Source organism: Castor canadensis, chromosome 1, assembly GCF_047511655.1.
Source record: "Castor canadensis chromosome 1, mCasCan1.hap1v2, whole genome shotgun sequence".
NCBI classification, from domain to species: Eukaryota; Metazoa; Chordata; class Mammalia; order Rodentia; family Castoridae; genus Castor; species Castor canadensis.
Window position 1 is genome coordinate 200,704,022 of NC_133386.1, and position 288,358 is coordinate 200,992,379.

Sequence of the window (288,358 nt, forward strand, 5' to 3'; positions counted from 1 at the left end):
GTGTCTTGAGCACTGAAGTTGCATGTTTGACTACCAAGCCACACACCACCAGTCTAGAGACAAGAAAATACACAACAACCAGGCCTTAAATAATCTATAAGAAATTTCTAACTAAAAGAAAACAGAGGATTGAATCCTCCAACCAAAAACTCAGCCCCAGATGCATAAATTCCAGCATAATAAAAAATAAATTCCATGAAGAAACAAACCAATAAGTCTTTTCCAAAAGTCAACAACTCCACAATAAAGGATGTAAGTGACAATGAAGAGGAAGAAATCTCAAACAATGAATTATATGTACTATATTCTGAATTGGTTCATTCTCTCCATTTCTCTCCTTTGTATCTTAGTCCCCTTATTATGGTGATTTCAACAGGTTTAAAAAATTTATATGCATTCTTCTATAGAAAGTACATTAACCACATTTACCTTCTTCACTGCCTTCTTTTACCCTCTGCCTCCCATTAGTGCTGTCCCGTTAGTGTGACCTGGTTTTCATTCTTGTCCTTCATTGTTTAGGTGTCTATACATTGATCAGTGGAACTTTTGCCTTGGTATTGTACCTACCCATGCATTGTGCATAAATCAATGTAATCCCCTCCACTGCTGTTCCTCACCTTTCCCCCTATCCTGTGTTGTTTAACAATTTTCAGCAAGTTTCCTTGTGTCTGTATCCCACACAAATATGATGTATTCCATTGTTACATTGTTATTTGCTATCTTTCTTTCCTTCTCCCTTGGTCTCCTCTACCAGTTCCCTTTTTGCTACATGCTCTGTATATATTTCTATGTGTATAGAACAACATTGCTTGTATTTGTAGTAGGTCTATATTCTACATTTGAGAGAAAACATGCAGTTTGGCTTTCTGAATGTGGCCAATTGTATTTAAAATGATGTTCTCCAGTTCCATCCATTTACCTGCAAATGACAAACTTTCATTCTTCTTTATGGCAGAATAACATTCCATTATGTATAAACACCACATTTTCTTAATCCATTCATCAGTAGTGGGGCATCTTGACTGTTTCTACAGCTTAAATATTGTGAATAATAGTGCAATAAAAAAGGTACCCCTTCCTCCACATCCTCATGTTATTTGTGTTCTTGATGATAGCCATTCTAACAGGAGTGAGGAGAAATCTTCACATGGTTTTGATTTGCATTTCTTTTATGGCCAGGAATGTTGGGCATTTCTTCATTTGTTTTCTGATCATTTGGACTTCTTCCTTTGAAAAAGCTCTATTCCATTCACTTGCCCATTTCTTCAGTGGGAAGTTATTTTAATAAAAAGACAGAAGACACATTCCTGCACACCTAAACTGCTGGCTTCTTGAAGATCTTCAGAGCATCTAAATGACTTCTAGATATTTTATTTATTAATTGTTCTTGTAAGTCACATAACATTCTCTCTTAGAGAAATATACAGCTGGCTTTTATGAGAATCTAATTGTAAATATGAATCTTTTTATATCTAATTTTCTCTTAGTATGATTCTAGGCTATCAGAAAACAATTTACATTTTTTACATAGTTAAGAATCCTAATATTTGTCATCCTTGATTTATTTAAAAGAGAAGAGGTCTTGTAGCAGGGAGGAGGATCAGAAGAGAAACAGACTAGGCCTGAGTTCTGATAAAGTATCAGGGAGGTAGGGATGGCATAGCAGAGAGATAAAACCTGAGGAATCTGAACATGGAGAGGGTCACGTAGCCCTGGGAGGGGAAGTCATGTAACACTGTTGTGGGAAGTTGCCAGCTGAGATATGGGACACTGAGGCAGTTTAACAGGAAGTAATGTTTTATTGTGCCAGCACAGACCCAGTAGACTCATGTCCAAAGGCTGAGCCCCAAGAACAAAGGGGTCTCACCTTATGTATGCTTGCAAGCAGATTACTTACAGAGGCAATAAAATTAAAAAACAAGGTTTAACCCATATATGGCTACATGCAACTCTGAAGGCTACTTCACCCTAGTGCTAAGTGCCCCTCTACCCCTCGTGCTACGTGACCCTCTTCACCTTTGAATTCTTTATGTTTTATCTCTCTGCTATGCCATCCCTTCCCCTTGCTACTTTATCAGAACTCAGGCTTTGTTTTCTTCTGATCCTCCTCCCTGCTACAACACTAGGATAAAGTACAAATAAAATTGTATATAACCATATATGGATTAGACCTCGTTTTTTGCTTATGTAACCTGCTTGCAAGGGTATATAAGGTGAGACCTCTTTGTTCTCGGGGCTCAGCTTTTGGACATGAGTCTGCTGAGTCTCTGCTGACACACGTTGCTTCCTGCTAAACTACCTCAGTGTCCCATAACTCAGCTTGAGATTCCTGCAACAGTCTAAGTTGTCAAATGACCAAGTTTTTTTAAAGACCTTTGAAAATTAGAGGAGGATAACAGGTATGTTACTGAGGCAAGCTAAAATTAAGGAAAGTTCAGGACTCATAGAAACTTAATATTGCATTCCAGATTGACCACACTCTGGCTCAGGGACCGCCTTCGCCTGGCCCGAAACCACCCATTCCCCATCCCACTCATTGATTATTGGATGGGAATCCCTGGTTCTGTCCTTCCCATGGGTTAGTGTAGGTTTTTAAAGCACCTGGAAAGGAGAAGCAGGCTCTCTCTGCCTCCAGATTCCACCTGGGCCTAACCATGCTCCCCTTTGTATTTCCCTTCCCTAACTTTTAATAAACTCTATTTAGACCCATGTGTCCTGAAATGGATTCTTCCACACATGACAAAGAATTTGGATGCCTTCTGATCACAGACTGCCTATTTGCCATTAACATTTGTGGCAAGCCAGCCAGGAGAAATGATGAGCCCCCAGATCTTGCACTTCAGAGGGACATTTTTACTCTTTTTCTATTCTTCTTTCTGCACAGCCAAGGGAATGAGCTCAGGGAATACAGCTTGGAGATGAGGGGATCCCCCAAACCTAATGGTGTCCACACAACAGGTGGTCTTCCCTGTGGGTCATGTTGCAGAGGTGGGCAAGACCCAGTAGTGTCTGTCCACCCAACGTGCACTCCCCACTTGGCTTGGCATTCATGGAGAACAGGCAGGCACCTTAAAACCGCAACTCCCTTTACCTTCTTCCTCCTTCCCTCTCCCTTACCCTTCCTCCACCCTGCACCATGCATGCAGCGCACACACCCATTCTTCAGCTCTCTGTGCCCAGCAGCCTAAAGTCTCACTCTGTCAAAAATGCACTGTGCAGAGAACACGTGCCAGGGTCTCTAACCCCCAGGCCCAGGCATCCATGTGGCCCAGGATGGCAGCCATCTCCCCAGGCACTCAGGCTGGCCACCTATCCCTCACCTCCTAACCTGTCCAGTGCTGCGGGCTGCTGGGCAAGTGAAGGGCACATCCCACCAAACCTGCCCCAGGCCTTCAAGTGCCTTCAGAGGTGCTAGTGGGGAAAATGGCCGTGGAGATTTACCTCCATTCTTACCTCTGTCAGGAGAAGATTCAGTGAAAGTACTTTGTTGAAAGATGAGTATGCTTTCAGAAGACTGAAGGTGGATTGTCTCTAGAGTGAAAACAATGGGGTCAGGTTTTTAGGTTAAAATATTTATTTAAAAATCTCTTAGCTTTGGATCCTTTTGGCCCCTGGGGTGATTTCCTGAGTCTGGGTCATTGTCTTAAGAGAGACATTGAGTAATCTACTCAATGCTCTAATTGATGGAGAATTTCTGTTTGAAATTTCTAATCTTTGCTCTGTCTGGCACCCGGGTTTGGGTCTTTGTTTTGTTAAATTTACTTGTGAAAACTTCTCTGCTCCAGGCATAGTTGATGTTTAGGATGTAAATTAAGCTTTAGGGTAGTGGCTAACTTTAGAACATCCTGTGACAGCCTCTGGGCTCTGGCTATCTGATCTTAAAAAGAAATTAATTAAGTTAAATTAAAATGACTTCTTCCTGTCTTCCTGTCATGGCCACTATTTGTCCTACCTGCTACCTATCAGAGGGAACAGGGATGAACACCAGTGCTCCCCAAGTCACTGACCCTGCCAGCAGTGGTAGCAGCAGTAGCAGTGACATTCATGCACCTGCGCCAAGAGCCCATGGCCACTGTCAGGAGCCATGCAGACTGGAGGGAGCAGCCCAGACAAAAAGTGGCACCAGTGCTGAGCATGCCCCAAGATCTGTCACCCACATGGCCCAGCTCTACAGCCACCATGCCACTGCAAACACTCAGGGTACCTAAAGGCACCAACACTGCCAGCCACAGCCTCGGGCTTCAAGCCAGACCCCTCTTTCTGGCTCTTTCCTGTGGCTACCATGCATCCACAGCCTTCTTCCTCTTTCCCCCTCTGTCCCACTCCCTTGCCTGTCTTCCTGCCATGCCTCTGTTTGCCCTGGGCAAGTGGTCCCCACTCTTGCCCACACTCTCATTGTCCCCATGGCCTACAGGGATCATGGAAGCACTCACCCCAAAGTCACATTCCCTTCTCCCAGGGAAATTTTCCTTGGGCCTGCCAGCAAGTGGTTGTCACCCTTCACTGATGGGGCTTCTGGGATTAGATACCAGGTTCTAAAGATATTTTCTAAGTCTCTCTTCTTTAGGGAAGTTAACAAGGGCTGAGAGCAGGACTCTAGTGATAGGGCACCTGCCTAATGCATGTAAGGCCATGAGTTCAAATTCCACCTTCATTTGCTTCAATTATTTGGTCTCTTTATTAGGAATTCATGTGGGCAGTAACACCTGTCTCTCAGGGGGAGGTGTCTTTTTCCTATAACAGATTGCTATTTTGAGCCTGTATGTTACATGTAACATGTCTTCATGTTCCATTTGAGAGACCCTTTGAAGAGACCATGTGGTCACAGGAAATGCTGCCGCCATGATGAAGCTACCACATGTGCAGCACTTTCTTGCCATTCCCTAGGGATAGGAAACATGGGTGATGCCATCTTGCCATCCTCTAGGAAATTTATAACTGATGTAGTTAAAAATTCTCTAAATTAATATAGTTTTTATACATGTTGTTTTTAATACATTAATCTGTTAAGGATTGAACAAAAAATAGGGTATTTGTGTTAAAGGTCTGTTATAAACTACTTAAAAATCTGGCTGACTAACCTACTAAAAATAATGACAAAGAAATGATTTGTTTAAGAGTGTACTCTGACTTAATGTGATTCTTTGTGTGTCATTCTGTGTTTCCTGTGTATGTCTTTGTCACCTATCAATTGCGGCCACTTAATTTTTACTTCATTGTACTTATACATACTTATATGTAGCATGCATAGGTCTAAATGTCTGTGTGTGTGTGTGTGTGTGTGTGTGTGTGTGTGTGTGTGTGTGTTTTAAGGATGATTCCTAAACTACTTTTATAAAATTAGTGTGTAAAGCTGTTGTTTAGAAAGTTATCCAAAGTTCTAATCCCAACGAGGCCTAACAATTCTCTGCCTTAGGACTAAAGAGAATTTATGGACAATAATCTGTTCCATTCTATCGTGAGTGTAATTTACATTTAACTCTTTTATAATTAAGTTTATTGACCCATGTGTTCTTGTAGATTGCTATTATAAAATTCTGAGCTTTCTGTCCATATCTTCTCACTGCAGCAAGCAAAAGACACAGGCCTTAGGGAAAACTGACCATGGGCTATGGGTTTGTATCAGCCAAGCTTATCTTGGTGTGATTTGGATTTGGTAGTTAATTCTGTACTGGTTACAAAAGTTCATATTAACATGTTTCTTTTTAACACTCAGCAGATTGTCTTCCTTTATGGTGCAATCTTTTCATTTTACATGCTGTTTTTGGTATCCGCCTCTTTGCTCAGTGTGTGATATTTCTGATGTTTTAAAAGTTGGGTTGGCATTCAGGATCCCTCATGCAGGGGTATAAAAGACTGGCTCTTAGGTGCAGCAGAAAGTTGGGGTACCTCACTGCTTGCTGCTTCACAGAGACGTGTGCTGAGGGCCTTGAAGGCAAGCCAGTTCAAGAGGACCTGCAATCGAGACTTCCAGGATATAAGAGGGATGCCTTGAAGATCTTGGAAAAGATCTCACTCTCTCTCTCAAAGGACAATCTTCCTCCTTCCCTTTCCCTCTCTCCCTCTCTCTCCACCAGCCAGCAGAGGAAATTCCATTCAGGAGCACTCCTGCAGGGGTGGAAGGGAGATCCTTAGAAAAACAGCTCTCTCAAAGAGCAGATTTTCCCCTTCCCTTTTCTTCTCTCTCTTTCCACCAGCCAGCATAGGGAAAGCCAACATATTTACCATTTGCTGTATCCTTAAATACTGGGAGTGCTCTGATCCTTCTAACCAAAAAAAAAAAAGATGACTAGTTCTCTTCATAGCCCACTTAAAATTATTTACTATTCTTTGAATCATGCCTAAATTAGTCTCTTGCCAGATGCAAAAATGTTAAGGTATTTTTCTGGTAACCTGGAAGAAACTACGTTTAAACTAAGTAAAAATTCTTTTAAATGGTTCTAATACTGCTAGTGCCTTGTATGTGTATCTAAATGTCATAAAATCATTTATAGAAGTCTATATATGTAAATAGCTATAGCTCTTTTATCTAAGATACATTCTATCTAATAAGGTCTTTGATATTTCTGCTCATTATGACAACTGCTAAAAGTTCTGTCATTTAAGCCTGACATTTGTTTGTCACATAAATATTAGTTTACCTGACATCACATAAACATTGGCTTATCTGACATTAGCTAGATAAACACTGTTATATATATATACACATATATATGTATGTATATAAGCATTAAACATTATACATATAATATAATTTAACATTAAACAGGAGCTATTTGAAATGATTGACACTGCCTTCTCCTAAGCATTGGAAAATTTAGTCAGTACTAAATGACAGTCACTAACATACTACTTTGTCTAACCAAAATTCAAGCTTTAAACTGTGATGCTGCTACTGGGTCCTTTATATGTTACTTGTCTATATGTTCTTTAGGTATATAAGCCTTCTAAATGGAGTTATAAAGACACTCTACCAAACTAGTGTCATAACTTCTTTTAAAAGTTAGTGCATGTGTTCCCAATTGTAATAAGAGAGGTTTGCTGAAGAGGGAGGGAGGGGGATCCAAGATGGCAAATAGAGTACAAAAGCAGACAGCATGAGCTCTGTAAATCAAAAATCTTTCTTAGACACTGGAGCCACACTTGGCAGAAATAAAGCACAAAGAAGAATCAAAACTTTGACACTCTGAACCCCCAGTCCATACAAAGTTTAATACAAGTTACACTGAGAAAACAGGAGGGCTGCTGCAGCCACCAGACACCAGCTCCAAACCTGCTTGGGAGACATCCGGCAAACAAACAGGTGATCACAAAGCATCATATGGTATTCCCACAGCCACCCCTGGGATAAACCAGCATAGCCCCCTGGACAGTTTAAACCCCTGCCCCACAATAAATAAATAAATAAAAACTGAACAATAAACAAGGAACTGAAAAGGAACACACAGCAAGGCGGTGAGGTGCTGTAAGTGCACCAGACAAGGGGGGAAGAGCAAGGATTAGATCTCCACACAAACTTTCAGTAAACAAAGACTGGAAAGGCAGAACTGCTGACAGCAGGCAGATGATAAGCTGCTGCATGAAATAGGGCAGGTAGCGGTCCACAAAGCTCATCTCCTGAGACAGTGAGCAACATCCAAAGTCAAACAACACTGAAAAATTGAAAAACAATCAGCAAACCATCATAACACACTGACAGCAGGGAGCCATCTGAAGATCTCTGACCTTGCCCCAGAGAAAGGGGGTGAGACAAAGAAACAAGCCCCCAGTAAACCAACACAGCAAAAACCCAACTCCAAAGCAGGATGGCTGGTGGGCTACAGATCTGTTCTCTAGAACCTGAGGACAATATACAAACTCAAACTGCCACAGCTCACTGAGGAAGGAACTGACTAAGCAGCTGCTTCTGAAAGAAGAAAAAATGACAAACTCCCCAGCCATCTGGTGAGACTAAGACAGAGCCTCTGCTTAAATACCAACACCAGGACTGGATGCTGAAGGAGTAACACCAGAACTACTAAGACTGAAATTCTGTTGTTCTTGAACATGGAATATTTTTGTGTGTTTTGTTTGTTTTGTTTCCTGTTTATCTGTTTGTGTGTGTTTCTACATCTCTCCCTGTTGATTTCTTTGGTTTTTTGTTTGTTTCTTTGTTTTCATTTTTGTTTTATTTTGTTAGTTTTACTATTGTGAGTTAGCTAATACTAAATTACACAAAGACCAGGGACAGAAATAGCATACATATACTAATCTAACCCCAACATACACACAAAATAAAATTAAACCAAGGGAAAGAAAACACATGACTGAAACCACCAATAGCCTATCAAGAACATAGTTACACAGTACCAAGTGGAGCAATGGTAATACAAAAAAGAAATGTAAATCATTCTCCCCCAAAATATAATTTAATACCGGATTCAAAGGGAAATGAAGAAAATGGATACAAAGTAGACTTCAAACCTATACTGCTCAAATGAGATAAAGAAGGACACTCCATACTAATAAAAGAGGAAATATACCAAAAGGAAATAACAATTATCAACCTATATGCACCCAATGTCAATGAACCCAATTTCATCAAACAAACTCTAAAGTTCTTAAAAGCACATATAAACCCCAACACAGTGGTAGTGGGAGACTTTAATACCCACCAATCACCAATAGATAGGTCATCCAAACAAAAAAATCAATAAAGAAATTTGAGATCTAAATCACACCATAGATCAAATGGACCTAGCTGATGTCTACAGAATATTTCATCCAACAATGGCACAATATATATCCTTCTCAGCAGCCCATGGTACCTTCTCCAAAACTGATCTTATCTTAGGACACAAAGCAAGCCTCAGCAAATAAAGGAAAATAAAAATAATCCCATGCATTCTATCTGATCGCAATGCATTAAAACTAGAAATCAACAACAAAAACAACAGCAGAAAACATGCAAACAATTGGAAGCTGAATAACACACTGCTCAATGATCAATGGATCATTGATGAAATAAAAGAGGAAATTAAAAGTTTCCTGGAAGTTAATGAAAATGAAAACACAACCTACCAGAACCTATGGGACACAGCAAAAGCAGTCCTGAGAGGAAAGCTTATAGCCATGAGTGCATATATTAAAAGGACAGAAAGATCTCAAATAAATGACCTAACTCTATATCTCAAACTCCCAGAAAAACAAGAACAAGCAAAACCCAAAACAAGCAGAAGGAGAGAAATAATAAAAATCAGAGTAGAAATCAATGAAATAGAAACAAACAAAAAAAAATACAAAGAATTAATGGAACAAAAAGTTGGTTCTTTTAAAAATAAACAAGATTGACAGGCCTCTGGCAAACCTGACTAAAATGAGGAGAGAAAAAATCCAAATCACTAAGACCAGAAATGCAAAAGGGGAGATAACAACAAATACCATAGAAACCCAGGAAATCATCAGAGACTACTTTGAGAACCAATATTCTAATAAATTTGAAAATTTTGAAGAAATGGCAGATTTCTAGATACTTAAGATCATACAAAATTGAACAAAGAGGACATTAATCATGAGAATAGATCTAACACAAAATGAATTTAAAGCAGCAATAAAGAATCTCCCAAAAAAGAAAAGTTCAGAACCTGATGAATTCTCTGCTAAATCCTATCAGACCATTAAAGAAGAACTAATACCAACCCTCCTTAAACTGTTCCATGAAATAGAAAGGGAAGGAAAGCTGCCTAACTCAATTTATGAAGCCAGTATTACACACATCCCAAAACAGGCAAAGACACCTCCAGAAAGGAGAACTATAGGCCAATCTCCTGAATGAACATCAATGCAAAAATCCTCAACAAAATAATGGCAAACCAAATTCAACAACACATCAAAAAGATTATTCACCACGACCAAATTGGTTTCATCCCAGGAATGCAGGGATGGTTCAACATATGCAAATCAATAAACACAATACAGCACATTAATAGAAGCAAAGAAAAAAACACTTGATTATCTCAATAGATTCAGTAAAAACCAAGATCCAACACCATTTTATGATAAAAGCTCTAAGAAAAGTAGGAATAGAAGGAAAGTATCTCAATATTATTAAAGCTACATATAACAAATCTACACCCAACATCATACTTAATGGTGAAAAACTGAAACCATTTCCCCTAAAAACAGGAATGAGACAAGGGTGCCCACTCTCCCCACTCCTATTCAACATAGCCCTGGAATTCCTAGCCAGAGTTAATAAGCAAGAAGAAGAAATAAAAGGAATACAAATAGGTAACAAAATGGTCAAAATATCCCTATTTGCAGAAAACATTATCCTATATCTTAAAGACCCAAAAACAACTCTGCCCAAAAACTCCTAAAAACCATAAATAGCTACAGCAAGGTCACAGGATACAAAATCGACTTTAAAAAATCATAAACTTTTCTACACACCAACAGCAAACAAATTGAGAAAGAATATATGAAAACAATTCCATTTAAATAGCCTCAAAAAAATCAAATACCTAGGAATAAACTTAACAAAGGATGTGAACAACCTCTACAAGGAGAGCTACAAACCCCTAAAGAAAGAGATCGAGGAAGACTACAGAAGATGGAAAGATCACCCATGCTCATTGATTGGTAGAATCAACATAGTAAAAATGGCTATACTACCAAGAGCAATCTACAAGTTTAATGCAATTCTTATCAAATTCCCAAGGACATTCATCACAGAGATTGAAAAATCTACCCTAAAGTTCATTTGGAAACACAAGAGACCGCGAATAGCCATGGCAATTCTCAGCAAACAGAGCAATGCTGGAGGTATCACAATACCAGACTTCAAATTATATTGCCAAGCAATAACAATAAAAACAGCATGGTATTGGCACAAAAAACAGACATGAAGACCAGTGGAACAGAATAGAGAACCCAGATTTGAATCCACACAGCTATGCCCACTTTATTTTTGACAAAGGTGCCAAAAATATACGATGGAGAAAAGACAGCTTCTTCAACAAATGTTGCTGGGAAAAGTAGTTATCCATCTGCAAAAACTTGAAACTAGATCCATGTTTATCACCCTATACTAGTATCAACTCAAAATGAATCAAGAACCTTAATATCAGACTCGAAATTCTGAAGTTAGTGCAGGAAAGAGCAGGGAATACTCTGGAAACAATAGGTATAGGCAAAGACTTCCTCAATAGAACCCCAGCAGCTCAGCAACTAACAGAAAGGATGGACAAATGGGACTACATAAAATTAAAAAGCTTCTGCACAACAAAAGAAATGGTCTGTAAATGAAAAGACCACCCACACAGTGGGAGAAAATATTTGCCAGCTATACATCAGACAAAGGACTGATAACCAGAATATACAGGGAACTTAAAAAACTAAACTCTCCTAAAATCAATGAACCAATAAAGAAATGGGCAACTGAACTAAACAGAATTTCTCAAAAGAAGAAAATCAAATGGCCAAAATACACATGAAAAAGTGCTCACCATCTCTGGCCATAAAGGAAATGCAAATCAAAACCACACTAAGATTCCTTGTCACCCCTGTTAGAATAGCTATCATCAAAAACACCACCAACAACATGTGTTGGCGAGGATGTGAGGAAAAAGGAACCTTTGTTCACTACTGGTGGGGAAGCAAGCTAGTGCAACCACTTTGGAAAAAAATATGGAGACTTCTTAAAAATCTAAACATAGATCTGCCATATGATCCAGCAATTCCACTCCTGGGGTATACCCAAAGGAATGAGATTCAGGTTACTCCAGAGGCACCATTGCAGCACCATTCACAATAGCCAAGTTATGGAAACAGCCAAGATGCCCCACCACTGATAAATGGATTAAGAAAATGTGGTACTTATATACAATAGAATTTTACTCAGCCATGATGAATGAAATCTTATCATTCTCAAGTAAATGGATGGAACTGGAGAACATCATTCTGAGTGATGTTAGCCAGGCTCAGAAGACCAAAAATTGTATGTTCTCCCACATATGCAGACTTTAGATCTAGGGCAAATACAGCAATGTGGTTGGACTTGGGTCACACACTAAGGGGAGAGTACATACAGTAGGTGTGGGGATAGGTAGAAACCCAAAACCTGAAAGTGTTTGATGTCCCCAATGCAGAGGAGCTAATACAGAAACCTTAAAGCAACAGAGGTCAATATGGGAAGGTGATCAGGAACTAGTGAAAAGGTGAGGTAGAGATGAATCAATTTGAGTTGTAATACACTTGTGCATGGAAGCAATGCTAGGAATCTCTCTGTATAGCTATACTTATCTCAACTAGCAAAAATGTTTTGTCTTTCTTATTATTGCTTATGTCTTCTCTTCAACAAAATTGGAGAAAAGGGCAGAACAGATTCTTCCTGGAAGTGAGGAGCAGTGCAGGGGAGAGGGAAGGGTGGGGGGCAGGGGAGAGAAATGCCCAAACAATGTATGCACATATGAATAAATAAAAACGAGGGAGGGAGAAGTTGTTATTGAGCATAGCTAGTGGGAATTTTAGGGTGATGGTCTATCTATCTATCTATTATCTGTCTATCTTGCCTATCTCTCTCTTAACTATCTATCTATTCAACTACCTATAAAGAGTTACGTTTTTTGCTTTTTAATTTGTTTAGCTGAACATATACATATTTTGCACTATTCTAAAGGTGTGTTGTGTCTCATAAAAAAACAATTTCAATTCAAAAATACATAAACAGCATGGTGAAGTTATTCTAAAAAAAACAGAGAGAGAGAGAGGTTTACCAATACTATACTATTATATTAATTGCTAAACTGTTAACCATGGTTACTTTAAGTTTTGTCATTACAGTTCTGATCCTTCAGGAGAATTTACAGGCAAGCTTGTGAAAAAAATTACTCTGACAAGCATATCTGTCAACCAGGAGAGATATTCTTAAGTTTTGGGATCATTTTGCATTTTTCTTGTATTTATAACTGTTGTCTGCTGACACTTTACAACAATTGAAAGGTGTTTGTACATCCCTTAAGGACAGTTAAATTTAATTAAGCCCAGCCTGAGAGCCATTTTTTAACAAATTTCTTTGTTGTTTTATTTGGCCAGAAAGGTCTGATTGGTACTGACTTCTGATGTGTTTGATGTGTTACTTCTCCTCTTCCGTGTGACAAATCTGACTTTCTGGAAGAAACTATGACTTTCCAGGAGAAGCTACTCTTGGATCCAGGGGACAAAATGGTCAAATTGGCAGAATCTTCAAAGATGACTGTTCAGAGAAACAGTTTAAGAGGACATGACCTCTGAGTGGCCGCCATCCCTGAACTTGTTAGAGGAACAAGTGGCATTCACCCACCTGAGACAGTTCAAAAGGACTGCACAAATGAGGGGAGTTCTCCAGCTCCAGATGGAGTCAATTATGCCAGACCACTAAAAGCAACCAAAGTGAAGAGATTTTAAAAATGGGCACTTACACATGTGTTCTAATATTTAAGCCTTGTAGCCTCCTTTTTTATTGGGGGTGGGGGGATGCGCAAGTATCTTTATTATATCCTGAGTTACATTCCTTCCAATATATGCCTAGGACTATCATAAAAGAGTTCTATTTTTAGTGTTTTGAGGAGCCTCCATGCTGTTTTTCATAGTGGTTGAATACTAATTTACATTCCCTCCAACAGTGAATGAGGGTTCCTTTTTCCTTGCATTCTCACCAGCATTTGTTGTTGATTCTGTTCCTGATGACAGCCATTCCAACATGAGTGAGGTGGAATCTTAGCATGGTTTGGATCTGCATTTCCTTTGTGATCAGGGATGGTGAGCATTTCTTCATGTGGTTTTGGCCATTCGTACTTCTTCCTTTGAAAAAGCTCCATTCAATTCATTTGCTCATTTCTTCATTGGGTCATTGATTCTTTGGGAGTTTAGTTTTGTGAGCTCCCTACAATTCTGTTTATTTACCTCTTGTCAGATGCATAGCTGGCAAAGATATTCTCTCATTTTGTGGGCTGCTTCTTCAGTCTGGTGATTGCAATCCTGCAGTCCCAGCTGCCTCCTTCTGAGGTGGCTTCTACACCCTAAGCTTGAAGTACAATTCTGCCTTCCTGAAGCTGTTCTTTTAACAACCAGGGCAAGAAGAACTAACTTGGACAAATGCAGGGAATACCAATGACATTCTAACAAGAAATATAACTGTTTCATTTGTTAGTTTTTTGTTTTGTTTCATTTCTTTGCTACTATAAGGTTAATATGATACTCAAGGTAACAAAAACCAGGGTATTTGTTTTAAAGATCTCTGTTATAAACTGCTTAGGCTTTTACATTTAAATATGTAAACATCTTGAGAACAGTTCTTATTACAGAGTAAATGTAAAAGTTATTACTCTGTTCCACTGCTACCTTAAACAACAACAACAACAAAAAAAAAAAATACAGGTTTTCAAACTTATCTCAATCAGGTCTCAGTAGGAGGCAGACATTCAGGGGTTAACACTCTGGTGTAGCCAGGAAGAAAAAAAAAAAAAAAAAAAGAGGCTGCAGTCTGCAACAAAAATCTTGGAATTTAGGTAGTTAAAATGACCTTAGCCTGTTTCATTCTGTCATAAATAAAACCTGGGATTTAATTATCTCTTATAATATATGGGTCTATTAACAAATGAGCTTTCTATAAATTGCTTTTATACAAAAAATAATTTCAGGGTTGCTTTCTTTCTTGTTTTTTCATGCAAATGTAAGGCTCTAAGTTAAAAGATTGTATGAGTTATTTTCAACAAGTAACAAAAATATGTAAAAGGTATTAAGGATATGGTTTTTCCAAAATAAATAAAGGGTTAAAAGAATACTTTTAGATAAAGAGGAGGATAAAGACCAGCTCCCCAGAGGATACAAAATAAATTGTCACAAAAATGCATAGTAAATTGTCATAAAATGATACAGCTTATAGATGGTATAAAACTGATTAAGTTAACTAAAATCTATTTACATTAAAGGTTTTATAAGGTCAAAATTTAATGTACTGATGTTAAACTAAAACTTAATTCTCTAAGCTTATAACACAAGGCTACCTTAAAAATATTGTATTGGTGTAGATAACAATTACAAAAAAAATTGTCTTATAATGGTTTTGTTTTGTCAAGATAACTCAGAAATTTTTGATACTACAGGTTAATCCATAAGTTTGTCAAGATAACAAGAGTTTATTAAAACACAGAGAGACAAGAGACAGCTGAGCACAGGAAGTGCTGCTGCACTGATATGAGGATTAAGACAGATTTACTTATGTAAAGCTAAAGTGCACCCTCCAGATAGGCTATAAATAAATAAATAAAAACTCCAAAAGGAGCACCACACTGGAAGTCAAGATCTCCAGTTTTTATCAGACTCAACAGAGTGGGGATGTTAGTCCTACTCCTTCCACATGGCAGGTGAAGGGAATTTTTTCCCTGGGATGACCAGATTGGGCCTGTTATTTTAGGGGGGCTCCATTGACTACAGGTTGGTGGGATCCTGTTGTATGTCATGAGCCCTGTGTTAATGTCAACAATCTGGGATGTGATCCCTTATCAACATCTGAGCCATGATTCTTGGCCACTATGTTTCCTAGTGCCACACTTAGTCCCTGTAAATATTTACCTTTTTGTCAGGGCTTGACTACTAAGGTAACTGAGTCATGCTCATTTAAGAGTTGGTTTATGTTGGGGTTAACAATGAGGACAGCCATGTTAGGACTAGACCCCCTCCCTTTGCAGATGGCTTACCTTTATCTCCCTGGATAGATGCCAAGGACAGTTGGGCAGACAGTGACTAACTACAACTTATCCTTCTTGGTTGCCCAGCAATAATGTCCCTTAGTAACCTTCCTGGTACTTTTCCACCAGTCCCCTACATCTAGCCCAAGCCTGTGTATGGCAATGGGTTCTAGCTCTCTTGCTGGGGTCTCCCTCCACAGGACTCCTTCCTAAACAATAAACCCTGTACTGGTGTTTGAGCTGTCTTTCTGCCTCTTCCATGCCTCTTATTTTCTAACAGTTTATATAAAACTTTCTAAATGACCTCATGGTTAAACAACTGTTGTCTTGGGTAATTCTAATACAGTTGGTACCTTATATGTGTCTGTGACTGGGCTATTTGGGTTTACTAAAACTGTTCTTTCCCCTTACAACTGATAAAAATCTAAGGTTTTACTTCAAGAATAACTAAACTAATATGTATATATAACCTCTATAGAGTTGTGATGCTGCTGCTGATTCCTATATATTAAATATTTTTATGTTTTTCAAGTATATCAAGCCTTCTAAAATATAAAATTTAGATAAATATGGTAACAAAAAGTTAGTGGTACTGATATACTGTTCTGTTAGTTGATAAATTATCCATTAAAATTTTAACCACAACTCTTAAGTTTTTGTCACTACAGTTCTGATCCTTCTGGGGCATTTACAATCAAGTCCACAAAAAATGACTCTAATAACATAAATAGTTATTAGATGTTTTTAGACATCTGCTTTTGTTAGATTTTGTTTTGTGTTGTCCTTGTCTAGAAGCCCACTGCCTAAGAGCCACTCTTTCTAAGCCTCTTTGTTGTTTAAATTTGGCCAAAAGGGTCTAGTTGGCACTGACTCCCACCTGATCTATTTATTATTCCACCTCCCCCCCCCACACACACACACACGACCAAGACCAAACAAACAAAATCCAAGAAAGAGCAACCAATCAAAAAAGATCTTCAAAATTCAAATGGCCAAAAAACACATGAAAAAATGCTCACCATCTCTAGCAATAAAGGAAATGCAAATTAAAACCACACTAAGATTCCACCTCACCCTTGTTAGAATAGCCATCATTAGCAACACCACCAACAACAGGTGTTGGCGAGGATGCGGGGAAAAAGGAACCCTCTTACACTGTTGGTGGGAATGTCAACTAGTACAACCACTCTGGAAAAAAATTTGGAGGCTACTTAAAAAGCTAGACATTGATCTACCATTTGATCCAGCAATACCACTCTTGGCAATATACCCAAAAGACTGTGACACAGGTGACTCCAGAGGCACCTGCACACCCATGTTTATTGCAGCACTATTCACAATAGCCAAGTTATGGAAACAGCCAAGATGCCCCAGCACTGATGAATGGATGAAGAAAATGTGGTATCTATACACAATGGAATTTTATGCAGCCATGAAGAAGAATGAAATGTTATCATTCACTGGTAAATGGATGGAATTGGAGAACATCATTCTGAGTGAGGTTAGCCTGGCCCAAAAGACCAAAAATCGTATATTCTCCCTCATATGTGGACATTAAATCAAGGGCAAACACAACAAGGGGATTGGACTTTGAGCACATGATAAAAGCAAGAACACACAAGGGAGGGGTGAGGATAGGTAAGACACCTAAAAAACTAGCTAGCATTTGTTGCCCTTAATGCAGAGAAGCTAAAGCAGATACCTTAAAAGCAACTGAGGCCAATAGGAAAAGGGGACCAGGAACTAGAGAAAAGGTTAGATCAAAAAGAATTAACCTAGAAGGTAATACACATGCACAGGAAATTAATGTGGATCAACTCCCTGTATAGCTATCCTTATCTCAACTAGCAAAAACCCTTGTTCCTTCCTATTATTGCTTATGCTCTCTCTACAACAAAATTAGAAATAAGGGCAAAATAGTTTCTGCTGGGTATTGAGGAGGTGGGGGGGATAGGGAGGGGGCAGAGTGGGGGGTAAGGGAGGGGGTGGGGGCAGGGGGGAGAAATGACCCAAGCCTTGTATGCACGTATGAATAATAAAACAATAAAAAAAAATCTTCAGTCTACAGCCATACCACCCTAAACACGCCCAATCTCGTCTGGTCTCAGAAGCTAAGCAGGGTCAGGCCTGCTTAATACTTGGATGGGAGACAAAACTTCAAAAGAGACTGCTCAGAGACAAACAGTTTGGAGACAAGGGGGAATGCCAAAAAAGTTCAAATGGAGTCACTGGTGCCAGACCTCTCAAAAATAACCAAGGCTGAGAGGATTGAGGAAGTGGTTCTTATACAGGTGTGGCCATCTGACATTAAAGCCCTTCCAGAAACAAACTCATATTTTTAGACAGGGTCTTTTACTTAGAGACAAAATGACTATTTTTGCAGGCTCTAAACATGTCCGTTCACATGCGTACACCCATGGATGCCTAAACCCTCAGATAGAACTGAGCCCTGACAGTCATGTGCTGAGTAATGATGTTTTGGTCATGTTTACTGCATTCACGATGGTGGTCCCATGAGGTTATGTTGCCTTGTGACCTTGTAGCCCTCTTAGTCTGTGAGTACACCCTATGACATTTGCACAGGGATGAAATTGCCCAATGGCACATTTCTCAAAGCAATCTTGCCATTAAGCAATGTGTGACTGTATGTGCAGTGTTCTCTGACACAAAACATTCTGTCAGTTGGAACGTGTTTTCTGTCCATGTCCTCCACTCATAAATGTAATGCCTTTTCCACCACAATTGAGCACTTATGTACTGTGGCTGTAACTTTTGCTGTTTGAGGTGTGATGACAAAAATAACACAAATTTCTTTTTTCTTTACAATTTGACAGATTTCCTCTTACATAGATCTTAGCAACCTCAGGGTATGATTTTTTTTCTTATCATTTTCTTTGGCAGTACTGAGATTTGAACTCAGGGCCTTGAGCTTGCTAGGCAGGTACTCTACCACTTGAGCAACACTCCAACCTTCCCTCCCTTATTAAATTGGGAACTTTCACCTTTTTACTTAAAGGAAACACTTTATGGTTTCTCTAGCATATCTGAATTGCCAGCACTACTTGTTTGCTTTGGGGCCATCAGCAGTAAGGGTTGATTGAGCACCAGCACTGCTATGTTGTGACAGTCTGAGAACTGAGAGAACTACTGAGTGACTGATGGGTGGGGAGCATACATTGGGTGTGCTGGACAGAGTCCTTTTCATTTTGATTTTTCAGATTAACTACAAGTACTATGTTATTAGTGTGCACTGCTATAACTGAAGGGAACATACCCCCACTTTTGCACAAGGAAGATGTGAAACAGCAAAATATCTGTGGTCTGTTTTTACCATCAAAACTATAAGATTTGAAGCCAGATCCCAGTGGCTCACTTCTGTAATCCTAGCTACTTAGGAGGCGAAGGATCGGGGTTGGAAGCCAGCCTGGACAAACAGTGAGACTCTATCTCAAAAAAACCCATCACAAAAAAAGGGCTTCTTGGTATATGCAGTGTTTATTATTGACTGCACTCACCATGCATTGCAAACAGATTGTATCCTCTTGTCTATCTGGCTTTGTACCCACAGACCAACCACTCCCCATTCCCCTTCCCCACCCCCAGCTCCAGTAACTATCATTCTGCTTTCTACTTCTGTGGGTTCAACCTGTGGATTCCACAAGTAAGTGAAGTCATGTGGTATTGTCTTTCTGAAGTTAATAGATAATGTTAATTAACTTGGTTTAATCAGTCTACATTGTATATGTAGCTAAACATTTCATTGCAACCCATAATCTACAGCATTATAATTTGTCAGTTAAAAATAGTATTAATAAAAACAAAAAAATAAAATTCAAAAATAAATAAATAAATATAAATATATATATATATATATATATATATATATATATGTAAACATGTCCTTTTATACTTAAAGATGTCGGTTTTAACCTTTTTGAAACAATGTGGTTTCTTGGACATATATACTGGTAATGTATTGTTGCCAAGGGAATTCTATGCAGTTTAAAAAAAAGATACTGTCTGGGTAAAAGAATAAAATGTCCAGCCATTAAAAGTCCATTAGAGGGGCCCTTTTGTTGTTATCTTGACTATTCCCACTACTGTTAAAATAGCAGTGATTGCTCCTTGGATCCACCACAGTTGAGTCAAGCCAGCTTCTTTCAAGTGGGAGTGCATCCCTGATCTGTCTTCACCATGTAAAATCACCCTCTGGAACCTAAGTGCCCTACCTCAGCAGGCTCTGCTTCCCAGTAAACAACAGGGAACCAAGAACGAAGGGAGGACAGCCCTGCTCTAGTCACCCACCCCCCCAGAAGCTGACTAGTCTACACACGGGAGAAGCTTGAGGAGTCAAATGGGCTGTTTTTCACACGTTATTTCACTGTAATGCATTGTCACCCCTTGTCTGTATCTGTTGCTGTAGTTTTCACCCTCTCTTCGCCATAGGCTTGGCAGAAACTGCCCCTGCTGATTGAGCTCACGGTGAAAGGTTTTTATTAGCTTTCTTCTATCTCTTTTGGACAGGATGCATAATTAATGCATAATTATGTTTATTATTACTGATCTGGTTTAACAGAGGGCTAAATGCGCAGCCCTCCTTCACAAGGGAAAGCTGCCCTAACTATACCCGTGGCACCTGTAACCCTGTAAATTTCACTGTACTTAAGCCATCTCATTAAACACGGGAAAAAGTTTTAAAAAAAAATTAAACCTAAACAACTGCTGCTTACAAATTAATTATTAAAAATAGGTTATAAAAGAGAGCACAGACAAAATTAAAAAGCTTGCCCATGTCCCTGTCCAGACTTAGACAGGATGAGATCACAATGTCATTGTGACCTCATTGTGGTTTTCTGCTTTAGAGGGATTCAAAACCCTGATAGGGGCAATGGGCCTAATCCTAGGAGCATATTTAATACTGCCCTGCTTGGTCCCCCTGGTACTGCAGTCTGTCAAGACTATTAGGGAGGTCATTATAGAAAGGAAAACAGCCTCACATGTAATGATGCTATGGAAATACAAACCCCTAGATCAAGATGATGCTCTTTGACACTAGGTGGGTCCGAGCATCAAAGGGGAGAATAATGTAGCAGGGAGGAGGGTCAGAAAAAAAACAGACTATTCCTGAGTCCTGATAAAGTAGCAGGGGGGAAGGGATACCATAGCAGAATGATAAAACCTAAAGAATTCAAAGGTGAAGAAGGTCACATAGCACTAGGGGTAGAAGGGCACTTAGACTAGAGAAAAGGTTAGATCAAAAAGAATCTAGAAGGTAACACACATGCACAGGAAATCAATGTGAGTCAACTCCCTGTATAGCTATCCTTATCTCAACTAGCAAAAACCCTTGGTCCTTCCTGTTATTGCTTATACTCTCTCTTCAACAAAATTAGAGATAAGGGCAAAATAGTTTCTGCCAGGTATTGAGGGGGTTGGGGGGGAGAGGGAGGGAGCTGAGTGGGTGGTAAGGGAGGGGGTGGGGGCAGGGGGGAGAAATGACCCAAGCATTGTATGCACATATGAATAATAAAACAATAAAAATTTTTAAAAAATAACAAAGTCTTCAGTGAGCTGAAAAAAAAAAGAAGGGCACTTAGCACTAGGGTAACATCGCCTATAGAATTGCAGGTAACCATATATGGGCTAAACCTTGTTTTTAAATTTTATTGCCTCTGTAAACTGCTTGCAAGGGGATATAAGGTGAGACCCCTTTGTTCTCGGGACTCAGCCTTTGGACACAAGTCTGCTGGGTTTGTGTAGGCACAATAAACTTTGCTTCCTGCTAAACTGCCTCAGTGTCTTGTATCTCAGCTAAAAGCCTCCCCTCAACAGCATTCCCTTTTTTTTAATTATTCATTTATTCACATGTGCATACATTGTTTAGGTCATTTCTTCCCCCTGCCCCGCTCCCTCACACTCTCTCCCCCTCCTCCCTCACTTCCAGGTGGAATCTGTTCTGCCCTTATCTCTAATTTTGTTGAAGAAAAGACATAAGCATAATAAGGAAGACAAAGCGTTTTTGCTAGTTGAGTTAAGGAGAGCTATACAGAAATATTCCTATCATTGCTTTCATGTACACATGTGTTACAACCCATGCTGATTCATGTCTATCTGATCTTTACACTGGTTACTGATCCCCTTCTCATGTTAATCTCTGTCACTTTAAGGTTTCTGTATTAATTCCTCTGGAGTGGGGACATCAAACGCTTTCATGTTTTGGGTTTTCTACCTATTCCTATATCTATGTACTGTCCCCTTGTCATGTGATCCAAGTCCAACCACATTGCTGCATTTGCCCTAAATCTAAAGTCTGTATATGAGGGAAAACATACAATTTTTGGTCTTCTGAGCCTGGCTGACCTCGCTCAGAATGATGTTCTCCAGTTCCATCCAATTACTTGTAAATGATAAGATTTCATTCTTCTTCATGGCTGAGTAAAATTCCATTGTGTACAAGTACCACATTTTCTTGAACCATTCATCAGTACTGGGGCATCTTGGTTGTTCCCATAACTTGGCTATTGTGAATAGTGCTGCAATAAACATGGGTGTGCAGGTGCCTCTGGAGTAACCTGTGTTGCATTCATTTGGGTATGTCCCCAGGAGTGGGATTGCTGGATCATATGGCAGGTCTATGTTCAGATTTTTAAGAAGTTTCCAATTTTTTTTTCCAGAGTGGTTGCACCAGCTTGCATTCCCACCAGCAGTGTATGAGGGTTCCTTTTTCCCCACATCCTCGCCAACACATGTTGTTGGTGGTGTTTTTGATGATAGCTATTCTAACAGGGTGACAAGGAATCTTAGTGTGGTTTTGATTTGCATTTCCTTTATGGCCAGAGATGGTGAGCATTTTTTCATGTGTTTTTTGGACATTTCAATTTCTTCTTTTGAAAAAGTTCTGTTTAGTTCAGTTGCCCATTTCTTATTGGTTCATTGATTTTAGGAGAGTTAAGTTTCTTAAGTTTCCTGTATATTCTGGTTATCAGTCCCTTGTCTGATGTGTAGCTGGAAAATATTTTCTTCCACTCTGTGGGTGGTCTTTTCAGTTTAGAGGCCATTTGTTTTGTTGTGCAAAAGCTTTTTAATTTTATGTAGTCCCATTTGTCCATCCTTTCTCTAAGTTGCTTGGCTGCTGGGGTTCTATTGAGGAAGTCTTTGCCTATACCTATTAGTTCCAGAGTGTTTCCTGCTCCTTCCTTTAGTAACTTCAGAGTTTCAGGTCTGATATTTGGGTCCTTGATCCATTTTGAGTTGATATTAGTACAGGGTGATAGACATGGATCTAGTTTCAGTTTCTTGCAGATGGGTAACCACTTTTCCCAGCAACATTTGTTGAAGAGGTTGTCTTTTCTCCATCGTATATTTTTGGCAACTTTGTGAAAAATGAGGTGGATATAGTTGTGTGGATTCATATTCAGGTCCTCTGTTCTGTTGCACTAGTCTTCATGTCTGTTTTTGTGCCAGAACTATGCTGTTTTTATTACTATTGCCTTGTAATATATTTTGAAGTCAGGTGTTGTGATACCTCCAGCATTGCTCTTTTTGCTGAGTATTGTCTTGGCTATTCGCAGTCTCTTGTGTTTCCAAATGAACTTTAGGGTAGATTTTTCAATCTCTGTGATGAAAGTAATTGGGATTTTGATGGGAACTGCATTAAACCTGTAGATTGCTTTTGGTAGTATAGCCATTTTTACTATGTTGATTCTACCAATCCATGAGCATGGGAGATCTTTCCACCTTCTGTAGTCTTCCTCAATCTCTTTCTTCAAGAGTTTGTAATTCTCCTTGTAGAGGTCATTCACATCCTTTGTAAAATTTACTCCTAGTTATTTGATTTTTTTTTTGAGGATATTGTGAATGGAATTGTTTCTATATATTCCTTCTTAGTTTGTTCATTGTTGGTGTATAGAAAAGCTAATGATTTTTGTAAGTTGATTTTGTATCCTGCCACCTTGCTGTAGCTGTTTATGGTGTTTAAGAGTTTTTGGGTAGAGTTTTTTGGATCTTTAAGGTATAGGATCATATCATCTGCAAATAAAGATATTTTGACAGTTTCTTTACCTATTTGTATTCCTTTTATTTCTTCTTCTTGCCTAGTTGCTCTGGTTAGAAATTTCAGTACTATGTTGAATAGGAGTAGAGATAGTGGGCATCCTTGTCTCCTGATTTTAGGGGGAATGGTTTCAGGTTTTCACTGTTAAGTATGATGTTGGCTGTAGGTTTGTCATAAAGCCTTTACAAGGTTGAGGTACATTCCTTCTATTCCTAGTTTTCTTAGAGCTTTTATCATGCAGTGGTGTTGGATCTTGTCGAAGGCTTTTTCTGCATCTATTGAGATGATCAAGTTGTTTTTGTCTTTGCTTCTATTGATGTGCTATATTACATATATAGATTTGCGTATGTTGAACCATCCCTAGGATGAAGCTGACTTGGTCATGGTGAATGATCTTTCTGATGTATTGTTGGGTTCTGTTTGCCATTATTTTATAAAGGATTTTTGCATCAATATTCATTAAGGGAATTGGCCTGTAGTTCTCCTTTTTGGAAGTGTCTTTCTCCAGTTTTGGGATGAGAGTAATATTGGCTTCATAAAATGAGTTAGGTAGTGTTCCTTCGCTTTCTATTTCATGGAACAGTTTAAGGGGAGTTGGTATTAGTTCTTTAAATGTCTGATAGAATTCAGCAGTGAATTCATCAGGTCCTGGACTTTTCTTTTTTGGGAAACTCTTGATTGCTGCTTCAATTTATTTTTGTGTTATAGATCTATTCAGGTGATTAAGATCCTCCTGGTTCAGTTTTGGGTGGTTGTAAGTTTCTAGAAATCTGTCCATTTCTTCAAATTTTCAAATTTATTAGAGTATAGGCTCTCAAAGTAGTCTATGATGATTTCCTGGACTTCCATGGTGTTTGTTGTTATCTACCCTTTACCATTCTGATTTTATTGATTTGGATTTTTTCTCTCCTCATTTTAGTCAGGTTTATCAGGGGTTTGTCAATCTTATTTGTTTTTTCAAAGAACCAGCTCTTTGTTTCATTGATTCTTTGTATGTTTTTTTGTTGTTGTTTCTATTTCATTGATTTCAGCCATTAATTTATTTGTTTCTTCCTTCTGCTTGTTTTGAGATTTGCTTGTTCTTGTTTTTCTAAGAGTTTGAGCTGTAGTATTAGGTCATTGCTTTGAGATCTTTCTGTCCTTTTAATATATGTACCCATGGCAATATACTTTCCTCTTAGGACTGAATTGCTGTGTCCTATAGGTTCTGGTAGGTAGTGTTTTCATTTTAATTAACTTCCAGGAAACTTTTACTTTACTCTTTTATTTCATCAATGACCAATTGATCATTGAGCCTTGTGTTGTTCATCTTTCAATTGTTTGCATGTTTTTTACCACTTTTTTGTTGCTGATTTCTAGGATTAATGCATTGTGGTCAAGTAGAATGCATGGGATTATTTCTATTTTCTTATATTTGCTGAGGCTTGCTTTGTGCCCTAAGAGATGATCAATTTTGGAGAAGGTTCCAAGGGCTACTGAGAAGGATGTATATTGTGCAGAAATTTGTGGAAATATTCTGTAGACATCAGCTAGGTCCATTTGATCTATGGTGTGATTTAGTTCTAGGATTTCTTTATTGATTTTTTTAATTGTTTTATTATTCATATGTGCATACAAGGCTTCGGTCATTTCTCCCCACTGCCCCCACACCCTCCATTACCACCGACTCTGCCCCCTCCCTCTCCCCCCAACCCCCTCAATACCCAGCAGAAACTATTTTGCCCTTATTTCTAATTTTGTTGTAGAGAGAGCATAAGCAATAATAGGAAGGAACAAGGGTTTTTGCTGGTTGAGATAAGGATAGCTATACAGGGCATTGACTCACATTGATTTCCTGTGCATGTGTATTACCTTCTAGGTTAATTCTTTTTGATCCAACATTTTCTCTAGTTCCTGGTACCCTTTACCTATTGGCCTCAGTTGCTTTTAAGGTATCTGCTTTAGTTTCTCTGCGTTAAGGGCAACAAATGCTAGCTAGTTTTTTAGCTTTTTTACATATCTTCACCCCTCCCTTGTGTGCTCTCACTTTTATCATGTGCTCAAAGTCCAATCCCCTTGTTGTGTTTGCCCTTGATCTAATGTCCACATATGAGGGAGAATATACGATTTTTGGTCTTTTGGGCCAGGCTAACCTCACTCAGAATGATGTTCTCCAATTCCATCCACTTACCAGTGAATGATAACATTTCATTCTTCTTCATGGCTGCATAAAATTCCATTGTGTATAGATACTACATTTTCTTCATCCATTCGTCAGTGGTGGGGCATCTTGGCTGTTTCCATAACTTGGCTATTGTGAATAGTGCTGCAATAAACATGGGTGTGCAGGTGTCTCTGGAGTCACCTGTGTCACACAGTCTTTTGGGTATATTGCCAAGAGTGGTATTGCTGGATCAAATGGTAGATCAATGTCTAGCTTTTTAAGTAGCCTCCAAATTTTTTTCCAGAGTGGTTGTACTAGTCTACATTCCCACCAACAGTGTAAGAGGGTTCCTTTTTTCCCCACATCCTCGCCAACACCTGTTGGTGGTGTTGCTAATGATGGTTCTTCTAACAGGGGTGAGGTGGAATCTTAGTGTGGTTTTAATTTGCATTTCCTTTATTGCTAGAGATGGTGAGCATTTTTTCATGTGTTTTTTGGCCATTTGAATTTCTTCTTTTGAGAAAGTTCTGTTTAGTTCACTTGCCCATTTCTTTATTGGTTCATTAGTTTTGAGAGAATTTAGTTTTTTTTTTTTCTTTCATTTTTCTTTTATTATTCATATGTGCATACAAGGCTTGGTTCATTTCTTCCCCCTGCCCCCACCCCCTCCCTTACCACCCACTCCACCCCCTCCTGCTCCCCCCCTCAATACCCAGCAGAAACTATTTTGCCCTTATCTCTAATTTTCTTGTAGAGAGACTATAAGCAATAATAGGAAGGAACAAGGGGTTTTGCTGGTTGAGATAAGGATAGCTATACAGGGCATTGACTCACATTGATTTCCTGTGCGTGGGTGTTACCTTCTAGGTTAATTCTTTTTGATCTAACCTTTTCTCTAGTTCCTGGTCCCCTTTTCCTATTGGCCTCAGTTGCTTTAAGGTATCTGCTTTAGTTTCTCTGCATTAAGCGCAACAAATGCTAGCTAGTTTTTTAGGTGTCTTACCTATCCTCACTCCTCCCTTGTGTGCTCTCACTTTTATCATGTGCTCATAGTCCAATCCCCTTGTTGTGTTTGCCCTTGATCTAATGTCCACATATGAGGGAAAACATACGATTTTTGGTCTTTTGGGCCAGGCTAACCTCACTCAGAATGATGTTCTCCAATTCCATCCATTTACCAGCGAATGATAACATTTCGTTCTTCTTCATGGCTGCATAAAATTCCATTGTGTATAGATACCACATTTTCTTCATCCATTCGTCAGTGGTGGGGCATCTTGGCTGTTTCCATAACTTGGCTATTGTGAATAGTGCTGCAATAAACATGGATGTGCAGGTGCCTCTGGAGTAACAGTCTTTTGGGTATATCCCCAAGAGTGGTATTGCTGGATCAAATGGTAGATCGATGTCCAGCTTTTTAAGTAGCCTCCAAATTTTTTTCCAGAGTGGTTGTACTAGTCTACATTCCCACCAACAGTGTAAGAGGGTTCCTTTTTCCCCGCATCCTCGCCAACACCTGTTGGTGGTGGTGTTGCTGATGATGGCTATTCTAACAGGGGTGAGGTGGAATCTTAGCGTGGTTTTAATTTACATTTCCTTTATTGCTAGAGATGGTGAGCATTTTTTCATGTGTTTTCTGGCCATTTGAATTTCTTCTTTTGAGAAAGTTCTGTTTAGTTCACATGCCCATTTCTTTATTGGTTCATTAGTTTTGGGAGAATTTAGTTTTTTAAGTTCCCTGTATATTCTGGTTATCAGTCCTTTGTCTGATGTATAATTGGCAAATATTTTCTCCCACTCTGTGGGTGTTCTCTTCAGTTTAGAGACCATTTCTTTTGATGAACAGAAGCTTTTTAGCTTTATGAGGTCCCATTTATCTATGCTATCTCTTAGTTGCTGTGCTGCTGGGGTTTCATTGAGAAAGTTCTTACCTATACAAACTAACTCCAGAGTTTTTCCTACTCTTTCCTGTGTCAACCTTAGAGTTTGTGGTCTGATATTAAGATCCTTGATCCATTTTGAGTTAATCTTGGTATAGGGTGATATACATGGATCTAGTTTCAGTTTTTTGCAGACTGCTAACCAGTTTTCCCAGCAGTTTTTGTTGAAGAGGCTGCTATTTCTCCATCGTATATTTTTAGCTCCTTTGTCAAAGACAAGTTGGTTATAGTTCTGTGGCTTCATATCTGGGTCCTCTATTCTGTTCCACTGGTCTTCATGTCTGTTTTTGTGCCAGTACCATGCTGTTTTTATTGTTATTGCTTTGTAATATAGTTTGAAGTCAGGTATTGTGATACCACCTGCATTGTTCTTTTGACTGAGTATTGCCTTGGCTATTCGTGGCCTCTTGTGTTTCCATATAAATTTAATGGTAGATTTTTCAATCTCTTTAATGAATGTCATTGGAATTTTGATGGGAATTGCATTAAACATGTAGATTACTTTTGGGAGTATTGACATTTTTACTATGTTGATTCTAGCAATCCATGAGCATGGGAGATCTCTCCTCTTTCTATAGTCTTCCTCAATCTCTTTCTTCAGAAGTTTATAGTTTTCCTTGTAGAGGTCTTTCACATCTTTTGTTAGGTTTACACCTAGGTATTTGATTTTTTTTGAGGCTATTGTAAATGGAATTGTTTTCATACATTCTTTTTCAGTTTGCTCATTGTTAGTGTATAGAAATGCTAATGATTTTTCTATGTTGATTTTATATCCTGCTACCTTGCTATAGCTATTGATGATTTCTAGAAGCTTCTGAGTAGAGTTTTCTTGGTCTTTCAGGTATAGGATCATGTCGTCTGCAAATAGGGATATTTTGACAGTTTTTTTACCTATTTGTATTCCTTTTATTCCTTCTTCTTGCCTAATTGCTCTGGCTAGAAATTCCAGTACTATGTTGAATAGGAGTGGAGATAGTGGGCATCCTTGTCTGGTTCCTGATTTTAGAGGGAATGGTTTCAGTTTTTCTCTGTTAAGTATAATGCTGGCTGTAGGTTTGTCATATATAGCTTTTTATAATGTTGAGGTACTTTCCTTCTATTCCTAGTTTTCTTAGAGCTTTTATCATGAAATGACATTGGATCTCATCAAAGGCTTTTTCTGCATCTATTGAGATGATCAAGTGGTTTTTGTCTTTGCTTCTGTTAATGTGGTTTATTACACTTATTGATTTTCGTATGTTGAACCACCCCTGCATCCCTAGGATGAAGCCTGCTTGGTCGTGGTGAATAATCTTTTTGATGTGTTGTTGAATTCAGTTTGCCATTATTTTTTGAGGATTTTTGTGTCAATGTTCATTAAGGAGATTGGCCTATAGTTCTTCTTTTTGGAGGTGTTTTTGCCTGGTTTCGGGATAAGTGTAATACTGGCTTCATAAAATGTGTTAGGCAGTTTTCCTTCCCTTTCTATTTCGTGGAACAGTTTAAGGAAGGTTGGCATCAGTTCTTCTTTAAAGGTCTGATAGAATTCAGCAGAGAATCCATCAGGTCCTATACTTTTCTTTTTGGAGAGACTCTTGATTGCTGCTTCAATTTCATTTCGTGTTATAAATCTATTCAGGTGATTAATTTCCTCTAGGTTCAGTTTTGGATGATCATATGTATCTAGAAATCTGTCCATTTCTTTAAGATTTTCAAATTTATTTGAATATAGATTCTCAAAGTAGTCTCTGATGATTTCCTGGAATTCCATGGTGTTTGTTGTTATCTCCCCTTTTACATCTTGATTCTACTAATTTGGATTTTTTCTCTCCTCATTTTAGTCAGGTTTGCCAGGGGTCTATCGATCTTGTTACTTTTTCAAAGAACCAACTTTTTGTTTCATTAATTCTTTGGTTTTTTTTTTTTTTTTTTTTTTTGGTTTCTATTTCATTGATTTCAGCTCTTATTTTTATGATTTCTTTCCTTCTATTTGTTTTGGGTTTGCTTGTTCTTGTTTTTCTAGGAGTTTGAGGTGTATCATTAGGTCATTGATTTAGGATCTTTCAGTCTTCTTAATATAGGCACTCATGGCTATAAACTTTCCTCTCAGGACTGCCTTTGCTGTGTCCCATAGGTTCCGATAAGTTGTGTTTTCATTTTCATTGACTTCCAGGAACTTTTTAATTTCCTCTTTTATTTCATCAATGATCCATAGTTCATTAAGTAATGAGTTATTTAGTTTCCAGCTGTGTGCATGTTTTTTGTCTTTACTTTTATGTTGAGTTCTAGTTTTATTGCATTGTGATCAGATAGTATGCACGGTATAATTTCTATTTTCTTATATTTTTTAAGGCTCACTTTGTGCCCTAGGATGTGATCTATTTTGGAGAAGGTTCCATGGGCTGCTGAGAAGAATGCATATTGTGTAGAAGTTGGATGAAATGTTCTGTAGACATCAAGTAGGTCCATTTGATCTATTGTGTATTTTAGATATAGATTTCTTTATTGATTTTTTGTTTGGATAACCTATCTATTGATGATAATGGGATGTTAAAGTCTCCCACAACCACTGTGTTGGAGTTAATATATGCTTTTAGGTCTTTCAGGGTATGTTTGATGAAATTAGGTGCATTGACATTGGGTGCATACAGGTTGATAATTCTTATTTCCTTTTGGTCTATTTCCCCTTTTATTAGTATGGAATGTCCTTTATCTCATTTGATCAATGTAGGTTTGAAGTCTACTTTGTCAAAGATAAGTATTGCTACTCCTGCCTGATTTCGGGGGCCTTTGGCTTGGTAAATCTTCTTCCAGCCTTTCATCCTAAGCCTATGTTTATTTCCATCAGTAAGATGAGTCTCCTGTAAGCAACAAATTGTTGGATCTTCCCTTTTAACCCATTTCATCAAGCAGTGCCTTTTGATGGGTGAATTAAGTCCATTAACATTAAGTGTTAGTACTGATAGGTATGTGGTGATTCCTGTCATTTAGTTGTCATAGTTGTTTGAAGGTTTGATTGTGTGTACCTAAGTTGAGGTTAGTCTCTACTTTCTTGCTTTTTCTTTTCCTGTTTTGGTGCTGCCTGTCTTTTCATGGTTAAGTTGGGTTTCACTTTCTGTGTGCAGAATCCCCTGAAGTATCTTTTGTAGTGGTGTCTTTGTGGTCACATATTGTTTTAGTTTCTGCTTATCATGGAAGACTTTTATTGCTCCATCTATTTTGAATGATAGTTTTGCTGGGTAGAGTATCCTGGGGTTGAAGTTATTTTCATTCAGTACCAGGAAGATCTCACCCCACACTCTTCTTGCTTTTAATGTTTCTGTTGAGAAGTCTGCTGTGATTTTGATGGGTTTACCTTTCTCTGTTGCTTGTTTTTTCTTTCTTACAGCCTTCAATATTCTTTCCCTAGTTTCTGAACTTGTTGTTTTAATGATGATATGTTGTGGGGTAGTTCTATTTTGATCTGGTCTGTTTGGTGTTCTGGAGGCCTCTTGCATCTGTATGGGAATATCTTTCTCTAGATTTGGGAAATTTTCTGATATTATTTTGTTGAATATAATACACATTCCCTTTGCTTGCACCTCTTCTCCTTCTTCTATGCCCATGATTCTCAAGTTTGGTCTTTTGATGAAGTTGGTGAGTTCTTGCATTTTCTTTTCACAGGTCTTGAGTTGTTTAATTAATAGTTCTTCAGTTTTTCCTTTAATTACCATTTCATCTTCAAGTTCTGAGATTCTGTCTTTTGTTTGTTCTATTCTGCTGGATTGGCCATCTGTTTTGTTTTGCAGTTCTGTTTCTTTTTTTTTTCTGAGGTTTTCCATATCCTGAGTGGTTTCCTCTTTAATGTTGTCTATTTTTGTCCTGAGTTCATTTATCTCTTTGTTAATCATGTTGTCTGTTTCACTTTGGTGTTTATACAGTGCTTCTATGGTTTCCTTTATTTCTTCTTTTGCTTTTTCAAATTCTCTATTTTTGTTGTCTTGGAATTTCTTGAGTGTCTCCTGTACATTTTTGTTGACCCTATCCAGTATCATCTCTATAAAATTCTCAATGAGTACCTGTAGTATATCTTCTTTTAAATTATTTTTGTGGGCTTCATTGGGTTCTTTGGCATAGTTTATCTTCATTTTTTGGAGTCTGGATCTCAGTATCTGTTTTCTTCATTTCCCTCTGGTTCCTGTACTAACTTTTTGCTGTGTGGAAACTGGTTTCCCTGTTTTTTCTGTCTTCCCATGTTGCCCTTGGTGTTGTTATTGTCCCTGTACTGTGTGCAATTAAGTATTTTCTGTCTTATAATAATAGCACTAGTGATATTTAGAATGGAAGGTTGAGAGGGGATGGAAAGCAAAGAAGTTAAAGGAAAAGGGAAAAATAAATAATCAAGTAGAAAGAAAAAACAAAACAAAGAAACAAACAAAAATCGTTTCAAAGATATAAACAGGGAGAGACAGTGTACTAATCAACCATAAGCTGAAAAGGCATTAGAGAGACAGAGAGAGGATTGAAAATAAAAAATAAAAAGAATGAAGATAAGAATAAAAATAAGAAATAGGTAAATGAAAGAAATGTATATATATATAATAAAATAAAACAAAATGAAAAATAGAAAATAAAAAAAAACCTCCAAGTTCAAATGCAATGAAGTTTCAGTCTTAATAATTTTGGTGTCTGTCTCAGCCTCCAATCCTGGAGATGGTGCCTCAGATGTTGTTCTGTAGTTGTCTCATCAAAGGGGATGCATAAAGTAGAACAAAACTGCACACAAAAAAAAAAACCCACAAAGTGTCCCAAGTTCAAATGCAATATAATTTCAGTAAGTTTTTCAGCATGCAGGTGTAGTTCAGTTGTTTTCTCATCAAAGGTAGGGAGAGAGAAAAAAAAAGAGTCTGGAGACAGCTCTGTGAATGGTATCTGCAGCTGTAGCTTGCCTGCCCCCTGCTGTCAGTCTGCTGTTGCTGGAGGTGTTATTTATGCAGATCTCTGGAGTGAGCTTAACACTCACCTGGCCCCGCAGGCTTTGTTTACTCAGAGTTCTCTTGTGCACGAGCCATTGCTACAAGCTTTCCCCTTTCCAAGCACACTGGGAGGGGTGACACTGCACCTGCCTTCTTTGGCCTGTGTGTTTGTTTACAGCTCACATGGGAGGTGGGTCTTCCCCCCTCTTCTGTGGAGTTTTCCTCCCCTCTGCCACTCGCACAAGTTTTCCTGCTCCCGCAGGAGCCTCTCCAGCTAGGCCCAGCTTGTTTATGTACAGTTCCAGGAAGGATTCCCCTCCCCTGCTCTTTGATGCTCAATGTGCCCCACCCTCTTTGCAACTTGTCTTTATTGTTCTTATTGCTTATTACTCAGTTTCTCTTTTTTCCCCTGGGTGGGGGTCGGTCTGTCCAGGGGCCTATGCTGTTCTGGCCCAGGGTTTTCTGTGGGAGTACCACGTACCACTTAGCTCACCTTGTCCATGTCTTCCCAAGCCATCTGGGCGTGGGAGTCTGGTGGCCTGGGGGCCCTCCTGGTTTCTCCATTTAACATGAAGTGGAGATTCTCTGCACCGGCTGGAAGTGTGGAGGGGTCAAAGTTTTGCCTCTTCTGGATGGTTTTGCCTGCAAGGTGTGTCTCCAGCATCTCTCCAAGATGTCATTATAGGAGGCACGCTTTCTGCTTCCTCCCTGTAGCCACCATGTTGGAATTCCCTCTTTATTGATTTTTTGTTTGGATGACTTATCTATTGGTGATAGGGGGGTATTAAGGTCCCCCACTGCCACTGTGTTGGAATTTATATATGTTTTTAGGTCTTTCAGAGTATATTTGATGAAATTGGGTGCATTGACGTTAGGTGTATATAGGTTGATAATTGTTATTTCCTTTTGGTATATTTCCCCTTTTATTAGTATGGAGTGTCCTTCTTTATCTCATTTGATCAATGCAAGTTTGAAGTCTACTTTGTCCAAGGTAAGTATTGCTATCCCTGCCTGTTTTCAGGGACTGTTGGCTTGGTAAATTTTCTTACAGCCTTTCACCCTAAGCCAGTGCTTATTTCTGTCGATGAGGTGGGTCTCTTGTAGGCAGCAGATTGTTGGATCTTCCTTTTTAATCCAGTTTACCAATTGGTGTCTTTTGATAGGGGAATTTAGTCCATTAACATTCAGGGTTAGTATTGATAGGTATGTGGTGATCCCTGTCATGTAGTTGTCTTTGTTGATTAAGAATTTGATTATGTGTTGCTGAATCAATGTTACTCTTTACTTTCTTGCCTTTTCTTCTCCTGTAGTTTGGTACTGCCTGCCTTTTCATGGTTTTCTTTGCTTACATTTTCTGTGTGCAGAATTCCTTGGTAAATCTTTTGTTGTGGTGACTTGGTGGTCATATATTATTTTTGTTTCTGCTTATCATGGAAGACTTTTATTGTTCCATGTATTTTGAATGATAGTTTTGCTGGGTAGAGTATCCTAGGATGGAAGTATTTTCATTCAGTGCCCAAAATACCTCACTCCATGCCCGTCTTGTTTTTAAGGTTTCCATTGAGAAGTCTGCTGTGATTTAGATGGGTTTACCTTTGTATGTTATTTGTTTTTTCTCTCTTATAGCCTTCAATATTCTTTCTTTAGTCTCTGTACTTGTTGTTTTAATGATAATATGTTATGTAGTTCTATTTTGGTCAGGTCTGTTTGGTGTTCTGGAGGCTTCCTGTACCTGAATGGGCATATTTTTCTTTAGATTTGGGAAATTTTCTGTTATTATTTTGTTGAATATATTACACATTCTTTTTGCTTGCACCTCTTCTCTTTCTTCAATGCCCATGATTCTCAACTTTGGTCTTTTGATGGAGTCAGTGAGTTCTTGCATTTTCTTTTCACAGGTCTTGAGTTGTTTAACTAATAGTTCTTCAGTTTTTCCTTTAATTGCTGTTTCATCTTAAAGTTCTGAGATTCTGTCTTCTGTTTGTTCTATTCTTCTAGAATGGCCTTCCATTTTGTTTTGTATTTCTGTTTCATTCTTTTTTCTGAGGTTTTCCATATTGTGGTTACTTCCTCTTTAATATTGTCAATTTTAGCCCTTAATTCATTTATCTCTCTGTTTATGGTGATCTCTGTTTCAGTTTGGTGTTTATTTAGGGCTCCTGTGATTTCATTTATTTGTTTCTGTGTTTTCTCATATTTTTTATTTTTGTTGTCTTGGAATTTCTTGAGTGCCTTCTGTAGTTTTTGGATGACCATGTCTAGTAACATCTCTATGACATTCTCATTAATTACTTGCAGGATTTCTTCTTTCAGGTTGTTCTTGTGGGCTTTGTTGTGTTCCTTGGTATAGTTTATCTCTGTTTTGTTGGAGTGTGGATCTCAGTATCCATTTTCTTCATTTTGCTCTAAATCCTGTACTACTTTATTTTTGGTGGGAGAATGGTTTCCATCCCTTTTTCTTCTTCCCATATTTCCACTAGGTACTGTTTCTGTCCCTGGACTATGTGTAATTTAGAATTAGCTGGGTTACAATATTAATACTAACAAAACCAAGAGAGAAGGAGAAAAAAGAGAAAGAGAAGGAAAGATAAAAGAAAGAAGGGAAAAAAGTGAAAAAATTGGAGAGATGGTGGGTGATCAAACAGAAAACCAGACAGCCAAGTCCTTAAAGAAGGGGGGGAAAAATCACCAGTTCTGGAACAGTAGAATTGCAGTCTTAGTTGTTCTGATGTTACTCCTTTAATATCCAGTTCTGTCTGTCTGTGTCTCTTAGACAAGTTTGGAGCCCTCCTGTGGCATACTGATCAGGCACTTGGTGGAGCATATTATCTGGCAAGCTTTTAGAGCTGGGGCCTGGTGCAGCCAGAGAGGCAGGGATCCTGGTGGGGTGGGGGATGCAATTGTCTCACACAGACCTGGTGCCCGGGCCCGAGGGGTAGGGATTCCATCAGGCAAGGATCCAGCAAGGCCTAAGGGGCAGGGGTCCAGGTGGGACATGGATCTGGTTGTCCCGCATGGAGCTGGAGCCCCATAGGGCCTGAGGGGCTGGGGGCCCAAGGGGCAGGAATCACAGTGGGGCATGGATCTGACACAGAGCTGGGGCCCAGCGTGGCCTGGGGGGTTGGGGATCCTGGCAGGGCATGGATCTGGCACAGAGCTGTGGCCCGGCATGGCCCAAGGGGCAGAAAGCCTGGCAGAGCAGAGCAACAGCTCTGAAGGCCTATGTGGTGGGGACTTGGCAGCCTGGCTGTTCTTTCAGTAGATCATGGCATGGAGAAGCCTTCCACAATCTAGGGGTTTAGAATGCAGTACTTTCAGCTCTCCCTGGTGCTTTACCTCAGCCAAGCATGTCTCCAAGGTCTCAGCAAAGTCCCTGCAGCTCTGTCCCAGTCACGATCTTGGATCCTCTTCAACAGCATTCTCATACCATTATCTACTATACCTACCTCCCTCCTTTCCATTATCTTACTCCCTTTCCTTCTCTATGCCAAGCCCCCATAATACTCAATTTCCAATCTTTATACCTTTCAACCAGTATTAAGTTCCTCTATCATCCTCCTAGAAACCAGAGTTTTGCTCCCAATCAAGCTTAATGGGGAGACAGACAAGGGCCCCAATTGTTCCTTATTCATTCAATTGTTTGCTTTACTGCTTGTTAACTTTGTCACTGCACTAGGTTCTCTGCTAATGTGAGAAAATAAAAGGAAACAGACTAACAGCTATACAAATCACAGTGTTAAAATTTGCATATGAAGAACCAAGGAAATGTCTCACTTCCACCCTCCTACCACAGCAATTCAACATCTGAATCCAAAGATAATGATTTAGTTGAAATGTCTGAGAGACAGTTCAGAAGTCTACTGTTATTGATCTATTTCCTCAAAGAGGAGACAAATAAACAGATAAATGAAGTTAGGAAATCAATCCAAAACCAAGATAAGAAAGTCAACAACAGGGAAGGGAAATTCAACAAGGAAATGGAAATTATGAATAATAACCAAGTAGAAATATTAGAAATGAAAACCTTGATAAACCAAATTCAAACCACATTGGATAGTATGATCAACAGACAAGATCAAAAAAAAAAAAAACAATGTCAGAGATGGAGAGAAACATTGAGGAGTTATTGTTCATGGCACTGGTCCAGTATGATTAGAAGTCTTCCAAATTCGTTGTATCCCACCAGGAAGAATCCATTATAGGACACATGGGTATAAAGGGAGTTTATTAAAAGTTAGGGAAGAGAAAAACAAAGGGAACCATAATGGGACCAAAGTGGAAGCCGGAAACTGAGAGTGTGTTTCTGCTCTCCAGGTGCTTTTAAAACCTATGATAACCTATGGAATGGGGAGAACAAGGTGATTCCCATCCAATAATCAATGAGTGTGGAGGGACATGGGCAGTTCCTGAGCCAGGTGAGGCCATGTCATTACTTGACTCCCTTACCTTTGAGCCAAGGGGAGGAGCTGGGTGACTCTCCAGTACACCTATGTTAATTCTCAGGTGCCCCAATCTGGAGGGAAGAAGTTTCTATTCTTTCTAACTTATTGTAATTACAATGGAACTCTTAAGGTGTGTCAGCAAAGAATCTCAGTCCAAAATTTTCCCTTATTCTAGCCTGCCTCATTATTGCATGAAAATAATCACAAAGAAAAAAAATAAATGCACATTAATATAACATACAAGAACTCTTGGTCATGATCAAAACACCAAATCTAAGAATTCACAGTGTGGAAGAAGGAGCTGAAATACAAAATAAAGGCATGGGAAACATATTCAACAAAATCATAGCAGAAAATTTCCCAAATCTATGTAATTATATAGACACCCATGTAGAGAAGTCATTTTGGACTCCAGATAGACATGACCAGAAAAGAATAACCCCATGTATTATCATAATTAAAATGCCAAAATAGAAAAAAAAAGGAAAGGATACTGAAAGCTTTAAGAGAAAACCTCCAGCCTTGATAAAATGAATCAATGAAACAAAAAGATGGTTCTTTGAAAAAAGAAGATCAAACATTTAACCAAATTAACTAAAAGAAGAAAAGAAAAGACATGAATTAATAAATCAAAGATGAAAAGGGGGATATTACAACAGACACCAATAAAATTCAGAATATTATATGGAAATATTTCAAAAATCTATAATCTAGGAAACTGTAAAATAAAGAAGAAATAGATCATTTCTTGACAAATATGACACACCAAAATTGAGCCAAAAGGGTATTAACAACTTAAACAGATATGTAACAAGCCATGAGAATGCAACAGTTATGAAGAACCTCCCAACAAAACCCAGGTCCTGATGGATTTGCTGCTGAATTCTACCAAACATTTAAAGAACTAGTACCAGCACTATTGAAACTATTCCTTAAAATACAAAAAGAAGAATTACTACCAACTCTTTCTACAAAGCCTATTTTACCCTAAGACTAAAACCAGGTAAAGATACATCAAAAAGAAAGCTATAGGCCAATTTTCTTGAGGAATATAGATTTAAAAATTCCTAAATAAAATACTTGCTAACAGAAGCCAACATCACATTAAAAAGATCATACTCCATAATCAAATAGGTTTCATTCCAAGAATGCAATGATGGTACAACATGCACAAGTCAATAAACAATATAACACATAAACAGAATCAAGGACAAAAACCTCATCATCATCATCATCCCAATAGATGCAGAAAAAGCATTTGACAGAATTCAACATCCTTCTATGATAAAAGCTCTGAAGAAACTAGGAATAGATGAAATATTCCTCAACATTATAAAGGCTATATATGACAAACCTATAGCCAAAATCAAACTAAATGGGGAAAAAATGAAAATATTTCCTCTAAAATCAGGAACAAAGCAAGAGGGTCCACTCTCCCACTCTTCTTCAATGAAGTACTGGGATTCCCAGCCAGAGCAGCAAGACTGGAGAAAGAAATAAAAGGGATTTAATAGGGAATGAAGAAATCAAATTACCCCTATGGCCCAATGGTATGATCTTACATCTGAAAGACCCTAAAAACTACTCAAAAAACTCTTTGATCTCATAAATACAGTCAGCAAAGTAGCAGAATACAAAATCAATGCACAAAAATCAGTAGCATTTCTATATACAAACAATGAACAGTTTGAGAAGGAAATCAGGAAAATAATGTCATTCACAATGGCTTCAAAAAATTAAATACTTAGGAATAAATTTAATGGGTGTGAAAGACCTATACAATGAAAATTACAAGTCACTAAAGGGAAAAATCAAGGAAGACATTAGATGATGGAGCAACACCCCATCCTCATGATGAGCAAAATCAATATTATGAAAATGGCTTTACTACCAAAGCAAGATATATGTCCAATAAAAGTCCATCAAAATTCCAATAACATTCTTCACCAAGATAGAAAAGTTAATCCTAAAGTTCATATGTAAGCACAAAAGACTTCAAATAACCAAAGCAAAAAGACTCAGATAACTATTTGCTCAAGTAACTGAGCAAAAAGAGCAATTCTGAAGGTATGACAATACTAGACTTCAAACTAATACTACAGAGCCATAGTAATAAAAATAGCATGGTATTGTCACAAAACCAGACATAAAGACCATGGAATAGAATAGAAGATACAAACACATGCAGCTATTTGACTTTCAAATAGGAGACCAAAAAATGCATTGGAGAAAAGATAGCCTCTTCAACAGATGGTGCTGGAAAAACTGGATATCCACCTGCAGAAGACTGAAACTAGATCCCAGTCTCTCACCTTATACTAGTATCAATTCAAGGTAGATCAAAGATCTTCATTAAGATGTGAAATTACTCCTGGAAAAAAATAGGGAATACACTGGATCATATAAGTATAGGCAATTACTTTAGAATAGAACAATAGCTAAGCAATTAAGAGAAAGGATTGACAAGAGGAATTGCATCAAACTAATAAGATTCTGCACAGAAAGAAAACAGTCACTAGACTGGAGAGGCAGCCTACAGAAAAGGAGAGAAATCTTTGCCAACTATGAAATTAATAACCAGAATATACAGGGAGCTCATAAAACTAACCCCTCAAAGAATAACCCACTGAATAGAGGGGCAAATGAACAGAACAGCAATACCCAAAAGAAGTACAAATGACCAATAAATACATGAAAAATGCTCATCATACTTGGCCATAAAGGAAATGCAAATCAAAAGTTCCTGTCAGAATGACTATCATCAATAACACAAACATCAATGCTGGCAACATCAGATATTGGGGGTGGGAAGGAACACATCTACATGGTTGGGGGGCGGAATAGAAATTAGTGCAACTGCTACGGAAAGCAATATGGACGTCCCTCCAAAAACTACAAAGAGAACTACCATCCGATCTAGATGTACCACTGCTGGACATGTACCTGAAGGAATGTGCACCAGGATACTACAGAACCACTCCCACACCCATATTTATTGTAGCACTACTCACAATAGCCAAGCTTCGTAAACAGCCCAGATGCCCCACAACTGATGAACAGGCTTTTTTACATGTGGTATATGAGTATTATTCAGCCAAAAAGATGAATGGAATTACGTTGTTTGCAGGTAAATGGACAGAACTGGAGAACATCATGTTAAGTAAGCCAGGTTCAAAAGGTCAAAGGTTGAATGTTTTCCCTCATGAATGTGCTAGACCTGTAAGATAAATGAACACATAAATATATACATGATTATGTATATACATATATATAATATATATATTATATATATATATGTCAGAGAGAGAGCATGATTATATTTGTGACCCTATCTGAGGGAGCTACAATAATTGCAAATAGATATTGATGCACCTTAAGTTCTGAGGAAGAAACAAAAACAAGTCAAAAACTAGTGGACAGAAAGAAATAACAAAAAGACAGAAATAGGGACCAAAAAACCTATACACAGTAAGTTGGTTCTTCAAAGATAACACTGATATACCATTGGTCAATCTGACTAGGAAGAGGGGAAAACCCAAATTAATAAAATTAGAGATGAAAAGGGAGATATCATAACAAACACCAATGAAATCCAGAGGATCATGAGGGGATACTTTGAAAACTTACATTCAAAAAAACTGGAAACTTCTTCTTTTAGAAGAAATGGATACATTTCTAGATGTATTTGACCAGTCTCCCCCAGACTGCTCCCTTTATTCCTTCTCTGTTTGCTTTGCTCTCTGCACATCTCCATCTGACCTCTGTCCTTGAGACTAATCCAGAGATAGAATACTCAACTGTGTGCACCTTCTTTTGGTGCCTAAAAAACAAAAGGCAGAGTGGCTAAGTCCCACTGAGAATTGCCACAGTGACGGCAGCTTTTCAATTAGGGAAACAAACCCCAGGCAGGGTCAGCTGTTATTGTGCTAAAAGAAGTGGCTTCTCTAAGCTATATTTATATGGGAACACCAAATGTTTTTCTAGTTAGCCTACTCAATGTTGGAGAAGGGTTTTCCTTGGAAAAATTAAAGACATGGAAATCAGCATAACTGGAAGCTAGAAATGACTTTTCACTGGTGAAATTAACACTATATGAGAGGTGAGCTGGCTAAAACATTTCAGAGACCCTCCCCACTCACAGGGACAGAATCTGAGATAGAGGACATGGAGACTGTATCTTTACAGATGTACCTGGAATGTATCTGGTGTGGTCAACCTCAGGGTTGGATTTCTAGTTGACTGGTACTAACATATTTACAACATAATCATGACTTGAGTGAACCTTCTAGGCAGCATGCAAAAGGACAGAGCACTGTGACTTAATCAGCTTCCAGTACAAGGTGAATGAAAGGTTCTGTGCCCCACTGGCAAACACTTATTTAATAAATGCCAATGTGTTTGATGAAAATTGCTCTGAAATGTGCCTTCATTACCACCTGAGGGTGAGGTTTGTTGGAATAGCCAAAGTGGACTTATTCAGACTTTTAAGTAGCTATCATTACTTACCACACAGAAACCCAATAACTATGCATTTATGACGTTTGATAGCTCAGCTTGATTTGATGGTGGGTGACAGACTCAGGCTCCCAGAAATTATCCTGCAATGACAGCATCCACTCACACCTGCATCCTTCTTCCTCATAACACAGAAAGGGTGTGTCTGGCTAGGGAAATAGTGAAGTGGAGGAAAACAGAGTACTCTTGCTTCTCTCTCACCACTCCTGATGCCTTTTAAAGAAAGGAGCATTTGAGGCATGAAAAAAAAATCAAAGGTTTGATCTGGGAATGTAGCTCAGTGGTAAAGTATTTGCCTAACATGCACAGTTCCCTGAAGTTGATTTCCAGTACCACAATAAATAAACAAAAAGTTGGATTCAAATTTTTATTTATCTTACACATAGCAATGTTATGTTGGTAATCAGATCTTTTGACCTATGCAGGCTTTGGTCTCTAATTCCAGTCAATGACTGTCCCCTGGGACAACATCTAGGCTCTCTATAGCTATTTAAGGTCAAACATTTTAAGGAGCACCATCTCCCTCCCCCTATTCCCACAGCCCCAGTACCAGGAGTGTCACTCTTGGAGCTTAGTAAACCTTCAATCCCCTCCAACTGAAATTGATTCTATGGCCATGTTAGAAGTATGTATTAACCTTCCTTGGCAGAGCTGATTGGTCTGGGGGGGTCATGTGACCCAAGGGCAGCCAATAGACAGGCTGAACGTGGCACACTAAGCAAATCAGAATTTTCTCTCCGAAATTTGTGCTGGGAGTCCAGATCTATAAGGAGACAGAAAAGCTGATGTTGACCTGATGAGGGAAGAGAAGGGCAAATAGGAATGAGACAGATAAAATGGCCCAACTCTCCACATGGGTATTTGGCTAAGAGTAAAAGACTCCAAAATAGTTTAAAACACTATTAATGTTAATGTTAGTGTACACACCCCCTTTTAATGTTTATTTTTCCTTTAGAGAAGCTAAGATGTAGGAATTGGGGCAATTTGACTCCCTAATTGACATTTGTTAGACCATTCCCTGGTACCTGGCTGCCTTGAGCAAAGGACTGTCAGAAAATAGGCTTTGGCAGCCAACTGAACTGACTTCATGACAGCTTAACTGCTTTGAACATCACCAATGCCTTGAAGAAGCTACATGGGAAACACAGTTGCTTCTGTTGAAGCACAGTGATGGCTTCAAAAGGCACTATTCCAGCCATGACTGTTTCAAACAATGTGACCACCTTTATACCGTCACAAGCTCAGTGAACTCCAGAAGACATTTCACAAGGCAGGAGAAGCACTTCCTCTGGTGGCCCAGCAGAAGGCCTGTGATTGGTACAAATCAGACCTTCCTGCAATTGCATGAAGGAATGTGCCATGATTGGTGTAAATGCCCTTGCCACACACACTCCTTCTGGCAAAATAAGCAGGCTGTTCAGCACACTTTTCAAGTGAGCCAAGAAACACCTTCCAATGCTGCCTCTTGTGTTGCAGTGTTAAGTCAACTAGAAGGCTTCTCTCAAGTGGTCATTTCTTGCCTGCTTTGTCTTTATCAGTAGTAGAGTGGGATGAAATAGTAGCACAAACAGGAGACAGAAGCAGCTGCTGAAGAGTTCCCAAAAGCAGTTGGGTGACAGAAATTAATGGGAAGCAAAGGCAGCCGAGCAGAGATAAGAAACTATGGTCCTGGACACTGGAAGAATTCCAGGAGGCTGCCAAGACTTTAGGACCAAGGGTTCCAACACCCTAAGGCCAAGATCTGTAACACTGCTTGTTGTCTGAGGGCCACCCAGGAGCTGTAACAATAGTAGGTACTGTTTGCTGTTACCTGCTGTTGCCACTCACTGCTGATGGAAGCCAAGGATTACAGCCAAGTGTCAAGATACTGGATGTTAAAGCCCAAAGTAATAAGTCTACAACATGAGTGCCTAGAAACATAAGTCTCTGACTCAAAATTCTGGAGAAATAGGCCTCTAGCTTTGAGAACTTGGAGATGTAAGCCTCAGGGTTTGCCATTCTAGCCACTAGGACTTGGGCACGCAAGAGTCCAGTACTGCCAATACTAGAAGAGCCTCTCCTCACCCACCCATGATTTCTATCCAAGTGGGACAAAAAGACCCAAGGCAGATGACTTGTAATAGTAACATGGGATCAGCGACTTGGAGGTCATAGCCTGCAGAAGTGGTAGGGAAGCAGGAGCACTGGGGAGGTTGAAGAGACAAAGCAGAGGAAAGATGTGGAGAGCAGAGGGAAAAAAGAATACTAGTCATTGTTGGAGTCAAGAAGAAGAAGGGGACTCTGGTGACCAAGTCACATGATACTTCTACAAAATTCCAGCTGCCCTGGAAGGCCCAATGGTTCCCCCAATTTGCCCATCAGTCAGGTCTGTCTCTCCCTGCCTCTCACCATAAAAAGATCACAGCATCCAAGAGGAAACAGGAAAGTGGTGAAGGTCCATGAGCTTTAGTCAGATGAGGCTGAAATAACGACCTCTATAGCCTGGGTGTCTTAAACAACAGGATTTTATTTCTTGCAGTTCTGGAGGTTGATGTCTTTGTCCATTTTATGATGCTAATTATACAATATCATAGACTGTATAAGTTATGAAGAAAAAAAGTGTATTTGTGGTTGTGGTCCCAGGAAAGCACATTGCATCTGCTGATGGCTTTCTTGCTGGCAAAGTTCTGAGGCATCACAGGACATCACATGGCCACAGACATGGAGTGTGCAAAAGACTTAGCCAAACTGGACTCTCAAGATAACCCATTAGCTCATCAACCCATTAATCTATTAATTAATGACATGAATGATTTAATCCTGGTCCTGCTTCCTATTATCTCCTCAGGAATATTAAATTTCAGCATAAATTTTGGGACAAGCTATATTCAAACCATAACAGCTGGGAAGTCAAAGATCAATGTATTGGCATAATTGGTGTTATTCTGGAGAGATGCCCTTCCTGTCATGCAGATGGCCACCTGCACAGTATGTCTGCACATGGCAGAGGGAGAGAAAAAGAGAGTGCTTATTTTTCTTCTTCTTATAAGGACACTAATTACAACATAGTGTCCTTATCCTCCCCCATCTCATCTAAACTTAATCACCTCCCAATGTCCCCAACCTCCAAATACTATCACATTGGAGATTAGGACTTCAACATATAAATTTGGGGTGGGAGGGGAAAACAAACATTGAGTCCATTATAGTTTTCAACTGTCTTTAATAGAATTTACACTATGCTACATTTCTCCCAAATAAAATCATCCAGTTTTATTTGGCTCCATTTAAATAAGAATTCTTGATAACAAAAGACAGTGAAATAAATTAAATAAACCCTACTCCTGCTGGCTAGACAAAATTCTTCCATGCTAACTGGCACCACCAAGACAATGCCGTGGATTTATTGCTTTTCCTGCTTGCATCTGGACAGTAGGCAACTGAAGAGTCCTAGAGTTGCCAGGACACCTGCTGTCACAACTGCTTTCATGGTAGCCTCAGTGACCTGCAGAAGAGAAAGGAACACACTCCATCAAGAGTCTGACCACAGGCAAAGTAGCACCTCCTCAGATTTGGTGATCAGGCTAGGTCCCCAGACTTTCACACTCTAAATGGCTTACAGTGGAAAGCCACAGACTATGTTTTGATGAGTACTCAAATTGTTATAGACATCAGGATCATTGTTCTCCCTTAGGGACCAGGACCTAGAGTAATAGCTGTTAAAGGCTGAGGAGTACCTGTCTTGAAAGTGGGATTTGACTGTTTTATTTTTTTTCTTGGTTACTTAGCTAGCTCTTGTTTATTACTGGTTCATTCAATGCACTTTTGATACCCTCATTTCTGAGTCAATCTCTTCCATAACCCCTATTGCAGTACCTAAAACAGCAGGTCCCTCTCTCCATAACAGCAAGGTCCTGCCTTACACAGCAAAGTATTCCCATAACCTAATCTAGTGATGGTTTTGTTGTGGTCATCCATCTCCTAATTCAAGAGTAGGACCGTGGATATGTGTACAAGGAACCTACAGCTCAGAAAAAACCTATATGGACTTTTCCTCCTCATATGTGTCACAGGTAGAACAAATTTTGGCAAAGAAGGTGAATCCCAAATGAGCAGGCCAGCTACGATAGAGAAGAGGAGGTGCCTTGTAGGGAAAGAATTATTGGAAAATGAGCTATAAATATGAAATGTAAGAGACTTAAAGGAGGAAAACTAGATATATTCTGTAGGTACTTAAAGCATAATGAGCCCACAGGGAGTAGCTGTGAAGAGAAAAGAGGGGCAGAGCCAAAATGTTGTAGGTCAGTGTGTGGAGCTGGAGAAATCACCCCTGTGAGCACTCACAACCCAAGGTTTGAGTACAGGGACCTCACCTGGACTGTTCTTGGGAAAATGAGAAAATGAGACTATTCTCTGAGACAATGGAGGAGATGTGAGGGTGACCCTTGAGGGTAGGTGTACTCAGCACAGGTGGTGTGAGCCACTGATGTGGCCAACTGTGACTTGTGGGCCCAGTCATTGTGACTGAGACCAGTGGAGGAGGAAACTGGAGTTAGAAAGAACCACAAAAACAAGAAGTCTGCTTTCTAAGTGTCAGCACTGTGCTGGACACTTCATAGACCATGCTTTTCTCTTAATACAACAATCCTACAAGGTTGGCATTCTAATCCCCATTTTCCAGAGGTGAAGACTAAGGGTGGACAGTGCAAAGATTTGCCTTTTTGATGCCACCCAAAATGTGTGACATAGTTTTCTAAGTTCTTCAGAACAAGATTTGAAAATTATGGGCCCTCAGTCAAATCCAGGCCATGACCAAGTTTTGTAATAACAACTAAATAAAAAGAAAGTTCCACTGGAACTTAGGCTGCCCATTCTTTTGCATACTTCTGTGACAAGAACAATGAGAGAGACCACCTGGCCCACAAAATCTGAAATAGTCCCTGACCATTTGCAGGAAAAACAGTGGCCAATATGACCAGGTACTCCCTCCCTCTGGTTCACACTGTTTCTTCTGTCTACAGCCCCAACAGGCCTTATTCACCAGTAATCTCCAACTGGTATGTATGGTAGTATGGAAGTTTCCACTTCCATATTAATCAAAGAATCAAATCAGGCTATTGCCTCTCCTATGAAGCCTTCCTTGATTAGAGCCCTTGGGTTGAAATTCCACTTCTACACTAGAAGTGAGGTACTAGAGAGTCAAAATCTCATAGATTAATGATCTTGGGAAATTAGCAATGTGAGCCTCAGTTTCCTCCTCTCTAATTCTGCCCGTAAGGAGGGGAGGGTCATCTCAAGGCCAGACAACCAGGAAAGGTTAGACAATGAGACTGATTCACATGTCCATGACTCACTTACCTGGCTGTCACTTCTCAATGCACTGATCTGCATTGTCAATTTACCTATCTGTCTCCCCTCCATTGTCCCCAACCCAAACATGACATCCTCAAGGGCAGGGACTTCATCCCTGCTATTTTGTCTTGTTCATGTCTCTATCACCATCCTGGTCCAGCCATAGCAGGTGACCCACAGGGATGGTCTGGTTCCTGGGAAAGGGGACACGGGCTGAGGACTCACCTGGTCACTGATGGGAATGCCGTACCGCATCTCATTCACAAAGTGCTCACAGTTCTTGCTGGTCAGTGAATAGTGTACCACCTGCCCCACCAACTTCTTTGCCTGCTGGACAATTTTAGTGGCAGGAAATGGTGGATACTTATCATCGTGTTTGTTATTGACCCGGTACTGGTCTCCCCCAGCCACCACAGTCAGCAGTTCCTTCTTCACTATGGCTGTGTCAGTCAGGGCAGACATGATGCTGTCTGTACCAACCCCTGTGATTTCACCTGTGGAAACAGTGAGTTCAGTGAGTTCAGTCCTAGGCAGGGCCAAAGGAAGAGAGAGCTTTGTTGCCCTTGGCACCATCAATAAGGCAGAGCTATCAAAGGACCTGCCCTACTTGAGTGGCCTCAAACTCAAGAAATAAATCCAAGCCTGAACAGCTTTGGACAGGTCTCTGGTTTCCATGTGTTTAAAATGGAGTATGTTATTTCTAAAGAATAAAATGGGTTCAGAGGTCCCCGAAGCAGCCAACAGTTGAGACAAAATGGTACAGGGCAAAATGAGGCAGAATATAGTCGAGTCCTAGTCCTGGCTTCCTCTTGCTAACCTATAGCCATAAAAAAGTCACTTGACTTCTTGGCCAGTGCCATGGGAGTTCTATCAGGCTAGGTCTGCATTTGAAGTAGTAAGAAGGGAACCAGCTGAGGAAGAAGAGACTCAGACCTCCAGATCCCAGCCCAGGCTCACTCACTGAGAAAACAATGTTTTCTCAGGCAAATCTCCTCTCTTAGGGCCCCATTCTTATCATTCACAAACTGAAGAAATTGGACCAGATAATGTCCATACCCTCCATCTCTAAATCCTCTGATTTGCTTCTAAAAGGAACCCTACTTTTTTTCATTCCTGAGAGACTGGAATGAGACAGTGGCAAAACTGATGTTGGCTGTGATGGACCCAGCTCACAGATGTTGCAAGACAGAGAAACTAAACCTGACTTTACAACAGCTGAGGGTAATGTCTGGCTCCTTGAGAAATGGCACAGACTAAGGACACACTTGACACTTTGGTGTCAGCACATTAGCAAATTAGCACAGCTCATTAGCAAAGAGCTCACTCCTTAGGCCCCTCCATAAACTCCACAACCCAACCTTCTCACTATATGCATACCTGGGTAGAATATTGTCTGCCTTGTTGTCCATGACAAGGACAGGGTTCTGTATGTAAGCTCCCCTCATAAATATTTTAAACTGATTAGTCTTGTATTTAGTGCTTTTGTTCTTTGGAATCCCAACCATGCCCATCTTGGGATGATGTGGAGCAGTCCCTTGCAGAAACCCCAGTGCCACTACTTTGGGGGCAAATCTAGCCATGGCTCAACTGGATAGAAAACAAGGGCACTTTCCTATTTCTGTGTTAAGTGATAGTTACACTAGTATGTGCATTTGTCCAAACTTACAGAATTGTATGCTAAAAAGGTAAATTGTATTATTTGCAAATTATTCTAAATAAGTTTAATTTTTTAAATATATGTGGGAAACCAATATATAATGAGAAAGCAAAATGGTGGTCACAGTTTAAATATATCCTAACCCTGCACCAAACACTTATACTTAGAAAAATCAAAACTTAAAACTCAGGCAGATATCAGGAGGATCACAGTTTGAGGCCAGTCATCTCAACACACAAGACAGTTATGATGGGCCAAGTTTGTAATTCCTTCTATGTAGGGTATATAGGTAGGAGGATAATAGTCTGAGGTCAGCACCAGGTAAAGAGAGAAAGACCCTATCAGAAAAATAACCTAAAAGCAAAAATGTTACTAGTGTAGCTTAAGTGGGAGAGCACCTGCCTAGCAAGTACAAGGCCTTGATTTCAAACTCCAGTGCCATCAAAAAAAAACTTAAAACTGCCAAAATTTCCCCCAAAATGTTAACTCTAACATTAGTAAAGCCCCAACTATTTTCACTTCAACATACCTTACAGCTTCCTAGCCAAACAAGTAAATTCATGCAGCACTACTGCCTCAAGGGAAGTCTCCAGTGGCCAATCCCAACTGGGAACAGTGTGCGTCCCCATGCACGCTTCATAAACTGAGCTGCAACTGCTGCCAGCCAAGCTTCTTGCTATTTTCACTTTCAAGTTCCCAGTTTTGGAACTGCTACTTTGTATGTACAAAAAAAACCTTTAAATTTCTCTAACATAGTATTTTTGACAGTTTCTGGTGTCAGAAGTAGGATTCAAAGATTAACAGCACCAACTTTTGCTGATCCCAGAGGACAGGGAGTAACCAGAGACCATCATCTACAGAGCCTCTTGTGATCATCAGTTTCTTGCTGACCACAGAGTTCAAGGATGTCTCCCTCAGATTCACTCCTTTGGCATGTTGAGCTCTCTAGGCTCATTGTGGATGCATGTATTATGTTGATGCTGCTTGGTAAGTCACACTTTTGGCAATATGGGGAGAAAACATATGATTCTCTTGGCTTCTAGATATTGGCAAAATTACTGTGCCCCCAATATAATCATCGTAGGGAATCAAAAGGTAAATATGGATTCTATCTTTCACTACTTCCATCAAATTAAAATTTCTTATGGATCCTGTGACCCAGGGCTTTCTGATTTATATTAATTTGTTCATATGATAGAGGGATGCTCCAAATTTGTTAGGAAAGTAAAACTATGATAATACAACTAAAGATTTGAGCATCTTACCACTATGTCTCCAAAGAAGGAATAAAAAGGGGAAGAAAATGAGACAATAGTTCCCAGAAGCTATTACATCTCATAAGCTAAACTAGGCCATATCCAATCTTGAACACAGAAAAAGGCTGGATCCACTTCAGATTTCTGAATCTGTCTAGAAGAGATTTTCAAACAACCCTCTGGCCTTAAGGATAAGGATGATGAAGCAGTTCTGTTAACCTGTTTCATTCAATGGACTGATCACAAAAAAACAAGTGACTTACTAAGGAAATGTAAGTTGGAATTGGGCCATGTTTCCTGGTATGTATTGGAAGAACATTAAAACAAAAGAGAACCTATTGGACAAATAAAATTATGACCCTACAATTAGCACAGCAACTGCAGGACCTTGATCTAATTTTAAGAAACCTATTCCCAATTTTGTCCCCAGTAACAGAAATATTTGCCATTATGTAAGCAGAAGGGATATTGGGAAGTTCCTTGATCAATAAAGCAAAATTGGAACAACAGTTCTCATTGGTGATGGGGCTCTATGAAGTCCCTTGGTAAGCGAATGCTAATAATTCCTTTAAACTAACAAGGAGAATAAACTTAAAAATAAATGGAGGAATTTGAAATTTGTACTCTGCTCACAGGTGCCAGAGCAACTCTTTCTGCTTTAATCCACATGATGATATGCAAAGAACTTCCTTAAAGAAATAAAAATATCTCAGGGGTGGGAATTTCTAATCCAGTTCAAAGAGTTCCTTTATCAGAATCCAAACGATTATCTTGGTCACTTGTCTGAAAGTCCTGCTTTTTTGTGGGATACTGCCTCTTTGCATCTCCCAGGTAGAGACCTGCTTTCTAAAGTAGGAAGCTAGAGTTGAGCACAGTGCCTCATACCTGTAGTCCCAGCTACTTGGGAGGCAGAAATCAAGGCGGATCATGTTTTGAGGCCAGCTTGGGAAAAAACTTATAGAGACCCCATCTCAATCAATAAGACAAGGGTAGTGGTATGTACCTGTGACCCAGCCACATGAGATGCTGTAGGTAGGAGGATCATAGCCCAAGGATGAACTGGATGAAAACATGACAAATAAATTGAAAAATAACAAGCACAAAAGGGTTAGGGTTGTGGCTTAAGGGGTAGAACAGCAGCTTAACAAGCACAAGTCCCCAAATCCAAACCCAATCCAGCCAAAAGTAAATAAATAAAGTAAAAAATGAAATTACCTTCAGGAGAAATTACCTTAAAAACCCAGATTCATCAGACACTGAAGCATTAGCATGTCCTCAAGACCTGAATTTATTGTCCTGAGGAGACTACTGAATTCCATAAAGTAGTCAGTTTAATGTCACACATCTCTATTCCCAGCATTCAGAAAAATAAGACAGGAGGAGAATGTGTTGAGGCCAGCCTGCACCAAATGGCAAGTTCTAGGTTACACAGTGAGACCCTGACTAAAAACTAAAAACATAGTCCATAAAAATAGATATTACAAATCTCTCTAAAATCCTTGGCATTCTATGGACCTCCCCTTCTACAGATGTGGGAAAGAATCAAATGTGCCATACCCAATAAAATTCATACTGATCTTCTAAACCACTTCCTATGTGCCTCAGTACACTTCAAAACCTGAAGCCATACAAGGGCTTACCCAACTAATAGATCATTCCCTGAACCAATCTTTGCAATACTCCTATCCTACCTGTGAAGAAACTCCATGGAAGAGGATGGAACTTTATACAAGACCTTAGAGCTTGTGTCGGTGTAAATATACCTGCGTACAACTTCTTCCAGTGGATATACAGCATTCCATTTTTTGCCAGTATATGTATTCTATGTGAAGAGTTCTTACTATTCCTATCAGTGTTTCATCTTTTTCTTTAATGCCATAGCATTTCCAAATGGAAAGCAAGGTTGCTTCAGCACCTGGCCAAGCCCTACACCACTGCTTTCCTATGCACTCCTTCATTTCATTCTCCCTCAACCTGGAGAAAAGGAACTCTTATCAGAAGGTAGAGCTAGACATAGTGAGACGAAAACACATGTTCAAGTTCACAAAGTCAGTAAGCAGAACAGCCAGGATTCTAAACTGCTTCTGTCCAGTTTGGAGGTCCACACTCCTTCTACTACACTTTGCAGCCAGGTGGAAACTATTTCACGGGAGTGATTGCTTTTTACTGTTGTTTTTCCCTCCAGAACAATAAATACAGGACATTGGACCTATGGAGGAACACTCAACAACCAAGCACCTTGGTTTGGACAGAGTCCCATCATGTAATAAAATAAAAATCAATAGTAATATTATACATACTGATAGGAAGTTATAGAAATTAATACACCTAGTAGGAAACAGTATGATTCATTCATCAAATATAAATATAATTGAGTGCCTACTCTGTGAGACCAAATGATGATCAGCACATAATTGTATCTGTGCAAAATCTTGATCTCAACCTTCATGTTTAAGAGAACTCATGGGCTGAGGATGTAACACAGCAGTAGAGTGCTTGGCTAAGATGCATAAGGCTGAGAGAGAGAGAGACAGAGACAGAGAGAGAGAGAGAAAGAGAACCCTTCTTACTTGGAGGAGCCAGATGAACTACATAGTCTTTTCCCACATAAATGGTCCAGTGTGCATAACCAATGCGAGAAATCTCAATCAGGTCTCCAGGTCTTGGTTTTAGTTGGTTCTGCAGTAGGAAAAACAGAAAGAGGTAGAGGTGAGCTTTGCAGGGAGCATTCTAGAACCTGACCTTCAAATAGCCCTATCCCAGCCTATAGATGCCCTCTGTTCATCCAATAGCAAACAGGGAGGGGGGAAATCTTTCACACAGGTGGGGAGATTTTCCATTTACTAGAGTTGCTAAAGTAAAAACCAGCTCAGGGGACAAGGAGAAAATGGGGATGGTGTGTTTGAGGGACCATGGCAGTCAGTGTACAGCGCAGGACTGCAGTGGAGTGGTTTGCCCAAGATGAGAAAGAGCACATTTTATGCAAGGAGCATATTTGTATCAGTCAGCAAGTGACTACATGATTCCCAAGAAGGTCTAAAATGCCTGGTGAGGGGCCAGAGGCCATGTACCCAGGCCTGAGTGATTCTTGTGATTTACAGAGCTCTATCTTTCAAAGCCCAATGCACCAAACCCTGCTGAACACTTGACCCACATTGTCCCTCACTCCTTTGAGTAAGAACTGTGGTACCCCTTGCTTGGATGATAAGATTAAGTCTGTGGGAGATAGATAACTTTCCAAGACAGTACAAGTACAGTGTGGACTCCTATGACACTATTCACTCCTATGAAAGTTTCCAATGTTTATGCCCTTAACAATCCTTGAAGGTCCTAGACAAGCCTGGGGGGCAACAATCAGGATTAAAGATGACAGGATATGATTTTAGTTGCACAAGCAGGACCATGTTGCTCTTGTTTCAAGAGTTCTATTTCTGTAACACTGTGAGGCCAACCAGTACCTCTCTTTCCCTGCAACTCAGCTGAGCCAGACAACATGGAGTTATTCTCCCCTGACCAGGGAGCTGAGTTGCTGCTCAGAGTTGAAGACCCAGCCAACTGAAGGTCTGGTTGGGATACCGAGTTCAGCAGTATCAGTGTTTGGTATATTGGGGTTTGTAAGTTGAGCTCTGTAGCTCACAAGATTCACTCAGACCCAGGCACATGATAGCTTGCCCAGAATAAGGCCTTTTAGACTTCTTGAGAATCATATAGTCACTTTATGATACAAACATACCCTATATGTAAAATACACTCTGACTCAAATTGGTTGAAGGACAATATTTTTGAAATCCTTTCAGTACATAGATAAGGAGACAACTTGAACAAATATGGACTAATTTGAGCAAAAAAAAAAAGAATCATAAGGTCGGCATGATGGCACATGCCTATAATCCCAGCACTTGGGAGGCTTAGACACTTAGATTTGTGAGTTTCTTAAACAAGATAAATATATTTACATTTTGTTCTTGGAATTAAAGAAATCTTTTTTAAGTAAAGGATTGAAATCAAATACCCCTTATGTCTCTTGGGCAATCCATTCTCTGGTATTAACCAGAATATCATTCCCTACAACTCTAAAATGGGAATTATTTCTATATTACTGGGTTGTTCATTAACAGCCCAGTTTGGTTAAACAAAAGACTAGCATTTTTAGGACATAGCCAATATTCAGGAAATATGGCTGTTATTGAGTCTGAAGGAAAAAGGAACATATAGAAGGTGAATAGAGGGAAGAAAGGGAAAGTTGAGTTGAAGTGGACAAGAACCCTTCCTGACAGCCCCCACTATGGAAAATGGCTGTGAGCCATTTTCCTGCACCCTCCCTCCCTCAGAACACAGTGTGACCCAGAAGGGGGGGCCAGGTACTGGAGCAATGGATTCCTTGTGGAGCCAGCCATTTCTACCCCTTGGGAAGCCCAGAATGTAATTGGGAGTGTGTCTTAAGGAGGGACTGGGAAAACACAAACCCTCTCCCAGGGACTGCAACTCATCCACCTCAGTAAAACCAAACCCCAAGCAACAGGAGGCAGGGAATCTTCCAGGTTCTTGACCCAGCACCATAGTTCCTTTCCTGGGGTGTCTAAGAGAGCCAGGCCCACAGGACTCAGCATGACCCTGTTTTTCCATGTGTCCTCTCTGCCAATGCTACAGACCTTCAAGTAAAACATACATCATCCCTACAAACAGAGTTGTTGCTTTTGCTTTTTAAATTAATACTTTAAAACCCTTTCAGGGGACTTACCGAAGTCATCCATCTGATCGGATGAATTGTGTATTGCTTCCCTGACATCCAATCTTCTGTCAGCCTTAGAGTTCCATTTTTCCTGTAACACTACCCAAACAGCCAAATATATTATAATGTAGATTAATGTTCATGTAAAAATGTTTATATTCTGTCAAGTGCAGGACACATGTCCAGGAGACAAGTAGGTATGGAAACCAATTGGAAGGGAGAGAAATCAAAGCTCAAGATATAGATTCAAAAGGATTTGGTGACAGTTGTGATCAGGGCACAGCCAAAAATCCCAGTTTTGAGGGGAAATTGAAGATGCCATCACAAGGCAAAATAGATTATTCTGAAGACAGACTGCCAATTCTAGCTGTAAAATAAGTCCATACCTCTCACAAGCCTTAAACCCAGTGCAGGGACTTATGACACAGTGACCCACAGACAGTAGGTGGGAGATGGCCACAAGAGGTGGTGGAGGGGAGGAAGAGTGTCTGACATGGTACCACAGAGAAGTTCAAGCTGTGGGGAACTAGATGATAGCACCAGCAACATAGGGCACCAAGAACATAGAGCCTTGCAGTGGTCAGAAGCTTCACTCTCCCTGGCCAGGAGTGAGTCCCATCAGCTGGGACTAGAAAAAAAGAACCCCACCTGTGGTGGGATTACTATTAAGCCACCAGGGCCAGCCTCCTGGCTGTGTATGTTGACTGCTAGATGGATCAGAGCACCAAGCCCAGACTCTCTGAATTGTAGCCTCATCCCAAGCACAGGGAGATAAACTGGCAGTCACAACCTAAAAACACTGAGCTCATCCCCTGGGAACTGCATCCTGGCATGTGTTTGCTGATGGTCAGTACTGAAGGCCTAAGTCCAGACCCTCAGAATCATAAAACTTCCACAGCCTCTGCATGGGAAGGAAAACCACAATATGTAGTCTGTAAGCACTGAGACCAACAGACAGAGTGACTAGGTCCCTCAGTTCTCCCACAGAGCTCATTGCTCTGTTTCCTCCTCACACTCCCTGACACATTCAAGAATCACCCCCAAAGCTTGGATGTGTGCTTCCCCTGCGGACAACCAGGGTGTATGTGCCAGGGTCAATAAGGGGGGAACCTACCCATCCCACAAGTTGTGATGCTCCCTGCAGCCAATAACAGCATATGTTACACAAATAAAGGAAAGCTTCTATAGTGAAAGCAGTCCAGAAGAGGACAACCAACCCTTCTACAAGTAACTCCAGCTAGTGTACCTTGATCTGAGCAGTGCTGGGAACCAGTCCTTGTACCCTGAGCATGTGGGTGAATGCTGGGCTATTGAGCCATACTTCACAGTCCAGTGGTGAGAAATAGCACCACAACCCAAATCTACATGTTACCTGAACACTGAGACTAGTCTAACTGAAAGAATATGTGAGATTAAAGCTTTCAACCAACTACTTGGCCTCAGACATGTAAATCCCAACCTAGAAACACAAGTAATATGAAAAAACAAGGCAACAAGTCTCTTCCAAAAGTCAAAAATTCCACAATAAAGGAGTTCAACAATGGGGAGCACATGAAATTTCAAATAATGAATTTGAAAGAATAATTATAAGAATGATTAATGAAATTAAAGAGGATATGTATAAGCACCTGAATAAATTCAAAAAGAATACAAATAAAAAACTGAATGAATTCAAAGAGAATTCAAATAAACATCTGAATTAAACAAGGAAGACAAAGTGGAATATGAAGAAGGAATTCAATAAAGATATAGAAATTCTGGAAAAGTCATTTTGATATCCTGGAAAGAAAAACTCCATAATACAGACAAAAAACTCAACTTAAAGCCTTACTAGTAGAATGGAACAGGGGATAATAGAGTATCACAAATCAAAGATAAGTAGAGGAATTAGATCAATCAGATAATGACAAAAACACTAAAAAAATACAAATGGAACATGCAAGATGTCTAAGATATCATCAAAAAAAAACCTATGCATAATGGGTATAGGAAAAGGACAAGAGATATAACAGCAGAGAAAACATATTCAACAAAATAATAACAGGAAACATCCCCAATCTTGAGAAAGAAAGGGTTATTCAGGTATACAAGGCTTTCAGACCACCCAACAAGCAAGATCAGAAAACAAACACTCCTAGACATATTATAGTTAAAACACTAAATACATGGAACAAAGGAGGAATATTTAAAGCTGTAAGAGAGAAACAACAAGTAAATATAAAGGTAAACTCATCAGAATAACCACAGATTTCTCAACAGAAGCTCTAAAAGCAAAGAGGGCACAGAATGATACATTCTAAGCCCCCCAAAATAACTGTAACCTAGATTTATGTATACAGGAAAGCTATCCTTCATAACTGAAAGATAAATTAAAAACCTTGAACAATGAAAAAAATCTAATGGAAAACTTGACCACTAAAACAGCACTGAAAAAGATATTTAAAGGGATCCTACACAAAGAAGAGGAAGATAAACATTAACACTGAATGTTAATAGTCTCAATTCTCTAATTGAAGGACACAGAATGATGGATTGGATTCAAAAGCAAATTCCAAGAAAAATATTTTGAAAAAGAAAAACACTGACTTAGGGTGAAAGGATGGAAAAGATTTTCCAAACAAATGGACCCTGAAAGCAGGCAAGAGTAGCTATGCTCATATCTGATAAAACAGATATCAAACCAAAATTATTCAGAAGAGATAAAGGTTATATATATGAACTAAACCTTGGTGCACCCAATTTCATCAGACAAACACTACTGGATTTAAAAGCACACTACTAGACTCCAACACAATAATAGTGGGAGACTTCAATATACCACTCTCACCTATAAATAGGTTATACACACCAAAAAAATCAGCAAAGAAATTTCAGAATTAATCAACACTATACACCAAATGGACTTAACATACATCTACAGAATACTTCATCCAGTGAACCACTGACACAGAAAAGAAGACATGAAAATAGATCCACACAGCTACAGTCATTTGATTTTTGACAAAGAAGCTAAAAAATATATTGGAGAAAACAGCCTCATCAACAAATGATGTGGGGAAACAGGTTATCTGCATGCAGAAGTCTGAAAATATACCCCTGAATCTCACCTTGTACAGAAACCAATTCAACACCTCACTCCTGTTAGAACGGCTATAATCAAGAACACCAACAACAACAAATGTTGGTGAGGATTTGAAGGGAAAGGAACTCTCATACACTGTTGGTGAGAATGTAAATTAGTACAACCACTATGGAAAGCAGTACAGAATTTCCTCAAAAAACTAAAACTAGAACTGCCATATGATCCAGGAAAAGCACTCCTAAGGATATACCCAAATGAATAAAGGTTTCAATAAAGACACCCACATACCCATGTTTATTGCAGCATTGTATACAACAGCTAAACTATGGAAACAAGCAAGATGCCCCAAAAACTGATGAATGGATTAAGAAAATGGGATATTTATATACAATGAAATTTTTTTCAGCCATAAAGAAGAATGAAACTTTCTTTCATTTGCAGGTAAATGGATGGAACTGGAGAACATCATCTTGAATGAAGTTGGCCAGGTTCAGAAAGCCAAAAAGCCACATGTTTTCTCTCATATGTGGAAGACAGGCCCAAGACAAATACAAGCAATATTATGAAAAACATGTCACATATGAGAGAGGGAGGGTAAAAGAAGGAAGCTAAGAAGGTGAATATGGTTGATGTAGTTACAATAGTGAATACGGGATTTTTAAACCTGTTGAAATCACAGTAAGAAAGAGACTCAGGTAGAAAGGAAAAAATAGAAGAGTTGAAGCAATTTGGGTTATAACACATAATATATACATGGAATTGTCACAATGAAACTCCCCATATAGCTATCTTAAACAAACAAAAATGGTTTTTTCAAAAATGGAGAGCAGGAGGGTTAAACAGGTCCTGTCTGGGAGTTAGTACCGGTGGGAGGGGGGATAAGGAAAGGTGTGGGAGGTGACTTTGGTGAAAATGTTATGCACTCATGTATGAAAATGGAAAAAATGAGACTTGTTGAAACTACTCCAGAAATAAGGGAGAAAGGAGATAAAGGAGAAGGATGGAAAGGGTGAATTCAACTATGATATATTGTAAGCATTTTTGTAAAAGTCACAATGTACCCCCAAAACAACAATAATATGATAAAGAAAAGGATCTTAATGTAACATCTGAAACTTTGAAACTACTACAGTAAAACTCTGCAAGATATAGACATAGGTAAATATTTTCTGAATAGGATTCCAATTGCCCAAGAAGTAAAAACAATAATTGACAAATTAAAAAGCTTCTGTGCATCAAATGAGACAATTACCAGAATTAAGAGTTAACACACAGAATGGGAGAAAATTTTCAATATTAATACCCAGAATATACAAAAACCTCAAAAAATCAAACATAAAAACTCCAATTAATAAATGGGCAAATTAATTAAATATACAGTTCTCAGAGAAAGAAGTACAGGTGGCTAATAAATGCACAAAGAAATGTCCAACATTTTAGCTATTAAGGAAGTGCAAATCAAAACTATATTGAAATTTCATCTTATCCCAGACAGAGTAGCAATCATCAAGAAAATAAACAAATGCTGGTGAGGATGTTCAAAGTAAACTGCATGCATCTATGAAATTCTTACAACGCAACTCCCTTATGCTGTTAATGATAAAATTTTGAAGAACTTTTTAAAAAGTTTACAAGACCCCATCTCAACCAATAAAAAACTGAGCATAGAGGTACCTGCCTGTTATCCCTACTACATGGGAAGCATAAGGAGAAGGATTTCAGTCCAGGTCATCCTGGGCATAAATGCAAGACCTTATGTCAACAATAACCGAAGGAAAATGGGGTCAGGGCATGGCTCAACTGGTAGACCCACTGCCTAGTAAGCTCAAGGCCCAGAGTTCACCTCCAAATACACCCCTCCAAAAAAAATTAAAGATAGACCTACCTTATGACCCTGCCATAGCACTCTGGGACATATATCTGAAGAACTGTAAATCAACATACAAGAGAAATACCTGTATACCTATGTTCATTTCAGCACAGTTCACAAGAGCCAAGGTGTAGAATCAGCCTAGGTGCTCCACAACTGATTAATAGATATAGAAAATGTGGCCCCTATCACCACCTACATACCATGGAGCATTATTCACCCTAAGGAAGAATGAAATTATGTCATTTTCAGGAAAACGGATGAAAGTGGAGCTCATCATGTTAAGCAAGATAAGTCAAGCTCCAAAAACCAAATATCACACATTTTCACTCATATGTAGAATCTAGACCTAAAATGATATGATGATGATGATTTATGATAGTGACAATGATGATGATAGGACATGAGTATAAAAGATGGACTGTCTTGGGGGAGGAATCAGAGGGAGGGAAGAAAGTAAGGGGTATTTGGTGGTGAAGAGAATTGAACTGCATTACTTATATAATATACATTATGTAGTATATTTTATATATATATATATATATATATATATATATATATATATATATATATGATATATAATGAAACCCACCAAACAATATTTGAAAGAGAAGGAGGAGGGATGGAAGTTAAAGGAATATAATAGAGGGGGTGAACTTCTTCAAAATACACTGTACACACTGTAAGGAATTATCACAATCACAATGAAACCCCCTGTACTATTTATGTATGTTAATTTAAAAGGTAGTAATGAAAAAAGAAAAACCCCAAGTTCCAGGAAGAAAGAAAAGAAATGGGAACAAGTGAGATTAGGTGGGGCTAGGGGGTCAGGATAAAGGAACAGAAGGGGAGGAGTTGTAAGAGTCACACTCCAACATGCAAACTGACCATTGCCAGACCAGGCAGACATTTCCCCAATTTCAAGTCCAACAGCATCAAATAAAGCATGTTGTAGAAGACACATTCTCCCCATTTTTGAAAAAGAGTGAGCCTGCTCCACTAGAGGTGTAGAAAGAAATCACTCCCTTTTCTCTGCCACTGACAGTTCAGAAACACTCCTGCATTCTAGTCCAACTGGAAACCAAACTCCATCATCACCTGGGTTGTAGAGGTTGCTTTTTTACAATTTTATTAGTGTATAATAGTTGTACATGGGAGATGTATTGTGATATTTGCATATGTGCTTACAACGTATCTTAGTTAGATTTACCCCTTCAATCATTCTCCCTCTTCTCTCCAGCCCCGCTTCTTAGCACAGTTTCAACAGATTTCATTCTTCTCTTTTCATATATGGATACAAAATACATCCACCATATTCACCCTCATTCCCCTTTTCCTTGTACCCACCCATCTCCTTTTTTGAGGCACCAGCATGCAATCTCACCCAAACGCCAAATAAGAATCTCCAATCCCACCAATATGCACTTATACCTGTTGTATACTAGGCTAATCAGACAGGAAGGAGTGGGTGAGACTGGAAAGAGAACTTAGCACCCTCACTGTGGGTCACGTGGTTAGAGACAAGGATCAGTCAGTTCCTTTCTTTAGACTCTTAGCAAAACTGAGGCTTCAGGAGGACTGGAAGTGAAGCTGGAAATTCAGTCTTCAGAACCACAGCATCTCTGCAGGCCAGCTATTCCCACAGCCCACACTGCTCCCAGGGAGACTTGGCCCCTCTCACCACCTCCACACCATGCTCCTATGGGTTGCAGTCAACAACCCTTAAGGTATACCTACCCTCAATCTAGAGGAAAAGTGGAGTGGGTTCAGCAGATTCCTTTCTGCCCCCACCAGTCAGACCACTGTGGACTGTTCCTACTTGGCCATGCCGGACATCTTTTAAGTGGCTGACCATGACCCAGTTGATCACAGATTTCTCCCTGGATACCAACCCCTTGCAAGGATTGACCAATTTTCTGAGCAGGAGAATTGGGAATCCTGCCTGTTCCCATCTTGTCTATGAAGCTGATGAATAGAAAAAGGACCAAAGTGCTCCTACCTGGACAGAGAATGTGGCAGAGTTAGCCCACAGCCCTGGCCTGCTGACCAACACTAGAACTTCGGTCTTGAATTCATACATTTTGAGTATGGAAGGAAAGGTTAAGGAAGAAGGAATTTGCTCCCCTTTTATCTTCCTGGCTCCTTGAGTTGAGGCATCTCATCTCATCGGCTGCCCATGGACTGGGATTTATAACATTGGCTCTGTGGTTCTCAGGCTTTCAGACTCAGACTGAATTACACTACAAGCTTTCCTGAATCTCTGGGTTCTCCATATTGCAGAAAGAAGATGGTGGAGTTCACAACCTCCGTGATTTCAGACAATTCCTCATAATAAAGTGATAGATGGATGGATAGATAGATAGATAGATAGATAGATAGATAGATAGATAGATAGATAGATCTGTGACAGATAATCTCCTATTCATTCGTTCTGTTTTTCTGGAGAGCCCTAACTAATACAGTAGCACTATTCATAATAACCAAAAGGTGACACAACCTGAATGTCTGTCAACTGATGAACAGACAAACAAAATGTGGAATATATCCTACAAAGGTAATATTATTTGGCCACAAAAAGAAGTACTGATTCATAGTAAAACATAGAACAAACCTAAAAACATGCTGAGTGCAAGAGGCTGGTCACAAAAACTATGTGGTATATGATTCCATTCTTCTGAATTGTGGGAATGGGCACATATACAGACAGAAAGTGGATTCACAACTATAGTGATGGTTTAGGGATGGAAGGGATGGAAGAATTTAGGCTCAGTGTTTCTTTTTAGGTGATGAGAATGTTTTATTTTTTTTTTAATTTTTTCAATTTTTTTAATTGTTTTATTATTTATATGTGCATACAAGTCTTGGGTCATTTCTCCCCCCTGCCCCCACACCCTCCCTTACCACCCACTCCACCCCCTCTCTCTCCCCCCTACCCCTCAATACCCAGCAGAAATTATTTTGCCCTTATCTCTAATTTTGTTGAAGAGAGAGTATAAGCAATAATAGAAAGGAACAAGTGTTCCTGGTTGAGATAAGGATAGCTATACAGGGAGTTGACTCACATTGATTTCCTGTGCGTGTGTGTTATCTTCTAGGTTAATTCTTTTTGATCTAACCTTTTCTCTAGTTCCTGGCCCCCTTTTCCTATTAGCCTCAGTTGCTTTTAAGGTATCTGCTTTAGTTTCTCTGCATTAAGGGCAACAAATGCTAGCTAATTTTTAGGGGTCTTATCTATCCTCACCCCTCCCTTGTGTGCTCTCGCTTTTATCATGTGCTCAAAGTCCAATCCCCTTGTTGTGTTTGCTCTTGATCTAATGTCCACATATGAGGGAGAACATATGATTTTTGGTCTTTTGGGCCAGGCTAACCTCACTCAGAATGATGTTCGCCAATTCCATCCATTTACCAGCGAATGATAACATTTCGTTCTTCTTCATGACTGCATAAAGTTCCATTGTGTATAGATACCACATTTCCTTAATCTATTCGTCAGTGGTGGGGCATCTTGGCTGTTTCCATAACTTGGCTATTGTGAATAGTGCCGCAATAAACATGGATGTGCAGGTGCCTCTGGAGTAACAGTCTTTTGGGTATATCCCCAAGAGTGGTATTGCTGGATCAAATGGTAGATCGATGTCTAGCTTTTTAAGAGGCCTCCAATTTTTTTTCCAGAGTGGTTGTCCTAGTTTACATTCCCACCAACAGTGCATGAGGTTCCTTTTTCCCTGCATCCTCGCCAACACCTGTTGGTGGTGGTGTTGCTAACAATGGCTATTCTAACAGGGGTGAGGTGGAATCTTAGTGTGGTTTTAATTTGCATTTCCTTTATTGCTAGAGATGGTGAGCATTTTTTCATGTGTTTTTTGGCCATTTGAATTTCTTCTTTTGAGAAAGTTCTGTTTAGTTCACTTGCCCATTTCTTTATTGGTTCATTAGTTTTGGGAGAATTTAGTTTTTTAAGTTCCCTATATATTCTGGTTATCAGTCCTTTGTCTGATGTATAGTTGGCAAATATTTTCTCCCACTCTGTGGGTGTTCTCTTCAGTTTAGAGACCACTTCTTTTGATGAACAGAAGCTTTTTAGTTTTATGAAGTCCCATTTATCTATGCTATCTCTTAGTTGCTGTGCTGCTGGGGTTTCATTGAGAAAGTTCTTACCTATACCTACTAACTCCAGAGTATTTCCTATTCTTTCCTGTATCAACTTTAGAGTTTGTGGTCTGATATTAAGATCCTTGATCCATTTTGAGTTAATATTGGTATAGGGTGATATACATGGATCTAGTTTCAGTTTTTTGCAGACTGCTAACTGGTTTTCCCAGCAGTTTTTATTGAAGAGGCTGTCTTTTCTCCATAGTATATTTTTATCTCCTTTGGTTAGAGAATGTTTTAAAATGGATTGGCTAACAGTTTCACAACTTTGTGAATATACTAAAAACTATTGAACTACACATTTTAAATAAGTGAACTATATGATATGTGAATTGTAGCTCAATACAGTTGTAAACAAAAATATAAAATTTAACCTCATGTTCTTCTCCCTCTGAAAATAGTTGCAGTCACTCTCGGGAATTTTGTCTACTAAATATTGCTTTTCAAAAATCTTAAATATATCCCCTAATAATGTATCAATGAAATTCAATAACTTTGTGTTTTTAAGCCTTCGAAAAATGGAATCAAACTATGCATTCTACAACTCGGTATTTCCTCAAGATTAGGTTCCTAGCTGGTCATGGTGGCAACCCACCTGTAATCCCAGGACTCAGGAGGTCGAGGGAAGAGAATCCTTAGTTTGATGCTAGATCTCTCTCCAAAAAAATAAAGATTAGGTTCCTAATCTATGTTCCTGGATTGTAACCTTGTACATTTATAAGACAGTACAGTTTATTTATCCTGTCTCTTGCCAATGGCTATTGGATGTGTTCCCAACAAGACTACAATGAGCACCCTGCACAAGTCTCTTGGTGTACCTGGGCCAACTATTCTCTAAGCAGAGGTTTTAAAACTTTTTTTCAACAATAATCACAGGAAGAAACACATTTTACAATACATGCTGGATATGTGTATAAATATATGTAATGAGATACATAAAAAGACAAAAGTCTTACCCAAAAAAACCTCTCTGGACTAAATGAGATACACTAATAAATTCTCCTTTCAATCATTCTATCTAATTTTCAAATCTTGGTTAGAATCCACAAAATTGAAAATAGAGTCACAAACCGTAATTGCCAGGTTGTAGGGTGTGATACTATGACGTATGTTTCTTGGTTTTGTCCATGGTGCCGGACTCATAATTCTGACCTATCTTGTCCAATAGTAGGTCATAAGACACTCCTTATTCCAGAGGGATCCTGATCCACTCACTGAAAGGAAGCTTGCTGCAAAGAGGCCTAGAAGAATCTAAACAGGCCTTCCTGGGTTTCCCCACCCAATCTATCAGCAATCAAGTCTATGGAGTGAGGTGTCTATTAAAACCCAAAAGAATGGGTCTGATAGTTGATCTCCTGGAGGATATCCCACCCAGAAAAGGCATGGAGCTCTGCACCCCTTCCCACCTGCCTCACCTCATGCATCCCTTCATCTGTACCCTTCTCAATGACCTTCACAATAATCCAGGGTTCTGTGAGCTGCTCAAGCAAACTAATCAAACATGAAGGGAAATTGTGGAAACCATGAATCATAGCCAGTTGGTCAGAGCACAGGTAAAACAACCTGAGACTTGTGACTGGCATCTGAAATAGGGAGTGGGGCTGTCCTGGGGACCCAGCCCTCAACCTGTGGGATCTGATGCTGTCTCTTCGTAGATATCTCTAAGTACTGTAAGAATTGAATTTGGTTAGAGGACTTCTGGTGATGGTCTACATTAGAAATGATTGCCTGCTTACTTGCTAATGGGGAGAAATACTCATCCCTTTAGGGTCACAAAAGTTTTCTGAGTTGATTGTAGTGTAAGAGTAGAGGAAAAACAAAACACTGTTTTCCTCCATAGATAGGACTGTATTGAATCTAGGAAGTTATGGAACATTATGAATTACTCTATTACTTACTCCTTTAACAGAATTTATATCCATTGATTTCATTATCTTTATGAGAGATAATTATAACAAGTTCCATCTGTTTGCACCAACTGACCTAAAATCTTTAATTGCATATTCATCCATAAGTCATATAGCTGTAGTAATTGTGGCTGTCCTTATTGAAACACCATGAAATTTTATAGGGGCTACAGCACTAATACTCTCTCACAGACTTACATCTTCTGTTCTATTTTGTCTAGCAAACTCTAATCGTGAACAAATTCACAGCTGGAATATATTACTAGCCCAAGGATTACAATTAATACTGCCACTCCTGGAAATATGATGATTTACAGCTCTCCTTGCAGATCTAATTCTTCCATCAACTGTCAGTTCTATTTGCAAGTTTTTCAATATACTCACCACAACTTTATGTACTCTCTACATATTAACTACAACACAACAAGAATCCACAAGTCATATAAATAATATTCATTCTTCATTCACATGAGAAGATCCTAATATTAATACATCTACTCCCCTATTGCTACTATCTCTAAACTGTGAAATTATCCCTTGGACTTTATACAGTAAATATACTTTAACTGAAACATTAGGCATCATATCTAATAATAGAAACTTAAAACTTCTTATTTGCCAAGAAAGCACACTTCATTGAGCTTTATTAGAGAAAGAATGTAAAATTAAGTTTTCCTCCAACAGTATGGAAGAGTCTCAATGACTCAACATCTTTTTCAATATTTGTCAGAATGGTGTAGCATGCTATTTTATTGAGTTTTAATTCACATTTCTATCATTACTTATAAAGTATCCCATTTTGCCATAAGTTTATTCAACTTGTAATCCCCCTGACAAGAGTCCATTAATGTATTTGTTCACCTTTCTGTTCAACTATATTTTTCTTGTTGATGTGTTTATACAAAATAAGAGCTCATTTCTTGTCAATCGGTTTGCAAATAACTTTTCCAGGATGACGTTGCCATTTTATTTGCTTCGTAGTATGTCTTTTCTGGTAGAATCAAGACCAGTTCAAATCCAAGGATATTCTCAGAAAGCATGAACCTCAATCTGGGGTGGTGAAACTTGTGATGTGGTCACAGTGTCCATGGCACCGATGCCAAACAAGTTTGTGACATTGACATAAAAAAAATTAAGGATGTTAGTTAGGTGAGAAGTTTATAGAAGTTTTATTTAGCAAAGCAAAAAAACAGCAGGTAACAAAAACACATCCCAGTAGCTGGAGGTGTGGATACATGAGAAGTGCCTTTGTGTATGGGTTTCATTTTTTTTTACATTCTCGCATTCAGTACCCTAATGTTGCAACATCTAACCCAATAAAAACCCATCCTAAAGTTCTTTTCTGGCTTGTATATGATTTTGTGTGTGAGAGAGACTGGGATTTGAACTCAGGGCTTCACACATGCTAGGCAGGCACTCCACCATTGAGCCATGCTTCTGACCCTTACTTAAGATTTTTAGTGCAAGTAGAGCAGGCACACAGAGTTGATAATGCAGAGACAAGTGTTAGTAGAGCAGCAGAGGTGGTGGCAGTGGTAGCAGCAGCAGCGGTAGCAACAAGACAGCACAGGGGAAACCTGCAGAAGACAGAAGGCAGTGGGTTAGAGATTGCAGGCCCCAGTCACCGGAAAACATCCTGAGAACTGCCAGACTGCAGGCTGAGGGTCCTGAAACCTGAGGCTTCAGATTTACAACATTGCTACAAACCACTACTGTCCCCCGCAGCTGCTTATAGCAAGAGGATTTCACTAGACAAGTGCCAAGCCACTGGCAACTGAAACCCAGAGCAGAAAGCCTCTGACATGAACACCCAGAGCTGTGAGTCAGTGACTTCTAAGGTGCAGCAATTCTCCAGCTCTGAAGCCTCTTAGTCTGTTGGCACAGCCTGTAAGCTTTCAACAAGCAAGAGCCAGGACTACCAAAACTAAAAGAAATGATCCTCTCCTACTCGTGATCTCCAGATGAGGCGCGCCAAAGTACCCTAAGCTCGCTCATTAGTTACACTATTAATGGCCTTGTTTTCATTATCTACTTAACAAATACATTGAAAATTGAATTTTCAATAATCCTTAGTGGAGCAGTGAGGTGGTTCTCGTAACCATCTCCCACATAGATTAGCATAATCCAGACAGCCAATGTGGACAATCTCAATCACATCTCCAACCTTGGGTTGTTAGTGTGACTGCAACAGAAAAACCAAACACAGTGCAAACGGCCCTCTGGGAAACAGCAGAGACTCTAGTAGGGAAATCAAAAGCCTGGCCTGGGGGACCCCTTTTCTCATGTGCATCACCTGCTAAGAACATGTGCGTATACATGTGCACGTGCTAAGGAGGCAGACATGCATGTACAAGTGCATTGTGCCTGTGCTTCTGAGCATGTGAACTTGAGGCTGCATGTACCAGCAACTGAGGTGGGAAAAATAATGGAAAGATGAGTCTCAAACTTTCTGTCTTTCGCCAACTGACCCTCAAGCATCATCACTCCTCCTGCCCTGGGGTTCTCTGTGTGCACACCAGGACCCTCTCCTCACACCCTGCCTTCATCCAGCCTTGGCAGTGACTATCTGTGAGGCAGGAATTGACAGCACACTGATGGGATCTGAGTCTTGGAGTGGGATCTCATGTGGTTCCAGGGATCCCAGCACTGGGGGAAGCTTCCCCACTCAAGAAGCAGGCTTCTCTGAGGCACTTGTTCTATGATAACTGCAACCCTCACAACAGCTCTGGGGGAGTCATAGCATCCAAACCATAGATGGGGAAACTGAGGCTCAGAAAGGTAGAGGGCTTGCCCAAGATCAGGCAACTGGGAAGATTGTGCTGGGTTTTCTCTGCCTGTTTCTGAGTTCCCAACTCACCCTTGCCTCCTCTCCCTCTCCCACTCTTCATCCTGCACCCCACTCCTAGTGACCACAGCTTTCATGTTTGTTGGTTTTTCTGCTTTTTCCCTCTTGTGCCTGTGCTCAGTGAATAGCATTGAACCCAGGCTGTCTACTCAGCTCACCCTTTTTCTCACATCAATGTAGGACCACAAAGTCTAGCCAAACAAGGAATTTCTCCTGATCCACTTACTCATCCATCTTCCATCCAGTGAGTGTCAGGGCAACCCCAGCCTTGCCTCCAGGACCTCCCCACCTCCTATCCCTAGTACACCATTTCTTTCCCAATGGAAAATCTGGCCAAGAACTTCCTCTGACCTAAAGGTGTAGGACATGTACTTCTGGCAGCTCATAGGTTCTTCCTCACTGGGACTTACTCACTCTCTCCTCACCTTTCCTGACTTTTTCTTCCAGGTCCATTCAGGGACTTGCACTCCCCACATCAAAGTGCTCCCTCTGGTTCTGCTGCTGTGAACACCCAGGTCTCTTTTCCCAGATACTTTCCCATCAGCCACTCTCACACTTATCCCCTCCCAGCCAGACAGGCTGTCCTGACTTCCCAGGCTGGACCAGCTGGCCCTCTCTGGGCCCCAGATCCCTGGACTTTCACCTCTCCTGCATGAATCTTGTTTGGCCACAATTCCCTGTGCCTGAGTCCTCTCTGGCTGTGAGTTCCAGAAGGCAGGATCCTATATACTCAGCCATCCCTCCCACCCTGTATCTCCAGGATCCAGTCAAGGACCAGGCCTAGAATAGGGCAAAAGGACTGGTAGAGTGCTTCAAGTGGTAGAGAGCCTGCTTAGCAAACACGAGGCCCTGTGTTTGAGTGTGAGAACAAACTAAATTGAACTCTTTTCTGTCCAAGGAGTTACTGTATAATATAACTATCATTGTGTAGATACCAGCTAACCTCCCCAAATTGCTGCCTACATGCTTTGTGAAACATTGCTTGAGCTTTCAAGGTTCTCGTGGTCCAAAAGCTGTTTATCACCAGATGTCCTAATCTCAAATTGCTTGCTTAAAGATGAACATTGCCCAAAAGAATTATCTTGTTCTCCCTGCTTCAAGGTCCCCCTTACCCTACATGCCCCTTTTCTTTTTTTTAAATTTGTTTATTCATTTTATAAATATTTATTGAGCATCCACTGTAACTACCCTTCTTAACTGGAAATACAGTAGTGACCAAAGCAAACAAAACTCTGTGACATTCATATTGTATATTTATAATATAGTCATTTTCTGTTCCAATCTTATATAATAAAATTGGATGTGTTATTTTGGTTTAGTCCCCAAAAAGAAATGAGTTTGAGAGCCACTTTCTTGTTACTCTTCAAAAAGAGTAATAACGTAAGTAACATTTCTTTTTTATTTTTATCATTTTTACATTTACTTACATGTGTATACATTATTTGCCCACCCCTCTACTTCCAGGCAGAACCTGTTCCCCCCTCTTGTTCTCTGATTTTGTTGAAGAAGAAACATAAAAGATAATAAGAAAAATATAGCATTTTTGCTAGTTTGAGATAAAGATAGCTATACAGAGAGATTCCCAGAGTTGTTTCCATGCATTGTGTACTACTACCCACCCTGGTTCATCTCTACTAGACTGCTTCACTACTTCCTACTCCCCTTCCCATAGTGGCTTCTGCAAGTTTAAGAGTACTATATTAGCTCCTCTACAGTGAGCACATCAGCCACATTCAGGTTTTAGGTTTCCTTCCCTTTCCCTATCCCTCCCATGCACATTCTCCCCTTGGTGTGTGACCCATGTCCAATAATATTACTGCATTTGTTTTAGGTCTGTAATCCACATATGAGGGAGAGCAAGCAATTTTGACCTTCTAAGCCTAAGTTCGCTTAAGATGATGTTTTCCCTGAAGAGAACACCCACAGAGTGGGAGAAAATATTTGCCAACTATACATCAGACAAAGGACTGATAACCAGAATATATAGGGAACTTAAAAAACTAAATTCTCCCAAAACTAATGAACCAATAAAGAAATGGGCGAGTGAACTAAACAGAACTTTCTCAAAAGAAGAAATTCAAATGGCCAAAAAACACATGAAAAAATGCTCACCATCTCTAGCAATAAAGGAAATGCAAATTAAAACCACACTAAGATTCCACCTCACCCTTGTTAGAATAGCCATCATCAGCAACACCACCAACAACAGGTGTTGGCGAGGATGCGGGGAAAAAGGAACCCTCTTACACTGTTGGTGGGAATGTAAACTAGTACAACCACTCTGGAAAAAAATTGGAGGCTACTTAAAAAGCTAGACATTGATCTACCATTTGATCCAGCAATACCACTCTTGGGGATATGCCCAAAAGACTGTAACACAGGTTTCTCCAGAGGTACCTGCACACCCATGTTTATTGCAGCACTATTCACAATAGCCAACTTATGGAAACAACCAAGATGCCCCACCACTGATGAATGGATTAAGAAAATGTGGTATCTATACACAATGGAATTTTATGCAGCCATGAAGAAGAACGAAATGTTATCATTCGCTGGTAAATGGATGGAATTGGAGAACATCATTCTGAGTGAGGTTAGCCTGGCCCAAAAGACCAAAAACCGTATGTTCTCCCTCATATGTGGACTTTAGATCAAGGGCAAACTCAACAAGGGGATTGGACTTTGATCACATGATAAACTGAGAGCACACAAGGGAGGTATGAGGATAAGTAAGACACCCAAAAAACAAGATAGCATTTGTTGCCCTCAATGCAGAAAACTAATGCAGAAACTTTAAGGCGACAGAGGCCAATAGGAGAAGGGGATCAGGAACTAGAGAAAAGGTCAGTTAGAGAAAAATTAATTTAGAAAGTAACACTTATGTACAGGAAAGCAATGAGAGGAATCTCACACTATAGCTATCCTTATCTCAAACAGCAAAAACCCTTGTTCCTTCCTATTATGGCTTATACTCTCTCTACAACAAAATTAGAAATAAGGGCAAAATAGTTTCTGCTGGGTATTGAGGGGGTAGGGGGAGAGGGAGGGGGCGGAGCGGGTGGTAAGGGAGGGGGTGGGGGCAGGGGAGAGAAATGACCCAAGCCTTGTATGCACATATAAATAATAAAACAAAAAAATAAATAAATAAAAAAGATGATGTTTTCCAGTTCCATCCATTTACTTGCAAGTGAATTACAAAAGTTCATTCTTCTTTGTGGCTGAATAGAATTCCATTGTGTATAAATATCACATTTTATTAATTCACTCATCAGTAGTGGGGCATCTTGGCTGTTTCCATAGCTAGGCTATTGTGAATAGTCCACATGCCCCCTTTTCAAACTAACCAATCACGAAGATTGTAAACCCAAACCTGTCTATCAGGAAGAGGGGCAGACTTGCATTAGAGATAACAGCTGAGGCAGTCCTTCTGACCTGTGTGCTTTGCACCCTTCTGCAGAAGTAAATTTTGCCTTGCCCATCAACTTTTGAGCACGTGTCTGATTTGTGGTCACAGCAGGGCTCCAATATTTCTAACACAAGTCCCAGTACTTCCTGGCTTTCTCTGCCTGTCTCTCAGTTCACAACTCATCCCTGCTTCCTCACTCTCTCCCACCCTTCATCCCTCAAAAACCCCAGTGCCACAGCTTTCATATTTTGTGCTTTTCTGGGGGTTTTTTCCTCTTTTGTCTGTGCTCAATGGATGACAAACCCTCCAACTCTCGACCCAGACTGTGCAATTGGAAATGAAAAATAATGAAGGCCACGAAAGATGGAAGAATAGAAGCTTACTCCTTCTGACACTGCGAATAAGAAGTCAGGGTAACAAAGGAGAAACTATATTCAGGAGAAAGAATCAGAGGAAGACCAGTGGGAACCACGAAAGGACAAAACAGCTGAAAAATACAGAGAAATGGGAAGGCAACAGTGTAAATTAGGAAACAGTCTTTAGATCAAGCTCAAGCTCCCCCAGGAAAAAAGAAGGCTAAAGCCCCACCACAAAGAAAGTGAGGCAGCCCTGGTTACAGACTGGCAGACCTATCAAAGAACAAGCCCACATCTCCAATAAACCTTAAATCCAGTCCAATTTCAGCAACTCACCAAGTATGACAGGCTAGCATTGGACAAATAGTTCTCTATAGCTCAGACAACTACAGTGAATTGCTGTCTTAAGATGGGGCCTCCCATTCAAGACTTGAAAACAAGAAACAATTATATCTCATGGAGTCTTGGACTCCTGGCCACAGTGTCTGAGAGAAAGGTGAACACAGAGGAGGTCTTGGAAAAAGAGAATGTCTGACCTGGACCCTTGGAGATGTACAATCATCTTGGAGTTCAGGCAGTGAAGAGCATGGCAATCAGTGCTCCCCGATCTCCCTTGCAAGAATAAGCTCCATTATCTGAGTGTCACTGCAAAAACAGGCCATGGAGTCTCTGGCTCATGGACTGCATAGGGTTAGTTAGGATCTGCTAGCTAACTGCAAGGGTTTGCTGCCCAGAGGGTTTTAGAATGAGCAACTGTGGAGACTTGAAAACCAAGGAACAACTGTGGTTCAGGAAGTCCCAACAATGTCTGGGATGGCCACAAGAGGCAGTTGTGAAGAGGGATCTTCATGTCAGATATGGATGGACCCACTGAGAAGTTTAAGCAGCAGAGAGCTGTGATGGGAACTGCCTCTTCTGTAGCCTAAGCTGCAGCTGGTTTCACTCCTTGCAAAACACAGCCCACCATTCCTTATCTCCTACCCCTCTTCCCTTACCCGCCCCTAGACCTTGCTTCAGCAGCCAGTCTCATCCTTTGCTGATCAAAGCTCACTGTCCCTATCTCCCGCCACCTCCCTTTGCCTGCCCCTAGACCTTGCTCCTGCAGCTGGTCTCCTCCTTTGCAAATCAAAGACCATCCTTGACCTTGCTTTCTCCCAAATGCTACTTAAGACCAGACCAGCTGAGAGAAGCTGCTGCGCCTTTTTCTCTTGGCCAGCCACCCTGCTTATTAAACTTTTGGACATGAGATAACTCTCGTAAGCCTCCTTTGTGTACGGTGTGCGGTGTTTTCCTAAAATTTGGTGCATTGGCTGGGAACAGGTGAGCTTCCGGCATCAATCTTGCTCTCCCACTCAGTGACTCCAGGCCCTTCCAATATATACTGCACTCCCAAGCCTACTTTGGCCACAAGGCAGACATCCCCTGTTTAGGGGTGCCAAGCTGAGGGTTTGTATCAGCCTGCCAATGCTACATAGGTGAGAGCTGCCTTCCTTAAGCCTGGATAAACTTGCTGGGATCTGAGCTGCTTTACCAGGACCCCTGTTCCTGGACTAGTGCCGTCATTGCCACTCTTGCTCATAAGGAACCTCCTCAAGGTCAGTGCACTTCCTGTAACTCTCCCACCACCGGCTGATTTACTCGGTCCTCCCTTGGTGAGTTCCCTCACGCTGCTGCACCATAAGTCATGGTTCTCTCTCTCTCTCTCTCTCTGTCTTTCTCTCTCTCTCTCAGTTGGGAAAATCCTAGAACTAGGTCCCGACTCACTCAGCTCAGGAACCGGGTTTCTGAGGCATGGGCAATCCTCTCGGTGAAGATGTTCCCTTGAGGTTCCTCCACTTCTCTGTTTCATCCAGGAAAGGAATATCTTGGGGACACCCACCATATTCTTTCTTGGACCAGGTCTCACCATGGGCACTGGACCTTCCAAAATTCCCTCAGACACCCTGCTGGGCTGTCTGCTGGCCAGCCTTGAGCCCCTATGGCTCTCGCCTGATCTAAAGGCAAAGAAACTCATTTTTCTTTCCAATCAGGCTTGGCCACAATACCAATTGGACAATAACTCTAAATGGCCACTAGATGGCACACTTGACCCTAACATTCTCAGGGATCTCTATAACTTCTGTGAACGCACTGGAAAATTAAAGGAAATTCCCTATGTCCTAGCATTTTCTTATCTCTGCTTTAAACCTCTCTGCACCTCTTGCTCCCCTGCCCAAGTCCTTCTGGCTACAAAAACCCCAATTACCCTCCTTGACCCTGACACTTTCCCTTCCTTCAATCCTGCTAATGAGCCTCCACCTTATCAGACATGAGCCTCCATTGTTCAGCAGCTGCCCCCCCACCCCGTCTCTTCTCCTGCCCCTCCTCCTGCTGTTTCTCTCACCACTTCCCCCACTTCTCCTTCCACCCCTTCCTCCACTCCTCCTTCAGCTCCCCCTTTTACTTGACCTTCTACCAACCCAAAGCTGCAGAATCCCCTGAGTCACACACACACTTGCTCTCATGGCCCCCCCAGCCAGCTGGCTTCCCTCTACCCTCTTCGGGAGGTGGCTGGCACTGAGGGTATGATGCAAGTTCATGTTCCCTTTTCTCTCACAGACCTGTCTCAGATTGAAAAATGCCTCGGTTCCTACACCACTAACCCTGACTCTTATATTAAAGAATTTCAATATTTGACTCAATCCTATAGCCTCACCTGGCATGACATTTATACCATCCTTTTCTCAACCCTCCTCCCAGAGGAGAGACGAAAGGTCTGGAATGTGGCTAAGACACATGCAGATGAGATTCCCTGCACCACCCCTGTCCATCCCTTAGGAACACTGGCAGTTCCAGAGGCAGAACCCCATTGGGACTGTCAAACTAATGACCTAACTTCCAGGGACCAGATGGTCACCTGCCTAGTGGCAGGGTTAAAGAGGGCTGCCCAAAAGTTGTTAATTTTGACAAACTCAGAGAAGTTCAATGAGAGGAAAAAGAAAATCCGGCCAGTTTCTTGTCCTGACTTACAGAGGCATTACAATGCCACACAAAATTTGACCCTGAAACTAAGGACGGGACAATTATCCTTATGACCCACTTTATCTCCCAGTCAGCCCCAGATACAAGAAAAAAAACTTAAAAGGCTGGAAAATGGCTCTCAGACTCTACAGGCTGAAATTTTAAATGTGGCTTTTAAGGTTTATAATTACCATGAGGAACAGCAACTGGCTGATAAGGAGAAGAGAGATAAGACCAAATTCCAGATGTTGGCCCAAGCCCTCTGGCAAATCCCCCTGGCTCTCAACTCACAAGGCCAGGGAAAATCCCGAACACCTCCCAGCCCATACTTTCTGTGTGGCCTTGAGAGACACTGGACACTGTCCTAAGATACGCCACCCACCAGGACCATGTCCTAAGTGCAAACAGGAGGGCCACTGGGTGAGGGACTGCCCCTCCACCCCTCAAGGCGGGGGGTCTAGACCCCCTTAACATTCCTCCTCCCTAACTGATTTTCTAGGACTAGCAACCACAGCAGAAGACTGACGGAGCCCAGGACTCCCAGGCCCAATGACCATAACTTCACGGGAGCCCAGGGTAACGGCCATGATTGATGGTAGGCTTGTCTCTCTCCTCATAGACACCAGCGCCACTTTTTCTGCCTTGCCAGAGTTCTGGGGACCTACCAAGCCTTCTTCAACCTCCACAGTCGGGGGAGAGGGAACCCCTTCTCAGCCCTTAATGACCTTTCCCTTAACTTGCATACTGGGAGATACCCTCTTTACCCATTCCTTCCTAGTGCTACCTAATTGTCCCACTCCACTCTTAGGTAGAGACATTTTAACAAAGTTTCAGGCCACCCTCACCTTACATCTATCCCCACAAAAGCTGCAGCCCACCAACCCCTCATCTCCATCCTCATGGTCCCTCCTTGCCATCATATGTGCCTTGCTTCCACAAGCTCTTCCCAACTCCTTGCCCTTACTAGCAACATTGGTGGACCCCATTGTACGGGATCTCAAAAACCCCTCCATTGCCTCACATCATGAGCCAGTTGTCATCACTCTCAAAGATCCTTCTACTTTCCCAAACCAATCTCAATATCACATCTCTCTAACCCACCTACAGGGGCTAAAGCCTATCATCTCAGAGCTTCTCACTAAGGGCTCGCTTTGCCCAACCCACTCCCCCTATAACACTCCTATTCTGCCTGTAAAAAAGCCCAATGGGTCTTACCAGCTGGTACAGGACCTCTGCTTAATCAATGCAGCAGTGACTTCTATAAACCCAGTGGTACCTAACCCCTACACTCTCCTGTCTCTCATCCCTGGTACCACCACCCACTTCACAGTCCTGGACCTGAAAGATGCTTTCTTCACTATCCCTGTCCACCCACAGTCCCAAAACCTCTTTGCCTTCACCTGGATTGATCCAGATTCTCATACTTCCAAACAACTGACCTGTTGTTCTACCTCAGGGGTTCTGGGACAGTCCCCACCTCTTTGGCCAAGCTCTGGCTAGGGACCTCCTCACCCTCCATCTCTCCCCAGTAAATTTCTCCAGTATGTAGATAGCCTCCTGCTCTGCAGCCCATCACCTGAAAATAGCCAACAACACACTGCCCTCCTGCTTAATTTCCTGGGAAAAAAGGGATACCATGTGTCCCCTAACAAGGCTCAACTGTCTCTCATCCAGGTAACTTACCTGGGCCTATCTATCTCCCCTACTCATAAGGCTATCACCATAGATCATAAGGCCTTATTGGTTTCTCTCCCTACCTCCACCACCAAGGCTGAAATTCTCTCCTTTCTCAGTCTGGCAGGCTACCTCAGGGCCTGGGTACCTAACTTCAGTCTAATGGCCAAACCTCTATATGAAGCATCCAAGGGCCCCATCCAAGAGTCCCTGGACCCCTCTCAGCCTGTGTCAGGCCATTTCCAGTCCCTCCTACAAGCCCTGGCAGAAGTCCCAGCACTTCACCTGCCAGACCTCACTCGACCTTTTTTCCTTTATGTCTCTGAGAGACAGGGCTTTGCCCTAGGAGTTTTAGGACACAACATAGGGCCCTCCTTTGCTCCAGTACCATAACTCTCAAAAGAGTTAGACCCCACAACCAGGGGGGCCTAACAGCTGCTTCTCTTCTAATTCAAGAAAGTAAAAAGGGGGAGATTCCAAGATGGCAGCTAAAGGTAGGAAGCAGAAAGCGAGCCTCCTATAGTGAAATCTTGGAGAGACGCTGGAGACACATTTTGCAGGCATAATCACTGAGAAAAGGCATAACTTTGGCCCTTCCACATCTCCAGCCAGCGCAGAGAATCTCCACCTCACATCAAACGGAGAAACGAGGAGGGCCCCCGGGCCGCCAGTGGCCAGCACCCAGATGGCTTGGGAAGACGAGGACCAGGTGAGCTTCATGGTACCATGGTACCCCCACAGACAAGCCTGGGCCAGAGCAGCATAGCCCCCTGGACAGACTGACCTCCACCCGGGGAAAAAAAGAGAAACTGAATAATAAGCAATAAGAACAATTAAGACATGCTGGAAAGAGGGTGGGGCACCCTGAGCGCTGAAGATTGGGGGAAGGGAATCCTTCCGGGACTGTAAATAAACAAGCCAGGCGGGCCGGAGAGCCTCTGGCGGGAGCAGGGTGTGCGCCCAGCAACCAGGAGAGGGTAAGCTTGGGAGAGTGGCAGAGGGAGGAAAACGCCACAGGAGAGGAGGGAATACCCACTTCCCACATGAACTGTAAACAAACATGGCAGCCGGTAGGAGCAGCAGCAGCACCCAGTAATCAGGAGCAGGAAAGCTTGTGAAAGTGGCGGTGGGAGGAAAACTCCACAGGAGAGGGGGGAAGTCCCACCTCCCACATGATCTGTAAATAAACACGCAGGCCTGAGAACACGGGTGCAGTGACACCTTTCCTAGTGCTTGGAAACGGGAAAGCCTGTAGCAGAGGCTCCTGCACAGGAGAACTCTGAACAAACAAAGCCTGTGGGACCAGGTGAGTGCTAAGCTCACCTCAGAGATCTGCATAAACAACGCCTCCAGCTACAGCAGGCTGAAAGCAGCAGGCAGGCAAGCCACAGTTGCAGAAACCACTCTCAGAACTGTCTCCAGACTCTTTTTTTTTCTTTGTCACCCTACCTTTGATGAGAGAACAAACGAATTACACCTGCAAGCTGAAAAACTTATTGAAACTGTATTGCATCTGAACTTGGGACACTTGGTGGGGCTTTTTTTTTTTTGGGTTTAGTTTTGTTCTACTTTATGTGTCCCCTTTGATGAGACAACTACAGAACAACATCTGAGGCACCATCTCCAGGACTGGAGACTGAGTCGGACACCCAAATTATTAAGACTGAAACTGCATTGCATATAAACTTGGAGGTTTTTTGGTTTTTTTTTTTTTAATTTTCTATTTTCATTTTATTTTAATTCATTTTTATATATAGATATTTCTTTCATTTACATATTTTTTATTTTTTTATTTTTGATTTTCAATCCTCTCTCTGTCTCTCTAATGTCTGTTCAGCTTAGTACAATAATTGACTAATGTTTGTCAATTAGTACACTAATGCTCCCTGTTTATACCTTTGAAACTTTCTTATCTGAAACCTTGTTCTGCTTTCTCCCTCGTGTCTGTGTATTTGTTTTCCCCTTTTCTTTAACTTCTTGCTTTCCATCTCAGCTCACCCTTCCATTCTAAATATTACCATTGTTATTATTACAAGCTAGAAAATACTTAATTGCACACTGTACAGGGACAGTAACAACACAAAAGACAATGATGGGAAGAAAGAAAAAACAGGGAAACCAGTTTCCCCACAGAAAAAAATTAGTACAGGAACCAGAGGGGAATGAAGAGAACAGTAACTCAGATCCAGACTCCAACAAAATGAAGATAAACTATGCTAAAGGACCCAATGAAGCCCACAAGAATAATTTAAAATAAGACATACTACAGGTATCCAATGAGAATTTTATAGAGATGATACTGGATAGGGTCAACCAAAATGTACAGGAGACACTCAAGAAATTCCAAGACAACAAAAACAGAGAATTTGAAAAAGCAAAAGAAGAAATAAAGGAAACCATAGAAGCACTGTATAAACACCAAAGTGAAAGAGAGAACACAATAAAAAAATGGATAAATGAACTCAGGACAAAAATAGACAACAATACAGAAGAAAACTGCCAGGATATGGAAAACCTCAGAAAAAAGAACGAAACAGGACTGCAAAACAAAATGGAAGGCCAATCCAGCAGAATAGAACAAACAGAAGACAGAATCTCAGAACTTGAAGATGAAATGGTAATTAAAGGAAAAACCAAAGAACTATTAATTAAACAACTCAAGACCTGTGAAAAGAAAATGCAAGAACTCACTGACTCCATCAAAAGACCAAACTTGAGAATCATGGGCATCGAAGAAGGAGAAGAGGTGCAAGCAAAGGGAATGCATAATATATTCAACAAAATAATAACAGAAAATTTCCCAAATCTAGAGAAAGATATTCCCATACAGATGCAAGAGGCCTAAATTCTCCCAAAACTAATGAACCAATAAAGAAATGGGTGAGTGAAGTAAACAGAACTTTCTCAAAAGAAGAAATTCAAATGGCAAAAAAACACATGAAAAAATGCTCACCATCTCTAGCAATAAAGGAAATGCAAATTAAAACCATGCTAAGATTCCACCTCACCCCTGTTAGAATAGCCATCATCAGCAACACCACCAACAACAGGTGTTGACGAGGATTTGGGGGAAAAGGAAAACTTTTACACTGTTGGTGGGAATGTAAACTAGTACAACCACTCTGGAAAAAAATTTGGAGGCCTCTTAAAAAGCTAGACATCGATCTACCATTTGATCCAGCAATACCACTCTTGGGGATATACCCAAAAGACTGTTACTCCAGAGGCACCTGCACATCCATGTTTATTGCGGCACTATTCACAATAGCCAAGTTATGGAAACAGCCAAGATGCCCCACCACTGACGAATAGATTAAGGAAATGTGGTATCTATACACAATGGAACTTTATGCAGTCATGAAGAAGAACGAAATGTTATCATTCGCTGGTAAATGGATGGAATTGGCGAACATCATTCTGAGTGAGGTTAGCCTGGCCCAAAAGACCAAAAATCATATGTTCTCCCTCATATGTGGACATTAGATCAAGGGCAAACACAACAAGGGGATTGGACTTTGAGCACATGATAAAAGCGAGAGCACACAAGGGAGGGGTGAGGATAGGTAAGACACCTAAAAAATTAGCTAGCATTTGTTGCCCTTAACACAGAGAAACTAAAGCAGATACCTTAAAAGCAACTGAGGCCAATAGGAAAAGGGGAACAGGAACTAGAGAAAAGGTTAGATCAAAAAGAATTAACCTAGAAGGTAACACCCATGCACAGGAAATCAATGTGAGTCAATGCCCTGTATAGCTATCCTTATCTCAACCAGCAAAACCCCTTGTTCCTTCCTATTATTGCTTATACTCTCTCTACAACAAAATTAGAGATAAGGGCAAAATAGTTTCTGCTGGGTATAGAGGGGGTGGGGGGGAGAGGGAGGGGGCGGAGTGGGTGGTAAGGGAGGGGGTGGGAGCAGGGGGGAGAAATGACCCAAGCCTTGTATGCATATATGAATAATAAAAGAAAAAAATGATAAATAAATAAATTTTAAAAAAGAAAGTAAAAAGCTCACCTTTGGGTCCCCCCTTACTGTTTACTCCTCTCATAGGCTCTCGGAGCTCCTTACACATAAGGGACTTCACTCCATGTCCCCCTCTCGTATCCTGTCCCTCCGGGAGGCCTTGGTTGAAGACCCCACACTAACTTTCATCTTGTGTCCCCCACTTAATCCAGCCACTCTTCTTCCTCTCTCTTCAACACCCCTCATTCACTCCTGTCCCGAGATCCTTGAGGAGCTCCTCCCCTGTCCAGACCACATTCAGGAGGGCACCTTTTCTCAGGCTGACTACACTTGGTTTATTGATGGCAGCTCCTTTATTCACAATGGACAATGAAAAGCTGGATATGCTATTGTCTCTAATTCCACTGTCATTGAGGAACATCCTCTCCCTTTGGGTACAACTTCCCAGAAGGCTGAACTAACTGCCCTGGCCAGAGCTCTAACTCTGGCTAAGGACAAAACTATTAATATTTACACCAACTCTAAATATACCTTTCACGCTTGGTTGTCCCACTCGGCAATCTGGAAGGAAAGGGGACTCCTAACTACAAAAGGAACCCCCATCACTAATGCTGCCTTAACCCAGGTCCTAGAAGCCTCGCACCTCCCTTCCCAAATAGGCATCACCCATAGTAAAGCTCATCAGACTGATTCCTCTATTGTTACCAAAGGAAACAACTGAGCAGATACAGGGGCAAAATGAGCAGCCCTCCAACCTGCACCCCAGACCATGTACCCCCCCTACCCCGGCCTCCCTTCATCCTCTCACTAAGCTCTCACTCCCCTCTTCTGAGGTCAAAACTCTTCTCTCTTATTTACATACGCTTTTTCATCCTAATCTTCATGCTCTCTGCACCTTTCTCTGCCAATCCCTTTCCCTAGCAACAGAAGACATACAATACCTTAAACAGATCACCCAGTCCTGCTCCATCTGTCAGCGTATAAACCCTAACTCCAATGTTAGGCCCCCTCCCTTTCCCATGCACCAAGCCAGAGGATGCCTCCCTGCCATGGACTGGCAGGTGGATTTTACCCACATGCCCCCAGTAAAGAAAATCAAATACCTCCTGGTACTGGTCGACACCTTCACAGGATGGGTGGAAGCCTTCCCCACAACTAATAAAAGGGCCTCCACAGTAACAACAATTCTGGTCACAGATATCATCCCATGGTTTGGCCTCCCAGCATCCATCCAGTCAGACAATGGGCCTGAGTTTGTTTCCTTTATTTCTCAAAAGCTGGCACAAGCCTTAAACATCCACTGAAGATTCCACATCCCCTATCACCCCCAATCCTCAGGCAAGGTTGAGCGTGCCAATCACACACTCAAAAATACTCTCACCAAACTCTTTCTTGAACTCCATCTAGATTGGACAAATCTCCTGCCCTTAGCCCTTCTCACCTCTGGGCTCTCCAAGGAGACCATTTATGCTCAGTCCCTTCAAGCTCCTCTATGGCCATCTGCTTCTCCCTATCACAGTTCAGCCAAAGCCCCCCAACATTCCCCCCTCTCTCCTGAACCCTCTCAACCTTTCTTCACTCTCTCCTTTGGTCTTATGCTCATGACCAACTACCACAACCCTCTGATGCTATACTAAAGTGCCTCCAGTTCTCCAGGTAGGAAATCTTGTCTATCTAAAAGACACAGCCACCCCCGGCCACCTAACACAAAAATGGAAAGGGCCATTTAAGGTCATCCTTACCACACTTATGGCTGCAAAGCTAGCAGGATTCCCCTCCTGGGTACATGTTCAAAACCTAAAACTGGCAGCCCCACAAAAAAACCTATCAATCTCTTCTTACAGGACCAGCTAAAATAAAAATCTCCTTCTTCCCTAGGATCCCAGAAAACAGAGACACACTCATAGAGACTCCCAGGACATAAGTAGGAACACTATGCCTGGGGACCTGGCATCTCCCCTACTCACTCTTTATACCTCTCCTGTCCTATTCTTTCCTGTCAGCTCCTGCCCACGCTTTTACTCTTTCATATATACACTCCACTCTGAGGTCTTAGACTTCCCACCCCCCCAACACGATCAACTCCCCTCCTCTCTCATACCTCTTTTACTTTATAGATTGGATATCTGATCTTCATCTCCAGGGTACACTCTCAGACTTTACTCCTGAAGAAATCTACTCATTTTCCAACCTACTCTTTGGTTTACTGTAAACCACTCCACCCATACTTCCACTCTATCCATTCCTGTGGGTAGTTTTTATCCTCGTCCCCCTTCTCCTGAGTGTCAGCCTGTGGACAACCTCCCCCTAGTGAAGATGGCCTCATCGTGTGGCGCTCTGCCTCAGGTATCTCACCCTCTGCAGCCTATTTCTTGTACTTTCCTTATTCTTATAACCTGGATCTTTATTGTCCTCCCGGTTAGCTCCCTATCTCCATCATATCTCTGGAGGTTTAAGATCTGAGAAACCTATAAACAAGGCTCAGCTGACATCACACATCACTTGGGCTTTGGGGACTGCCCCGCTATGGGATGTAACCAGGCCCTCACCATCCCATTTGCACCTAAGTCCATTGTGCCACATCCTGTGGGGATAGACATGAACCTCCCTTATAACTGCTTCCTCTTTGATCAAATCCAACCATACTGTAAAAAGTGTGCTAAATGGTCAGAGGAATATGGGGGCTACCCACATCGGAGCGGCAGAAAACATGGGATCTCAAAACAGCATCCAACAGGTAATACAGTAGGTGCCATTATAATGACTCAGGTTTCTTCCTTTACGTCCCCGATCCCTGGCACCAGTGTTGGCAGGATGGGGTCAAAGGCTCCATGTACTACTCACCCTCAGGAACCCTCTTTATATCTAGGGAATGGGTTATGGCTCCCCAATCATAGATAGAACTCTCCTCAAGCATCTTAAAAGCTGAGCAGATATTCCAGGACCAATTCCCCAAAGGTCCTACACACAACCCTATCATCCTGGATCCAAATTATAGAAACCTTTATAGAGTTTCTTAACTCCACCAGTTCCATAAACACTACCCACTGTTTCATGTGTGCCTCCCTTGAGCACCCCCTGCTGGCAGCAGTGCCCATCAACCTCTCTATCCCTGCCCCCACCTTTATGTCCAAAGCTCTAAATGCCACCCCCCACCTTTGACTTCTATACCTCTGTGGGAACCTGACCCAGACCAATACTCACTTCCCTCCTACACCTGCTATTACACCTCTGTCCACTCGTTCTGGGGCTGGTTTCCTCAAGTTCTGTCGCTCTAATGTCTCTATAACTACTCAAACCCTCCCACCCTCTGGACTACACCTCTGGTGCAACAGCTCTTTACACACCTGTACAAATGCCTCTACTCCAGGCCCCAGCCTCTCAGTAATAATAGTTTCCCAACTTACTCTCTATGGAAAGGCTGAATTCTTCTGGCTATATTCGCCCCGACAACCATGAGCTGCCTTCCTACCCATTATGGTTGGGATTAGCCTGGCCTCCTCCCATCGCTGCCACTGGGTTTGCAGGTGGGGCCCTGGGCCATAGTGTCATCTCTGCAAGAGATTTTGAGGAACGCCTACAGGTCACTCTTGAATCAAACTCAGTTTCTCTGGCTTCCCTTCAGCAACAACTCACCTCTTTAGCTCAGGTTGCCTTACAAAACCTCAGGGCCCTAGATCTCTTAACCGCTGAGAAAGGAGGCACCTGCCTTTTCCTCTGAAAAGAATGCTGTTACTATATTATTGAGTCAGGCCTAGTACAACAGAATATTGATACCCTGTCTCGCTTAAGTGAAGAAATCCAACTTCGCAGAACTAAAAACTCCTCTGTTCTAGACTGGACTCAATCTCCTCTGCTCTCTTGGCTCTTGCCTTTTCTAGACCCCTTATCATTGTCTTCACCCTCCTGACTTTTCTCCCTTGCATTATAGAAACTTTACAAAATTTTTTACTAGATCGCATATCTGCACCCACCAACCAAAGATTCAATCAACTCCTCCTCCAAGGATATCAACCTCTCCAGGGTCACCAAGGGGACCCCATGCTAACCCCTACGAAGACACCACACCCTAAAGGACCCCACCTGAGAACATGCGTTGCCTCCCGCCAGCCAGAAGCAGCCAGAGGATCAAACTGCGCCCCAATACCCAACCCTCTCCTCTCTCTCTCTCTCTTTTTATTAAACAAAAAATGGGGGAATGATGGGAACTGCCTCTTCTGCAGCCTAAGCCACAGCTGGTTTCACTCCTTGCAAAACACAGCCCACCATTCCTTATCTCCTACCCCCCCTTCCCTTAACCGCCCCTAGACCTTGCTTCAGCGGCCAGTCTCATCCTTTGCTGATCAAAGCTCACTGTCCCTATCTCCCGCCACCTCCCTTTGCCTGCCCCTAGACCTTGCTCCTGCAGCTGGTCTCCTCCTTTGCAGATCAAAGACCATCCTTGCCCTTGCTTTCTCCCAAATGCTACTTAAGACCAGACCAGCCGAGAGAAGCTGCTGTGCCTTTTTCTCTCGGCCAGCCACCCTGCTTATTAAACTTTTGGACATGAAATAACTCTCTTGAGCCTCTTTTGTGTACAGTGTGCAGCATTTTTCTAACAAGGGAAAGGCCTTTGTGGTCAGTGGTTCAGCCTCCCTGGTAGGAACAAGTCCCATTGCCTTAAGATCAACGTGGAAACACAGTCCCATGGCTGACAGGGTGATGAACTGCTGGGCAGGGTCCGGAAGCACTGACACTCAAGAGTGTCTGAGTCCCTTAAGAAAGAGTAACAGAGGGGATGAATTTGATCAAAGTATATTATATGCATGTATGTAAATATCACAATGAAACCCCTTCCTAGAATTAATTTATGCTAATAAAATTTTTAAATAAATGGGGAATCTTTTTCATGCCAATATGAATTCACAAAGCTCAGTCAATGCAGGCCCCAGAGTCTCCCGATTTATTTTCTCATCCATCTGTTATTCATTGAGTTAGTTAAGGCAGCCCCATCCTGCCTCCATTACCACCACTTACTCCAACTTCCTGACCAGCCCCCTACCTCAAGTCCTGGACACTCGGCATCCAGTCTCTAAGACCCACAGTGAGCTTCACAAGGGCAACCATGGCACAGAACATACACCTCAATAGCTCACAGGCCCCTCCTGACCACCACTTCCTCACTCCTCACCTTCCCTGGGATCTTCCCGCTAGATGTACTCCCCACATCAAAGCGCTCCCTCTGGCCTCTGCTGTTGTGTACAACTGGATCTCTCTTCTTAACCACTTTGTCACAGCCATACTTCCTCTTCTACTCTAAGCTACTTCCAGGTTACCTCACTCCCCAGTCTAGATTAGCTGCCCCTCTCTTGGTGTAGGCCCTGGGACCTCCCCCTCTCCTTACATGAACTCTGTAGAATTAGGCAGGGGTGTGAGAATCAACTAAAGTTGATCATTGTGCAGATATCAACTAACCTCCCCCGAATTGCTGCCTACATGCTTTGTGAAACGTTGCTTGACCTTGCAAGGTTCTTGTGGTCAGTGTTTATTGCCAGATGTCCTAATCTCAAGCTGCTTGCTTAAAGATGAACACTGCCCAAAAAAATTTTCCTGTTCTCCCTGCTTCAAGGTCCCCCTTACCACACATACCCTCTTTTCTAAGTAACCAATCTCAAAGATTGTAAACCCAAACCAGTCCATCAGGGTGAGGGGCAAAGAGATAAAAACTGAACTGACTCCCCACTCACTATGTTCTGCCTATGGTCTGTGGCTGCACCCTTCTGCAGAAGTAAAACTTTTCTTTTTGCCTTGCTGAGCGACTCCGCTTGTTTCTTTGATCACTGTTTGAGAATGGCATTTCTAACAATTTGGTGCCTAAATGCAGGGCAAACTCTGTTGCCATGGGGATCAAAGGGACCCACCTACTCAGAGGAGACACATCCCACTGCCTAGTTGCTGCAGCCGCAGGGTGGGGAGATCTGCCATCCTCAAGCCAACAATGAACCCAAAGTTGAGAGTCACTCAGCAACACGGGGAAGGGGCCCTTATAGCAAACACTGCAGGGGCCAGGGCAACTCTGCGCAGATCAAAGTAAGGATATTTCTTGGTGGCCAGGACATCCCGGAGTTTGTGTAGGTGTGACTGGGACTTTGTGTCTCAGACACAAAGCAAGTGCTGACTTTGGAGGAAAAAAAGAAAGTTCTTTGGGAAAAATGCAAACAACCTCCAGTACTGGGGGGGTTGAGCTTTTCCTGGGGAAACAGATACAACCAAGGTTAAGGAATGGGTAGCAAAAATTCAGTTCCAAAGAAGGAGAGTCATAAGAAAACAGATGCATCATCCACTATTCCACCATGCCCTCTGGACATGATTTTAAAGCTTTTTCTGAGAGTGCACTCTAATTTGTGTGTGCATGTGTGTGTATGTGTCAATTTGTTTACAACATTACACAAAATTTAAGTTACTCTTGGAATTCCAGCTCATTTGACATTTTTTCTGGCATGCTTAATTTATAAAAGGGGTGTGTGTGTGTGTGTGTGTGTGTGTGTGTGTGTGTGTGTATAAAACCATCTTCAAAATGGCTCTTAAGGTGCTGTTTTAAAGTTAATGTGATATTCAAGGTGACAAAAAAAACCCAAGATATTTATGTTGAAGATCTCTGTTATAAACTTCTTAAGCTTTTTACATATGAATATATAAACATCTGAGGATGGTTCTTATTGTAGAATCAATGTAAAAAATTGTTTCTTTTACTCTGTTCTGCCGCTACTTTTAAGAAAACCAGTTTTTAAATTTATTTCAATCAGTTCTTACTAACATGCAGGCATTCAGGGGTTTACACATGGCTAAGACCAGAGGAGAGAAAAGAAAAGGGGGGCCACAGGCTGCAGCAGGAATCTTAGAATTTGGGTAGTTAAAGAAATGACCTTAGCCTGTTTCACTCTGTCATAAAGAAAATCTAGGATTTAATTCTCTCTTATAAAACATGGGTCTATTAACAAATGGGATTTCTATAAATTGTTTCTATACAAAAAATAATTTTAAGGCTGCTATCTTTCTGGTTTTTTCATGCAAGTATAAGGTTCTAAGTTAAAAGGTTTTATGAGTTATTTTCAACAAGTAAAAAAATATAAAATATATTAAGGATGTAGTTTTTAAAAATAAAAGGTTAAAAATACTTTTAGATTTAAAAAAAGATTTATGCAAAAAATGTTTTGTAAGGACAAATTTTAATGTACTGATGTTAAACTGAAACTTAATTCTCTAAGTTCATAACAACAAAGCTGTCTTAAAAATATTGTTCTGTTCTTGATAACATTTACCAAAAAAAAAAAAACTGTCTTAAAGAAAAAGTTTTTGTTTTATCAAAATAACTGTCAGGAATTTTTGGTGCTACAGATTGAACCAAAAATTTGTCAAGACAACAAGAGTTTATTAAAACAAAGAGAGGCAAGAGGAAGCTGAGCACAGGGAGTGATGCTGCACTAATATGAGGGTTGAGACAGATTTACTTATGTAAAGCAAAGTAAAAAAAAAAATAACATAGCCAAAGTACACCCTCCAGATAGGACTTTTTTAAAACTCAAAAAAGAACAATATACTGGAGGTCTTGAGACTCAAGTTTTTCTATTGTAGTCAACAGAGTGCAGGTGTTAGTCTCACTTCTTCCTCATGTTGGGTGGAGAGAATTTTTGGCCTGGGATGGCCACATTGGGCCTGTGATTTTAACAACAGGTTGGTGGGATCCTGCTGTATGTGATGAGCCAGGTGTTAATGTCAACAATCTGAGATGTGATCCCTTATCAACATCTGAGCCATGATTCTTGGCCATTAGATTTCCTAACTCCACACTTAGTTCCTATAAATATTTTCCTGTGTTCTCTGGTGATTTTTGTTAGGATTTTGACTAGTGAGGTAACTGAGTCATAACTAAATAAAAGTTCATTTGAGAGTTAGTTTATCAGATGCCCGCACCCAGACGGCTTGGGAAGAAGCGGACCACAAGGAGCAGCAGCACACGCCCAGCAATCAGGAGTGGGAAAGCTTGTAAAAGTGGTGGTGGGAGGAAAACTCCACAGGAGTGGGGGGAAGACCCACTTCCCATGTGAACTGTAAATAAACACATAGGCCTGAGAAAGCGAGTGCAGTGTCACCTCCCCCAGTGCACCTGGAAAGGGGAAAGCTTGTAGCAGCGGCTTGCACACAGGAGAACTCTAAGTAAACAAAGCCTGCAGGGCGAGGTGAGTGCTAAGTTCACCCCTGAGATCTGCATAAATAATGCCTCCAGCTACAGCAGGCTGACAACAGTGGGCAGGCAAGCCGCAGCCGCAGATAGCCATTCACAGACCTGTCTCCAGACTCTTTTTTTTTCTCTCTCCCTACCTTTGATGAGAAAACCGAATTAAACTTGCATGATGGAAAAACTTACTGAAACAGTATTGCATTTGAACTTGGGACACTTTCTTGTTTATTTCTTTTTTTTTTTTCTTTATGTGGTTTTGTTCTATTTTATTTTTCCCCTTTGATGAGACAACTACAGAACAACAACTGAGGCACCATCTCCAGGATTGGAGTCTGAGGGATGAACACCAAAATTATTAAGACTGAAACTTTATTGCATTTGAACTTGGAGATTTTTTTTATATTTTTTTTATTTACATATTTTTTCTTTTTATTCTTATTTTTATTCTTTTTATTTTTTATTTTCAATCCTCTCTCTGTCACTCTAATGCCTTTTCAGCTTACAGTTCATTAGTACACTGTCTCTCCCTCTTTTTATCTTTAAAACTTTTTTTGTTTATTTATTTCTTTGGTTTTTTTTTTCATACTTCTTTATTTGTTTTTCCCTATTCCTTTAACTTCGTTGCTTTCCATCTCCTCCCACCGATCCATCCTAAATTTCATAGTGCTATTATTACAAGCCAGAAAATACTTAACCACACACAGTACAGGGACAATAACAACACCAAGGGCAATGACAGGAAGAAAGAAAAAACAGGGAAACCAGTTTCCTCACAGCAAAAAAGTAGTACAGGAACCAGAGGGAAATGAAGAACACAGATACTCAGATCGAGACTCTAACAAAATGAAGATAAACTATGCCAAAGAACCTAATGAAGCCCAAAAGAATAATATAAAAGAAGAAATACTACAGGTATCCAATGAGAATTTTATAGAGATGATACTGGATAGGGTCAACCAAAATGTACAGGAGACACTCAAAAAATTCCAGGAGAACAAAAATAGAGAATTTGAAAAAGCAAAAGAAGAAATAAAGGAAACCATAGAAGCACTGTATAAACACCAAAATGAAACAGAGAACATGATTAATAAAGAGATAAATGAGCTCAGGACAAAAATAGACAACATTAAAGAGGAAATGACCCAGGATATGGAAAACCTCAGAAAAAAGAATGAAACAGAACTGCAAAACAAAACAGAAGGCCAATCCAGCAGAATAGAACAAACAGAAGACAGAATCTCAGAACTCGAAGATGAAATGGTAATTAAAGGAAAAACCAAAGAACTATTAATTAAACAACTCAAGACCTGTGAAAAGAAAATGCAAAAACTCACCAACTCCATCAAAAGACCAAACTTGAGAATCATGGGCATCGAAGAAGGAGAAGAGGTGCAAACAAAGGGAATGCGTAATACATTCAACAAAATAATAACAGAAAATTTCCCAAACCTAGAGAAAGATATTCCCATACAGATGCAAGAGGCCTCCAGGACACCAAACAGACCAGATCAAAATAGAACTACTCCACAACATATCATCATTAAAACAACAAGTTCAAAAACTAGGGAAAGAATATTGATGGCTATAAGAGAGAAAAAACAAGTAACATACAAAGGTAAACCCATCAAAATCACAGCAGATTTCTCAACAGAAACATTAAAAGCAAGAAGAGCATGGGGTGAGATCTTCCGGGCACTGAATAAAAATAACTTCAACCCCAGGATACTCTACCCAGCAAAACTATCATTCAAAATAGATGGAGCAGTAAAAGTCTTCCATGATAAGCAGAAACTAAAACAATATGTGACCACAAAGCCACCACTACAAAAGATTCTTCAAGGGATTCTACACACAGAAAGTGAAACCCAACTTAACCATGAAAGAACAGACAGCACTAAACTACAGGAAAAGAAAAAGTAAGAAAGTAGAGAGTAACCTCAACTTAGGTACACACAATCAAACCTTCAAACAACTAAGACAACTAAATGACAGGAATCACCACATACCTATCAGTACTAACACTTAATGTTAACGGAATTAATTCATCCATCAAAAGGCACTGTTTGAAAAAATGGACTAAAAAGGAAGATCCAACAATTTGTTGCTTACAGGAGACCCATCGTACTGACAGAAATAAGCACAGGCTTAGGATGAAAGGCTAGAAGAAGATTTACCAAGCCAATGGCCCCCAAAAACAGGCAGGAGTAGCAATGCTTATCTCTGACAAAATAGACTTCCAACCGACATTGATCAAATGAGATAAAGAAGGACATTCCATACTAATAAAAGGGGAAATAGACCAAAAGGAAATAATAATTATCAACCTCCATGCACCCAATGTCAATGCACCCAATTTCATCAATAGTACCCTGAAAGACCTAAAAGCATATATAAATGCCAACACAGTGGTTGTGGGAGACTTTAACACCCCATTACCATCAATAGATAAGTCATCCAAACAAAAAATCAATAAAGAAATTCAATATCTAAAATTACAATAAATAAAATGGACCTACTTGATGTCTACAGAACATTTCATCCAACCTCTACACAATATACATTCTTCTCAGCAGCCCATGGAACCTTCTCCAAAATAGATCATATCCTAGGACACAAAGCAAGTCTCAGCAAATATAAGAAAATAGAAATTATACAATGCATACTATCTGATCACAATGCAGTAAAACTAGAACGCAACAACAAAAGTAAAGACAAAAAGAATGCAAACAGCTGGAAATTGAATAACTCATTACTTAATGAACAATGGGTCATTGATGAAAAAAAAGAGAAACTTAAAAAGTTCCTGGAAGTTAATGAAAATGAAAACACAACCATCGGAAACTATGGGACACAGCAAAGGCAGTCCTGAGAGGAAAGTTTATAGCCATGAGTGCATATATTAAAAAGACTGAAAGATCTCAAATCAATGACCTAATGATACATCTCAAAATCCTAGAAAAACAAGAACAAGCATATCCTAAAACAAATAGAAGGAGAGAAATAATAAAAATAAGAGCCAAAATCAATGCAATAGAAACAAAAAAAAACTACAAAGAATTAATGAAACAAAAAGTTGGTTCTTTGAAACAATCAACAAGATTGACAGACTCCAGGCAAACCTGACTAAAATGAGGAGAGAAAAAACCCAAATTAGTAGAATTGGGAATGCAAAAGGAGAGATAACAACAAACACCATGGAAGTCCAGGAAATCATCAGAGACTACTTCAAGAACCTATATTCAAATAAATTTGAAAATCTTAAGGAAATGGACAGATTTCTAGATACATACGATCATCCAAAACTGGACCAAGAGGAAATTAATCACCAGAATAGATCTATAACACAAAATGAAATTGAAGCAGCAATCAAGAGTCTCCACAAAAAGAAAACTCCAGGACCTGATGGATTCTCTGCTGAATTCTATCAGACCTTTAAAGAAGAACTGATACCAACCCTCCTTCAACTGTTCCATGAAATACAAAGGGAAGGAAAACTGCCAAACACATTTTATGAAGCCAGTATTACACTTATCCCAAAGCCATGCTAAGACACCTCCAAAAAGGAGAACTACAGGCCAATCTCCTTAATGAACACTGACGCAAAAATCCTCAACAAAATAATGGCAAACTGAATTCAACAACATCAAAAAGATCATTCACCACGACCAAGGAGGCTTCATCCCAGAAATGCAGGAGTGATTCAACATACTAAAATCAATAAATGTAATAAACCACATTAACAGAAGCAAAGACAAAAACCACTTGGCCACCTCAATAGATGCAGAAAAAGTCTTTGATAAGACCCAACACCATTTCATGATAAAAGCTCTAAGAAAACTAGGAATAGAAGGAAAGTACCTCAACATTATAAAAGCTATATATGACAAACCTACAGCCAGCATTATACTTAATGGAGAAAAACTGAAACCATTCCCTCTAAAATCAGGAACCAGACAAGGATGCCCACTATCTCCACTCCTATTCAACATAGTACTGGAATTCCTAGCCAGAGCAATTAGGCAAGAAGAAGGAATAAAAGGAATACAAATAGGTAAAGAAACTGTCAAAATATCCCTATTTGCAGACGACATGATCCTATACCTTAAAGACTCAAAAAACTCTACTCAGAAGCCTTAGACACCATCAATAGCTACAGCAAGGTAGCAGGATATAAAATCAACATAGAAAAATCATTAGCATTTCTATACACTAATAATGAACAAACTGAAAAAGAATATATGAAAACAGTTCCATTTACAATAGCCTCAAAAAAAATCAAATACCTAGGTGTAAACCTAATAAAAGATGTGAATGACCTCTACAAGGAAAAGTATAAACCTCTGAAGAAAGAGATTGAGGAAGACTATAGAAACTGGAGAGATCTCCTATGCTCATGGATTGGTAGAATCAACATAGTAAAAATGTCTATACTCCCTAAAGTAATCTACATGTTTAATGCAATTCCAATCAAGATTCCAATGACATTCATTAAAGAGATTGAAAAATCTACCATTAAATTTATATGGAAACACAAGAGGCCATGAATAGCCAAGGCAATACTCAGTCAAAAGAACAATGCAGGAGGTATCACAATACCTGACTTCAAACTATATTACAAAGCAATAACAATAAAAACAGCATGGTACTGGCACAAAAACAGACATGAAGACCAGTGGAAAGGAATAGAGGACCGAGATATGAAGCCACACAACTATAACCAACTTGTCTTTGACAAAGGCGCTAAAAACATACAATGGAGAAAAAGCAGCCTCTTCAACAAAACTGCTGGGAAAACTGGTTAGCAGTCTGCAAAAAACTGAAACTAGATCCATGTATATCACCCTATACCAAGATTAACTCAAAATGGATCAAGGATCTTAATATCAGACCACAAACTCTAAAGTTGATACAGGAAAGAGTAGGAAATACTCTGGAGTTAGTAGGTATAGGTAAGAACTTTCTCAATGAAACCCCAGCAGCACAACAACTAAGAGACAGCATAGATAAATGGGACTTCATAGAACTAAAAAGCTTCTGCTCAACAAAAGAAATGGTCTCTAAACTGAAGAGAACACCCACAGGGTGGGAGAAAATATTTGCCAGCTATACATCAGACAAAGGACTGATAACCAGAATATATAGGGAATTTAAAAAACTAAATTCTCCCAAAACTAATGAACCAATAAAGAAATGAGCAAGTGAACTAAACAGAACTTTCTCAAAAGAAGAAATTCAAATGGCCAAAAAACACATGAAAAAATGCTCACCATTTCTACCAATAAAGAAAATGCAAATTAAAACCACACTAAGATTCCACCTCACCCCTGTTAGAATAGCCATCATCAGCAACACCACCAACAACAGGTGTTGACAAGGATGCGGGGAAAAAGGAACCCTCTTACACTGTTGGTGGGAATGTAAACTAGTACAACCACTCTGGAAAAAAATTTGGAGGCTACTTAAAAAGCTAGACATTGATCTACCATTTGATCCAGCAATACCACTCTTGGGGATATGCCCAAAAGACTGTGACACAGGTTACTCCAGAGGCACCTGCACACCCATGTTTATTGCAGCACTATTCACAATAGCCAAGTTATGGAAACAGCCAAGATGCCCCAATACTGACAAATGAATCAAGAAAATGTGGTATCTATACACAATGGAATTTTATGCAGCCATGAAGAAGAACGAAATGTTATCATTCACTGCTAAATGGACGGAATTGGAGAACATCATTCTGAGTGAGGTTAGCCTGGCCCAAAAGACCAAAAATCGTATGTTCTCCCTCATATGTGGACATTAGATCAAGGACAAACACAACAAGGGGATTGAACTTTGATCACAAGATAAAAGCGAGAGCCCACAAGAGAGATATGAGGACAGGTAAGACATCTAAAAAATTAGATAACATTTGTTGCCCTCAACACAGAGAAACTAAAGCAGATACCTTAAAAGCAACTGGGGCCAATAGGAGAAGGGGACCAGGAACTAGAGAAAAGCTTAGATCAAAAAGAATTAACCTAGAAGATAACACACAAGCACAGGAAATTAATGTGAGTCAACTCCCTGTATAGCTATCCTTATCTCAACTAGCAAAATCCCTTGTTCCTTCCTATTATTGCTTATACTCTCTCTTCAACAAAATTAGAGATAAGGGCAAAATACTTTCTGCTGGGTATTGAGGGGGTGGGGGGGAGAGGGAGGGGGTGGGGTGGGTGGTAAGGGAGGGGGTGGGGGCAGGGGGGAGAAATGACCCAAGCCTTGTATGCACATATGAATAATAAAAAAATTTTTAAAAAGAGTTGATTTATATAAAGCTTTTTTAATGACATCGTAATTATAGTTAAACAACTGTTGTCTTGAGTGATTCTAATACAGTTAGTACCATGTATGTGTCTGTGACTGAGCTATTTGGGGTCACTGACACTGCCCCCCACCAACAACAACTGATAGGAAAATCTAAGGTTTTACTTCAAGAGCAATCACTAAAATAATATGTATATATATAACCTCTATAGAGCTGTGCTATTTCTGGTTCCTGTACATTAAATATATTTATGTTTTTCAAGTATATCAAGCCTTCTAAAATACAAAATTTAGATAAACAATGTAACAAAAAGTTAATGGTACTGATATACAGTTCTGTTAGTTGCTAAGTTGTCTATCAGAATTTTAACCATGGCTCTTTTAAGTTTTTGTTATTACAGTTCTGATCCTTCTGAGGTATTTACAATTGAGTCCATGGAAAATGACTCTAACAAATACTTATGTGTTGACCAGGTTAGCTTTCTGGATGTCTGCTTTTGTTGGATTTTTGTTTTGCATTGTCCATATTTACAAGCCCATTGTGTAAGAACCACTTCTTCTAAGCCTTTTTGTTGCCTAAATTTGGCCAAATGATCTAGTTGGCAGTGACTCCCACCTGATCTGCTTGTTACTCTGCCCCCCCTCAACATGGAACCAAAACCGAAAAAGTCCAGAAAAAAAATGAACAAGTTCTCATTACAAGGGAGGAAAATAACCAATCAAGAAAGATCTTCAGTCTATGGCCATACCACCCTGAACGCACCCAATTTTGTCTAATCTTAAAAGCTAAGAAGCTAAGCAGGGTCAGGCCTGGTTAGTACTTGTATGGGAGACAGATCTTCAGAGGAGACTCCTCAGAGACAAGCAGCTTGGAGACAAGGGGGAATGCTGACTAAGTTCAAATGGAATCACTAATGCCAAATCGCTCAAAAAAACCAAAGCCAAAAGGAAGCATGTGTAGCTATCTGGCATTAAAACCCAATTAGAGATAATGGCAGAACAGGTTCTGCCTGCAAGTGAGGGGGGAAGGGGGTAGAGGGGGGCAAGGGGGAGAAATGACCCAAACAATGTACGCACATGTTAATAAATGAATAATAATTAAAAAAAACTAGTTGAAAAAAATAAAAAATAAAAAATTCTCATACAGAGCCCCATGAACCTGAGGATAAAACATATCTTGTATGTCAAGAAAGAATTTTTTTTGTGAAAATGTTATAACAAAAAGAAAAGAAAAAAATACTTCCTTACTGAATAAAACTTTGCAACCTTAATATATCACACACAATATAAAAGTCAGACCAGAGAAAATTTATTTAAAAAAAAAAAAAACCTTCCAGGCACAAACTCACATTTTTAGTCAGGGTCTTCTACTTAAATAGAAACAAATTGACTATTTTTACTGGCTCTGAACATGTCTTTTGATACTAAAAGATGGTGTTTTTAATTTTTTTAAAACAATAGGTTCTTCTTAGACATATATACTGATAATGTATTGTTGCCATGGTAGTTCTGCAGACAAGAGAAACCGCAGGTTCAAATATTTTTTTAAAAAATATACTATAGCCAATATCTCCTGTTACAAGTATGAGAAAAAAAATATTAAATCTTGACTATTATCTCTAATCTGGTTCCTCCCTCTACTTGGCCCCTGGTCTCTTAATCTGTTTGTCAAGTTTGTTTCTTCAAGGTTGGAGACAATGAAGCTCCAGACAGTGATGGACACAAAGCCACACATGCTGGAGACCTCCTCCTGATACCATGGACTCCTTGAAAGACCCCCTTTGACATCTCAGAAGAGACAATGACTGACTGTCCAGGGACCTCTCAAGTCAATGCCTCCTTTCCTGACAGAAGTCAGGGTTACCTCTGGAGAAGGGGGAATATAAGGAGACAAATGTAAGGAAAATAAAATGATAAAAATGTCCCTGGAAATGTAAATGTAAAGGGACAAATGACAAAAGTAACTTCATTTTAGATAAAGGAAACAAAAAGACATAAAAACCAGCTTCACATGCAGGTGCTGAGATACAACAGACTCTCCCAAAATAAACAAAAAGATATCTCACCAAAATAATAAGCAGGAGTCATAAATATAGGTAACAAACCTCAAGGACAGGATGGACTAATGAGGCCCTCTTGGAAGGTCCAGTCTCATAAGGATAGGGGCAACTAGATGGTTGGGCTTAACCAAAAGTCAATTAATACTAGCTAAATTTGAAGAAAAGAGCTGTAAATAAAAGAAAATAAGGAAATTGTGAGACTCAACTAAAGTCAGGTTTTTTCTGTCAAAGGAGTTAATGTAAAACTATCACTGTGTAGATGCCAGCCAACCTCCCCAAATTGCTGCCTATATGCTTTGAGGAATGTTGCTTGACCTTGAAAGGTTCTTGCAGTCAAAGAGCTGTTTATTGCCAAATGTCCTAATCTCAAACTGCTTGCTCAAAGACGAGTATTACCCAAAAGAATTTTCTTGTTCTCCCTGTTTCAAGGTCTCCCTTACCTCACATGTCCCCTTTCTAAGTAACCAGTCATGAAGATTGTAAACCCAATCCAGTCCATCAAGGTGAGGGGCAAAGAGATAAAAATTGAGCTGACTCCCTGCTAACTGTGTCCTGTCTATCAGACTATAGTGTGTGGCTGCACCCTTCTGCAGAAGTGAAAGTTTTCGCCTTGCTGAGCGACTCCCATGTGTTTCTTTGATCACTGTTTGGGAACGGCATTTCTAAAAGTGGGAACCTGAAATTCTAACTTGGTGCTGGATATAGGCACTAGAGTGGAAAATGTCCTACACCATTGGCCCCGATGTCCCCCTTCCACAGGTTATGAATGGAAAGTTCTAGAAGACTTACCAAAGACACCATCTTGAAAGTAGGATGGTATTTCCTGCAGATGAAAAGCATCTTACATAAAAAAGCAAAACAGATTCGCCTCCAGCAGCCGCGTTTACACCAATCTTGGAAATTTTACTTTCCACTTCCTTCTGAAATTGCTCAGGAAGCCACTACTTAAAAACAAAAGAGCCCAGAATAATTAGTAAACATACGCTCCAATATCTGATATCTTTGTTACAGGGCCATACACCATCAAAAATGGCATCAGGATCCACCCACTACGCATACGCCTGATGTCATTTCCCGCCCTGTGACAACATCCACTGTCTCAGAACCACGCGGCCTATGTGCATGCTTTGACACACTTAGGCAGAGTGTTGACTCCGGATTTCCCTTCTTGCTACAGAATACAGGACCTGATGACAGGAGCTGGATCCTCTCCAATTGGACCAGTTCTTAACTCTGCAGAATCATATAGTCACATTTCAATAAAAGGCCCTTGGAGCTGGGCACCAGTAGCTCACACCTGTAATTCTAGCTACTCAGGAGGCAGAGAGCAAGAGGATCACAGTTTGAAACCAGCCTGGACAAATAGTTTGCAAGACCCTATCTCAAAAAAAAAAAACCATCACAAAAAATAAAGGAGGTTGGTGGAGTGGCTTGAGGTGTAGGCCTTCAGTTCAAGCCCCAGTACCACAAAAAAAAGGCTCTAAGACAGGGCATGGTGGCATGTGCTTATAATCCATGAAATTTAGGACACAGAGACACTGGGATCATGGTATGAGGCCAGCCCTGGCTGGGCAAAAGAGTTAGGGAAATCTAATCTCAAAATCAAGCTCAGTGTGGTGGTAAATGCCTTTCATGCCAAATGCTGTGTAGACAGAGGTAGGAGAATCTCAGTCCAAGGCTGGCTTGAGAAAAAAATAAACTAAAGCAAAGAAAGGCTGGGGAAGGATCCAAGATGGCGACTAGGGTGCAGAAGCAGACAGCATGAGCTCTGTGACTCCAAAACCTTGCAGAGACCCTGGAGCCACACTTGGGAGAAATAAAACACTAACAAGAATCAAAATTTTGACACCCTGAACCCCTAGCCCTTGGAAAGCTTCTCCATGCCATGTTACACTGAGAAAACAGGAAGGCTGCCACTGCCGCCACTACCAGCTCCAAACCTGCCTGCGAGACATTCAGCAGACCAAACAGGTGAGCAGCAAGTGTCACACAGAATTCCCCCAGTCACTGCCAGGATAAACCAGCACAGCTCCCTGGGCAGACTGACCACCCCCCAAAAAAAACGGAATAAACAGCAAACTGTAATCTAGCACACAACAGAATGGGTGGGATCGCTGAAAGTGCACTGAAGAAAGGGGGAGGGGCAAGGAGCTAATCTCAGCAAGAACTTTGAGTAAACAAACACTGGAAAGGCAGGAAGGCTGACAAGGGTGTGAGGGGTGGTGATAAGCCACTCCCTGAAGCAGGGCAGGTAGTGGATCACAAAACTCATCTCCTGAGCCAGTGAGCAGCACTCAAAGTCAAACTGCCCTGCAAAACTAAAAAACAAACAGCAAACCATCATAACACACTGATGGGGGCAGTGCTGGTGGAACACTGACCCTGCCCCAGAGAAAGGGGCTTGGTCAAAGAAACAAACCCCCAGGAAACAAGCACAGCAAAAAGCCACCTCCAAAGCAGGAAAACTAGTGGACTACAGAGCTGATCTCCTGAACCTGAGGACAGCATGCAAACTGCCACACCTCACTGGGGGGAGGACCTGACCAAGCAGCTGCAGCTGAAAGACAGAAGAACAAAACATGCTCACAAGCCAATCACCTGGCAAGACTATGACAGAGCTTCTGTTATATGCCAACACCAGGACTGGATGCTGGAGGAGTAACTCTAGAACTTAAACTAAGATTGAAATTCTATCCTTCCTGAACCTAGAGTTTTTTGTTTGGTTGGTTGGTTGGTTTTTGTTTCTTATTTGTATGTTCATCTCTCCCCATTGATTTCTTTGTTTTTTGTTGTTGTTGTTAGTTTTGTTATTATGGGTTCTCTATTTTTATTTTTACTCCTATTATCCTTTTTTTTCCACTTTCTACACTATCAAATTTGCTATCATCATCCTCTCATTCCTACTCTCACCCCAATCACTCTCCATCCTTCTCCTGTGCTGAAAACCATTGCTCCCTTCAACAACTCATTCTGCCCCTTCTCACCCACTCTCTTCCCCCAGCCCTCACCTTCCCCTCCCATTCTCCCCCAGCCAGTCAACAGACTACCCCTCCCTCCTTCACACTCATCACCCACTAATCAACCTACTATACAACTTTACACAATCCCAAACCCCTAAAATCATTAACATAAACACCCTCTTCTACAACAACAGAAATATGCCCAAACACACAAAAGGATCACAAAAACAGCAGCCCCCACACTGCTTTCCCCACTCAGACACCCCACATCCCATCTCTCCCTTTAGTGCCACCCTATACAACTCTCCAAATTTCTATAGCATTACAAACGTTAACACCCCAACTCCCATGCTTATAGATATTACCACCAAGGGATCATCTATATAACACATATACTACTTGTTGGATATTGAACCTGTGAATTAGTTAATACTAAATTACACCACACTAGGGACAGAAATATCACACTACCTTAGCTAAAAACCTAATACAGCCACAAAACAAAACTTAAATCAAGGGAAAAAAACAGGTGACTGAAACCACCAACTAGCCTATCAAGAACATAGTTGCACAGTACCAAGTGGAGCAATGGGAAGAAGAAAAAGGAATGTAGTATTCTCCCCAAAAAAATAATTTAACACATGATTCACAGGGAAATGAAGAAAATGAATAACCAGGTCTGGACTCCAACAAAACAAAGATAAATGATGCCAAGGAGCCCAATAATGTCCACAAAAAACTCTCAAAGAAGAAATCACTGAGAATTTCATGGAGATGATACTAGACATGGTTAACCAAAATGTATAAGAGGCACTCAAGAAATTTCAAGACGCCAAAAATACAGAATATGAGAAGACACAAAAACCCTAAATAAACACCAAAGTGAGACAGAGAACGATATAAATAGAGAGATAAATGAATTAAAGAAGAAAATAGACAATAATAAAGAGGAAGTGACCCATGATATGGCAAAACTCAGAAAAAAGAATGAAACAGAAACACAAAACACAGTGGAAAGCCACTCCAGCAGATTAGAACAAGTGGAAGACAAAATCACAGAACTTGAAGATAAAACAGAAATTAAAGGAAAAACTGAAGAGCTGTTAATCAAGTAACTCAAGACCTATGAAAGGAATATGCAAGAACTCACCAACTCCATCAAAAGACCAAACCTGAGAATCATGGCCATTGAAGAAGGCGAAGAGGTCCAATCAAAAAGGATTCATAATATATTCAAAAGAATAATAACAGAAAAGTTCTCAAATCCAAAAGAAGTTATGCCCATTTAGGTACAGGAAGCCTCCAGGACACCAAACAGACTTCACAAAAATAGAACTTCCCCATGACATATCATTAAAACAACAAGCACAGAGAATAGAGAAAGAATATTGAAAGCTGTAAGAGAGAAAAAACAAATAACAAACAGGGGTAAATCACACCAGATTTCTCAATGGAAACCTTAAAAGCAAGAAGGGCACAGAGTGAGGTATTCTGGGCACTGAATGAAAATTCAACCCTAGGAAACTCTACCCAGCAAAACTATCATTCAAAATAGATGGAGCAATAAAATTCTTCCACAATAAGCAGAAACTTACAAAAGATTCTCCAAGGAAGTCTGCACACAGAAAATTAAAGCAAACAAAACCACAAAAAGACAGGAAGTATCAAACCACAGGAAAAGAAAAAACAAGATATCAGAGAATAAAATTAATTGTGATCAGCTGCACACAATCAAACCTTTAAACAACAAAAACAACTAAATGACAGGAATCACCACATACCTACCAATAGTAACACAGAATATTAATGGACTCAAGTCCCCATCAAAAGACACCATTTAAAAACTGGATTAAAAAGGAATAGCGAACAATCTGTTGTTTAAAGGAGACCCATCTCATTGACAGAAACAAACATTGGCATATGTTGAAAAAGTACAAGAAGATTTACCAAGCCAATGGCCCCCAAAAACAGGCAGGAGTAGCAATGCTTATCTCAGAAAAAGTAGACTTCAAACTTACATAGATCAAATGAGATAAAGAAGGATATCCCATAAAATAAAAGGAGAAATGCACCAAAAGGAAATAACAATTATCAACCTATATGCACTGAACATCAGTACACCCAATTTCATCAAACATACTCCGAAAGATTTAAAAGCACATATAGACTCCAACACAGTGGTAGTGGGAGACTTTAATACCCCCCTGTCACCAATAGATAGGTTATCAAACAAAAAATCGATAAAGAAATTCTAGAACTAAATCAAGTCATACATCAAATGGACCTAACTGATGTCTACAGAATATTTCATCCAACATCCATACAATATACATTTCTCTCAGCGGCCCATGGAATTTTCTCCAAAATTGATCATATCTTAGGCCACAAAGCAAGCCTCAGCAAATATAAGAAAATATAAATAATCCCCATGCATTCTATCTGATCACAATGAGTGCGTATATTAAAAGGACAGAAAGATCTCCAATCAATGACCTAATGCTACATCTCAAACTCCTAGAAAAACAGGAAAAAGCAAAACCCAAAACAAACAGAAGGAGAGAAATAATAAAAATAAGGGGCAAAATTAATGGAATAGAGACCAAAAAAGAAAAAATGCAAAGAATCAATGAAACAAAAAGCTGGTTCTTTGAAAAAACAAACAACCAAACAAACAAGATTGACAGACCCCTGGCAAATCTGACTAAAATGAGGAAAGAAAAAACCCAAATCAGTAAAATCAGAAATGCAAAAGGGGAGATAACAACAAACACCACAGAAATCCAGGGATCATCAGAGACTACTTCGAGAACCTATATTCCAATAAATTTGAAAGTCTTGAAGAAATGGACAAATTTCTAGATACTTATGACTATCAAAAATTGAACCAAGAGGATATTAACCACCTAAACAGCTCTATAACATGAAATGAAATTGAAGCAGCAATAAAGAGTCTCCAAAAAAAAAAAGTCCAGGACCTGATGGATTCTCTGCTGAATTTTATCAGACCTTTAAAGAAGAACAAATACCAACCCTCCTTAAACTTTTCCAAGAAATAGAAAGGGAAGGAATACTGCCTAACTCATTCTATGAAGCCAGTATCACACTCATCCCAAAACCAGACAAAGACACACACACATCCAAAAAGGAGAACTATAGGCCAATGTCCTTAATGAACATCACTGCAAAAATCCTCAATAAAATAATGGCAAACCGAATCCAACAACATATTAGAAAGATCATTCACCACAACCAAGTCAGCTTCATCCTGGCGATGCAGGTGTGGTTCAACATATGAAAATTTACAAATGTAATACAGCACATTGATAGAAGCAAAGACAAAAACTACTTGATCATCTCAATAGATTCAGAAAAAGCATTTCATAAGATCCAACACCACTTCATGATAAAAGTGCTAAGAAAACTAGGAATAGAAGGAAAGTACCTCAACATTATAAAAGCTATATATGACAAACCTACAGCCAACATCCTAGTTAATGGAGAAAAACTGAAACAATTAACCCCTAAAATCAGGGACGAGACAAGGGTGCCCCACTCCTTGTCAACATAGTCCCAGAATTCCTAGCCAGAGCAATTAAGCAAGAAGAAGAAATAAAAGGAATACAAATAAGTAAAGAAACTGTCAAAATATCCCTATTTGCAGATGACATGATCCCACATCTTAAATACCTAAAAAACTCTACCCAAAAAATCCTAGACACCATAAACAGCTACAGCAAGATGGCAGGATACAAAATCAACTTACAAAAATCATTAACTTTTCTATACACCAACAATGAACAAATTGAGAAAGAATATATGGAAACAATTCTATTTTCAATAGCCTCAAAAAATATCAAATACCTAGGGGTAAACTTAACAAAGGATGTGAATGACCTCTACAAGGAGAACTATAAACCTCTGAAGAAAAAGATCAAGGAAGACTACAGAAGGTGGAAAGATCTCCCATGCTCATGGATTGGTAGAATCAACACAGTAAAAATGGCTATACTACCAAAAGCAATTCCCATCAAAATCCCAGTGACATTCATCACAGAGATTGAAAAATCTACCCTAAAGTTCATTTGGAAACACAAGAGACCATGAATAGCCAAGGCAATTCACAATTCTCAATTGTGCTGGAGAATACACAATACCCAACTTCAGACTATATTACAAACCAATAGCAATAAAAACAGATATGAGGACCAGTGGAACAGAATAGAGGACCCAGATATGAATCCACACAGCTATGCCCACTTTATTTTTTGACAAGGCACCAAAAACATATGATGGAAAAAAGACAGCCTCTTCAACAAATGTTGCTGCAAAAAGTGGTTATCTGCTTGCAAAAAACTGAAACTAGATCCATGTTTATCATCCTGTACTAGTATCAAATCAAAATGGATCAAAGACATTAATATCAGACCTGAACTCTGAAGTTAGTAAAGGAAAGTGCAAGGAATACTGGAAGCAATAGGTATAGACAAGGACTTCCTCAATAGAACCCCAGCAGCTCAGCAGCTAAGAGAAAGGATGGACAAATGGGACTACATGAAATTAAAAAGCTTCTGCACAACAAAAGAAATGGTCTCTAAACTGAGGAGACCACCCACAGACTGTGAGAAAATATTTGCTAGCTATACATCAGACAAAAAACTTATAACCAGAATATACAGGAGGCTCAAAAAACTAAATTCCCCCAAAATCAATGAACCAATAAATAAATGGGCAACTGAACTAAACAGAACTTTCTCAAAAGAAGAAATTGAAATGTCCAAAAACACATGAAAAAATGCTCACCATCTCTGGCCATAAAGGAAATGCAAATTAAAACCACACTAAGTCCTTGTCACCTACAGAAGGTCATCATTTCCTTTAGTCCTGGTTTTGGGGGATGCTCCAGTGGGCTGGTCCATGTTTTGAGATGGTCAATGACTCCTGTAATCCTGGTGTTAACCCACGGTGATCTGGCAGCCTTAGCCATCTCCAGGGCAAGCTTGCCCCTGGCCAGAACAGGGTCTGCTCTTGCCAGCTCAGACACCCACAGCTGCCCAAGTGGTCTGGAACTCCTGCTGATACATCCACAAACATACTTGAGATTGTTCCAGTGGCTGTCCTGTACACATTAAAAGAAATCTAAAAAAAAACACTAAGATTCCACCTCATCCCTGTTAGAATAGCTAAACACCAACAGCAACAAATGTTGGCAAGGATGTGTGGGAAGAGGAACCCTCATACACTGCTGGTGAGAATGCAAGCTAGTGCAACCACTCTGGAAAACAATATGGAGGCTTCTTTAAAAACTAAACATAGGGAATTCTAAGATGGCGGCTAGAGGTAGGAAGCAGAAAGCGACCCTCCTATAGTGAAATCTTGGAGAGACACTGGAGACACACTTTGCAGGCATAATCACCGAGAAAAGGCATAACTTTGACCCCTCCACATCTCCAGCCGGTGCAGAGAATCTCCACTTCACGTTAAACGGAGAAACCAGGAGGGCCCCCAGGGCCGCCAGTGGCCAGCGCCCATACAGCATGGGAAGACGTGGACCAGGTGAGCTTCACGGTACTGCAGTAGCCCCACAAACAAGCCTGGGCCAGAGCAGCATAGCCCCCTGGATAGACTGACCTCCACCCGGGGGAAAAAAAAGAGAAACTGAGTAATAAGCAATAAGAACAGTTAAGACATGCTGGAAAGAGGGTGGGGCACCATGAGCGCTGAAGATTGGGGGAAGGGAATCCTTCCCGGGACTGTAAATAAACAAGCCAGGCAGGCAGGAGATCCTCTGGCAGGAGCGGGGCGTGCACCCAGCAACCAGGAGCGGGGAAGCTTGTGAGAGGAGGGAAGACCCACTTCCCACGTGAACTGTAAACAAACATGGCGGCCAGCAGGAGCAGCAGCACCACCCAGTAAGCAGGAGCAGGAAAGCTTCTGAAAGTGGCAGTAGGAGGAAAACTTCAGAGGAGAGGGGGGAAGACCCACCTCCCACATGAACTGTAAATAAACACGCAGGCCTGACAACGCGGGGGCAGTGTCACCTTTCCCAGTGCTTGGAAAGGGGAAAGCCTGTAGCAGAGGCTCCCACACAGGAGAACTCTGAGCAAACAAAGCCTGTGGGACCAGGTGAGTGCTAGCTCACCCCAGAGATCTGCATAAATAACACCGCCAGCCACAGGCTGAGAGCAGCAGGCAGGCAAGCCACAGTTGCAGATACCACTCTCAGAACTGTCTCCAGACGCTTTTTTTTCTTTTTCTCCCTACCTTTGATGAGAGAACAACCGAATTACACCTGCAAGCCGAAAAACTTACTGAAACTGTATTGCATTTGAACTGGGGACACTTGGTGGGGTTTGTGTGTGTGTGTGTGTGTGTGTATGTGTGTGTGTGTGTGAGTGTGTAGTTTTGTTCTACTTTAGGCATCCCCTTTGATGAGACAACTACAGAACATCTGAGGCACCAACTCCAGGACTGGAGATTGAGACGGACACCCAAATTATTAAGACTGAAACTGCATTGCATATAAACTTGGAAGTTTTTTGGTTTTTTTTTTTTTATTTTCTATTTTCCATTTTATTTTAATTCATTTTTATATATAGATATTACTTTCATTTACTTATTTTTTATTTTTTTATCTTTCATTTTCAATCCTCTCTCTGTCTCTCTAATGTCTGTTCAGCTTACTGTCGATTAGTACACTAACACTCCCTGTTTATACCTTTGAAACTCTCTTGTCTGATACCTTGTTCTGCTTTCTCCCTCTTGTCTGTATATTTGTTTTCCACTTTTCTTTAACTTCTTGCTTTCTATCTCAGCTCACTCTTCCATACTAAATATTACCATTGTTATTATTACAAACTAGAAAATACTTAATTACACACAGTACAGGGACAGTAACAACACCAAGGACAATGACGGGAAGACAGAAAAAACAGGGAAACCAGTTTCCCCACAGCAAAAAATTAGTACAGGAACCAGAGGGGAATGAAGAGAACAGAAACTCAGATCCAGACTCCAACAAAATGAAGATAAACTATGCCAAAGGACCCAATGAAGCCCACAAGAATAATTTAAAAGAAGACATACTACAAGTACTCAATGAGAATTTTATAGAGATGATACTGGATAGGGTCAACCAAAATGTACAGGAGACACTCAAGAAATTCCAAGACAACAAAAATAGAGAATTTGAAAAAGCAAAAGAAGAAATAAAGGAAACCATAGAAGCACTGTATAAACACCAAAGTGAAAGAGAGAACACAATGAATAAACGGATAAATGAACTCAGGACAAAAATAGACAACATTAAAGAGGAAAACTGCCAGGATATGGAAAACCTCAGAAAAAAGAACGAAACAGGACTGCAAAACAAAATGGAAGGCCAATCCAGCAGAATAGAACAAACAGAAGACAGAATCTCAGAACTTGAAGATGAAATGATAATTAAAGGAAAAATTGAAGAACTATTAATTAAACAACTTAAGACCTGTGAAAAGAAAATACAAGAACTCACTGACTCCATCAAAAGACCAAACTTGAGAATCATGGTCATCGAAGAAGGAGAAGAGGTGCAAGCGAAGGGAATGCGTAATATATTCAACAAAATAATAACGGAAAATTTCCCAAATCTAGAGAAAGATATTCCCATACAGATGCAAGAGGCCTCCAGGACACCAAACAGACCAGATCAAAATAGAACTACTCCACGACATATCATCATTAAAACAACAAGTTCAGAAACTAAGGAAAGAATATTGAAGGCTGTAAGAGACAAAAAACGGGTAACATACAAAATCACAGCAGACTTCTCAACAGAAACATTAAAAGCAAGAAGAGCGTGGGGTGAGATCTTCCGGGCACTGAATGAAAATAACTTCAACCCCAGGATACTCTACCCAGCAAAGCTATCATTCAAAATAGATGGAGCAATAAAAGTCTTCCATGATAAGCAGAAACTAAAACAATATGTGACCACAAAGCCACCATTACAAAAGATTCTGCAAGGGATTCTGCACACAGAAAGTGACACCCAACTTAACCATGAAAAGGAAGGCAGCACCAAACCACAGGATAAGAAAAAGCAAGACAGTAGAGAGTAACATCAAGTTAGGTACACACAATCAAACCTTCAAACAACTAAGACAAATAAATGGCAGGAATCACCACATACCTATCAGTACTAACGCTTAATGTTAATGGACTTAATTCACCCATCAAAAGACATCGTTTGACAAAATGGATTAAAAAAGAAGATCCAACAATTTGTTGCTTACAGGAGACACATCTCACCGACAGAAATAAGCACATGCTTAGGATGAAAGGCTGGAAGAAGATTTACCAAGCCAATGGCCCCCGAAAACAAGCAGGAGTAGCAATACTTATCTCTGACAAAGTAGACTTCAAACCTACATTGATCAAATGAGATAAAGAAGGACATTCCATACTAATAAAAGGGGAAATAGACCAAAAGGAAATAATAATCATCAATCTGTACGCACCCAATGTCAATGCACCCAATTTCATCAAACATACCCTGAAAGACCTAAAAGCATATATAAACGCCAACACAGTGGTTGTGGGAGACTTTAACACTCCATTATCATCAATAGATAGGTCATCCAAACAAAAACTCAATAAAGAAATCCAAGATCTAAAATATGCAATAGATCAAGTGGACCAAGTAGATGTCTACAGAACATTTCATCCAACCTCTACACAATATACATTCTTCTCAGCAGCCAAAGGAACCTTCTCCAAAATAGATCATATCCTAGGGCACAAAGCAAGCCTCAGCAAATATAAGAAATTAGAAATAATACCGTGCATACTATCTGATCACAATGCAGTAAAAGTAGAACTCAACAACAAAAGTAAAGACAAAAAAGATGCAAACAGCTGGAAACTAAATAACTCATTACTTAATGAACAATGGATCATTGATGCAATAAAAGAGGAAATTAAAAAGTTCCTGGAAGTCAATGAAAATGAAAACACAACCTACCAGAACCCATGGGACACAGCTAAGGCAGTCTTGAGAGGAAAGTTTATAGCCATGAGTGCATATAGTAAAAAGATTGAAAGATCCCAAATCAATGACCTAATGATACATCTCAAACTCCTAGAAAAATAAGAACAAGCAAATCCCAAAACAAATAGGAGAGAAATAATAAAAATAAGAGCTGAAATCAACGAAATAGAAACCAAAAAAACCATACAAAGAACTAATGAAACAAAAAGTTGGTTCTTTGAAAAAATAAACAAGATCGATAGAACCCTGGCAAACCTCACTAAAATGAGGAGAGAAAAAACCCAAATTAGTAGAATCAGTGAATGGAAAAGGGGAGATAACAACAAACACCATGGAAGTCCAGGAAATCACCAGAGACTACTTTGAGAACCTATATTCAAATAAATTTGAAAATCTAAAAGAAATGGACAGATTTCTGGATACATATGATCATCCAAAACTGAACCAAGAGGAAATTAATCACCTGAATAGACCTATAACACAAAATGAAATTGAAGCAGCAATCAAGAATCTCCACAAAAAGAAAACTCCAGGACCTGATGGATTCTCTGCTGAATTCTATCAGACCTTTAAAGAAGAACTGATACCAACCCTCCTTAAACTGTTCCATGAAATACAAAGGGAAGGAAAACTGCCAAACACATTTTATGAAGCCAGCATTACACTTATCCCAAAACCAGGCAAAGACACCTCCAAAAAGGAGAACTATAGGCCAATCTCCTTAATGAACATTGATGCAAAAATCCTCAACAAAATATTGGCAAACCGAATTCAGCAACACATCAAAAAGATTATTCACCACGACCAAGTAGGCTTCATCCCAGGGATGCAGGGGTAGTTCAATATACAAAAATCAATAAACGTAATAAACCACATTAACAGAAGCAAAGACAAAAACCACTTGATCATCTCAATAGATGCAGAAAAAGCCTTTGATAAGATCCAACACCATTTCATGATAAAAGTTCTAAGAAAACTAGGAATAGAAGGAAAGTTCCTCAACATTATAAAAGCTATATATGACAAACCTACAGCCAGCATTATACTTAATGGAGAAAAATTAAAACCATTCCCTCTAAAATCAGGAACCAGACAAGGATGCCCACTATCTCAACTCCTATTCAACATAGTACTGGAATTCCTAGCCAGAGCAATTAGGCAAGAAGAAGGAATAAAAGGAATACAAATAGGTAAAGAAACTGTCAAAATATCCCTATTTGCAGACGACATGATCCTATACCTTAAAGACCCAAAAAACTCTACTCAGAAGCTTCTAGACATCATCATAGCTATAGCAAGGTAGCAGGACATAAAATCAACATAGAAAAATCATTAGCATTTCTATACACTAACAATGAGCAAACTGAAAAAGAATGTATGAAAACAATTCCATTTACAATAGCCTCAAACAAAATCAAATACCTAGGTGTAAACCTAACAAAAGATGTGAAAGACCTCTACAAGGAAAACTATACACTTCTGAAGAAAGAGATTGAGGAAGACTATAGAAAGTGGAGAGATCTCCCATGCTCATGGATTGGTAGAATCAACATAGTAAAAATGTCTATACTCCCAAAAGTAATCTACATGTTTAATGCAATTCCCATCAAAATTCCAATGACATTCATTAAAGAGATTGAAAAATCTACTGTTAAATTTATATGGAAACACAAGAGGCCACGAATAGCCAAGGCAATACTCAGTCAAAAGAACAATGCAGGAGGTATCACAATACCTGACTTCAAACTATATTACAAAGCAATAACAATAAAAACAACACGGTACTGGCACAAAAACAGACATGAAGACCAGTGGAACAGAATAGAGGATCCAGATATGAAGCCACACAACTATAAGCAACTTATCTTTGACAAAGGAGCTAAAAATATATGATGGAGAAATAGCAGCCTCTTCAACAAAAACTGCTGGGAAAACTGGTTAGCAGTCTGCAAAAAGGTGAAATGAGATCCATGTATATCACCCTATACCAAGATTAACTCAAAATGGATCAAGGATCTTAATATCAGACCCCAAACTCTTAAGTTGATACAAGAAAGAGTAGGAAATACTCTGGAGTTAGTAGGTATAGGTAAGAACTTTCTCAATGAAACCCCAGCAGCACAGCAACTAAGAGATAGCATAGATAAATGGGACCTCATAAAACTAAAAAGCTTCTGTTCATCAAAAGAAATGGTCTCTAAACTGAAGAGAACACCCACAGAGTGGGAGAAAATATTTGCCAACTATACATCAGACAAAGGACTGATAACCAGAATATACAGGGAACTTAAAAAACTAAATTCTCCCAAAACTAATGAACCAATAAAAACATGGGCACGTGAACTAAACAGAACTTTCTCAAAAGAAGAAATACAAATGGCCAGAAAACACATGAAAAAATGCTCACCATCTCTAGCAATAAAGGAAATGCAAATTAAAACCACGCTAAGATTCCACCTCACCCCTGTTAGAATAGCCATCATCAGCAACACCACCAACAACAGGTGTTGGCGAGGATGCAGGGAAAAAGGAACCCTCTTACACTGTTGGTGGGAATGTAGACTAGTACAACCACTCTGGAAAAAAATTTGGAGGCTACTTAAAAAGCTGGACATCGATCTACCATTTGATCCAGCAATACCACTCTTGGGGATATACCCAAAAGACTGTGACACAGGTTACTCCAGAGGCACCTGCACACCCATGTTTATTGCGGCACTATTCACAATAGCCAAGTTATGGAAACAGCCAAGATGCCCCACCACTGACGAATGGATTAAGAAAATGTGGTATCTATACACAATGGAATTTTATGCAGCCATGAAGAAGAACGAAATGTTATCATTCGCTGGTAAATGGATGGAATTGGAGAACATCATTCTGAGTGAGGTTAGCCTGGCCCAAAAAACCAAAAATCGTATGTTCTCCCTCATATGTGGACATTAGATCAAGGGCTAACACAACAAGGGGATTGGACTTTGAGCACATGATAAAAGCGAGAGCACACAAGGGAGGGGTGAGGATAGGTAAGACACCTAAAAAACTAGCTAGCATTTGTTGCCCTTAACATAGAGAAACTAAAGCAGCTACCTTAAAGCAACTGAGGCCAATAGGAAAAGGGGAACAGGTACTAGAGAAAAGGTTAGATCAAAAAGAATTAACCTAGAAGGTAACACCCATGCACAGGAAATCAATGTGAGTCAATGCCCTGTATAGCTATCCTTATCTCAACCAGCAAAAACCCTTGTTCCTTCCTATTATTGCTTATACTCTCTCTACAACAAAATTAGAAATAAGGGCAAAATAGTTTCTGCTGGGTATTGAGGGGGGGTAGAGGGAGGGGGCGGAGTGGGTGGTAAGGGAGGGGGTGGGGGCAGGGGGGAGAAATGAACCAAGCCTTGTATGCACATATGATTAATAAAAGAAAAATGAAAATAAATAAATAAATAAATAAATAAACATAGATCTGCCATATGATCCAGCAATCCCACTCCCAGGGATATGCCCAAAAGACTGTGACACAGGTTACTCCAGAGGCACCTGCACACCCATGTTTATTGCAGCACTATTCACAATAACCAAGTTATGGAAACAGCCAAGATGCCTCACTACTGACGAATGGATTAAGAAAATGTGGTATCTATACACAATGGAATTTTACTCAGGCATGAAGAAGAATGAAATCTTACTATTTGCAAGTAAGTGGATGGAAATGGAGAACATCATCTTAAGCAAAGTTAGCAAGCTCAGAAAGCCAAAAATTGTATGTTCTCCTTCATACATGGACTTTAGAATAAAATAAATGCAGTAATATTATTAGACGTGGGTCACACGCTAAGGGGAGTACACATACAGGAGGAATAGGGAAAGGTAGGAAATCCAAAACTTGAAAGTGTTTGATGTGCCCACTGCAGAGGAGCTAATATAGTAACCTTAAAATGACAGAGGTCAATATGGGAAGGTGACCGGGAAGTAGTGAAGAGGCCTAGTAGCAATGAATTGATTCGGTTTGTAGTACACGTGTGCATGGGGGCAATGTTAGGAATCTCTCTGTACAGCTATCCTTATCTCAAACTAGCAAAAATCCTATGTCTTTCTTGCACTTGTTGCACAAGTGCAAGGCCTTGAGTACTAAGCCCAATACCATACATAGATAGATAGATAGACAGACAGACAGACAGATAGATAGACAAATAAATGCATCTTTCTCTACTTATATTCTTTTTCCTGTCACCAGGACAGTGTTGTAAATTGAGACACTGTATCCAAGAACCAAGATCACTACAATAGCATTGCACTCAACAGCCACCATCCACCAGTAACTCTCCTAGAGAAACATAATTTTAACGATGAATATCTTAACATGTTTTGTGGTTTCTAGAGTTGGCTCTGTAATTTGTTTAAACCTAAAGTTGCTATTAATTCTCCTTCTGATATTATAGAGAGCTCTGACAATCCATAGCATGAACTGGTTAAAGAGATACACAAAGAAAGTGCATTTGATACAGCTAATGCACCATTTGGGAAAGGAAATTAATTTAGTGACTACATGCAACACTTTTGAAACTTCTGGGGAAACTAAGGAATGTGACCATAATGGCTACTTGCTCCTAGGATTGCTGGACCAAATAATAAAGAAAAAGGATGAGATCAGAAAATTGAATTCCTGGCTCCAGAAATGCATAAATTGCCTAAAGGGAGACCCAGGCTCAGTTATTCTGGAGGCAGAGATCATTAGGATCACAGTTTGAGGCAAGCAGATGCACATTGCCATGCTCTGTCATCTCCACCACATGGGAGGCTGAAGGTAGGATCACAATCTAAGGCCAGACCCAAAAGTGGGAGAACTTACTTTTAAAAAAAATTTTAAAACAAAATAAGTAGTTAGGGAGCATGGCTCAAGTGATATAGTGCCTGTATGGCAAATACTAGACCCTGAGTTCAAACCCTACTACCACCAAATAAATATATAGTAAAATAAAATAACTACATAGCCTATTTGTAAGTGTGTTCAGAAGGAGAATCTTCTCTCCTGTAACCATAGGAGTGAAGTTGTAAAAGCCAAACAAGCTCTTACTATGTGACTGGCTGAATTACACTTTGACTCTCAGCCTTAAAAGTTGTCTATAGTTAAAGTGAGGGCAGTAAATGGAAAATAATGGGATCCTGTAACATAGGTTGGAGATGTATGGAAGGAGCCAGATAAGCCTGGATATACTGAAGTCAGGAAATGCAAAGCCCCTGAAGTCAAAAATTTTTCAGTGGAAACCCTCTCTGCCAAATGGAAAACAGAAATTCAAGACTTGAAAACAATGTAGATATAGTAGATAAATCAGATAAAGATAAGGAAAAAAGAATAAAGAAATATGAGCAGAATATGCAAGAACCACATCCCCATTAAAAGAGCAAACCTACAAATTATGGACATTTAAGGAGAAAGGGGGAAAGCTGAAGGCTTGATTGATTATATAGGAAATATAATCAATAAAGTAATAGGAGAAAAATTACCAAATCTTTAGAAAGAGCTGCCCATCCAGGTATAAGAGGCCATGGTAATCCAAAAAGCCAGGACCAAAATCCAACCTCTCCATGGTACATTATGATTAAAACATTAAGAACAAGGAAAGAACACTGAAATCAGCAAGGGAGAAGGGCCAAGTCACACATAAATGCAAACTCATCAGAATAATAGCAAATTTCTAGACAGAAACCTTAAAAGCAAGGAGGGCACAGAATGATATCTTTTAAGCACATAAAGAAAATAACTGCCAAACTAGATTATTCTACCCAGCAAAGTTGTTCACAACTGAAGGGAAAATAAAAATATTCCATGATAAACAAAAATGAAACCAGTTTATAAAGACTAAGCCAGCACCCCAAAAGATACTCAAAGTAATTCTACAAATAGAAGAGGAAGAAAATGCAACCAAAAAAATACTGAGAAAAGTAAGTGTCACCAAATGAGTAGATAAGAAAATGAAAAATAGGATAGAATCAAACATTAAAATAAGCAACAAAATGGCAGGAAACAATACATGTCTTTCAATATTAACAATGAATGTTAATAGTCTCTATTCTCCAATCAAAAGACATAGAAAGGTGAGTTGGATTAAAAAGCAAGACCAATAATTTTTTTACCTACAAGAAACACATCTCACTGAAAAAAAAAAAAAACTTTGGCACAGATGAAAGGGTGGAAAAAGATCTTCCAAGAAAATAGACCACAAAAGTCAACAGAAGTAGCTATAACCATATCTAATAAATCAAAATTAGTCATAGGAGACAAAGAAGGTAATTTCACATTAATAAAGGAAATCTGTGAAGAGGAAATAACAATTGCTAACAAGTATGTGCCGGTTGTCAGAGCACCAAACCTCATTAAACAAACACTGACTTAAAAGCTCAGAGGAAGAAATAATAGGGATTCAACTAGGGAAGTAAGAAGTCAAATTATCCCTATTTGTGAATGATATGATTCTATACTTTGAAGACACTGAAGATTCCACCAAAAAAGCTGAGATTTGGTAAACACTTTTGAAACATAGCAGGATATAAAAATCAACATACAAATATCAACAGCTTTTCTGTAAACCAACACTGAAAAAGCTGAGGAAGAAATCAGGAAATCAATCCCATTCACAGTAGCCTCAAAATACCTAGGTATAAACATAGCCAAGGAGTTGAAATAACTATGCAATGAAAACTACAAAACATTGAAGAAAGAATTTGAAGAAGACATCACAAATGGGGGGGAGCTCCCATGCTCATGAATTGACAGATTCAGTGCAGCACCCATCAAAATTCTAGTATCGTTCTTTGAAGAAATAGAAAACTCCTAAAATTCATATGGAAGCATAAAAGACCCCAAATAGCAAAAGCAATCCTGAGCAAAAATGCAATGCTAGAGGTATTACAATATCAGACTTCAAATTATACTACAAAACCATAGTAACAGAAACAGCATAATATTGGTACAAAACAAACCCAAAAACCAGGGAACAGAATAGAAGACCCAGATAAAACCACAAAACTACACTGATCTTTGACAAAAGAGCCAAAACCATATGCTGGAGAAAAGTCAGCCTCTTCAACAAATGGTGCTGGGGAAGCTGGTTATATGCAAAAGACTAAAACTAGACCTCTATATCTCACCTTGTACAAAAATCAGCTCCAAATGGATCAAAGACCTTAACATAAGACCTAAAACTTTGATGTGACCATGGGAAAAAAATATGAAAATTCTAGAAGCTATAACCCTGGGTAATTGTGTTCTGAATAAGACACCAATTGTCCAGGAAGCAAGACAAAGAATTGAAAAATGGGACTTCATCAAATTTAAAAGTTTCTGCACATCAGAAGAAACAGTTATCAGAATCAAGAGACAGAATGGGAACCCTCATACACTCCTGATGGGAATGTAAACTGGTGCAAACACTATGAAAATCAGTATGGAGTTTCCTCAAAAAGCTAAAAATAGACTTAACTTATGACCCTGCCATACCACTCTTGGGCATATATGTGAAGGAGTGTATATCAATATACAAGAAAGATACCTGCATATCCATTGTTTGTTGCAGCTCTGTTCACAATAGCTAACCTGTGAATTCAACCATGATGCCCAACAAACAATGAATAGGTAAGTAAACATGATATATACACACCACAAAATATTACTCTGTCATAAAGAAAAGTGGCATTATGTCATTTGCTAGAAAATGGGTGGAACTGGAGTTCATCATGTTGAGTGCAATAGGAGAAATTAAAGAGCCAAATATTACAGTTCTTTCTCATTTGTAAAAACTTTACAAATAATAAATATAATAATAATAATGATAATAAATATACTAATAATAATAGTGGGACATGAATATGAAAGGGGGATGATCTGAGGGGGGAATGATGGGAGGGTGAGAAGGAAGGAAATTAAGGGGTCAAGAGAACTGAAATATGCTACATCCATAAATACAAAGGCAGCAGAATGAAACCCATCAAACACTATATTAAAAGAGGGGAAGTAAGGAAGAAGCAAAGAAGGCAGATTGTTGACATTCCTGCAACCCAGCAGCAACTAACTACCCTGAAAAAGGACAATCAGAGGACCCCAAAGTGTACCCACAGGGTCCCATAAACAGCAAGAAGCAAAGCCCTCTCTGAATTGGCAAATAGAGAAGCAATTAACCATGGGAAGAATGGGAAGAATGACTTGCAGCTCAACACTCCCAATCCCCTGCCTCAGAAGTCAATGGTAAGCTCCAGGCTCCATTACTCAGCCCTTGTTTAGTGGTAAGTCCTGCTTCCCAGTACACACAGGAAATCAGAGCTCCACACTCCCCCCACTAACCGACCTGCTGCCTTCACCCTGAAACACCAAGGAAACCAATGCCCCTATGTAAGTCACAGCTCCCGTGACTCCATGGGTTACTGAAGATGCAAGCTGGCAGGCTTGGTTCCCCCAGATGCACCACCACAGAACTGGACTCTGAAGCCCATGTGGGAAATCAAACCCCAGAACTCCCACTGCTCACAGGCTTGGTTCTCTGGAGCTGAACCAGCAGCAGAACCATGGAACGGTGCTCCCTGAAGCCCGTGTGGGAAATCAGGTCCCAGGGCTCCCACTACCTGAAGACAGTCCCCTTGTGCCTGAAGACAGTCCCCTTGTGCCTGAAGTATGACTGCACTACCCTCCTGGAGCCCACACCTGGAAAGCAGGCCCCAGAACTCCTACTGAAGTATTGGATCCCTGCACCTGCAGTAGTTTCCATGGCTCCAGAAAGCCAGCAAGCAAGCCTCAGGACTCATGCTGCCTACAAACTTGGGTCCCCTATTCCTGGATCAGCTGCCACAGCTTCTAGAAGCCCACACTCCAGTGCAAGTAGATTACAGGGCCTCCACTGACTTGTAGGTACCAGATGATCCAAGCCCAACAGCTTTGCTGCCCCATGGGCACCCTCAACTTGCTACTCACTGCCAAGAGCATGCCATCACACACCTAAGTGAACACCAGGCTCCAGGCTTTGCTAGTCTACCGGCACAAGGAGGTTTCCCTCCCCTACAGAGCATGGAGGCCCAGCACTCCCCACTGTCCCTGACAGCAAGAGAGCCCTCACCCCCCCATCAAAGAGCAGAATGCCAGATCCCCACTGAGGGGAGGAAAGTTATAACCTGCTACTCTGCAGGTGGCACCAAAAGCCCTGTTCGGCCAAGGTACACAGAAGCCCAGTTCTTCATGATACACCTCCCTGCAGAAGAGTCACATCTCTCCTGTCCAAGAGCTGGAATCCCAGCTCCTCCACTGAGTGGCAATCCACTACTCTGCAGGTGTTAGGAGACCTGTCCTCCACAGTGCACAGAGACCCAACATTCCCCATGGCAACTGCAGGAGAGCCCCTGCACCCCCATCAAAGAGTGGGAACTCCAGCCCCTTTGCTGAAGAGATTAAAAAAAAAAAAAGGTAATTGGCACCAGAACAAGAATCCTGCAAGGGGTAACATATTTAGCATAGCCCTCTCTGGGGAACACTGCTGGAGCTCCAAGAGAAAAAACTCAAAACCCCAACTACAGGGACACAAGGAATTAAAACCCTAACCAAAACAACTCCAGATGAATAAATCTCAATGCAGAATGAATCAGTAAGACAACCACTCTACATCAAAAGCCAATTCCACCACTAGAGACCCAAACACCTGCATAGAGGAAGAGCAAGCAAATAATGAATTCAAAAAAACAGTAAAAATGATTAATGACTTCAAAGAAGAAACACAAAAGTTAGTATTTGAGGACATGAATAAACAGTTAAATAAGCTCAAAGAGAATACAAACAAACAGATGAATGAAATTAAGAAGACAATCCAAGATATGAAAGAGGAAATCAATAAAGATATGAAAAATAATCAATCCAAAATAAACAACTCAACATCTCAAATAAATATTGCAATCAAAAGCTTGGCAAATAGAGTAGAGCAAGTTGAAAATAGAGTGTCAGGAATGGAAGACAAAGTAGAGGAATTAGACCAAACAGTAAAAGATCATGAAAGAATGCTGAGAAAATACAAATGGAACATACAAGATCTGGAACACCAAGAAAAGACCAAACCTACAAATCATGGGTAAAGAAGAAAGAAAGGAGATACAAAATAAAGGCATTGACAACCTATTCAACAGAATAATAGCGGAAAACTTCCTTAGCCTTGAGAAAGAGAGAGTCACCCAGATGCAGGAAGCTTACAGAACACCAAATAGTCAATACCAAAAAAGAAACACCCACAAACACATCATAATCAAAACACTCAGCACACGGAACCAAGAAAGAATTCTGAAAGCTGCAAAACAGAAAAGATAAGTCACATATAAAGGTAAACCCATTACAATAACAGCAGATTTCTCAACTCAAACTCTAAGTGCAAAAAGGTCACAGAAAGACATAATTCAAGCTCTGAAAGAAAACAACTGTCAACCTAGATTAGTCTACCCAGAAAAACCAACCTTCCTAATTGAAGGAGAAATTAAAACCTTCCACAACAAGGAAAAACTAAAGGAAGATACTTAATATGCTTTTACATATCAGAGAAGAAACTAGAGTGAGACAGGAAGACTCAAGAATAAATCCTTTTGAGCAAGCAGACCAGTAAACAAGGAATAGTAAAACTAAACAACAGGGGAACAAGAATGACTGGAAACAACAGGTTCCTCTAAATATTACCACTGAATATAAGGGCTGCAATGCCCTAATCAAAAGACACAGAATAGCAAATTGGGTTTAAAAAAACAAGACCCAACCATATGTTACTTACAAGAGACTCATCTCACTGAAAAACATCAACACTGGCTTAGAGTCAAAAACTGAAAAAAAAATTTTCCAAGCAAATGTACCCCATAAACAGGCAGGAGTATTCATACACATATCTGACAAAGTACACTTCAAACTAAAATCAATCAGAAGAGACAATGAAAGTCTCTTCATATTAATGAAAGGAACAATTCATCAAGAGGGAATATCAATCCTTAGCATATTAAGGATTGCACCAAACACAAGGGCACATGTCTACATTAAAAAAAAAATGCTGTGGCTCTAAGAACACAGATAGATTCTGACACAGTGATAGTGGGAGACTTGAATATTCCACTGTCACCAATAGATAGGTCATCCAGACAAAAGATCAACAAACAAACTTCAGAGCTACTCAACACATTAGATAAAATAGACACAGCTGATATCTACAAAGTATTTCACTCAACAACAAGGCAATACACATTCATTTCTGCAGCTGATGGAACTTTCTCCAAAAGAGACCATATTTTAGGACACAAAGCAAGTCTCAACAAATTCAAGAAAATTGAAAGGACCCCCTGCATCATATCAGACCACACCAGAATAAAACTAGACCTCAAAAATAAAAGAATCCCCAGAAAATACTCAAACACATGGAGAATGAACAACACACTGCTGAAAAACCATTAGGTAACCAAACTAATAAGGAATCAAAAAGTTCCTAAAATCCAATGAAAATACAACCCACCAGAAACTGTGGGACACAGACAAGGACATGATAAAGGGAAAGTTTATAGTTGTAAGTACCTAAATTTTAAAAAACAGAGACCTCTCAAATAACTTAATGATACATCTTTAAGCTCCTAGAGAAACAAGAACAAACCAAACCCCAAAACAGCAGACAGAAAGAAATAATAAAGATCAGGGCCAAGTTAAGTGAGATTGAAACAAAACAAACCATACCAAGAATCAATGAAAGAAAAAGTTGGTTCTTAGAAAGATTAACAAGATCGACAAACCCTTAGCCAAAATGACAAAATGGAAGAGGGAGAAGACCCAAGTTAATAAAATCCGAGATGAAAAAGGGGACATAACCACAAATACCAACAAAATCCAGTGAATCATTAGAGAGTACTTTAAAAACTTATATTCAAGTAAACTGGAAAATCTAGATGAAAGGGATAAATTCCTAGATGCTTATAGCCAGCCAAAATTTAACCAAGAAGATATTAACCACCTAAAGAGTCTTATCACATATGATGAAATTGAAGCAGTGTTAAACAGCCTCCTGACAAAGAAACAGGACCTGATGGATTCTCAACCAAATTCTACCAGACCTTTAAAGAACTAACACCAATATTCCTCAAGCTTTTCCAGGAAATATAAATGGAAAGAATACTACCAAACTCATTCTACAAAGCCAGCATTACACTAAGCCAGCATTACACTCATTCCAAAAACAAACAAAGACGTAACCAGAAAAGATAATTATAGACAAGTATCTTTAATGAATATAGATGCAAGGATTCTCAACAAAATACTAGCAAACAGAATTCAACAACACATCAAAAAGATCATACACGATGACAAAGTCTGTTTCATTCCAGGGATGCAAGGATGGTTCAACATACATAAATCCATGAATATACTACAGCATATAAACAGAAACAAAGACAAAAACCGCATGATCCTCTTGATAGATGTAGAAAAAACCTTTGACAAAATCCAACACCCTTTTATGATAAAAGCACTGAATAAATTAGGAATAGAAGGAATGTTCCTCAACACAATAAAAGCTATATATGACAAACCTTGAGCCAACATCATACTAAATGGAGAACAACTGAAACCATCCCCCTTAAAGTCAGGAGTGAGTCAGGGCTGTCCACTTTCTCTACCCCTATTCAATATAGTCTTGGACTTCCCAGCCAGAGAAATATGACAAGAAATAAAAGGGGTTTGAATAGGGAAGGAAGAAGTCAAACTATCCTTATTTCAGATGGCATGATCCTATACCTTACAGACCCCAAAAATTCTAACAAAAAACTACTAGAAATCATAAACGCTTTTGGCAAAGTAGCAGAATACAAAATTAACACAGAAATCAGTAGCATTTCTGTACATCAACAACGACAGACTGAGAAAGAAATCAGGGATACAATAAAGTACCTCAGAATAAATTTTAAAAAAAAAAAACCTTTTTAATGAAAACTATAAACCACTGAAGAGAGAAATTGTAGAAAATGTCAGAAGATGGAAAGACCTTCCATACTCATGGATTGGTAGAATCAACATTCTGAAAATGGCCATACTATCAAAAGCAGTCTACATGTTCAACATAATCCCTATCAAAATTCCAATGACATTCTGCACAGAAATAGAAAAAGCAATCATGAAGTACATATAGAAACACAAAAGATCCCAAATAGTCAAAGCAATTATGAGCAAAAAGTCTAATGCTGGAGGCATCACAATACCCAACATCAAACTATAATACAGAGCCACAACAATAAAAACAGCATGGTATTGGCACAAAAACAGACAGGAAAACCAATGGATCAGAATAGAAGATCCAGTCATAAATCCACGCATCTACAGCCAACTGATCTTTGACAAAGGAGCCCAAAACACACAATGGAGAAAAGACAGCCTCTTCAACAAATGCTATTGGGAAAACTGGATATCCACATGTAGAAGACTAAAACTAGATCCCTATCTCTCACCCTGTACCAAAATCAACTCAAAGTGGATAAAAGACCTTAATATAGGGCCTGAAACTCTGAAACAACTCCAACAAGCAGTAGGAAATACATGGAACAGATAGGTATAGGGAACAACGTCTGAAACAGAACCCAAAAGGCTCAGCTTCTAAGAGAAACAATGAACAAATGGGACTGCATCAAACTAAAGAGCTTCTGCACAGCAATGGAAACAGTCACCAGACACAAAAGACAGTCCACAGAATAGGAAAAAATCCTTGCCAGCTACTCATCTGATAAGGGACTAATATCCAGAATCTACAGGGAACTCAAAAAACTTAGCCCCCAAACAATCAACACCCCAATGAAGAAATGGGAACATAAATTAAACAGGGAATTCTCAAAGGAAGTGATACAAATGGCCAGTAAATACACGAATAGGTGTTTATCCTCCCTACTTATAACAGAGACACAAATCAAAACAACACTAAGATTTCATCTCACCCCAGTTAGAATGGCCATAGTCAAGGGGTAATAACAATAAATGTTGGCAAGGATGTGGCAAAACAGGAACCCTTATACACTGATGGTGGGAATGCAAGCTAGTACAACCATTATGGAAAACAGACTCCTCAAAAAAGCTAGAGCTATAATTTCTATATGATCCAGTGATACCAATCCTGGGCATCTACCCAAAAGAACATAAAACAGGATACAGTAAAGACACCCATACACCAACATTCATTGCAGCACTATTCACAATAGCAAAGCTCTGGAAACAACCAGATGCCCAACAACTGATGAAACTGTGGTACATATACACAATAGAGTATTACTTAGCCAAAAGGAAAAATGGCATGGGATTTGAAGGTAAATGGATGCAATTCAAGGACATCATGCTAAGTGAAATTAGCCAGAATCAGAGACACAAAAGACATGTTTTCTCTCGTATGTGGAAGATAGACCCAAAAATAAACAGTATATATATATATATATATATATATATATATATATATATATACACACACAAAAGCAAGCATGATCACATACAAATACAGATGTAGAACATGTTTGTAACAGTGAAATACTCTATGGAACTCAGGGAAAGAGGGAAAGGAAAAGAGAATGATAGAGCATTAGTAATATCAAATACCATAAAATGTAAACGATATAAGGATGTGTATTGAAAACTGTTGAAAAACAGGGTAGGAGGTAAAGGGGCAAGGGAGAGTATTTGAAGAGAATGAACAGCCCAAAGTAAAGCACAACCACAATAAGCATATATTGAGATACCCCTTTGAATGTCAACTTAAAGACTAATAACAAAAATCAGAAATGAAAAATAGGCACAGTTTGTGCAGGGGGGATTCTAATGGGAGAGGGAAGGAAGGAGATTGAGGTATATGATGGACTGCATATACCTATATGAAACAGAACTAAAAAAACTACTTGGAATTTCTTTAAGTGGGATGCAGAGTAGGCAAAGAGGGAAAGATGACGGGGGCAATGTAAATAATGTACAATATAAGCCTAATCAAATTGTCACTAGGAATTCCCCCCTATGTTATAAACATATGCTAAGAAAAAATTATAATACAAAAAGATGGCTCAAATCAAAAGACACCATTGGCCAAACTGGATTAAAAAGGAAGATCCAGATGGAGAAATAGCAGCCTCTTCAACAAAAACTGCTGGGAAAACTGGTTAGCAGTCTGCAAAAAACTGAAACGAGACCCATGTATATCACCCTATACCAAGATTAACTCAAAATGGATCAAGGATCTTAATATCAGACCCCAAACTCTTAAGTTGATACAAGAAAGAGTAGGAAATACTCTGGAGTTAGTAGGTATGGGTAAGAACTTTCTCAACGAAACCCCAGCAGCACAGCAACTAAGAGATAGCATAGATAAATGGGACCTCATAAAACTAAAAAGCTTCTGTTCATCAAAAGAAATGGTCTCTAAACTGAAGAGAACACCCACAGAGTGGGAGAAAATATTTGCCAACTATACATCAGACAAAGGACTGATAACCAGAATATATAGGGAACTTAAAAAACTAAATTCTCCCAAAACTAATGAACCAATAAAGAAATGGGCAAGTGAACTAAACAGAACTTTCTCAAAAGAAGAAATTCAAATGACAAAAAAACACATGAAAAAATGCTCACCATCTCTAGCAATAAAGGAAATGCAAATTAAAACCACACTAAGATTCCACCTCACCCCTGTTAGAATAGCCATCATCAGCAACACCACCAACAACAGGTGTTGGCGAGGATGTGGGGAAAAAGGAACCCTCTTACACTGTTGGTGGGAATGTAGACTAGTACAACCACTCTGGAAAAAAATTTGGAGGCTACTTAAAAAGCTGGACATCGATCTACCATTTGATCCAGCAATACCACTCTTGGGGATATACCCAAAAGACTGTGACACAGGTTACTCCAGAGGCACCTGCACACCCATGTTTATTGCAGCACTATTTACAATAGCCAAGTTATGGAAAAAGCCAAGATGCCCCACCACTGACGAATGGATTAAGAAAATGTGGTATTATCTCCACTCCTATTCAACATAGTACTGGAATTCCTAGCCAGAGCAATTAGGCAAGAAGAAGGAATAAAAGGAATACAAATAGGTAAAGAAACTGGCAAAATATCCCTATTTGCAGACGACATGATCCTATACCTTAAAGACCCAAAAAACTCTACTCAGAAGCTTCTAGACATCATCAATAGCTATAGCAAGGTAGCAGGATATAAAATCAGCATAGAAAAATCATTAGCATTTCTATACACTAACAATGAGCAAACGGAAAAAGAATGTATGAAAACAATTCCATTTACAATAGCCTCAAACAAAATCAAATACCTAGGTGTAAACCTAACAAAAGATGTGAAAGACCTCTACAAGGAAAACTATACACTTCTGAAGAAAGAGATTGAGGAAGACTATAGAAAGTGGAGAGATCTCCCATGCTCATGGATTGGTAGAATCAACATAGTAAAAATGTCTATACTCCCAAAAGTAATCTACATGTTTAATGCAATTCCCATCAAAATTCCAATGACATTCATTAAAGAGATTGAAAAATCTACTGTTAAATTTATATGGAAACACAAGAGGCCACGAATAGCCAAGGCAATACTCAGTCAAAAGAACAATGCAGGAGGTATCACAATACCTGACTTCAAACTATATTACAAAGCAATAACAATAAAAACAACATGGTACTGGCACAAAAACAGACATGAAGACCAGTGGAACAGAATAGAGGATCCAGATATGAAGCCACACAACTATGAGCAACTTATCTTTGACAAAGGAGCTAAAAATATACGATGGAGAAATAGCAGCCTCTTCAACAAAAACTGCTGGGAAAACTGGTTAGCAGTCTGCAAAAAGGTGAAATGAGATCCATGTATATCACCCTATACCAAGATTAACTCAAAATGGATCAAGGATCTTAATATCAGACCCCAAACTCTTAAGTTGATACAAGAAAGAGTAGGAAATACTCTGGAGTTAGTAGGTATAGGTAAGAACTTTCTCAATGAAACCCCAGCAGCACAGCAACTAAGAGATAGCATAGATAAATGGGACCTCATAAAACTAAAAAGCTTCTGTTCATCAAAAGAAATGGTCTCTAAACTGAAGAGAACACCCACAGAGTGGGAGAAAATATTTGCCAATTATACATCAGACAAAGGACTGATAACCAGAATATACAGGGAACTTAAAAAACTAAATTCTCCCAAAACTAATGAACCAATAAAGACATGGGCATGTGAACTAAACAGAACTTTCTCAAAAGAAGAAATTCAAATGGCCAGAAAACACATGAAAAAATGCTCACCATCTCTAGCAATAAAGGAAATGCAAATTAAAACCACACTAAGATTCCACCTCACCCCTGTTAGAATAGCCATCATCAGCAACACCACCAACAACAGGTGTTGGCGAGGATGCGGGGAAAAAGGAACCCTCTTACACTGTTGGTGGGAATGTAGACTAGTACAACCACTCTGGAAAAAAATTTGGAGGCTACTTAAAAAGCTGGACATCGATCTACCATTTGATCCAACAATACCACTCTTGGGGATATACCCAAAAGACTGTTACTCCAGAGGCACCTGCACATCCATGTTTATTGCAGCACTATTTACAATAGCCAAGTTATGGAAAAAGCCAAGATGCCCCAGCACTGACGAATGGATTAAGAAAATGTGGTATCTATACACAATGGAATTTTATGCAGCCATGAAGAAGAACGAAATGTTATCATTCGCTGGTAAATGGATGGAATTGGAGAACATCATTCTGAGTGAGGTTAGCCTGGCCCAAAAGACCAAAAATCGTATGTTCTCCCTCATATGTGGACATTAGATCAAGGGCAAACACAACAAGGGGATTGGACTATGAGCACATGAAAAAAGCGAGAGCACACAAGGGAGGGGTGAGGATAGGTAAGACACCTAAAAAACTAGCTAGGATTTGATGCCCTTAATGCAGAGAAACTAAAGCAGATACCTTAAAGCAACTGAGGCCAATAGGAAAAGGGGACCAGGAACTAGAGAAAAGGTTAGATCAAAAAGAATTAACCTAGAAGGTAACACCCACGCACAGGAAATCAATGTGAGTCAATGCCCTGTATAGCTATCCTTATCTCAACCAGAAAAACCCCTTGTTCCTTCCTATTATTGCTTATACTCTCTCTACAACAAAATTAGAGATAAGGGCAAAATAGTTTCTGCTGGGTATTGAGGGGGGGAGCGGGAGGGGGTGGAGTGGGTGGTAAGGGAGGGGGTGGGGGCAGGGGGGAGAAATGAACCAAGCCTTGTATGCACATATGAATAATAAAAGAAAAATGAAAATAAATAAATAAATAAATAAATAAAATTTAAAAAAAAAAAAGAAAATGTGGTATTTATACACAATGGAATTTTATGCAGCCATGAAGAAGAACGAAATGTTATCAATCACTGGTAAATGGATGGAATTGGCGAACATCATTCTGAGTGAGGTTAGCCTGGCCCAAAAGACCAAAAATCGTATGTTCTCCCTCATATGTGGACATTAGATCAAGGGCAAACACAACAATGGGATTGGACTTTGAGCACATGATAAAAGCGAGAGCACACAAGGGAGGGGTGAGGATAGATAAGACACCTAGAAAATTAGCTAGCATTTGTTGCCCTTAATGCAGAGAAACTAAAGCAGACACCTTAAAAGCAACTGAGGCTAATAGGAAAAGGGGAACAGGAACTAGAGAAAAGGTTAGATCAAAAAGAATTAACCTAGAAGGTAACACCCACGCACAGGAAATCAATGTGAGTCAATGCCCTGTATTGCTATCCTTATCTCAACCAGCAAAAACCCTTGTTCCTTCCTATTATGGCTTATACTCTCTCTACAACAAAATAAGAAATAAGGGCAAAATAGTTTCTGCTGGGTTTTGAGGGGGTGGGGGGGGAAGGGACGGGGCAGAGTGGGTGGTAAGGGAGGGGGTGGAGGCAGGGGGGAGAAATGACCCAAGCCTTGTATGCACATATGAATAATAAAAATAAATAAATAAATAAAATAAATTTTAAAAAATAAAATAAAAAGGAAGATCCAACAACCTGTTGTTCACAAGAGACCCATCTTATTGATAGAAATAAACACTGGCTTAGGGTGAAAGGCTGGAAGAAGATTTACCAAGCCAATGGCCCTCCAATAAGTAGGCAGGAGTAGCACTACTTATATCAGACAAAGTAGACTTCAAACTTAAATTGGTTAAACAAGACAAAGAACACTTCATACTAATAAAAGGGGCAATACATCAAAAGGAAATAACAATTATCAACTCATGCACCCAATGTCTGTGCACCTAATGTCATCAAACATACACTAAAGGACATAAAAGCACATATAGACTTCAACACAGTGGTAGTGGGAGACTTTAATACCCCACTGTCAACAATAGATAGGTCATCCAAACAAAAAATCAACAAAGAAATCCTAGAACTAATGACACCATAGATCAAATTGACCTAACTGATGTATATAGAATATTTCATCCAACAATGGCACAGTATACATTCTTCTCAGCAGCCCATGGAACTTTCTCCAAAACAGTTCATATCTTCATGTATAAAGCATGCCTCAGCAAATATAAGGAAATAGAATTAACCCCCATGTATCCTATCTGATCACAATGCAATAAAACTAGAAATCAACAACAAAAACAACAGCAGAAAATATGCAAATAATTGGAGGTTGAATAACAAATTGCTCAATGATCAGTGGGTCACAGAAGAAATAAGAGAGGAAAAAGTTTCCTGGAACTTAATGAAAATGAAAACACCACCTACCAGAACCTTGGGGCACAGCAAAGGCAATCCTAAGAAGAAAGTTTATCACCATGACTGCATATACTAAAAAGACAGAAAGATCTAAGATAAATGACCAAATATTTCATCTCAAACTCCTAGAAAAACAAGAACAAGCTAAACCCAAAACAAGAAGAAGGAGAGAAATAATAATAATATGGGCTGAAATTAATGAAATAGAGATCAAAATAAAAACCATACAAAGAATCAACAAACAAAAAACTGATTCTTTGAAAAAATAAACAAGATTGACAAGCCCCTGGCAAATCTGACTAAAATGAGGAGAGAAAAGACTCAAATTAGTAAAATCAGAAGTGAAAAAGGGGACATAAATAGTATAAACACCAAAGAAATCCAAGGAACCATCATAGACTACTTTGAGAACCTATATTAAAATAAATTGAAAATTTTTGAATAAATGGACAAATTCCTCAATACTTATGACCACCTAAAACTGAACCAAGAGGATATTAACCACCTAAACAGATCTATAACATGTACTGAAATTGAAGCTGCAATAAAGAGTCACCCAAAAAGAAAAAGTCCAGGACCTGACAGATTCTCAGCTGAATTCTACCAGACAGTTAAAGAAGAACTAACACCAACACTCCTTAAACTTTTCCACAAAATATAAATGGAAGGAACACTGCTTAACTCATTCTATGAAGCCAGTATTACACTCATCCCAAAACCAGAGGAGGACACATCCAAAAAGGAGAACTACAGGCCAATCTCCTTAATGAACATGGAAGCAAAAATCCTCAAGAAAATAATGGCAAACTGAATTCAACAACATATCAGAAAGATCATTCATCATAACCACGTTGGCTTTATCCCAGGGATGCAGGGATGGTTCAACATACACAAATCAATAAATGTAATACAGAACATTAATAGAAGCAAAGACAAAAAACACTTGATCATCTCAATATATGCAAAAAAAGCCTTTGACAAGATTTAACACCATTTCATGATAAAAGTTCTAAGAAAATGAGGAATAGAAGGAATGTACCTCAACATTATAAAGGCGATATATGGCAAACCTATAGCAAGCATCATACTAATGGGGAAAAACTGAAACCATTTCCCCTGAACTCAAGAATGAGACAGAATATGCACTCTCCCCACTCCTACTCAACATAGTCCTGTAGTTACTAACCAGAGTAATAAGGTAAGAAGAATAAATAAAAGGAATACAAATAGGTAAATAGTCAAAGTATCCCTAATTGGCAGGCGAAATGTCTAATAACTCAAAGACCAAAAAAACTACACCTGAAAACTCCTAGACACCATAAACATGTTCAGCAATGTAGCAGGATACAAAATCAACTTACACAAATCAGTAGCCTTTCTACACACCAATAATGAACAAATTGAGAAAGAATATATGAAAACAATTCCATTTACAATAGCTTCAAAAAACAAAAAAAAAATACCTAGGAGAAAACAAAGGATGTAAATGACATCTACAAGGGGAACTACAAACTCCCCTACAAACTCACCTACTACAGAAGGTGGAAAGATCTCCTATGCTCATGGATTAGCAGAATCAACATAGTAAAAATAGCTATACAACCAAAAGCAATCTACATGTTCAAAGCAATTCCCATAAAAATCCCAATGACATTCATTGCAGAGATTGAAAAGCCTGCCCTAAAGTTCCTTTGGAAACAAAAAAGACCATGAATAGCTAAGGCAATACTGAGCAAAAGGAGTAACACTGGAGGTATCACAATACCAGATTTCAAACTATACTACAGAGCCATTATGTCAAAAAACAGACTGGTACTGGCACAAAAACAGATATGAAGACCAGTGGAACAGAATAGAGGACCAGGATAGAATCCACACAGCTACACCTACCTTATTTTTGACAAAGGCACCAAGAACAAACGATGGAGAAAAGACAGTCTCTTCAACAAATGTTGCTGGGAAAAGTGGTTATCTGCCTGCAGAAAACTGAAATGAGATCCATGCCTGTCACCCTGTACTCATATCAACTCAAAGTGGGTTAAGATCTTAATGTCAAACTAGAAACCTTGCAGTTAGTACAGGAAAGAGCAGGGAATACTCTGGAAGCAATAGGTATAGGCAAGGACTGCTTCAGTAGAATTCCAGCTGCCCAGAAACCAAGAGAAAGGATGGACAAATGGGACTACGTGAATATAAAAAGCTTCTGCAAAACAAAAGAAATGGTCTCTAAACTAAAGAGACCACCCACAGAGTGGGAGAAAATATTTGCTAGCTATACATCAGGCAAAGGATTAATAACCAAAATATACAGAGAGCTCAAAAACTAAACTCCCCAAAAATCAATAAACAAAGAAGTAAACAGAACTTTTTCAAAGGAAGAAGTTCAAATGGCCAAAAAACACATGAAAAAATGCTCACCTCCCCTGGCCATAAAAGAAAAGCAAATCATAACCACATTAAGATTCTACCTCACTCCTGTCAGAATAGATATCATCAAGAACACCAACAACAACAAATGTTGGCGAGGATGTGGGGGGAAAAGGAGCACTCATACACTGCTGGTGGGAATGTAAGCTAGTACAATCACTTTTGAAAACAATATGGAGGTTTCTAAAGAAAAAAAACCAAACATATATCTGCCTAGGGATATACCCAAAGGAATGTGACTCAGGTTACTCCATAAGCACCCGCACACCCATGTTTATTGCAGCACTATTCACAATAGCCAAGTTATGGAAACACCAAAGATGTCCCACTACTGACAAATGGATTAAGAAATTGTGGTATTTATACAGCATGGAATTTTATTCAGCCACAAAGAAAAATGAAATTTTGTCATTCACAAGTAAATGGATGGAACTGGAGAACATCACCGTAAGTGAAGTTAACCAGGCTCAGAAGGCCAAAAATCACATGTTCTAGCTCATATGCTGATTATAGACCTAAAACAAATGAAGTAATATTATTGGTCACGTGTCACACACTAAGGGGAGAACATCCATGAGAGGGATAGGGAAAGGGAAAGAAACCTAAAACTTGAATGTGGTTGATGTGTTCACTGTAAAGGAGTGAATACAGTAATCTTAAACTGGCGGAGGCCACTATGGGAAGGAGACTAAGAAGCAGTAAAGTGGTCTGGTAGAGATGAACCAGGTGGGTTGTAATACACATGTGCATGGTAGCAATACTAGGAATCTCCCTATATAACTATCTTTATCTCAAAGTAGCAAAAATGCTATGTCTTTCTTATTATCTTTTATGTTTTCTCTTCAACAAAATTGGAGAAGAGGGCAGAACATGTTCTGCCCAGTAGCAAGGAGGGTGGAGGGAGGTGGTCCAAACAATATATACACATGTGAGTAAATGTAAAAATGCTAAAATAAAGAAAAAGAGGGGAAGTATGGAGGGGAGAATAGGAATATAATGTAGGGGTGAACTTGTTGCAAGTACACTGTACACATTATTAAATTACCATAATTCAAAATATGATTAAATCATCAATTCAAAATGTAATTTAAAATAAATATTTTGTATTATGTATGCTCATTCAAAAATAAAATAATTTTAATAGTCCTGAGGGTGCTGCTAAACTTTGATGAATTTATTAGGCCAGGGGAAGTGGCCTCTTACCCTCAATGACAGCAGCATTCCCACTCCCATTCTCTGTGGTATAGACCTCTCCATGTCTAGCTAAAGTAACCAATCATGCAAAGAAACAGTACAAGGCTCCCCTGGAGTAGTTGCTAAGCAAGACAGTGCTCCTAAGGATCTACCCCTACCACCCATTTTTGTTGCTAGACCTATGACCAGATTCAAGTCTCAGCAGGTCCCTAGAGGTAAATTACACAGTGTGACTCAAGAAGTAGTATGCTGCACTCCAAAAGAACTCTTGAGTTTTGTCATTTACACAAAGAGAACTATGGGGAATATATGTGGAGATTGGTATTAAGGTATGGGAAAGAACATTAAGTTGTATCAGGATGTATTTATTTATATGGACCCATTAAGCAGAGAAGCTACATTTAATTGTTGTAGCTCAATTAGAATTGAATAATTCTAATACATTATTTTGTTGGTGGTCTGAAATATGGATCAAAAGATGACTCACTATGAATGAGCTGAAAATTTCTGATACCCTTGGTTTACTGTTAATGAAGAATTCAAAGACAGTAAAATTAGAATACTGGCATGAATTCACCATGTGAAAACTACTCACCAACATTGGGAAGGTTCAGAATATTTATCCTTCAACAGTACTTTGAGAAAGATTTCTGAGGGAATTGCCAGCATGCTTAAGGAACTCTATCATTACTCTTCTCTGTATTCTATACCTTACAATAGGAGCCACAGTTACTCAATTGAGAAACAAATGCAATCGATATAATTGGATTCCAGTGTTTCCAGTGTAGCAGGGGCAAAGTGGCAGCACTCAACTTCTCATGGCAGCATTGGCATACTTACCTTAATGGATTGCAGGGACAAGGCAACTCATCATGGTCTGACTTGGATTTATTGGTAAAGGCAGGGTATGCTGGTGAATTAGAAGCATTCTCCATTTGACTTCGTGAATGAGAAGAGTTGGGGTAACAAAGAAGAAACTGTATTCTGAAGAGAGAAAGACAGGAAACTCATCAGTAACCACAAAAGAGGGAGAAGATAGCTAAAAAAGCACAGAGAAACAGAAAGGCAATAAAGTAAATTAGGAAAAGATTTGCAGCTCCAGCAGTGGCTCCCCACAAGGGAAGGGAAGCTGAAGATCCCATTACAAGGTAGGCTAAGGAGCCTTGGTGACAGATTGGCAACTACAGCTGTGGGACAAGCCAACACTTGCCTCAAGCCTTAAACTTACTTCAAGGATTTGGTGGGATGGTGATTCTCTGTGGCAGACCATCATTGGGAAATAAAGCCTTTTTTGCTCCCCATATATCAGAGAGCTATAGCAAGGTGCAATCCTAAGAAGGGACCTATTGTTTGAGACTGAAGTACTCAGGATTTAAAGACAAGGAATAATCATGGCTCTGTATGTCTCAGGAGACCCCATGATATAATGTCTAGATGGGAGATGGTCACAAGAAATGACTGTGAATATAGGGAGGGTGTGATATAGACTCACTGAGAAGTTGAAGCAATGGGAATAAAGTGTAAGGTGTTTAAGAATCCTGCCTTCCTTGAAGAGAAGCAAATCCCATTACCCATCATTGCAGAAATGACCCCATAACTGGTAGAGCACTTGGCCTCTGAGAGCTACCTGCCCCCTGAAGATGTTTGCTGCAGACAGTTATGAAAGGTTCAATCACAGATCCTGAGAACCAAATTATTTCCTAAGCCCACTCTCTTCCACCAAAAGAGGAACTTCTAGGTGGGAACTGAAAGCATTAAGACTGGCCTTGAAACAGCCTGGCCACTGCAGGTCTTTGCTACCAGGCCAAACTGAGAGCTCTTAGCTCCTAGCTCTTAGCATAGATCCCAATAATTATATGATTTCCTTAGCCTCCACTGTTGAATGGGACCCGACAGCAATACATCTAGCAGGCAGAGTGCCTGAGCTCCTCAGTTCTCCAATACAAATGCAGAACTCAGTCCTCTGTTTGCCCACACATCCCCACTATCCTATAAATTCAAGGAACTTTTCTGAAGGGTGGCTTGGATGCTTTCTGCCCCTGGGGGCAGAAACTGGGGGACCTGGTGGGAATGTGGAACCTGCTGCTCCAAAGGCTGCAAAGCTACATTAATCCAGTGCACAAAAAAGGGACGCATATAAAAATGAAAGCAGCTTGGAAGCAGAAAGTTAACTCTTGACCAGCATCCTCTCAGCTCATATACTCTAGGAACTTCAAGAGACAACAACAAATTTTCCTCTATCTGAGTGAAGCTGGAGAAGGCCAGGTGTCCTGAATGTGAGAGCAAATGGTTGACTACAACACAATATTTCCAGTTAGTGCTGAAAAACTGCACTTCACCCCTGTCACTAAACCATTCTGACTGAACATTGAGAATACTTCAACTGAAAGCCTATAGGTGATTACAATTCCCAAGAGATGTCTTGACATCAAATACATAAATCCCAATGCAGAAACGCAAGAAACATGAAAAAAATAAGTCAGCATGACTACCAAAAGACAGCAACTCCACAAAAATCAACTCTAATGAAAATTAAATGGATGAAATCTCAAAGAATTGAAAAGAATGATTATAAGATTGATGAACAAAATTAAAGAAACACCTGAATGAATTCAAAGAGAATACAAGTAAAGAGATGAATAAAATAAGTAAGACAAGGCAAGATATGAAAGGGTAATTCAAAAAGATAGAGATTGATTAAAATCAAATTAAAATTTGGAATGAAAAACTCAATAAAATTTTAAAACTCAGTTGAAAACCTCTCCAGTAGAGTGAATCAAATTGAAGACAGACTATCAGGACTTGACTACAAGGTAATGTATTAAAACATTCAGATGGAGAAAAAGAAAAAATTAAGAAGTATTAATGGAGCATGCAGGACATCTAAGACACCAATAAAAGACCAAATGTTGCCAGGCACTATGGCTCATTCTTATAAGCATAGCTATGTGAGAGGCTGAGATCAGGAGACCCACAGGCCAGGTCAGGCAAAAAGCTCACAAGACCCCATCTCAATAGAAAAAAGCTAGGCATCATGGCATAAACCTGTCATCCCAGCTACTGAAGGAAACATAAATAACAGGATTGTGGCCCAGTCTGGCCCAAACAAAAAATAAAACCAATAACAATAATAATTGGAGGATCCAAGATGTTGGTTTAGATAGGAAATCAGAAATCCTAAGCAACATGACTCCAGAAACTACCTTAAGATGTTGGAGCTACACTTGGGTAATTCTGATTGCCAAAATAATAACTGCCATCACATTAAGTACACATCAAATTCAAAGACTGACCTTTAAGTCACCCTTTAATTGCACTTAACAGCCATGAAAATCCTGCACAGCACAGCCAGCAAGGTGTCCGGCTCTGGGAAAAAAGCCCCCTGGCTGTTTCTCTTTTGTTTTTTTTTTTTTTTCCTTTTTCTTCTTTTTCTCCCAACAAGCAGAAGACAGATCATCAATCAGAATCTACCTCTGCAACATCCAGGACCCAGAACCCATAAAAAGCCTCCTTCTACCATGCCATTTCTCCTCACCAGCTGGTTCCAAAGCTACTTAGGTGATTCACAGAATAAACAGGTGAGCATCAGGCACCACATGCAACTCCCCTATCACTCCCCAGGAACATAATCCAGTTCAGCCCTTGGGCAGACTGAGCCCCCACCCCAATAAAACCAAACAGCATAAACAACAAACTGTAATCTAACACCAATAGAGGTGGGGGTGGAAGAAAGAGGGTGGGGCAAGAAGCTGAACTCTCAGCACCAAACTCTCAGTGAACAGATGCAGGTAAAGCAACAAAGGCTGAAAGCAGGTGTGGAGTAACAAGCCAATCTTGCAGAGGAGCCACTAGCACCGAGCAGAGGTCAAGAGAGGCACAAAGGCTGAGAGTGAGGGTAGGGTGACAAGCCAACCTCCCAAAGCAGGGCAGGTACCTGAGCTGATCTTGTAGGACAGAGAACAGATTCAAAACTAAATGGCTCCACCTTGCTGGGGGAAGAGATAGCAAACAGAGTTACCGCTAAACGACAATGCAGCTGCCACCTGGTATAAACAAAAACGGCTTTAACCACCTTGCATGAACTGCCAGACTTACCTCAATCACAATTGCAACTAACCCCGTGGACAGAAGGAACCAAATCATGCTCACAAGCCAGTCACCTGGTGAGACTACATCTGAACTCCGGCTTGTATGCCAATACCAGGATTGGACACCAGAACTTCTACCAAAACACTGAACTTTTTGTTGTTCCTGTACCTGCTGTTTTTGTTGTGTTTTTGTGTGGGTGGAGAGATTCTATATTATTAACTTCACCACCACTATTTTCTTAAACTTGTTCTTACACCCTTCACATTCCTTCCTTTTGCTGTGCTATAATCCAATGTCCTCCCTCCCAAATACCCTTTCTGCCCCTTCTCATCCACTCTTCACCTCTTTCTCCTGTCATCACCCAACCTGTCACCACCCACTGACTAGCCACTAGCCAACTGTACATAACCCCACCCCCTGCAATCCCTGACACAAGCACCCTCCATTACAACAGAAATACACCCAAACACACACAAAGCCAGAAAATCCAACAGCCTCCATAACTCCCCCCACACACCCAACCCTTTTCCCACCCCCTCCTTTTTAGTGCCACTTTTACTAATTACCCAAATATCTATATCTAGCCTAATAAACATTAGCCTCCCAACTCCAACTCTTTTGAATATTATCACAAAGGAGTTTTCTATGTAGTATAGAAAAAAATTGGTCTGGCATTGTACCAGTGAATTCATTACTGCTAAATTACACCTCCAGACCAAGGACAAAAAGAACACAACAACCTAGCTAACAACCAAGTCAGTCAGGACACGAAAATTAAGTCAAGGCAAATAAAACAGGCAATTAAAACCACCAACTAGCCTATCAAGAACCTAGTTGCACAGTACCAAGTGGAGCAATGGGAAGAAGAAGAAGGATGGAAACCACCCTCTTCAAAAAAAACAATTCAATACAAGATTCAGTGGGAAATGAAGAAAATGGATATCCAGTTCCTGAACCCAAAAAAGCAACAATAGATGTCACTAGGAGCCCAGTGATACCCACAAAAAACCTTCAAAGAGGAAATCTTGGAAGAAATCTCTGAGAAATTCATGGGCAAGACACTAGACAAGGTTAACCAGAATGTACAGGATGCACTCAAGAAATTTCAGGACACAAAAAATAAAGAACATTAGAAGACACAGAAACAAATAAATGAACTCAGAGAAGACTTCAACAAACACCAAAGTGAGACAAAGGTCACTATATAAAAAAGAGAGAGATGAATTAAAGATGACAACACAAAATAGAAAAGAGGAGTTGACCCACAGACAACCCTGGGCCAGATCAGCATAGTCCCCTGGACAGACTGACCCCCACCCAGGGAAAAAAAGAAAAAACAAAAAATTGAGTAATAAGGACCAACAACAAAAAAAGACATGTAGCAAAGAGGGCAGGGCGCCTGAGAGACAAAGAGGGAGGAAGGGGCAATCCCTCACGGAACTGTAAATAAACAAGCCAGCCAGAGAAGGCAGGAGTGGCGGCCCCCACCCAGAAACCTTGGAGCGGGAAAGCTTGTAACAGTGGCTGTGTGGGGAAAGCTCCACTGGAAAGTGGGGAAAGGGCACTTCCCACGTGAACTTTAAATAAACAAGCCTGCTGGAGAAGGTGAGTATATCGCCAACCCCCCCCCCCTCCCCGGTGTGCTTGGAGAGGGGAAAGATTGTAACAGTGGCTGTCCCGCCCAGGAGAACTCTAAATAAACAAAGCTTGCGGGGTGGGGCGGGGGTGGCTAGGTGAGTGTTAAGCTCATTCCTGAGATCTGCAATCAATAAAGCCTCTGACTTCAAACGATATTACAAAGCAATAACAATAAAAACAGCATGGTACTGGCACAAAAACAGACATGAAGACCAGTGGAACAGAAAAGAGGACCTGGATATGAAGCCACACAACTATAACCAACTTGTCTTTGACAAAGGCGCTAAAAATATACAATGGAGAAATAGCAGGCTCTTCTACAAAAACTGCTGGGAAAACTGGTTAACAGTCTGCAAAAAACTGAAACTAGATCCGTGTATATCACCGTATACCAATATTAGCTAAAAATGGATCAAGGATTTTTTTTTCTTTTATTATTCACATGTGCATACAAGGCTTGGTTCATTTCTCCCCCCTGCCTCCACCCCCTCCCTTACCACCCACTCCACCCCCTCCCGCTCCCCCCACCTCAATACCCAGCAGAAACTATTTTGTCCTTATCTCTAATTTTGTTGTAGAGAGAGTATAAGCAATAATAGGAAGGAACAAGGGGTTTTGCTGGTTGAGATAAGGATAGCTATACAGGGCATTGACTCACATTGATTTCCTGTGCGTGGGTGTTACCTTCTAGGTTAATTCTTTTTGATCTAACCTTTTCTCTAGTTCCTGTTCCCCTTTTCCAATTGGCCTCAGTTGCTTTAAGGTATCTGCTTTAGTTTCTCTGCATTAAGGGCATCAAATGCTAGCTAGTTTTTTAGGTGTCTTACCTATCCTCACCCTTCCCTTGTGTGCTCTCGCTTTTATCATGTGCTCATAGTCCAATCCCCTTGTTGTGTTTGCCCTTGGATCAAGGATCTTAATATCAGACCCCAAACTCTAAAGTTGGTACAGGAAAGAGTAGGAAATACTCTGGAGTTAATAGGAATAGGCAAGAACTTTCTCAATGGAACCCCAGCAGCTCAGCAACTAAGAGATAGCATAGATAAATGGGACTTCATAAAACTAAAAAGCTTCTGCTCAACAAAAGAAATGGTCTCTAAACTGAAGAGAACACCCACAGAATGGGAGAAAATATTTGCCAGCTACACATCAGACAAAGGACTGATAACCAGAATATATAAGGAACTTAAAAAACTAAATTCTCCCAAAATTAATGAACCAATAAGGAAATGGGCAAGTGAACTAAACAGAACTTCCCCAAAAGAAGAGATTCAAATGGCCAAAACACACATGAAAAAATGCTCACCATTCCTAGCAATAAAGGAAATGCAAATCAAAACCACACTAAGATTCCACCTCATCCCTGTTAGAATAGCCATCATTAGCAACACCACTAACAACAAATGTTGGTGAGGATGCGGGGAAAAAGGAATCCTCTTACCCTGCTGGTGGGAATGTAAACTAGTACAACCACGCTGGAAAAAAATCTGGAGGCTTCTTAAAAATCTAAACATAGATCTACCATATGATCCAGCAATACCACTCTTGGGGATATACCCAAAGGATGTGACTCAGGTTACTCCAGAGTCACCTGCACACCCATGTTTATTGCAGCACTATTCACAATAGCCAAGTTATGGAAACAGCCAAGATGCCCCACTACCAACAAATGGATTAAGAAAATGTGGTGTTTATATACAATGGAATTTTATGCAGCCATGAAGAAGAACGAAATGTTATCATTCGCAGGTAAATGGATGGAACTGGAGAACGTTATTCTGAGTGAGGTTAGCCTGGCCCAGGAGACCAAAAATCTTATGTTCTCCCTCATATGCGGACATTAGATCAAGGGCAAACACAACAAGGGGATTGGACTTTGAGCACATGATAAAGCGAGAGTACACAAGAGAGGTATGAGGATAGGTAAGACACCCAAAAAACTAGGTAGTATTTGTTGCCCTCAACACAGAGAAACTAAAGGAGATACTTTAAAGCTACTGAAGCCAATAGGAAAAGGGGACCAGGAACTAGAGAAAAGGTTAGTTCGAGAAGAATTAACTTAGAAGGTAACACACAGGCACAGGAAATTAATGTGAGTCAACTCCCTATATAGCTATCCTTATCTCAACTAGCAAAAACTCTTGGTCCTTCCTATTATTGGTTATACTCTCTCTACAACAAAATTAGAGATAAGGGCAAAATAGTTTCTGCCTGGTAGCGAGGGGTTAGGGTGGGTAAGGGAAGGGGGGAAGGGGGGAGAAATGACCCAAACATTGTATGCACATATGAATAAAAGAAAAAAAATTTAATTTAATTTAAAAAAAGAAAAGAGGAGTCGAACAAAGATATGGAAAACATCAGAAAAAAGAATCAAATAGAAATCCTGGAAATAAAAGTCCCTTTAGTCAAACAAAAACACAGTTGAAGGACACTCCAACAGACAAAAACAAGTAGAAGACAAAATCTCAGAGCTCAAAGATAAAATAGAAATTAAAGAAGAAAAACAGAAGAAATCTTAGTCAAACAACTAACTCAACAGCTGTCAAAGGAATATGCAAGAACTCAGTGACTCCATCAAAAAACCAAACCTGAGACTCATGGGCACTGAAGAAGGAGAAGAGGTGCAAGCCAAAGGGATACATAATATATTCAATAAACTAATAACAGAAAATTTCCCAAATCTCAAGAAAGTTTCACCCATTCAGGTACAGGAAGCCTCCAGGACACCAAACAGACTTGACCATTAAAAAACAAGCACAGAGAACAGAGAAAGAATATTGAAGGCTGTAAGAGAGAAAAAATAAATAATGTATAAAGGTAAATCAGCATATTTCTCAATGGAAACGTTAAAACCAAGAAGGGCATGGAGTGAGGTATTTGGGGCACTGAATGAAAATAACTTCAGCCCTAAGATACTCTGCCCAGCAAAACGATCATTCAAAATTGATGGAGCAATAAAAAAATTTCCACAATAAACAGAAACTTCAACAATACATAACCACCAACCCACCACTACAAAAAATCCTACAAAGAATTCTGCACACAGGAGATGAAGAAACAGAAGTATGAGAGGATGGGAAGTATCAAACCACAGGAGAAGAAAAGACAAGTAATCAGACAGTAACTTTGATTCAGCTCTACATAATCAAACCCTTAAACAACAAAAACAACTAAAGGACAGGAATCACCACATACCTATCAATATTAACACTGAATGTCAATGGACTCAACTCCCCCATCAAAAGACACCATTTGGCAAACTGGATTAAAGGAAATCCAACAATCTGTTTTTTACAAGAGACCCATCTTGTTGAGAGAAATAAACACTGACTTAGGGTGAAAGACTGGAAGAAGATTTACCAAGCCAATGGCCCCCTAAACCAGCAGGAGTAGCAATATTATATCAGACAAAGTAGACTTCAAATTTGCATTAGTTAAATGTGACAAAGAAAGACACATCATACTAATAAAAGGGGCAGTACAACAAAAGGAAACAACAATTACCAACTTATATGCACCCAAGGTCAGTGCATGAAACATACACTAAAGAACTTAAAAGCACATATAGATTCCAACACAGTCATACTGGGAGATTTTAATAGCCCTCTACCACCAATAGATAGGTCATCCAAACAAAAAAAATCAACAAAGAAATCTTAGAACTAAATTACACCATAGATCAAATGGATCTAACTGATATCTACAGAATATTTCATCCAACTTTGGCACAATGTACATTCTTCTCAGCAACCAATGGAACTTTCTCCAAAATAGATCATATGTTAGGGCACAAAGCAAGCTCAACAAGTAAAAGAAAATAGAAATAACTCTCTGCATTCCATCTGATCACAATGCATTAAAACTAAAACCCAACGACAAAAACAATAGCAGAAAATACATAAATAATTGGGGGCTGAATAACATTGCCCAATGATCACTGGGTCATAGAAGAAACAAGAGAAGAAATAAAAAGTTTCCTGGAACTTAATGAAAATGAGAACACCACCTACCAGAACCTATAGGACACAGCAAAGGCATTCCTAAGAGGAAAGTATATCACCATGAGTGCATATATTCAAAGTACAGAAATATCTCAAATAAATGACCAAATACTACATCTCAAAAACCTAGAAAAACAAGAACAAGCAAAACCCAAAACAAGAAGAAGGAGAGAAATAATAAACATAAGGGCCAAAATTGATGAAATAGAGACCAAAAACACCATACAATGAATCAATGGAACAAAGAGCTGGTTCTTTGAAAAAAATAAACAAGATTTACAAGCCCTTTGCAAATCTGACTAAAATGAGGAGGGAAAAAGACCCAAAGTAATAAAATCAGAAATGAAAAAGGAGAGATAAAAACAAACATCAAGGAAATCAGGGAATCATCAGAGACTACTTTGAGAAATTATATTCAAATAACTTCGAAAATCTTGAAGAAATGGACAAATTCCTAGATACTTATAACCATCCAAAACTGAACCAGGCCGGTATTAACCACCTAAACAGATCTATAAACACATAATGAAATTGAAGCAGCAATAAAGAGTCTCCTAAAAAAGAAAAGTCCAGGACCTGACAGATTCTCAGCAGAATTCTACCAGACCTTTAAAGAACTAATACCAACCCTCTTTAAACTTTTCCACAAAATGTAAATGGAAGGAACACTGCCTAACTCATTCTATGAAGCTAACATTACACTCATCCCCAAAACAGACAAGAACACATCCAAAAAGAAGAACTACAGGCAAATCTCCTTAATGAACACTGATGCAAAAATCCTCAATAAAATAATGTCACACTGAATCCAACAAGATATCACAAAAACCATTCACCACAATCAAGTCAGTTTATCCCATGGATGCAGGGGTGGTACAACATATTCAAATCAATAAATGTAATACAGCATATTGATAGAAGCAAAGAAAAAACCACTTGATCATCTCAACAGATGCAGAAAAAGCCTTTCATAAGATTCAACACCATTTCATGATAAAAGCTCTTAGAAAGCTAAGAAGAGAAGGAATGTACCTCAACATTATAAAGGTTATATATGACAAACTTATATCCAGCATCACACATAATGGAGAAAAACTGAAACCATTTCCCCTAAAGTCAGGAATGAGACAAGAATGCCCACTCTCCCCACTCCTATTCAACATAGTCCTAGATTTCCTAGCCAGAGCAATTAGGCAAGAAGAAGAAATAAAAGGAATACAAGTAGGTAAAGAAATAGTCAAAGTATCTCTTTTTTGCAGATGACACTATCCTCTATCTCAAGGACCCAAAAACTAGACACCATAAACACGTTCAGCAATGTAGCAGGATACAAAATCAACTTACACAAATCAGTAGTCTTTCTATACACCAACAATGAACAAACTGAGAAAGAATATATGAAAACGATTCCATTTACAATAGCCTCAAAAAAATCAAATACCTAGGAGTAAACTTAACAAAGGATGTGAATGACCTCTACAAGGAGAACTACAAACCACTGAAGAAAGTGACTGAAGAAGACTACAGAAGTTGGAGAGATCTCCCATGCTCATGGATTGGCAGAATCAACATAGTAAAAATGGCTATACTCCCAAAAGCAACCTACATGTTCAATGCAATTCCCATCAAAATCCCAATGACATTCATTACAGAGATTGAAAAACCTACCCTAAAGTTCCTTTGGAAACACAAGAGACCGTGAACAGCCAAGGAAATACTGAGCAAAAAAAACAATTCTGGGCGTATCACAATACCCAACTTCAAACTATACCACAGAACAATTGCAATAAAAACAGCATTTTGTGGCATAGTACTGATGACCAGTGGAACAGAATAGATGACCCAGATATGAAGCCACACAGCTATGCCCACCTTATTTTCGACAAAGGCACCAAGAACAAACAATGGAGAAAAGACAGCCTCTTCAACAACTATTGCTAAGAAAAGTGGTTATCTGCCTGCAGAAAACTGAAATGAGATCCATGCCTGTCTCCCTGTACTAGTATCAACTCAAAGTGGATTAAGGACCTTAATATCAAACTTGAAACCTTGCAGTTAGTACAGGAAAGAACAGGGAATACTCTGGAAGCAACAGGTATAGGCAAGGACTTCCTTAGTAGAGCTCCAGCAGCCCAGCAACTTAGAGAAAGGATGGACAAATGAGACTACATGAAATTAAAATCTTTTGTACAACAAATAAAATGGTCTCTAAACTGAAGAGACCACCCACAGAGTGGGAGAAAATATTTGCCAGCTATACATCAGACAAAGGACTAATAACCAGAATATGCAGGGAGCTCAAAAAACTCCACAAAAAATTAATGAACCAATAAAGAAGTGGGCAACAGAACTAAGCAGAACGTTTTCAAAAGAAGAAGTCCAAATGGCCAAAAAACACATGAAAAAATGCTCAGCATTCCTAGCCATAAAGGAAATGCAAATCAAATCCACACTAAGATTCCACCTCACTCTTGTTAGAATAGCTACTATCAGGAACATCAACAACAGGTGTTGGTGAGGATTCGGGAAAAAGGAACCCTCATACACTCCTTGTGGGAAAGCAAGCAAGTACAACCACTTTGGAAAACAACATGGAGGCTTCTTTAAAAATTGAGACAGAGCTGCCATATGATCCAGCAATCCCACTCCTAGGTATATACCCAAAGGAATGTGACTCATGTTACTCCATAGGCACCTGCACACCCATGTTTATTTCAGCACTATTTACAATAGCCAAGCTATAGAAACAGCCAAGATGCCCCATTACTGCCGAATGCATTAAGAAAATGTGCTATTTATACAGCATGGAATTTTATTCAGCCACAAAGAAGAATGAAATTTTGTCATTCACAAGTAAATGGATGGAACTGGAGAACATCATCTTAAGTGAAGTTAGCCAGGCTCACATGTGAGAAAATCACGTTCTCCTTCATATGAGGATTATAGATCCAAAACAAATGCAGTAATATTACTTACTGATCACGGGTCACACACTAAGGGGAGAATGTACATGGGAGGAATGGGGAAAGGGAAGGAAACCTAGGTGAGCACTTTACCACTAAGCTACATCTCCAGCCCGGAAGGAAACCTAAAACTTGAATGTGGTTGATATGCTCACTGTAGATGAATGAATAAAGCAATCTTTAACTGGCAGAGGTCACAATGGGAAAGTGACCAAGTAGCGAAGTGGTCTGGGAGAGATGAACCAATGCAGGTTGCAATACACAAGTACATGGAAGCAATGCTAGGAATCTCTCTGTATAGCTATCTTTATCCCAAACTAGCAGAAATGTTATGTATTTCTTATTATCTCCTATATTTTCTCTTCAACAAAAAATAAATAAATAAAATAAAATAGATGTTAAAAAAAAAAAAAAGAGGCCAGAACCTGTTCTGCCTGGAACCAGGATTGGAGGGAGGAGCGGGGAGGTGGCCCAAACAATGTATACACATGTAAGTAAATGTAAAAATGATAAAATAAAAGAAAGAAAAGAAAAAGAAGAAGATTAGTACTGGACCCAAGATAGCTTTGAAACCATCAACATCTCACAAGCCTGGTGACAAATGCCAGTAACAAGGATCCATGCAGGCCAGGAAAGAAGTGATCGTAGGCAGCTAGCAGAGAAGTCACAGTGCATGGATCCACACAAAAAAAAAAAAATGGAAAGAAAGAAAGAGGGGGGATGGAGCGGGCCGGAGGGAGGGAGAATGAAAAAGCAGCAGAAAGAAGCCACAGCGGGCTGCTTACGCCCACCAGGCACACAACCAACGTGGAAAAGCACGGAAAACCACGGAGCAGGTCGTGTAGAACAGCAGAGCGCCCCGTCTGCAGACTCTAATGTGTCGGGGAAACAGATGAGAAGAATGCAGGTAGAGGACCCCGCTCAATATAAGTCCCCACCCGACAGAGGACAGAGTCCTCAGGACCGGCAAAGCAGTGCTGCCATCCATGGCTCCATCTAAGAAAGTGCAGTAGTGAGCGTCATGGTGAGGAACCGTCCTGCTGTGCTTCCCAACCTACCACAGGCGCAGGACACCAGAGCACAAATGACTGCTCCCAGATTATAACAAACTAAAAGAACCTGGGGCTTGAGCGAGGGAAAGCTGCAAGTTAAGGGGGGACACCGTGAGACTGGAAAATTGAGGGCGTACACTTCAGATGCCTTCATGAGACATTGGATTTAGACCGCACCACTCTGACCAGGCAATGGAGAAGAAACGAGGCTCTCAACAGGCACCATTTCAGAATCTGGCATGTGATTAGACTGCCATCTAGTGGACAGAAGACTCCAACCCTGAGAAATTAAAAATAGCTGCTCAGAGAGCATTGGAAAGTTCTGAATTTTTTTATGGCAATTTGATTTTGTCCCTGCTACATTTTGGATATTTAGGTCCATATGCATATGTTTATGTTCTTTTTTTCCTTTCTGTACATCCCATTTGTGCAATTTTTCACACTCTTTCTCCCATTTTCTCTTTAGTTCTGCTCCCACCTTCCTTTTCTCTGAAGTCATCACATGAGAGCCATTGAAACCTTTCAGGATTCAATCTTAAATCATTTCTTCTTCTTCCCTTTCCTATCTCCATTCCTCATTTCTACTTTCTTTCAGTCTTTGACTAGAACTTACCTCTAACTCCTATTTTCTTCTATCTCTGTTTACCCATTCACAACCCTCCTTTGATAACTATACTGTGAGTGGGTAAATAGATTGCTATGTCATCTTTTGGAAGATGCTTATGTTTGACAGTCCACTCAATTTTCTTCACTTTTCTTCCTCCTCTTATCCTCAGTACAATATTAACTAGATCTCTTCTATCTATCCCAGTCTCCTTTTATTGCTCCATCTATTTTGAATGATAGCTTTGCTGGGTAGAGTATCCTGGGGTTGAAGTTATTTTCATTCAGTGCCCGGAAGATCTCACCCCATGCTCTTCTTGCTTTTAATGTTTCTGTTGAGAAGTCTGCTGTGATTTTGATGGGTTTACCTTTGTATGTTACTTGTTTTTTCTCTCTTGCAGCCTTCAATATTCTTTCCTTAGTTTCTGAACTTGTTGTTTTAATGATGATATGTCGTGGAGTAGTTCTATTTTGATCTGGTCTGTTTGGTGTCCTGGAGGCCTCTTGCATTTGTATGGGAATATCTTTCTCTAGATTTGGGAAATTTTCCGTTATTATTTTGTTGAATATATTACGCATTCCCTTCGCTTGCACCTCTTCTCCTTCTTCGATGCCCATGATTCTCAAGTTTGGTCTTTTGATGGAGTCGCCAGTCTCCTATCTCATTAAACCTTCTACTAAGCTTACTCTCCACCCCCATCTGCCTTACAAAACCATATACACTGTATTATTCATTAGAGTGATTCCCCCTATCTCCTTCCCATTACCATCCTTATTGCCTTTGGTCTTCCTAGAATACAAAGATTCATCTTTTCCCCAATATACCTCTAAAAATACTAGAGTAGTAACAGTAATTGATCTTCTTTACTGCTACAATCTCAAGGATGCAATTTAGCAATTATGATAGCTTTAGCCACTAAGCTTCCTCACCCTCTGTGGAGTAGAGGACAGCACCCAGCATCTTGAGAACTGAAGCTGAATGTTGGACTACTAACCCAAGCAGCCCTAGTCCAGAGACAAAAAAATACACCACAATCCAGCCACTCTTAAATAATCTTTTAGAAAGTCCCAACTAAAAGGACACAGAAGATTGGAATCTCCAACCAAAAACAACTCCAGAGGAGTAAACCTCAAAATAGAAACATGAATTAACAAGGCAATATTACTCTCTCAAAAGTCAACAACTCCACAATAAAAGGTGTCGACAACATTGAAGAAGTATAAACCAACAAATTCAAAAAAACAATGACAGGAATGATCAGCAAGTTCAAACAAGAGATGAAAAGGCAACTGAATGAATTAAAAGAGGATACAAATAGACAACTAACTGAACTCAAAGAGAATTCAAACAAATAGGCAAGGCAAATAATGAAGAAAATGCAAGATATGAAAAAGGAATTCAATAAAGATACAGATATCCTGAAAAAAATGAAATTGAAATTGTGGCAATGAAAAAGCTCAATATCCCAAATAAAAATCTTTATCAAAAGTCTGACTAATAGAGTGGAACAGATTGAAAACAGAGTGTCAGGGATGGAAGATACAGTAGAGGAATTAGATCAATCAGCCAAAGACCATGAAAAAAAATAGTAAGAAAATGTAAATGGAATATGCAAGACCTCTGAGACATCATCAAAGCACCAAACCATGGGTATAGAAGAAGAGATACAAACTAAAGGTAAAGATAACATCAATAATATCATAGCAGAAAACTTCCCCCAACAGTGAGAAAGGGAGTAGAGTTTGAAGCTTTCTGCTTCCTGCCACTTCCATCCCACCTAGCCCACCTGTCCAGATGGGGCCACCATTGCTTTTGAAATGCCTTTCCCCAAACTTCAATAAATTATATTACCCCTCCTCCTTACAACATCCATGTGTCTTGCCTGGATGCTTCCATGCCAGACACAAAGAATTTGTAAATCTTCTGATCAGAGACTACAGGAGCCCACAACATATTTCTTTTTTTTTTTTTTTATTTTATTATTCATGTGTGCATACAAGGCTTGGGTCATTTCTCCCCCCTGCCCCCACCCCCTCCCTTACCACCCACTCCACCCCCTCCCTCTCCCCCCTACCCCCTCGATACCCAGCAGAAACTATTTTTCCCTTATCTCTAATTTTGTTGTAGAGAGAGTATAAGCCATAATAGGAAGGAACAAGGGTTTTTGCTGGTTGAGATAAGGATAGCTATACAGGGAGTTGACTCACATTAATTTCCTGTGCGTGTGTGTTACCTTCTAGGTTAATTCTTTTTGATCTCACCTTTTCTCTAGTTCCTGGTCCCCTTCTCCTATTGGCCTCAGTTGCTTTTAAGGTATCTGCTTTAGTTTCTCTACGTTAAGGACAACAAATGCTAGCTAATTTTTTAGGTGTCTTACCTATCCTCACCCCTCCCTTGTGTGCTCTCGCTTTTATCACCCACAACATATTTCATGAGCCCAACCATGAGACAATCAGAAAGCAAGCCCCTGTATCTCCAAATGCCATCTCTACTATCTGCTCTCTTCTTTCTTTTCATATTATGGCTGTCCTTGAAAGGTATGACAATTCCCATGCCCCAAGGTCTCCACAGAAAAGATGTCTTACACCAGAGTTCCAGCTCACTCCAAGGCCTGTAGATTGAGTTACTGGGTCATGTGCAGGATATACAAGCCCAGATGGGAACCCGAGTTAATCTGTGACTGCCACTTCTACTGATGGAACTGAGAGACCAGTTAATGGCCAGACCAAGACACAAAAGCTGCCATCACAGCCTTGCACCCTTCCCCCCACCCTTGGAAACTAGCTATAAATTCCTGAATGCCTGCACTAAGCTCTGCTCCATTCAGACCCACTGCTTAGGCAGTGGAACCAAAGGACTGACTGGTAACTTTGATAAACATGAAAGCAGCTCCCTTCCTTCACACCTCAGAAGTAAGGGCAGTCACACCAGGGCTAAGTAAAGGCTACGGGTGCCCACAGCCTTGTTCTCACTGGTCTCCTTCTTAGCCACTTGCCCCATGACTCCCCTATCTCTCCAGATGCTAGGTCCCTTTCATTCCCACAGATAAAGGCCTTTGTTTTGGTCATTTGGCACATTTCTCTGAGCTTTTTCTTCATCAGGATAATAGTTGGGTTAGCATACAGACCGAGTGCTTCATCCCAGAACCTCTCATGCTGAGGAAGTCAAACAAAAAAAGGGGTACCCATATCTGAGCACCAGAGTTAAATCAAAAAATATTATTTGAACTCCAATACTTCCATAGTTCCAAGATGATCATGCTTTGAGGTTCTCTGGAAGCTCCATACCTCCAGAGGAAACTCCCCCTTGCTCCTTTCTGTCCTATGGAGGGAAAGTCTCTTATTGTAATGTAACATAACTATAAAAGATAAGAGAAATTATCTGAGATGCCTTATATTCAAGCCTACATCATCTTATATCAAAACTCTTCCCCTTACAGAGAGACCACCAGACCCCAAATGGAAAAATAACTCTCTGCTACAGGAAGCAGCATCTGATTTTCAGGGAGAACATGCCTTTTACTCCTACAGATCTTTGTAATGTGATGTGGCCAATTGATAACAGACTGCCAGATCAAGAAGTCTGACAGTTATTTGATCTTCTCTATTTAATTCCACTACTCTCTGATATGTTTCCTAAGGAATTAAAACTTTATTTCTCATTTTCTTGACCTTGCTATTCTGCCCTTTGCTCTGAGGAAAGCCTTTCACTCTCTTCAGACTTTCTTTCTGTTCTGTGCTACTAGTTAAAGGCCAGAGGGATTCCCAATCCTTCCATTTATCTTTCTGTTTGGGGGCCTGTATGTTGTACATAACATGGAAATGCTGCTGCCATGATGGAGCCACCACACTTTCTTCAAGTGGCCCTGATCCCATGGTGGCGAGCTTCATAATTATGTCAGCATGGCAGACATGTGATTGGTGCCATCTGGATATCCCCTGGAGAGAATTGTAATTAACCTGTGGTTGGAGTACTCTTAATTATAGTTGCTATACAGAGAAACTAAGGGCGTTTGGGTTTTAAAAAACCTGTTGTAAACCACTTAAGAATTAAAAAGCTCTAAGTCTATTTTGCATCTGAGGAAAAAAATCTAGCTGACTAATCTGCTACTAAGAATAATGACAAAAGGATAATTTGTCTATGAGTACACTCTGAATTAATATAATTGTCTTTGTGTGTCATTGTGTATATTTTGTACATGTCTATTAGTCTATCCTAAAAATAACTGACCAACATACCTGTGGGCATTAAATTAAATTTTTGCATTTTTGAGCTCATCTGTGCAAGTTTAAATTGACATTTTGGCATGCCTAAGTTGCAACATCTCTGTGTATATAAACATCTTTAGGATGGTTCTTAAACTATAATTATAAAGTTAATGTGTAAAAATTGTTACCTCTTCAAAACATTATCTAAATTCAAAATTTTGTAAAGGTTATTTCAAGATGCAAATTAAAAGGGTCTTGAAGATTATAAGTTTAAGCATGTGCATAAGCTTGCTATAATTTAAAATTTGCCTAAAGAATTTTCTAAAGCTAAAATCTAAGGTCAAAATTTACTCTCCTGATGTATGTCTAAAAAAGGGTTTTGTTTTATCTAGGTAACTGACAGGGGTAAAACAAATTTAACTATATAAAATCGACAGCAGAACTGGAAGTGAAATATCCTAAACAGACAGAGGGAGAAGCAACACCATGGAGGATCCAAGATGGTGACTAGAGGGAAGAAGCAGATAGTGTGAGCTCCGTAAATCAAAAATCTCACTGAGACGCTGGAGCCACACTTGGCAGGAAAAAACCACCAAGAAGAAGCAAAACCCTGACACCCCGAATCCCCAGACAACATAAAGCTTCTCCATGCCACGTTATACTGAGAAGCCAGGAGAGCAAATAAGTGGCATGCGGTACTCCCACGGCCACCCCTGGGATAAACCAGCATAGCCCCCTGACAGACTGATCCCTGCTCCACAAAAAAAAAATCTGAATAATAAATAAGGAACCGAAAAGGACATGCAGCAGAGGGGGCGGGGTGCTCTGAGGCACTGGAGAAGGGCAGGGGGCAAGGAGCTGAACTCCACGGGACCTTTTAATAAACAAAGCCAGCAATAGTAGACAGCTGACAGTAGGTGGCAGATGAACCACTGCCTGAAATAAGGCAGACAGCAGTTCACAGAGCTGTCTCCTGACCCTACCACCTGGTGAGACTACGACAGAGCTACTGTTTAATACCAGCACCAGGACAGGAGGCTGAAGGAGTGACATCAGAGCTACTAACACTGAAACTTCATTGCACCTGAACCTGGGATTTTTTTTTTTCTGCTTTTCTTTTTTCTTTCTTTCTAAATGCTTGTTCACTGTTGATTAGTACACCATCTCTCCGTGGTAGTTTCTTTGGTGCTCTTTTTTTTCTTTTTTCTTTCTTTTCTTTCTTTTTCTTCTTACTCTTTCCTTCTAGATCTCATTACTTTTACTGTTGTAAGCTAGCTAATAGTAAATTACACACAGAACAGGACAGTAACAGCATCAAGTGGAATGATAGGAAGACATAAAAAGGATGGAAACCATTCTTCCCTCCCAAAAAAAAAAAAAAAAAATTAGTACAGGAGCCAGAGGGAAATGAAGAAAATGGTTACCCAGATTCAGACTCCAACAAAACAAAGATAAACTATACCAAGTAACCCAATGAAGCCCACAAGAACATCCTGAAAGAAGAAATTCTGCAAATAATCAATGAGAATTTCATAGAGATGATATTAGACATTGTCAACCAAAATGTACAGGAGGCACTCAAGAAATTCCAAGATAACAAAAAAAAAATATGAGAAGACACAAGAACATATGAAAGAAATCATAGAAGCCCTAAATAAACACCAAAGTGAAACAGAGAACACCACAAATAGAGAGATAAATGAGTTAACAGTGAAAATTGACAATATTAAAGAGGTAGTGATCCATGATATGGAAAACCTCAGAAAAAAGAATGAAACAGAAATACAAAACAAAATGGAAGGCCACTCCAGCAGACTAGAACAAGAGGAGACAGAAATCTCTTAACTCAAAGATGAAATGGTAATTAAAGGAAAAACTAAAGAATTACAAAAAAAGTACTGGTGGAGTGGCTCAAGGCATAGGCCTTGAGTTCAAACCCAAGTACCACAAAAAAAAAAAAAAAACCTTAGGGACCATTTGGGATTACTGATACTGCCTTCCCCTAACTGTTAGGAAACCTAGGCTTTTGATTTTGTTAGTACTGTCCGTCTGTTAACTTTCTTAACCAACAATTCAAGGCTTAAGCTGAGATGCTAATTGTTACTGGCTCCTTTGTATGTTAGATGTATTTGTGTTCTCTAAGTATACAACCCTTCTTAGATGCTGTAAAATAATGCTGTACCAAGCTGGTGTCTTCCAAATTAAAACTGTTAATGATGCTAGTCTCTTGAAAGTTTGTGCATATGTTCCTAGTTGTAATAAAAAAGAAAGGCTTAATAATGTTGTATTATACAGTGGAAGTATTGGACTGTTCTGTCAATTGCTAAACTTCTTCAGAATTTTAATAATTTATTTCAAGTTTGTCATTGCAGTCCTGATCCTTCTGGAGCATTTATAGACAAGCTCATGGAAAATGACTCTGACAAGTACCTATCTGTCAACCAAGTGAGACATTTCTAAGTATGGGTGTGGTTTTGTGCTTTTCTTGCAAGACTTTATAACTGTTGTCTCTTGACAATTTGTGGCATTTTTAAGATGATGGGACATTCTCTATAGAGAAGACAAAATTAGACTTACAAATCTACTCCAAGTAATCCCAGCCTAAGAAACACTCTTTTTAAACCTCTTTGTTGCTTAAATTTAGCTAAAAAGGTCTCATTGGCATGACTTCCACCTGTCTGTTGTGCTACTTCCCCTCCAACATGGGACCAGACCACACTTTCCAGGAGAAAGTTAATCCTGGAAACAAGGGACCAAAATACCCAATGGGCAAAATCTTCAGGAGCAACCGTTCAGAGAAACAGTTTAAAAGGACTATAATTTGAAAGGACTACACAAAAGAGGAAACATTCTTCAGATTTAAGTAGAGTCAATTATGCCAGAACTCTAACACTAACCAAAGCCAAGAGATTAAACAGAGGGTTCTCATGCATTTGTTATCTAGCTTAAAGCCTTCCAGGCTTTCAGCAAAAAGAAAACTCATGTCTTTAGCCAGGGCCTTCTGATTAAGCAGAGGCAATACAACTATTTCTACTCACTCCAGATATGTCCTGTTAAAAGTTCATGTTCATGGATTTGTTTACTCCTGTAAGAAAAATTATCTTTTCTATCAAAGTATTTGTTACCCTCTTAGATTACTTAAAAATTCCTCAGGTTGCCATCTTAAGTGACTTGCATGTTTAAAGGGTCCTTGCTTCTTCTTCCAGATTCCTGTACAACTCCATTGCCCGCCAAACTGCATGCCCTAACCCATCCCCCAAGCCCTTTAGCCAACTGAGAAAGACTGTGAACCTTTGACCTGGACAAATCCCAGGTGAGGGGCAGGTACGACCGCGTCCAGGACATAAGGAGGAGCCACTGTCAGCCATCTTGTGCTTGTGTGTTGCTTAGCAGGAGTGAGCACATGCTTGCACCCTCTTGATCAAGAGAAATTGCCTTGTCAAGATTTTCTGTCTCTTGTGTGTCTGTTTCCGGCATTGGAGGGTTATCAATTCCAACAATTTGGGGGCTCTGTCTGGGATTTTACATTCCATCTGGGAAGGGGGTCCTGGCCCTTTCCCTGGGAGACACATCCTGCTGCCTGATTGCAGTGGCCCCGAGGCTGGATGGAAGACAACAACTTTCCAGATCTGCTAATGAACTCAGACTGCAGAACTTCTTGACAAAACGGGTGAAGGAGCTCTGAAGACAAGGAGTTGACAATTACATCCACACACTGAGGTCTGTACTTACGGCCCTACAGGTTATTGACACTATAGAAGTAGCAGAGGATCCGTTGTCACCACAGTCTGGCTGCTTAGCAACATGAACAAGTTGGAGGAACCAATACTGAGGAATGTACCTGGAAACCATAGACAGGACAAAATCAGGAGACTGAAGTCAGGGGAAAGGCAGAAAAATAAGACGTATTAACTAGAACTTTTGTGTTAACTTTCACTGAGAGGATAAGAGGAATGATGCATTCTATTCTTTTTGCTTAATAAGATGTGACGTGAATATGGCCCATGTCATAAATAATGATTTTGGATGGTTACATCATGTAACCTTGTCATTGCTTTACAAGTATATACATAATTTATTTGGTCACTCCCCAACTTTGCAACATGAACTTGTTTTTTTTAAAAAACCACCCATTACATACAAAGATGTTATTCATACACCAAATAAATTTGTATATCTTCATATCCTGTTGTAATTTAGAAAAGGATCAATCTTTATTAGTACCTATCAAGCTTAGATGCCCCACAGGGCTGTTTTTATATGTTGTCTAGTTTAATACTCTTTCTTTCCTACAGTGACAATATTAGCTCCATTATACAGAACCAATATTGTGCCTGGAGAGATATTATCAGACTCTTCTGTGTTATGAAACTGAAAGCCCCAAAGGTTATGTTCCCACCACTACACTGAGCCAAAAACTAAGCTCCATCTAAGTATCTTCCATGCAAGGGTGTGGCATAGTTTTGGGCACACACATATGTTGCAGGAATGGTACAGAAAGTATGTCTGACCATCGAGAATAGGACTCAAACCCAGGTGGCTGGAGGAAAGGAAGGTTTATTATGCCAGCAGGCCAGCACCTGGATAACTCCAAAATGGCGCAGGCCCCGAGCTCAGGGTGGCTGAGGTTTTTATACTGAGAAAAGCAGCAAGCAAGCAAGGAAGGAGTGCAGAAGCAGACTTGGCAGTTAGCTATTCAAGGTTACAATAGCATGTCAGCACAGCTGTGGACAACGGCCATCCACAGTTTCTAACGAGATAGCTGGATGCAGGGCCCCCAGCTAAGGAGAAGGGCTTTACTCGTCTTTGGTTCTTTTCCCAGCTTTGATCTTTCTCTGGGTTTCCTTATCACATAGGATCACAGAAGAGCTATTAAGAGATAGAGTCCAAAAAAGTCCACTCCACAGAGATCCAGGTGTTTTTTACTTACAGAAACAATAGCAAGTAAGCATGACAATTAAGCATGCCTTTGTGTCTTTGGATCTAATGATAAGATTTCTGTTTCACTTAGAATTCATCCTGAGAAAAACTATCCACTTACCAGAAGTTAAACATAAAGTAAGACCAAGTGCCTTCACAGATAAGCTTTGTCTTACAAGTCCCATAAGGGTCAACTGCCCTAAATGAGTTGATTTGTTCTATATGATCCATGCCTACCGTTTTACAGTTCTCCCAGAGTACATAGTTTCTTGTACAAAACATGGCAATGTATTATTTGTGACATTAACAACAATGATTTCTTGTCCAGTGACAACAAAAATGTTTGGTGATAAGGAAACATCAAAGGTTTGGGGAACATTGCATCGAATTTAACAGGTTTATTCAAGCATCATTTTCATTGACTCAGGCACACAAATTAAGTATTTGTTTAATTTGCCTGTTGAGACAGAGTAGAGGGAGCCAACTCTCTCTAGGGAACAGGGACAGGATATAAGCTCTGCTAAATTCTGTTGAGAATGTTAGTTTCATGTTGAGCTTTCTTTAAGCCTATAGTGTAAGCAAATAATGTTTGGATTTTTCCTATGAATAGGAAAACCTCCAGAAGCAAGCTATCCAGGTCGTTGGATGACTATCGAGGTATTTCCTTATACCTGGCATCCTGAGCAGGGAGCTGTCAGCAGAGTAGCTCCTTCTCTGGCAGCTGGCAGAAATGCCCTCATGGCAGCCTGGCTGTTGTAGACCCTTATGATCATTCTGAGAACACTCCAGATCACTACAACTGAAGCCAGACTCCTGCCTTGCCCCAGTCACAACCCCTCCAGACAACCTGCACCAGCCTTGGAAGGCAAGCAGGACAAATCTCAGTAAACTTCCCTGCAGCTATTCTTGCTCAAGGTGGGAGGGGGAGCCCTCCTCAGTTACTCAGAAAGAAGCTAATGGTTGGTGAAACTTAACACTGTGCTCTGATTTGTGCAAATATAATCCTTCATTTGCATGCCACACCCATGCTGCACATCCCCTCCTGGCTTCATAACAGGAGTGTTCAGCACACTTTTCCCGTCAGCTGGGAGACCCACTCCCATCCTGCCCTCTGGTGTTGCAACATTAGGCCCAAAAAAAGGCTTCTCCGAAAGGTCTTTTCTGGCCAATTTTTATTTTTATTTTAAGTAGAGCAGACTAAGCTGGTAACACAAAGAAGAGTGGCAGCAGCAGGAGCAGCAGCAGCAGCAGTAATGACAAGGAGCACAGGGGCCTGTGGAAGGCAGAAGGCAATGAGTGAGAGACTGTAAGCTCCAGTCACTGGAAGAGTTTCTGGAAGCTGCCAAGCCTTGAAGGCTGAGAATCTAACACCCAATGCGTGAGAATGACAACACTATCAACACTACCCACTAAAAGGCTCACTAAGATTTGAGAACTCTAACACTAGCTGTTACTGCCATTAGCTATCAATTAGAGAAGATGTCACTACCCACCAAGTGCCAGGACAATGGCAGTTAAAACCCAGAGCAGAAAGCCTCCAACATAAACACTTAGATCTATAGGTCCGGCTTCAAGGTCTGGTGTGGTAAATGTCTAGTTCTTGGGACTTGGAGCTACAAGCCTGGGTATCTATCAGCACAGCCCATAAATTTTTAGTACTCAAGGGCCAGGACTGCCAAAACTAGAAGAACTGATCCTCTCCTACTCATGATTTACAACTGAGGAGAGCAAAAGGACCACAGCTAGTTCCTGGGTAACACTGCTAATGGTCTTTGGTCTTGTTCTTGTTATCTATTTAACTAATATTTTGAAAATTGAATTTATAACAGTACTTACTTGAAGCAGTCAGTTGGATCATGTTATCTGTCCCATGTAGATGGCCCAATCCAGACAGCCAATGTGGACAGTCTCAATCAGGTCTCCACACTCCAGCACTCGTGATGACTGCAACAGAAAAAACAGACAGTTAAACAGCACTCTGGGAAACAACAGAGACCCTGGCAGGGGAAGCAGAGGTTCAGCCTGGGGGTCCCTTGCCCATGTTTGTCACCTGGTGAGAACCAGGGGAGGAAAGAGCTCCTGTTCCCCCAGGGGATTCCCCAGACCCATTGTCATCCTGTGATGCTCCACCTTGGGGACAGTGGGGTACTGAAGCATGGAAGCCTTAGAGAATGACCTTATGGAATGGGGAAGATGAGTGTGTGTGTGTGTATGCGTGTGTGTGTGTGTGTGTGTGTGTGCATGCATGCATAAGGAGGCAGATGTGCCTATAAGAGTGAATTGTACCCATGCTTCTGGGTGTGTTGACTTCAAGCTGCATGTAACAGAAACTGATGTGGAAGAAACATTGGAAAGATAAGTCTTGAACTTTTTGTCCTCAGATCTTCATCACTCCTCCTGCCCTGGGGTCCTCTGTGCACACACCAGGATCTTCTCTTCACACCCTGCCCCTATCTAGCCTGACACCCATCCCTTGGCGATGACCATCTGTAAGACAGGAACTGACAGTATGCTGATGGGATCTGAGCCTTAGAGTAGAATCCTATGGGGCTCTAGGGATCTCAGCCCTGAGGGGAGCTTCCCCTCTCAAGGAGCAGGTTTCTCTTAGGCATTTGCCCTATGATAACTGCAACCCTCACAACAGCCCTGGGGGAGCCAGAGCATCCAAACCACAGTTGAGGAAATGGAGGCTTGCTCAAGATCAAGTAGCTGGGAAGATTGTGCTGGGTTTTCTCTGCCTGTTTCTAGGTTCCCAACTCACCCTTGCCTCCCCTCCCTCTCCCACTCTTCATCCTGCACCCCACTCCTAGTCACCACAGCTTTAACGTTTGTGGATTTTTCTGCTTTTTCCCTCTTGTGCCTGTGCTCAGTGGATAGTATTGAACCCAGGCTGTCTACTTGGCAAACCCTTTTTCTCACATCAATGTAGGATCACAGAGTCTAGTCAAACAAGGAATTTCTCCTGATCCACTTACTCATCCATCTTCCATCCATTGAGTGTCAGGGCAGCCCTAGCCTTGCCTCCATGACTCCCTATTTCCTGTCCCTATTACACCATTTCCTTTTGCCAAGAACTTCCTCTGATCTAAAAGCACAGAACATGCACTTCTGGCAGGCTCTTCCTGACCAGGTCTTACCCACTCCTCACCTTTCCTGCATTTTTTTTCTCCCAGGTCCATTCAGAGGCTTGCACTCCCCACATCAAAGTGCTCCCTCTGGCTTCTGCTGCTGTGAACACCCAGGTCTCTTTTTGCAGATCCTTTCCCCTCAGCCTCTCTCACACTTAGCCCCTCCCAGCCAGACAGGCTGTCCTGACTGCACAGCCTGGACCAACTGGCCTGCTCTGGGCCCCAGACCCCTGGACTTTCACCTCTCCTGAGGGGGACTTGGGGAGCCACAATTCCCTGTGCTTATCTGAGTCCTCTCTGGCTGTGAGCGCCAGAAAGCAGGATCCTGTATCCTCAACCCTCCCTCCCACCCTGTCCCTCCAGAATCCAGCCAAGGACCAGGCCTAGAACAGAACAAAAGAAGGACTGGTAGAGTGGCTCAAGTGGTAGAGAGCCTGCCTAGCAAGCATGGAGACCTGAGTTCAAGCCCCACAACTGCCAAAAAAAAAAAAGAAATAGACATAGAGGAGAGAAGATCAACAGAGCCAAGACTCCTGCCCAGCTACTCCAGCATCTCAGCTTGTGGCAGCCACATCAGCCACACCACAGTAACACCAGAGATAGTTGTCACTTGGGGAATTCCAAGGAAACTGTCCATGGTAGCTAGTTGTCTATACCCAGAGTATACAGCAGGAATATTTATTCTATCTTCAAATCTCTAAGACCACAGTCAAGATTCTGTCAACAATAAACAGTGGGAAACTGAAATTCCAGTTTGGTACCTACTTAGATAAAGAAATGGAACGGGATCTAGGCACTGGAGTGGGTAATACACAGAAGTCTTTGGCCAGTCTTCCCCCCTTCCATGGGACATTGTTCAATTTTCAACAATAGCAATGGTCCGGATGTTTTTCTCAAACTGGGCAAGGCTAAGCTCAGCTTCCTGGAACTTCTGTAAATCTGAACCTCTGGGCTGATGGGAGAGAATATTTAAGAACTTAAAATACTAAAATTCAACTGTATTTTGCAAGGCAGAATGAATGCCATGGAAGAAAGAGGAGAGAGAAAGGACTGTTTGAGACTGAGCAGATCTGAGACCCCAATCAACAGCAGAAGCAAGCAACATGGAGAATGACATCAGATATCCCCGTGCAGATCCCAATCCTGAACACATCCCAGCTGCCTCTGAATACCTGGTCCCGGCTCCTGCAACCCCATAGCTGTCTCCCACAGAGAGGCCCATGACTGCCCCAGGGTAGAGAGGAGCCAACTCTGCACTGAGACCTCAGAGACTGGTAGGGAAAAAAATGGACATTCTGAATAATCAATACAGTTTTCCAGGAACGCCTTCTAAAGACAAGTTCTGCAATTAAGTGTGCCCAAGTCCTTTACTATGGGACTGCCCACCCATCGTAGAATTCATAACGAAATGTAGAGGACTTACCGAGGATGCCATCTAGAAGGTAAGGCGGAGTCTGGGGCGCCAGTGCTTTTATATCACCTTCCGTTTCCTCTGACATTGCTCATAAACACCACTATTAAAATAAGCCTCAAAAAAAAAAAAAAAAAAGCCTTAACCGGGAGTAGTGGCTCACGCCTATAACCCCAGTTACTCAGGAGGCAGAGATCAGGAGGACTGGGGTTTGAAGTCAACCTGGGCAAATAGTTTAAGACCCTATCTCAAAAAAAACCATCACAAAAAAAGGGCTGGTGGAGTGATTCAAGGTGTAGGCCCTGAGTTCAAGCCCCATTACTGAAAAAAAAAAAAAAAAAGCCTCAGACTGAGAATGCATCATTGGTCCCTAGTTCTGAGGCTTCCAGCTCTGTGGACTGAGCAGTGACTGATTTCCCTGACTTTCCAGCCTGTAGATCACCATTGTGGGACTTCTGAGACTCTGGCTGTGAAAATGAAATGAGTCTGGGTAAGGATCCTGAAAAATCTAGAAGGTAGTCTATTGGGTGTATCGCCTGCTTTTGGAAATAAACTTTATTGCTTCTGAAACAAATTAGGACTCTAGTGTCTGGAGAGTAATTTCCTTATCCAGGCAGGGGCTCAAGGTCACATTTCATCTGTCACCAACTGCAGTTGACAGGGCCTTGACCTGGTTTAATATGATTCTCAAATAACAACTGTCACTAGCACTGCTGTGAATACACCGATTGAGGGATGGAGGAGGGCTTGACATCCACTGAGGAAAAGCACAAAACTTAACCAACACTGAAAGCTCACAAATCCCAAAGCAGTGCTGAAGAGGAAGGGGATAGAGATGGGGAGGAAGTCAGGGAGATAGAAGCAAGTCGGGACCTGCAGAAGAATCAGAAAGAGAAGGCCCAGCATGGTCTTCCCAGCTGAGTAATCTTGGGCAAGCTCTCTACTTCTCTGATCCTCAGCTCCCTGAGCTGTACAATGGGTGCTGTACTATTGTGAGGGTTGCAGTCATCATAGGACAAGTGTCTGTGAGAAGTCTGCTCCGTTTTTTCCCATTTTTATTTGTATATATTATTTACAGAAAGGACTTTCCATATATGTATCTCAATCAAATTCACCTCTTCTCACTCACCATCAGCTCTTCTCCCCCCACCCCACTTAAAACAATTTCAACAGATTTCATTTTTCTATTTTCATAAAAGTGTATAAAGTACTTCAACCATGTTCACACCACACACACCCTCTCCCTTTGCCCTCTGGCTGCTACCCACCCTCAAACAGAACCTGTTTTACACTTGTGTCATTCATTGACTGGATTTTGCATATATGATACTTGTTTTTCTTAATCTAAACCTGCTCCTTGAGTAGGACAGCCCCTCAGTGTTGAGAGACCAATAACCCAATGTGACCCCCCCCACTAAGGCTCAGGTCCCATCAGCATGCTGTCAGCTCTTGTCTCACAGGTTGTCATCCTGTAGCAGGAAGGAGGACCAAAAAAGAAACAATAAGTTTGTGTTCTGATAATGTAGCAGGGGGAAAGGGATGGAATAACAGATAGATAAAACTTAAAGAATTCAAACATGAAGAAGATCACATAGCACTTGGGGAATGAAATAGCCAATAAAGTCACATGCAGCCATATATAGGTTGAGCTTTGCTCTTTACTTCTGTAACCTGTTTCTAAGGGTATACAGGGTGAGACCCTTTTGTTCTCAGGGCTCAGCCTTTGAACAGGAGTCCACTGAGTCTATGCCTGCACAATAAAATGTTGCTTCCTGCTAAACTGCCTCAGTGTCTCATATCTAAGCTTGAGATTCCTGCAACAATCTCATGGATAGATGTCACTTTAGATGCGAGCAAAATGCAAGGATAGAATCCAGGTTCCATGGAGGAACCTAGGGCAGGAGGAGAGACTGAGGATCAGTCTGTAAGGGACTGAGAACTCAAGACTCAGCTTTCCAATCTTGTTAACCATCTCATCAAAGTCACTGGTACATACAGCCTTATGTCAACACACTCAGAAACACAAGTATAGCTGTGCACACACAGCTACCTCCTCAGCATACACACACACACACTACAGGAAATGCACACACACCCAAACAATCCTCTCTCCCATTCCACAAGGTCATTTTCCAGACTTCCATGCTCCAGTACCACAATGGAAGTATTGGAATTAAAGACCCTGTGGTGCCAAAAACAGACACACAAGAGACAGAAAATATTGACAAGGCAATTTCTCTTGACCAAAAGGGTGCAAGCACATGCTCACTCCAGCTAAGCAAACACGCAAGCACAAAATGGCTGACCATGGCTCCTCCTTATATCCCTGATGCAGTCGTACCTGCCCCTCACCTGGGATTTGTCCAGGTCAAAGGTTCACAGTCTTTCCCGATGGGCTAAAAGGCTTGGGGGATGAGTAAGGGCAAACAGTTTGATGAAAATGGGACCACCTGAGACTCTGGTCTCCCAGTAGTACAAACACAGCAATCGCTCTTATTTAATGTGTGAACAGAATATTTTATCCATCCCATCCAAGCATTTGCATCCCTGTACCCAATTTCAATAGCCATAGTTTGTCTTAGGTCCTTGATTTCTACTAGGGTTACCTGAGTTCAACTCTTGTATAAACTTGGAGGTAACATTGGAGCAGAGGTAGAACTGGGTGTCCCCTGAGAGCATGTGGGAGCTAGATGGAGCTCAAGGCACCTTAAAGGGTCTGTTCCTGAGATATCCATCCACAACCCATATTTACGAAATATGGATGGTTCTTTTGTCATACTCCAAGAGCTTTCTATGACCAATCTAGGTGGGTCACACTGTTTATCTTTGCAAAAAGAAGAGGGGTGTGTCCAAAACAGCTGTAATTTTGACTGTAGTCTGTTAAAAGACTGTCAATCATTTTGTATGATGGAAATCAGAGTCTTTCCAGTGCCCTGGGGTCTAGTCCAGCCCTTAGGATTTTCATAAAAGGGGGAAGTGTATCCTTTATATCCAGTGTTCCACCCCACATCCATCCACTCTGGACACATACCAGGCTTCCCTGTGGGTCCTGGGATAGGACACATATAAAGGGAGTATCCTTGGAGTTGAAGTTGGGACATAAGGTCTCTGCAAGGAAGGACCTGACATGCATTGAATTCAACAATTAAGGAAAAACTACTTTGAGTTACATTAATAATAAGCATACCATTTCCCACATGAAAGAGAAAAAATATTTTCACTATAGTCTTTTTAAAGTCACTTTGGTGTTGTCTGGATGTGAGAGCACAGCCCATTGTTCCTTCTGGTCAGGAGGGGGCACCTTCTTTACCCATGTGTGATAAGTCCATCCCCACTCCATGGTCCTGACAGCTGTCTCCATGGTCAGCAGGACCAGGAAGGGTCCTTCCCAAGCTGGCTTAAGTTTATTTTCTTTCCAGGTCTTGATCAGCACATAATCACCAGGCTGGTGTAGGTGAACGGGAAAGTCAAGTGGAGGAGACTGTGCTAACGCCTTTTTCCTAAGAGAAAGTAAGGTAGAAGACAATCCAAGTATATAATTTTTGAGGAAATAGTCTTTGGTTTCAAAGGTTAGGCACATCAGCAACAGAGCTAAGGTAAGAAAGACCATAAAGCACTTCATAAGGGGAGAGGCCAGTGTCCTTCTGAGGGGCCGTCCCTATCCTGAGTAGTGCTATGGGAAGGAATTTAATCTAAGATCTAATTTAGTGGGTTGATTTTTAAGAGTCTGATTTAGAGCAAACAATTTGCAAGTCTATGCTGACCAATTGTTAGGGAGTCAGGCTGACTCTATTATAGTCAAGGCCTACCCATTATGTCTTTTTCCTTCAATTACCCAAGAGATCTACCCACAAAGAAATGGAACCCAGTCTGGAAAGGAGTTTCCCTGAAGTCTGGCCTTACTTTTGTTTGGTATTCAATAATATCTAAACATTTATGTGCCGGACTCCTTCCTGTTTCCTCCTCCAAGAAAGTGGCTGGATTTAAGGCCTCATCAATAGTTAGAATCAGGTCATCCTGACTCAGAGGGAAGGCTGACAAATTGATAGGGGAGTTGGGGACTCTTTGTGGCATAGGACCTCTCCTCTCAACAAGTGATGAACATGAGTAAGGGGCCCCTAGGCTGAGGCCTTGCCAGGGTCTCTGCTGTTTCCCAGAGGGTTGGCTACACTGCCTGGTTTTCCTGTTGTAGTCATACTAAGAACCCAAGCCTGGAGACATGGTTGACATTGTCCATATTGGATTATCAGCTCTGGGCCATCCGTGGGGGACAGTTATGTGGTCCATCCAGCCGCTCTAACTAAGAGTTACTGGGTGTCAATGGAGTCTGTCTGAGGAAGTCATCAAAAAGGGACCTTGACTCGAGTCCTGCATATTTTTGTCTCGGATTGCAGAAAAGGATTTTAGGGTGAGATAAAAGACCAGGTAAGGAACAGGCAAAGGTTTATTTAGCAAGCAAAGACACACTATGTAAGCAAAGTGCAGGTGAAGAGATGTGGTGAGCTGCTTTGACACAGGGCATATTTACAGTGAAAAGGTATGGCAGGGAATATGTTAGACATTCCTTGAAATAAGTATTTTTGTTTGTTAAGAACACCTGGTATTTTTTAATTATTATACTGTTTTGACGGTATGCATGGGGCCCAGAGATACTATGCCCTGGTCAGCTTTGCTGTATCAAGATCCTTGCACCATACATGCCTGGGATTTTGTTGTTGTTGTTGTTGTTTTTAGTGAGAAGTACCTAGACCAAGAAGGGCACTGTCTCAGGCAGATTTTGCAACATGTACATTCTTCTTGGGGATAAAGTTGCTCTGTTCAAGGGGCCCTTATCCTCAGGGCAAGAATATGTTTTATGTTGCAGCTCAGTGAGGGAGTGCAAAGCTAAAACAAAGAAAATAGTGCCTATGTGCTTTTAATCAAGCTATTAATCAACACAATGTTTATTTATAAATTCCTGACTCCAGTTTCCCATTCCACACCTTAATGCAATGGAAGGAACTTGCATCTTGGAGCTCTCATTTCAGATCCTAAAAACTGTTCCAAATAAAGCTCTATGTCACCAGGTGATTCAGGGAGACCCAGAACAATTCTCTTAAACCCCCAAAGAACATTCGGTCAAGGTATTCTCAGACCCCACGGACCTACATTAAGAGCTCAGAAGCCAAGCATGATGGCTGCTACCTGCAATCAGGAAGCAGAGATTGGGAGGCTCACAGCTTGAGTCCATCCTGGGCAAAAAGTAACTAAGACCATATTTCAACAAATAATCTGGGCATAGTGGCATGCACCTGTAATCCTAGTTATGTTGGAGGCTGTAGATAGGCGAATCATTGTCCCAGGCAGGGTCCAAGCAAAAAAATTAAAAAATAACAACCTCTCAGAAAAATAAAGCAAAAAGAGCAAAAGAGCTGGGGCATGGCTCAAGTAGTGGAGCACCTGCCTTGCAATCTGGGTTCAAACCCCATTACCACCAAAAAAAAAAAATCCTGAGAAAATTTACATGTAAGACCTGTGCCAAGCTTCCAGCCACCTTCTGAGTTTGTTACCCCAAAACACATAGCTGATAAGTGGCAGATAGGGATTCACACCCTGGCTATTTCTTCAGGAGTCTCTGCCATATTTCTACACCACAGCACCTCTAAGGCTCCTGGAGGCGTAGGTCACCCTGACTAATGGGGTAAGTGGGGCCCTTTATGAGATGAAGAGGAAGGCAGAAGAAGTAGTGTGTGAAGGGAAATCAAAAGTTTGGCATGGCAGTGCAATGTTGAGGTGCCCTATAAAATATCCAGGTGGGACTATGGAGCAGAATTGGAGTTCAGGGCTGAGGTGGGGCTGGAGGGTAACATTTCCAGAATGACTTGTGAACAACAAACAGTAAAACCAACGTGTACACTGCATGTGGCTGTGGTCCCCTAAGTCTCCCCTCTGAGTCAGCCTCTGCCTCAGTCCTTCTGCTGTAGGAATACAGCTCTACCTAGACCAGAAAACTGTTTGCAGTCTGACCCATGGAGCTTGACCACAGGAAACCAGGCACAAAAACAATTTGTACCCACCCTAAAGTCTGTCATCATCCAGGAAGCTCACTCAAAAACATTCCATCCGCCCATTGTTAGGCTGATAAATTCCAGATAACCCCAACACTTAGAAGTGGTCAGGACCCAAGGAATATTGACCACTGAAGAGAGAACCCTGGGTGAACAGCCAAGACAGGAAAACGGAAGGAGAGGCCAGGCCACCGTGGAGGGTAGGAGAATGAGTGGGGCCTCTAGGCCCTTGGGGGTTGGGTACCAGGGCCTACTATGGACTCTCAACAAGAGCTGCTTGCTTCACATTTGGAAAGGCTCATGGCTACAGGTGTGACCATGTTATTTGGGGTTCTGGGTGCCACTAGACACTTTGCATGGAGGAGGAGCCAAAAAGCAGTGACAGCCTGAAGCAGCCACAAAATCCCTTGTTAACAGCAGCTGTGGAGGCCCCAGTGGGGGTGGACTTCATTACCCCCAGCTCCTCTGTCTGCCTGACCCTCTCCCTGTGTCCTTACAAGCAGAACTAATTCCTTCCCACTCTTGCATCCCCTTTCTCATGGCTAAATGGCAAACTGACAACTTTCTGTAATCAATAAATATAGCTATCTATCCCTCTGAGGCAGATAGGGACCTTCATGGAAACAAAAGACAGGTACAAACCCAAAGTCTTAACTCAGAAGCTGTTATCCATTAAAATGTGATATATGCCTTTTCCCCTCATGCTCCAAGTAATCTCAGCTCCTTCAATATCTTTAAAGAACTAACAGCAATGCTCCTCAAACTATTACAAAAAATGTAAATAGAAAGATACCACAAAACTCATTCTATGAATAAGCTGTCTGACTAATAACAAAACGAAGTAAAAACACATAGAAAAAAAGAAAGTTATAAACCAATTTCCCTGATGAAATAGACCCAAAAATTCTCAATAAAATACTTGCAAGCCAAATTTCATAACACATTAGAAAGGTAATACACTATGATCAAGTAGGTTTCATCTAAGGAATGCAAAGGTAGTTTGACAAATGCAAATCAATAAATTTAATACAACACAAAAACAGAATCAAGAACAAAAACCACACTGGCCTCTCAATAAATGCAGAAAAATGTTTCAACACAATTCAACATCCTGGAATCTTCACTCCCATTTCCTTTGTAGGGAGCAAGAACTGTTTCTCCCTTTTGTCCTCATTTCTCCCTACTTCTATCCTGTTACACTAAATTTTTTTTCTAATAAACTCTGCTACCTTTGTACTACATTTTCACATCATGCCTAAATTCTTCTCTCACTTAGACTCAAGGACCAAGATATATTCCAGCACTAACTTTCTGGTAACATATTTGGTGCTATGATACATCTTTATTCAGATACATCTGTTTCTGCAAAAGGTAAGAATGGTTCTCCCCAGGTTGGGGATATGCCTGTTTGCTCTGCTTTGCAAGAACTTTTCTACTATTTGGATTTTGACTGAGAATTCAATGTTATCTTCAGGAGGCTTAGAGCTTTTTTCCAAGTGCTGCCTTTGCATTCCTACCGAGTTACTTGGTGCCTGCTGCTTCCTTTTCCCACCAGACCCTCACTCAGATCTCCACTCTGCCTTTTCCAACCTTCAGGTTTTATCCTCCCTTTATGGACTCCTTCTGCTCTCTGCCCCTATTGCTCCAATCTTTTGGATGTGACTGGGCTTCTTCCTTTTACGCCACTGCCTCAGAGAAAAACTTATTTCAAGTATGATCTCCCATTATTAAGGCATTTCCTTTGTTGTTAGGTTACTACTCAGTCTTGTGTCCCTTTGTGGAAATGCCAATGCCATATAAGGGATGCTTATAGATAAAGCAGGACCATTCCTTGTGATGGATTAAAGAGAAACCCAAGCACTGGAAGAAAAGAGGCACTGGAGGGAAGAAATTAGAAAGAGTGCACTATGCTAATTTCTCAGTCACTAGAAAGATGCTTTAAAAGTGATCCCAGTTGGGTGCTAGTGGCTCATTCCTGTAATCCTAGCTACTTGGGAGGCTGAAATTGGGGGATCAGAGTTCAAGGCCAGCCAAACAAATAGTTCACAAGACCCCATCTCCAAAATAACCAGAGCGAAATGGACTAGACATGGTGTGGTTCTAGTGGTAGAGATCCAGCTTTGTGAGTGCAAAGCCCTGAATTAAAACCCCAGTCCCACGAAAAATAAAAGATAAATTGAATAAAAAGAGGCAGAGAGAGATCCCAAAGGTTTACCTAGCTCAAGGCAGAGGGGAATTCCCCTCCCACCATTTAGACTACTGAGCCATGGTGGAGTTTCTTATCTCTCCCACTCCAATGCTGCCCATGTCTTCTCTCCTGGACAGACCATCTGAGTATGGACAACAGAAGCAAAGATGATTGAGGAGAAGGGAGAGAAGTCCGGTTTAGGTTATTTTGTAGCACCAACCAGTTTCTCTGCCTCCCAAGTGGCCCACACAGTCCCAGGACAGAAAATTCTAAATGGAATGTGACTGCAGATTGGAGTTGCTTCTCTCTCCTGACCTTTGGGTTTTTTCTATCTAATGCTAACAAGCTTCTGGGAGTGGTCGCCCTGCCTGAAGAATGACAACTGGCTCTCTTCCTTTCTTCCAGATGGGAGAACAAGTCATCTATTCCTGCATACTCACCCCAGGGTTGCATTCTTTGTAATGTGACATGATCAATTTACAGACTGCCAGACCAAGAAGTATGGCCCCAAGAGGCCCTCTTACTTGATCTTTTCTGCTGTAGTACCTCTGTATAGTCTGAGGTTCCCTATGTCCAGGCTTGCAGGTTCCTCATGCAGGATTCAGACTTGCAGGAAGGACGCAGGATGTCTGGCTTCAACAGGACATTCTAGATGATCCCTAGCTCTCTTCTGCAGCACTCTGATGCTCTGTGGTCTTTTTTGCCTCCTTCTAGCATTGGCCATATCGTTTGGTTTCTTCTGTCCACCTTACAAGACTAGTTGTCTATCACTGGTCAGAAAGTGGCTGATGGTCTGTTTCTATGGAAACGTACCCCATGTTCAAATATCCAGGGCTAATGGATCCTCTCTTGATTTTCCAGTGTTTCCTGTGGAATTAAACTCCTTTCTTTGTCTTCCTGACTTTTCTTCCCACCCTCTGCCCTGGAGGTAATCCTTTTGCTCTCCTCGGACATTTTTTTTTTTTTTTTTTTTTTTGTGATGCTGGTTAAAGTCCAGGCCAATTCACAAGTTTTCCATTTGTCTTATTTCACTCTCCAGGCTGTCCTCTAGTTTGGGAGTACCCCTTAAATTGGCTCCAATCCCTGTGGCCTCTGGGGGCCCAAGAAAATAAAAGGGAGATTTTCCATTTATTTGTTCTGTGTTTGATGTTTATTTTGTGCTTGTATGTTGTCTGTTGACATTCTACAGAAGTACAACTTCTATCTAACAAAATAAGGAGCACTTGTTAGGATGCCAAGACATACTACAAAGACACAAATTAAATTTAAAGGACTCCAGGTAAGTCCAGCCTAGGAATCAGTCCTTCTAAACCTCTTTGTTGCTTAAATTTGACCAAAAAGCTTTTATTGGCACTGACTCCCACCTAACCTGCCTGTCACTCACCTCCAACATGGGACCAAGTCAGACCAACAAAGCTATCTTATTCTAATGTTGTGGCAATATAGTCAAACGAGAAACCAAGCAACACTCAGAGGAGTGGAGAACTCAGATTTTATTTTTACGCCAGAGGGTTCAGACATGTACCTGTGTCTGTGCACTGAACAAAGTATTTACAGGATATTTAAAAGGCAGTGCAGGGTATAAGGTTACAAAAATGTGCTCAGGTTATGGTGTCTTAACCAGTGAGTTAGAGACCTAAGATTGCTTAGGCTAATTGGGCTGGTAGTGAGCTAGGGACCTAATGTTGTTTAGATAAGGTCAGCAGGGGAGTCCTGCTTTGGAAAGTTTATTTACAAGTAGAGACAAAGAAGGGCAGGAATAGGTGCTTATCTCTGCATGGTGCCTTTCATCTCAGTCCTGAACTTTTGCATGGCTCTAATGGGCAATTCCTCATGCTTTACAGCTCTGTTCGAGGTTACAGCTTTTAATTGACAGTTTACCATGTTTTATGACCCTGTTTCAAGGCTATCTTCCTAGTAACAAGGACCATTAAAAAAAAAACAGTTTAAAAAAAAGCTGCTCAGACAAGAGGGAAAATTGTCATATTCCAAATGGAGTTACTTGTATGTACCCTGATCATCCAAAGCAATAAAAGCCAAGAGGTTAAAAAGAAATGGTTCATAATCATGGTTATCTGATGCCATGCATATCTACTTTCCAACTGAACAAAAACTTATCCCCTTGCCTTTCTATCACTCACTATTTATATAGTTCCAGAAGAAGTGTAGCTGTTCCTCATTAAACCTTATAAACCTCATGTTCTATCTTTGTTGACTGTTTGGCTGGTTGGTTGGCTGGTTGGTTGGTTGGTTGGTTTTTAGACCTAGATTTTGAATAAGAGAAAACATACGATATTTCTCTTTTCTGCGTCTAACTTCACTTAACATGATAATCTCTACTTCCATTCATTTTTCTACAAATGACATAATTCCTTCTTTATGGCTGAATAATAGTGCATATATACCATAATCTTTTTATCCATTCATCCTTGATGGGCACCTAGACTGACTCCATAACTTGGCTTTGTGAATAGTGATGCAATGAACATGGCTGTGCAGACATCTCTACTGTATGCTTGCATTCCTTTGGATGTATGCCCAGAAGTGGTATACCAGAACCATATGGTAGTTCTTATTTTAGTTTTCTGAAGAAACTCCAAACTGATTTCCATAATGGCTGCACTAATTTACATTCATATCAACAGCATGTAAAGATTTCTTCCCCCATCCTCATCAGCATTTGTTGTTTGTTTTCTTTATGATTGCCATTCTGACTAAAGTGAGATGGATTCTCAAGGTAATTTCGATTAGCATTTGCCTCATGGCTAAAGAGATTAAATGTATTTTATGTATTTATTTGCTATTTGTGCTTCTTCTTTTAAGAACAATCTGTTCAATTCATCTGTCCACATATTAATTGGATATTTGTTAATTTGTTGAAGTTTTTTAATTCTTTATATAATATGGGTATTAACTCTTTGTTAATGAACAGCTGGCAAAGAATTTATCACATTTTGCAAGCTGTAGCTTCACTCTGGTAATTTTTTGCTTTGCTGTGCAGAAGCTTTTTAGTTTTTTATTTATTCTTTTTTTGTGGTACTGGGGATCCAGTGGCATGAACCTAGGACTTATGCATGCTAGGCAAACCTTCAAGCACTGAGCTACATCCCCAGCCCAGAAGCTTTTTAATTTGTCAATTCTTGCTCTTATCTCCAGAGCTATGGAGTCCTATTCAGAAAGTCATTGCCTAGGCCTGTATCTTCAAATGTTTTCCCTATATTTCCCTCCAGTAGTTTCAAATTTTCAGATCTTATGTTAATGTTATTAACCCATTTTGAATTTATTTTTATACAAGATAAGATACAGGGATCTAGTTTCAGTCTTTTCATATGGATACCCAGTTTTCCCAATACCATTTGCTAAAGATGCTAAAGTGCCAATATATATTTTTGGCACTTTTGTTGAGAATCAAATGGCTGTAGCTACTTCGGTTTATTTGGGGGTCCTCTGTCTTCTCCACTGGTCTATGTATCTGTTTTGTGCCGGTTCCATGCTGTTTTCATTGCTACCATCTCGTGCATTTTTTTGGTAGTACTGGTATTTGAACTCAGGGCTTCAGGCTTGCTAGGCAAGTACTCTACCACTTGAGCCACAAATACAGTGGAAGGAATGCAGAAACTCCTGAGATAAACCAATTGCCCATCCTAAAACCGTGATTTGTATGCAAGTAAAAAAAATATTTTAAAGCCATGCCCAAAACCAACAGACCACCACCACCCCTGGGCGTTGACCCCCTCCTACATGCTCTGGGGTTGCACAGGAAATAAAAACTATTCTATCCTTTGTCTATAGGTCCACCCTGATGTCCCTCAATCAATAAATGGTACTCCCCACTTGCCATCCCCCCTACTCTAATTAAACTTTGCTGGAAATGTTCATTCTTTCTCTGGATGGGTTTCATTTCCACTGTCATTGTCAGAAAGATCCCTTGTGCCCAGTAACACCTTCAGAAAGACTCCCACTCTGTAGACATCTGAACCAGAGGGGAAGAAAGGGTCATGGATTAAGCACCTGTTGGATGATTCCCCACCTTGGGGAAAGCCCTTGATTCTCAGAGCCTCGCTTCCTTCAGATGTAATATGGGGTACTGAGCCACTTCAGGTGATGCATTCTACCCAGAAGCAAGGACAGTCCAGATTGGGGAGAAGGAGAGAAGTCAAGGGAGGCAGAGCAGCTTGTGCCCACCTTCAGTGAAGGACTGGTCAGAGTGGAAGCAGCAGGACCAGAGTTTTGGGAGTAGCCTCAGCATTTCCTCTCACCGCTACCCCTCAGAGCAGATATTGGCACAAACAGACTGCTCCATTCCTGTTTACTTTGCTCTCTAGCTAGCAATAGCTGGCCTCTGTTCTTAAGATTACCAGAAGAAAACATGTTCAGTCCCTCAGCACATTTTCCTGCTGGCTGAAAAACAAAAGGGATAGAGGTTAAGTTCCCCTGAGAACTGCCCCACTGAGGGCAATTTTCCAATCAGGGAAAGAAACCCCTGAGGCAGTTAACTGGCATTGTATAGAAAATGTAGCTATTGTCAACTCTTTATCTAAGATCGCCAAATGGTTTTTTAATTGCCTTCTGAATGTTTGATATGGGTTTTCCTTGGGAAAATTAAGCACATGCAAATCAACATAATTGGAAATGAATGCCAGTCATGAGAGGTAGATTATCTAAAATATTTCAAAGATGGTTGCTGGAAGCCCAAGGATTACAACAGCTGCACACAAGCTAACCACAAGTGCTGGGCTGCTTGTGGTTAAAGTCCAGAGCAATAAGCCTCCAATTTGAGTGCCTAAAAATGTAAGTTTCTAGCTTCTCAATTCTGGAGCAACAGGCCCCTAGCTCTCAGGATTTGGAGCTGAGAACCTCAAGGTCTGCTAGTGCACCCTTAGGACCTGGACACTGAAGGGCCAGGACTGGAAAAATAGAAGAGCTTCTCACCTATTCATGATTTAGCAAAAGGACCCCAGCTAGATGGTTTGTAACAGGAATGTGGGATCAGAGACTTGGTGATCATAGCCTGTAGGAGTGATGGGGAAGCATGAACACTGAGGAGGTGGAAGACACAAAGCAGAGGAAAGATGTGGACGGCAGAGGGAAAGAATAATACTGATCATTGTTGGAGTGACAAGAGAGAGGATCCTGATGACAGAGTCACATTCATGACTAAGAATCTTCTACGCAGTTTCAGCTGCTGAGATCCCAGCATTTGCACACCCAATGGTCAGGTCTGTCTTCCCTGTCTCTCATATATCCTCACACCATAAAAAGATCACAGCCTCCAAGAGAAAACAGAAAAGGGGTGAAGGTCCCTAAGCTTGGGTTAGTTAACTCAGGCTGCAACAATGACCTGCCACAGCCCATGTGACTTAAACAACAGACTTTTATTTCTCACTGCTCTGGAGGCTGGTGTCATCCATTTGCATCATTTTCTGCTGCAAATTATAGCTATACATAGACTAGATAAGTTATAAATAAAAGAAGTGTGTTTGTGCTCATGGCTGTGATCCCAGGAAAACAGGCTGCATCTGCTGATGGCTTTCTTGCTGGCAAAGTCCTGAGGTAACGCAGGACATCACATGACCATAGACATGGAGTGTGCAAGAGACCTAGCCAAAATGGATTTTATAGGAGACTATTCTCAAGATGACCCATTAGCCCATAAATTCATTAATCTATTAATTAATCTATTATTAATTAATTAATCTATTAATTAATACAATGGTTTGATCCTGGTCCCACCTCCTAATATGAATTTTGGAAGGAACAAACTATATTCAAACCATAGAAGCTAGGAGGACCAAGATCAAGGTGCCAGCATATTTGGTGTTCTTCAAGATAGATGCCCTTCCTTGCAGTCAGATGACTACTTTCTCACTAGGTCTTTACATGGCAGAGGGTAATACAGACAGAGCTCTTGTCACTCCTTCTTTTTTTTCTTATAAGGACAAAAGCAAATCCCGAATTTGAGGTGAGAGGACACAAACATTGAGTACTTTACATTGGGCAAACTATGTCTTTAATCGAATTCTCACTGCTACTACTACTACGCTGTATTTTCCCAAAATAAATCATCCTGTGCTTATATTTAGATCATTTAAAATTAGCATTCATGACCACAAAAGAGAGTGAAATCAATAAACCAACCTTACTCCCACTAAGTAAGCAAAATTCCCCCATACTAACTGGTGCCACAAAGACAACGCCACGGATTTATTGCTTTTCACGCCTGCTTCTGAACAGCAGGAGACCGAAGAGTCCTGCAGCAGCCAGGACACCTGCTGCCACTCCTGCTTTCGTGGCGACATCAGTGACCTGGAGCAGAAAAGAAGGAAACAAGTGTCATCAGAAATCTGACCAAGGACACAAGGAACATGCAAACCAGGGGAAACCTATCTGGTTCTGTCCTCTTCATCTGCATCACAGATGGAACAAATACTGGCAGGGAAGCAGGAATACCAAAAAGTCAGGCCATTCAATATAAAGAAAAGGAGGTACCTTGTGGGAAAAGAATGAATGGAAGAATGAGCCATGGGTATGAAATAAAGAGACATGAGGGAAACTAGATATACTCTGTAAGTATTTAAAGCATAATAAATCTGGCTTTGGAGTCCAGATATCATAGGTCATGCTGTGGAGTAGAAGAAATCATCCCTCTGAGAGCTCACGACCTAAGGTTTGAGGACAGGGACCTCACCTGAACTGTTCTTGGGGTCCCTGGTGCTCAGCCCTCTGCCAGGCACAGAGGAGGCACTAGGGATTTATCTCCTGAACAAATGCTGGATGAGAGTGGGATGGAAGATATGCTTTTATGAAATAATATGACCTCGCTTGGGTGCTGATAGGAAAGGGGTTCCACCAGCTGATTTGGAGGCTCTGAGAAAATGGCAGAGATGTGAGTGTGACACCTGAAGGTTGGTGTACTCAGCACAGGCAATGTGAGCCCACTGAGATGGCCAACTGTGACCTGTGGGCTCAGCCCTGACTATGTTACTGTGTCTGAGACCAGTGGAAGAGGAACTGGAGGCAGAAGGAGCCACAAAAACTTCAAGAAAGGCTGCTTTCTACGTGTCAGCATGACATTGGGCACTTTATAGGCCATGTTTTTTTTTTTTTCTTAATGCAATGACAGCCCTATGAGGTTGGCATTCTTATCCCCACTTCCTAGAGGTAAAGGCTGAAGGTGGACAGTGCAAAGACTTCATAGCTGACAAGTCACAAGGCTCAAATCTGCGTAACTTCCCAACAGGTATGCTTAAGCACTTCCTAGCCAGGGAAGCAAATATTCAAAACATTCAAAGATCAAATGTCTGTGGAGTATCATTGGCTTTGAACCATGTGAATAGCAAGAAAAAGAAGGAAAAAATGGACTATTTTAATCAAGAGCAATCAGAAACACTTCCAGTCGTCAAAGGTGAATGAAGCTGTACATGGAAACAGTTGTACTGATTTTATTCAGTCACTACTGACATTGAGCAGAGCTCCATTTCATTTGTGCAGAGGTCACTGGGTGTCTAAAGGAAGACAAAGGAGTAGGAAGAGGGGAAAGTAGGGTTCTTGGACTCAGAGAGGTGAAAAATTATGAAAAGTTGGCCCCTGAGTCTGTTAGCTGGCAATTATGGAAGCTAGGATTTTACCTTCTCTCAGAAACTAGGAGACAGATGCCTTGTTCTTCCTGATGCTTGCATTTCAAAGAATTGACTTTCTGGGACTTTATATTTACATCTCAAAGTCTTTTTTTAGTAAATACTCTAAGAAAGGGAGGATGTTGATGAGAACAAAAGGGAAATTCTCCTGGAAGGCAGTGCTTTCTTAGGCAGGCATTGTAGTGGGGTGTGAGATCATCTTTGGAACCCCCTTACATGTTGTCAGAAGGCATACTAGGGTTTGGACATCTATTAGTGTGAGAGTTTGAACAGAGTCATGATGAGCTAAGGTCCTAGAGTTCTCATAAGACAACTTTCTTCCAGGGAGAGAATACCCAGCATGCCACACCTTAGTCCAGAAACAAGTCTACCCTCCCAGCTCAAAGGATGGGAGAATCCAACAGCAGATCACTTTTGGCACCATGTTCTCACTGAGCCCCAATGCCCAGAAAAACCTGGAAGGCTCTCAGTTAATAGTCTGAGCTCCCAAAAATGGAGCCTTCATTTCTAGAAGATATTTCATTTCATCTCCCCTTATAAAAGAAGAGTCAAATCTTCCTCTATCTTAATCTTTGGTTCATAGGCCAAGATAATAAACATCCCTGGACAAGAAAGCAGGGGCGGGGGGGGGGGGGGATTCTGAATGTATTACATCTAAACAGAGAGGACTTCCAAAACAAATACACACCCATATGGAGGGAAGCTGTTGACTTGATCTATCCACTACTTGAGAATTCTAAAGTGAGATGGTTGTCATGTAAACAGAAATTAATACCTGTGAAGTGGTAATAGTAAATCCTGCCTCTAGGACTGTAGAGGGTCGTCTCAGGACCAGGCAGCCAGGGAGGGCTAGATAACAGATCTGATTGTCATGTCTGTGACTCACTTACCTGGGTGTCACCCTCCAATGCACTGATATGCATGCATTGTCAACTTGCCTATCTGTCTCCCCTCCCTTGTCTCCACCCCAAACATGACATCCTCAAGGGCAGGGACTCCATCTGTGCTATTTTGTCTTGCTCATGTCTCTATCACCATCCTGGTCCAGCCACAGCAGGTACCCCACCAGGGATGATCTTGTTCCTGGGAAAGGGAACACAGGCTGAGGACTCACCTGGTCACTGATGGGAATGCCGTACCGCATCTCATTCACAAAGTGCTCACAGTTCTTGCTGGTCAGTGAATAGTGTACCACCTGCCCCACCTTCTCCTTTGCCCGCTGGACAATTTTGGTGGCAGGAAGTGGTAGATACTTATCATCATGTTTGTTATTGACCCGGTACTGGTCTCTTCCAGCCACCACAGACAGCAGTTCCTTCTTCACTATGGCTGTGTCAGTCAGGGCAGACATGATGCTGTCTGTACCAATCCCTGCAATTTCGCCTGTGGAAACAGTGAGTTCAGTGAGTTCAGTCCTAGGCAGGGCCAAAGGGAACTGGTCCCAAGCCAGAGAGCCTTGATACTCTCAGCACCACCCTGTGGAAGGACCTGCCAAACTGACTGGCGTCAAACTCAAGAAATAATCATATCCAGCTTTGGAGGGGGTATAAGAGGTCCTTGGTCTCTGGTTTATGCTTGTCTAAAATGAAGGATGTGATTTCTAAAGAATCACATGGGTTCAGAGGTCCTCAACGCAGTCAGCAGTTGAGACAGAAGGGTGCAGGGCAAAGAAAAGGAAGAAGACAGTTGAGTCCTAGTCCTGGCTTCTTCTCTCTAACTTGTGGCCATAAAAAAAGTCACTTGACCTCCTCCTGGCCAGTGACATAGGAGTTCCCTGAAAGGGACCAGCTGAGTAAGAAGAGACTCAGACACCACCCAACCCCGCTCCAGTTTCCAGTCCTGGCTCACTCACTGAAAAAAAAATATTTCCGGGCAAGTCCCTTCTCTTATTAGGGCCTCATTCTTATTATTTACAAATTAGAGAAATTGGACCAGGTGATGTCCACACTCTCCATAAGGAACCTTACCTTTTTTCATTCCTAGGAGACTAGAATTAGACAGTGCCAAAATGATGTTGACTGTGATGGACCCAACTCACAGAGAAATTAACCCTCATCCTATAACAGCTGGGGTAGTCTGCTTCCTGGAGAAACAGCACATGCTGAGGACACACCTGGACTGTGGATGACTCCATAGCACAGCTCATTCACAAAGTGCTCACTCCTTAAGCCCTTCCATAAACTCCACAACCCAACCCCTCTAGTGAGCTGCATATTGGAGAAAGTATCTTCTGCCTTGTTGTCCATAACAGAAACAGACCTCTGTATGTAAGTTCTCCTCATAAATATTCTGTACTAATTAGTCTTGTATTTAGTACTTTTGTTCTTTGGGATCCCACCATGTCCATTTGGAGAAGCCCTTTGAAAAAACTCCCCTGCCACCACTTTTGAGGCAACTCTAGCCTCAAAAGTTCTCCTCGACAGAATATAAGGGAAATCTATTTCTGTGTTACGTTATGGTTATACAATTATAAGCATTTGTCAAAAACTTACAGAATTGTGTACTAGGAGGCTAAATTTTATTATTTGTAAATTAATTATATATATATATAATATATATATATATATATTATATATATACACAGAGAGAGAGAGAGAGGGAGAGAGAAACCAAAATGGAAACCACAAATATACCTCTAGATCAAACACCCACAACCATAAAATCAAAACTTAAAATTATCACAATTTCTCAAAAGGTTAGCTCTACCTGTAAACAAAATTTAAAACTATTTTCACTTCAACATGCCTTACAGCTAGCTACGAACAAATAAGTTAAGGCAGCACTACTGCCTTCGGGGATTTTAAGTCTCCAATGGCCAATCTCAATAGGGAGCAATGGGATTCCTCCTCCATGTTTTGTAAACTGACCTATAACTGTGGTGAGCCCAGCTTCTTGCCATTTCCAGTTTGAAGTCCCCAGTTTGTGAACTGTTCTTTTGTCTGTGCAACAGACTTTTAAATGTTTCTAACTTAACACGATTTCGTTTCTTTGACAGTTTCTGGTGTCAGAAGTGGGATCCAAAGATTAACATCATCACCTTCGCTGATCCCAGAGGACAATGAGTAACCAGACACCATAATCCACAAGTTCATTGTGATCATTAATTTCTTGCTGACCGCAGAGTTCTAGGGTAAGTCTCCCTCAGATCCACTCTTTTTGCATTTTGAGCTCTCTGGGTTCATTGTGCATACACGTATTTTGTTGATGCTTCTTGATAAGTCACACTTTTAGCAGTGTGGTGACAAAACCCATCATTCTAGACATTGGTAGAATTACTGAGCAATGTATATAATAGTCATTTTAGGAAATGTAAAGGCTTGGAGGGGTAGCTTAAGTGGTAGAATGTCTGTAGCCTAGCAAGTACAAGGCCCCAAGTTCAAAACTCAGTATCATCAAAAAAATTAAACAAAGGCAAATATGGATTCTATCTGATCAAAAAACCTTTCCTTATCACCCTCAAATTAAAAATTCCTCTTGGAACCTATGACCAGGGCTCAGTGATTTACATTAATTTGTTCATACGATAGTGGGCAGAAGTGTTGCTAGAAAAGAATAATTTTGAAAATCCAGCTAGAAATTTTGAAAATCTTACCACTATAAGGAATAAAAGGGGGCAGAAAAATGGGACAATTGTTACTAGAAGCTATTCCTGAAGTATCTCTCACGACACTAAATTAAACCATCATCCAGTCTTATATGCAGGAAAAAAGATGGATCAACTTCAGATTTCTGAATCTGCCTAAAAGAAATTTTCACAAAACACTCTGGCCTTGGGGACTAAGATGATGAAGTGGCTCTGTTAACCTGTTCTGGACTGACCACAAAAATAACCACTTTACTAAAGAAATATAAATTAGAATTAGAGGTAATTCCCTAAAAGAACTACAATACCTGATGGAATATTTTGAAAGAATGTAAGAACAAAACAGGACCTGCCAGACCCTTGAACATGTGTTTTCGCCTAAGTCTAGCTCCATCTTCTGATAAGCATTCCTGTCCTCTAGGTTGAGAGAGAATGAAATGAAGGAGTACAAGGGAAAGCAGTGGTGTAGGGCTTGGCCAGGTGCTGAAGCAACCTCGCTTTCCATCTGATACATCACAGAATTAAGGAAAAAGATGAAACACCGGAAACTACTCATGTACAACTGCAGGAGCAACAATAGAGAAAAGAAGAGAGACAACCCACCCTTACTTAGGGAAGTCAGGTGGACCACATAGCCGTTTCCCACATAGATGGCCCAGTGTGCATAGCCAATGCGAGAAATCTCAATCAGGTCTCCTGGTTTTGGTCTCGACTGGGTCTGCAACAGAAAAGTCAAAAAGAAGTGGACATGATCCTTTGCAGGAACAGTCTAGAGCCTACAGATACCCTCTGTTTATCTACAGGAAACAGGGAGGGGAGGGGCAACTGCTCACACAAATGGGAAGCTTCTCCATTTACTACTACTGGACTGAAAACCAGCTCAGGGGACAAGGAAGAAATGGGAATGGTGTGTTTGAGGGACCATGGCAGTCGGTGTACAGCACAAGACTGCAGTGGAGTGGTTTGCCCAAGATGAGAAAGAGCACATTTTATGCAAGGAGTATATTTGTATCAGTCAGCAAGTGACTGTGTGATTCCCAAGAAGGTCTAAAATGCCTCATGAGGGGCCAGAGGCCATGTACCCAGGCCTGAGTGATTCTTGTGATTTACAGAGCTCCATCTTGCAAAGCCCAATGCACCAAACCCTGCTGAACACTTGACCCACATTGTCCATCACTCCTTAAGTAAGAACTATTTTCCCCCTGTGCAGATGATAAGACTGAGTCTGTGGGAGACAGACAACTTTCCAAGACAGTAGAAGTGCAGGGTGGACCCTACGACTGAGAGTTTCCAATGTTTATGCCCTTAACAATCCCCGAAGGTCCTGGACAAGCCTGAGGCAGCTGAAGGCTGAACTCTAAGCCAAAAGCATTAAGAAGGATGAAGAATAATTTTAGGTGGTGGTAGGGCAGTCCCCTTCTAGACCATGCACCAGCAGGACCATGTTGCCTTCACCTCAGGAGTTTTATTTCTGGAAAACTCTGAGGCCAGTCAGCACCTCTCCTTCCACAACTCAGCTGAGCTGGACAACATGCAGCCGTTGTGCCCTGATCAGGGAGCTGAGTGAATCAAGGACCCAGCCAACTGCAAGTCTGGAGGGGAGACACAGTGTTCAGCAGGGTTGGTATAATGGGACTCGTGAGTTGAGCTTTGTAGCTCACAAGAATCACTCAGAGCCAGGTAAGGGCAGCATGCCATTAATAAGGCATTTAGGCCTCCGTGGGGATCATATAGTCACTTTATAATACAAATGTGCTCTGTACATAAAATGCACTCTCAATATTGTTGAAGTCCTTTGATCAGGAGTCAACTTGAGCAAAGATGAGTAATTTGAGTTCCAAAAAGAATAACAAGTCTGGCATGGTGGTACATGACTGTAATCCTAGCACTCAGAAGGTTGAGACAGTAGGATTAAGAGTTCAAGGTCAGCCTTCTCTACATAAGGAGACCCTGCCTCAAAAACAAATAAATGAAAAATTTAAAGTAAACAATTACATATAGAATGAAACACCTCACATTGATCATCTCAAACCATAAACAAGGATGGAGTGTAAGCAGGGAACCCAATTAAAAACTACAACAAAACCTAAAGCCACAAAACAACACTTATATATCTAGGTAGATAGCTGATAAATAGATAGATAGATAGATAGATAGATAGATAGATAGATAGATAGATATAGACACAAAGAGAGAAAGAGAGATGTCTGCCTTTAGCCTCCATGCTAATGGTTTAAATCTTTATTTTAGTTTTGGTTTTGGCTTCTTAAACGAGGTTAATGTATTGGCATAGCCCTTATGGACCTAAAGGAATCTTTAAAAAAATAAATAAGTAAAAGTTTTGGAATCAAAATCCCCCTTTGCCTCTTGGGCAAATACCATCTCTGGTATTAACCAGAAAACCATTCCTTGCAACTCTAATGTGCAGAGTAATTATTCCTACTTCATTGGGTTGTTTGGTAACTGCCTGGTTACTGCCTGGTTTGATTAACTAATATCCTTTACTGTGACTTCAGGACCCAGCTCTCAGGAAATATGTCTGTTATTGAGCTTAAGGAGAAAGGATCATATGGAAAGCAAACAGAAGGGAGAAGGGAAAATTAGAGGGGCTGGTGCTGTTTAGAGGAGAGAGGAGACAAGACCGTTCCTGACAGCCCACCACTGCCCACACAGCTGTGAACCATTTTTCTGCACCCTCCATCTCCATCCCACACTCCAAGCAAAAACAGTGTGATCCAGAAAGTGAGCCTGGGTAGGGCCGGGCAAGGGCTGCCCTGGCAGAGCCAGCCATTCCTACCCCTCAGGAAGCCTAGAGAGTAACTGGAAGTGTGGCTCAAGGAGGGCTTGGGAAAGCACAAACCCTCTCCCAGAACTGCTGCTCACCCACCTCAGTAGGAGGCAGGGAAGCTTCCAGGCTCTTGACCCAGCACCATGGTTCCTTTCCTGGGGTATCTGAGAGAGCTGGGCCCACAGGACTCAATGTGTCCCTGTGTCCCCATGTGCCCTCTCTGCCAAAGCTACAGACCTACAAGTAAACCATACATAATCCCTAGAAACAAGAGTTGTTGCTGCTGCTTTTAAAATAAAAGCTTTAAAACCTTTTCTGAGGACTTACCGAAGTCATTCCCCTGTCCAGATGGGTTGATTGTGTGTTGCTTCCTGAACGCCAAACCTGTATTAGCCTTGGAGTTTCGTTTTCCCTGTAACCCTGCCCTAGCAGTCAAATATGTTACAACCTAGATAAAGTTTCATGTAATAATTGTTTCCTCTTCAAGCAAGGGCAGGGCACATGTCCAAGAGCTAAGCAGGCATGAGGATCAGTTGCAAGGGAGAGAAATCTGAGCACAAGATATGGATTCAGGAGAATTTGATAGCAGGTATGCTGGGGCACAGCCAAAAGCCTCCAAAATCCTTCTCCTTCAGGCAGACAGAAGAGAAACAAGCAAGATCAGGCTGTGCGGGGAGGGAGAATGGAGGTACAGGAACAAATGGAAGATTTTCAAGAGGTTAGGAGGAGCTCCAAGGAAACTGAGACCACACACCAAAATGCAGACTGACCATTGGCAGACCAGGCAGACATCCCCACTGTAAGAAAAACGATCTTTTCTATCAAAGTATATGTCACCCTCTTAGATTACTTAAAATTCCTCAGGTTGCCATTTTAGGTGACTTGAATGTTTAAAGGGTCCTTGCTTTTTCTTTCGGATTCCTGTACAACTCCATTGCCCGCCAAACTGCATGCCCTAACCCATCCCCCAAGCCTTTTAGCCAACTGAGAAAGACTGTGAACCTTTGACCTGGACAAATCCCAGGTGAGGGGCAGGTACGACTGCATCAGGGACATAAGGAGGAGCCACCGTGGACAATTTTGTGCTCATGTACCTGCTCAGCTGGAGTGAATATGTGCATGCACCCTTTTGAGCAAAAGAAATTGCCTTGTCAAGATCTTCTCTGTCTCTCGAGTGTCTGTTTTTGTCACCGGAGGGTCTTTAATTCCAACAACCACCAACTCCAATGCCAACAGCACCACATAAAACATGCTATCAGAGACACAGTCGTCCCGTGTTGGAAAAACAGTGAGCCTGCTCCACCAGCAGTGTGAAAGAAACCACTCCCCCTTCCTCTCTCACCCACAGTACAGAAACACTCATTCATTCTACACCAACAGGAAACCAAACCCCATTGTTACCTGGGTTTTAGAGGCTGATTTTTTTAAGTTTGATGTGCTATCCCACCCAAATCCCAAGTGAGTATCGCACTCTAACATGCACTTGTAGCTGTCACATCCTGGGTCAACTGAAGAAGGAGTGAGTGGGACTGGGAAGGGAATTAGTTAACATCCTCACAGTGGGGCATGTGGGCTGGAAGCAAGGACCAGCCAGTCCCCTTCTTCAGGCTCTTAGTAAAACCAGAGCTTTGCTGTGAGGCTACAGGAGGCTTCAGGACCACAGCATGTCTGCAGGCCAGCTAGCTCCCAGGGAGACTTGGCCCCTCTCACCGCCTCCACACCATGATCCTCTAGGTTGCAGTGGACAATCCTCAAGGTATCCCCACCCTCATCCTGGAGGGAGTGGTGGGGTGGGTTCAGAGCCCTATGGGCAGTCCCTACTTGGCCATGCCAGACATCTTTTGAGAGACTGACTTTGAACCAGTTGATCTCAATTTGCTTCAAGGGTACCATCCCCTTGCAAGGATATCGCAGCCCAGCAAGAAGACTTGTCTGGGCACTATCAGCAGAAAAGACCAAGGTGGGGTCAGCTCAGTGATTAACTGAACTGTGAATGGGCAGACATAGAAAGAAATACCACAGTCTTCATTCTGGGGCTGGGGGCTTTTGACCTATTTGTATCTGTTCAGTGCCACAAATTCAGGCCCAGGAGTCACATGAAAGGAGAGTCAGCAAATCAAAGGTGTGTGAACTGGGAATCCTGCCTGTCTTCCTCTTGTCCATGTAGATTCTGAGCCGGAAAGGGGGCCAAAATTTCTCACCTAGACAGAGAACGGGGAAGGGTTAGGCCACATACCCAGCTCACTGCCCAACATCAAGACCACAGCCTGGTCATTTTAATTTTAATTTTATATATTAAAATGACCATGCCATTTTAATTTTATATATTTTTAAATATATATATATATGACTTTTTTCTTTTTTGCAGCACTGAGGCTTGAACTCAGGGCCTGCACCTTGAGCCACTCCACCAGCCCTTTTTTGTGAAGGGTTTTTTCAAGATAGGGTCTCCTGGAACTATTTGCCCAGGCTGGCTTTGAACAGAGATCCTCCTAATCTCTGCCTCCTGAGTAACTACAATTATAGGTGTGAACCACCGGTACCCAGCCTTATATATATTTTTAATTATATAAAAGGATAGATAAGCCTTCATGCTTCTCACCCCCAGCCATCCAGATCCTCCCCCCAGAAGCAATGCTGTCACTACATTGGTATCTTCCAGGAATATCTCAGACTACTTATACTTTTTAATAAATTTTATTAAACATTATATCTATATATAATATTTATAACATAAGTTTAAGATACAAAAATAGTAAGACACCCATATGCCAACAACCTTGTCGAAGAATAGAAAATAACCAATATTGAAATAGCACTGTGTCACACCCAATACTATATGCAAATGCTCATAGCAGCCGTGATGCTTCATTTTGTGCTTCCACTTGACTGGACCATGGGCTACCCAGATTAAGCATTATTTCTTGGTGTGTCTGGGCAAGTACTTCCAGATGAGCTTAGCCTTTGAGTCAGCGGAATGAGTGAAGTAGATCACCCTCCCCTATATGGTTGATTAAGCATCATCCAATTTGTTGACGGCCTGAATGGAACAAAAGGTGGAGGAAAAAGGAATTTGTTGCTTTTTTTTTTCCCTGCTTGGCTGCTTGAGCTGGAACATCTTATCTGGTCTCCTGTCCTTGGATTGGGATTTGCAACACTGGTTTCTCTGGTTCTCGGGCTTTCAAACTCAGACTGAATAACACTACCGACTTTCCTGAATCTTTGGGGACCCAAGCTTGCAGACAGAAGGTAGTGGGGTTTCACAGCCTCCATGATTACAGCCAATTCCTCATAATGAAGCTCTAGAGAGGAGAGGAGAGAGAGAGAGAGAGAGAGAGAGAGAAAGAGAAAATCTCCTATTGGTTCTGTTTCTCTAAACAGCCCTGACTGATATAGATAATGGCCAAAAGGTGACACAAGCCAAATGTCTGCCAACTGATGTATAGGTAAGGAAAATGTAGAATGTCCCTGTAAAGGTAACATTATTTGGCCATAAAAGGGAAATACTAATTTATTTTACAACATGGAGGACACTTGAAAACATGCTAAACATGCAAGAGGCTGGTCACAAAAGCTACATGGTATATGATTCCACTCTCCTGAACTGTGGGAACGGGCACACATGCAGACTCCAAGTGGATTAGCGATTGTAGTGATGGTTTAGGGCTGGAAGGTATGGAAGAATTTAGGCTCAGTGTTTCTTTTTAGATGATGAGAATGTTTTAAAATGGATTGTGTTAACGGTTTCACAACTTTGTGAATATACTAAAAACCATTGAACTATATATTTTAAATGAGTGAACTGTTTATGTGAATTGTAGCTCAATAAAGATGTAACCAAAAATAAAAAAAAAAACCTCATGTTCATCTCTGTCCGAGTACAGTTGCAGTCACTCACCCGAATTTTGTCTACTTTACTATTGCCTTTTAAAATATTAAAATGTATCCGTTAACAACATATTGATGCAATTCCTAATATATAGTGACTTCGTATTTTTTAAGGTTCTACAAATGGAATGAAACCTTATGTATTCTACAATTTGATTTTTTTTCTCTCAAGATTAGGTTTTTAGGTGGTCTTGGTAGCACAAACCTGAAATCCCAGCACTTAAGAGGCTGAACCAGGAGGATCTTGAGTTCTACCAAGACCCATATTTTTTTTTTTAAAATTAAGTTTCCTAATCTAAGAGTTTTTTTTTAATTGTTGTGCTGGGTGGGGGTACACTGTAGCATTTACAAAGGTTCTTACCATGTATCAAATATATCATGCTTGAATTTACCCCCTCCCTCCACTGCTCTTCTTCATCCCCCCCCCCCATTCCTGGAATAGTCTCAACAGGCCTCATTTTTTAAATTACATACATGTGTGTACATTATTTGCACCATGTTCATTCTCCTAATCCTTTCCCCACCACCTCCCTCTCCCACCAGTGCCAACCACACACACACACACCAGGAAGAACCTGTTCTGCCTCCCTGTTCTCCAATTTTGTAGAAAAAAAAACATAAAAGATAAAAAGGGAAGCATGGTGTTTTTGCTAGTTCAAGAATAAAGACAGATACACAGGGAGGTTCTTTGTGTTGTTTCCATGCATATATATGTTACAACCCCAATTGGTTCATCTCTTCTAGTCCTCTTCACTCTTCCCTAGTCCTCTTTCCATGGGGGCTCCAACCCAGTTTAAGGTTTCTATATTCATTCCTGTACAGTAAGCATATCAACCACATTCAAGTTTTTGGTTTCCTTCCCTTGCTCTATCCCTCCCATGTGCAGCCTCCCCTTAGTGTGACCCATGTCCTGTAATATTTCTGCATTTGTTTTAGGTCTATAATCCACATATGAGAGAGAACATGGCCTTCCAAGCCTCGCTAACTTAAGATGATGTTTTCCAGTTCCATCCATTTACCTATGAATGACAAAATTTCACTCTTCTTTGTGGCTGAGTAAAATTCTGTGGTGTATAAATACCATATTTTCTTAATCCATTCACCAGTAGTGGGGCATCTTGGTTGCTTCAATAGTTTAGCTACTGTGAATAGTGCTGCAATACACATAAGTGCACAAGTGCCTTTGTTGTAAGCTGACTCACATTCCTTCCAGTATATCCCTAGGAATGGTACTGCAGATCTATTTTTAGTTCTTTAAGAAGCTTCCACACTGTTTTCCATAGTGGTTGTACTAGTTTACATTCCCACCAGCAGTGTATGAGGGTTCCTTTTTCCCCGCATTCTTGCCAACATTTGTTACTGGTGGTGTTCTTGGAGTTGGTATTCTTGTTGTTGGTATTGGAGTGAGGTGGAATCTTAGTGTGGTTTTGATTTGCATTTCCCTCATGGCCATGGTTGGTGAGCATTTTTTTTCATGTGTTTTTGGCCATTTGGACTTTTTCTTTTGAAAAGTTCTGCTCAGTTCAGTTGCCCATTTCTTTATTGGGTCATTGATTTTTGAGGAGTTTAGTTTTTTGAGCTCCCTGTATATTCTGGTTATCACTCCCTTGTCTAATGTATAGCTAGCAAAGATTTTTCTCCCATTCTGTGGATGGCCTTTTCAATTTAGAGAGCATTTCTTTTGTTGTGCAGAATCTTCTTAATTTTATGTAGTCCCATTTGTCAATCCTTTCTCTTAGTTGCTGAGCTGCTGGGGTTCTACTGAGGAAGTCACTTCCTATGCCTATTGCTTCCAGTGTATTCCCTACTCTTTCCTGTACTAGCTTCAAGGTTTCAGGTCTGATATTAAGATCCTTCAACCACTTTGAGTTGATACTTGTACAGTGTAAGAGACATGGATCAAGTTTCAGTTTTCTGGAGGCAGATATCCAGTTTTCCCAGCAACATTTGTTGAAGAGGCTGTCTCTTCTCCATCATATGTTTTTGGTAACTTTGTCAAAAATTAGGTAGGCATTATTGCATGGATTCATATCCAGGTCTCCTATTCTATTCCACTGATCCTCATGTCTGTTTTTGTGCCAGTACCATGCTATTTTTATTGCAATGGCTCTGTAGTATAGTTTAAAGTCAGGTATTGTGATATATCCAGCATTGCTCTTTTTGCTCAGTATTGCCTTGGTTATTCTGGGTCTTTTGTGTTTCCAAATGAACTTTGGAATTGGTTTTTCAGTTTCTGAGACAAATGTCATTGGGATTTTGATGGGAATTGCATTGAACATGTAGATTGCTTTTGGTAGTATAGCTATTTTTACTATGCTGATTCTGCCAATCCACGAGCAAGGAGATCTTTCCACCTTCTGTAGTCTTCTTCAATTTCTTTCTTCAATGGTTTGTAGTTTTCCTGTAGAGGTCATTCACATCTTTATTAAGTTTATTCCTAGGTATTTTTTGAGGCTATTGTAAATGGAATTGTTTTCCTATATTCTTTCTCAATCTGTTCATTGTTGGTGTATAGAAAGGTTACTGACTTTTGTAAGTTGATTTTGTACCCTACCACTTTTCTGGAGCTGTTTATGGGGTCTAGGAGTTTTTTGGTGAAATTTTTCAGGTCTTTTAGGTGTAAGATCATGTCAGACGTAAATAGGGATAGTTTGACTTCTTCTTTACCTGTTTGTAATCCTTTTATTTCTTCTTCCTGCTTTATTGCTCAGGCTAGGAATTCCAAGACTATGTTGAATAGAAGTGGGGATAGTGGGCACCCTTGTCTCGTTCCTGACTTTAAGGGAAATGGTTTCAGTTTTTCCCCACTTAGTATGATGTTGGCTATAGTTTTGTCAAATATACTCTTTATTATGTTGAGTTACATTCCTTCTATTTCTATTTTCATCAGAGCTTTTATCATGAAGTGGGGTTGAATTTTATCAAATGCTTTTTCTGCACTATTGAGATGATCAAGGGTTTTTGTCTTTACTTCTATTAATGTGCTATGTTACATTTATAAATTTGTGTATGTTGAACCATCCCTGCATCCCTGGGATGAAGCCGACTTGGTTGTGGTGAATGATCTTTCTGATATGTTGTTGGATGCATTTTGCTATTGCTTTATTGAGGAATTTTGCATCAATGTTCATTAAGGAGATCGGCCTATAGTTCTCCTTTTTGGATGTGTCTTTGTCTGGTTTTGGGATGAGTGTGATACTGGCTTCATAGAATGAGTTAGGCAGTGTTCCTTCCCTTTCTATTTTGTGGAACAGTTTAAGGAGTGTTGGTATTAGTTCTTCTTTAAAGGTCTTGTAGAATTCAGTGGAGAATCCATCAGTCCTAGACTTTTCTTTTTTGGGAGACTCTTTATTGCTACTTCAATTTCATTGTATGTTATAGACCTGTTTAGGTGATTAATATCATCTTGATTCAGTTTTAGATGGTCATATGTATCTAGAAATTTGTCCATTTCTTCAAGATTTTCCAATTTATTTGAACATAGGTTCTCAAAGTAGTCCCTGATGATTCCCTGGCTTTCCTTGGTGTTTGTTGTTATCTCCCCTTTTCTGTTTCTGACTTTACTAATTTGGGTCTTTTCCCTCCTCATTTTAGCCAGATTTGCCAGGGGCTTGTCAATCTTGTTTATTTTTTCAAAGAACCAACTTTTTATTTCATTGATTCTTTGTATGGATTTTTGGGCCTCTTATTTCATTGATTTCAGCCATTGTTTTTATTATTGCTCTCTTTCTCCTTGTTTTGGTTTTAGCTTATTCTTGTTTTCTCAAGGAGTTTGAGATGCAGCATTAGGTCATTTATTTGAGATATGTATTTTTAATATATGCACTTATATCTATAAACTTTCCTCTTAGGACTGCCTTTGCTGTGAACCATAGGTTCTGATAGGTTGCATTCACATTTTCATTAAATTCCAGGAACTTTTTTACTTCCTCCCTTATTTCTTCTGTGACCCACTGATTGTTGAGCAGCCTGTCGTTCAGCCTCAAATTGTTTGCGTGTTTTCTGCTGCTTCTTTTGTTGTTGAGTTCTAGATTTATTGCATTGTGATCAGATAGTATGCAGAGGTTATTTCAATTTTCTTCTATTTGTTAAGATTTGCTTTGTGCCCTAAGATGTGATCAAATTTGGAGAAAGTTCCATGGGCTGCATAATGTGCAGATGTTGGATGAAATATTCTGTAAGCATCAACTAAGTCCATTTGATTTATAGTGTCATTTAGTTCCACGATTTCTTTCTTGATTTTTTGTTTGGATGACCTATCTATTGGTGATAGAAGGGTATCAAAGTCTTCCACTACCACTGTGTTGGAGTCTATATGTGCTTTTAAGTCTTTTAGAGTATGTTTGATGAAATTGGGTGCACTGACATTGGGTGCATATAGGTTGATCATTTTTATTTCCTTTTGGTGTATTTCCCCTTTTATTAGTATGAAGTGTCCTTCTTTATCTCATTTTACCAATGTAAGTTTGAGGCCTACTTTGTCTGATATAATTATCACTACTCCTGCCTGTTTCTAGGGGCCATTGGTTTGGTAAATCTTCTTCCAGCCTTTCACCCTAAGCCAGTGTTTATTTCTGTCAATAAGATGGGTCTCTTGTACACAACAGATTGTCAGATCTTCCTTTCTAATCTAGTTTGCCAAACAGTGTCATTTGGTGGGGGTGTTGAGTCCATTGACCATCAGTGTTAATATTGATAGTTATGTGGTGATTCCTGCCATTTAGTTGTTTTTGTTGTTTAAGGATTTATTTGTGTGCAGCTGAATCAATGCTACTCTTTTGGGTGTGTGTGGTTACTGGGGCTTGAACTCAGGGCTTCAAGCTTACTAGGCAGGTGCTCTACTACTTGAGCCATTCCAGCCCTGGAAATTTGTAAATATTTATTTAATTCCTTTAAATAGTTATAGGACTGCTTATATTTTTATTCTTAACTCAGTTCTGCTTTTTGGAAAGTATCAACTGCATTAAAAAAATGTCAATTTCTTGTCATAAAACATTTCATATTGTTTTATCTACTTTAGCATCCGAAGTTATGCCTTTTTTATTCCTAAAACGGTAACTTGTGCATTCTTTCTTATATACTTATTTTGCTCATATCTTTTTACTTTCTTCCTTCTATTCCTTCTTTTTTCTCTCTTCTTAAATCGGATAATAAGGGCCAGGTATAGTGGCTCACACCAAGTTACTTAGGAAGCAGAGATTAGGAAGACCATGGTATATGCCAGTAAACCTCCATGCAGAAGGCATAGGTAGAGGACTGTGGTCCAAGGCAGCCTGGGCAAAAACCTTGAGACTCTGAAAAATAACTACAAAGCAAAAAGGGCTGGGGCATGGCTCAAGTGGTAGAGCACTTATCTAGCAAGCACAAAGCCCTTGTTAGTACCACCAAAAAAAAAAAAAAAGTAGTAGACTCATTAATTTGTACTTTTTTGCTTAGTGTAAGGATTTGTGCTACAAATTTCTATCTGACCATCCCTTTCACTGCATGGTTGAAATACTGATATCTGGTAGTTTTGTTATCATTTAATTCTAAATTATTATCTAACTTCCATTATGTTTTTTTCTTTGACTCATAATTTATCAATATATGCTAAAGTCTCTAAAACTATAGGGTTTTCCCAGCTACCTGTCTTATTAATTTCTCTCTTAATTGCATCCTGGTTAGAGAAGACCATCTCTGTGTATTAATCCCCTGAATGTGTGGAGACTTGCTTTATGAGACAAAACGGCTTAACTCTCCCTGAGGGTATTCTGCTAGGAGGTGAACACCCTTAAATACTATGAAGAATGTTAATGTCATAGAGTTGTATGGTACTTGCCTACAGAGCCCTGGGTTCAATTCCCCAGTACCTCAAAAAAATACTAATGGTAATGATAGGTTTATTATAAGACTTTTTTATGCTTACTTTTCTTTCAAATAAGCCAAGCTGTTGAGGCTTGGCAGATTTGACTGACTGACCCTTTCAGACCCTTGTGCCTGGCTTTCTCCGTTATGCCTGGCTGCTTTAGGCAGGGAGCTACTCCTGTTTTGATAAGGGGGAGAGCAGGACGCTTCACCAGGTGATTCAAGAGTTTGTGCAATGTGAGGCCTACTGATCCTTATGCAAGGCCTGTGACTGGCCCTTATGTAAGTTTGGTGACTGGTAGAACTAATAGCCATACAGTGACTGGTGGGAATTTTAAGCCGACCACAGGTGTGCTACACCCTTTTTCTACTATATAAGTAGCTTGCTTGCTTTTTTGGTTATTCTGGGAGACCTCTGTCCTGTGCATTTATTACCCCCTCACCCCCACCATGTTGCAACATTAGGCCTTAACAAAGCCTTCTCCCAAATGGTCTTTTTGCCTACTTGTGAGCAGGAGTAGGGCAGACTGGGCTGGTTTTGTGCCAAGAATAAGCAAGACTCTGGGGCTTCTGGCAACTGCAGCAGCAATGACAAGGTGCCTGAAGAGTCCCAGAGAGTCACCAGGGGCTGAGGGCACAAACCAAGGCTCAAAGCTGTAATGCCAGGAGCAGAGAGCTAAGGGTCCCCACGCCTGAAGCTCTGAGTGGTAACAACAGTGAAGAGCCGAAAGTCCTGGAGAGCGACTGGGAGCAGAAACTGCAAGAAACTATGAAGGACAGCAGAAGTGTAGACAAAGCAAGGGACAGCGGAGGAGCTGAAACTCAGAAAGGCAAAAGGCTGTGAAGAGCCCAAGGCAGGACTGAGACTATGAGGACTATGTGCTTGATTACTAGAGGGTTTGAAGGAACTGCCAAGGGACAAAGAGCCAAGTGTCCTGACACCTGGCGCTCAGGAGCTGTTAACTCTGGCTGCTGGCTGTTGGCACTCTGAGCCTAAAACAGTATGTCTCTGCCTAGACTACTAGGATTCAGGCTCTGAAAGCAGGAGCCCTAGGCTTCTGTTATTAGTCTCTGGGTTTGGAACTCAGCCTGGGAGCCTCTGGAACTCAGGGCCACCAATACTGAGAGAGCTGTCCCTTGCCTATCCATGATTTCTGTCTAAAGAGAGCAAAGAACCCCCAGCCAGCTATTTGTAACATTAAGACCCAGGACAAATGTTCCTTTGTAGTTGAAAAAAATCTATATTCTAAAATCATACTATTATATGTCTATTAGATCAGCTTGTTGGTATATTTTTCAAATTTTCTATATTCTTGCATTTCTTTATCAGTTCCTAAGAGAGGTACATTTCGATCTTTCACTATAATGGTGAAATTGTCACCTGCCCTATCATCACCCAAGTGTTACCTATTTTGACACTACCAAATGCAAACAAGTTTAGAATAAATTTTTACTGAGTTAAAAGTTTGAGCAAGACCACTTCACCTTCTTTGCTTAATAATTTTTGCCTTAAAGTATGTATTTTCTTTTTCGGGATAGCAATTACCTTGAAAGCTTTATTTTTGTATGAGCCCCTTGAAAGCATAGGTTTTATAGTATCAGTAGCTATACCAGCCTCTAGTTATAGATACTATTATTATTTATTATTAGTACTATTATTATTAATTTTGTTATCAGTATACTAATTTTTACTTAGTATGTGCCTAGCTTATCATTTTGTCCTTTTAATTCTTAAATATTAAACAATTTATTGAAGTAGATTCAATCTTTATCTAAACTTTCAAGTTTTAGATATTATTAAAGATGTAAAGTACTAGAAAATCTAGGTCAATGATACCCACAAACCAAACACCCAATGCCTCCATTTAAAACTTACTGTTTTGCCATGCTTTTATGGGGTTTTTTTTGTTTGGTTGGTTTTGATTTTGAGTTTTTGCAGTATCAGAGGCCTTGCACTTGCCAGGCAAGCCTCCTATCTCCTAGCACTTGAACCACACCCCTGGTCTTTTTTGCTTTTCCTTTTTTGTTTTTGTTTTTTTCAGACAGGCTTTCACCTGGTCTTTTGCTCAAGCCAATCTCCAACCTCCATCCTCCACCTCCCCAGTTGCTGGGATCATAAGCATGTACCACAACACCGCTTGTTTTTGAGATATAGTCTCACTAACTTTACCCGGACTGGCCTAGAACCCACAGTCCTCCACCTCCTGAGTGCTGGGATTACAGGCATGAACCACCACACCCAACTTAATTTTTCTTTTTTTTTTTTTTGGCAGTACTAGGGTTTGAACTCAAGGCTTTGCACTTGCTAGGCAGGTGCTCTACCACTTAAGCCACGCTCCCAACCCTTTTTGCTTTAGTTTTGGAAGTAGGGTTTCGCTTTTTTTCCAAGCCGGGCTGGACCCTGATCCTCTTATTTATGTTTCCCATATAGCTGAGATGACGTGTGCATACCCGTGTCCAGCTATAGCTTGAGATGAGGTCTCAGAAACTTTTTTGCCCTGGCAAGCCTGAAAGTGCGACCTCACAATCTCCACCTCTCAAGTATCAAGGTATGAGTCACTGTGCCCAGCCTAACTTCATTTTTTAAATCCAGTGTAATGTTTGTCTTCCACTTTGCAAGTTTAGTCCATTTTTAATTCTGATGATTACCAATATATTTGGAATTCTTTCCTCCACTTTATTTCATTATTTCTACGCATGCCACTTTTAAAAATGTAACTTTTCCTCATTATTTTTTGAAATTTGAGATGATGTATTTTCTTTTATTCTCCTGTGTTTTTTCATCATCCTAACCCCCTTCAATATAGATTTGAAGTTTTCAGTTTATATATCTGCTTCCACTTATACCATGTGGAAAAGAGAGTTTTTAAGAGACCCAACCTTTGAGCTTGGCCTGTGTTCCCTAAATCTGAGGAGCTTGAGAGCTGGCATGAAATGAACAGGGCTGAGATAAAAAAGAAAGGAAACTGTACTGAAAAGAAGGGAAAGTGTTCTCTCAACACTGGGGCACAGAGAGCAGTGTTTATACTGCACCAAATGCGGGAGAGGCAAGGAGCTGCCAAGGAGCCATTTGTAAATCCTGTCCAGGACTGTAATGGCCAGGACCGGGCTCAGACAACCATGGCAGACACTCACAACCAGGTATAAAGCAAAGGACAGTCAGTCCTACAGGAGTATTTCTGGGTAACCCACAAAAGCCTTCTTCAGAAAAGCCATCACTTTGAACATCTTCCAGTCTCATCCAGCAGCAGCAGCAACTCTCAAAGGACCACTACCAGAAGGTGGCACCTTGCCACAGCCCCTTTTGCTAGGGCTCAGCAGCAGGGATATCACCTTGGGGCACAGCCACAACTCCAGCTCTAACTTGTGAGGCAGCATTTGTACCACATGACCCTGGCCCACCAGACACAGTTGATTAGCCTAATGGAAGTCACATGACCCAGGGCAGCCAATGGGTAGGCTGAGCTATGTAGGAGAGCCAATCAGATTCTCTTGTGGTGGGAGCAGAGAGCTGTTTGCTAGGGGGTGTGCCTAGGCCTACAGGTGGGAATGTAGGACCAGAGACTTGGAAGTCACAGCAAGCAGAAGTGGTGAGGAAGCAGAAGCACTGAGGAGGTGGGAGATACATGTCAGAAGAAAGATATGGAATAACAGGTTTTAGGGAGATGGATGAACGCATATACTGAATTTCCTTACGGCAGATTTTTTAAAACTCCACTGAACGTCTATACACTGCAGCTCCTGAGTCTTAGATGCCATGGTGGATGGAGTTCTAGGCCAAAGATCTCTGGTGTCTGATGGTTTCTGTTCCTGCATAGCCAGGCTATGTATCTCCCTTGCATTCCCACATGTATCCTGACAACCAGGAGCACCCTTCGCTTGGGATCACTGGAGATCACTGTTTCCTGCTGTGCTAAGAACAACCACAAAAAGAAAGAGGAAATTGTGGGATGGCGTCGTCAGGAACAGAACTTCACACCAGGCAATTTGTGCTGCATTTCCCGGAATAAAATCCTCTGTTGTGCTGTGCTTTATTTTATTCTGTGAAAATAAGGCTTATTGTAAAACAGAATGAAATCCACAAACCAAACCCCAAACTCTAGCAAAAGGCAAGCCTCTAATATGTAAAGTCAGTCCTTTCAACTTATTGCTTTTGTTTCCTGTTTCTTGATAACATGACTCCGATGAGGCCCATGGCTGCCAAGCCCACACCTGCGATGCCTGCCGCCATGACGACATCTCTGACCTGCAACAAACAAGGGGATGAGTCACCAGGTTACTCCAGAGGCACCTGCACACCCATGTTTATTACAGCACTATTCACAATAGCCAAGTTATGGAAACAGCCAAGATGCCCACTACTGACAAATGGATCAAGAAAATGTGGTATCTATACACAATGGAATTTTATGCAGCCATGAAGAAGAACAAAATGTTATCATTCACTGGTAAATGGATGGAATTGGAGTACATCATTGTGAGTGAGGTTAGCCTGGCCCAAAAGACCAAAAATCCTATGTTCTCCCTCCTATGCGGACATTAGATCAAGGGTAAACACAACAAGGGGATTGGACTTTGATCACATGATAAAGTGAGAGCACACGAGGAAGGTATGAGGATAGGTAAGACACCTAAAAAACTAGGTAGCATTTGTTGCCCTCAACGCAGAGAAACTAAAGCAGATACTTTAAAGCAACTGAGGCCAACAGGAGAAGGGGACCAGGAACTAGAGAAAAGGTGAGATCAAAAATAATTAACTTAGAAGGTAACACACATGCACAGGAAATCAATGGGAGTCAACTCCCTGTATAGCTATCCTTATCTCAACCAGCAAAAACCCTTGGTCCTTCTTATTATTGCTTATACTCTCTCTACAACAAAATTACAGATAAGGGCAAAATAGTTTCTGCCAGGTATCAAGGGGGTGGGGGGCAGAGGGAGGGGGCGGGGGGGTAAGGGAGAGGGTGGGGGAAGGGTGGAGAAATGACGCAAACATTGTATGCACATATGAATAAAATAAAAATTAATAAATAAATAAATAAGGGGGATGAGCCACATTCAACAACAGGAATCAGAGATCAGTGGGATCACTCAGCTCAGGGTACTTCCCATGCCCCTTGGCCTCCCCTGACCAAACTCAAGAGTCAATGAATAATGGCAGGGAAGAGTGGAGGAAAGGCTGGATTGGGAAAGAACCAGTGATGGAGCCAGCTGGCTTAGAAGTTGCCCAAAATGAGAAACTGGATTCCCCCTGTGGCTGTTTAAAGCATAGAAATCCTCAGAGGGTGGCTGTGGAAAGGGTGAGGAGATGATGCCAGGATGGTAAGAACTGGTGGGCCAGTGGACAGGTGTGAAGTCAGGGAGGAACTGCTGTAGAAAACTCAATAAACTATTACCTCCATGAGAGCAAGAATCCATCTCATCACTGTACACCCAGTACTGCCAGGTATGGGAGTGCTCTGTTTGTGGGTGTTGTTTTTTGGTTTGGTTTGATTGGGGAGTTTGTTTTATTCTGATACAGGGTCTCACTGTAAGTCAGGCTGGCCTCAAACTCATGATCCTCCTCAGCCTTCCCAGTGCTGGGGATACAGGTGTGTGTCACCATGTCCAGCTTTCTCTTCTGTTCTCATTGTTTTCTGAAATAAATTACTCAACTCTGAACAGTAGTTAGTATTAGGATATATGATTATTTGTATTGTTTGTAGTTAAAAAAAAAGTATTGCAAAAATAAGAACAAATGTCAAGGTAAAAATCGAATATATGTCCAATTTCACTCCCTCCTAAAACCCAACTAAAATTAAGTAAAGCATTTGTTTGGGCTAGAGGAGTGGCTGAGTGGTAGAATGCTAAGCTAACATGCACGCAGCCCTAGGTTCAATATCTAGCATGGCAAAAAAAGAAGAAAGTACTTGCTTGAGTTATAATACCATAAGGACACAGAATCTTTACAGACACAGCTTAGGGAAAAGCTGAGGCCCACCCCTAATTAAATAACACAAACCTCTACAAGAATCACACAAAAATCACAGATTGACAACCCCAGTGGGGTGGGAAGTGGAACAAAAGGAGAGAGAGCGTTAGCCAGGTCCCTGGGCCTCCTCCCTCACCCCAATAGAAGTCTGAAAGTTTATTCTCTGGAGTTTATTCTCAGAAGATTTGGGAGCCTACAAATCTAGAAACATCTGCGAGGTTGTAACACCATGAACAGACATTGAGACATGCTCACATGCTAGACGTGAGACTCTCAGACCTCCTACCCCTCTCTGTTCCCAGAACTCCACCCTCCATACAAGAGTCTGGAAGACATTTCTACAGAATCTGGCCAGTTCAAGTAAAAACAACAAAAAATACCAGTACTGGGCACCAGGATCACCTCATAGTGAAACTCAAAGTGAACAAACCACTGCCCCTGCCCCCACTGACTCGCTCCCAGACCGAAAGCCATCTTCTGCATCTCATGTCTTCTTGCCCCGTTTACTCTCTTGTTTGGTTGGAAGTTTGGAAGTCTCACCAGAAGTTAGACTGCTGGTGAGACTTTAAACCTTCCTCTAAAAGGTAATTACAGCAAGGGACAGTGGTTCACGCCTGTAATCCTAGCTTCTTAAGAGACAGAGATCAGGAGAATCGTGGTTTGAGGCCAGCCTGGGCAAAAAAGTTCCCAAGACCCCCATCTCAAACCAGTGACTGGGCTCTGCAACATGTGCCTGTCATCCCAGCTATGTGGGGAAGCACAAATAAGAGGATCACAGTCCAGGATGCTCCAAATATAAAGTGAGATCCTATTTCAAAAAACGACCAACACAAAAAGGGGTGACAGAGCAACTCAAGTGGTAGAGCACTTGTACACGAGGCCCTGAATTCAACCCCACTACAGCCAAAAACAAAACAGTAATTAGACGTAGCTTTGTGATGGCCATGATCTGTTAGGTTATCTTGCTAGAGAACCTGCATAAAATCACAGTGCTTTCCTTGCTCAGCTGTGTGTCGTGGTCTGCCGATAACGGAGGAAGAACAATATGAGTCTAGATCTTTATAGAACCTCCTGGTGTGAGAACAAATGCTGATGCCACCACTTCATACAAAAGATACTTTGTCAAGGAAAATGACAATCACCTCATTGTTTGTGGTTACGCTTTGTACACAGTCAAAAAGGGTGACTAAATACAAGAAAGTGGCATCTAGTTAGTCCCCAAAGTGCCAACGTTTGGGGGTGGGCGATCTGTCCCGTACTCGCTTGACAATCCTGTTGCCTGCTGATAAGACAGGTGTTCTCAGAGTGCAGGTGCTACATGCTGGGTATCGCAGGTCTTAAATCACAAGATTGGACAGAAAAAATCATCCCTCATTAGAAATGCTAAGAAACCTCTCTTTTTTTTTTATTTTTTGGAGGGAGGTGGAACTGGGGTTTGAACTCAGGGCATGCAAGTGCTCTGCCACTTGAGCCACAGCTCCAGTTCATTTTGCTCCAGTTATTTTGGAGATGGGCGTCTCTTGAACTATTTGTCCAAGCTGGCCTCGAATCTTGATCCTCACAATCTTAAGACTCCCAGGTAACTAGGATTACAGGCGTGAGCCACCATAAGCCACCAACACCCCACTTCAAATCTTTTTTTTTCAAATGAAAAAACTGAAATGCAAACTAAATAGCTGTTTATGCTACCCAAGTCTTCTGAGTTATGCCCTAATTTAATGAAATCTGAATAATTTCTGAGAAAAGGAAAATTCTCACATGCTTCTTTCACTTTGAGCAATGTTCTAAGTGGACTAACGAAGTAAAGAAGGGGGTTGTGATTCTGAAAGCAGCTGAATTTAGACTGTGAGCATTTACAAAGTGAGAACTATTACAAAATATCTGTAGGGGAAGTATGGGAATTTGGCTTTTTTACAATAAAGCCACAGCTTATCCAGGTCCAGTGTTGTCACCTGGCCACATCTTATTTTGTCTCACACAGCTCCTGAATGATGGCGCAGGGTTCTAGCACTGTTCAGTAGGTGGGCTCTTCACACATGCTCACCAATATAGCTGGTCTGAAGTGCTTTTAAGGAGGTAGAAAATAGGAGCATCTTTTTTCTAGAATGCTATTAGGCATGCAAAGCACAAGTTACATTTTAACTTTAACCCACTGACTCACTTTTTTTTGGCACAATACTGCGGCTTGAATTCAGGGCTTCAAGTTTGCAAGGCAAGTGCTCTACAACTTGAACCCTTGTCCTTTTGGTTTCCTTAGTTTGCTTCCCAGACAGGGTCACATGCTTTTGCCCAGGCTAGCCTCCAACCTCATTCCTCCTATATCTACCTCTGGAGAACTTGGGATTATAGATGTGCACCACCATGCCTGATCCTTCACTTTCTTACTGGGAAAAAAAGTTTCCAGATTTTTCCTGTTAAAGGAAAATCTATTCTACTTCAAAGAGCCCAGCACAACTAAACATACTGACTGCCAATTTTTTTTTTTTTTTGGCAGTACTGGGGCTTGAACTCAAGGCCTGACACTTGCTAGGCAGGTGCTCTTACCACTTGAATCACTCCACCAGCCCTTTTTATGTTGTTGTTTTTTGTGTGTTGTTTTGTTTTGTTTTGTTTCTGAGATAGGGGCTCATATTTGCCCAGGCTGGCTTAGAACCATGATCTAGAACTGCAATCCTCCTGATCTCTGCCTCCCGAGTGGCAAGGATTACAGGCCTGACTTGCCAGATTTTGCTTTTCAGAATGCATAAACCTCAGTACTGTATTGTGGATGCTTCATTCAGTTTTTCCCATAATGCCATTCAACTTCTACCGAAGACATGCCACCTTTCAACAAATCTAAAATTTTCACTTCACCACTTTAGTTAAGCACATTAATTAAAGTTCTTCAGAAGTCTTCTTTCTTTTCTTGTTTCTTTTTTTCTGTTAGCTGGTGCAGCTTTGATGGTCAGATTCTCAAAACCAAGTAAAAAACTCCTGAGTGAAAAAGAGAGACGTGACTTTGGCAGGAGTTATAAAGGAAAACACTGCTGGATGTTTTTCCAGTTTCCACTAAGTCTCCAATCTCTAGTGAGATGGGTCACACACTGAAGTTCTATTTAATTTGCTCACAGCATATATTACGGCCACTACTCAACTAGATCAGTGGTTTTCAAGTGATAGTAAGTTTATCTCCATGGGAAATTTGGCAATGCTTACAGATGTTTCTGGATCTAACACCTGGGGTGAGTTGTTACAGGGTCCAGTGTATAGAGTCCAGGGACACTGCTAAACCTCATACAAGGCCCAGGACAAGTCACAATAATGAAAAATGATCAGCTCTTAAACTGTCAACGGGGCTAAGGTTGAGGAACCCACATCCCCTAGATCCCTAGATCAAAAAATTAAAGAAGAAATCTTTGAAACAGTATGGACAGCACTTCTCAGTTAGACCGAGGAGAAACACAGGTTAGGCGGGAGACAGCTCAACATCCTCACAGGAAAGAGAGCCTGCAGAGGGGTCTCCAGCAAGAGAGCTAGAGCCCACTGCCACATAAAGGTTTGGGGTAGTTATAGGGGAAGCTGGTGAAAAAGTACCAGAAGATCGCTGGGTAAGAAAGTTTTCTTGTGGGTCACTAAGGAATGCTGTTGCTGGGAAACCAAGGAAGACAGGCTGTGGTTAGGTCCCTTGTCTGCTCAACTGTCTTTGCGCCTAGAGAAAGATTAACAACTGTCCCTTGGTCATTCTTTGGGGTCAGGTGGGGAGTTTCTAGTAAGTCAGCTGCAAGGGGGCAGGGGTCTGGTCCTAACATGGCTGCCCTTACTGTTCACCCTAACATTCTTTTTGCTTTGTTTTTGGATTTTGTCATTGTTGTTTTGTTGTTGCTATTGCTGTTGCTGCTGGTGGTTTTTGTCTTGTTTTGGTTTGGTTTTTGAGACAGGGTCTCACTACATAGCTCAGTCTGGCCTTGAACTTGATATGTAGCACAAGCTGGTCTCAAATTCATGCCTGCTGAGTTCTGGGATTACAGGTGTGCACCACCATGCTGGCTCTCTTTTGTTTTTGCATTATACTCTCATTTCATTTGCTGTCATGGTTATTTTGCCATTATTCTTCCTTTTTCAATTGAACAGATAGGTATGTGAGGCTAAAGTCACATGAAGAAAAGTACAGTGCTTCATTTTTGCAAAAAAAAAAAAAGTGTTGAATTATAATTCATAGAAAGAGTAAACAGTAGGAAACATTTCTTAGCATTTTCACTATCCCAAGATTTGGGAAGCTAGGTGCAGATGGTTCACACCTGTAATTGTAACTACTTACAAGGCAAAGATCAGCAGTTTGAAGCCAGCCCATACAAGTAGCTTACAAGACCCTAACTTGAAAATACCTAATATAAAAGGGGCTGGCAGAGTGGCTCACGTGGTGCAGCACCTGCCTAGTAAGCACTGAGACCCTGAGTTCAAACCCCAGTACTGCCAAAACAAAAAAGATTTAGTTTAATTGTGCCCACTGACAAATGTTTTACTAACTTATGTAACAACTTTGCATTAACATAAAATTTTCTGCTTATACAAATTTGTATATCTGTTGGCAAAGAATAACAAAAAATGCGATGGAGAGGCCATACTCTGTAAATCCACTAAATCTTCCTAAGATAGCAGCCTACATTTCAGGAATATCTTACTGCTTTCCAAGGTTTACTGTAATCTAGATTACAATATAGATTTGAAGTCCATTGCTGCACAGGCGTATAGAAACTTACCTGAAATGAAAACCACAAGTGAAAGAAAAGCTCAACTTTTATGCAATATCAGCAATGATAAAATCAAAATTATTAAAACATACATCTCCCTTTTAATGCTGATATTGTCACCATTACATTGAAGAAAAACTTCCATTCTACCTAAATAAATATATGTTACTTTTCTAATTTAAAGAGATTAATAAATGGATAACATAAAAGAGAAAACAAGAAAGTCAGGAGAGCAGTCCAGGGGTCCAAGACACTAACAATAGTTGTTTCAGAGAAGACAAAGTAGAAAATTTCCCAGAATGAAAGGAAGTGCGTTTCCAGGGTGAAAGGAATCACAATACTTGCTAACAGACCCCCACATGGCACATCCCAGTGAAAAAAGATAAGATTCTTTAAGCTTCGGGAAGAAAACTCACCTACATATATCAGAATGGTTTCAGACTTCCTTACCATAATAGCAAAAGTTAGACAATGAGGCAATGCCTTCAAAATTCTGAGGGAAGAGAGTCTTTCCCACCTAGAATTCTATACTCAGCCAAACTATCCATCGCACATGAGGATAACGTGAAGACATTTTCAGGTGGGCAAGGTCTTGTTAAAATGCCCCATTTCTAGAGAAAAGGTGAGATCAAAAAGAATTAACCTAGAAGGTAACACCCACGCACAGGAAATCAATGTGAGTCAATGCCCTGTATAGCTATCCTTATCTCAACCAGCAAAAACCCTTGTTCCTTCCTATTATTGCTTATACTCTCTCTACAACAAAATTAGAAATAAGGGCAAAATAGTTTCTGCTGGGTATTGGGGGGGGAGAGGGAGGGGGCAGAGTGGGTGGTAAGGGAGGGGGTGGGGGCAGGGGGGAGAAATGAACCAAGCCTTGTATGCACATATGAATAATAAAAGAAAAATAAAATAAATAAATAAATAAAATGCCCCATTTCTCAGTAAGCTATTTGGAGAAATAATCCAGCAAAATAAGGCAATAAACTAATAAAGAGAAAGATATGCACTCAGAGGACAAAAGAATTAACACAGGAGTGAACTGAATGATGTCCTAGGAGGCTAGTACAAGGTGCACCAGGATGACAGCCATGCCACATCAAGTAGGACTCAGCAAAGGTTTTTTACTTCTCTTTTTTTGGTGCTGGGGATGGATCCCAGGGCCTCGTGCATACTAGGCAAGTGCTCTGCCACTGAGCCACACCCCAGCCCAGGAGACAAATGTTTCCAGGGCTACTGTGCCAAAGACAGATTGCTAAACGCACATCATCTCCCAGCCCCCTTCTCGCATGATATCTTCTTCCTTACAGAAGGTAATGAAGTTCCCTCATGGTCCTGCCTGCTGACTCCCCCAGAAGGGTGCTGCTATCAACTCTCAGGTAGACTGAAGCCAGTCTGTGGCCAGGAGATCAGGAATTGTCACCAAACTTTGGCAATATTGTCCTTTTCTTACTTAGCTAGTTATTAACTTGCTACTCTATATTAATCACCCCTAACAGTTGCTACACTGGCCAAGGAAAAACAGATTGAATCTCAAAAATAAAAAAAATTTAAATGAACAACCTGACAGAACTTAACCTCATCATTCATTGGAAGAAATAAAAACATTCATTTGCATCAACACCCATGTAAGAATTTTTTCCAGACAAGGTTCTCATCAAAAAAAAAAAAAGATGGAAAAGTGGAAGAAAGGGATAAGGAGAGTGAGGAGTAAGAACAGGAATGAGAAAAAGCAATACAAAGAAGAGAGAAGACAGGGTATGGAAGCTCATGCCTATAATCCCAGCACTCGGGAGGCAAAGGCAGGAAAATCCCAAATTCCAGGCCAGCCTGGGCTACATAGTGAGACCCTGTCTGAAAGATTAGATAATCGATGATAGATAAAATAGATAGACAGACAGACAGATAGTTAGATAAAATGAAGAGGCTGGGGCACATGACCAAGATCACATCAAATAAACCAACAAAACTGCATCCCTGAGGTCTCCTGGGTTGCCTCTTGGGACTCAGTAGGGCTGAGGACAGGGCTGTTTGTGAGCCCACTGAGGCTCACATCCTATCTCTGCCACTCATCAGCATAGCTGCATCGACACCCAGGAAAAGACAGATCCAAGTCTGGAGAGTGAGCCAAGATTTGTTGGATGAAATGCATGGCCACAGACAAACTACTCAAGCACTGGGAGCCTCAGTTTCCCCATCTGTGAAGTAGAGTTAACAAAGCCTGCCTCCAGGGCTATGGAGGGTCATCTGCATGGGGGCTGGGGGCCAGGGAAGGCACGACAACAGGACTGGTCATCATGGCTGTGACACCCTTTCTTAGCGATTGTCTCCCTAACTGCCCTGATCTGCATTGACCACTTATCCGCCTGTCTCCCCACTGTGACATCCTCGGGGACAAGAAGCACATCTCTGCTAGCTTGTCCTGTTCACGCCTCTATCTCTGTTCACACTGATCTCCAGCCACTGTCTGAGGGATGGTATGGTTCCTGGGGAAAGGGCACAGTCTGAGGACGCACCTGGTCACTACGGGCGACCCCGTAGCGCAGCTCATTCACAAAGTGCTCGCAGTTCTCGCTGGTCAGCTTGTAGAGTACCTCCTGCCCCACCAGCTCCTCTGCCCGCTGGATGATCTTGCTGGGAGGCAGCGGGTCATACTTGTCATCGTGTTTGTTATTGACCTGGTACTTATCACTCCCAGCCACATAATACAGCAGTTCCTTTTTCACGATGGCCTTGTCATGCAGGGCAGACATGATACTGGCTGCACCAGCTCCTGCAATTTCACCTGTAGATCCACAAAAGGAAAACAGAAGAACTGGTCTTGGGCAGGGCCACGGGGACTCAGAACTGACCCCCCAGCTGGGCATCCACCCTTGATAACACCCACAGGGATGTCCCCACAGACACCCCCAAAGGGGTCCTTTACTAATCTCCTAGGCATCTCTTAACCCAACCAAAGTGACAATCAAGATTAATCATCACAGAGAACCAGTCTATTTTTCCTTGGCCAAAGAGCATGGGGGAGTCAGGCAGATGTAGGCCCTGCCTTTTGCCAGGTGTATGACATTGGGAGATTTAGTCAAGAATCCCAGCTTGGTAAAGAACAAATGACAACTGATCTTAGAGGATTTCTGTGTGAATAAGATAGGGGCATCTTTATGGCTAGCCCAGGACTAACTCAGAAAATGAACTTCAGCAAGATGTGGAAGGGAAAGACACATGGCTGTGTAGCTTTGGAGGTGCTTGTGGTCTCTGGACCCTAGACTCCTTATCTGAATGAGGACTGATGAAGTCCCATGATTTATTGTGACTTTTTTAACCTAGAGAAACTGGTCTTCTGCACCCCATGACACCTAAGTGTGAACCTTTTGCAGTTTCACCTGAGCTACAGCTCCATGACCTCACAAAGCTGATGATTGCAGGAAAAGTGGCTGTTTTCAGAAAGAGTCCCTCCTTTCTGAGAGCAAAGGGACCAAAACCCCACAGCCACTCCCCTAGATGTGATGCTAAGAAGCCCCAGGGGATATGCCAGCATCCCTGGCCAAGATCCAAGGGTTAGAAGGGGAAACAAAGCTCCAAAAATGAAATAACCCAGAGAAACAAAAGCCTGGGTTCCATAGAAGGACCAGGATGGCAGTGAGGGAGAGCTGATGCCAGCACACAGCCTGGTCCTCCCTCCCAACCCAGCCAGCCTACAGTGGGAGGGGGATGCACTGGGTATGGTGGCTAAAAGGGGGCTGTACACCCAAAAGGTGGACCTAGGAGCCAGGGGCATCATGGGAGAAGGCTGACTGTCAAAGAACTACTGCGTCCTGCCAGGATCAGGGTCCCCCAGGTGTAGCAGCAGTACCCCAAATAAACTGGGCCAGACCAGTCCTCAACTGTGACACTGTGTGAGAGCAACAAGAAATGTCAAGAAGGGCTGATTAAATTCCAGATCGTGCTTTACATGGCCTTCTGGAAAAGATTATAAAGCCCTGTGCTCTGAGTGGGTCATAAGATTTTTTGGAAAATTTGGAGGATTTTTAGCGGCTAGTAATAGGGGAGGGAGACCTTGAGGGAATCACTGAAGTAAATAAAAGAGAGGCAGCCTCCTGTGAGACCTGAGTTTGTAGACCGTGAGCTCACAGGCAGGCAGGTGACAAGGCTGGAACTAGGCTAAAGCAAATATGGTGCCTAGAGCACAAAACTTAAGGAGGCACCAACTCTCAGCATCGTGCACATGCGGAGTCAGCACCTAAGCAAGAGGGCTTCCTTAACCCCACAGGGTGGTACAATGGGCACAGGCTGACACTCAGAAACTCTGGTTCTGACCCTGGCTCCATCACTGACCACGTGAGTGGCCTGCACATATCACTTGACCTTGCTGAGACAATGCTGAGCAAATACACATTTTCTATGGAAGAAAATGCTAAGTGAACAATCATAGGAAGGATGTGTGGACGTGGCAGACAATCCGTGACTCAGTACTGGAAAATGCCAGGCTGGGCAGCACAGCATCATGGTGAAAGGCACAGAGTCAACAGCTGGACTGCCAAGGCTTAAGTCACACACATGCCACTTACTACTGTGAGACCAGCAAGTTCCTTAACTTTTCTGAGCCCGGTTGCTTTTTGGAGAATAGCACTCCCTACTGCAGAAAGCTGAGAATTAAAGGAGACTTCTCCAATCCTGACACTGGGCTGTCTGCCAAGCCTCCTTCCCGTTCTAAGTCTACTGTCCTCCTGGCGTCACCTGTCCCATAGGGTCTTGCTTGGGGGGCTTGAGTGAGAAGACACAGGGAAAAATATCTTTTCCCTTCACAGAGCATCATTCACTCAATGATCTGTGACACATCTGCCCACCTGTCCAACTGGAGCCCTGTCATGCCCTCCACCGATGACACCTGCTCTGGGCAATCAGTCAGTACTGAGGCCCCACTGTGTCCAAGGTACTGGAGACAGAGGCATGAACAGGATGATGGGCCTGCCCTCAAGCCCTCAAGCAGCTCATGTTCCAGTGAGAGGAACTGAGAATGAACAAATACACAAAATAAGGTACTTTCGGGTACAGAAAATGCTGGGAAGAAGAATAGGGAAGTGACCTGGGAGCAGATGACGAGGACAGGCTGCTGTAGCTCAGGACAGGAGGCCATGCCAGGAAAAGTCATTAGAGCTGAGGCTGGGATGATGAAGAGGAAGCAGCTGTGCTAAGAGCTAGGGAAGAGGTGGCAAAACCTCAGGAAGGAAAGAGTGTGACAGGCCCAGAGCATGAGAGGGCAGCAAGGAGACCAACATGGCTGAAGTCAGAGACCCAGGAAGAGAAAAGAGAAAGATGAGGCCCAGTCAGGCACACAGAGGCCACACCACACCAGGTCCCATAGCCTAGAGTGCCAATCATTTCTATGTCAAATGGAATCTTATCCTACACATAAAGATTAGTTTTTCTTTTACAGTACTGGGGATCAAACTCACTCACGCTAAGTAGGCACTCTACCACTGAGCTATACCCCCAGCCCAGGGAATTTTAAAGAGATGGGTGGCATGATATGATCTATGCCTTAGAACCATTCTGCTGGCTGCCCTGTGAAGGAGGGACTCATTGTACGTGGGCAGGAGGCAGAGGTCAGCTAGCATCCACAGTGGCATCAAAGGTAGGGAGGTGGTTGCTTACACCAGGGAGGAAATGTAAGAAGTTATAAAAGCCAAAAGGGTTAGTGATGGATTAGATTTGGGGTGACAAGGACTAAGTATGATTTCTAGGCTTCTGGCCTGAGAGGATGAATGGTGTTATCCACCAGAACCTTCCATTTAGGGCCTGTGAAGTTTAAGTGCCAATCAGACACCCAACTGGAGATTCCAAGAGGTCAAGAGGTGATGCAAGCTGGAAGCTGACCAGGGGTCTAAGTTGAGGTTACGGGTTTAGGAGACCTTGACCAATAGTAGGTTTTAGAAGCCACAGGGTCTAGTGAGTCACTAGAGCTCCAGTTAGGGATGTAGTTGGACAGGAGGGGAACATGCAGGAGACCAAGGAAGGCTCAGTGGGGGAGGGAGAAAGACAGGTGCCAGGCAAAGAGCAGAGAAAGGTCACTCATGTCAACTGCTGCAGATAGCTAAGTAGGCTGTGATCAGAATATTGACCTGTGTCTTTGTCAAGATGTAGGGGAAGGGGAGTCATTTACTTGATGGGAACTGCTCCATTAGGAGGGCAAAGGAGAACTGGCTGGGGGGACATTGAAAAGAAAATGAGGAGGAGGGGACCTAAGCTGCCAACCATGAAGACTATATCATGAGGACCTCTGTTCTCTGTGGGGCTACAAGGGGTGGGGTGCTATCAATAGACATGACAGTTGTTCCTATTTCAACAGGGAAAAGATGACAATACAGGAGGAGGGGTATTTAGAAAAGGAAGAGCTTACAAAAGTAAAATGAAGGGGTCCTGGGCCCACATGTTGGTGCTGGTGTCACAGTAAGAGAGTAACAGGAGAAAGGAAAGACTGGTGATTTAGCAATGGGGGTGGGGAAGATGCTACCTACTCTGGTTACTTCTGACTTCTCTGTAAGGACAAGGTACATTAGTTATAAGTAAAGGAGTGGGCAAAATACACATTCCAAAATTTCCACAGCATTTCTGTTCATAGCAGGCAAAAACTGGATCCACTCTGATGTCAGAAGAATGAACAATCAGCCAGGCATGGTGATGCAATGCCTTGTAATCCCAGCTACTTAGGAGGTACAGGCAGGAAGATGGAGAGTTTGAGGCCAATCCAGCCAAAAGTTAGTGAGATCGTGTCTCAAAATCAAAATAAACAAAAATGCTAGGGGCATAACTCAAGTAGTAGAAGGCTTGCCTAGCATGCATGAGGCCCTGGGTTCAATTCCCAGTACCACACAAAAATAAGTAGACAGCAAATTGTGGTATAGTCACATAAAGAAAAATACACAACTATGAAAAGATAATGGCCCTCCTGGGTATATGGACAAGTGAAAGAAGCCAGACACAAAAGAGCAAAGACCAAGTGATTCCTCTTCCATGAAGTTCTAAAACAGGCAAAACTCTTCTAGGGTAAGAGAAGATGGAGGGGATTGCCTGGGACAGGGATGGTGAGGGGATGAAGAAGCAACAGGAAGTCTTCCACAGGAGTGAAATGTTCTAGATCTTGGTCTTGGTTGGGTCATTGTCACATGGATGGATTTTAAAAATTCATTGACTGGGCACTTCACTATATTTGTGTGCCTTTACTATATTTTTTATTACATTCCAGTTTAAAAGGTTTAAGAAAAGGGGTGGGTGGGCTGGTGGGAAGGCTCAAGTGGTAGAGTGCCTGCCTGGTAAACATGAGGCCCTGAGTTCTAACCCTGGTACTACAAAAAAAAAAAAAAAAAAAAAAAAAAGAAGAAGAAGCCAAGGATGGACTGAGTGTGTCTGCCCAAACACCTGTGCTCTTCTTTCCAGAGTCTTATACTTAAGAGTTGAAGGTGTCATGTAAAAAATCAAAGTATATAAAACACGTAAAAGCTGATAGCTGCCCCCTGGATGCCCTCCTGAGCCCTTACACAAAAACCCCTTGGGGGGCTGGTAGAGTGGTTCAAGCCTTAAGAGCACCTGCCTAGAAAGCAACCCTGTGCCGCCAAAAAACAAAAACTTGGGATTCCAAGGAGCAGAGTTTGAAAACCATTGGCCCACACCAAACTATCTTCTTGTAACTCTTAGGAACAAACCACCAGTTGGGGGAACACTGACAAAGTTAGAACTACCTGTTATCCACATCGTCCCCTCCTACTCTTCCCAGCCCCCGGGCCCTGCACAGTGGACATAATGTCACTCTTACTTGGAGGAGCCAGATGAATCACATAGCCATCACCAACATAGATGGCCCAGTGTCTGTAGAAAGGACGGAAAATCTCAATCAGGTCTCCAGGCTTGGGCTCCGGCTGTAAAACCAAGAACAGAGCTGTTAAGAGGCAGTATGAGGTCTTGGGACAAAAGGCAGAGCTCAGTTAGGAAGGGGCAGCTTAGTGACCCCCAGGAATCAGCTCAGCAAGACACGGACCTAGGTCCTGCCAGTCTGATGCTGGCACACTTTCACAAGCCTGTGTTCCAAGCTCACAGGGGGCATGGCCCTTGCAAGTTACGAAATGCAAACCCAAAAGGTTTCTTCATCAACTGGAGTCTTCTACCTTATTGTTGCTCTTTCTAGGAATATTATTCATCGAACTCCTACTCTGAACCAAGCTCTCTGGTAAGTACAAGCAGGGCTCAATAAATCCACACACCTAGTTGTAGTGGGTGAATGCTTATTACGAACTCCAAAAACGGATGAAAGTATCAAGGTTCAAAAATGTGGAAGAATTTGCACGAAGCCACACAGTTTGTGAGCAGCACGGCCAGGATTCAACTCCAGTCTGGCTGATTCCCAGGCCCAGTGTCTTGACCACACACCAACCATCAGGCACACGCTACTGCTCATCTGAGGAGAACTGCCACTTGAGGCTGCCAAGCCTGGAGGGTGTCCCACAGGACATGGCTAGTACCTGTTGGAGAAGTGGTTATCAGTCTCTGGCAATTATGTACTCCTAGACAGTCAGCTTACTGATAAGGAGGGTGAGGGTACACATGAGAGAGTATGTGTAGAGGTGACTGGGGAGTGTGAGCACATGTGAGTGTATGAGCAGGTATGTGTTTGAGTGTGTTTACTGGAGTGAACAGGCTGTGGTGTGAGAGCGAGTGTGAGTGTGTAAGCATGTGTGTGGAGTGAATGTGTGAGCACATGTGAGTGCATGAGTGTGTGAGTACACAGGGCCCAGGCAAGTGTGAGAAGTGGAAGGCAGAAGGGTGTTGTAGATGCTCCCAGAGTCCCAACCTGTTGGGAGCACAAGGCTGAGTTTGAGCAAACTTCAGAAAGTAAGCTTAAGGTCATGTCTATTCAACACTACTGCCATCCCAGTGTCAGATTCTGTGCCAGGTGCAGGGAGTGGGCATTTCCCACTCTAACCAGAATCAAGTCAGGGTTTTCTGGTGAGTTTTCTGTGCTTCCAGTCAACCTTAAGTCTAATTAAGAAGAAAACCCATTCCTTGGACACCTTGAAACAAAGCCCATCAGAGATTGGTTCCGGCCCCTCTCTCCTTTGCTGAATCCCCATTTGCAGGCAGGGTCAGCCCTACCTTCATCATAGCAAAGACAGAGGTGGGGCTTCTGGCCTACTTGTTCCTAGGTGACATAAACATAGGGGTCTGCCATATCCCACAACAAACTCGGTGGGCCTACTGAGAAGATCCTTCAAAGATGATGAGGGGGAGGTGTCACTTAGGTTTGCCTCCTCTGGGGTATGAATGTGGACAATGCAATTCTCCATCACAACTCTACAACACCATCAAACAGTCAATAGACAGTTCAATTACTGCTTCACACAAACATTAAAACTAAAAACAAAAGCCAGGCTCCAGTGGCTCAAGCCTGCAATCCCAGCTACTTGGGAGGCAGAGATCAGGCAGATCACTGTTCAAAGCCAGCCCAGGCAAGTAGTTTGCAAGACCCTCTCTCAAAAATACGCAACTCAAAAAAGGGCTGGTGGAGTGACTCAAGGGGTAGAGCACCTGCTTAGCAAGCGTAAGGCCCTGAGTTCAAACTCCAGTACCACCAAAGGAAAAAAAAACTACAAACAAGAATATTCTATGGCAGGAAAATCTTTTCAAGGGAATTTATTTTACAGCTAAAGTATGTTCTCTTGTTGCAGTAAGGATGATTTATCTTCCAAAGAGGGAGGTTCTTTCCCAGAACCTATCTCAGAACAGTGCACACAGTCACAATTTATGAATCCATTTGTTTTCCAGAATATAAGAAAAAAAAGGTATTAACTGTTTGGTCAGAGTTAGGGGTTCTTCAAGGATCCCCAAAGGGAAATTTCATCAGAGGGATTTCCCTAAACAAGCAGAAACATAAAGACAAGGCAAGGACCCAGCCTTGAACGAGGTTGCAGACTGGAAAACAAGACAGTGACACAAGTAATACTCTCTCAAGTAAGAAGGAGCTAGTAAGTACACAGAACCAAAGCTCACTGTGTTCCTGACAAATGTCAGTGATGAAGGAGTCCTACACATGTTGGCATTAAAAAAAGGAAGAAAAAAAAAAAACCAGACAGGCATCATAGTGCCACATGCATGTAATCCTAGCACTTGGGAGGCTGAGTGAGGCAGAGAGATCATGAGTTTAAGACCAACCTGGGCTACACAGGAAGATCCTGTCTCATATTTCTGCCCTCCCCCCCAAAAAAAAACTTACTACAAAAAACACTGATAAAAATTAATTTTAAATATTATAATTAAATAATATAGCCAGGCAGCAGTTCATGCCTGTAATCCTAGCTACTCAGGAGGCAGAGATCCGGAGGACTGAGGTTCAAGACCAGCTCAGGCAAAAAGCTAGCAAGACCTGCATCTCAACCAATAAACCAGGTGTGATGGTACTGGTATGTGGTTTCAGATATGCTGGAAGAATCTTAGACCAGCCCTGAACAAAAACATAAGACCCTATTCGAAAAATAACTAAAGCAAAAAAGGGCTGGTGGGTATGGCTCAAGTGACCTACCAAGAGCAAGGTCCTGAGTTCAAGCCTCAATACTGCTTATATATATACATATATATATATGTATATATATATATATATAATATTTATTTATTAAATATTATAAGGCTGAAAAAGTATTTAGTTATCGACAAAGAAACAGTGAAAAAAGGCACATCCAAAAAGATAGATAGATAGAAGATAGACAGATAGATAGATAGATAGATAGATAGATAGATAGATAGAATGGGAATCTAGTTGAATGGGTGTTGCCAGGTGGTTCTGACCCCCAGGAACAGGGTTGGGCTGCCAGAGCCCCTTTCCAAACCCAGCAACAGGGCCACCTCCTCCTCCAGGGCAGGGCTTAGAGACTCCCAGCCAGCACAGAAGCCAAGTCTCTCCTACACAGCACAGCACATGCAGTGACAGCAGCAAAGCTGAGACTCTGAGGCCACGGGATCTCAAAACAAAGAGCCTTTATCTCCCCACAAAGCAGAGTTACAAAGAGTTGTTTGACAGCCATTTTCCTTAGCAAGCAAATTGAGGAGCAATTTCTGGCATCTGAAATTGATATTAGAAAACAACCCAAAAAAGCTCAGTAAGTACAGTTAAGTAAATTGCTGTATATTCATGCACGTGTGACTTACAGCCATCGGAGAGAACAAGGCACTTTACATGAACAGACATGGAATCAATCAAATGAGCAAGGGGAAAGACATTACTGGGCTAGGGGTGTAGCTCAGCAGGAGAGGCCTTGCCTTGCATACCCTGGGGTCCTGGGATCCATCCTCAGAACCACCACAAAAAAATACATCATTTTATTTTTGCTTAAAATGGATTTGATACACTTATAATTAAAATGCATTCCATACTATGTGAGTTCTGAAAATACACTTAACTATTGTATACTACACAGTGGGTGGCTGAGATTCAGGGAAGTTTATATTTTATATTATTTGATTTGATTGTTTGAATATTTTTTAATTACTTTGATAATAAGCATTCTTTTCTGGGTTTTGGAGTTTTTTTGGCAGTAGTGGGATTTGAACTCAGGGCTTCATATTTGCTAGGCAGCTGCTCTACCACTTGGGCCACACTTCCCACCCATAAAGACTCTTTACAGACTTTTAAAAGTTCATCATGCTGATGAACTTGAAGTTTTTCACTGGAAAAATATAGATATTATCTGTTACCAAAACCTCATGAAACTGTCTCCCAATTAGGAATATTAATTTTCTTTTCAATTATTTTCTAGTATTTTTTAAATGTTTAAACATGTACTCATTTTAGAGTCAAGAAAAAAACTAAGAATTGACAAACATCAGTGTGTTCAAATATGGGCAATCCATCCAATCACAAAAAAAAAGAAAGAAAGGTCTCTAGCAACTTTCTAGGGGACATTCATGGTGATTTCATGGTTTTGCTTCTGTCATCATCCTCTATTTTCCAGATGTGCTGCTTTCTCAAGTTTGTAGCATGCTTCCCAACATTTTATTATGAAATGTTTTCACACACACAGTTTGAATTTTCAAACATTCAAAGTTGAAGGGCATTTTTAAATGAAATCTGTAGACCTAAGGCTGTATCTGCCCTGTCACAAATACGTCTGTCTATTCATTTCTACTGTATGATATCTTTAAACTCTGTGGGTTTTGTTGGGATGGTAAATTTTTTTTCTTCTTTCTCTTTTTTATTTTTTTTTCTTTTTGTATGTGTGTTGTGTGTATATATGTGTGTCCCCTCTCCCCACCCCAGGGAAGTGAATGGTCACCTTGGGATACCCAGTATACCTTAGCAGGCCAAGGAACTCATTGATTTGCTTATTCACTTGACACTCACTGAGTTATGTGCCAGGCACCAACTGGGTACCTGGGTTATGTCTACGAACAAAGTAAAGGTATCTTTGTAGCACTGTTTGGTCAGAGGGAGAAAGATGAACAATTAAAATATACCTTAGTATATTTAGTAGCACTGTTTGGTCAGAGGGAGAAAGATGAACAATTAAAATATACCTTAGTAAATAAGTGAACAATCTAGAATATTAAAAGGTATACCAAGCAAAAACCTGAGAGCTCACACATGTAATCCCAGCTACTCAGAAGACAGAGATCAGGGTTGGAGGCTAGTGCAGGCAAAAAGTTCAAGAGACTCCATCTCAGCCATTAACCTGGGCATGGTGGTACATGCCTGTCATCTCAGCTACGTAGAAGGAATAAATAGGATCCTGGTCCAGACCCAAGGCAAAAATGTGAGATCCTATTTGAAAAAATAATTATCCAGAGGCACCTGCACATCCATGTTTATTGCGGCACTATTCACAATAGCCAAGTTATGGAAACAGCCAAGATGCCCCAGCACTGACGAATGGATTAAGAAAATGTGGTATCTATACACAATGGAATTTTATGCATTTTATGAAGAAGAACGAAATGTTATCATTCGCAGGTAAATGGATGGAATTGGAGAACATCATTCTGAGTGAGGTTAGCCTGGCTCAAAAAACCAAAAATCGTATGTTCTCCCTCATATGTGGACATTAGATCAAGGGCAAACACAACAAGGGGATTGGACTATGAGCACATGATGAAAGCGAGAGCACACAAGGGAGGGGTGAGGATAGGTAAGACACCTAAAAAACTAGCATTTGTTGCCCTTAACGCAGAGAAACTAAAGCAGATACCTTAAAGCAACTGAGGCCAATAGGAAAAGGGGAACAGGTACTAGAGAAAAGGTTAGATCAAAAAGAATTAACCTAGAAGGTAACACCCACGCACAGAAATCAATGTGAGTCAATGCCCTGTATAGCTATCCTTATCTCAACCAGCAAAAACCCTTGTTCCTTTCTATTATTGCTTATACTCTCTCTACAACAAAATTAGAAATAAGGGCAAAATAGTTTCTGCTGGGTATTGAGAGGGGGAGCGGGAGGGGGTGGAGTGGGTGGTAAGGGAGGTGGTGGGGGCAGGGGGGAGAAATGAACCAAGCCTTGTATGCACATATGAATAATAAAAGAAAAATTTTTAAAAAAAAGTAAAAAAAAAATAAATAAAATAATTAAAGCAAAAAGGGCCAGGGGTGTGGCTCAAGTGGTAAAGCACCTGTCTAGCAGGTGTTGAGGCCATGAGTTCAAATCCCAGTACCACCAAAGGAAATAAAAAAAGAAAATTGGGCAGTATTGGGGCTGAAGTTCAGGAGAACTGGGGTGAGTGCGATATTAAATAGGGAGTCAGGAGGGCCTCAATGAGCCTGAAGGAGGCCTAGGATGAGGCCTGCAGATGTCTAAGCCAGGCTGGCAGAAGGAACAATCAGAGCAAGGCCCCAAGCAGAAGGCATGTCTGAAAAACTCATGAGATCAGCACGGAGCTAGGCTTCACCCCAGGGGTCCTGCTCTGGTCACACCCGCCCCCAGAGGCCCACCAGAGGGCTTTGCACCTGTGCAGCCCATTGCCCTGCCTCCCTTTCTGACTGCCTCTGTGTGCTAGGCCCCATAAATCTCTTTACAGGCCATGTCCACCCCATCACCTTCTCTAATTGCAGTGCTGGGTATATAGGATTTGGACATCCTTAGATCTGGGTTCAAATTCTGTCTTCCCACATTACATTCCCCTTCGTCTTTTAAGACTATGACAGAAAAAAATCTCAGGCATTATGCCTTCTACATCATCTTCTGTTCCTCCCCCCTAATTCTCACTGAAACCTATTTCAGCCAGGCTTTTACCCCTAGTTCCCAATAGGACCCATGCTATCCCAGGCCACTCTCCTGAGCTCCCAGCTCAGAATGCAGCTGCCCCTCACCTCTCCATCTGGCTGTCTAAGGGACACTTCAGTCCAGCCTGCACATCTGTTCTTCCCTGGCTGCTTATCTATAGCCAGCCATGTCCTAGCCTCCCAGTTGTGCTGGCCAGAAACCTTGGAGTCATCTGACTCCTCTTGCCTTCATACCCTTCCTCACTCCATTGGCAAAGCCCATTGGCTGTGCTTTCAAAGTGGACCTAGCACCCAGTACTTCTCAACACCACCTGCTCCCAGCCTGACTGAGCCATCATTGCCTCTCCTGTCCTGGCCTCCTACTTCCTCCTGTGTCCTTCAGATGACCTTTTCCTAGTGCAGCAGTCAGAAGGGCTTTATAAAAACCTACTTCAGATTATGTCTCTCACACTTTGCAAAGGCCCCTGTAAGAGAAGTCCTTTGAGTGGCTGGCAGGTGCTGCACATTTGCCCCCATACCCCCTGCTGTGGCCCAGAGTGAAACCCACAGGAGAGGTGTCTGAAAACAGAGAGGGTCAGACTTACAAGTTAGGCTGAGATGGGCACACATGCCTCATTTCATCGGTAGGGAAACTGAGGCTAGAAGAGGTAAGGTCACTTGCCCAGCATCAGCCTGGCAAAGCTGAAGGGTGAACCCCAGTCAGTTCCCTGACCCCTGGAGAGGAGGACAGGGGCAGCCTCACCCTACTTTAGACTTCCATTTCCCAGGCGTCCCCTGAGCAACAAGCCCAGGATCCATGCACTCCTGACTCAGCACAAGACACCCTCCCTCCCCCAGCCCGGCTCTGGGCACCCAGCAGGGAACCCAGAAGTGAGGGAACTTTCAGAACACTTTGCAATCCAAGAGTCCAAAAGCAAAAACTGTTTTTCTTTCACTCAAGGCCATAAGGCATTCCAACCACCCACGCCCCATTTGTCTCATCAGAGTTCAGGAGTTTTGTTTTTTTATGAAATATTTCAGAAGTACCAAAAATATAGAAAGAAGGAAAATGAGCATGACTGCTCTATTTTTGAATCAAGATGGACCTCACTTTCAGAAATAGCATAGTGACTGCACTTAGGGCTGTGTGCTCAAACCCACGAGCTGGTCACTCACTGCATAGCCCTGGACAAGCTTACCTAGCCTCTCCTGGCCTCAGTTTCCTCTGCTGTGAAATGGGGATGATTATACAGAATGCCTGATTCATGGGATTATCCTGAAGGTCAAATAAGTCACATCTAAAAAATACTCAGCACATAGAAGGCATTTGGTAAATGGCAGTTTCTCCTTTTTCTTTTTATTTGAGAGGTTGCAGGCAGCTCTGGATCCAGGTGGAGCTTGTGAAACCCAGAGGATACTGTTCTTCTCCCTGTTCCCCGAAACCACATGCTCTGGAGAGTAAGGAAATACCTGACTGTGCCTTTCACTTTCGACATGTCTGGAGACTTGTGATAAACAAAAAAGTCTGGGCAGTGCTGAGAATAGATTTCCCAGAAGGGAGTTGGGAGATTCTGTGCCAAGGTTTTGGGGAAAGAAGAAACCTGTGAGGAGCTGGTCGTCAATCTGAGACTGCATTCCCAGAAACCCACCCAGGCCACCCTCAGGATCCACAACAGAGCCCCTCTCTGTTCTAATGCTCTGTGATCTTCAAGAATCACTTAACCTCTCTGAGCTTTCTGGTTAAACAGGACTGCTGAGGCCTAACCAGCAGTGTTTATGTAAGGATTAGTTGAGCTAATTGGGGTGAATGCTGTAAAACTGCTTAATTTCTAAGGAGGGTTGAGAGTGTCTGATGCAGGCTGGGTGGTGGGTGCAGAAGAACACGGAAGAGACCTGACTTCCCAGCCTCTGGCCCAGAGAAAAGATGGAGGAGGGATGGACAGGAGTTGGCCTGACTCATTACCGTCTCCTTACTGCTCTGTGCCCAGGCCTCCTTGCCAGTTCGGGGAGAGACAGTGGCAGGCACCATACCCAGCCTCGGCAGCCCAAAGATCCTGAGAAAATGAGGCAAAACACATCTGCCCTCCCAAGCTCTCGAGCACTAGACCTCAGGCCTGTTCTCCCACAGGGCAAAGCTCGCCCCTCATGCATCAGAACTTCCCCCGACTTACGCGCACCTCCACCAGGACCTACTGGCGGTTTTCACAGGTTGCCTGGAGTCCTTCCAACAGCTCCATTTTACACACAAGGAAACTGAGCTCAGAGATGGGGATGAACTTGCCCAGGGTCTTAGAGCAACCCAAGAAGCAGTGGCAGGATTCTGCTACAGATCTGCCTGAACCCCAAAATCCAATGATATAGTAGGCAGTGAGTCAGTATTTAGGGGTGCAAGGAAGGGAAACAAAAAGTGAAGCCTGTCTTTTTGGAAATTAAATCTGTGAACATGAACTTGTAGCAGGACGGTCCATTTATTTGGAACCCAAACCAGAAGACAAGAAAGTTCCTCAAATGGGCCTTTGCTAGCCCCCACGGTTTAGTAGCTTTCAGGTCTGGAGACCTACACCGATGTCCCACCTGGACCTCTGTGTCTGCGGGACTGTGGGAAGCTACTTACCCTCTTCAAGCACTGGTTTCACATGCATGAAATGAATAATAAAACTATAGAATAATGTGATTCAATTAAATTTATGCAAAATACTTGGAAAAAAGTGGTGGAGCACTTGTCTGGGGAATACCAAGCCCTGGGTTCAATCCCCAGTACCACAAAAAAAAAAAAAAAAAGCCAAGGTCTTTCTGTGTAACTAATTCACACAAAGGTGCTGATATCCGCTGACAGCTCAGCTCCCCATGGCTATCCTTCCCTGTGCATCACCACACTCTAGACCTGAAATGGCCATCTCTGGTCATCTAGCAAATTCCTATTCATTCCTCAAGATGAGCTCAGGGATGGGGTATCGCTCTGTGGTAGGGGCACTTGCCTAGCACGAGTGAGCCCCTGAGTTCTTTCCCCAGTGACACACACACACACACACACACACACACAAGACAGGCTCAATGTCAATGTCCCCACCCCTCCATGCCTTCCTGAGGCCCCTGCAGAGTTACTGATGCCTTCAGGACCACAGTCCTCATCATGGGACAATGTTGGGCCGAGCCCAGAGGAAGGAATGATCCTCTTCCATGCCTACCCTGACAGCTAGACCTGAGTACCACATCGAGGGCCAGGATGGGAACCAATTCTCCAGCCTCCAGCGTGGCACGCACAACATTCTAAGCGGAAGCTTATGGCCTGGAGGGGCACAGTGCTTGCTCCTGGAGCCCCTCTCAGCCTGTGACCCCTCAGGTGTGAGGACAAAGGCCTGCAGGACCCAAGGCCCCGGCTCTATCTGAGAAGGGTCGTCTTCTCTCTCCTTCCCTTTGTACCCTAACTCCACAGAGATTCTCAACTCATTAAGCAAACTTAGGTAGTAGCTAAAGGAGTCTGGGCTTAGGCACCGAGAAGGGCCCTTCAACTTCTTGAGTCTCTGTTTCAGTTTCACTTTCATAGCAGCACCTGCTCAGTCAGCCAGATCCAAGGATGATGTGGGTGGTGGAGGAAGGCAAAGACTCCTAGTACATGCATTCTAACAGGCCTGGAGCACGGGGAGAGGAGCTAGACTCAATGTCACCATGCCTGGATGCTTCCCCAGTGCCCCCACATTGTCCCAGCCACAGCCCTGTGGATGGGATGACAAAATAGTTGGGCTGAGCCCAGGGGAAGGAGTGATCAGTTTCCATGCGCAGCATAAGAAGAGTTACCATTGAGATTCGATAATACCTATATGAGTCTCCAATTTGTACATTTTTATTTCTTATTCCTTTAAAATTTTTTATCTTCTACATGGAAATTAAATCAGAGAGCACACAGGTACATAATCAGCCCCCAAAACACATGTGTTTCAGCAGTCAGTTCCTAAGAGCTCAACATGGTTCAAGTTCACTTTCTACACAGTTAACATTGCCAGCCCCTGTGGTCCTACACTTTCCTGGACTTAAACGGAAAACAAAATAGTCTGGTGTCCTAGTACCAGAAGAAAATAAAAGTAACCACGACCAAGACTTTCACTCTAAAGCAACAGATGAAATAAATGTCAACATTCACTTTCATTCTGCCATTTTCTCTGATTTTTTTGCAGAAGAAAAACTTGGGGAATTCTGACAATAAAATTAAAACATATAATGATGTTCACCTGAAAATGTTTGGAATGTAGAGATATTTAAAAGCCATTAGAAGTGATGAAAAAGACGGAGAAGGAGAAGAGGGGCAGTATTGCAATTTCTGGAATTTATTGTGAATGAGATTTTTATAAATCTCTGCCAGACTAATTCCAATGTTAAAGGACTTCTCCTATTTGTATTTCTGTTGTTTCATGTGAAAGCAGCTTTCAAAATTAAAATTAATAAAAAGTATTCTCCAATCAACTGCGAGCAAATGTGAACTGACTATTCTAGCTCTATTGAATGCTGAATATGAATGTGCAAAGTTGCGGAAAACTTTTTCAGAAATTAAATTTCCAAAACAGAAATTGCAGAGTTATAATTATTCGTTATGTGACTGACCTACATGTGGAAAGTTTTTCCCTCTTTTCAAAAGTATATTGGACTGGCAGAGTGGCTCAAGTGGTAGAGCACCTGCCTGGCAAGCATGAAGCTCTGAGTTCAAACCCCAGACCCATCAAAAAAAATAAAAGGGTATTACTGTAACTACAAATCCTTTACTCTTTCCTGTTTCTGCACTATCACATTTGCTTTATTTATTTTTGTTTTGTTTTGTTTGTTTTTTTTGAGATAGGGGCTCACTAACTTTACCCAGCTGTCCTGAACATCTCAATCCTCCCACCTCCTCCTTCCAAGTAGCTGGGATTACAGGCTTAACCCACCACAACCAGCTTTATGTTTTGTTTTTTTACTGGCATGATTACAGATATGAAGTTCAGTAAAAGAAAATGTTCACCATCTGCGTTTCTTTTCTGGACATTATTACTAGTCACTTCACGACTATTGCTAAAAATAATGTTGTCAGATAGAGGTGACCACTCCAAGCATCAAATATGCAAGTTGTGCCCAATACCAGGCACCACGTGAAGCAACTGACATAGATTGAAATAATAACAAGGACAGTGAATTACAGTCACTCAGTATGTGTGCCAGGTACTGTTTTGAGCACTTTCTAAATTTTAAGTGATATAACCTTCACTCTGGGGACCAGAGTAAATTTGAACTTTATCCCACATCCGGGTGTTCAATGGGAATACAATCCCAGGTGGGTCTACCTCAAAAACCTATATTCTGAACCACTCTGCTGTGATCCTGCCAGGATGAAGGGAGGCATTTGCCAAGCCCCCGTTATGACTTCTGAGCCACATCACTGTTTAGAAAGAGGAAAAGCCAGAGCAGGGAATTTGCTGGCAGGGCTGGTCATGAGGTGAGAGTCAGCTGACACTGGAAAAGACTCCACACAGCAGGTCCACCTCAGACAGGCAGCCCCAGGAGCCCATCCCATGTCCTGGCTTGACTCAGGAGGGCAGCACCTGATGGGAAGACCTCGCCTCTTCCTGAGGGTCCTGATTTTGCTGGCCTGTGGCAGACAGGGCGGCCTCCAAACCAGGAGGGTAAAAGTACTGCAACAGCAGCTGACCCACATCTGACACCTGATGCCCAGCAGCAGCCATCCGTGTGGCTCCTACATCTGCGAGGATCCGCTCTCCAAAGTAACAAATCAGGATCCAGGACAAGTCACTATCAAAGCACAACCCCCGGCCCCGACCCCGGCCCCGGATTCGCCCTCTTTCACACTTACAATGGGCGCACGCATCTTCTTTAGCTATGTGGCCTCAAAGTCTGCTCAGTTTCACTTTATCAGCGGCAGCGTAAATGCCTGAGGCAGGGGGAACAGGAACTAGGGTCATTAGAAGGAAACGGCGTCCCCAAGAGCCCACCCAGAGCTTTGGGCGTAGAGCAGGTGCGAGGTTCTGCTCTCGGACCCCTCCAAGGAACAACCTCACCTGACTACTTCCAAGTTTCTCGCCGGCCCCCTCCTTCCCTCGCACTTGCACTTGAACCGACAGGTCCCTTGCAGGAGGGCAGGGACGGCTCTCCCGGTACCGGGGCGGCGCGCTCCCGGTGGGCTTCCCAGAAAGTCAACTACGGCTCCCGGCCCGGGCCAGACGCGCCCGCAGCCCGCCCGGCTCCTTCATCCCCTCCTCCTCCTCCTCCGCACCCCGCAGGTGCTGGCTGAGCAGCTGCTCGCCCAACTTGTTTACCCCACTCAACCTCGGGGACAGCCGAGGCACCCAAACTGCTCACCTCTACTTAGGTCCCAGAAAGAACGGCTCCACCCACCGCGCGCACTTGGGAGGCAGGCTGGCGGTCACCGCACTGGGGACCTGTTTAATGGCCGCAGAGTCCCGGGCAGCGCGAGATCACCACGCCTCCTCCTCCCCGTGTGACTGGCTAATGAGAGGCTCGCAGAGTTCCCTGCTCCATCCACTGGGGACAAATGGATGCCGCCCTCTCCCTGGCAGCCTCTCCTCCCCACGCCTCCTCTGCCTAGAGGCAGTCAGTCCGTGCCTAGTATTTTAAGAACATGTATTAAACTTGATCTTTGTATACACATCACAAAAGATCATTATGGCCAGGATCGATGTACTTATTTTCTCTACTCAAGAGTGGGCTTACTCCACTCTGACATTTTGATAAAGACGCTTGCAAAACACCAGGTACAGGGAAATCATTCTGACCTCTTTTCTGTTTCTTCAAAGATGGAGATGAAATCCCGATGTGAAAGATGTCCTTCCTATTCCAGAAAGAAAAGCAGAAGAATGGAAAAGGACTCTGTACAAACTTGGTTTAAAAAAATAATAAAAGTCTTATCAGGGCTGAGGATGGGCCTCAGGGGTGGAGTGAGGCCCAGGATCGTGACCCAAGCACAATAAATAAATAAACAACTACTCTTACCTTTTAAGGCTTCCCGTAATTCATAATTCAGGTGCTTCTGCACAACTCACTGTTCTTGGTCCAATTCAATGTATAAGGAACTGATTCTTAAGTCTCTAAATACATCTGGGGTCATCTTTCTTTCCTTCTCTCTTCCTTTTTTTTGGGGGGGGAGAGGGTGGGAGGAGTGGTACTAGATGGAAGTCAGAAGCTCCTCCATGCTGAGCAATTAATCGCTCTGCCATTAATTGTACAGCTCCATTTGTCTGAAGGCTCACTCCTGTGACCCAGAAACTTGCATGAGGGAAAGTTCTAAGCTTTTCTCCTGCTAAACTATTTTATGTCAATTAATTAAACTGACAAGCCCAACCAGGTCTGTAAGACGGTAGAGGTAGAGTTTTCTCCCTAAAAAACTATTAAACTTAAAGTCATTCAAAGGCAAGAAAGGAGCAGGAGCTTGATGGTGCACGCCCTGTAGTCATAGCTACTTGCCAGGCTAAGTGAGGCACGAGGATCACTTGAGCTCAGGCCAGCCCTGGAAACATAGAGACCTCAGTTTAAAAGGACAGAGGCAAGGAAAAGTCTAGCAGAAATTACTTTTAACTATTGGGTCTTAAGTCACCGGATATCCCCTATACCTTCCAGAAAACCTTGGCACACAGTAAGCATTCCATGAATGAGTGAATGAATGAATGAACAAACGAATAAATGACCAAACACAGGTCTTTCTTCTGCACTGGACTCTGACTCTGCAAAAGTAAAATTATCTCTTGTTCGTATCTATATTTGTCACTCTGTGCCAGCACTGTGCCTTGGAGTCAAGATGCCTGGAACAAATCCTAGCCCTGCCCATTGCTAGTTGTAGGGGCTATGGGGTGGTTCCTTCTCTGAGCCTCAGTTTGTTCATCCTTAAAATGGGGTGATGTGACATTGGATGATGTATAGGAATATACATTCCCCAAAGGGATAGCAACACATGAAATGATGCTTATTAAGTGCTGAGGCCAACGTCTGGTATGTGGTAAACCCTTGATCAGAATGTGTTGGCAGTTAGTAACATGAGAAGCATGGATTACCTACATCACATGATACCCACCAGCTTCCAGAAAAGGAGAATCAGAGGCAATATAAATACCAGACTTTTATGTGCATTACCAATCAACCAACATCGCTGAGCAGAATGAGAAAGTGACCGTACCGTCATCCAAACCCAAGATGAAGGCTCCATTTTTGTGGTGGTGGTAGTGCAGCTGGGGACTCAAACCCAGAGCCTTGTACATGCTAAGACAAATGCTCTACCATTGAGCTACATCTCCAGCCCAAGAAGTTCTGTTTTGAGACCACAGACTTCTCCCTCTCCTCACCCTCTGCTTTCAAATGTTACCTCCCTCATCTTTTATTTTGATGTTGTCAGACAAAAGCAAAACAAAAGGCATACTGGGGGTGGGATGCAGTGCAGGAGCTATATATTTTTACTTTTCCAAAGTTCTCTTTAAAGAGTTCTGGAAGAACGGCCTCAGGACTTAGAAACTGCAGTGGCGATGCCGGCACCATCCTGACCTTGACCTCCTTAGTCTGTTTTCTGCTGCTTGACAGATACCTGAGAAAAAGTTGATTAGGTTCACGGTTCTGGAAACTGGAAGTTCAAGAGCATGGCACTGACATCTGCTAAGCACCTGGTGAGGGCTTCATGCTGCACACAACATGGAGGGTCACATGGCAAGACAGAGCAAGTTTGCCAGAGAGAGCTCACTTTCATGATACAGCTTCCATCCATGAGAGCTCTCCCCAATCACTCTCATCTTTCAAATACCATGGAAATTTGGGGGACACATGCAAACCGTAGCACCCCCACCCCAAGGGAGGAGGACAGGTAGACAGGATCCAAGTAGTATCTAACTCCAAAACGTCCAAGGTTTTCTGCACACCACTGCATGAGGCTCCATTCTTCTTGTGAAAGGGGCAAAGATGTTAGTTTTTAAGAATTTGTTCTGTCCACTTTTCCTCTTGGAAAATCAAGTTTTGCTGACTGGTGAAGGAATAACTGGACAAGTGGGAAAAAAGACGGCACAAGGCTAAAGTTCTGTGCATGCTTCAGAAACCCACCCCATGGGGACTCTGAGCAGGTAGGGGGGATGGGTGGGGGAAGGTTTTTGTGATGACTTTTTACACGAGGAACAGAAAGCAGACTTCATGATGATGTAAGGATATCTGTTGCTTAACAGCAACTCAAGAGTGGGAGCAGCATTCCTCAGAGGAAGTGTCAGCCAACTGAATGAAGGGTTTTCGTGTGTCCAGGCTGCTGTGGTAAGGCTTGGGGAATGTGTCCATTTTAAGTTACTTGTGACTAGAAAAACCAGGCTTTGAAGAGAAAGATGAAGTGTGCCTTTTCTTTCAAATTCCCTATCTCTAAAACCCCTCAGATCCCACTGAAAAGGAAGAGGCAGATCCTGTGAAATGCCCTGAAGAGCTTCTGCTGCACAAATGTGCAGAACACCCATTCCTACTCACACTTAAAAGAGCATTCCAAAACCTCTAACCTGGGAAATGTCCCAGGTTCACTCAATCCCATGTTTGCTGAAGACCAATATGGGGAACTGGTAACTGTAGTTGTTTTGGTGTGGCCAGCAGTCTTTCATCTGGTGACTTTGTTGTTCTAGTGGAGTTGCCAGTAACAGTGCCCCATCACACTGGCTACAGATACCTGTGACCTGGGTATAAGTGGTTCTAGTGCCTCAGGCCCCAGGCTAATGCTAACTCCGCAAAGGGCATGACACAAGCCAGAACAATCAGAAGCCTTCTCTTGGAAAGGAGCTACATATATTCTAGTAGCTAGTAGGTTAAAGAAAAAAAAAAAAAAAAGCCTCTTCCCACTGAGAATATTTACATTAACCCTAGAATCATTTGTGCCTGCCTTTCCCTAGGGCATGTAGGAACCCATCAGATAACTGAGCCTCTGGACAGTAAGAGCCCTGATGACAAGTTCCTCCAGTACCTGTCAGTTTTGCCCCTAGACACCCAGTTACAAATACTTTTGCAGTTTCCTTTTGAATTAAGCTAATTAGAATTAGACTTGTCAACACAATGAAAGTAAGCTATATGTCACTCTACTTCTCATTCACACAGGCTCATATTCCTCGGGCTAGTCTTTCCTTCTCCCCACCACCCCCACCGCCTTACCCTCACAAAGGCAACACTGAGGTAGCGCCAAGTATTGGATGTTTTCACTCTACTGTTCATATATCCACCTTGAGTTTATCCTTCCCGATGACCTGTAATGAACTCCCCTGAAGCACCTAGAATAGCACCATCACAGATGGACAGCTGGATGGATGAAGGCTGCTGACCCACGTGCTCCAAACTAAGGAAGAAAACTTCCTACTGTAGGGGTTTACTGGGTATGTCTAGCTACTAGTCAGGATTTGAGACATCAGTGCAACTGCCTCCAAGGTCACCAGTGAAAAGGAAATCTTTAGCAGTTTACCTCCTGTCTGCCCCACCTCGAGAGAGGAACCAGTTGGCTCCAGATGGGACACCAAATGAAACTGCTACAAATCTAAAGATACTACAAGTCCACATTACTATAAAGTTCCTGTTCACTTTTCAGCAACCCCACCAACAGCACAGCATTCTCATCTTGCAGGACAAAGTTGGCTGACTTGAACCACCCTGCCTCTACTGCCTTTGACACCAGGTCATCTACCCCTTAAGAGAACAGCAAGAACAACAAGAACACAGGTGACGTGGTGTTGTCATTTTTATTCCATTAAATGGCCTTACAACCAGGAGTGATACAGAAACATGCAATATACTAATAGCATAATATCTTGTTGCATTTTTTTAAACTGCGTTAAATTTTAAAACCATAAGATGGCAAGGGTGTAATGGAAAGTACTTTTAACAAATCATTTTTTATGAAAAGAAAAATGAAAGAAAAGCAAGGAAAATTTGTGTATGTTCAAGATTTAACTCCTTTAAGGCTTTCATCCATGACAACTTTCATCTGAACTAGAAAGGTTTGGGAATCAAACCAAATCATACAAACACTACATCCTGCCACATGAAGTTCCTTCCCAAGGAAAGTTGATCTCAAAATCTAAATCTACCTCTAGAGCTATCTTGACGAGTTCCTGCTACGGGGTACTTAGATCACTATCAAAGTTGGAATCCTATCCTTTTCGGATTATTGGTATTTGTGATTTAAGGTTTTCTGTGTATGAAATATTTAGGGATTCAAGTCATAGTGCTTTTTTTTTTTTTTTTCCCTTTTCAAACAAAAAAGAGCAATCAAAATTGGTTTTAAAAAAACTTTTTTGGGTGGCACTAGGGCTTGAACTCAGGACCTCATGCTTTGCCAGGCCGGTGGCTCTACCACTTCAGCCACTCTGCCAGCCTTTTTCTTTTTAATCCTTATCACACCTGTTAGTAAGTACACTTGTTACATTCAGGGTTTTGCTGAGGTTCTTGTTTTGTTTTTAAAAAGGTGCTTCAAGCAGCTTTAAGAAGCTTGGATAATCCTCTGAATTAAAGGCACCCTACTGACTGAACATAGTAAAACATGGTACTGTACCTGGCAGCAGACCACCTGTTCTGAACCTCAGGTAAAGCTATCCACCTGCCTCCAGACAGTGCTAAAGTGCACATTCTCACTGGTACTTCCATCCCATGGAACTCTTGACTCACATATACCACCATTTACAAAAGTGAGGATTTCAGATCCACAGACCACATCAACTGAGGTAATTCCTGGGTATAAAGCTGGGAATCTGAATTTTTTTTTTTTAAACAAACCTCCTAGGTAAGTCTTATGTACTCAAAGGTAAATGAGAACCACTACCCAAAATATAGCTACAATATGACTTATACTAACAAGGGAATTTATTCAACAGGGTTCTTAATGTCATTTTAAAAATTAATCAGAATTTACACTTTCATAACTGATGCTTATCCCTTGCCTAGATTTTGCTGGATCCAAATATAAGCTTGAATGATACAGCGAATGTCAGCAACTCTGATGGAAACATCACCCTAAATAAGATTCCCAAAGTTCTACAGGGAAAAAAAAAATAGTTCTATCAACACATCCATATAAGTTATCTCATTTTTTGAAAATCCTAGGAAAAAATAAAACTTTATATTTTATTGCTTTTGCCAGGTCTGAAGTCAACCTAATGTCTCTACAACCCATACATACATAGTCATCCAAACCCACTGTACACAAGGCACCACTGCTACAGAGCAGTAGAAAGTGTGACATGAAACGAAACTGACTGCAAATACAAGGCAGTATTTTTGTATTTGCACAAGTGAGTTAGAGAGACAGAATACGCATAAACAATACTCCTAGGCAATTTTGCAAGTATAAAGCAGATATTAAAATGTAAACCCTGGGCTTCCACTATAGCTCAGCTACTGCTGTGCTTCCCTAGCATACGCAGAGTCCTGGTTAATCCTCTGCGCCAAATAAACTTCCAAGGAATACACAGATTTTTTGGTATGCTGCTAAAAAAAAAAAAAGCGGGAGTGATTCTGAAGATGTTTTATCAACACACATGATAGTTTTTCCTCACAGTCTACAAACCAACCTAGAAAGATTTCTCAGTGAAAGAATCAAAACCCTGGTTCTATTATTTTGACTATAAGAAGCAAATTAAAAGTATTTTTAAACTTGGCAACATTTAACTTCTCATGAAATAAGTTATTTTAATGGAAAATTTTTGAGACTTACATTTATGTATTAATAGGAATGTAGTCTACACACTGTTAGAAATACAAATTAAAAGTGCATACATAGAAGGCCTACCAAAACTGCTAAGCTGAAATCCTAGCTACTCAGGAGGCAGAGATAGGGAGGATCAAGGTTCAAAGCCAGCCCAGGCAAATAGTCCCCAAGACCCCCCATCTTGAAAATACCAAAATAAAAAGGGCTGGCAGAGTGGCTCAAGTGATGGAGCGCCTGCCTAGCAAGCATGAAGCCCTGAGTTCAAACCCCAGTACCACCAGAAAAAAGCAGCTGAGCAGCAAGCAGCAAACATGGAACAAACACTGGAGGTCTGACGGCTAGACCACGTCCCTGACCCACAAAGAAAAGGCTGGACAAGGTAACAAATAAGAAACACTCTTTTTAACCTGGCTATAAATTTCCCCAGACTATTGATAGCCAGCAATAAGGCATCTTATAAAATCATCAATTTACTGTTAAACAAAAAAGACTAATGAAAACTCTTAAGAACCCGAAAAGAAATTTTGCCATCACTTTCTACAGGCAGAATTAAGTTAACTAATTAAGACAAAAAAGGGCTTCCTCAGAGTAATTAAACAATTTGGCCTTTATAAGGCCAAAACAGAAATTGTGAATTTAAACAACTTATATTAAAGTAAAAAATAAAAAAGACCAAATACTTCAGTGAGTTTTACACACATCATTCTTTGTCACAATGAAAAGCAGAACCACTTTGCACAATTATTTTGGAATCTGTATTTACTGCATTAAAAGTTAAGTATCTCAGCTCCACAGGCTGAAGAACCTTCAGAGATGAGGGGCCACCTGCTGGCGGAGTGGCTCAAGAAGAGATAAGGAGCCACCTGAAAACGCACCAAAATTTCAGAAGTGAACCTTCAATTATTAGTCAAAGCTTGGCATTGCTCATAAGTAAACAACTGTTAGAACAAGCTAGAATTTTTCTAAAAATGTAACAGAAAGTAAACAAAATAGCAAGAACTTAATTAAAGACAATCTGGTATGAAAATATGTAAAATGCTTGGAAGTAATTGAAGACTTACAAAAATACCTGAGTGGTAGTATTAGTCAAAAGAAAATTCTCTGATGAGATTAAAGCCAAGAAGAGACCTTCTTTTTATCTACCTTTCATTTCATACTTCATGAATATAAAATTTGCTCAGATTCTGCCTAAACCATCCTACTTCCCCCACATACACACAACAAAAATCAAATTATCTCAAAAATTAAGACTCATTCACCTGAATGTTTATATAAATACTTGCAGGCAAGTTTTAAAGAAGTTCTACAACCTGCAATAGTTCACCATTACAAATCAAAGGAAAAAGCAACTAACCGCTAAAACCTTTCCAAACATAATCAAGGTGAATTTAAAAACAGAATTGTTAGAACCATCTACATATTGTCTAGCTAGACAGACATTGGTCCTTCCTCAGCCAAAGTTATTTTAAAGCTACACAACTATACAAAAGGAAAATTAAATAAAGGGAGATTAACTAAATAAAGTTAACAAATTTAGCTTTGATATTATGAACATTATTAGTGCATAGGAGAATATAAAGAAACAGTTTCAGTAAAGACCCTAATTCAGACTATTTAATTATCAATTACTGCTAAGCCATATGAACTAGGACAGTAATTAAAGGCAATAATATGTGGTAATATCTTTAATCCTTAGTGAAGTTGTATACTTAACATAGAACTGAGAAACCAAACCTCTCAAATGGCAGTTTGTGAGCATAACAGTCATGTGTTACATATACATGAATATAAACCTACAGTGAATCTGAGACACAAGTTCAAGTGACTTATCAGAGGTCACGTGGTTCATTTAAACTCAGTTTTTTCTTTAAAGTATCCAGCTCATTCCTTTCCTTATGAGAAACTCTGGCTTTTCAAGGCATGTTTTCTTCTTTTCTAAAAACAATCTATAAGAATTAAAAAAAAAAAAAAAAAAAAAACAGGCTGAACAAAACCGCCAGCCTGTCAGGTAAAAGACCTTACGTTGTAGAGTATTAAATAATGATTTTTCCATGCTGTATGCAAACAGAATTCTAATATTATATGGAACATTTTTAAGTGGGATGGCATTATTCTCAGTTGGTCTTTAGTTCTAAAGCTTTCGTAAATTCTGTAAACTTTAAAAAAAAAAAAAAGGAATCCTTCTCAAAGTAAAGTATAAAAGAACTGACAAGTTTCACCCTAAAACAGCATGTTTTATGAGATTAACCACCATCGCTTCCCCTTTATGTCTGTAAAGCATTAATTCCATCTTAAAAGGCACTAAGTGGTACATAAAAGACTTAAAAACTGCATTTCCATTTTTTTCTTTTAGCTTCCCTCCACCATCACCCACCACCATAAAGTGCACAAAGCAGAGAGTAGTAAGAAAACAGACACAGCCTTAGATCTGTAATAGCAAGAAAAAGAACTGCTTCCAACAGAAACGGAAGTGTGTTTAAGAATTTGAAACCACAGGAGAGGTCAGATCATTTATTACAGTGCCCTATTTTAGCCCTTCCCAGATGGTCTCAGATCTGCTGTTCCTCTGGACCTGGACTGTGGTGGCAGTGGCAGAAACCCAGAAATCTAGGGGCTCGTTGAGCTCCTGGATCCTCCAGTTAAGATGCTATTGAGCTTTTTTATCCGCAGGTGGACTCCCAACAACTGCATCCCTCACAGCAGCCTGAGTAGAATTACCAATATGAGAAGAAGCCTGCAAAAGTCCATTCATCAAACATATCAGTTAATAAAATATGACACAGCACCAAGAAAGTAAATCCCTGGAAATAAACTTTCTAGTATCTATCTCCATCATCAGCATGTTGCAGAGAGTGAAGAGATGAGAATGCAAATGTGAAGGGAGTTTGTGGCAGCAGCTGATAATTCAAAGAGCCAGTGAAACACCAAGCTCTGCAGCTCGGGTGGAGACTCCCCTGGCTTTGTATGCTATTGACCTAACTGATCTGTTCATATTACTCTTTTAGGAAAATAAACCAGTCTCAGAAAAACTATAAAACTGGCCAGGAGCTGATGGCTCATGCCTGTAATCCTAGCTACTCAGGAGGCAAGAATTAAGAGGCTCTCAATTCCAGGCCATCCTGGGCAAACAGAATGCCTGCCTAGCAAGCATGAAGCCCTGAGTTCAAACCCCAGTACCAGAAAAAAGAAAAATAGCTGTAAAACTGGAGATCATAGCGATGTCAAAAGCCATTGGATTTTTGGCAGATTTTAAAAGAAAGGAGTTGGCATCCATTCTCTAACTCAATACGATTCAAAATAGAACATTTTGTTAAGCTCATATTTTTCCAAAGCCCTTGATTTTCAGCAAAGCAAATTAATTAAGGGGATGGAGATGGGGAGAAGCACAGGAATTGAGTCTAAAGAGCATGTAATTAGAAGTTTCTTATGAGGAAAACAGTATGTGTAAATTGGAACATTTTTTGCATTGCAGGGCCATTTTTAGGCATGTTAACAAAATATTAGGAACAAATGATGTCTTAAAAAATAAAATATAAAACCCATTGGGAAAAAAAAGCAACAACATAAGTTTCTCAGCCTTCTTTCACTACAAAATTCCTCCAAACTGAGATTTTTTTTGTATTTTTTCGGTTGTTGTTATTTGTTTGCAGGAACTGGGGATCAAATTCAGGGCCTTAGTACGCTAGGCAAGTGTTCTACCACTGAGTTACAGTGCCAGCCCCAAGATGAGATATTTTAAAACAGAAGCACAAATACCTGTCCATCATCAACCCTCAGCCAGCACCACTTACCTGCTCTAACACATATGCTGCACCAGAATCAATAGCTCCACCCAGCTCACGATATTGACCGGAATATCTGATGTACCCCCAGGTGAAGAGAGCTATTAACAGCAGGCCAACCATACAGTTGAACAGCTGAGCTACAACCTCAAGACCAATGAAGCCAGTGAGGCCTGAGGCTATGTACAGAGCCACGATGCCTGTGAATAGCACTGCAGGTGTTCGAAAGGTGCTGAAGACATTCTTGCTACCATTGTGCTTGCAGAAGTTCTCATAGAGTTCCTTAATTTCCTCCTCTAGTTCCTGCTGGTAACGAAAGCTGAAATCCTTTCCACCCATCTTCTTGGTCTTCTTAAATTGGTCCAGAGCAAGATGTCTGAATTCACAGTGCTTCTGCTCTAAAATGTCTGGAGACAAATAAGGTTTCTCTCCCCCACAAACCTAAAAATAACAAAAACACAGAGTGTTGAATATCCCTTCCAAGCACAGAATAAAGCAAGTGAGAAAACACAGAGAAAGTCAGAATGTTTTAAGATATTAGAAAAAAAAGATATCAGACCATTAACTTTACAAAGATGACCAAGACCAAAGCCAGGTGTGGTACATGCCTATAATCCCAGCACTACAGAGGTCAAGGCAGAAGGATCCTAAATTTGAGGTTAGCCTGGACTACATAGAAAAACCCTGTCTCAAAAAAACAAACAAAAGAAAAAGAGCCAAGGTCAATGAAGTCTGGGCTCACTTCCTCTGAAAAACACACTTAAATAACCAGGATAGCAGTAATCAGAAAAACAGTGACATTTTAAGAAAGCCTGGTTAGAAATGGTAATAATTAGAAGATTCCAATTACCAGGATAACCTGAAGACAGACTGGTGCCTATCTTCTTAAGATACATTAAGTAGGATCAAGTTTGGGCCTCTGAAGTCAGCAACAACTCTCAGGGCACAGAGCTTTCAGAAAAGGCACATGGCTCATACCTTTTCCATGTTGTTATAGTAAGAGTCCTTCGCAGAGGCTGCAGCTGCTAAATTGTTGGCTTCAGCAGTGGCCTTTTAAGAAAGGAAAGTGTGAACTATATAAATACTTCCTCTTTTAACATTTTTCCACAAGTAACTGAGCAAAAAATCTTCTTTCATTCTACTCTCCATTTATCATTTTTTATTAACCTCCTGTTATTTTTTAGGTCTCCATATAGTTTAGTAGTTAGTTTCTACCAAATTTTCTACCAAAACATCTGTTCTTAGACGTAAGAATTTCTAGCATAAATTAAACTTCCCCAAGTCAAGGAGAATATTATTTCCTTTGCTTCAGTTTTAAATATAAGAAGTAGGTGTAAGGTTAGAGCCAAGGATGCAGTTCAATGGTAGAATTCTTGTCTGACCTGTGCAAGGCACTGGATTTTGCCCCCAGCACCACAAAAGAAAAGGTAGATGGAAGAATCTCTTTATGACATCAGTCCCAGGCTCTAGCTATCTTTGTAAAAATGTTTTTCTACTAAAGAAATCTGTATTTGGTAATAAATATGTAAATACCTTCATGTTTAGCACATGAAAGTCAGAAACTATGTTTTAATCAAATGAAATTTCTTAGTTGAAAATAAATATCTGACCAGTAAATCTTTTGTACAAGACCCAGGACATCTTCTACTAAAGTAAAGTACAGATGCCTGGAAGACTGACACAGATGATGGGTTTCACCTTGGTGTTTTCCAAAGTGTGTCTGGCAGGACGGGCAGTGAGGAAAAGCCAGTACTGTTTCAACTGTCCCACTGTGAATGCAGACAAACAGACGGCACCCCGCTATGCAAAATGTGCTAAAATTCAACAGACCTGCACATAATGGGAAAGCAAGTGATCTGCACAGTTTTAGCCTATCTGCATCAACTCAAGCAATTAAAGGATGTCATTTAGGATATCAAAGAACTGATTACCTGAAGCATGGATTTGGGGTGAGGCAGATCTTCTCCTTGATAAATTTTAATATATGCCTTAAAATATAAACATAAACACAATTATGAAAAATGCCATTCTAAACTATCTTATTCATACTTTAATTTTGGGAAACAGTGATCATACAACTGCATTTTCCTAAAGACCTAGATCAACATCCAAGAATTAGCAAAAACACAACACACCTTTGAAAAGTGCATGTTAGCATTTTTAGTTATCTAAAAATATTCTCAAGCAGCACAAGCCTACCGAAGCTAGAATTCCCATTAGACTCCCCATGCACACTGGCCTCACCATGACCTGTGGACAGAGACTGTCCGCCTGGAGTAGTTGTTTCACAGCAACTTCCTAACCACCTCCTGTCCACACCATCTTCCTTGAGGACCAATCTTCCTTAAGCCATAGTAATAAACTCCTCTAAGAGAGTGCAAAGAACATCCATTTGCTTTTTAGGCCCATACTGCCACCCAGTGGCCCATGCCCGGAAGGACTCTAAGGATCTTAAAATGCTTCTCAACCATTTCCCCCAGGAAACTTCTAATACTAAAATTCAGGATGGTTTACAACCTAGATCAGTTTTACCAAAATTCAAACCGTTTAAAGTTAAAAGTCATATTTACCTTAAAATACTCCAGCAGTCCCCGGCAGGTGACTTTTGAGCCATTGATCTCCTTTTCCATTAGTTTAGATGGGTTTAATACATATGGTATCAGTACCTGCAGCTGCTCTTTGAATTCACCAGCAATATCTGTTCACAGGTCCATAAAGCAGGAAGCAAGAAGCCAAACAGTCTTATTCAACCAAGGTGAATATAAAACAATCTTCACAGTCTATCCAATTATTTTAACATTTGCTAACTGAAAGTAGGGGTGGGAGGTCCCACACTATGTCTGACACTTTGTGGCTATGACCAGGTTGCTGACGGATCTTTCTCCTAATGTATCTTTGCATATAAAGTCCTCTTCCCTTCTGCCATATAAAGTCCTCTCTAGTTCAAAACAGAATTGTGTACAGTATCTTTACCCTGATTTCCATTTTGAGGTATCTGGTCTACTCCCTAGCTGTTCAAGGAATTTCACTTTGTGGTTTTGTTTTGTTTTGTTTTGTTTTTGAGATAAGGTCTCACTACATAGCCCAGGCTGGCCTCAAACTTACAATTTACCTCCCAAGGAAATTTTACTTTTTAAAGAATGTCATCAATAAGACCTTCCCAAACTAATAACCTCTTCAGTTGTCTTAAACTTTTGCCAGGCCCTCACACCACCTCCTAAAATCAACTGGAAGTCATTACTCATTCATTTGGTTTATTTTTGTTAATAGTTTAATATTAATGGAAGTAGCCCGTACTCCATGCTAGTTACTTCTTATACCTCCTCAGAGGGCTCCTGTGCCACCTCAAGATGAAAACACAACCATGTCAGTAGAGGTGACAGATTCTTTGCAGGTTCCATAAGGTTCCCACAAAGGTTGAGAAGAGCCATCAAACAGAGCTCTTTCCTCAAAGTAAGAATGGACAGGTCCAACTATGAAGCTGCAGGAGAATTAAAGTACCAAAAACCTGATTTCTACAATCTTGTAACATCTTACTGGGTTCCCACCTTCCAACTGAAAACAATGTTCTTGCCCATGTCAAAGTAAAATTATCCTATACGCCACAAACCTAATTATAACGGACAAAATGAATTCGTGTAACTTCAAGTGAGAAATTCTTTATGTACTGAAAAAGTTTAGTAAAGTGGAGTACATAACATGCTATTTGCAAATATTAAAGAAATTTTGGAAATTTACAAAAAATGAGAGACTTCTCACTGAATATGTTTTAATCCTTTTGGGGACTTTAAATATGGGAACGTATTATCTGTTTAAAAACTTTTGACAGGGACTTGAACTCAAGAGCCTTGAACTTGTTAGACAAGCACTCTACTACTCTACACTTGAGCCTTAAATACTGTCTTAACTTTCATCACACAGAAAGACTGAGTAGCTCAAAAATATTTCACACAGGGAACTAGAGATTGCTATTTTACCAAGATTTACAGCCAGGTGCCAGTGGCTCACATCTGTAATCCTAGCTACTCAGGAGACAGAGATCAGGAGGATCTTGGTTCAAAGACAGCCTGGGCAAATAGTTCATAATACCCTATCTTGAAAATACTCATCACAAAAAGGCTGACAAAGTGGCTCAAGGTGAAGGCCCTGAGTTCAAGCCCCAAAGGAAAATAAAATCACTAAAACTATTCCTCAAGTTTTTAAGGAAACATGCAGAAACGGTTTCAGAATATAGCTCTTGTAAACTTAAATGCTCTGTAGAGACTGCATTAAGGTTCTTTTGTGGCCACCCTAGACCATTCTCAGGCTAATGTGGATCTCCAGGTTGTGTAGAAGAGGACCACAGAACTTCAATAAGCAACCACACAAGTATACACTCAAGAAAATACATCTAGTTTTTGGTTTTTGTCTTTTTAACTCTGAGAAATATATCAGCTCTGTTTACAGGTCTCTCTTCTAAAGTTTGGTTCTCTAGCTAGCTTTTGCCAAATACTCACAAGTCATCTGCTATTCACAATTTAGCATCTACTCTTCACTCCAGACTCTCAATATGGCTGAAAGGTTCCTTAAAGTTACAAACTTTCCATCTCCAAATCTAAAAAATACAGCCACACATCACTTAACAACAGGGATACACTCTGAAAACTGTGCCGTTAAGCGATTTCCTCATTGTGTGAACATCGTAAGAGTGTACTTCCATAAACCTACACTGGGACAGCCCATGGCACATCTTGGCTACATAATAATCTTATAGGACTATCTTTATGCAGCCCACTGTTGACCAAAACAGTGGAATGCAGCACAAAGATATAAATAGACCTTACAAAGCTAGTAAGAATTCTTCATGAGTAATCCTCATAATAACTGTAATTCCTTAGAGAGACACACAAGGCAGACTATTAACATTCTTTAAGCAAGGCAAAAAAAAAATTCTAATTTTTAAGTCTCTTTGCGAAAGTATTTACAAGTCGAACATGATGATGCATGCCTGTAATCCCAGCAACTCAGGAGAATGAGGCAGAAAGACAGGGAGTTTGTGTGCCAGCATGGGCTACAGAACAAGACCCTGTCTCAAAAAATAAAACTAAAAATAAATGATTATAAACATGCATTTTTTTAAACAAAAAAATAGGACCATACTACATATGCTATTCTGCAATCTTTTCACATTTATCATGGACCTCCTTCCGTAAGTACACGTAAAATTTACCTTACCTTTTTCAATTACTACAATTTTTTGAGATAAGGTCTCACTATACAGCCCAGGCTGGCCTTTAACTTGAGATCCTTTTGCCTCAGCCTCCCATATGCTGGGATTATATGTGTGCTCCACTAGGCCTAGCATTTTATTCCATCCTGTATACAAACCGTAATTTAAACAATTCTTCATAATCACAAATTCATGTTGTTTCAAATTATTTCCTATTATAATAATGCTACCAAAGTGTATGCCCTTGGACATAAATTTTTATCCACTGATTTGAACAGTTCCATAACATAAACTTCTAAACACAGAATACTGGGGCTGGCGGAGTGTGGAGTAGCTCAAAGGGTAGAGCACAAGCATGAGGCACTGAATTCAAACCCCAGCACTGCCAAAAAAAAAAAAAAAAAAAAAAACTAGATCAAAGGAAATACACTTTTAAATTCTGATACCTCTACATTCCTATGTATACATTACAACTTCTGCCAGTGTATTTGTGTTTTTTTAATTATTGTGATGCTACACATATTTCATTAATATATATTGACCTTTGGTTTGGTTTTGTTTGGTCCTTTATTTTGTGGTGCTGGAAATCAGCTCAAGGGGAGCTTGCTTCTTCATGTAAGGAAGACTTAAATCTCATAAACATATTTGAAAGTTCTATCTTGGATGAGGAAACCAAATAGTGCATAGTTAAAGAGACTGAAATTGCTTACACAAAGTTTGTCCTATATTTTATAAACATAACAAGCATGAAACCTAGTATTTAGTAATTAAACCATTCATAATCAGTATATAAGTATAGTGGTTGAACAGTGCCTACCTCCTGGAAAGCATATCCATCTGGAACCTCAGAATGTGACCTTATTTAGAAATAAACAGCGCATGCAAATGTAATTAGCAAAATTAGGTCTTACTGGATAAGAGTAGGCCTGAAATCAAAAAAAACTGGTGGGCTAATATAAAGAAGAGAGAACACACAGAGAACACAGCCAGGTGATGACAAAGACAGACAGGAGTGACATAAGCCAAAGAATGACAAGGATTGCCAGCAACTACCAGAAGCTAGGAGTGAGGCGTGGACAAATTCTCCCACAGAGCCCCAACCATGACTTTGGATTCATGGCCTCCTGAACTGTGAGAGAAAAACTTTCCATTGTCTTAAGCTACCTAGTTTGTGGTAATTCATCAAAGACTGCCATAAGAAATTATTGTAATATGAATTCCCAAAAGTGATACAAAATTTTCAAAAGTCAGGGCTACAAAACTTAAAACTCTGCCTATTTCCCAAAAAAATGAAACTGAATTTCAAAACAGAATGTTCTGAAATATTAACATGCTTTTTTAAAACAATGCCACTTTTGTATGTTTAAACCTGATAACCTGAGATGACCCTGAGGCAAGAAAGGCAAGAAAATCCATCCTCTCCTAAATGTCCACACTTAAAAATTCTACTTGACATTTTCCCTATCAGTGATGAACAAATCAGTTTAGATTTGGTAAAAATATGACTAATACTGGAGCACTGTAAGTCTCTACTCATCAACATACAGCTGCAAATGCACACTCAACTTTCTCTCCCTACTTAACTCTGAAAATTCCTACAGAACTGCTATTTAGGTAAGAGATTACAGCTTCACTGCTGCTTAACCAGATTTCTCTCCCAAAGGCAGGCCTCAACCTTGCATTTTTCAATTGCCATATAAAAAGCACTGGAAGTTTCCTTCTCAGGAAAGCTGCCAACCACTTAAAAATGTCAAACAAGTGACAGATAGAAAGTAAAGGTTAGAGACCAAGCCTGAAAGCAGCAGAGGCCCTTGCCCCCTCCACTACGGCTGGCCCCTTCTTGCCTCTTCCTACTCCGGGTTTGAACCAGGTCTTTCCTCCCTGAGCTCTTGGAGACTTTGGGCAAACAACTAATTTCACCGACCGTTTCTGTTTGCAAAGTGTGTCTAGTGACACCTGCTTCACTAGATTATTGCGAGAGTGCTTTAAGATGTGAAAGACTGAGATTCCAAGATGGCGACTAGAGGGAGGAAGCAGAAAGCATGCTTCCTAAAGTAAAATCTTGGAGAGACGCTGGAGATACACCTTGCAGGAAAAACCACCAAGAAGAGGTAAAACTCCAACACTGCCACACACCCAGCCCACGCATAGCATCCTCACTTCAAGGTAAACGGAGAAACCAGGAGGGCTCCCGTGCAGCCAGACGCTAGCTCCTACTGGCTCAAGAGAAGCAGACGACCAGGTGAGCTAAGCGGCATGCGGTGCTCCCACAGACAACCCTGGGCCAGATCAGCATAGCCTCCTGGACAGACCGACTCCCACCCAAGGAAAAAAGAGAAAAACAACTGAATAATGAACAACAACAACAACAATAAGACAAGTAGCAAAGAGGGTGGGGTGCCCTGACTGCCCAAGGGGGGGCAGGGGCAACCCCTCACAGAACTGTAAAGAAACAAGCTGGCCGGAGAAGGCAGGTGTAGCGCCACCTCCCCCATGGTGCTTGAAGAGGGGAAAGCTTGTAACAGTGGCTGTCACCCTGGGAGAACTCTAAATAAACAAAACCTGCTGGGCTAGGTGAGTGTTAAGCTCATTCCTGAGATCTGCATAAATAAAGCCTCCAGCAACAGCTGGCTGACAGCAGTGGGCAGGTGAGCCCCAGCCTCAGACAGACATTTATGGAACTGTCTCCAGACTTTTTTTTTTTTTTCATTTTTTCTCTTCCTTTGATGAGACAACAGAGCTAGAATTGGAAGCTGAAGGATTTAAATTCCATTTGAACTGGGGATTTTTGTTTTGGTTTGGTTTTTGTTTGTTTGTTTTTTCTGTTTGTCTGCTTGTTTTGTTTTTTGGGTTTTTTCCCCTTTGATGAGACAACGACCGAACTAGTTCTGAGACACTATCTCCAGGATTGGAGGCTGAGGGACTAACACCAAAATTATTAAGACTGAAACTTTACATTTGAACTTGGTGATTTTTTTTTTTAATCCTCTTGTCTCTCTAATGCCTGTTTAGCTTACTGTTGATTAGTACCCTATCTCTCCCTGTTTATTTCTTTGGCACTGGTTTTTTTGTTATTGTTTGTTTTTTCAATTGTTTGTTTTTCCCTTTTTCTTTACCTTCTTTACTTCCCCACTCCTCTCACCCTTCCATTCTAGATATCACCATTGTTATTATTACAAGCTAGACAATACTGAATTACACACAGTACAGGGACAGTAACAATAGCAAGGGCAATGATGGGAAGACAGAAAAAAGAGGGAAACCAGTTCCCCCCACTAATAAATTAGTACAGGAACCAGAGGGAAATGAAGAAAACAGACACTCAGATCCAGACTCCAACAAAACAAAGATAAACTATGCCAAAGAACACAATGCAGTCCACAAGAACACTCAGAAAGAAGAAATCCTGCAAGTAATCAATGAGAATTTTATAGAGATGATACTGGATATGGTCAACCAAAATATACAGGACACACTCAAGAAATTCCAAGACAACAAAAATAGAGAATTTGAGAAACCACCAGAACAAATAAAAGAAACTGTAGAAGCACTGTATAAACACCAAAATGAAACAAAGAACAAGATAAATAAAGAGATAAATGAACTCAGGACGAAAATAGACAAAAGTAAAGAGGAAGTAACTCAGGATATGGAAAGCCTCAGAAAAAGAACGAAACAGAAATGCAAAACAAAATGGAAGGCCAATCCAGCAGAATAGACCAAGTAGAAGACAGAATCTCAGAACTCGAAGATGAAATGGTAATTAAAGGAAAAAACAAAGAATTATTAGTTAAACAACTCAAGACCTGTGAAAAGAAAATACAAGAATTCACTGACTCCATTAAAAGACCAAATCTGAGAATCATGGGCATTGAAGGAGAAGAGGTGCAAGCAAAGGGAAGGTGTAATATATTCAACAAAATAATAACAAAAAATTTCCCAAATCTAGAGAACTCTATGCCCATACAGGTGCAAGAGGCCTCCAGAACACCAAACAGATCTGACCAAAATAGAACTACCCCATGGCATATCATCATTAAAACAAGTACAGAGACTCAAGAAAGAATACTGAAGGCTGTAAGAGAGAAATAACATACAAAGGTAAACCCATCAAAATCACAGCAGACTTCTCAACAGAAACATTAAAAGCAAGAAGAGCGTGGGGAGAGGTCTTCTGGGCACTAACTGAAAATAACTTCAACCCTAGGATACTCTACCAAGCAAAACTATCATTCAAAATAGATGGCGCAATAAAAGTCTTCCACGATAAGCAGAAACCAAAACAATATATGACTACAAAGCCACCACTACAAAAGATTCTTCAAGGGATTCTGCACACAGAAAGTGAAACCCAACATAACCATGAAAGGGCAGACAGTACCAAACTACAGGAAAAGAAAAAGCAAGAAAGTAGAAAGTAACATCGATTTAGGTACAAAATCAAACCTTCAAACAACTAAAACAACTAAATGACAGGAATCACCACATACCTCTCAGTACTAACACTTAATGTTAATGGACTCAATTCCCCCATCAAAAGGCACCATTTGATGAAATGGATTAAAAAGGAAGATCCAACAATTTGTTGCTTACAGGAGACCCATCTCACCGACAGAAATAAGCATAGGCTTAGGATGAAAGGCTGGAAGAAGATTTACCAAGCCAATGGCCCCCGAAAACAGGCAGGAGTAGCAATACTTATCTCTGACAAAGTAGACTTCAAACCTACATTGATCAAAAGAGATAAAGAAGGACATTCCATACTAATACAAGGGGAAATAGACAAAAAGGAAATAACAATTATCAACCTATATGCACCCAATGTCAACGCACCCCATTTCATCAAACATACCATGAAGGACCGAAAAGCATATATTAACTCCAACACAGTGGTTGTGGGAGACTTTAACACCACACTATCATCAATAGATATGTCATCCAAACAAAAAAATCAATAAAGAAATCCTAGATCTAAAATATACCATACATCATATAGACCTAGTTGATGTCTATAGAACATTTCATCCAACTTCTACAAAATACATTCTTCTCAGCAGCCTATGGAACCGTCACCAAAACAGGTCATATCCTAGGGCAAAAGCAAGCCTCAGCAAATATAAAAAAACAGAAATTATAGCATGCATTCTATCTGATCACAATGCAATAAAAGTAGAACTCAACAACAAAAATAAAGACAAAAAACATGCAAACAGCTGGAAACTGAATAACTCATTGCTTAATGAACAATGGGTCATTGATGAAATAAAAGAGGAAATTAAAAAGTTCCTGGAAGTCAATGAAAATGAAAATACAACCTACTGGAATCTATGGAACACAGCAAAGGCAGTCCTGAGAGGAAAGTTTATAGCCACAAGCGCATATATTAAAAAGCTGAAAGATCTCAAATCAATGACCTAAAGATACATCTTAAACTCCCAGAAAAACAAGAACAAGCAAATCCCAAAACAAGCAGAAGGAGAGAAATAATATAAGAGCTGAAATCAATGAAATAGAAACCAAAAAAAAAAAAAAAAAAAAAACAAAGAATTAATGAAACAAAAAGTTGGTTCTTTGAAAAAATAAACAAGATCGATAGACCCCTGGCAAACCTGACCAAAATGAGGAGAGAAAAAACCCAAATTAGTAAAATCAGGAATGCAAAAGGGGAGATAACAACAAACACCATGGAAGTCCAGGAAATCAATAGAGACTACTTAGAGAATCTATATTCCAATAAATTCGAAAATCTTAAAGAAATGGACAGATTTCTAGATACCTATGATCATCCAAAACTCAACCAAGAGGAAATTAATCACCTGAATAGATCTATAACACAAAATGAAATTGAAGCAGCATCAAGAGTCTGCCGAAAAAGAAAAGTCCAGGTCCTGGTGGATTCTCTGCTGAATTCTATCAGACCTTTAAAGAAGAACTGACACCAACCCTCCTCCATGAAATAGAAAGGGAAGGAAAACTGTCTAACACATTTTATGAAGCCAGTATTACACTTATCCCAAAACCAGGCAGAGACACCTCCAAAAAGGAGAACTATAGGCCAATCTCCTTAATGAACATTGATGCAAAAATCCTCAATAAAATAATGGCAAACCAAATTCAGCAATACATCAAAAAGATCATTCACCACGACCAAGTAGGCTTCATCCCAGGGATGCAGGGGTGGTTCAACATATGAAAATCAATAAACGTAATATACCATATTAACAGAAGCAAAGACAAAAACCACTTGATCATCTCAATAGATGCAGAAAAAGTCTTTGATAAGATCCAATGTCATTTCATGATAAAAGCTCTAAGAAAACTAGGAATAGAAGGAAAGTACCTCAACATTATAAAAAGCTATATATGACAAACCTACAGCCAGCATTATACTTAACGGTGAAAAACTGAAACCATTCCTTCTAAAATCAGGAACAAGACAAGGATGCCCACTATCTCCACTCCTATTCAAAATAGTACTTGAATTCCTAGCCAGAGCAATTAGGCAAGAAGAAGGAATAAAAGGAATATAAATAGGTAAAGAAACTGTCAAAATATCCCTATTTGCAGACGATATGATACTATACCTTAAAGACCCAAAAAACTCTCCTCAAAAGTTCCCAGACACCATCAATAGCTAAAGCAAGATAGCAGGATATAAAATCAACATAGAAAAATCATTAGCATTTCTATACACTAATAATGAACAAACTGAGAAAGAATATATGAAAACAATTCCATTTACAATAGCCTCAAAAAAACAATCAAATACCTAGGTGTAAACTTAACAAAGGATGTGAATGACCTCTACAAGGAAAACTATACACTTCTGAAGAAAGAGATTGAGGAAGACTATAGAAAGTGGAGAGATCTCCCATGCTCATGGATTGGTAGAATCAACATAGTAAAAATGGCTATACTCCCTAAAGTAATCTACATGTTTAATGCAATTCCCATTAAAATCCCAATGACATTCATCAAAGAAATTGAAAAATCTACCATTAAATTTATATGGAAGCACAAAAGGTCACGAATAACCAAGGCAAAACTCAGCAAAAAGAACCAGGCCGGAGGTATCACAATACCTGACTTCAACTATATTACAAAGCAATAGCAATAAAAACAGCATGGTACTGGCACAAAAACAGACATGAAGACCAGTGGAACAGATTAGAGGACCTAGATATGAAGCCATACAACTATAACCACTTATCTTTGACAAACGTGCTAAAAATATACGATGGAGAAAAAGCAGCCTCTTCAACAAAAACTGCTGGGAAAACTGGTTAGCAGTCTGCAAAAAACTGAAACTAGATCCATGTTTATCACCCTATACCAATATTAACTCAAAATGGATCAAGGATCTTAAAATCAGACCCCAAACTCTAAAGTTCATACAGGAAAGAGTAAGAAATACTTTGGAACTAATAGGTATAGGCAAGAATTTTCTCAATGGAACCCCAGCAGCACAGCAACTAAGAGATAGCATAGATAAATGGGACTTCATAAAACTAAAAAGCTTCTGCTCAACAAAAGAAATGGTCTCTGAACTGAAGAGATCACCCACAGAGTGGGAGAAAATATTTGTCAGCTACACATCAGACAAAGGACTGATACCCAGAATATATAGGGAACTCAAAAACCTAAATTCTCCCAAAATTAATGAACCAATAAAGAAATGGGCAAGTGAACTAAACAGAACTTTCTCAAAAGAAGAAATTCAAATGGCCAAAAAACACATGAAAAAATGCTCACCATCCCTAGCAATAAAGGAAATACAAATTAAAACCACACTAAGATTCCACATCACCCCTGTTAGAATAGCCATCATTAGCAACACCACTAACAACAGGTGTTGGCAAGGATGTGGGGAAAAAGGAACCCTCTTACACTACTGGTAGGAATGTAAACTAGTACAACCACGCTGGAAAAATATTTGGAGGCTCCTTAAAAATCTAAACATAGATCTACCATATGATCCAGCAATACCACTCTTGGGGATATACCCAAAAGAATGCTGAATTACTCTGGAGTAACTCAGGTTACTCCAGAGGCACCTGCACACCCATGTTTATTGCGGCACTATTCACAATAGCCAAGTTATGGAAACAGCCAAGATGCCCCATTACAGAAGAATGGATTAAGAAAATGTGGTATTTATACACAATGGAATTTTATGCAGCCATGAAGAAGAATGAAATGTTATCATTCGCAGGTAAATGGATGGAACTAGAGAACATTATTCTGAGTGAGGTTAGCCTGGCCCAAAAGACCAAAAATTGTATGTTCTCCCTCATAGGTGGACATTAGATCAAGGGCAAACACAACAAAGGGATTGGACTTTGATCACATGATAATGCGAGAGCACACAAGGGAGGGGTGAGGATAGGTAAGACACTCAAAAACCTAGATAGCCATTTGTTGCCCTCAACACAGAGAAACTAATGCAGATACTTTAAAGCGACAGAGGCCAATAGGAGAAGGGGACCAGGAACTAGAGAAAAGGTTAGTTTGAGAAGAATTAATTTAGAAGGTAACATGCATGTACAGGAAAGCAATGCAAGTCAACTCCCTGTATAGCTATCTTTATCTGAACTAGCAAAAACCCTTGGTTCTTCCCATTATTGCTATACTCTCTCTTCAACAAAATTAGACATAAGGGCAAAATAGTTTCTGCCTGGAAGCAAGGGGGTGGGGGGGAGAGGGAGGGGATGGGGTGGTTAAGGGAGAGGGTGGGGGGAAGGGGGGAGAAATGACCCAAACATTGTATGTACATATGAATAAAATTAAAAAACATAAATAAAAAAAGAAGGTAAAGGTTAAGTGTCTCCAACTCGGTTTGTTTTGCTGAACTAACTGGAATGTAAAATTTTATTTTGGATAGGACTGGGATTTGAACTCAGGGCTTGTGCTTATTAACAAAGCAGGCACTCTACCACTTGAGCCACACTGCCAGTCCATTTTGTTCTGTTTATTTTGGAGATGAAGGTCTCAAGAAGTATATGCCCAGGTTGGTCAAAAATCACAATCTCAGCCTACCAAGTAGTTAGGATTACAGGTGTGAGCCACCAGTGCCAGCTTGGACTATAAGTCTTGAGATGGATAAGGAGATTAATTTTTTGAATGAATTAAATCAAAGTGAAAACAATGTATTTCATATGTAACAATGAGGCTAAGAAAATCTTCCACTTCAAAAGGCAAGTTCTCCTGGTAACTTAACAGTACATATCCTCCATCCTCTAAAAAAACAAAGAACTTCTATTTCATAGCAGTGTGGCTTTGGAGCACCAGAATCTGGTGATTCTGATTTTAGCTGAGCATTTAGGAGTTACTTAACCTTCCTCATTTTTACCAGTTTCCTCATCTGTAAGATACTGGAAATGATAGCAACTTCATGGAATTGCATAGCACTGGGAACTCAGGTGGGGGTTCCAAAACTGGAAGCTATTTATGACCACCACTCACAGGGAAGGTAAACTCAGAGAAGCTTATAAACAAAGTACTGAGCTTAACACACACATAAACTGAGGGACAGTCATTAACTGAGTCCAGGCCTCAATGAATAAGGAACAAAAATAAGATAATAGAGCCCAAGAGTCCCAACTCTGGATTCCTCTAGTCTACCATCTTCTGAACACTTCCTGACATTAATAGATGACTCACTATCAGGTTTTGCTACAATCACAATTAAAATGAAAATAATACCTAAACCGTGCATCATGCTACCTTTCCCTTAGAAGGTAATTTTACTTGACAAATACTAGCTGACTTAGCCTTAGACTTTCTTTATTTAACACTTTTGTCCTCAAAAATCAGCAACTATAGCATGTCTCCTAGAAAGATCACTGATGGATTCTACTACCATATTTTCAGACAGATGGTCACAGAAAATCAGTAACAAAATCTGAACTAAACTAAATACTATTCTTTCTATAAGGCCACAATATTTCTCTTTAAGTATTCACTTGACTCATAATTGACATTTACTAGTCATTACTTAATTCCACACATCACGTCACACGTAGAGTAACAACATCTGTAACACACCTTTCAATTTTCCATCAAAGTCAGGGCTTGTGGCCACCTGGAGTCCTGGATGTGGTAAGAGAAAACAGGTGACATCGGAGAAACACGAGTGAATATGATTTCGAACATTCTGAATCTCTTCGTGTTGCTGTTCCTTCACCTGCCAATGAAGACCAACATCTTACCAACCAAAGACTGCTTGGTTTTCTTCACTAGAAACCACTAGTATGAGGGCAAAGGAAAGAAGACTTCCCAACTCTGACAGTGGCCAATGAGAAAACTCAGAACCCCAAGAAGCAATAAATGCATGAATGTGATTAACCATATTTGGCTCCTATAGCCAACAAAGAACAGGTGCTACAGAGTTTGCTTCACATGAATATTGCACAATGTTTAAGAAAAAAAGAAGGTTTGTGAGTGGGAAGGAGGATCTAACCAGTTAGTAGTGACTGACAAAGGACTCCTGTGCTAGGATACATAAACAGGCTTAGCCTGTTTATATTCATGCCAAAGAAAGCAAGTAAGAATACTGAGTAAGAGCAGAACGAGAATGTGACATTCTAAAAGCACATATAGAATCTGGTTTAAAATATAAAATGGAAATTATATCACACTTGGGCTTTTGGCCAGAGTTCTTCTTTATAATTCCTGTGTATTATATACCCAGGTTAATTTCACCATGAAAAAATGGTATTGGTTTATGCTAAGATTCATACATATTTAGCATATTTAGTAATATTTTCAATAAGCTGCTTTAAATACAATAGCCAAAGAAAAATGAGAAAGTTGTCACTCCTTTTAGCTAATTCCTCAAGAGATTATATACACTTACCTGTAAACGCTTATCTAAAAACGCCATTCCTCCTTGCAGTCCATAGTTGTATTCATAAGGGAAACTCCAGTCTCGAACCAAAAACATCAGTGTCTATTTCAGCAAAGAGTAAAACATATTATAACACTGCATAAATGCATTTTTAAGATAATCATTGTAACACTTCTTTGCATGATCCCCATTTCTTCAAAGGAGGCAAGGAAATGTGCTGATAGATTTATCTATTCCATAGTGTCCTGAAACTTTATAAGCACTACAAGGACATGTTTAAGTCAAATGTGAGGTTAATACATCCCATCTGCTATTTTCATTCTCACAAGTTAACAGGAATAGAAGAAATTGTTGAGAAATCATTAAATTCAGGATTCTGCCCTAAAGGCAAATAAGAGGAATGTAGGAAAGGATAAAAGAGAAAATAAAATGGATACTAACTAATCATAAGATCAGATCTGCTATTTACATTAAAAGAGAAAAGAACTAGCAGGGCTTGGCCCATACCAGTTCCAACAAAAAGAAAAAGCGGGAGGGTGAATAATGCTCAAATGGAAAGCACTCTAGTCTTACTTGACTTTTCTGTGCTTTTCATCTTTAAAAACGTAATTAGCTAAAGTAGGGGTCAGGAAATATTTTCTGTAAAGGACCAAAAGTAAAAATTTTAAGCAGCTCCTCAACTCTGTTACTATAGTAGGAAAGCAGCCACAATAACACACACATCAGAGTGGCTGTGTTCCACTAACACTTTAGCTATGAACACCAATGTGGAAGTTTCAGGTCATTTACACATCCTGAAACATTACTGCTCTTTTCTTTTTTTTCCCACCCACTGAAAAGTATAAGGGTTTTGCCTAGCAGGTTCAAGGCCCTGAGTTCAACCATATATCAACACGGGCACTCATACTCTCTGAAGGTGTAGCTCAGCAGTACAGTACTTGCTTAGTGTGCGTTAAGACCCTGGGTTTGATTCCCAGTTCTGCAAAAAGAAAGGACAAAAAAGAGCTGGACATGGTGAAGCACACATGTAATTCCAGCACTGGGGAGGCTGAAGCAGGAGGATACTTGAGTTCAAAGCCAACCTGGACTATATACATAGCAAGTTCCCGGCCAGCTTGCGATTCATAGTGAGACCCTATCTCAAAAAACAAATACAGTGCCAGTGGCTCACACCTGTAATCTTAGCTACTCAGGAGGCAGAAATCAGGAGGACCTCAAAGCCAGCCTTGGGCAAATAGTTCGTTGAGACCCTATCTGGAAAAAAAAAAAAAGTTTACAAGAAAGGGCTGGCAGAGTGGCTGAAGCTGTAACAGTGCCTGCCTAGCAAGCATGAGGGCCTGAGTTCAAACCCCAGTGCTACCAAAAAGAAAAAAAAAAAAACAAAACAAAAAAAACAGGCTGAGGGCATGGCTCAAGTGGTAGAGCATCTGACTAGCAAGTTCGAAACCCTGAGTTCAAACCCAGTACCACGGAAAATAAAAACAAAACAAAAACAAACAAACAAAAATTCCTTAGCTTATAAGTCATGTAAAATCAGGCAGCAGGTCAGATTTGGCCTGTGAACCGTGGTTTGCTGATCTGTGAACTAATACAAAAATATGAATCATATTCAGTTATTATTTTACCTGGAAGGGTTTTTGGAAAATTTCATCCATTGCCAGACGACCATATTCTGTGAACAACTGTAAGAAAGAAGAGTTAAGAGTTTATAAGGCAAATTTATTTAATACTTCTGGTACTCTTTAGCAAAGTATTCATTTAACATACTGGATGCTACTCAAATTGAAACCAAAGTTCTATAGTTTAGAAATCCCACAGGAGCCATGAAGCCTAAAATAACCTGGAATACATTGCCTTTCTACAGACCATTCTCAGACAGCAGCCCCCGAGGGCTCTGCTACAGATGAGATTAGTAAGATCACAGCACACCTCTGCTCACAACCCTATACCCTCACTCAGTATTAAAGCTAGTTCTTACATTTTAATCCAGCTACAGTGGAATCCCCCTTGCTGAGCCTCAAACACTCTGGAAACGCAACTGTCTCAGGGCCTTTGTTCTGTAACATTCTTCTCCCAAATATCCCCAGGATCAGCTCCTTAGTTTCTTCAGGTCTGTACTCAAATGGGTCCTTCTCAATGAAGCCTTCCTTGGCCATTTACCTAAAAGGATTACCACTTTCCACACAGTATTTCTTGCCACTTTTTTTAAATTTTCTCCCTAACATCACTATCTAATATGCTATACCTTTACTTAACTTGACTAGTGTCTGTCTTTACTACAAATATTTTTTGGGGGGTGGGACTCAGGTTTGAAACCAGAGCTTTGCACTTACAAAGTAGCACTCTACCACTTGAGCCAAACCTCCAATCCATTTTGGTCTGGTTATTTTGGAGATGGGGTCTCATAAGCTACTTGTCTGGGATGGCCTCAAATCGTAATCCTCCCAATCTCAGCCTCCCAAGTAGTTAGTATTACAGGCATGAGCCACTGGTGTCCAGCACACTATTAATATTTAAACTCCACGGGGCAAGAACATTTGCTTGTTCTGTGCACTCTGCATCTCCAGCAGCAAGAAAAATACTGAGCCCATAGTATTCGTTAAGATTAAGGTTTATATGTAATTTACCTGTTTCTTCACGAAGTCTCACTAAAAGTATAACAAAGCTTAAGTGCTACAAACTTGGGGCTGGAGATGTGGCTCAAGTGGATGAGCACCTGCCTTGCAAAGCATGAAGTCCTGAGTTCAAACCCCAGTGCGATCCAAAAAAAAAAACCACAAACTCACAGGACAAAGAGAATAGGAAATATGATAGCAGCAAGAAGCCACAAACACTATGGAAAGGAAACAGATTAGAATTGCTGAGGGTTGACTTTCTCTGTCCTGCTAAGAAATAAGCAGATTCTCAGCCAGGTGTTGTGGTGCACACCTGTGATTCCAGCACTTAGGAGATTGAGTTTGAGGCCATCATGGGCTACACAGTGAGACCCTGCCTCAAAGCAACAACAAAAAGAAAGGAATAATAAGCAGATTCTCTCAGTAGAATCACTGAAAGGCTGAAAAATGACAAACACAGTTACCCTGCAAGAGGGGTATGAGAGTAAGGTGAACAACTAAAGGAATGTTTGCAAGTCTCTGGAGAGAGCACCTACACCCCCAGGTTCCCACCTTCTAAGTACCATGCACTTCCTACCCCACAAAAATGGCAAGTGTATTATCTAGAGAAGTTAAACAAAAAAAAGTCCAGGCTAGGCATGGCAGTGGAGACAGAAGGACTGAGACTCAAGGCCAGCCCAGGCAAAAAGCTATCAATACCCTATCTCAAAAACAAGTCAGATGTAGCTGTATACGCCTGTAATCCCAGATACTGGAGAGGCAGAGATAAGAAGATCCAAAAGACCCTATCTGGGGGGGAAAAAAAAAGTCTGGACTTGGTATCAAACTCCATTAAGGTTAAGAGTAAATCTCCTACATTACTAGAAACAGATACTTAAGTCAAAGTGTACAAGGTGGGATCCTTAACCTGCTCTGATTCTGCTGAGTTTAAAGAAATCTCTGGGGAAACTGAGCCCAAGAATAAAACTGAAAAAACTGACATTTAAGAGCCAGTAACAAAATAGCTAGCTAGGCAATCACAACTCATCGCCCCACTGGATCCAAACCTACAAGACCCACCTTCGTTCAGATTTCTTTTCCTTTTTATTTTTTTAGTACTGGGGATTGAACCACAGTGCACATGCTAGGCAAGCACTCTGCCACTGAGCTATATCCCCAGCCCTTTTTATTTTTATTTTGAGACAAGAGCTCACTATCTTGTACTGGATGGCCTCAAACTTGGATCCTCCTGACTCAGTCTCCAGAGGAGCTGAATCACAGGCATGCCTGGCTCTAACTCAGATTTTTAGTGGCTTACTCCTAAAGACAGGTGGTCAAAGACCACCAAAAATTTGAGTAAAGCCTCTAGGAGGAAGACAAAAACCCATGTCCTTCAATTACAGAGTATCATCTTATATTATTCCTTTTAATAATTTCTTTCCCTTCATTTCTCTTTTTACTAAAATTCCTAAATAAATACCTAAATAGCTATTAACACCTAAATCTCTCTTAAACTGATCTTCTACTTTATTTTTGGCAGTACCGGGGAGTTTGAACTCAGGGCCTCACATTTGCTAGGCAGGCACTGCACAACATGAGCCACACCCCAGCCCTTCTAAATTGATGCTTTTTCCTTTTGTGTATGCCCGGCCTATCTTCCTCTATGCCACACCTTTTTTTTTTTTTTAATTTTTATTGTTTTATTATTCATATGTGCATACAATGCTTGGGTCATTTCTCTCTATGTCACCCCTTTATTCTTCCCTTTCTCATACTCCCTCTCTTCCATTCTCTCTCCTCTCCTTTTGCTCTCTTCCCCTCCTTCCTGATTCCTTTTCTTTATATCTTTATTCAACCTATTGGGGAAATGTTTTCTAATTTAATTTTAAGTCATATTTACTGAATGTTCCCTTTTTCTAACTTGAGGATCTTTTTTGTTGTTGTTTCCTAAATGTTGCTTTTTAACAGCATCCTGTTGTTATTTCTTAACTGCAACATCTTATCTCACTGAGATGAGTTTACAAAGAATAAACAAAAAGCCTTCACTAAGGCATCATGAAAATACATGCCTAGAAAAGATTTTATAAGCTTCAGAAACAAAAATGTCACATACAAAACATCAGGAATCACACAGTGAGGACTTCATCAACAATACTGGAAGCCAGACAGCAATTAAGTAATGACTTCAGAATTCTAAAAGAATATTAGTTCCATTCTATAATTAATATGCAAATGCTCAAGTCCCTTAGATTACATGGCAAAGTATTTAGATCATTTCTAGATTACTTACACTACCTAATAAAATGCAAGTGGCATGTAAACAAGTATCATACTGTATTAGGGAATGATGACAAGAAAAAATGGCCAACACATGTTCAATACAGCTGCAATTTTTTAAAAAATATTTCCAGTCCAGGATTGGTTGAATGCATGGACGTAGAACCTTCAGATACAAAAGACCACAACTGTATATATACAGATATAATGAGAAAAATGTGGGCATATTTTAACCAAAAATTATGATATAACTATTGGAAGACTGAAAGGGAAGAAAACTGGGTGAAGCTAGGAGCTGGTGGCTCATGCCTGTGATCCTAGTTATTCAGGAGGCAGAGATCACAAGGACTGTGGTTTGAAGCCAGCCCAGGAAAATAGTTCTCAAGATCTTATCTCGAAAAAACCCATCACAAAAATAGGGCTGGTAGAGTGGCTCAAGGTGTAGGCCTTGAGTTCAAACCTCAATACCGCAAAAAGAAAAGGGGGTAAAAGGTAGTAGAAATCTTAATTAAGGTAGAACTAAATCTTAATTTCATGTACGTTATTAATATTTAAGCTTTAAAAATCAAAAAGCAGTATAAGCATGTTAAAAGTTTAGAAGCACAGCACAGAAAAAAAAAGCATTCCAAGCTGTTGCCTCTACAGAAAAGTACTAGCTAATACAACCATTATGGAAAACAGTATAGCGGTTCCTCAAAAAATTAAAATTAGTGGTGTGCTAAACAAACCTTTGGAGGTATATTAGCAGCATAACTAATTTAGCCATTGCTGTCAGTCACCTTCAGACAAGTTTCAATAACTTCATGAGAAATTTTGTACTTTTTATATTGTATGATTTTGTATTGAGAGAATTTCAGAAGAAGTTTAATACTTTTATAATTTAATGCATTTTCTAGAAAAAAATTAAAAACAAAACTCCCAAATGATTCAGAAATCCCATTACTTGGAACATAATCCAAAGGAAATGAAATCAGCATGTTTAAAGTGTACTTCTGCATGTGTGGTTAAATCTTTTATGCGACTCACCATTTTGAAGTGTTTCATATAGGTCTCATTAAGTTTATTCTACATTTTTAATATTTTGTGGCTACAGTGAGTACTTTCTATTACATTTTAAAACTTTTACTGTTTGTAGATAGGAATGCCTCCTGATTTTTTGTATTTGTAGCTTGTGATGGTGCAAGTTATTTTTCTGAGTTCAACATAAGTTACCAGTTGATTCTTGTGTATTTCCAGGCATAATATCCTTGTAACATTTATATTTATATAGTTGCTGGATCTACAACCAGCCTTGTCAAGTGAGACAAGTCCTCCAAACATTAAGTCCAGCTTAATGTGAAATGCTATGGTTAAGAAGTGGTTTCTCCTCCAAGGGTTCATGTGTTGGAGGCTTAGCCTTCAATGCATCTGTGCTGAGATGGTGGTACTTTTTTTGTGGTACTGGATTTGAATCCAGGCTTCACACTTGCTAGGCAGGCGCTCTATCAGAGGTGGTGGTAGTTTGAGAAGGATTGTGGGAGGTCTTTATAGTCATTGGGGGTATACTCTTGAAAAGGATTAATGTAGTTCTCGTGGGACCCTAGTTGGTCCCCAGTCTCTTCTTTGGCTTCCTTCCCTACAATGTGATCACTCACTCTCATACATGCTCCTGCCACTGTGATGTCACCCACCACAAGGACTTCAGCAAAGCTAAGCTGATGCTGACACAATGCCCCTGAACCTCCAGAATCATGAGCTAATAAATAAACCTCTTCTTTATAGTTACCTAGTTTCAGGTATTTTGTTATAGAAACAGAAAATGGACTACACCGTGAGTAAATGTATGAGCAAACCAACTAATCCACTGATTTAATGCCTTAAAAGTAGCCATATCCCCTTAATGCGAAAAAAGCTTCTCACTTCATAGTCTAACACTGGAATCACCGTGCACATAATGCTCCAGATCTTCTCCTCCCACCACTCAGACACTTTCACTGCACTATCTGCCAACTTCTATATTCATCTCCACAATGAAGAAATCCCCCCTAAATTTCCAGGTGCTTCTCTGAGTATTTCTTATACCTTCTTACTTTAACTAAAACCTTAGGGTCCAAAAATTTTCCCTGCAGTCAAATCAAGTACTGACAATTATTCTCTCACACCCCAGATATCTCAGGATCAAAAGGTGGTGTCATTGACTTCTTTGCTTCCTTTTGTCACTTCTCAACCATCATTCTTCACTGCCTTGCAAAAAGCCCTACTTCTTCAGGATCTGTGCCATTTGTACACATACTCTTTCCCTCATTCCTTACTGTGGTCCATCTACAAACCATCTAGTCTCTCTCTCTCTCACTAAGGACTTTGACACTTGATTCAGTGTTTTCCTCCATCAATGTAAGCACTTCCATTCAATCCCTGCCTTACAAGTCCTTGCCATATGACCTCCAGTGATTTCTTCCACTCCAACATATCCACATCTTAGACTGTCACCCATAACATTTCTACCGCCAAATTCACAATTCAAGTATTCTACTCTTCCTACAACTTCCCAAACCTTTTTTAACTATTCCTAGTATTATTCTTCTTTGCCCTCCCAAGACTTCCATTCCAAAGAGTCTTCTATGTTCCCTTGCAAACATAGATCTTCCAGAATTCCCTCTCCTGATCCAGAGACTTACAAGTTATCCACAACATCTGCTTCTACCTCAACCCCCAAATCTTTCCATCACCCAGTCTACAACTGTTGCACAAACCACAAAAGGTATTTTCACTAGACTATTTACTTATAAAGAAGAATTTTAAAAATACATTTTTACTGGGAAAATCTCCAAACTTTAATGTGTTCCCAAACACTTAGTTACATCCAGCCAAGGACCAGAGTTGTGGCTCAGGCAGTAGAGTGCCTGCTTTGCAAGCATGAAGCCTTAAGTTCAAACTCTCATCCAACCAAAAAAAAAAAAATCTAGCCATGCACACACCTGCAATCCCAGCCCTCCGAAGGCTGAGGCAGGAAAATAAAAAATTCAAGGCAGGCCTAGGCTACCTAGCAAGTTTGAGTCCAGCCTAGGCTACAGAGTAAGACTGCCTCAAAAAAAAAAAGATGAAAAAAATAATATTTATACCCAGTGAGTTAATGGAACTCAAGAATGTAAAGTAGTAGTGCTCTAAGCACTTGTTTCTTGAAGCCATAAAGAAAACATGATATGTGAACTGAGTTCAAAGACAGGAAATTAAGTGCCCTACATGGTAGTAGAAGAGATACTAAGAAAAAAGAAAGAAAAAAAGCAACTTTGGCCAGGCATGGGTGGCTCATGCCTGTAATCCTAGCTACTCTGCCTAGGAGGCAGAGTTCAGTAGGATTGCAGTTTGAAGGCAGCCTGGGAATAATTCAGGAGACTGTATCTCAAAAAAACCCTTCATGAAAAAGGGCTGGTAGAGTGGCTCAAGGTGTAGCCCTGAGCTCAAATCCCAGTACCACAAAAGAAACAAGCAACTCTGTTACAAGATTAAGCAAGTTAAATTCTGTAGGAAAAGAGTGAATGAGCCTGGCACTGGTAGCTCACGCCTGTAATCCAAGCTACGCAGGAGGCAGAGATCAGGAGGATCGCAGTTAGAAGCCAGGCCATGCAAATACTTTGCAAGACCCTATTTTGAAAAAAAAACCCATCACGAAAATAGGGCTGGTGGAACAGCTCAAGGTGAAGGACCTAAGTTCAAACCCCAGTACCACAAAAAAAAAAAAAGAGTAAATGAAAGGCCATAATTGGTAATGGAAAGGAAAAAAGAGCCATGTTAAATAGACTGTACTGAAGAACTAACCAAGGCTTAAATATAATGCGATAATCTGGAAAACAATACAGATGCCTGAGAAACCCAGTAACAGTTAAAAAAATGATTGAAGAGTGTGTAACATAGTTCTCAGGAGAAACTGGAAACAGGAAAATCAGCTGCAGAGCTGCTGTAAGTCCACACACAGATAACAAGATCAGTGCAGGAGATAAAGGGCTATATAGGACAAAAGAATCAGAAAGGCTGTTATTGAAATAATAAGGGAAAACATTCAATGCTTAAACATATCTTAGGTGTGAGGAACCAGAAGATGCTGGAACTCTTTGGAATGATATTAAAGGAATTATGTAAAAACATCATAATTTCCTTATCACCTTCATAATGTGAACTGTGTTTTACAAAAAATATATATATGTATATATATATGTGTGTGTATATATATATATATATATTGAATTCCTAACACCTAGTACCTGTGAATGTGATCTTATTTAGAAATAGGGTCTTCACAGATGTAACCAAGTTAAAACAAGGTCATTAGGGTGAACCTAATAGAATGTAACTAGCATCCTTACAAGAAAAAATAGAACAGAACAAGTACAACACCACATAAAGACACAGAGATGCACAGACAGAGAGAGAGGACGGCCATGTGAGGACAGAAGCACAGACTGAAGTGTGCAATTGCAAGCCAAAAGATGCCAAGGACTGCCAGCAACCACTGGAAGCTAGAAGAAGCAAGAAAAGATTCTCCCCTCCATGCTCAAAGACAGCTCAGCCTGCCGATACCCTGATTTCTAACTTCTGGCCTCCAACATTTTATTATTTTAAGCCACCCACTTTGTGGTACTTTGTTATAGCCGTCCTAGAAATCTAATACATCACCCAAGCCTGTTGATATTTGTCTCTCTCTCACTGCCTATACTATAAAATCTGTAACAGTAAGAACCATGTCTACCTCACTGTTAAATCTATAACACATAACCCTTAGTCTCACACAAGGTAAGCATTTGAAAGCTATGTGAAAGGAAGGAGTCAGAAAGAAATGTTTCAGATAAAAAATGGTGACAGAACACAAGCCACAGAGATTTAACATTTCCTCTGCTGGGTTTTGGTCTTGCTTTGGTTCCACCCCTCCTTTCTCTACCCCATTCCTCCACTTTGGAGTGGGAATGTTCATTCTGTGCAAGTATAACTTGCTTTCTGAATTTTACATGGGCTCACAGCTATGAGTTTGTTGAGTCTCAGAGGAGACTTTGGACATGTACTTTTGAACAATGTTGGAACTATTAAAGACTCTGGAGATTATTGGAGAGGACTCATTTTGCATTATGGCCATGAGACTTTGGAAGCCAGGGGAAGAATGTTATGGTTTAGATATGAAGTATTCCCCAAAGGCCTACGTGTTGAAGGCTTGGTCCCCAGTTAGGAGCTGCAATCATTGTAAGGTGACTGGATCATGAGGGCTCAAATTTCACTAATGGATTAACCATAATTTGATAGCATTATTGGGAGGTGGAGGGAAGTAGGGCCCAGTAAGAGAAAGTAGGTCACTGGGAGCACGTCTTTGAAAAGGGTCTTGTCCCTAGTCCCTTGCTCTCTGCTTCCTGGCCACCATGAGGTGAGCAATTTTGCTGCTCCCCACCTTTCCACATGCTGTTTTGCCTCATCAAATCACAGAAAAAAATGGAGCCAGCTGACCATGGGCTGAAACTTCTAAAACTGTGAGCCAAAATAACTCTTTCCTATTCAAGTTGCTTTTCTCAAAAAAAAATCTTTCCTATTAAAAAAAATAATGGAGGGCTGCAAAGTGGCTCAAGTGGTAGAGCACCTGCTTAAGGTGTAAGGCCCTGAGTTCAAACTCCAGTACCACTACCAAAAAAAAAAAAAAATCCTTGCTCCCCTAAAAATCTATTCTAAACACAGCAGCCAGTGATCCTTTTGCAACATGTCCAATAACATCATTCCTCTGCTTGACCCTTCCATGACTCCCATCTCCTTCAAAGGAAAAGCCAAGAGCTAGAATGACTGGAACCTCATTGCCTTTCTGACTTCATCACTTAGCCCCTTCCCATCACACCCACTAACCCTACCTGCTGACCACCTTGCTGTTCCTTGATCAAGCCAAGCACAATCCACCACAGGGTCCTTCTTCTTGCCTTCCCTCTCCTGTTATCACTTCTCCTTCAGACATGCCCAAAAGACTTGCTCTCTTTCTTCAACTTTCTGATCAAATCACTGAGGCCTTCCCTAGCCACCCTGCTCCTTCTCCACTGAATAGATACGGACAGTATAGAATTACTAGGAACCAAAAATCTCCCTCCATATTTCAATCATTTGCTAAAATCTACTTAATCCTAAAATTTTTCTCTACCTTAAAATCTTTTTTTCCAGTGCTGGGGACCTTGTACATACTAGGTAAACACTCTACCACTGAACTACATCATCCCAGCCCCTTCATCTTAAAACTTTAAAATGATGCATTATAATGTTAAAATGTTTAGGAAGAATATGTACCTGCAGCTGTTGAAGATCATCTTCCTGAATGTTCTGAGACAAATTGTAAATCTAGAAAACAAAAGTCCAGATTAATACTACTCTGGCTTACTTCTAACAAATCCCAAGTAAGCCTCAATCACTGAAGAGAACCTCTCTGCAACTAAATGTCTACCTATGAGACATGAAAGTTGTTTGAAGAGTAATATTATCTTGTCTTTGGAAAGCTATGAATATGAGGCTGAAATCACAAAATCTTTACAGTTTAAAATGGTTTGAGTTTTTTTAATAATACTTATTCACATATAGTAACCTAAGTGGAAAAATACTTTAGCTGTTTCTTGATCTTCCAAGAGTTTACCTTACATCTATAGTCTAAAAAGAACGACTACGTACCATCACAAGAATTCTGTTACAGAACAGTAACTGAAATAAGATGTCCTCCCTTTATCGTATTTCCTCTCTTATTTCCAAGTCAAGTATTTTTACCTGAACAGAACTCGTCATGGTGCTGAGAGCAAAGATGGTAGCACAGTCTTTCACAGTTGACTGGCTGTCAAATGCCCCCTGGGTATCCATCAGAACAACTGCAACCTAAAATGAAAGAAAAAACAAACAAAACAGGTTAAGGTGAGGAAGGGAGAAAATGTAAAGGAGAAATCAAAAGCACAGGTAACATTTACATGAGCCATAAGCACATGTTTGTAGTTTCTATCAGAAAAATACAATTATTTAGGTGCCTTGCTTTGACCACAGCACTTTGCTGGAAAAGGTATCTGCTATGACCTGGAGTAATACACAAAACAGGCATCCACAGAAACATGGAGGAGGGAAAGTGCCCCACTTAGCTCACTACCCAGCCAGACATTCAATGTTTTCAAAATGAAAAAATTCAAAAATTTTTTTAAAAGTTTAAAAAAAACAGATAAAATTAAAAATAGTTTATTGACTTACTTATAATCTTACAGGCAGGGTTATTTTGACATCTATCTGCAAGGCTGAATTCATCTCTCAACTTTCTAAGTTTTCTGGTTGTATGACACAAGAAAATTAACATTTATTTCAACCTTTACAAAAGGCAGAACACAATAAAGATTCCATAAAGAGAATCTATGCTATAAAATATAACCAGGCTTCATGAAACCACAGGCTTTCTAAAATGTCTAATGACTTTATCCAGTCCCACCCTAAAAATTAGATTTACACCAAATGTTATTACTCTTATTATCCTTATGCAACTTGCTATGGCTTGAAGTAGTATAATTTTAAAATATGTCTTTTCAAATTTATGCATATCAAAACCAGTTCCAAAAGAAGACAGGGTTTAATTACTGCAAAAGTCAGCAGACAAGCTTCCCATGAAAGTTTAGTGAGTCCAAGAAAAGAACCACCATAGCCAAAACGTTTTTAAAGCTGAGTGCTGCCAGTGGCTCACACATGTAATCCTAACTACTTGGAAGGATCAAGGTTCAAGGCCAGGCAAATAGTATGCAAGCCCCCATCTCCAAAATAACCAGGTACCAGTGGCTCACATGTATAATCCTAGCTACCCAGGAGGCAGAGATCAGGAGGATCACAGTTTGAAGCCAGCCTGGGCAAAAAGTTTTTGAAACCCTATCTCAAAAACACCCAACATGAAACAGGGCTGGTGGAGTGGCTCAAGTGATACAGCACCTGCCTAGCAAGCATGAGGTTCTGAGTTCAAGTCCCAGTACCACCAAAATAAGATTTATAGTAATAAATACAAATGAAAATATTATAACGTTATCTTTATTCTTAGAAATGATACTATAATTTTCAGTAGTTTATATTCAGGGCCAATTAAACATATTACTTATCTCTGAGTTTATTTTGATATCCTAACACACATTGTGGTAGAATAGACATAAATTCAAGCAAAAGAGATTCCTATGCAAAAAAATATTAAAAGTAAATAAGGTTTCTAGGCTAAATACACTAAAATCTAATGACATTGAAAGTTTTATCTTGTCTCTTTATTCATTGTAATGAGGATACTTTTCAATTAAATGAGCAATCACAACTAATCCTGGCTGGGACAAGTGGATATCCACATGTAAAAGAATGATGTTGGGAACTGGGTGTAGTGGTGCACACCTGCAATCCCAGCACTCAGGAGGCAAAGGCAGAGAATCATGAGTTTGAGGCCAGCCTAGGTTATACAATAAGACATTGCCTCAAAAAAAAAAATAAAATAAAGGGAACTCAAAAAAAATGTGAAGGCTTCTTAAAAATCTAAACATAGATCTACCATATGATCCAGCAATACCACTCTTGGGGATATACCCAAAAGACTGTGACACAGGTTACTCCAGAGGCACCTGCACACCCATGTTTATTGCGGTACTATTCACAATAGCCAAGTTATGGAAACAGCCAAGATGCCCCACCACTGACGAATGGATTAAGAAAATGTGATATTTATACACAATGGCATTTAATGCAGCCATGAAGAAGAATGAAATGTTATCATTCTCAAGTAAATGAATGGAACTGGAGAACATCATTCTGAGTGAGGTTAGCCTGGCCCAAAAGACCAAAAATCGTAAGTTCTCCCTCATATTCGGACATTAGATCAAGGGCAAACACAACAAGGGGATTGGACTTTGATCACATGATAAAGCGAGAGCACACTAGGGAGGTATGAGGATAAGTAAGACACCCAAAAAACTAGGTAGCATTTGTTGCCCTCAATGCAGAGAAACTAATGCAGATACTTTAAAGTGACAGAGGCCAATAGGAGAAGGGGACCAGAAACTAGAGAAAAGGTTACTTCAAGAAGAATTAATTTAGAAGGTAACACACATGAACAGGAAAGCAATGCAAGTCAACTCCCATATACCTATCCTTATCTCAATTAGCAAAAACCCTTGTTCCCTCCTATTATTGTTTATACTCTCTCTTCAACAAAATTAGAGATAAGGGCAAATAGTTTCTGTCTGGTAGCGAGGGGGTAGGGGGGAGAGGGAGGGGGCAAGGGGGTAAGGGAGAGGGCGGGGGGAAGGAGGGAGAAATGACCCAAACATTGTATGCACATATGAATAAAAGAAAAAAGAAAAAAAAGAAATACATTTTATCCCATGACCAAACACACACATACATAATGCTGAAATGAAATTTGTATGTGTATCACACTTCTGATGCTTTCCATTCTGCTCTTAAATATTGGTCATGAGCCAATAAACTTACTTGTCTACCACTAATAAGTCATGGTCATAGTTTTTAAAAGCCATGGCCCAAGCTGGGTGCCAATGGCTCACACCTATAAGCCTAGCTCCTTGGGAGGCTGAGATACGGAGGATCACAGTTTGAGACCAGCCTGGGCAAAGAGTTCACAAGACCCCATCTCCAAAAATAACGAGAACAAAATGGACTGGAGGTGTGGCTCAAGAGGTAGACAGCCTGCTTTGCAGTGTAAAGCCCTGAGTTCAAACCCCAGTCCCACAAAAAAGAAAAAGCAATAAAATGTCCACTAATAAGGAAACAGGTGTTCAAAATGTACTGCATTCATATATTGATTATGTAGGTTAAAACAAAGGAAACAGATTTATATGGTTAAGATATTTTTTTTTTCGCAGTACTGGGATTTGAACTCAGGCCTTCTCACTAGCTAGGCAGATGCTTTACCACTTGAGCCACACCTCTAGTCAAAAATGTTTTTAATTAAAAAGCAAAAGCATTCTGAAGGTGTGGCACAAGTAGAGGAAGGCCTTGAGTTCAAACTCCAGTATTGCAAAAAAAAAAAAAAAAAAAAAAACTTTTTTTTTTAAGTGATTTAAAAGGCAAAAGCAAGTGATCATCAAAAGCAAGGCTGAGCCAGGAGGACTAAGAGTTCAAAGCCAGCCTGGGCTACATAGTGAAAGCCTATCCGCGCCACCCTTCCCCTGCCCAAAAAAACACCTAGAATCCCAGTATTAGGGAAGCACGTAGATTATGGGTTTGAGGCTAGCCTGGACTACATATGGAGACCCTACATCTCTCATTACAAAAAAAAAGCAAATGAATGCTCTACTTTTTAAGCCAAGTAAGTTTCAAGCTAAAATCTCATAGAGTATTAAAAAATTAAGACAACTATGCTAGCCAGTGCTGGTGGCTCTCACCTGTAATCCTAGCTATTCAGGCAGAGATCAAGAGCATCGCAATTTGAAAACACCCCAGGCAAATAGTTCTCGGAACCCTATCTCAAAAAACCCTTCACAAAAATTAGGCTGGTGGAGTGGCTCAAGGTGAAGGCCCTGAGTTCAAGCCTCAGTATCGCAAAAAAAGACAATTATGCTAAACTTTTTCTTTTTCTTCTTTTTTTTTTTTGGTTAGCATCTAATGCTCAGTCTGGCATTTACCCATTGTCATATTGACTTTTTAAAGCACTCATAATCCTGCTGAATGTTTAAACATAGTTTTTTAAAACAGTACAAAATACAACAATGAAGTATCACTAATTAGATATGATGAAAATCTATTAGAATGATGAAAAGCTCAAGTACTGACAACGGCAAATGCTGGCAAGGATGTAGGACAAAAGGAACTCTCATTCATTGCTACTATTTTGGAAGACAGTTTGGCAGTTTCTGGCAAAAGTAAATATACTCTTACTACACAATCCTGAAAAAAGCATTCCTTGGTACATACCCAAAGGACATGAAAATGTATATCCCAACAAAAACTTACACATGAGTATTTACAGCAGCTTTATTCTAACTGTCAAAACTTGGAAGTAACCAAAATATCCTTCAGTAGGTAAAGAGATAAGAGATGATACATCCACACGATGAATTATTATTGAGTATAAAAAGAAATGACAGCCAGGCACATGCCTGTAATCCCAGCTCTAAGGGGCTGAGGACGGAGGGTGGTGAGTTCAGGGTCAGTCTCAACTATATAGCGAGACCCTGTCTCAAAAGAGAAAAAAGAAATGAGCACAAAAAAAAAAAAAAAAAAAAACATACAGGAACCTTAAAAGCACACTGTTAAGTGAAAAGAAGCTATTTTGAAAAGTCTACAAACTGTTTGAGTCCAGATAGATAACATTCTGAAAAAGGCAAAACTATAGAGACACTAAAAATATCCATGATTGTCAGGAGTGCAGGGGGGACAGAAGAAAGGGGCACATAGGTGGGTCATAGGGGACCTTTAGGGTAATGTATGATAAGATAATGATAGACAAAAGGCCATTATTCATTGGTCAAAACCCACAAAATATGGGGCTGGCGGTATAGCTCAGTGGTAGAGCATGTGTTTAGGATACATGAGGCCCTTGATTCAATCCCCAGTACGAGAGAAAGAAAGGGGGCTGGAAGTATGAAGAGAGAGAAATAAAATATTAAAAGAATAAGGAAAATGATAAGAAAAAATAGATGGAAAAACAGCAATCAAGAGTTGTGTATTAACTCTCCAGCTCCCAAAATATTCACTGAATTAGAATTTAAGAAAAGGTTGACTCTAAAGACCTTAAGCCCTAAAAAGATTCAGAAACATCAGGAACAGCTATGAAAGCATGCTGTTAAAATTGATTTAAGAAACATAGGGCCTGCCCCGCCAAACCAGACAAGTTGTGTAGAGGCTCTCAAACTCCAGTTTACTAGGCATGGATGCAACCAGTAAGAAGCCCTGCTAGGGCTGTGGGGAGTGAATACCCATCCATCTTCCCAACGAGCTTCCCTGGTGCCCTGTGCCACCCACACAGGAGTAAGGAAGGAAAGAAGAAGAGTAATATCTGTAACCATTGAGAGCCCATCCTCAGGAAAATGAAAACTGGGTATAGAGAAGAGAAGAATGCTGACAGCTACTTTCTGTTATAATCCTCCTAGCACTATTTATCTGAACTTTGACATTACATTCACACATTATTTTTAAACCATACACTAATAACACATCAATAAAAATTATTTTTAATTGGATTAGCACAGTATACATTAAAATTCTCATCTTGTTTTTCTTATAATTTCTAAGTCTTTCTCATCCTTACCTTCTCCCCACCTGGCTTCTCCACAGTGAAAACTTCACTCCAGATCTGAATCCCAGTGGTTTCTGGGTCTGAGCCTCCTCGCCATGAAAAGCCTGTTAATGGTTCCTCTGGATCACCCAACCAATTTGAATGGCCACCTTCCTTCTACACAAGAAAAAAGACATACCCATTAAGTCTTTGGTTTTCCATATTCTGAAGCACTTGGGGACTGAACCCAGACCTTCAAGCCTGCTAAGGCTCTGCCACAGAGCTACATGCCCAGCACTCTCCATGAAGTTGTTTTTTTGTTTTGTTTTTTCATTTTAGTTGAAGTGGGCTTTGAACTCAGGCTTCACACTTGCTAGGCAGGCACTCTATCACTGAAGCCATTCCCCCAGTCCTTTTTGTGTTGGGTATTTACAAGATAGGATGTACATGCCCGGCTGGCTCTGGACTGTGACCCTCCTGATCTCTACCTCCTATGTAACTAGGATTATGATGTGACCCACCAATGCCAGATTCCATTAAATTTTCAATAAGTAATTTTACGTATCAAGGATAATTCATGAGCTATTTTGCTTCTCTGGACATAAAAGTCTCATTTTCTACCTGTAATGAACTAATTTTTCCTTACCTGAGCATACAAATATCTCAGCATAAAATCCAAAATGAAGGACTTGCCCTTTCGGAAGGCACCAGCCACTGACACTACCACCACATCAAGATCTCGGATGTGGTCCTGCAGAAGGATGCTGGCCAAGGCTTTCTCTTCTAGCTCAAAGGAATGTTGTTCTTTGTGAACCAAAACAACCTGCACTGGACCAGGCTTTCCGCTCTCCATGGCATCACCTATGTTAACGTAGAGGAAAAAAAATTAGTTCCAAACATTTTAATATGTATACAAATATACTAATCATAAAGTGAAAAAAATGGCAAATTAGGCATTCTCATGCGTTCTGATGGGAGCATAAAATGGTATAGGTATTCTGTCTCAGAAAGAAAAAGAAAGGGAGAGACAAAGCCTTAGGGTGTGAAATAGGAATTACTTTGGAAGAGGCAAAGAGGTTCACTCTCGACACCCCTGTTCATTAACATAGTGTAGTCCTAACCAGACAGGGTCCCACCCTATAACCCAGGCTGGCCTTGAACTCAGGATCCTCCTGCCTCAACCTTCTGAGTGCTGAAATTACAGGCATGTTCCACCATGCCCAGCTATCTCTTGAGTTCTTATTGCCACAGCAGCCAGTAAAATCCAAGATCTAAAGACCCTTGATCCTACATACAAAAGAATTAATGAAAACAATTTGGGCTGGAGATGTAGTTCAGTGGTAGAACACTTGCCTAGCATGAGCAAGACCCTGTGTTCCATCCACAGCATCAAAAAAAAGAAAAAAAAAAACCTGAAAACTATGGATAAGCTACAATGTTCAATACTATGCAATATTCAAAGAAACACAAAGCAAAGTCCTGATTTGTGGGGACAGGTAGCTGGTCATTCCCCCAATATTAGTTTCTCCCTCTTGCTATATAACAGGTTTTTAGTTGGGTGTATAACTACCCAAAGAAACCCAACCTTGTAGGTGGAATATTATAATGTGACTAAGCTCTAACCAATTTAAAATGACTGGAAAGATGCAGGCAACTTTCAGGTCAGACAACTTCCCCCTTCCTGCTAGCTGGATGTAAAAACTAGGAGTGAGTCACTCTGAGCCAGACACATTAGGACAGCACCCTAGACTCCTGGAGCAACAAGAGAGGCAAGGACTAGGTCTTCGTGCAGCAAAACTGCCATGCTGGTTTACTTATATATGAAAGAAAAATGTCTATCTTGCCTAAATCACTTATGTGGAGGTTCTCTCAGATACAGCCAAGCTGCAGGGCACCGGTGGCTCACACCTGAAATCCTAGCTACTCAGGAGACAGAGATCAGGAAAATCATGGTTTTAAGCCAGTTTGAGCAAAGATCCTATCTTGAAAATACCAACCTAAAAAAAGGGCTGGCAGAGTAGATCAAGTGGTAGAGCGCCTGCCTAGCAAGCATGAGGGTGTCAAAAAAAGAAAAACGAAAGACATGGCATAGTGAATATAATAACACACAGCAAGCACACAATATAAAATTGTAAGACAAATGGATGACATCTACTACAATACAGTTGAAGGCTATAACCCTAAGGATGCAGGTGGCGCTGTCACAACAACAGACATGGACAATAAGGTTATGTGGACTACAGGAAAGATACAATAACCAATGATAAAAATGTATGTAGCTGTACACTGCACTTCCAGAAAAGTTGAAGACTACTTCAACACCTGGAAAAAAAAAGGAAAAAAGATAAAAGTTTTTACTAGTGTCTTTCTCTCTTGCTCCCTACAGCCTAACACCCAAGAATAAAGGATAACAGGCTGTATTTCCCAAGAGCTGGGTGACCCTGCATTTCTCTTCATCAATATTATAAGCAGTCATCAACATCCATTGGACTAAAACCAACCTTGCTCACGAGCAGTGTTCCTTTCATTTGGGCCATCTGAAGGAAAAAATTATTAGTTATACACATCACCAATAATTCAATTTAAACATAAAGTTTCTTTCTTTTCATCATACTATCTTTATCTCTTGCTTCCTAAAGACAACAGTACTGTATTACTGATCTTCCAAGTAAACACTTAATTTCCACATGCCCCTTTCTAGATGTCGGATAAAGGTCCTCTGCTGATTTATCCTTCTCACATCCTAGACTCATATTCCTTAATCAAAACCTTAGGGGCTGGCGTAGAGCTCAGTGGTAGAGTACTCGCCTAGAATGCATGAGGCCATGGGACTTGGCGGATATAGCTGAACAAAAGAGACAAAAATTCCAAGGTTGGAGGAGGAAAGGGGAAATGGGAATATAATGAAGGGGGTAAATTTGCTCAAAGTATACTGTACACACATATGGAATTATCACAATGAATCCCCTCATATTATTAATGTATGCCAATTCAAAAATAAAATTTTTTTTTTAAATAGATGTAAATTCCTGCCTTCAGCCGGGTGCTGATGGCTCACACCTGTAATACTAGCTGATCAGGAGGATCTTGGTTCAAAGCCAGCCCAGGCAAATAGTTCAAGAGACCCCCCCCCCCCGCCCTCAAAAATACCTAACACAAAAAGGGCTGGTGGAATGGCTCAAGGTGTAGGCCCTGAGTTCAAGCCCCTGTACCACAAAAAAAAAAAAAAATTCCTACCCTCATAGAGGGCACAACAAATCAACCAATCTATTTATCTTAGGACCCTTTCCCTTAACACCCTGCCACTTTTCAACCTTGCCTTTAAATTATCACCATCTCCACATGTTCCATTGATTGTGTTGCCTCATCTCTGAGGGCTAAAATCTTCTACTTCATTATACTACATAAGCCTACTATAACTACAAAAAAAGCTACCAAAAAACATTTTCCTCTTTTTTTTATTAGTGTATATTAATTGTACAAAGAGGTTCCATTATACTCTATTACTCTTTCTTACCACTCTCCTGCCTTTTTTGAAAAATTTTGAGATTATTCTACTTTTATACATGCATATGATGTACTGCAGAGAGAGAGAGAGAGAGAGAGAGAGAGAGAGAATGCCTTTCTAGCAAGCACCAAGCTCTCAGTTCAAACCCCTGTATACTGAAGGAAAAAAAAACACACCATTTTATGGGGTCTGAGGATGTAGCTCAGTGGGAGAGCACCTGGCACCTGCTTAGTATGCAAGTCCCTCAGTTTGACGGTAGTATGGCAAGCAACCATACACACATACACACACACACACACACACACACACACACACACACACACACACATTTTATGGATTCATGACTCAAGGCTAAAAATTTCCATCCTATATGTCAAAACCTTTCACCATTCACTCCACTATTTTACTTATTCTATCTCTTTACCCTCATCCTCTCAAGAAAATTTATCCTCACTGGTCTTTGTCGTCTTAATTCCAATCTTTCAAGCGTACAAAATCTGCAAGCACTCATTCCCATAGCCTGAAATGCTTCTTCCCTCTTGACTCTGGGCAGATAGTTATTCATCCTGCAATACTCACCTTTTAATGAAGCCCTCTCTTATCCTGATTACCCAACTGACCTTCTCAGAGTCTACTGCTTTACACAGTATGCTAAAAAGAACAAAACAGACTCTGGATCAAAGCAGAGCAGGGCCTGAGTCCTGGCTTTTTCCCCTCTAAAATGTAAGCTCTATGAAGGCAAGAATTTTTGTCTCTTTTGTTCCCAAAACAATGCCCACAGATAACAACCAATAAAAATGTGTAAAATAAGCAAACTCCATAACTCAGTCACAATGTGACTCTGGAAAAATTTCTAATCACTTCCATGTCCATTTATAAGTCTAATAACCATCTCAAAACACAGTACCTGACACATATTAGGAACTCAATAAACAGTCTCTCCTTCCACATTTGTTTCCACTGAAACTAGTAGATACTATTACCTGTACTTGATACAATATTATCATATTGTAATTAAGATTTATCAACCAGACTAGGAGCTCCTGGGAATCAAAGAAACTGTCACATTCAGTCCCAGTATCTAAAATAGGAAAAAGAAGTTTCCTAGTACTGTGAACATAAACCCAATATGTGTAAAGCACCTAAATAAAAATCAGTTTCTCCCTTCCTTCTCCCACTCTCTTTCATTGCCAAACTCCTTGAAAATTCCATTTGTTATCTACCCATCTACACCTTGCAATTTGGCTTTCATCTTAATCTCTATTGAGATTCAATCTCTAGTTTATCAAAGACCTCTTTTTCCAAAGTCAGCAGCCATCTCTTGATTCTCATTCACCTCTACCTCTCTGCAACAAAACACAACTGCCACCTAATTCTAACTGGTCATCTGTAAACCTGTAATTCCAGCACTGGGGAGGCTGAGGCAGAACCAAGAGTTCAAAGCCAGCCTGGGCTACATAGTGAGGCCCTGTCTCAAAAAACAAAACTAAACACCTGAGCGCCGTGGCTCACACCTGTAATCCTAGCTACTCAGAAGGCAGAGATCAGGAGGATCACGGTTCAAAGCCAGCCTGGGGAAGTAGTTTGAGAAACCCTGTCTTGAAAAAAACTATCACAGGAAAGGGCTGGTGGAGTGGCTCAGATGAAGGCTTTGAGTACCACCAAAAAAAAAAAAAAAAAAAAAGCAACTTAAAACCTCTGGACTCAGCACACATCCTAGCTCTCTTTCAGCCTCATCATCTTCCTTCTACAGCCTCCAGTGAGTAGGTACACCATTGATGCTCTGCTTCAGTCTCTTGCAGTGCTCATTCATTTCCTCAATAAGCTCTTTATTCTTAGAATTTCAACTATACCCTCTATTTGATGACACAACTTCATTAGCTCTTTAACCTGGCATTTAGTCCAAATGTAGAACTGCCTTAGGGAAAGATTCACCTGGATGCTCCACTCACCTCACTCTCAGGAAGAATATGTGGAAATACATGAACTTACAGTCAGGAGACAGCTCCTGTTGCAGTTCCACCACTGACAGCCTGTGTGATCCTGGACATGTCTAGTCCTCAGTTTCATCAGTAAAATAAGTCAAAGCTCTACATTTAGTATTGTCAAAATGTATCCTCTTGTTAACTCTACTCTCAAACCTCTGTTTTCCAGTTCTATGCTCCCATATGCAGTGCATCACCAAGTCCTATCACTTCTTCCTTTCATAATTTAAGTTTCTGCTTTTAAGCAAAGGTTTGCTTGTTTGTTTTTGAGACAGGATCTCACTATAAAGCCAGACTGGCCTCGAACTTTAAATCTTCCTGCCTCAGCCTCCCCAGTGCTGAGATCACAACCAAAAGTGTTATTATAGTGAGGTAGTATATATAAGAGAAAGGCCTTCCCTAACAATAAGGAAAGACCACACAGTTCTTGGCCCAGTTCTGCACTGACTGAACTAGTATGAATAAATCAGTCTACCTCTGTGTCTCCATTTCTAGCACAAAATCAGACAGAAGCTTTTTTTCAGTTCTAAAATTCACTAACTTAGCTGGGTGCTGGTGGTTCACATCTGTAATACTAGCAACTTGGGAGACTGAGATTGGGAGGATCAAGGTTTGAGGCCAGCTCAGATAGTTTCCGAGACCCATCTTCAAAACAGCCATAGCAAAATGGACTGAAGGAGTGGCTCAGTGGTACCACACCTGCTTTGCAAATTATGAAGCCCCTAATTCAAACGCCAGTACCACCAAATATAAGAATTAAAAAAAAAAAAAAAAAAATCAGTGACTTCTTGGACTTTTGTTGTTTGGGTGTTGAACTCAGGGATTCCTGCTTGCTCTACCACTTGAGTCACACCTCCAGCCCCAATGACTCTTGAACAATCAAAAATTTCCCAGATATCCAATTGTTCAAATTTGCTAGGTGACCTATCCATCCTATGACTTAATTTAAGTTGGATAAGAGCAAACCAAAACTTATGTTCAGGAGAACACTAAAGTGACTTAATAAGTATGTTGTAAAAGATTTTAGGTTTTTGAGGCTTGTTTGGGATTTAGAAGGAGGGTTCCGTACTAATTACAGTGAAATTATTCCCTCTTCTCAGGAATCTTAAACTCTGGAAATTCTACCTAATCTCTAGGGATAGTACCTTTCAGTGGCAACATTACATGCTTTCTCCTTTTGGAGAAGTAATTATCTTCCAATGTCTTCATCTGCATGGTGAGTTAATACTCTATTACCTGCATTTATCTGAAAAACAGATCTGACATTTCTGCAAATATACAAATATTTGGCCTGACAAATAGATACATGTAATATCCATGTGCATTTAAGTAAACTTAAATCTTCACTTTTAAAAAGAGGGTAGTAGAAATACTGTACCATATTGCCAATTCTGATTACTGCTATAAATAGCTCACAATAATACCACATCAGTCATCATTTCAAGTTGAATAATAGCAGTATAAGTGGAAGCTACAACCTTTACCCTCATTACTTGTAAGCACTGATTTACCCTTTACTTTTGGCATAAAGCACCTTAATTCAAATTAACAAATAGGTTTCATATGGTTATTCCAATAATCTCTGAAGTAATTTCATACCACAGATTAGCTCTGCACCAAAATGACAACAACCCAAACTGGATAAAGAATGAAGCTGAACGACTACCAAGTGAAATTAGTTATTATGTGAAAGAATTCAGAGAGGCATGTGCTTATTACAGCACTGACTCCTCCTAGAGTTACAGGCCTTAAACAAAAAAGGAGGGTTGTGGGTACAGCCCAGTGGTGGAGCACATGCTTAAGGTGCATGAGGTCCTGGGTTCAATCCCCAGCAACAAAACAAAACAAAAAAAAAAAAAAAAAAAGGAGCTATACAGGTTGAATAAAATGAATGACACTACTAATCATGATTGGCCTTTTTGCTTTTTGGATCTTATTGAAGGACATAAATTCTAATAAGTTCTATCACAAAAACTTTATGAGGAGAGCTGGGGGTGTGTAGCTCAGTAGTAAAGTACTTGCCTAGCATGTACAAGGCCCTGGGTTCTATTCCCAGCAGTGCAAAAATATTAATAATAATAATAATAATAATATGGGGAAAAGTTTAAATGCTCTCAAATACTTGAGAAGGCCATCTAAACAGTGATAAATTCAGTAAAACTGGTTAACTGAAAGCAGTTACTTTTGCTACTTCAGAAAATTCAGGACCAGGGCTGTAGCTCAGTGATAGAACACTGAGTTCCTTCAAACAAAAAGAAAATTCATACAGAATTTAGTCCTTTAATTCAACAGTGTAGATCAAGGTTTCAAAACACTGACACTACTGGGGCTGGATAACTCTTTGCTGGGAGGCTGAGGGAGGGGGTAGGTATACACTCTAAGATATTTAGCAACTAGATATTTACTCACTATATACTATATGTTCCCCCTTCCCAGGTTGTGACATCCAAAAATGTCTGAAAGTCCCATGAGGGAAAACTCACCCTGTGTGAAGAGCCAATGGGGTAGAACCAGCCTGGGCACCCATCCTTACTGTCCAGGAAATTCACAAAAGCAAAGTAACCAAAGTTACAGAAACAGTTTTCTGAGCAGATTGTATGACTCATGGTAGAGTTATGACCTGAGTTTTCCAGTCCTTTTTTGAAATACCACATTCCCCAAAGGGCAAGAATAACACACCCAAAAAACAGAAGATACCATTTTCAACCATTTTTTCTGGCAACTGTTAAAGTTCCTGATGTACAAAGCCAAAGAAAACATACCATATGCAAAAGTATACTAAGTCCAACACTAGAACTACCAGGTGTGGCTCTTTTTGATGCTGGGGGAGTAGGTATTTACATACTCCATTTTGGCTTAAGGCAGTTAATGTGCCAGCAGACACACATAAAAGGTTGTTTCATTGAAATACTAGTTAAAACAAACATACCAGAATATTGGGGAAATTGATATTCTAATTAATTACAGAAAGTGTTTAGGAGAAACTTGTTATAGAAAATCTTTGTGCCTTTGCACAAAATGCTGAACAAAACCACATTTCTTATGCTGACTACAAAATTTGTAGTTCTTTATAGATTTATAAAGATCAACTGTAACTGAACAGTACTGAAGATTCAGAAAATGCAGGGACATGGTCTAATTTAAAAATGATGCCAAGAAGCCAGGCAAAGGTGGCATGCCCCTGAAATCCCAGTAACTCAAGAGGCTGAAACAGGAGGATCACTTGAGTCCAGAAGTTCAAGGCAACATAGGGAAACTACAACCTCAAATAAATAAATAAATTGTGCCAGTCTATGCCAGAGGTGGAGAAAAGAACTTTTCACTAGAATGAATTCAACAGTGATTTTATTTGCATTTCCTAAACATGGGAAACCTAGCTACCTGAAGGTTTTACCTAGCTAAATAAGTTCAGTAAGGTTTTTTTTTTGTTGTTTTGTTTTTTTAATGGGACTGGAGTATGAACTCAGGGCTTCTTGTTTGCAAAGCAGGCCCTCTACTGTTCTGTTATCTTGGAGATGGGATCTCATGGGCTCAAATTATGATTCTCCTGATCTCAGCCTCCCAAGTAGCTAGGATAATAGGCATGAGCCCAGTCTCTTAATAATGTTAATGTACAGCAGTGCAGAAAATCACAGCTTTAAGGCAACTGAAATATTTTTTTTTCCTTAAGCTTTTCCCTCACTTTTGTCTTTTTTTTTTTTTTCTTTGTAGAACTGGAGTTTGAACTCAGGGCCTACACCTTGAGTAACTCCAGACACTTTTTGTGATTTTTTTGTGGGGGTGTGGGGTGGTTTTTTCTAGATAGGGTTCAAGAACTATTTGCTCAGGCTGGCTTCAAATTGTGATCCTCCTGATCTCTGCCTCCTGAGTAGCTAGGATTATAGATGTGAGCCACCAGCACCCAGCTTCCTTTGGTATTTTTTAAGTAGTATGCCCATCTCTAGAATCTCAACTCACGAAAATGTTCTAAAATTCAGACAAACTTTTAAAATGTAGTTATGTTGCTTGACCACTTTCTCAATAGGAAAACACAGGCCATAAATAACTTTAATGGGCATGCCAGTCATTATAAGGAAGTTCTAAATCAATTCTCAAACAAGTTCATACACATGGAGGTTTCCCTAACGTACTTTACGGAAATCTTAAACAGAATGTGTGACCAAATTGTTCATGACTACCTTTGAGGAATTGGGAAGGAGAGAACTTTATAGGTCTTGCTCACACAACTATTATTTCATTTTAAGGTTTTTGTGGGGCTTTTGGAGATTTTTGTCTGTTCTGAGACTAGGTCTCCCGATGCAGCCCATGCTGGCCTCCAGCTCCTGGTCCTCCCTGCCTCAGCCTCTTCAGTGCTGAGTGCTGGGACTACAGGCATGCAACACCACTGGAGGGAGAGGCAGGAAGATTGTGAGTTCAAGGCCAGCCTGGCTACATAGCAAGACCCTGTCTCAAAAACATAAAAACAGTGTAAATATAACCTTTATTCTACGACTGCTAGCAAAAAAAATTTTAAAGAACATGTTAAATATAGAAAAACAAATTTTATTCTCAATAAGACCTAGGGGGAAGGGATAAAGCTACTCACTGCGTTCACCCCTAGCTCCACAAAAGAAACTAAACAGGCCTTCTTTACTGAAAACTAAGAAAATAATGCTAGTGAACATATCACATCTGCTATTTTTCTTAATTTTATGAATATTACAGGAGATGGTAAACCGGAGCTAATTAACTCAACATGCTGGACTCGCCTGAACAATGCTTCATTATGTGGAGATCTTTTCTACCAAACGTTTCCTTTACAGGTGTTCAAAGAGCAACGAGCTATTTTTCGCAGGAATTGAAAACAAAAAAAAAAAAAAGCTCTAATTTGAATTTCCAGTACCTATCTTGCCACGCTGAGTACGTGACAAGGCTTAGAACTCAGTAGGTCCCCCAAAATAAGCGGAAATGGGGATCGCCCAGCGGCAGTCCGTTAGCTTTTCTTCTCCCTTTCCGAAACATTCCACCACTCCGGACTCAAATTTGAGGAATGGGACTTGCTAAACAGAGTCTTCAAACACCACCCTTGACCTTTTGCCTCGAGGTTTCGCAACCTTAACGTCGGGTAATTGCAGGAGCACACATATCCAACGAGAACGGAGCCAGGTACAATGACAGGCGAAATCGCACCCGTGGATTTACGGTGCCTCCCTATTTGGTTTACCATTTAATACTGGTTATGTCTTCAGGAAAGCAAGAGAACAAACGTATGCACCAAACTTACTCCAAGGACTTGCTAAAACCCAATCCAGACCAACTGTTCTCCTTCCTTTTTGGAGAGAAGTGTGGATTGGAAACCAACTTCACTAATACTTGTTGGCAGAGCCCCAAGGTCGCTTGGATAAAACTAAAACTTCCAGCTCCAAGTTTCCGAGCAGCCCTCCGGCACCGAACAATAAAAGCATCTATCTGGCTCCCCTCCCGCTCCATCCCGGCCCGTTAAGACGGCGCGTCGGTCTGCCCGCCGTCCCGGCGGGGAGGGGAGCCCGCGCCAGGCGGGGCTGGGCGGGCCGGAACTCCGGGGCCACCAGCCCGGGCGGACTGGGCCCCGCGGGGAGCCCCTGGCCAAATTCTGGAGCCGAGGGACCCCGGCGGGCGCGCACTCCCGGCCCCAGCAACCAGGAAGGGCGGCAGCAGGGGCGGGCGGCGGACTCCTCGGAGCCGAAGCAGGGAGAAGCGGCGGGAACGACCACGAAGCGGGTCTGGGGAAAATTGTACGCCTCACCTGCTCCTCCCGAGGAAGCCGCTACCGCTCGCTGAGGGGACAACATGGAGCCTCCGCCTTCAGCACAAGCAGCAGGGACGCAGAGAGGGGCGGGCTGGGGCGAGCGCGAGCCAGGCCCTAGAGGCGGGAAACAGGCGGGGCCTAGCATCCAGTAGAAGCCGGGGAGGCGGAGCGTGCGGAGCCGCGAAGGAGCGAGCCCGGGAGACGCGTGGGCGAGACCTCACAGGCGGTCCGACGCGAGAAAGCGCACGCGGCAGGGTCCCGCCATCGTACGCGCGTGTGAGCGTGCGAGGAACGTGCTGCGGCCTACCTGTGGATGTGTTGTGAAAGCTCCAGTCCGCAGGGAATTGTAGTCCGGTGCTCTCTGGGCCCCGCCCGCGGGCCCCATTCTGCACACTCATCCCGGGCGGAGAGGAAGCAGAGGAGGGGGCGGGGCTGGGTGGGGTTGGGCAGGCTTTCCGGCCAGTGAACTACAACTCCCAGCAGGCTGTGCGGGAAGAGGGGCAGGAAGGGCCGGGCCGCCCAGCCAGAGACCCCGCCCGGTGCCTAGTGTGGGGACCAGGCCCGGGCGGAGGCCTCGGGGATCCCGCCACGCTTGCTGGGGGTTGGTGATCAACGCTGTTGGGTACCATAGGTGGACGGCAGAAAAGAGGCCTGAAGCGCGGCTGACGTGACCCTTTTGATGATTTTTGACTTCACAAGGACAGGCGTCCGTGACTTCATTACCACCATTATCATCATCAGCCCCTGTTCCTGTCCCTGGCCAAGTTTGATGTGCACCATCACTGCTCTCATAACTAACGTAAGAGCTTCCAATGTGGGGCCTGGTGGTTCACGCCTGTAATGCCAGCATTAGAGGAGGTTGAAGCAAGAGAACCATGAGGTTAAGACCAACCTAAGCTGTATAGCAAGTTCAAGGTTTGTCTCAGAAGAGGCAAAAGAACTCGCAGGGAGACCTTTACCACCGTCTTTGACCCAGGCCATGGCCATCTTCTGTAAACTTGGGATTATATAGAACCATGTTTTGAAGCTGCTTTTCCAAGCTTACTTAAACCGTTCAAAACTAAGTTCTCTGAAAATTACTCAGATTTCACCACCATGGAAGAATTGGCGGGGGGGGGGGGGGGGGGGGGGGGGGGGTTGAGATAGGGGTGTTTGCCCAGGGTAAGTACCTGGTGGAGTTTATGGTAGTCTAAAGCATACTTTTGGACCCCAGGCCCAAACTCCTGGGCTTCACTGTGTCATGTTCTGCCACACAGCTGTATATTCCAAAAAAAAGAGACATGGTGAAGGGCAGAGAAAGGAGGTTTATTACCCTGCCCTGGACACACCATGGGAAGAGGCAAAGTAAGCACTAAGCACGTCTTCAACCATCTTCAGGGTACAGACATGAGCTTTAGCTTTAAATAGACAAAGAATTACAAAAGTTATGCATAAATAGTCCCAGTTACATATGTAACCTTATTGTTGCCTGTCAGATGGTCTATCCTGCAGCAGCTCTACTGTCATAAAGATGTTATCAGTTCTGTCCTTCCTGGAATCCCAGGAGACTGCAAAGAGAATGGCTTAGACCAAAGACAAATACAAAGGGAAGGCAGAGATGCCAAGCTTTTCTGCTTTAAGTTAATTGCAGGCCTGAGTAAGAAGTCTGGGCTTCTCAGCAAAAGCAATTTAAGTACCTCTTGCACATTCTCCCCCCACTGCCAGTACTTGGCATCACCATTTCCTCATTCATTCAGCAATGATTCCACTTTCTTCCTTCTGTTTATACCTTACCTATGACAGCTTGCCCAGAACCCCCTTCCAGCTACAGCTAGGCCCTACCAAGCCCTTGAGCTATTATTTCTTACTTTCTAAGTGATTAGACCAGACATGAAAAGGTAAAGATACCTTATTTTACCTAACAAGGTCCTGTTTTGACATCTTTTCCCCTGTCCCTCTCATTCTACACAAACTTTCAGGATTGTTTGGATACCCTTTTCCACGTTTTAGATTTAAGGTTAGATCAAGGCTAACTTGAGGCAACAAGAAACTAAAAGTGGACATCAGATAGGAGCTAGTGGGGTTTCATACACAGTGTGGAAGGCAAGGACTACAGATGACATATATTCAGGGCATTAGCAGCATGCTCAAAAAGAAAAGAGGCCAAAAGCCAATGACATCTCACAACTGCAACACACTATGTGAGAATTTAAAATTGCCTTCACATCCTGGCATTCTCCATTCCCCTTCCCTGCACTACACTTCTCCATAATACTTTTTACCATTGCACTTAAGTTTTACATTTCGTCTCTTTGCACTAGAATGTAAATTCCAAATGAAGTATTTTTATCTGTTTTGAGCAAAATATGTATATTCCCAGCACTTCAGTGTCAGCAAATGGTAGAGACTGAAATCTCTTATTTAATTAATGAATAAAAGAAGGTATATGTTAAACCTAACTGCTCATTCACTTCCTGTTTCCTTTAAAATTAAATACCTGATTTTTGCCTTGGAACAAAATGCTCCATTGTATTTTAAGGATTCCCAATAAAGATGCACTGAAATCCATACATAATATTGGCATCACATATGTCTCAATACAACATCATAAAGGTCAGTGTAAGCACTTCAGCCTTCCCCATACCTCGAAGAAGCTTTTGGCATTTGAAACATGGTACAAATTATAGGTAGATTTTAGGATTAGTCACATCTTAGAAAGCAACCCCTGTAAATGAGAAACATGGTTTGTTATTGTTTCTTTCTCAAATACCCAGGGTCATCAAAATGCTGGACATTCAAAATGCTAAATATGGATGATAATGATTACAGCCTGCCTGCCATCTTACGCTGGATTGAGTCACATGGCATAACCAGAGATTGAGTTTCCTTGTGTTCAAGAAGAAGGTGACAGATAGACATGTTTGAGTGGTTAAGACCATTGACTTTGGTGTCAGAGTGACTTGGCATTGAATTACGGCTCTGATGCTCACTAGCTATGCAACCTTGCGTGAGATGCTTCATCATCTACAAAATATAATACCCACAGAATTATAGGTTAAATGAGATGTAAGTGTTTGGCAGTGATGAGTGGTTAGTGCTCAAAACTTGGTAATCACTGTATTCATTCTGGAAAAGCAAAACAAAGTCATAAAAAATCAAGATACTAGGAAGCATAAAAATAGCAAAATTGTTTTCTGCAATGACGTCCACTGTGACTCAGGTTCCAAAGCTCTCCAAAAATAGAGCCTTTTTTTATGTTCCAGACACTATGCTAAGCAGTAATACTGCATAAGATACATTCCTGTCCTCCAGAGACTCACAATCTTGTGAGATAAACAGCCAAGGAAATATCACTTCCTGTGCCTGTACTGGGAAACAGTGCAGAACCAATGTTTAAGCAACTTGGAAGGGATAAGATGGAAATACTGCATTCTTGGCATCATCTAAATATCTACCTGGGGCCTGGGAATGTATGTAGTTCGGTATTAGAATGCTTTGCCTAGGCTATGTGTTCCATCCCTGGGAGGATGGGGAACCTACCTGGGCAGATGTAACTCAGTGGTAAAGCCCTAGTCTGATTCCCCAACACTGCAAGATTAATAAATAAATATCGACTGCCTACTTTGTATATAAAATGGGGTGATGGTTTAGTGTCCTTCATAAAAAAATAGTCAACCCACCTCAAAGGGTGTTATAAAATTGAATATTAGTCCCCGTCATCAAAAAAAAAATCACCTGGAGAAATGAACCAAGCCTTGTATGCACATATGAATAATAAAAGAAAAAGGAAAAAAAAAAAAGAAAAGAGAGAGAAAAAAAAATCACCTTTGAGGTAGAAGTGTAGCTCAGTGGTAAAGTGCATGTTTAGCACAAAAAAAAGGAAGAAAAAGAGAAGGGGAAGAGGGAGGAGAGAAAGAAGGAGGAGGAGGAGGAAAAACGACAGCAGCAGAGCACCTTGAAGTCCCAGCTCCTAAGAAGGCTGAAGCAGGAGTATCACTTGAGACCAGGAATTTCTGGCCAGCCTAGGCAATATAGAGAGATCCCCTAACCCTTAAAGAAAAAAAAAAAAAAATCAGGGCTAGCAGAATGGCTCAAGTGCCTGTCTAGCAAGTGTGAGGTCCTGAGTTCAATCTTGAAAAAAAAAAAGCATAACATTGAATATTACACATTAAAAGCTTAAGACCCTTTTAGCTGCTTCATTACTAATATTTTACCCAGTAGCACAGCTGTGTAACATGTCAAAAAACACTAGAAAAGATGAGTAGAAGGGCAGGGAGCAATGTGCACAACAATATGGATAGCTGCTATCCTTTGTGCTAAAAAGGGTGGATGCAAGCACAAGGCTCTGAGCTCAAGCACCAGTACTACCAAAAAAAAAAAAAAAAAGAGTAGAAGAGGATAGAGATTTACTATATTCACCTTTGCTTACCCTTGGCACTACAAGATTCTAACAGTGGTTCCTGTCTGTGTGTAGAGAAGTAGAGATGGTCAGTGATAAAAGGCTGAATTTTACAGTACAGCCACACACCAGATGATGTTTTGATCAACAACAGCCTGCATATTGCAACAGTGGTCCCATACGATTATAATGGAACTGAAGAATTCCTGTCACCTAATAATGTTGGGAGTCTTCCTAACACATTACTCACGTGTTTGCAGCGATGCTGATGTAACCTAACCCACTGGCTGCCAGTCATATAAAAGTATTTCACACACAAGTATGTGCAGCATAACATACCCAACAATGAGAAATGACCATGGTGCTGGCTTATGTGTTTACTATATCTTTTATCTTTAGTTTAGAGCATACTCCCTTCTACTTATAAGACACAAAATTTACTGTGAAATAGCACACCATGTTACATCGGCAGCAGCTTTATACATCTTGGGTTTACACACTCCCTTGATTGCATCAAGAGGCTACATAGAGGGCTGGGATGTAGCTCGGTGGTACAGCGCTTGCCTAGCATGCGTGAGGCCCTGGGTTCGATCCCAGCACCAAAAAAGAAAAGACAAAAAAAAAAAGAGGCTACATGGAGGGCTGGTGGTATGGCCCAAGCAGTAGAGTGCCTGCCTAGCAAGCATGAGGCCCTGAGTTCAAACCCCAGTACTGGAAAAAAAAAAAAAAAAGGCCACATGGAATATACCATGTAGTTTTATGAAAGTACATTCTATGATATTCCCACGAGGATGAAATTGACTAATGATGGAGTTCTCATAACATATCCCTGTCATTAATTGACTCATCACTGTATATATGCTTTTTTTTATAGTGTTGAGGATTAAGTCCAGGACTTTGTGCATGCGAGGCAAGCACTCAACCACTGAGCTATACTCCAGCCCTGTATATACTTTGGAATATATATGTATATCTGTGTGTATATGTGAGTACATTTTCTTCTTTTCTTTCTTTTTCTTTGTTTTTGGAGATAGGGTCTCACTGTGTAGCCCAGGGTGCCCTCAATATTACAATCCTCCTGCCTCAGACCTCCAGAGTGCTGGGATTACAGGTGTGTACCACCATGCCTGGCCTCAAATTTTTAAAATTTATTTTTATTATTATTATTTATTTAGTATTTGAGATTGAACTCAGGGCCTCACACATGCTAATCTTGCTCTCTACCACTGAGCTATACCTCTCAGCCAAATCAATCTGTATTTTCAAATATGTTCTTTTTGTCTAAAAATCAAGAAAAATACAAGGGAAAAGGATAGGAGCATAGCTCAGTGGTAGAGCATGTGGTAGGCATGCTCAAGACCCTAGGTTCCCCACCACTAAATAAATAAATAAATGCTGAGATGGGAAAATATCTGTGGAAATTCCAGTCCCATATAAGCTGGGGCCATGGAAGAGGAGGCCTAGCCCAATGTCTCAGCAGTAAAAGTTGTTCAGTGGAACTCCTGAGAAGTATGCTCTTGTGAGCACTTTTAAAATCTCATCTGAGCATACACTGGAGGAAGGCAGGTCTCTTCAACTGATGGTGCTGGGGAAAGTAGATACACATGTGCAGAAGAATGAAACTAGATCTCTTCTCAACACACTCAAAAATACAAAGTGGATCAAAGACCTAAAGGTAAACCTGAAACTATGCAATTACTACGAGAAAACAGGGAAACACTTCAAGACAAGAAGTTTTTGGATAGGACCCAAAAAGCACAGGAAACAAAAGTAAAAATAGGGCTGGGGGCGTAGCTCAGGTGGTAGAGCACTTGCCTAGCATGCACAGGCCCTGGTTCAATCCCCAGCAAGGCAAGCAAAAACAAAACAAAAAGTAAAAAACAGACAAATGGGATTATATCAAACTAAGAAGCATCTGCACAGCAAAGAAAGCAATCAATAAAATTAAGAGAGCTGAGAGCCAGTGGTTCACACCTATAATCCTTTCTACTGAGGAGGCAGAGATCAGGACCATCATGGTTGGAAGCCAGTCCAGGGAAATAGTTCTTGAGACCCTATTTCGAAAAATACGCAACCAAAAAAGCACTGGTGGAGTACCTCAAGTGGTAGAGTGCTTGCCTAGCAAGCGAGAGGCCCTGAGTTCAATCCCCAGTATTCCGAAAGGAATTAAAAAATAAACCTAAAGTTAATAGACAACCTACAGATTGGAAAAAAATATTTGTAAACTATTCATCCCACAAGGGATTATTAAGATCCAGTCCATATCAGGAACTCAAAAGATCAAACACTGAAAATACAAATAATCCAATTTTAAAATAAGCTAAAGATCTAAACAAGAGCTTCTCAAAAGAAGATATGAAAATGGAAGACAAGTAAATGAAAAGAATGCTCACTATCAACAATCATCAGAGAAATGCAAGACCACAATGAATGCAAATCAAAACCACAGTTAATGGTATTACCAAAAGGACAAAAAAAGGACAGGCATAGTAGCTCATATCTATAATCCCAACTACTTAGGAGTATGGTAGTTAGAGGACAACCCGGGCAAAAAGTTAGCAAGACATCATCTTAATAAATAAGGTGGGTGTGCTGATGAGTGCCTCTTGTATCAGCCATAAAGGAGGCAAAAGTAGAAGCATCACAGTCTCAGGCCATGTAGGGCAAAAAGTGGGAGACTCTATCAAAAAAATAATCTAAAAGGAAGAAAAAGGACTTGGAGGCATGACTTAAGTGGTAGAGCGCCTGCCTAACAAGTGCAAGGCCCTGAGTTCAAACCCCAGTACCACCAAAAAAAAAAAAAGATAGGAATAAAGAAGGAACTCTTATACAGCCACTATGAAAAACAGTACGGAGAATCCTTAAAAAAACTAAAAATATCTGCACTCCCATTTGTTGTCATTGCTGTCGTTGTTGAGCTTGTTTGTTTCATTGGTTTATTTTCTGGTTCTTGTATACAATGTCACTATGCTGCTAAGGCTGGCCTCAAACTAGTCATATAGCCTAGGTGGGCCCTGAACTCAAGATTCCCCTGCCTCAGCCTCCTGAGTGCTGGGATTCCAGGCATGCACCATCACAGCTCGTTTCCCATGTTTTTTTCAGCACTATTCACAATAGTTAAGATATGGATTCAACCAACATGTCTGTCAATGAATGAGTAGACAAGGAAAATGTCCTATACAGTGAAATATTACTCAGCCATAAAAAGAAGGAAATCCTCATTTGTAGCAACATATTTATTTACAAACAGCTTAGTAAGTAAAATAAGTCAGGCACAGAAAGACTAATATCACATGTTCTTACATTTGTGGAAACTAAAAAGTCAATCACATAGAAGAGTGGACTAAGAGACTGGGAAGGGCATAGGGGAGAGGGAATGGAAAGAAGTTAGGCATGAGACACCATAGCACAGCTGGAGAAGGAATTAGTTCTAGCTTTCTAACGTACAATAAAGTAACTACTGGTGAAAACAATCTATGAGGCTGAGATTAGGAGGGTCACAGTTCGAGGCCAGCCAGGGCAAATATTTCAAGAGACCCCATATTCAAATAATCTAGGGCAAAATGGACTGGAGGCGTGGCTCAAGCAGTAGAGCACCTGCTTGGCAAGCACAAAGCCCCAAGTTCAAACCCCAGTCCCATAAAAAATATTAACAACCTGTGAAAACTGGGCATGATGGTGCAGGCCTGTGATCTCAGCACTTAGGAGGTTGAGGTAGAAGGATCTGGAGTTCAAGGCCAGCCTGGGCTACATGGGAAGACCCTGTCTCAAACACACACACACACACACACACACACACACACATGACAGGTGCCAGTGGCTCACACCTATAATCCTAGTTACTCAGGAGGGGAGGATCACAGTTTGAAGCTAGCCAGGGCAAATAGTTCATGAGACCCTATCTCAAGAAAAAAGCCTCACAAAAATAGGGCTGGTGGAGTGGCTACGGTGTAGGCCCTGAATTCAAGCCCCAGTACTGAAACACACACACACACACACACACACACACACACACACACACAAAGATATACTTTAAAATAGCTAGAAGGATATGAAATTCTCAGCACATAAAAACGATTAATGTTTGAAGAGATGGCCATGCTTATTACCCTAATTTGATTATACATTGCATACACGAACTGACTTACTATAATGTATCTCATAAAGATAAACAAGTTATGACTCAATTAAAAAAAACAATTATCAAAAATCTTACCTGAGTTGGACATGGTGACACACACCTGTAATCCCAGCACTCATGATGGCCAGCAGGATCTCAACAGAATGGGCAGCCTGGACAACATAGTGAGACTGTGTCCAAAAAGCAAACAAATAAAAAAATTTATCTGAGCAATTTCCTGCCCCCAAACTTTTTTTTAATCCCATTAGCCTCAGACAAAGCCTCAATTCTGAGGAGTTTTTGTTTTATTTTGTGGTGCTAGGGATTGAAGCCAGGGCCTTGATAGCTAGGCAAGCACTCTATCACTGAGCTACACCTCAAGCCTTACAAAGTTTTAATTCCTTAGTGTAACACTACTGCTTCTGCACATGTTAGTCCCAAACATCTTGTGCATTTTATACCTTGTTCCCATAGCTTGTGTTTTTTTGATTTTGGGTACCGGGGTTTGAACTCAGGGCTGCCTACTTCTTTAGGCAGGCGCTCTACCACTTGAGCCCCTCTGCCAATCCTTTTTTTGTGTGTGTTGGATATTTTCAAGATAGGGCCTCGAAAACTATTTGCCCAGGCTGGCTTCAAATCTTTATCCTCCTGATCTCTGCTTCCTGAGTAGCTAGGATTATAGACGGGAGCCACCAGCACCTGGTTTATTCCCATCTTTTCTCTTGTCCCATTCCAAGCCCTTTGCTCCAGCCAACCTGGTTTAACCAGCACCTAAAACACCTGACACATGTGGCACTTTGGTGCCTCCAGCCATTCCATATAGTTGGGCAATTTATACAACCCACCATGGGGACCTTAGATGGAAGACTAAGAGGAGAGCAAATCTAGGCTATATTCTGCAAGACACAGTGGTGTGGAACTATATCATGAGCTGAACTGGGAAGAAGTGTTCCTTTCGTGTGATTAGTCTGTCCAAAAGTGTGCCTTTTTGTATACATGTACAAAAGCAATCCCTGCATTTCCTTCAAACCAGCCTTCTTGCTGTTAATGACTTTTTTTTTTTTTTTTCAGTACTGGGG

The 288,358-nt window shown here is 40.8% G+C and overlaps 4 protein-coding genes across 20 annotated transcripts; all 4 read right to left on the bottom strand.

The window, feature by feature from the left end:
- Positions 1 to 44,919: 44,919 nt before the first annotated feature.
- On the bottom strand, positions 44,920 to 158,403 carry LOC109683265 (phospholipase A and acyltransferase 2-like). 13 transcript variants are annotated; one of them, XM_074047964.1, is made up of 9 exons: positions 158,294 to 158,403; positions 155,270 to 155,378; positions 133,823 to 133,966; positions 105,321 to 105,656; positions 98,350 to 98,504; positions 54,723 to 54,812; positions 52,552 to 52,660; positions 47,294 to 47,562; positions 44,920 to 45,221 (listed from the first exon to the last, which is right to left on the bottom strand). In XM_074047964.1, exons 5-9 carry the CDS (start codon positions 98,398 to 98,400, stop codon positions 45,120 to 45,122), a joined length of 621 nt encoding a protein of 206 aa, XP_073904065.1. In that variant the 5' UTR covers positions 98,401 to 98,504; positions 105,321 to 105,656; positions 133,823 to 133,966; positions 155,270 to 155,378; positions 158,294 to 158,403; the 3' UTR covers positions 44,920 to 45,119. The 13 variants fall into 13 exon arrangements, with proteins under 13 accessions (XP_073904065.1, XP_073904057.1, XP_073904052.1 ...); XM_074047956.1 differs by lacking the exon at positions 105,321 to 105,656 and having other exon boundaries at positions 98,350 to 98,501; XM_074047951.1 differs by lacking the exon at positions 105,321 to 105,656.
- On the bottom strand, positions 157,612 to 183,825 carry LOC109683274 (phospholipase A and acyltransferase 2). 2 transcript variants are annotated; one of them, XM_074048047.1, is made up of 7 exons: positions 183,567 to 183,825; positions 181,061 to 181,169; positions 177,983 to 178,251; positions 175,409 to 175,537; positions 161,009 to 161,113; positions 158,294 to 158,401; positions 157,612 to 157,730 (listed from the first exon to the last, which is right to left on the bottom strand). In XM_074048047.1, exons 1-4 carry the CDS (start codon positions 183,573 to 183,575, stop codon positions 175,436 to 175,438), a joined length of 489 nt encoding a protein of 162 aa, XP_073904148.1. In that variant the 5' UTR covers positions 183,576 to 183,825; the 3' UTR covers positions 157,612 to 157,730; positions 158,294 to 158,401; positions 161,009 to 161,113; positions 175,409 to 175,435. The 2 variants fall into 2 exon arrangements, with proteins under 2 accessions (XP_073904148.1, XP_020014629.2); XM_020159040.2 differs by lacking the exons at positions 157,612 to 157,730; positions 158,294 to 158,401; positions 161,009 to 161,113 and having other exon boundaries at positions 174,588 to 175,537; positions 181,055 to 181,169; positions 183,567 to 183,760.
- Positions 183,826 to 196,957: 13,132 nt separating this feature from the next.
- On the bottom strand, positions 196,958 to 224,406 carry LOC109683273 (phospholipase A and acyltransferase 3). Of its 2 annotated transcripts, none has more exons than XM_020159033.2 (5): positions 224,248 to 224,406; positions 223,742 to 223,819; positions 211,483 to 211,585; positions 206,189 to 206,457; positions 196,958 to 197,217 (listed from the first exon to the last, which is right to left on the bottom strand). In XM_020159033.2, the coding sequence occupies exons 2-5, from the start codon at positions 223,754 to 223,756 to the stop codon at positions 197,116 to 197,118; spliced, it is 489 nt and encodes a 162-aa protein (XP_020014622.1). In that variant the 5' UTR covers positions 223,757 to 223,819; positions 224,248 to 224,406; the 3' UTR covers positions 196,958 to 197,115. The 2 variants fall into 2 exon arrangements, with proteins under 2 accessions (XP_020014622.1, XP_020014623.1); XM_020159034.2 differs by lacking the exon at positions 224,248 to 224,406 and adding an exon at positions 223,947 to 224,172.
- A 4,215-nt stretch (positions 224,407 to 228,621) lies between these two features.
- Positions 228,622 to 279,193, bottom strand: Atl3 (atlastin GTPase 3). 3 transcript variants are annotated; one of them, XM_020159028.2, is made up of 14 exons: positions 278,779 to 279,029; positions 270,023 to 270,058; positions 268,168 to 268,382; positions 267,555 to 267,698; positions 262,061 to 262,165; positions 261,593 to 261,643; positions 252,062 to 252,118; positions 250,446 to 250,538; positions 249,635 to 249,773; positions 236,952 to 237,079; positions 236,313 to 236,369; positions 235,360 to 235,431; positions 234,391 to 234,822; positions 228,622 to 233,333 (listed from the first exon to the last, which is right to left on the bottom strand). In XM_020159028.2, exons 1-14 carry the CDS (start codon positions 278,924 to 278,926, stop codon positions 233,247 to 233,249), a joined length of 1,764 nt encoding a protein of 587 aa, XP_020014617.1. In that variant the 5' UTR covers positions 278,927 to 279,029; the 3' UTR covers positions 228,622 to 233,246. The 3 variants fall into 3 exon arrangements, with proteins under 3 accessions (XP_020014617.1, XP_020014619.2, XP_020014618.1); XM_020159030.2 differs by lacking the exons at positions 270,023 to 270,058; positions 278,779 to 279,029 and adding an exon at positions 279,089 to 279,193; XM_020159029.2 differs by lacking the exon at positions 270,023 to 270,058.
- Between the last annotated feature and the right edge of the window lie 9,165 nt (positions 279,194 to 288,358).

Bases quoted from the DNA above. Each gene is read 5' to 3' on its own strand.
- LOC109683265 (XM_074047956.1), bottom strand. From the start codon at position 98,400: ATGCTTTTCATCTGCAGGAAATACCATCCTACTTTCAAGATGGTGTCT. The intron at 54,813-98,349 runs GTAAGTCTTCTA...CTGTTTGGGTAG, and splicing joins CTTTCAAGATGGTGTCTTTG to TGTTACAGGAAAAATGGAAC. The intron at 45,222-47,293 runs GTGAGTCCTCAG...TCTCTTCTGCAG, and splicing joins GCATTCCCATCAGTGACCAG to GTCACTGAGGCTACCATGAA.
- LOC109683274 (XM_020159040.2), bottom strand. The intron at 178,252-181,054 runs GTGGGTTGTCTC...CTGTTTCCACAG, and splicing joins CCTGACTTCCCTAAGTAAGG to GCGAAATTGCAGGGATTGGT. The intron at 175,538-177,982 runs GTGAGTCCTCAG...TTTCTGCTCCAG, and splicing joins GCATTCCCATCAGTGACCAG to GTCACTGATGTCGCCACGAA.
- LOC109683273 (XM_020159033.2), bottom strand. The intron at 206,458-211,482 runs GTAAGAGTGACA...GTGGATCTACAG, and splicing joins GATTCATCTGGCTCCTCCAA to GTGAAATTGCAGGAGCTGGT. The intron at 197,218-206,188 runs GTGCGTCCTCAG...TGTTTGTTGCAG, and splicing joins GGGTCGCCCGTAGTGACCAG to GTCAGAGATGTCGTCATGGC.
- Atl3 (XM_020159028.2), bottom strand. From the start codon at position 278,926: ATGCTAGGCCCCGCCTGTTTCCCGCCTCTAGGGCCTGGCTCGCGCTCG. The intron at 267,699-268,167 runs GTAAGGAAAAAT...TTTCTTGTGTAG, and splicing joins TGAGATATTTGTATGCTCAG to AAGGAAGGTGGCCATTCAAA. The intron at 234,823-235,359 runs GTATGAGCCATG...TGTTATTTTTAG, and splicing joins ACTATAACAACATGGAAAAG to GTTTGTGGGGGAGAGAAACC.